Here is a 238146-nt window from a genome sequence, read left to right as displayed (position 1 = left end):
CTATGTTGGATCTCCAAAAGCCAGCTGAGAGCTCCGAACCAGAGCAGCAGAGGAATGAGACATTAAATGAACGAGGTAAATTATTGTACCAGTGTAACCGGCATTATTAATAAACACAGGGTTTTCGCAGCGCGTCATTAACCCGGAAGTCGCCATTTTGGAGGTAAGCAGCCGGTTTACAAACAGCACACAAACGAGCAAATCCTGAATTTTTAGATTGTGAACTATTGCCTTTTTTTTTTGGCTGTACTAATCGGTCAGACCGTGAAAAACGTGGAGTTTTATAGACTGCTAAAAGTTATAACAGATCAGGGAAGAACAATGTCTGCATTTTATAGTCAATATTTCTACATCAGGAGAGCAATGATGTGAGACTAGCTCACCGTTGTTGCACAAGTTGTTATTGGCGTATATGCAAACGCCACCACCCTCATCTCCCGTCTTGCATTATAATCCAGCTTCAGGTAGTCTACTTTGTGGGCCGCTGGAGTAGCGGAGCCTTGTCCCAGCGGTGCAGGAGCGGGGATGCCGAGCCAGGATAGCAACCAAGCTAAAAGCTAAGCTCAGAGAACTTTGCTTCCTTCCATCCTGTGTTCTAATCTCTGCTCCCTGGAGAACAAACTGGACTACTTGAAGCTGGATTTAAATGCAAGACAGGATATGAGGACGGCGGTGTTTGCATATACATCAATAACAAATGGTGCAACGATGGTGAGCTAGTCTCATGTCACTGCTCTCCTGATGTAGAACTACTGACTATATAATGCAGACTTTGTTCTTCCCTGATCTGTTTGGCAGTCTATAAAACTCCATGTTTTTCGCTATCTGACTAATTAGTACAGCCAAAAACATGGCAATAGTTAACAATCTCCACTCAAAATTCGGGATTTGCTCGTTTGTGTGCTGTAAACCGGCTGCTTATCTCCAAAATGACGACTTCCGGGTTGATGACGCGCGGTGAAAACCCTCTATGGGTCGCTTTCTAGAACGTATCAATAGACTGCCAGTCTATACATACGCACCATCCCTCATTGGCCAGCTTAGGTGACGCGATAGGTGCACCACGTGACTTAAAGTTCCGTCAGTTTTATTTTAGCTCATATTTATTTTTTTAGCCCAATCCCTAACCCAGGAAATACCCTAAAATGTTTGTTTTTTTCATATATATATGTTTATAAAAGTGGATTTTTGCTGTGTTAAATATGTTAAAATGAAAAAATGTATATGACAAAAGTGGGATTTGAACCCACGGCAGCAGAAGGAAGAATTCTTGAGTGCGGTGCCTTAGACCACAGGCACATTACGCTTACGTAGAAGATAACTTCAAAACAATTCACATGATTCATATTAATGAATTATCTAATTATGCTCTCCACTGCTATATTGCAGGCTATGCAGATGCTGGATGTCAGACTGAGCTATCGATGGATGACATCGAGAAGATGGAGGGTGTTCTGAGACAGATTGCAACAGAGCTGAGAGATATTCGGACCAGGACACTGGACACACGGTTCAACTGAAGGAAACCACGCCCACTCTGAATAAACTAACTCTGGATGTGACCTTTTTTTTTTTTTTTAACTTTTTATTTATTCAGAAAATTTTTCATTCAAAACAGAACAGTGGGATGTACTACACATACTGTAAGACAAGGACAGATACAGACTAATTAAATATAAAAAAACACAAAAAATCATACATACAACAAGCCAAAATAATAACAAAGCTAAACAACAAACATATCTCTATACCTCTATATTTATAGAGGAGTCTAGGGTCCATTCAGTTTTATCAAAATTTGTTCCCAAATTTTCCTAACTTCAATTGTAGTCATGTCGTAATCTTTTCCATGATGCAAAAGTTTAAGATTCTGTCTCCATTGTATTATACTGGGGGGTTGTGGGTTCATCCAAGAAGCTGTAATTGTCTTTTTTTGCTACTAAGATTATCACTCTTGGCAAGTAGTTGCAATCTTTATCAAACTAATTCTCTGGTAGAATGCCTAACATAAAAAGAGCTGGAACAAAAGGTTTGACACCTACTAGTTTCTCTAACTTTTTCTATGCCTCTTCAGAACTCTTACTATCTTTGTGCAATCCCAAAATATGAGTGAAATCCCCCACCACTCCACTGTTCCTTCAACATAGATTAGATGTGTTGTTATATTTTGCTCTGATAGCTGGAGTAAGAAAAAAGCACGTCTTTATCTTCCAATCAAACTCCCTCCATGATGGAGTATTTGTTAGTTTTATGTCCTGAATCAAAAGAGTCCTCCCAATCCGTTATTATAATGTTCGCTTCAAGGTCCCATTTTTCTTTGATGTCACTATTGTTCCCAGGTAATTCTTTTTCTACTGCTTTATACGTCTTTGAAATCAACCCCTTTTTGCATGTATCCTCTGTGTACGACATGAATAATTCCTCTACATTGGTTAATTCTTTACATATTTTTTCCCACTCCTTGTGTTTCTGGAGATAATGTCTCAATTGCAAATAATTGTAGAAGTCACTGTTTGGTAAATTGAATTCCTTTTTGAGTTGTTCAAATTATTGTAAGATTCGTCCCTTAAAGACTTGTGCAATGAAAATTAACCCCTTGTCCATTTTTTAAATCCTATGTCTATCCTACCTGGTTATGACTTTTTTAACAGGAATATAAAATAAATGAGACCTATTTCTCCTTTTCCCTGTGTAGAAAGTGCCACTCTGCAAATAGAATACAAAACAGACAAAAAATAATTCCCGTTTAAATTTAATAATGAATTTTATTTAAAAGTACTTTTCAAAAATGCTTTACAGGTGATGAAAAAAAAGAAATATCAAGCTAGAACAGTCAACACAGCCCATAGTTAAGATATAGAGATCATTTTTCAAAGATATTAGCATGTCTACATTTTCTGGCAGCAATTGAGATCTTCACTCCCACCTCAAGTTGCCCTACAAACTGCTTCTGGTGCTGCTTCTATGTCGGGTCCTTCCGGCCTGGTGTCCGGTCCCTTATGGCTCTGGGCCTGCCGGGGGCCTTGGGGTTGGGGATTGGGGTCGGTGGTATGGTGCACTGGGTCCTCGGCTCCTTGGGGCTTTCTTGAAAGTGTATATGAGGGGCGGTGGCTGCCTCTCAGCTTGGGATCTTGGGGATGTCTGGGGGGTTGCTCGTCCGTGGGGTGGTGGCCTGGGCCACCTTGACCCCCGTTCTTTCTACTGGCCTGGCTGCATCTTCGGTTTTGTGGCAGTGCTTGGGTCTGCAGTAGCGGTTTTTACACATACATTGGTCTACGATGCACTGGCACGCCTTGGGCTGTGGGATAAAACTCGTACTGGGCTTAATCTTAGACACGTTGATCCCAAATACCTGTTTTAAGTATTACCACTCACTCCTTTTTTCTGTCCACAGCCACCACCATTATAGCTAAGCTTCACACTTGTCACCAGACTGCCTTGATTTGACAACACAATAAGCACAATATGCAAAACTACAACTTCATTTCTCACTCTCACTTTAAAATAATCAAGTCTTCCCCACCCTTTCCACTTCCCACCTAAAGTCTCTTCTCCCTGTTCCCTTCCCCCTACCCCAACCCCCCCACGCCTCACCCAGGTGTAACACTGCCCTCTCTTTTTATATTCTCCTGTGATATCCTGTGATCTATTATCGCATTTTATCAACACACCAAATATCATCCCACCTTTAATATATGTATACGCATATACACATTTGTATGCCAAGCATAATCTACCATGACTCCAAAATTTTGTCATTTTTTGATAAAAAAAACAAAACAATTTACAGTCATGTGCAAGTTTTTTTGGCAATTGAGCAAAAAATTGGGGATGTCCCGATACAACTTTTTCACTATTGGCCGATATTGAACCGATCCGATATCAGCACAAATCATACATACTTTTATTACTTATTTTGTAGTGTGGAATGTTAGAAAAGACTTAATCAAGTGATGTTACTCAAACAGAGAACAATAGTCAGCAACAGTAGGTATGAGAAAAACTGACCCATTTATTATTAACCAATTGGTTACATAAATGTCAACCTTCAACATAATATCTACAGTATTCTACAATTGAATTGATAGATGATATATATTGGAGATTTTAGATGCAGTCTGATAAAATCTGATTTTTGTTTTCTGACACCGGATACCTCTACAAAAAGTTTTACAATTTTTGAAAAAACAGTGTAATGGTCTTCATAATTTGCAATAGCTTCAAAAGTACAAATATTTAATTAGTATTGGGGCTACATTTTGGCGAAAGTTGCAAATCTGTAGCATAAATGGTTGATTTGTTGTGAATTTTTATGATCTTAGTGCAAAATGTTGTGCATTGGAAGTATGAGAAGAAGAAACATAGCCAAACACATTCAGTTTGCCTAAATGCTCATTCTCACTGTCTGACTTTTACTTTATTTTTAGCATTTGATATAAAATTGTTTGGCTTTGCTTGCTAAGCAGCAATAGGAAACTAAGTAGGAGAGACCAAATCACACTGTTTTCACTATAAAAGCCCACACCCAGACAAAGGTCAGGAAGTGATTGACTTTATCAGGTGCTTGCTCACTTCTTATTCTTCTGAAATGTTTCTCCTGAGAAATAAGTCTCACGGTGAGCACGGTGCCAAAAAAATAAGAAATATTATGCTGTTCTCAAATACGTCTCAATTACAACTATCTCAGTTATGTCTCAGTGGGAAAAATACATGGTTCTGTCTCTCATTGCTCACTATTTCAGATTCTCAGTTGTGTGTTTTCGAGTTCCTCAGCAACAAGAAGAAAAAAAGTCCCAAATAAGTTTAAACTATTCCTCAATCATATCTCTTTCTATCTCATGTCAAGATTTGGGAAAATTCTATTCAGTTAATAATGTCCAACTTACCAAATCTGTGGATTTCTTAGACAAGTCACAATGAATTTGTTCCAAAACTTAACCCATTAACACAAACAGCCACGATGCACTCAAAAAACACAGGAATGATGGAGGTTATGTGGAGAAATGGAGGCTGATCACTCTCATATTTTGGATTTGCATAAAACTAAGGAGATATTGAGATCAAATAAAAGCAACCATTAAAAAAATACCGGGCTATGAAATTCCAAACAGTTGTCTTGTGTTATACCTGGGAAATATACACGGGGTGGTAAGGAAAGAGGATATATATTTATTAATAAAAAATATTCTTGCTGCAACTAGAAAGACAATTACAAAGCTTGGCTGCAGCCAGATCCACCCACCCAACTAGACTGGATCTGGATTGTGGAAAACATTTCAATTATGGAAAAAAGTACATATAATCTTAGGCTGAAAGGTCAAAAATACAATGAGCAATGGAAAAAGTGGAAAGTATTTAATGATACCATTGATGCTACTTAAAAATGGCAATATGGGATTGGGTTTGTTATTTGCATGTATGGATATTACAACAAGGATACCAGACTGTTTATCATTAATATCAGATTGCTTTATCTCTTTTGACCTTCGTTATTGTTTGTGTATTTGTAAATGTTCTTGAAAAATAAAAAGTATGAAAAAAACAAGTTTTTAAAAAAAAAAAAAAAAAATGTGTTCAAATGCATGCACTTTGTAGATGTCATCATTGTGCTAAATAGAACTGTTTTGTGATATGTAGATGATTATGCAGTTGTTTTTGAGAGAATTCACAGCTAAACTATTTTATAATGGTGTAAAAGACAGTCTTGTGAAGTGTTAATCATTATAGGAGTGAGTGAGCCACTTTCAGGTGTTGTTATCAGGTTAAAACATTGCAAGTGTGTTTGGTAAATGAGCAGCAAACACAATGCCAGGCAAATACAATTTTGTGGTCTTTTAAAGCAGTGTTTCCCAACCAGGGGTACGCGTACCCCTAGGGGTATGTGAGCACATTGCAGGGGGTGCATGGAGAAATTAAGAATTTATTTCCAAGATAATAAAAAATATTCTCAGTCATTTCACAAGTCTGTCAATAAAATTGTACGTGTGCGCTATGACTTGTTTTTAAAGTTTAAATGCCTGTTTAAAGGGAACATATTCAAAAAAGCTCCTTTTGTGGTAAAAGTTATATAATATAACACTGGCAGGTTAATTATTTGTTTTGTAATTATTTATTTGTATTATTCTTAAATAACAATATAATCATAATATATTAGTATTAATAATACAAACATTTAGTGTAATATTTCTTATATTTGTCATTTTTGTTGCCTTGAAGGCAACAGATAAAGCCTGAATATTAATTGTTCAATATAAGAACATGAAATAAATGTTATGTTCTACTTTTGGAGAATCATGAACACATATGAGTGAGGGGGGGGCTCATGGTATGACAAAAAGGCTCAAGGTGTTCACAAGACAAGAAAGAGACATAATTAAAATCTAAAGCAGTTTTCCTAAGTCAACCTTTGTTGTATTAATGAGGTATTGTTTCTTTTATATGTACCATTAGGAGCAGTAATTCAGAAACAAATGATACGAATATGGGATACTTAATTTGTGAGCAACACAGTTTTGCTATGGGTAGGTAGTGCTGGGGTAAATGTTTTTGTAATTTTTGTCTGTTTAACTCATAATGCAGGCAAAAAGAATAAACACAAAAATGGACAAATAATTTTGAGCTTTCACAAAATGAAAGGCGATTTATAATTCACCTCCTTTTGAATTTCCACATGCTGCCCCCCCCCCCCCCCCCCCCCCCCCCCCAGACCAGGGATCTGCAACCTACGGCTCTGGAGCCTCATGTGGCTCCCTGTAGCTTTTTAAAAAAATATTAAAATAATGAATTGTTATTTCTTTCAGAGGGTATTAATAATCAATGACATTATTCAAATAAAATTATGATAAAACAATTGGTTAACCTAAAAAGAAATCAGATAACTGTAATAACTGTAACCTTCCTACAACACCCTCTAAAACATCTACAGACCATCAACTTTTCTAGCACCTTAAGTTTTAAATCCCTTGTAAAATAACTAAACTAACAAAAAGACTATTTTGGAAGAAAATAGAGTTTGTATTTGTAGATTTATTTAATCGCCAACATGCCGCCCTAATATGCATGCTTGATATGTTGCAAGAAATTAGTATTCAGCATGTGTTGACCGACATGATCATGTGTTATCATATTCAAGTTATTTTTCATAACCCTTCAAATCCATTAACTTATACAGTTGTTCGATATTATTTTAACTCTATGGAATTTTATACACTGTATTGTCTTCATTGAGAAGGTATTTTTTCGGCTCCAGAAGGACTTTAATCCAGGCAAGATTTATAGGCAAAATGGTTCATTTGAGAGTAAAGGTTGCAGATCGCTGCCCCAGACAAACTGGTGGAAGTTGTTGGGAGAGGATTGTCTGGTTTTTACTGCTGAGGATTCTGATAAAAATCACAGACCTTTCTCTTCTTTTTAAGTGGGACAATTTGCACAAATCGGTGGCTGCCAAATGCTTTTTATGCCCCATTTTCATTGAATGGGTTTACTCAATTCATTATGATTTGTTAATGATTTAATCAAGTTGAAGTGTGCTGTTGTACCTGTCACAATCTTTGGCGCAAACGCATCACCTGTCAGAAACACAACTTTAAGATCCAGAAGAGGACAGGACTCAGACTGACAGCCAGGTGACAAAATACAATATTACTTTCACTGTCACAGGGTACAAACAGAAATCCTTAGCAACCTGGAGTTGGCATTCGAGAGCTGACCCAGTGACACTGACAGACTGACAAAGACACACACCTGCACAGTCAGAACAAAACATAAAGTTTATGCCATCAGGAATGACAGTTTACAGGCATCACCCAGAAAGAACCTCCGCTGATGGGTGAGGTCACACACCTCACCCAAAAAATACCAACAAGCTAATCTACAGCCATTTCCTTGAAATAATGTGCTAGCATTTTTATTCTGAGTTACTAGGGGTGTCCCGATCCAATATTGATATCGAATATCAGTCCAATATCAGCCAGAAAACGAATATTAGATTTTATCTGACTGCATCTAAAATCTCCGATATATATTATATTTATTCAATTGTAGAATACTGTACATATTATGTTGAAAGTTAAAATGTATGTAAACAATTGGTTAATAATAAATGAGTCAGTTTAAAGTAATACAAGGATGTATGATTGGTGCTGTTATCACATCGGATTGATATCGGTATCAGCCAATACCCAAGGCTGCAATATCGTTATCGTATCGAAAGTGAAAAAGTTGTATCGGGACATCACTCTGAGTTACTCATGTTACTGTAAACTAGTTTTAGTAAGATAACCCTGCTGTGATACTATCATTTCCTGTGAATATCTATTTGACAAGTTACAGTAGAGGGACTTTTATGTTTCCGCAGTGAGAAAATTTACTGTCATTACAGTTCAGATAAGTTGAGAGGGAAAAAAAAGACAACAGAAGGCAACGCACAGAATACCCAAAAGACACCTGAAAAATAGTGCAATAATGGAGATAAAATAAACAATACAACAAAAGAGGTTATATATAGATAGAAATATAAATAGAAAAAATAATATAGAATAGATATACCAATATTTACAGTCGAGGCAAGGATATTTACAGAATAGATATCTTCAGGTTGATTTATTACTATATGTTGCCATAAAAAATCATAAGTTGCAAATTGCTAAATCTTGCTTACTCGCATATCTTTTTTCCATGTCAGCATGTGTTGTTTGAGGTTCACATTACTGTATAAGAAGTGTAATATTTTTGTGACATCAAAGCATGTTTTGCTCTTCCAGAAAAATGAAGTGGTATCACATTTATTCTTTTGCTTGACTGTGATAAAGAGGTGTCCACATTTGTGGATTGATTTAATACCCAGGTTCCCAAAGTGGGGTACGGGTACCCCAGGGGTACGCAATTAGTCATAGGGGGTATATGAATTTTAAAAAATGAAAATTGGAACTAAAATATAAATGGACCAACAGTCAGGAACTGACATTGGTTACAGATTATCATTCTTATTCTTATTATTGTTATTATTATTATTATTATTATGTTGTTCCTCAACAGGAGAGGTAAAATTCAGAGACAAATTTCACTGTAGGGCTACATTGTACTGTATGTGACATTACATCAGTGGTTCCCAACTTTTTCGGGTAGTGATGCCATTTTAATATCACAAATTTTCTTTCTAGAATTAGTTACATTACATTATTATGTTTTTTTAATATATATATGTAATAATATATATTTTCCTTCTTTATAATAAATACATATATTTATAGCACATTTGTCAGCCAATTTTCCAACATGTGTTACATTGTCAGTAGTTTCATCATTTTGTAAACATGACAAACGTGTCATTACAGCAGTGTATCCACCTGTTTAATTTAATGTTTACTTTACACAGTCTCCTGAACTTTACACCATCGATAAGAATGACTTTAGACAGGTTTTCCACCGACGTTTATAGACTTTAAACGATCCGGGTCATCTCAGAAGTTGCTAAACACTTTCCTTCAAACTAACTGAGCTCACCGTGGGAAGTAACCATGTGACAGAAGCCACCAATCAGATTACATCGTGAGCAAGTTTCGGGCACAGAACACGAGGAAAGCTCAGTGATTGACAGACCAATGGTGAGCTACATTTGGCATTTTAAGCCAATCAAATCAATGAAGGGGAGGGACGATTTATATTTTCTTTATATCTTAACGTGACACGTTATGTGACCAATAGGCATGGAGTAAGGGTGGAGCTGCAGGGGCTCAGCATCCAATCACAGCCTAGAGGCGGGGTTTACGTTGACAGGGCCCGCCTATTGGCCGGTTCGTGGACTTCCCACTGATACAGTTGTATGTTTCATAAAAATGCACTCTGATGCGGCAAGTAAGTAGTTGCGTTACAGAGGCATTTATGTGGGAAAGGACGACCTTTTGCGGGTGTTTACAGATGCAAACGAATGCACTGTGTTTGTGGTTATGCCTTTGCTCTTTTGCTCCGTGAGGTTTGATCAGAACGCGTTGAATCTGTGCTATTTGCTGCTCTTTGTATTTGGCCGTGTTGTCTTAGGCGACAACAAAGGAAGGATAGCTAGTGTGATTTCAACAGTTTCCGACACACAGGGGGTTGTTTTAGACTCAGCAGCTATTTAAAAGCACATATTCGGACTTGTGTTAGCAGTGCCTGATTGAATGTAGCCAACGTTGAAAAAAAAAAAAAAAGGTTGTAAGGCTTTCAGAGCTATTTGGTGGACTGTGGTTTTAATGTTTTCACTCACTGTCGCTTTGCTTCACGTTTTAGCTTAGACTTGCAGTCAGCTGAACGGTATTGCACATTATCCATTTTCCATGTGAGCTACGGGCTGTTACAGTGAAAGAAAATTGTGACGCAGTTGTGTAAAATATCTTTCTATGCCAACCGCAGCGCTGCTGTCAGCAACATTAAACCTTCCTACATTCGCCGTGAGAAAGCATTTCCGTCGTGCTTTCAAACCAGTAGTAGACCAATACATGTTTGTGTTATTTTAAGAAACGTACAAACGTATTCAATCAGTTAAGCTAAACATAGGGGGGGTTAAGTGGTCTGATAGAAATAGTTGTTTTGTCAAATTATGGGAGTTGTAGTCCAGTAGCCCCAACTTAGCGCAGCGCTAAAAGGCTTCTTTGACGGAAATGGACTACAATTCCCACACGGCCAACTCTCCAGATACTTTGTAAACTCTGAGCAAGTTGCGCGTCTACGCCGCTATTTTAGGTATGTAGCTACTGCTATGTGCTACCAACTGAGCTAGCCTGTCTACTGAGGGCCCGAAGACCCGAAGGACCACCGTGAGCCATGGACTTTCACTAAAATACACACGAAGCGAGGAAATAACTTACTCTATCGGGTATTTCCCACTTCCCATGTCTTTCAGAGAACGTAGTGTCGCTGCCTGATTCCTGAGAGGAATCCTCGAAGATCACGTCAAAGTGCTGTTTGCTCCTAAATGACTATTTATAAAAAAAAAAAACCTACGAGGATTCTTTCCCAATGCTGTTTTTATTCTTATTGCCATTGATAGTGTCACTTGCTCGTGCCCTTGTGCTCGTTCCTAATGTGACTGGATGCACGAGGTTGTGTTTAGTGCTTTTTAAAAAATCTGAAATCTATTTTTGTTAATATATTTGTGTGTGTGTGTGAACAGATTTTCAGCTGAACTCCCATTTGACTACCCTGGCCAGCATTCATAAGATCCACCATACATTGCACAGACTGGTAATGAAAAACTGTCAGTGGATGGCTGTGTTTTATTGTGTTTTTGATCCAATCAAAATTCTTTGTTCCACTAGAACCTGACAGAAGACGTTGGACAACAGAGCCACCCTTCAGGTATTATTGCTCCTCCCACAATCATCACTGTCATTTAGCGATGCACGATATTGGGGGAAAAACTGACTGCGTTTGTCTTTTTAAACCCTGTGATATATATTGCGATAAGGGAAAAAAAACCCAGGAATTTTCAGAAACACTTAACAAACAGCACACAAACAAGCAAATCCGGAATGTTTAGAGGAAGTGGTGAACTATTGCCTTGTTTTTGCCTGTACTACTCGGTCAGACCGTGAAAAACATGGAGTTTTACAGACTGCCAAAAGTTACACCAGATCAAGGAAGAACAATGTCTGCATTTTATTGTCAGTTGTTCTACATCAGGAGAGCAGTGACATGAGACTTGCTCACATCATTGCACCAGTTGTTATTGGTGTATATGCAAACACCGCCGCACTCATCTCCCGTCTTGCATTTAAATCCAGCTTCAGGTAGTCGAGTTTGTTCTCCAGGGAGCGGACATTAGAACGCAGGATGGAAGGAAGCGGCTTTCCCTGAGCTTAGCTCTTAGCTTGGTTGCTAGCCCTGCTCCTGCTTCCGATCACACTGCTTACGTCTCCTCTGCTGGCGGACACCGCTGGTACGAGGCTCCACAGGTCGCTGGATGTAGCCGGTGTAGTAATCCGATGATCGAGGTCCAGAGTAGTCGCATCTAATGGACTATAACTGTTTGATTTGCCTGAATCTAGGATTGCCTGGTGGTCGTATACTATTTTAGAGTAACTATGCTGCAGGTTCACTGTGAAATTAATAGAACTGACTGAGTTATCTGCTGATATACAGTATATCCGTTGCTAAAGCGAGCCTCTGCAGCCGCAGCCGACCTCCGAATTTCTATAAGATTTAAGTTCTTCCGCTGTGTATGGGCTTGGTGAAATCCAGGTAGTTGATGATATCAGGATACATAATAGTCCAGATGTTTATCTCATAGATCATGGTTTAGCTTTGCTAGACACAAGCGCCTCCTTTCCTCTGATAACTTGTGAGATTGTTCTCCCTGAATTGCTATGATTTTTGGCAATCTATAAAATTCCAAATGTGTCTCACTGTTTGACCGATTGGTACAGCCAAAAACACAGCAATTGTTCACCATTTTGTCTCGTAATTTGGGATTTTCTTGTCTGCGTGCTGTTTGTAGACCTGCTGCTTTATCTCCAAAATGGCGACTTCCGATGACACGGTTGATGAGGTGCCATGAAAACCCCCTATACATAAGGCTGATATTACGCTGTCATTAGCATGAATAAGGTGTCATGAAGGCTGTCATTAAGTGTTGTTTGCTAAATTATGACACCTTTGGAGCTGTGTTAGCATTTTTTGGGTTAAGGTTTAGGGTTAGTGATTAGGGTAACTAAGGGTTTGGGTAAGGGTGACGAACAACACTTAACGACAGCCTTCATGACCCCTTATTCATGCTAATGACAGGTGTAATGTCATAATAATAAGAGTGTAATGCCAGCCTTTACTTATAAAACTTCAAGTGTTTACCGAATTTTCATTATATTACTTGAATTGCACTCTATGCTGCACTGCTGCTATCTTGTGAGACGAGTAACCTGCACTGAGCCTGATGCATTCACCCTTCCCACAACTTCCGAAGCTTGGTATTTTACTTTTGTATCACCGAAATGTCCAGTGGCTGTGCCAGGTTAGTTATCAGTGCCAGTACACAGTTTTGCCTCCCAATGTTTGTGTGTGCAAAAAAAATTGCAGGACATGCATTGTGACTATTGTGATCATGTACATTGTGATGGCAATGCTCAAACGATATGTTGTGCAGCCTTACTGCCATTTGTCATTTGCATGCTTTTGTCATCTTCAAGGGAATCCCATGTTTACCTCTGCCAAGGGCTATTATTTTCACCAGTGTTACTTAATTTGTGTTTTTTGGCTGTTAGCAGGATTACGTCAATAGTACTTAACAGATCGTAACACTTTAAGTAAAGTTTTATACATAAAGGCTAACATCACGCTACCTGAATAAGATGTGATGAAGGCTGTTAAGTGTCATTCGTTACCCTAACCCTAACCTCTTACCTTACCAGGTCTCTCCTCCACCTAACCCAAAAAATGACAACATAGCTCCAAAGGTGTCATAATTTAGGGAACAAAACTTAATGACAGCCTTCATGACACCTTATTATTGCTAATGACAGATAATGTCAGCCATATGTATAACAATTTTTTTTATTACATTTTAAGTAATGGAAGATTCCATACAATTTTGGAGAAGATCTGGATCGATATACAGATTCTGCATCAGTTTAAAAAATAAAAAATCTATTTCTCATAATTAGTGAGAAAATCCATATCTCGGTTTGTAATTGACCGATTTTCATGAAATTTGACCCAGTGATGTTGAGTTGGTTCCTCAATAACAACACAATTTCATCCGGTTTGGATTCAGATTGCGGATTTCATTGTGATTTAAAGCCTTTAAAGCAGGGATGTGAACTCAGTTTCATTCAGGGGCCAAATATGGACCAGATTTATCTGAAGTGGGCCATAGATTTTTGGTGGTGGTGGGGGGGGGGTTTAAAACATTTAACATAATCGTGCCCTAGTTTGCACTTCCACATGTAAATGATGTACAAAGTATGTAAAGCACCTACAATATCCCAGCAATAAATAACAGATATCAGTCTCTGCAGGATCTTCATGTCTAAATTTCTTGATTTCGTGTCCAGATTTTGTGTAATTTAGGTGAATTTTGTGGGATTGTTTGTGGAAAAAATTGTAGGACTCTTTCTACAATTTGCGGTTAAAAATGACTAGCATCGTGTGATGTAGGCATGGGAAAATGACGATCTCCTGCAAATATTGTGGATGTTCATTGAATTTGTGGATTTGGAAGGGCTGAGACATTATTTTATAATTTACACAACGATTCATGTTTTCTCTGTCATTTTTTTCTAAAGAGCCGAGTTTAGTTCTCTGGCCTTATGTTTGACATGTATGATTTAAAGTGTGAATGATCATGGTACAGGATCAATGATCCAGATAACTGTCAATATCTGGCAAAGAGGGGATTTAATACTTGGCAGAGGTTTTGTTTGCTATAAGTTTTGTGCTTGATTTTCACCCAATATCCAAAAACTACTTGTCATAATAATGTGAATCTCTAAATTTAACTTTCTGTATGTGTGCCTTTGATTGTCTGGAGCACTAGCAGTAACTGAAGATGAATGATGGATTGGACTTTTTCCTCTCCTCAGCTTGCTGCTCTAGAGCCATGCCCCCAAGGAAAAAGAGGAGACCCTCTGCTGGAGACGACATGTCTGCTAAGAAAAGTCGACAGGACAGGTGATTGTGTGCTTAGCTTTTTTTGTTATAGCCCTATTTTGTAGCTATTTTTGTAGCTCAAGTCATTTGCTAAAAATCGTTCCTTTTTCTGCAGTGTTTTCAGGAAACATGAATCATCGCAAATTCGTGAGGAAGAGATTTTTTCCAGTAAAAGATGCTTAGAATGGTTTTATGAATATGCAGGTGAGCCCTTCATGAACACCAATGGTTAAAAGAGTTCAATCACAGAGCTTTTAAACTCGTGGATTTTATTGTCCGTAGGTTGTGATGATGTGGTGGGTCCAGAGGGAATGGAGAAGTTCTGTGAAGACATTGGAGTGGAACCAGAAAATGTAAGTGCTTTTTTTATTTTCTCTATGATTTGTTAAAGTATTACCATTATTCCGTTAGGTAAACTGTATTTGCAAGCCTTTTAATGCCCACTTTGGCATATTGGGCTTATACTGCGAGGCTGAATTTATATATCCGGTATTTCGCTCCATTGGCAAGCTTCACCTAACTAAACATTTGCAATCCTAGAGCAGCTGTACTGTGAAGCTGGTTATCAAAACTTAAACTTAAAGCTGCTATCTGGAGTTTCAGAGAGAACGTCTCGATATCCCGCCCTCGACATCTCTACTTCCTCCTCTGCCTCTGCCAATCTACCAGTAGCCACGCCTCTACGTTTGTGCATGTGCATTGCAAATCATATCAAAGTCGCACAACTACAAAAACTACACATTTATTTTTAGAGTACCATAACTTTTGATTAAAACATGTTTATTACCTGTCCATGAGAAATGTTGCCAAATCCTGGTCCGTTCGGAATCCTTTTAAAAGCAACAAATCTTTGCAAAGCAACTACAAGATAAATTCTGTTGTGGTCACAAAGACGTTTATCTACAAACTTTGTACCTGGATTTTTTTTTTTTTTCTTTTTTAGTAGAAGCTTTATAGGCATGGTAAGGCAAATTTATTTGTATAGCGCATTTCATACGCAAGGCCACTCAATCTGCTTCACATGATCAAAAAGTGCAACAGAAAACATTCAACGGATTAAAATCAATAAGAACATTTAAAATCAGCAGTTAAATCAATTAAAATCTATATAATTTATACGTTGGCAATCGTGGAATGGGTAACTGGTGTTTCAGAGCGCTCCTCCATGACGCAGTGCTGCTCAGTGATACCTGTTTGCTGTTGTGACGGTGCTCGCACATTCAATTTGATTGACAGTGGCTCGAAGTCGAAGCCTGTTGGCTGGGCGAAGTCGGGGGTATTGGGGTCAATTTGACGAAGGCGGGACTTATAGACATTAATGCATATGTGACATTCACACAAAAAGGGTGGAGTTTGCAGTGTTTGACCAATCACAAACATGGAGAGACTTGCGTTGCATGTGTATATTATGCCCATTCTTGGGCAGGGCATTTCCCAAGAGAACTGATTGGTCAGGAGGTGGTGTTTTTATACTTGCTTATATCTTATCTCGAACAAACCCTACTCCTGTCCAGGTTAGCCGTTCAGAGTAAGTTAGCATGTTGATTTACCCTCGTAGGAAGCATCGTAGTACAACACACACAGAATTAATCCCAGAAGTTAGCGCGATAAGAGGAAATCCAGCTTCGTTGTACAGGCCCATGATACAGCTGTTTGTTTGTTTGACATTTGTACGTTAGAAGAAATGTCCATAGATGTAATGTTTCCCTTTTGTGCCCAGGTGGTGATGCTGGTTCTTGCATGGAAGCTGGACGCACAGAGTATGGGCTATTTCACTCTTCAGGAATGGCTGAGAGGCATGGGCTCACTGCAGTAGGTCCAACACACACTTCATTCTCTGTTTAGAGTTCTGTACACCCAGTCAGGTGTGCAGTCACAATGGGTCTCCATTTAAAAAAAATATCTTGTCAGGTGTGATTCAACGGAGCGGTTGAGGAATTCGCTCGACTACCTGAGATCAGTCCTGAATGACAGCACCAGCTTTAAACTCATTTATCGATATGCCTTTGATTTTGCTCGGGTGAGTCAAGCACAGACCTTTTTTTTACACACGCACCTTTATTGCACGTTTAACTACAAATGTATCCTCAAGACACATTGCACTGTTATTCATAGTCACTGAATGATTCACACAAATATCATGATAAATGATCTGATCAAATCAACCTGTTTGTTTAATAACGAAGGCATTTCAAATTAAAAGTTAATTTTATAATCCTCACTGATTTCAATGACATTTCCAAGCGTTGGGAAAACTTCATGTTCCGTGATTTCTAGACAGCCGCCTCCTTTTCTTCAGCCTGCCTTTATTCACACGCTACGCACTTTTGCTCTACTTACGTACGGTGGGTGTGTCAGGCCCTGGGCCGGAGAATACGCGTAGGAGAGAAGCACGTAACTGCAGTCGCGCAAAAAAGCGCTTAAGTCCAGACGAGAGAATAGCCCCTATAAGCACTGAATCTAAGGTGACGTGTTCTTTGTACAATACAAAACAATAATTTTCTCTTAGACTGATTAATGTTCAGTCATCAAGTTTTACAACTTAGACTTTAACTGTTAGAGCGTGAGATTATTGTGCTATATTCCAATAATAATAATTCCAATAATCTCCTTTGTCTTTCCTCTTGGGTTAGGTTGCTAAATATTTACACCTACTGCTCTGTCTTGTCGACAGATGTGTGACGTGTCGCATCCATCATTTTATTTGATCACCCTTCATATGATTTACTGTACATAACATGAACCCCACAACAGTTTCATATCATTGTTGATGTGTTTGCTTGTTTGTAGCAGTGGTTTGTAACTAAGGTGTTTGTGTATTGGTTACGACCTAGCTGTACACAAATACCATTTTTATTTATTTCAATTCCAGGTAGATGATGGAGTATATACAACAAAAGGTTTAGTTTTTGAAAACAGCAGTTCAAAAACAGATGACTATAAATGTTACAGATAATCAATGCCATAAAATAATAGTGTTTTGAAATAATGTGACCAAGTTTTGCTGTTTTTACTGGACAGGAAAAGGATCAGAGAAGTTTGGACTTAAACACAGCCAAGTGCATGTTGGGGCTTCTTCTAGGAAAGACGTGGCCACTGTTTCCCGTCTTTAACCAATTTCTAGAGGTGAGAATTTGGCAACATTTTGTCAACTTGTGATTTGGTCCATTTTATTCTTACTTGTTGTGCTTAAATGTTTGTGGTTTAATGGATAATGCCTAGTGTTTGTGGGTTCATCCTCAGCAATCAAAGTACAAAGTCATCAACAAAGACCAGTGGTGCAATGTTTTAGAGTTCAGTCGGACAATCAACCTGGACCTCAGTAACTACGATGAGGACGGTGCCTGTGAGTAGTGGGACTTTTTGCAAAAACATTTTTTTAAACCTTGCATTATCATTCTTCTAACACCCATGTCAAACTCAAGGCCCAGGGGCCAATACTGGCCCTTTAAAGCGCCTATATCAGACCACAGGAGAAAATAAACATAATGATGAAAACATAACATGTGTAAATCACCAAGTAATTCAGTTAAGAGATCTCAGTACCTCTAAATACACAAATTCAAGGAAACTGCACATTTTTTCCCAGAGCTCAGAGTTCTATTTCATAATATTTTGTGAGATGTCTCACTATGGGATGCAACCTCTGTCTGCATTCCTCAGGCGAATTTATTTCAATCTGCCAATCCTGATTGGCCGGTGAAGCGCATCCATCCGCTAGGGGGAGACCTACCTCTTATAAAAGGTGGACGTGGACAGGCGCACACAATTCAAACACCTCTTCTCCTCTCAGCTATCTTGCGTTTTTCTTTGCCAGCTTAACTGTCCACAGGCAGATTTTCTTTATTCCAGTCGCCGGACGCTGGCAGAACTAGCGCCTGCTTTGGACCACAACTGGTCGTGAAGTGGGTAAAATACAGCTCTTACCTTGCTTTGCTTGGTAGGTGCTGTCCTTCGCTGCCAAAAGGTAGTGAACCTCCGAGCCTCGGCCCTGGCCGACGTCTCCTTCCAACGCTGTTGCACCGGCACACGTTGGTCCCCAGCGGCTCTTTCACTCCGGTGTTCGTCCCGCTGCACGCTCCTTGCTCCTGTGCGCACGTCGCTCCTCTGGGCTCTCACGGAAGTGTCCTCGTAATTGAATGTGAAGAGCTTGATGATGACTCCTCTGACCCTCTTGGCTTGGGTGGAGACGAGGAAGACGAATCTTTCATCACCCCGACTCGGAGCGAGCTTCCTGCCACCTCTTTCGCCTCTCAGAAGGAGATGGATGCCTCCTTGTGTAAGCGGGCCGCGGCCCGGCTGGCCATTCCATGGCCCACCATGGTGACCGAAACCACCAGGTCCTGCTACGAGGGGAAGAAGCTTCCCTTTTCGCACACTGCTCCGAGACAAGTCCTCCCAGGAAAGGCCGCACGTTCGCGGGGAAAAACCCTGTCTGGTGCCTCGTCCCTCGACTGTGAGGCGATGGAGAGCCTCGGCCTTCTTCGCATGCCTCCAGTTGAGCCCCTCGTTGCGGCTCACCTGCTCCCTGGACAGCCAGTTGTCCCTCCCTCGGGGGCCCGTGTTATTGTCCAGAGCAGACCATCTCCAATCGGTCCTGTCCGGCAGGACATATGCTGCCGCTGCTCTCTGTCAGGGAGCTGAATGTCGTCTCTCTCCTCACTGCCTATCAGGCCGAACTCTGTGAGGATTTTTTCATGTCTCAGGACCCGGCGACAATGGAGGAGATATTCACGGTTGCCGATGTGTGCCTCCGCACACAGTGCTGCTCTGTGCAGGCCACGGGGAAGGTGATGGGTAACATGGTTATCCAGGAGCGGGCCCGCTGGCTCGACCTGGCCAAACTGTCTCACGGGGAGAAAAGTGTCATCCTGGATGCCCCCGTTGTTCCACAAGGGATTTTTGGCTCCGCTTTGTCCTCGATGCAGCGGCGCTGCCTCCCCAGGAACGTCTCCACCGGTGAGACGAATAGAATAGATATTTGTTTTATTTTACAGCTGATTTAGGACCCGTTATCATAAGATGCTAACAGAAAGCTAACACAAGATGAACTTTTATGTGGTTTTTTATTTCAAGCTTAGTAGGTGAGATTAATTTTAATTGAACTTTAGTAACTGAGAACGTAATTGGAATTGACTTCCCGAGGATAAAAAACTCTGATCTGCGGTAGGCTTGGACGGCATCCAAATTTGGATACCGTCAAACCTCTTCCCTATTTTACCGCAGTATACGGTATTACCGAGACTAATTTAAAATTATGGCTCAGACAGCGTCACCAAACTTTTGACTTTTGCCTTCATCGTTCTGTAACTGAATACCAGACACAGATCCGATTTTTTGTTTGTTCGTTCACATTACTATTTAAAATGTGACCTGTATCAGACTCTATTGTGAACGGTTTGTTGCTCCAATCTGACCCGCGTGTGCATTGTCGCGTTTGTCTCATAACCTTTTGGGCAGCGGAGCCGGAGAATGAATGATCAGAGGTGCAGAGGAGGACAGGGAAAAAGAAAAACAGAGACAAATATTTAGTTTTGGCGTTTTGTGGTGCCTATTTGCTTTTAAACACAGGTCATTTAGGATATGAACCTTATTCAAGCTTTGGCCAGAATCCAACGGAGCAAAGCTGAAACCAACACGTCGGACAGACATTAGGTATTTTTATCCGTGCCTGACCTGAAACAGACAATTAAAACCTTTTTTTCCTTTTACAAATGACATATTTACATTTGTTTTAGTGGTAAGCATACTTTTATAAATGACAGCTGTAAACATCGGTTCAGCGCAGGGGGAAACCAGCACGTCAAACACACACAGGTGCACATTGTGCCCGCGGAACCAGAGACATCAGTAGATCTGTTTACATAATCCACATATCAAATATAAGGATAATCCTTGTGCAGAAACAGGATTGATCCAATAGTGGATGCTTGTGCTTCAAGTCTGTCTTAATTCGTTCCTTCCCTGCTCTGATCTGCTCTGAGGACAGCGCACTGTGCTGACAGCTGAAGCGCAACACTTTTATATTTTTTTTTTTGCAGCCAGCACTAACTCACGCAGCTACTGCTGGACATGGAATCATGTTTAGGCATTAAATAAATTATATTTGATATTTAATCTTTATCTACTATATAAGTACATCGCTTTTTAAAAAAAAAAATGGTATGGAAACTGATACTGTTGCAATTTCATGACACCGCGGTAAACGGTATTACCGCCCAAGCATACTCTGCGGCCCACTTGAGATTAAACTGGTCCGTATTTGGCCGCTGAACTAGTTTGACACCCCTGTTCTAACAGATTGCTAATATATGTCTCTGTTCTCTTCTCTACTTAGGGCCAGTTTTGTTGGATGAGTTTGTGGAATGGTACAAGGAACGACAGATGTCATAGCTGCTGAAGACCGTTTAGCACGGGGGAATTAAACACAACTGTGATGACAACAACACCTTGAAAAAACTACCAACCAATAAGTAAACAGTACAGATAAGTCCATGGCAGTGGGTGCTTCTGTGTGAAGGAGGGGATTGGGCTGTGGGTGCATGAGGGAGGGTCTGCCATGGATACGGACGGGCCTGCAATGACCTCCCCATCCCCCCCATCCTGCGGTATTGTTCTCTCTCACTGTGATGTGTCATGTTGCTGTCTGTGTCAGGAAACACATGGTATCATACGTGGATGATGGAAGCAACACAGTGTTGTGCCATAGAGCTCCTCCCTCTTTCTCCCCTTTGTCTTCAGCACAGTGAAACCAACTGAGGAGGATCGTGTCTGAGTCTTAAATGGGTCGCTTTGATCAAGTGTTACGCATTGTGGAATGAACTTGAACTTTTTTTCCTAAGCATATGGCACTGACTCTGGTTTGCCATGCCTTAGTTTTGATAGGAGTCAGTTTAGAAGCACACTGTGGGTCAAATGGGTTGAGGGAAGGTTTCTGGTTCCTGTTTACTGTTGATTTCTGCCAGTTGTTTGTTTTTTCTCCGTGTTCTGGCTCGAGCAAAGGCTTCAGACCTCATAACGCCAAACAATTCAGCATTGCTGCTTACTCTTATTTCAGTACAGCGGTGAGCCATCAGTGCTCCGATCAGCATTTTTTGGTCCAAGCACCAATGAATGTATCCACGTTGTGTAGGTAAGAGTTTTACTGTGCTTCAAAACCTGGAAGTCACTTTGTGTCTCACACACACACACACACACACACACACACACGCACACACTTACCAACAAACCTAAATGTATATATATACACACACACACACACCAGTGAGAGTGCACACAGATGTACTGAGTGGTCAGGGATTATTTCAGGATGAATTCAGACTCTGAGCTGTGTTATAGTTTGACATAGAGCTAGTTTTTGTCAGTTTTATCTCAATATGTGGCATCTGTTTGTCTTCCTTTAGTCCACTGATAGTTTCAGGTCTTACCAGTAGCATATATCCCCAACACTGACAGTGTCAATGTCACTGCAGTGGAAGACCAGCCACCCTCTCAGGACGAGGTTATTTAGGTTAGAGTAGTATAATGGTAGGTGCTGCTGAAAGCATCGCCCCCCCCCCAAAGCAGTTTTGGAGCTATGTGATGATAAGATGGTATTTTGTTTTTGTTTTCCCCCCCTCGCTGGATATGTCCTTGTAACACCTGTATAAAATTTTGTCTTTGGCTGTCATGTGATGCTGAACTGTCAGAAGATTTAATAATTGCATGCATGCTCCAACAGAGCCTTTTGTGAATGAAAGAGACTTTTTGGAGAGAACCCTTTTCGGACACGTTTCGGATTTGTATAGGTGTTTTGTGCTTGAATTGATGGACACAGTCATGCAGTTTTTTAGCCCAATGTGAAAAAAACATGATTGTGTCTATTTAGACCTGGAACACAGCTGTAACCTCAAAGAGGAACGGGAGTTCCCTCCTGCATTTTTACCCAACCTTCATTTACTAGTCACATACACACTCATTGTAAACAATCTTTTTATTTATTGCTGGTGCATACAATAGGTTGTTTAGCAAATGTGCCATGTCATGTTACACATCAAATACACATTATTTGGTTGTTGCAAATAAACAGAGATGCCCATTCAAACCCTGAGAAATCATTCATGTCTGCATAAAAACCTTAACGTAGTTGTTGGATACTTTACCAAATACTGTGTGGAAATCCATGTTATCCGCTTGCCCCTTGACAATGCAGGAGGATGAACAGGCTGTCCCACCTGTGTATATATGTACGTAAACAATGTGATTGTCTATATGTCTGTTTTCACTATAATCTCTGTCTATACACTTAAATAAAAAGGTTTATTAACTTATTGGTTTTACTTTGATTCTTAATCTCTAGGAAGTGTGTTTTCAGCCAAGTAGCTACAAATACACTGGAATGCCTCTCCCTTTGGCAATCTGGATCTCTAACTTTACCTGTGATTTAACACCCTCAAAAAAACACTATTCTAAAGACTTTGTAGATTTATCTAATCTTTTTTGACACTTTTATTTCAGATAATTCACAAGACCCAATTTTAACATTGTGAAATACTTTGTAACATTGATTAAATGAAGAGCTATACAAGCAGTTACAGTAAATTTAACCACACAAAGCATTTGGTCAGAGAAAACAAGTAAGGGATTGGCAAATAAAAAACAAATGTAGAAATTAAACCATCCAACACAATTTTGTATTCAATTTATAATTTCACGCTGTCATTGCATTTAAATTGTTAATAAATAGCTATTTAAAAAGGTTTTGTCCTTTACTGAATTTGTTTTAAAAAAAAAAAAAGGATAGGTATATATTTACAGTTGTCATCCAAATTTTGTATAGGGATTGGGGATTTAACCCAAAATCACACATCTACAACTTGATCATTCAAGTCTTTAAATTTTAGGAAAATTGACAATCTACAGAAACAAAACATCCACATTTCTCTAAAGAAACGGCATTTGATTATTTAAACATTTGAGCTTCTCATACAACAAGGCAAGGCAAGGCAAATTTATTTGTATAGCACGATTCATACACAAGGCAACTCAATGTGCCTTACATGACATGTTGCTTATAACTGATTACACAAAGTAACTCATTAGTTTAAGATCAGATGGCATAAAACATGCTCGTTTTTAGGCAGTAAAAGCACACATTTAGTTAATCAGTTAAACCTGACTTATATTATAGGAATCATAGATTTGTGATGTCTGTAAAGATGGGTTATTCCTATCTCTCTGCTGTTGGTTGGCTCTGCTTTCTTCCCGTGTTTGTTTCTTGATGCTTTGTGGTGGTGATCTCCAATTCCGTTCAAGTGACTCGTCTGGTGGTGGCGTTGCTGGAACAGGAGGTGGAGCCTCCTGTGGTGGTCCAATATCGTAGCTTTCATACTTCCTGTAGTGAGAAGAACTATATTGGAACTCTCTTCTCTCAGCTCTTGGATAGGATTGTGTTAGCCGTTGTTGGGAAAAAGGTTCACCATCCACATTTGAAATGTGGTATTTAACAATGTCCCCACTGTGGGAACCAACAGATAAAAGGGACTCAGGCTCATTAACGTTTTCTGTCTCCCACATTTGTCTTTCGGAGAACTTGACTTTCAGGGCCCTGAGTCCTCTCACTTCCCTCCCATCCACAGACACACCCCTCAAAGGCTCACCTCTACCACCAAGTGACCTGTCAGACATGTATGCAGCACCACTGGGTGCAAGAGAGCCTCCATCTGCACTAAAAGAGGAATATTTACCCCTCTGATTTGGATTTAATTCTATATGCTTTTCCTCTGTTTCAGCATCACTTTCACTACTGGAACTGTTGGAGGAGTCAGGCGGAGGAAGCTCTGGCAGTTTGGGTGGAGCTCCATGCGGCAACAATAAGGTTGAGTGGGCACTCTTGCTGGGAGGGGAACTAGAAAGGTCGAGTTGATGATGACCAATGCCTGTCCACCTTATGTCTGGTGGCATCTCCTCACCTGCTCTGTTTTTGGAATGTTTGATCTTCTTGAATAAATCGTCAAAACTGAAACCTTTCTTTGGAGCATCAGGAACCCTTTCATTTTCCCCTTTTTGTGCGATGGCTGTCCTTCCAGTAGCTGTATATCCTTCTTTTAGATAGTCAGTGGTTTGGCTGGAACTCGTGGAGGAGAATGTGTCACCAGGCAGCGATGGAGTCTTCATAATCAAGCGCTTGTAGGTGATGAGAGAGTCATCTGTCTTTAATTCAGGTCTAATTCCAGTGTCACCTGTTGTCCATTTTTCACTTTCAGTGGTGGAAGTCAAACTTGGCTGTGGTGATGGTGCCTTTATGTTCAGCCGTCTTTTAATGTGTGGTACACCAAAACTCAGGTCAGACACACTTGGATCGATCTCTGCTTCACTGCTACTTGAAGAGGAGTGGGAAATGGATTGTAATGATGACGTGACAGGATGCTTCTCCCTAACCACAACATCCACATTCCTCTTAACATGAGATATATCAAAACTAGACCTCTCAGTGTTTGTTTCCGATTTATGTTCAGTCATTGAGAGGCTATAATCTTGTGACAAATTATCATTATTTGTCAATGAATTGCTTGACCATTCATCTTGAGAAACAGTCACTGGTGTGCCATCAAGCGTCATAGTTGAGTCAGCCTGTGTGAGTTTTTGTAATGCCAAAATCCTTTTCTGTCTTGCTCTGCTGGCTATAGTCCCTGTTTCACTTTCTGCATTGGAGAAAAGGAGGGAATCAGCTTTGTCTGGTGTGCTTGATGAGATTTCAATCCTCTTTCTGAAACGGGAAAAGCCAAGATTCATTGTGGCCCATCGCGACTGCAGCTCTGGGTTTATCTCTGCTGCTGCATGAATGTTGTCATGTTCCAGTTTGTTGCCAAAGTCATCCATTAGATTGGTATACTTTTCCAATTTGATATTATGGTCTGTCTTTGAACGGGGAGAAAGTGACAACATTGAACCTGTTGGGGACCTGATCAAATCTTTTTCTGAAGCCTTGGACATGACGTTGTAGTCGTGGTCTTCATTCTCATCATCACTTTCACTTGTGGCAGAGCTTGATTCTGACTGCTGTGAGTGCAACAGGCTGCTGCTAGCACTCACTTCTGGAGGCGAAACTTTGATATCAAGACGTCTACTATTAAAGGGTTTATATGTAACAATCATATCAAAGTCATCCAAATTTGTCACTGGATAACTTTCCACCTGAGACGAGTTGCTGTCTTTCATCATGCTGATATCACTTTCCTCAATTTTAATTTCATCCTGATGATTTATAGGTTTTGTTGTATCATCCTCACTGCTGCTGCTCGAAGATGACTCAGAAAACTTGGATCGTACTTTGACATCTAGACGCCTCTTGATGCGTGCTGTTCGCTCAACATCTATAACAGGCCATTGTGTTTCTTGCTTCAGCGTTTGAGATAATTTAACTGGACGACTTGATGTGTCAAGCACAACTTTTTCTTGTTTGTATTGAGGTTTTGCACTTTCATCCTCACTGTCACTACTAGAAAATGTGTTTGAGGCAGGCAAATATGGCTTGATATCTAGGCGCTTTCTGATGCGAGGGACATACTGAAGATCAATAATAGGCCACCTTGTCTGTAGATCAGAACTACTTGATGGAAACCTGGTAATCCCCAACTTCCCTAGTTCATGCTTGCCTGTGTGGTTGGTTGTTTCATCATCACTTTCACTGCTGGAAGATGTATCTTTTGATGGTGACTGTGTTTTGATGGCTAAACGCCTCTTGAGGCGTGTGGTTCGATCGAGGTCTAAAAGAGGCCATTTAGTTTCCTGTGTGTGGTCCACTGTTTCAGATAGTTTTGTTGGAGGCCTTTGTGTGTATAGCTCTGCTTTTTCATGTTTGGTGGCATATTCAGTTGTTTCATCCTCACTGCTGCTGCTTGAAGATGACTCAGAAGACTTGGATTGTACTTTGACATCTAGACGTCTCTTGATGCGTGATGTTCGTTCAACATCTACAACAGGCCATTGTGTTTCTTGCTTCAGACCTGTGGTTTGATATAATTTAACTGGACGACTTGATGTATCAAGCACTACTTTTTCTTGTTTGTATTGAGTTTTTGCACTTTCGTCCTCACTGTCACTACTAGAAAATGAGTTTGAGGCAGGCAATAACGGTTTGATATCTAGGCGCTTTCTGATGCGAGGGACATACTGAAGATCAATCATAGGCCACCTTGTCTGTAGATCAGAACTACTTGATGGAAACCTGGTAATCCCCAACTTCCCTAGTTCATGCTTGCCTGTGTGGTTGGTTGTTTCATCATCACTTTCACTGCTGGAAGATGTATCTTTTGATGGTGACTGTGTTTTGATGGCTAAACGCCTCTTGAGGCGTGTGGTTCGATCAAGGTTTAAAAGAGGCCATTTAGTTTCCTGTGTGTTTCCCACAGTTTCAGATAGTTTTATTGGAGGCCTTTGCGTGTATAGCTCTGCATTTTCATGTTTGATTACAGGTTCAGTTGTTTCATCCTCACTGCTGCTGCTTGAAGATGACTCGGAAGACTTGGATTGTACTTTGACATCTAGACGTCTCTTGATGCGTGATGTTCGTTCAACATCTACAACAGGCCATTGTGTGTCTTGCTTCAGACCTGTGGTTTGATATAATTTAACTGGACGACTTGATGTATCAAGCACTACTTTTTCTTGTTTGTATTGAGTTTTTGCACCTTCGTCCTCACTGTCACTACTAGAAAATGAGTTTGAGGCAGGCAATAACGGTTTGATATCTAGGCGCTTTCTGATGCGAGGGACATACTGAAGATCAATAATAGGCCACCTTGTCTGTAGATCAGAACTACTTGATGGAAACCTGGTAATCCCCAACTTCCCTAGTTCATGCTTGCCTGTGTGGTTGGTTGTTTCATCATCACTTTCACTGCTGGAAGATGTATCTTTTGATGGTGACTGTGTTTTGATGGCTAAACGCCTCTTGAGGCGTGTGGTTCGATCGAGGTCTAAAAGAGGCCATTTAGTTTCCTGTGTGTTTCCCACTCTTTCAGATGGTTTTATTGGAGGACTTTGTGTGTATAGCTCTGCTTTTTCATGTTTGGTGGCATATTCAGTTGTTTCATCCTCACTGCTGCTGCTTGAAGATGACTCAGAAGACTTGGATTGCACTTTGACATCTAGACGTCTCTTGATGCGTGATGTTCGTTCAACATCTACAACAGGCCATTGTGTGTCTTGCTTCAGACCTGTGGTTTGATATAATTTAACTGGACGACTTGATGTATCAAGCACAACTTTTTCTTGTTTGTATTGAGTTTTTGCACTTTCGTCCTCACTGTCACTACTAGAAAATGAGTTTGAGGCAGGCAATAACGGTTTGATATCTAGGCGCTTTCTGATGCGAGGGACATACTGAAGATCAATAATAGGCCACCTTGTCTGTAGATCAGAACTACTTGATGGAAACCTGGTAATCCCCAACTTCCCTAGTTCATGCTTGCCTGTGTGGTTGGTTGTTTCATCATCACTTTCACTGCTGGAAGATGTATCTTTTGATGGTGACTGTGTTTTGATGGCTAAACGCCTCTTGAGGCGTGTGGTTCGATCAAGGTTTAAAAGAGGCCATTTAGTTTCCTGTGTGTTTCCCACAGTTTCAGATAGTTTTATTGGAAGCCTTTGTGTGTATAGCTCTGCATTTTCATGTTTGATTACAGGTTCAGTTGTTTCATCCTCACTGCTGCTGCTTGAAGATGACTCGGAAGACTTGGATTGTACTTTGACATCGAGACGCGTCTTAATACGTGCTGTTCGTTCAACATCTACAACAGGCCATTGTGTTTCTTGCTTTCGACCTGTGGTTTGAGATAATTTAACCAGAGGACTTGATGTGTCAAGCACTACTTTTTCTTGTTTGTATTGAGTTTTTGCATTTTCGTCCTCACTGTCACTACTAGAAGATGAGTTTGAGGCAGGCAGAAATGGTTTGATATCTAGGCGCTTCCTGATGCGAGGGACATACTGAAGATCAATAATAGGCCAACTTGTCTGTAGATTAGAACTACCTGATGGAAACCTGGCAATACCCAACTTCCCGAGTTCATGCTTGCCTGTCTGGTTGGTTGTTTCATCATCACTTTCACTGCTGGAAGATGTATCTTTTGATGGTGACCGTGTTTTGATGGCTAAACGCCTCTTGAGGCGTGTGGTTTGATCAAGGTCTAAAAGAGGCCATTTAGTTTCTTGTGTGTGGCCCACTGTTTCAGATAGTTTTATTGGAGGCTTTTGTGTGTATAGCTCTGCTTTTTCATGTTTGGTGGCATATTCAGTTGTTTCATCCTCACTGCTGCTGCTTGAAGATGACTCAGAAGACTTGGATTGTACTTTGACATCTAGACGTCTCTTGATGCGTGATGTTCGCTCAACATCTACAACAGGCCATTGTGTTTCTTGCTTCCGACCTGTGGTTTGATATAATTTAACTGGATGACTTGATGTATCAAGCACTACTTTTTCTTGTTTGTATTGAGTTTTAGCACTTTCATCCTCACTGTCACTACTAGAAAATGAGTTTGAGGCAGGCAAAAATGGTTTGATATCTAGGCGGTTTCTGATGCAAGGGACATACTGAAGATCAATAATAGGCCACCTTGTCTGTAGATCATAACTATCTGATGGAAACCTGGCAATCCCCAACTTCCCTAGTTCATGCTTGTCTGTGTGGTCGGTTGTTGCATCATCACTTTCACTGCTGGAAGATGTATCTTTTGATGGTGATTGTGTGTTGATGGCTAAATGCCTCTTGAGGCTGGTAGACTTTGTACTTTGACTGGAATCGCTAAATTCAAATGAATATTCACTTTCCGGCAAGACACTGTTGTCTGCTGGGTGTATGTGAGGTGACCATTCTGTAAAGGCTTCAGAAGTAAATCCGACCATTTCAGTCTCACCGTCTTGCGAATTTCTGGGAGCCACAAACTTTGTCTTTCTAGAGAAGTCGGCTTTCTGTTGGACAGACTCAGTCACCAGCTGAAATTGCGCCTGTGTTTTGTTGTCTTCCCATGCCATATGTTCTTCTTTTGATCCCTTTTCATGTAGCGAAGACTCTGAGGATGAAGACAAGCTTCTCCTCTTATCCAGCCCAGTGGGTTCTGGGATTGGTTCAAACTCCATGCCACGGGTCTGGCTTGTATCATCACCATCCGATAATTTCTTGCCTTCGTTGTGTTTGTTTTGGTATAGGCTGGTTTCACTTCCTGAATCTCCATCAGAGTGCCCCTCAAACATAGTAGTTTCACAGTGAATTCCTGCATTGTTACTGACACCTTCCTGATCTCCAGTGGCTACAGTATCATAATATTTAACATTGTTGTCCCCTGTAAAGTCCACAGTACTGAAGGTGACTCTCCTCTCCCTGCAAGCTCCCACCATTTCTGGTTCTTCACTAAAGGAGTAGGCCTCATTATCGTGTTGCATTTGCTCAACAGATGAAATGGTGTTGGCTGCGTTTGAGTTTTTCTTTTTGGTTACACTTTTCCAAAAAACATCAATACATGGTCTTGCTAGGACTCCGAGGATAAAGGCTACAAGAAATGTTAAAAAAATAGACAGACAAACAGCCAGAGCCAAGTTAGACTGTGTGGCTCTTGATTTCAACTCTCTACTTAAAGTGTTAAGGCTGTTTTGTGTGAATATTTGTTGGCTGCTTGAAGGTAAATCTCTTCGGCCTCTTTTTGGACCTCCATCTTGGCTGATTTGGAGGTTATATACTGCAGCAATTTGTCCTTCAGACACACACATATACAACCCTGTGTCTCTCGCTGTGACATCTTTGAGGAGTAGATCAACTTGGGGTTGGATAACAGAGAGCTGACCATTGGGCGTCCACCAAACCGAGTCTAGAAAAGAAGACAAGAATAAGAGGTAGAACTACCATCCATTCATCCATTTTCTGACTCGTTTGCTCCTTTTGAGGGTGGCGGGGTCTGCTGGTGCCTATCCTAGCTCTCATTAGGTGCTAGGTGGGGGGTTAATAAACTTATATACTGATAATATTTTACTAGTAATGTAATTCACATCCCATGATTTACCTTGTGCAGAGCAGGATAGAAGTATGTCAGATCCTCTATAGACGGTCACATCTTGATGGAACTGTTGTCCGTTTTTACTGCTGAAACAATTCAGGTCATGCTCCTCCAACTGTAGAACATCTCTTCCTGATAGGACAGAGGGTGAGGCACACACCACATTCCAGGACTCTAAGCCTCTGCTGCTGTCAAATATCATCCACCGTCTCAAACTGCGCATGCTGCAATCACAGTGCCACCTATTTCCATCTAGCCGAACGTCCGCTCGGATGTTACGCAGAGGGAGGAATATGGAAAGATGAAGGCTGGTTAACATGTTGAAGCTCAGATCTAGAACCTTAATGAAATTTTGGAGAAATAACACATGCAGAACATTTATATTGTTAGGAAATCACTTCAAACAAGAAACATTTACAAGTGTGTTGTTTTTCAACCAAGGGATAATACTTGACATGTTCTGTATGTTTTCAGTCAGTCAAACCGGCGCAGAAGCCTCACCTTGAGCTGAACTAAATCCTGGAATGTCTGTGGATGGACACTTGTGATGAGGTTTTGTTGCAGGTGTAACTCTTTCAGATGGTAAAGGCGGTTCAGGGCTTCTTTTCGAAGACTTGAGATCTTGTTAAAGGAGAGCTGTAGAATCTGTAAGGACTCCATATGTTCCAAACCTTCAGAACAGAAAATATGCAGTGTAATTAGAGCTCTGCGGCCACCACAATTGGGTTAAAAAGTAAAGAAATAAAGCATGTGTGGAAGGGATTCCGTGGTTTGGATCGATCCTTTGTCATATCACTTCTCATCTCCAGAAGACTGTTTACATAATATATTCAAGTATGCATAAGTGCTTATGCATGTTGTCTTTTATAAAATCAAGATTATAACAGCTCGTTACAGGATTTTTTTTTTCACAAAAGAAAACTTACGCACAGGTTAGTTCAGGGCAAACATTTTTCCTCCGATCGCCAGGTTTCTTTTTCAGTAGCCTGAGACTGCAGGGTTGAACTAAGGCTCTGAGAGTCTCTGTGCTTCATTAGAGGCGCTGAAGACGCTGTGATCTGAATACCAAACAGGACCAAGTTTGTGCCTGACTGTCAGCAAGCTCCAGCTAAACAAATGAGCTCTCCACATATGCCTTTAAAGGAGCCACGGGAAGTAATTTCTATTAAACAGAAGGTGGTCTGTCAAACTGGGTGAGGCCGGGTGAAACCGAAAAGTTTGCTTCTTTTTCTGTGAGCCACTGGAATGTCAATAAAACTGATTAAAGGCTGGACACTGTCTTTATCTAAGGGAGGTTTAATCATTTGTGCAGAGAGCAAAGTACTATAGATATAGTCTCTCAGTGGGAGTCATAGTTTATATGAAGGAATAAGATACAAGGACTATAACTGTAGGCTTATTGATTTATTGTCTACTGATCCTCAGACCTTCACTTGGACCACTCTTGCTGTGACATGTGAAGCGGTTGGAATCTTAAAATTGACCCAGTGATCAATATTGGTGACATTCCACAGAAGAAAAACAGGTGGGAATAACAAATTACTCCATTCTAATACACAATCTAATTATCTTCATCCTCTTAAACTTTTGCCTTTAATTATAAAGGCCAACACAAGATGAAGGGATGGAAAACACTTGAGGTGGCCCACAATAGTGTCATAGAAAGAAAAACAAAATCTCTCTCACACATCTTTGAACTTACCAGCCAGTGGGAATGACAGTAAAAGGGTAAAATCAATAATGAAGGTGGTTTTCTCGTTACAAAGTACGTAGTTAGGCACTCCATCCCCCAATGGGATATATGGCTACAATTAGTCTCCCATCTGCTAATTCTTGGGATTCAACATTTGCTGCACCCCATGAAAGTCACTTCTACTCCAACTCTGACAACACTGTTCTCCACCAGTGGTTTTAGGTATTCCATTTTGAAATACTGTCACTGGTCATGTTTCAAACATGCTGCTTACATTCCATGCTTCTACATGGTCAATTTGGGTCCTAGAAGATTCTGTCTCAAGCTCTTGACATCCCAAGACGGGCTGTCATCTGAAGCTCTCATAATGCCAACAGTCTGGCTGGAGTCCTCGTCAGGGTCCCTGACAAAAGTTTGTTTATCCTCATTGGAGTAATTAGTTTACTTTTATAAAATGGAATGGTCGGTTGATACCAAGCTCAACACCCAACACCAACAGCTTTCAGGGTTCAAACAAGATACCACATCAAGGCAACAGCACATAGGGCACAATAAGAATTATAGCATTATTAAGCAGGCCAATCCAGTTCTAATAAAGATAAATACTAATACATTGATCCATTTATGCCTTTTATAACAGGAATGCATAAAAATATTTGTTGTTGGTCAACTGTCAAATATCAAAGAAATAACAGTGTCTGAACTTTCTCTTAAACTAAATGTGGCCGGAGGTAGTTTCCCTCCGTGCCGTTATCTGGCACTCAGCCCACATTTGGAGCAGTGATTGGGAGCGGTGCTGTGTGCTTATAACCAAGTGTTCAGCAGCTCCAACACTTACCTGCTGTTCCTCACCCTGCTTCTACTGTGGCGGTGGTGTATGAGTTGATCCCAGGATTTGGGAACTTTGGATCGGTTCTGTGTCAGCTGGAGTGTCTAAATCATCCAGGTAGGTTTTTATTAATATTTCAGTGACGTGTAGTTCCTAGACTGCCACTCTGTCATCTGGCTGGCAGTGTGGATGGGATTAGGCAATACTGTGTGTTAGAGCTGGGCGCTCTCTCTGCACTACATCTCAGGACTCAGTATCTCTCAAGTACTTTTTAAAGTCTACACTCTGTTACTGTTGTTCAGTGCTTGTTCGTATTTAGACCTCCCCACATACTGTAGGTTCCTTCTGACTCGGTGAGCCCTTCCCTGCCTTCTTTTCTTTTTTCCAGAGTGGACTGCGTGAATGTTTGTGAAACTTCTATTGTCTGTTTAAAATAAAAATGTAAAACTATGTAAAGAAACCTGTCTTCTGCTGGTGGTGTTCAGAACCTGTGTTAACATCTATAAGGGTTGTTTAACCAGAATCCTGGGAGTTAATACTCCAGGTGGCGTTGTCTTTCCATTAATGTTGCCCTACTATAATAGATCCTCATCTTGCCACACAAAGCTCAAGTATCAGACTATTTTTAACATGCTTTTCTAAAATGCACAGTAAACTGTGAAAACTTGTTTTGCCATTGATAAGATTAAAAGATTAAATCGGGGCTTTCGCCTTTAATTGGCCATGTAATGTTATTACATTAATGGAATTTGTCCTCTGCATTTAACCCATCCCTGAGGAGCAGTGGGCAGCCATTTTGCGGTGCCTGGGGAGCAGTTCAGGGTTAAGGGACTTGCTCAACATCCCATAGTGATGGCCCAAGTGAGGCTTGAACCGGCAACCCTACGATTACAAGCCCAGCGTCCTTAACCACTAGGCCACCAAACAACCGTTGCAGCATAAACATTTATATCCATGAACCAAATTTCTATAATTTAAAGGATACCTGCTCTCAACTGAACATATCATCAATAAAGTGAGACTCTGTATGCAATCTCATGGACACTTTAGGAGAACATGCAAACTCGACAGAGAATGCCTAGCCCACTGCGACTCTTAAACCAGGACCTTCTGTATTACTGATCTACGCTAGGTTTTCTGCAAATGTTGATTGTTGAGGAATGAAAATTCAGTCACAACAGAAACATTTTAATCCATCTTGTATACTTTTTTATTCTGTGGAGCATTGTTTAAATGGGTGTATGTCTACTGCTGGATTTCCTTTCACATGTATTTAATTTACTGTATATTTTAACAACTTTATTTCATTAAAATCTTAACACTTTTTATACTTTTCAAAAAAATGTATTATTCGTTATTGCCAATATTCCAGACAAACACAGCTTAAAGTGAGGTAAACCTTAACCTGTCACAGAGGTATGAGAATATAAACTCTGAGTTTAGTGATGTTAAAAATGTGATCTTAAAAGTACTTTTTGAAATCTTGAAGGATGACTTTAAACCTCATATCAAATTCAAGGCCTGTGGGCCAAATACATTTCATAACATCCAATCTGTCAAGCAGTGTTATTTTTTGGAATTATATTGAGTAGAATTGACAAGAAAGCAAAGAATATTAGATTAGAAACACTTTCAGGTTAGTTTGAGATGTTTGTAACTGCATGTGAACGGATGTTATTTAATAACAAAACATATTAACAAACATACAATATTGTTAAAACAATTTTCTTTTACAAAATTGCTTGGATTTTCCTGCTCCAATCTATTTAAATCTGAAATGAATTTGGCTCCTGAACTAGAATATGTTTAGCATTAGGGATGTGAATCTTTGGGTGTCTCACGATTCTAATCGATTCCGATTCTTAGGATCACGATTTGATTCAAAATCGATTCTTGATTCAAAAATTGATGCGATGCATAGTGTGTTAAGGCAAATTATGGCATAAAAACAATACAGTTTGTATAAGATAATTTTAAATGAAGTGATTCCAATGCTGTAATCACATAAAGGCAAACTTACGACAAAAGATAACATTTATTCATGCTAAACAACTAAAAATGTACTAACTGTACAAGAAATAACTTGTATAAATAAAGTTTCCTCAAAAGTTTAGGCCAGCTGCCCTTTTCTTCCAGGAGTAAGTCTCAACTGCTTTCGTCCAGTATTTTGTCTGTTTTTGTTGTTGTTGTTTGGGTTTTGTGTTTCTACTTGTATTGTTTGACTTGCAATAAAAAATAAATACAAATTTTTGAAGTTTGAATCAATTCAGAATTGTAGATGATTGGAATTGCAATTCTTATCGATTTTTTTTTTTTTTACCTACCTGTATTTAGCATATGTTGTAAAAACTTTGAATATTGTAAATGGCATTTTAAATGATGGAAAAGTTCAATTGTGCACTCAAATGTGGTGATTTTCTTTTCCTACATTCCTGACATGTAAATAGATGTGAAAGATAACACTGACCCTTGACCCTAAAAGGTGTCGCAATCACCTTCAAGAAGTGCAAACGTGAAGCCGATCACGTGTGTTGGGAATGTGCATGCCTGTACTGTGACAGTGCAGGTTTATATGTGTAGGACCATAATACATTGACTCACCTTCTGGGAGTTGCTGGAGCTGATTCCTGTCAGCAGATAGCAGCTGCAGGGTGGGGGCCCAGGACACACACTCCTGTCCCCTCTGTCTCAAGCCCTGTCTTCCTCTGAGATAGCGACGTGCACGTTTTCCCTTCACACACAGAGATAAGTGTGTGATATTGTTGTTTCCCAGCCATATGCTCCTGAGGTTATGGTGGGGATGGGGGAGCGTCACAGAGCCGAGGCTGTTGTGGGACAAGTCAAGCTCGATCACATGGTCCTTGATGTGTGGAGGCATAGAGGAAAGGGCCGAAGCAGAGCAGTTGATTAGGGAAGCCCTCTGACAGGTGCAGGGCTGTGGACAGGCAGGTGAGGATGAGGAGGAACATCTGAGCAGAGATGGGGACACAAGGAGCAGCACAGCAGCCGACAGCAGCCCCTGTGCTGTAGCCATCGCCCTGGAAACACACACACAGACCATACAGCAGTGTTTCTCAAATGGGGGTACATGGCACTACAGGGGGTACTTGAGTTAGAGATAGAAAGTGGAAAATTAACAAAGTGTCAGTCTTGGACCCACATCAGGCGTGAGATGACAGGAAATAATAAAAACTATAGCAATAAATCTATTCAGGAGCTACTAAATCAGTGTTTTTCTTTCTTGTTTGGTGGTGGTGGTGGTGGGGTGGGGGATTAATGTCTCATGCTGGACTGGTTTTTAATTTTCAAAGAAACCTCTTTTTTTTTTTTTGACAGCGTATAATAGCACCGTACAGCATAGCAAATACAATAATCTTTTGTTTGCTGTACATTTTCAAAACAAAAAAACCCCAACATAAGTAAACATAACTACACATTCAAAATTATGCATCTTTGCAATTTCAATACCATTAGGACAAACAAACAAATAAAAAAATAAATGAATCAAATAAATAATTAAATAATCATATTTAAGATGTGGCTGATTTTTCCTGGTATGCTATGGTGCACATTTTAAAAGTTTCCATGTATTTTAAGAATGGCTGCCAAGCTTTATTAAATGTAAAAAAAAAAAAAAAATTCGAAAAAAAAAAAAAAAGAAAATTTAATTAAAACACAATCTTTAAAAAAAGAGCTTTATTTTTTTATTTTCACTTTGTAAAATATAAAACTAGTTCAACTAAAATGCAGTAAAAAAATAAATAAATCTGAGCTCAAACACGATCAAAAGATCTAACTCTAGAAAGAAATGTCTTTGTGTTTGGGAACCAATGCACTAAATACTGTTTCTTTCCACTTATTTACAAAATGACATTCTTTAAAATGTGTGTTATCACTCGTTCATTCCATCATTATGATTTATAGTTGTTTTTAAATAGTTTTCTAAGCAAAATGATGTAGTCGGACAAAGGGGGTACTTGGAAAAATGTCAATAAATTAGATGTGCATATATAAAAAGATACCTTATTAACATGATATACTCACTTTTGTATCTGTTCTTTCCGAAGTGATCCGAGTCGTCTGCGTTCCAACTGTTACTGTCCGCTTCAACTTCTGAGCAAAGTCTGAGGTGTATTTTGCTGCACCCAGCTTAACAAACACCTGTCCAAAGACGCTGTTCGAGAATCCGTTCAATCATTTACACGTGTGGTTAATATCTCACTGTCATTGTTTTGCACTGATCCTGTATAGGTTTATAGTGAGGAGGAGAACTGCACCCTGGTGCTGCATTCTATTAGGTAATAAAGCAGCATAATGAGGTGCAGTACTTCTTTATGATTTTCAATGACAGGGTTAAGGCGTGAGACATTTAATGACTCCATGATAAGAAGTTTCACATAGCAACACATGTTTTCTTTATTGAAATAAACAAATCACTAAAGCATTGGAGGATTTTTTTTTTTTCAAAGACGACTAGTTGCCATTTGTTTCTGTTCACTCTTTTTGCAGAGAAATCTACTATGGCAGCATCACACACACATCATCACACACTGATATACAAACCAAACCAGAGCAAAAATAAAGGTCAAATATTTGGAAATATATTGCACAAACTTAAAATTACTCCAGAAACAAGAGCCTGTTAATACAACTCTGTCATCCATCCAATAATCTGGCATGTATCTGCAAAATAAATTAGCTTACACTCTTATTTAAGTGTTTTAGTACTGTACTCAGTTGCCTGTAAAAATATTTTCCACCAAATTAAAAGAATGCATATACATCATACGTATATAATCCAATGGCACGTGCATGAGAGACAGTCCAAGATGTGCAGAGATTAAAATACATCCTGTGTATCACGATACAACGCTGCACATGCCACAAGCTAGTTATGATCGATCACGTGGCGTCTCACGCACATCAATGAATATGGCACAAAGAACATATTAAATAAAGCTGCCCAGAACATGAATTGCAAGAGAAACCTCATAGAAGTGTTTCACAGGATCTGTGGGTTTATAATACTGGGACGGTAAGGCTAAAATAAATGGTTTACACCACAGTATCACTCATCAGCACAAATGTAATGTATTGCTAATGTTTACTGGGTAATGAATGAACCAGGGTTGAGGTCACTTATAATTGTCATTGCGTAATTGGTAATTAATTACAATTATGACATTATTATAATTGTAATAGAATTGAAAAAAAATCGGGTGCTGTTGTAATCGTAATTATGTTCCGATAATTTACTTTGTAGTTGTAATTGGTGTGGAAATTCTATAAAAACTGTCATTGACACTTTAATTAAACCCAAAACTAGGGAACCATGTTACAGATCTATGGCTTATAACATATTATTAAAATATGTTTCATAACAAGTTTCCCCACTAACTGAAGGTCATGTTACCACTCTTCAAAATATTTAAATCGAGGGATATACTGACAGAAAAAAGGTTCGGGCGCCCCCACACCAAAATATTTATACCAATATTTCATTGATTACGAAGCCAAACAAGGTAACCAAGAAATAAAAAACTAATTAGATGATACATAATGTATTTTACAGTTGATTTAAGACATGGTTCAAAACTGACCCTTTGTCATAAGAGATGCTAACATAAAGGTAACACAAGAGGAAGGTTATGTTTTATGGGCTTATTTATTAAAGGTTCAGTAATTGTGATTAATTGTAATTGAACTTTAGTAATTGAGAACATAAATTGACTTCCATTGGAAAAAGAATAATTGTAATTTTAATTGTAATTAGAAAAAAAGCTGGTCACCGTAATCATTATTTAGTTATGATCGAACATGGATAATTGAAGACGTAATTGTAATTGACTCCAACCCTGGAATGAACACAATCTGAATTTGGGAAGCATTAAAATAAACAGTGGATTTATGTGGCCATCATCAGAGTGTGAGGCACTCCAAAGGAAGCCATGTTTCAGATGTGTTTCTTTATCTTTGGCGATGATTCCCACATTAGTAAACTTTTTTACACGGGTTATCTGACGTCTGACATCCCATGTTGGTAAATTTCACCAGCACGCGAAACAGAGTCCCATCCTCGCACATGCAGAGCTTGTACCTCTCCAGGCCGTCGTTAAAATACACATCACCTGCTGAGTTAGGGATGCGTGAGGCGTTGAACATGACGGAGCCGTTGAGAACGATGCTGTTCTCCTGTGAAGGTAAAGACGAGCATAACACATCATCAAGGGTCTGTTTAGCGGAGCGTCACTCTTTACTTTGAGACACGTCCAACTTACAGCCCTGAGCTCAATGTCTCCGCCCATTTTGAACTCCACAGTGCGGCCCATGATGTTGACCCCCTCATTGCCACGGATGATGGCCTTGCTGTCTCCTTTGATATTCAGGTCTGATGCTGCACTACTGGTGATCTACACATAACAAAGTAGGACAGTGGTCATTATTATGCACGTCAAACATTATTGGATTGGTTTGGTTTGGTTTATTGGTCTTGGTCAGAGCATAAACAGAATACACTAAACACTAGCTTATGTTTTCCTGAAATAGATTAGTTTAGTTCATTAGTTTAACACACAAGAATGGATTATGTAAACTGTGTTAGGAGAGGTCAGGAAGCCATCAGGCTTATACAAAGGACCTCACCTTTTTATGAGAGAGAACAGATTTCAGTACAAACACATTAAATGCATACAAACATCCATACATTTTCATCCTTATGGAAGAAGAAAATAAGAATTGTTCCATTCTGTTTATCCTGCACTGGGTATCACAGGTGTTGCTATCACACGATACTCTTGAGCACATTTAAACCTACAACCAATCAACAGTCTCCGATGAACCTCAACACATGAGACGCCGATTGGAAAGTTGCGCATGCAAAAATGTACAGCAACTTTTACAATAAACCACATTTTTACTTTTGACTAGATTTACAGCAGTATTTGTGAAAATGTACTTTTCTTGTAAAAAATATGTCAATGTTAAATCTAAATCTAAATGTTCAATGTTAAAACTAAATTTTAAATCTAAATATTAAATGTTAAATCTTAATCTAAATATTAAATATTCAATCTAAATGTTAAATTTAAATGTTAAATCTAAAGATTAAATATTAAATCTAAATTTTAAATTTAAATCAAAATTTTAAATTTAAATCAAAATTTTAAATTTACATCAAAATTTTAAATTTAAATCTAAATATTAAATCTTAATCTAAATGTTAAATATTAAATATAAATGTTAAATATTAAATCTAAATGTTGACTCTAAATCTAAATGTTAAATATTAAATCTAAATGTTTAATCTAAATCTAAATGTTAAATATAAACGTTAATATTTAATCTAAATTTTAAATCTAAATCTAAATGTTAAATAATAAATCTAAATGGTGACTCAAAATCTACATGTTAAATATTAAATCTAAATGTTGAATCTAAATTTAAATGTCGAATCTAAATCTAAATGTTGAATCTAAATCTAAATGTTAAATCCAAATGTCACGGGTAAAACTAAATAAATCTAAGATTTAGATTTAACATTTAGAATTAATATTTAGCATTTAGATTCAACAATTATAATTTAATGTAACATTAAGATTTAACATTGATAATGTATTTTTACGTGGAAAAAAATCACAAATTTCACAAATATTGCTGTAAATCTGGTGAAAAGTAACAAAAATTCACATATGTTTTTTAAATGTGGTTTGTTGCTAAATGTTGCGAAAAGTTGCTGTTAATTTTAGCATGTGCAACATTACAATCGGCACCCCATACTAACAAACCTATTTTGGACTTTGGTAGTAAAATCCCACATGCTCGAGGAGAACATGCAAACTCCACGTAAAAGCATCTAAGCCCAGCAGGATTGGAGGCTGCTTCGTAATCACCATTATGCACTACTTTTACTTTGCTTGCAGATTTTGAAGCGCTAACTTCATTAATGAATGACTTGTTGTTTTCAGTGTTATTTTTGCAGTACATACGAACCCTTTCTGTAGAGGCTTTTTTAACACTGAGGACTTTGACTCCTTTGGGCAGATGGAACTCGTGGTTTTCAAAGTCTGTGCTGAAAAACGTGTTCTGCGTCCGAGGGTCCGTAAAGGAAATGCCAACGTCACTCACGACTGATGTCTTGTCCTTTTCTACACTCAGCTTGGTGTTGCCTTGTTGGAACACAACCTTGAACAAAAACACGTTTCAGAAAAAGAAGTCAACTGTAAAAAGGAGCTCAAAGTGAAAACTCGGCTGGTGCACTCCACCAGAGTTGGGGTCAATTACAATTACCTTTTCAATTATCCATGTTCAAATACAATTCAATTACAATTCTGATAACCTGCCATTTTTATCCAATTACAAATAATATTTTTTCCCTGAAAGTTAATAACAATTACGTTCTCAATTACTAAAGTTCAATTACAATTTTACCAACTTTTATTCCTATAGCATTGTGATGATTGTGTGTATGACGTGGTTTTAGCATCTTTACATTAAATTTTAGTGTATTTATTATAATATCTTATGTAAAAGCCAAACTAGGGACAAGAGTTGGAATTAAGCAATAACTACAAACAGTTGTACAAAACATCAGATACATTCACAGTATTGTTTCTCTATAAAATTGAATCGTCCCTATTAAAAAAAACAAAAAACTTATATTATATCCTAACTCTAACCACTAACTCTTCCACCCTTACCACCTGTATGAAAGTGAAAGTTCACTGACAGACATGTAGTAGGAAAAGTTAATATGAAACATATTTTAATATTTGTTAACTACTTAGGTGTAAGTCATTGGCCTGTTTTGTGTAATTAAAAGTTTTTTATTGAATTTCCAAATTGTAATTTGCTGCTTGTTTGGTTTTTTCGTTTTTCTGTTTCTGGTTTTAAATCAATAAAACAAAAAAAACAATCAGTTTTTACTATTTTTTTATTTAGTTTTGAAACAAAATAACCAAAGAACGAAGAGTACACAGATTAAAGGCGACAGAATTACAATTACAAATACAAATATAATTATGCCATATTATCAATTGCGCATTTACAATTATAATCGACCCCAACCATGAGTTCCACTGTGTGCTGCAATCTTACCGGGTTGTTGTTGCCAACAATGACCAGGTCCTGGTCCTTTCGGCCTCCGACTGTGCTCTTGTGCAAAGGGTGGACAACCCCCATGTCAGCTTTCTGCTTGAAACGCAGCAGGCCGCTTTCATGAAACTCCATACTGTCACAACCATTCATTCCGATTCGAATCACAGTCCATATGACCAGCGTGATCTGAACACCAACACAGGTAAAACACAAAAAAAAAACAAAGAAAACCAACAATGAAAACATAGACGTATTGTTCCACACATCTTAGATGAAGTCCAAAATGCTTACAATGAGGTTGATTAAGGCCAGGAGGAAGAGGAGGACGATAATGCACACAGCCATGTTCCCTTTGCGTCCTCTCAGGCCTGTTTTGTGAAGACGCTCTTCTTCTATGGGCACATAACCTGCTTTAAAGTTACTGTTGTGTTCTTTGTTGATTGTACGTCTTTCTATAGCCTTTTCTCGCATGGACTTCTTCACCGGCCCATTGGAGCTCTCCTAGGAGGGAAAACAACTTTAGTCCACACTCCAAGCAGCAAAAAGCCTCTGTGAATAAGCATTTAGAAACTTTTTACCTACAAATAAGTAACCCCACCACAATTAAAATGTCAAAGAAACTGAGCTAAAAACATACTTTTAACTTTTAATGTAAATTATTATGAAGGTTGATACGCTGCAAAATGCGAGAGCGAATGTGATGTGAGCTTGCGTATTAAAAATATTATTAGTTAAATAATTTAAGCCCAAAGAAAATATTCACACATGCGTGATCTGAATGTGAAGTCACACAAAAAATATTCGCAAATGTGTACGCTGATATCTATCTATCTATCTATGAAGCAAGAAAGTTGTGTGTGTGTGTGTGTGTGTGTGTGTGGAGCAAATTTCTGTCTGGTGTGTCTAAACCTCAAACTTTATGAAGAGCTTGAACATAGCCCGAGTGAGTGCATGCGTCATTTTGGACTTATTTGGTGATTTCAAAACGTTTATTTTCATGTTTGTTTGACCGTTTGCTGTTCAGACTGGTCGGACGGGACCCGGAAGTTATTGGCGGGCAAAAGCCGCGGCTGTGTTGGAAGCGAACAGTGAAAAATGCACATTTCTCCGGGAATACAGCATTATAAACGCTGATATTTTCACCACGTGCTATATAATCAAATGCACATTCTTAATGCACACAGAGCTGTTTAGAAACACATACTCATTTGGCCATAATTGACAACTCTACTTAAGCTCCCACATGAATGCTTACTTCCGACGGGCACTGTACTCGTTTACTCAATTTAAATTTTTAACTCTCCAGGTTCACATTTTTTTCCCCATCATTTGTGACATGACATTTATTTTACGTGTGTGGATTTTTTATACACAAGCTCACATCACATTCTACAAGCTCTCCCATTCTGTGACATATCTACCATCATAATTCTAAGCCAAAAAGCCCAATGTGAAAACAAGGTGAAATTTGGTTGTGCAGAACATAAAAAAAATAAAAACTTGAGCATATGTTAAATCAAAATGATTGGATGAAATATTTATTTTGAATTGCACAACAAATTGGTGACTTTTCTGCTTGAAAGGTAATTACTGCTGCTTGATTTACATTATGTTTAAGTTGTAATTGTTACACTAGAACTCTGTAGTGCAAGTGTTCATGTGTGTGCAGCTGCTGTAAGTGACACTGCGTTGTTGCTGCTGCTAGGTTGGTGTACTGTGTGCACATTGAGAGAGAGAAGCTCTGCAGTAATATGCTTTTAACAGAGCATGTTATATTACTGTGATGTTGCTGACGGATTAACGTTAGCTTGTTAGCTCCTCTGAGGGAGGGACTTTGGAAAGTTTGGAGGTAGGGCAAGAGAGCAGCGGGGAGAGAGGGATCTGAAAGTCACGGACTGCATCTTTAAGTTTAGGTTAAGGTTTAGGTTTAGTCTTAGTCACTCAACCTAAACTGGCCAATGACTGACCTATCACGTGACCTAAACTGGCTAAATAGGGGTGCTGCGTACAAATAGAATATCGGTATGTTGATACGGCAACTGTACGGATAGCCACTTCCTTGATATTAATAAGCTATAGGAAGTGTGTCCTAGTACGTAATACATATCTATATACCGGCACTCTTCCCATACAAAAGATGACATTGCCGAACCTTTTCTACATAAGCGTAATGTGTCTGTGCTTTCGCCGTGTCAGGATGACCGAGCGGTCTTAGGTGCCTGACTCAAGGTTTCTTCCGTCCACTGCCGTGGGTTCGAATCCCACATTTGACATATATAGTTTTTCATTTTAACATATTTAACACGGCAAATTCCACCTTTAAAATTACATTAACCCTAACCTTAACCCATTAAAAAATAAACATTTTAGGGTATTTCCTGGTTTAGGGCTAAAAACAAAGGGTCAGCGGGGTAGTTAAAAATAAATATTAGCTAAAATAAAACTGACGGAACTTTAAGTCACGTGGTGCACCTATCACGTGACCTAAACTGACCAATGAGGGGGCGCTCCGTACGGATAGAGGGGGAGCCAATTGATACTTTCCGTACAGATAGCCACGGCCTAAAATTAAAGGGATAGGGTTAGGGCTAAAATAAAAGGGTTAGCGGGGTAGCTAAAAATAAATATGAGCTAAAGTAAAACTGACGGAACTTTAAGTCACATGGTGCACCTATCACGTGACCAAAACTGGCCAATGAGGCGCGCTGCGTAGGGATAGACTGCAAGTCAATTGACACGTATTACGTACGGATAGCCACTGCCTAAGCTATATTGTGCCATTTATGTGGTTTGTGAACTAAAATGAGTTTGGTGTACATATACATAGTGTTCCTGTGTAACCACAATGGGGCTGATGGTAGATCTGTGTAGGAATGCTTCTCCTCTGTGTTAAATGGCCTGAGTGAGACAGCCTGTCTGAGCTCAGCACTAAAAATAAACTGCACTCATTATGACACCAGAACGCTCGTCTGCGACTAAATGCTTTCAACGGGCTTTTATTGTGTTTTAGCTAAAACGACGAGGTTGTCAAATGACACATTAAAAGAAAAAAAGTCACGTCTTGATAATGGAACAGCGATGACCAAATACAGCATAAGCCACTGACGCGATTTATTTAGGAGATAAATGACATTATAAATGCTTACTATGCTCTTACTCACTAATTAAGTAAATACACAACTGCTGGAAACAGATATCAACGCTCCTGCTGTAGATAACGAGACATAAACATGTAGAATGCAAGAATAACAACATAACGGACCTGCTCAGACGCCATGTTGACCCTCCCTCTCCTCTCCTGTCTGTGGAGTGACAGGAACAAACCACGGTCACAGACCACCTTAAACACTGCAATAATCTGTGTTACAAGCAGTTAGTTTATGTTTTTTAGTCTGTTAGCATACATTGAGTTTTTAAACAAACAAGACGTTCTGACTCTGGGTGTAATTTTAATTTCATTAGGTAGAATTGGAAACAATGCGGTGGAAACAGAAAATGGTACATTCCACATTCATCCAACCAATCACAGAGTGATACTAAAATAGAAAACCACGTCCATTCATACTTTCCACACCGCTTAAAGACTCAAGGATGACATTTTAGACTATTATCGCTCATTATTATTGTTAATAAAATAAAATAAAATAAAATAAAATAAAATAAAATAAAATAAAATAAAATACAGTAATAGTAGTAAAATAAAGTAGAAGATTTATATTTTGGCAATTCTTCGGGGAAAAAAACAAAAATAAAATCTAAGTAAGCTGAAAAGATGTAGGTTGAAGCAAAAGCGTATACACACCCACAAAATACAAATCACAAAAACAAAACACTAGATAATATCACAAAACAATAATTAGGAAACTATTATTACTATTTAATACAATACACATTTAATAATCTACATAAAGTTTTATATATACAATTTATACATGCAAATCAAACATATATGCATACGTACACATATACACCCCTTAATGGGTCACGTCACTCGTGACGTGCTGGAGACAAAAACAGGAAACACTTCAGGCTAAAGACTGGAGGAAACTATGAATACGGAAACGTATGAATAGACATATAGTCTATCCGTACGCAGCGCCCCTCATTGGCCAGTTTAGGTTCACCACGTGACTTAAAGTTCCCTCAGTTTTATTTCAGCTCAGATTTATTTTTAGCTACCTTTTATCCCTTTTATTTTAGCCCTACCCCTAACCCAGGAAAAACTCTAAAATGTTTATTTTTTTGTATATGTATTTTTAAAGGTGGAATTTTCTGTGTTAAATATGTTAAAATAAACATATGACAAAAGTGGGAATCGAATCCACGTTAGCGGAAGGAAGAATCCTTGTGTGAAAAATCATAGTCACAGGTGTCACGTACTGAGTTCACATCGTACTGAGATTGTACATGCGCACTACCTAAAAAAAATATATTTTTTTTGCTAAAAAAAGAAGTCATATTTGTTTATTTTTGTTTTCAAAGTGAACGGACACGTGTTTTATTTGTTTATTGGATTATGTTAGTGTTAGAGTTATAATCTCAGCACGGAGGTAAACTCAGTACGTGACACCGGGGGCTTTTGATACGTTTCCACATCTATCCGTTCACTTCGATTAAAGATTTATATTATGCGGTTTTGCCTCCAGGCTAAGCCCCGCCCAACAAAACACGTCACAATGTTTACAAACAATCAAAAAGTCTGGTAATGTGTCTAATAGTAATTGACTGCTTTTTAATGTCCAGATTCCTCAGCAGTAAAACATGTAGTGATATTGAAGTGTATCTCTGTTGGTGACGTCATAATGGCACGCACTCAGCACTGAGTGACAGAGAGGACGTGTGTGTGTGTGTGTGTGTGTGTGTGTGTGTGTGTGTGTGTGTGTGTGTGTGTGTGTGTCGCCAGTGACTGGGACTGTTAACGTTCGTCGGTTAGAACAGCTGGAAAACTACAAGGACCGGAGTTTTTACTGCTTCAGGACGAATTAAATCCTCAGACTTCTCCTCATTTGCATTTTGCATCTTTGTGGATTATCAGCGACACAGACATGGCCGACAATCTGAGCAGACTGACCAACACATCCTCCTTCAGTCTGTTACAGGACAAACTAGAGAGCTGGCACAGAGACTACCACGTAAGTCCATCAATTAACCATGATCGATTGGATCGATTGATTATTTGTAGGCTCGTTGGTTTTTTTGGTGTCAAATTAGAGCAAAATGTATTCCTATTTAGCGACCCTCAAGAAAGGCTTTTGGTCACCTGTAGTTTATTCAGATATGAGTTATTTTCTCATAGGTTTTGGTCACCCTGGTTGAACATTTATTTATGTTTTATTTATTTTATAGTCTGAAATGTATAAAACATCCCCAACTTGTGTCTTTAAAAGCTAAATAATTACAAGAGAGGAATGTCCCATTATCCGCTACTGAGTTTGGTTGCTATGGACGCCCATCACCATGGCAACGGTTGGCCCATTCCAGAGAGCTCTTCAGTGTGAAGATAGTTCACTTCCTTTCACTTCCGGTAACGATAAACAAAAATAAAACTGAGCTAAGTTAGCTAACAAGGTTCCCTACTGTCAGTTTGCTTCGGGAAAGCAAAAAATAACGTTATAAAAATAGTTTTATTTCATTTTATGTATGTTCCTGTACATAAATAAATACATTCTCGCTCGCTTTTCAAAAAATGCATGATAAATTTAAATGTTGGATTTAAATTTAAATTTATATTCTAAATTTGTTGGCGATTAAATGTGAGGAAAATGAGCAAAATATGAAGAAAGCAAAATGTGAAAATAAATTAAAAATCATCAACAAATTGCTATATTCAGAACTTTTCACTTGGTTTTTGTGTGTTTCTTAGTTTTTATTTTCCTGAATCTTTCTATAGATAAATTCCTGTGAGCAGAATCTGAACCAATGTTGTGAGTTGATTGAACTCACTGCTAAGATCCAAGGCCAGCTGTTCACCATCCTAAACCTCACGGCTGCTGAAGGTGAAAAACACATCAGCTGGGAACGTTACACAGAACACATGCATTAGTTATGTTATGTTTTGTCCTAGGTGGGCAGTATGCTGGGGTGGACACGCTGAAAAACCGGCTGCTGCCGTGGCTTGGCTCCTGTTTCTCTATGGCCAGGCCCTCAGTCACTGATGACACCAGTCTGCAGCTCATTCAGGTGAGACTACTATTCATTAACTGAGGCACAAAACAAGATGTTATAGTTCTATTATATATGTTTTATGTCATATGTATAAAACTCAATGCCCAGGGGCCAAATTCGGCCCTTTAGACCAGTGGTTCTCAAACTGTATGGTTAAGTACCCTCTTTCTCCTACTTTTGAATCCAAGTTCCCCCTTTGTCCGACTACAACATTTTGCTCAGAACACTATTTAAAAACAACTATAGAGCATAATGATGGAATCAATGAGTGATAATAACACACATTTTAAAGAATCTCAATTTGTAAATAAGTGAGTTAAACAGTATTTAGTGGCTCCTGAATAGATTTATTTCTATAGTTTTGATCATTTCCTGTCTCTCCCTACTGATGTGGGACCAAGACTGACCCTTGTATTTTCAGTTCATGTTCTAATCAATATCATTTCTATCATCATTTTGTGTGTTTTTGGTGTCATTTTGTGTATTTTGTTGTTGTTTGTCTGTCTTTTTTTATTATTCAATATATTTTTCCCTTATTCTGTGTGTTTTTGTTGTGGTTTTTGTGTGTTGTTGCTATTATTTAAATTATTCTCTCTCAGTGTGTGTTTTTGGTGTCGTTTTGTTGATTCTTATGTCGTTTTGCATGTTTCTTTTTGTGTATTTTGCAGTGATCTTGTGTATTAATCTCTCATTTAGTGTGTCTTTGTTGTCGTTTTGTGAGTTGCAAGTAATATTTAGTACTGTTATAATTTTTAATTAAAAATAAACATTTTAAAACTCCATATTTTTAATGCTTTCATTTGTTGATTTTCCTCTCTCTCACACACACACAAGTACACCCTGTAGTGCCATCACGTACCCCTAGGGGTACATGTACCCCCATTTGAGAAACACTGCTTTAGACATCCAATTTGGCCAGCAGGAGGTAGTTAAAATGAATAGAAAAAACATAAATTATTGTGTAAATTACCAAATAGTTTAGTTGTAGAGCTCAGCCCTTCTAAATACACAAATTCAGTGAAACTCCACAATATTTGGAGGTCCGCAATTCTCCCATCCTTTTATCACATGACAGCAGTCATTTTAGATCTCAAATTCTTCAAAGAACTCAATTTTCCTGAAATTATTTCACATAATTTTCCCAAATTAAATAAAAAATGTGTAATAAAATGACATTCAATAGACAAAGTCCTGCAGGGACTGGTATCTGTCACTTATTGCCTGGATATTATTGGCACCTTACATAATTTATGTATCATTTATATGTTGTGTAAAGTACAAAACTTGGGGACATTAATATGTAAAGGTTTCATTTATTCAGACAACTTTTTTTTTAGGAAATTTACTTTGATTTACTGTCAACTGCCAGTCTTCCTCAGAGGCATCTGCTGATTGCTTTTGATGTGTCCTTATGAGTTCTTTCTAGGCGTGGCCATGCCAAAGCAAATTTCCTGAAAAAAGTTGCCTGAATAAATGAAACATTCAAAAAGAAGACCAAAAATGAACTTACTGGAATTATTATGGGGACATTATTGTTTTCGTTGCTCGTTTCCTCGCCTAAAATCTGTGGCCCACTTAAGATCAAACTACTTTGTATTTGGCTTCTGAACTAAAATGAGTTTGATACCCCTGTTTTATGTTTATAACTGTAAGTGCTGTATGTTTACCATTGTTTGTTGATTTCAGGATTCTGTGGAGAAGGATCGACAGATTAGAGAACTCTCATTTACTCATGAGAGGGACATGAAGGATGTTGAGACTCAGCTGTGCTCTACTCGTATTCAGTTGGAATCTGTCAGAGCTGAGTGAGTTTGAGGAGTTTGAATCTAACTGAGAAAATACCAAAGCATAAGGACAACATCACATGTCTTTTTCCAGATTGGCAGATACTCGGAATGAACTTGACGAGTCGAGGAGCAAATCAGTCGCTACGCTGCTGACCCATGAAGATGAAATACTGCAACTGAAAGCAGAGTTGGTGAAACAGTCTGATGCAGCCACATTAGGGTTGGGGGTTCGAATCCCACTCTATAGAAGTCATTAATTGCGTTTCCATTACCCTCAGAAATGCGCAAAATGTAAATAGTGCAATAAAAACATGTAATGGAAACATCTGAATTTCGGAAAAACACTCAATCATCGCTTAAAAGTTTTTACGCAAAAGCGCTATGGAAACACTTTTTCGCAAATACATGTCACAGAGCGTGATGTACATGGTCACATGACGTGAGGTAACTGATCACATGACCACTTTTTTCCGAGAAAATATGACGCGGTACGTGTAAACAGAAGAGGAGACAGGGACATTTCTTAGCATTATACTTATTACTGCCACATTAGACGTGATGGCAAAGTCTCATGGGATGAGATTTCACGAGCGTTACGAGGCTCCTGCCCAAAACAACCTTCAATGGCAACACGTTCAAAGCGCAATTATACTTTGTCAACATTTAGAAATATTGCTTTTATTTTGCAAAAAATTGTAATGGAAACCCAGCTATTGTCGTTGTGTCCTTAGGCAAGGCACTTTAACCCACATTGCCTCGTATGAATTGGTATGAATTGTGCATGAATGTTCGTAGTGGTCAGAGGGGCCGCAAGCACAAAATGGCAGCCACGCTTCTGTCAGAATGCCCCAGAGAAGCTATAGCTACAATGTAGCTTACCACCCCTGGTAGGATTGGTGTGAATTAATAATGGTTTCTGTAACGCGCTTTGAGTCTCCTTGAAAAAAGTGCGGTAACACTTTACTTGAAGTTTTAAACGTAAAGGCTGACATGACGCTGTCATTATTATAACATGACATCTGTCATTAGCATGAATAAGGTGTCATAAAGGCTGTCATTAAAGAGTAACTAAACCTCTGCTTTCACCTGACCTGCCACTAGGAGGGAAATTTAAAAAAATGCCTTGATGGGCGGAGCTCTTGGAGCAGTTAAGACACGCCCAGTCTATACTACTGTGTAAAATGAAGAATCTATGCTATGCAAACAAGCTACTCTTTACTCAATATTCCTCTCTATTCACTCTTCTCTCAATCCAACCTACTCACCAAAGATTGTAGAGCTTTACAAAAGGGGCGGGGCTAACAGTGCTTGTTTGTGATGCTATAGCAAGATGGTCCCAAAACGTCACATGATCTTGTTCTCAGCCAATCGCAAAAATCTATTGTAATAGCCGGGTTTCAACCCATAGAGGGCAGTCACTCTGACATTTTACAATAAAATACGCCAAATTGAAATACTTTGACTAAAATGTTGAGAGTTGGACCAGGATCAATCACTCCATACCCAAATACATTTGTATTCAGCAGAAAAAATGTAGTTTTGGGGTTCAGTTACTCTGTCGTTTATTACACTAATCTATTCCTAACCCTTTGTTACCCTAACCCCTAACCCTAACCTAACCCCACTAGATCCCTCTACCCAACCCAAAAAATGGCAAAATAACTCCAATGGTGTCATAATTTAGCGAACAATACTTAACGACAGCATTCATGACACCTTATTAACGCTAATGACAGATAATGACAGCGTAATGTCAGCCTTACGCATAAAAGTGTTACCAAAAGCGCTAAATAATTCGACTCATTATTATTATTATTTATTTATTTTTGTCATCACGCCTGCTTTGTAGGGATATAAGTAGTGTCTCTGCTTCAGTTTAAGGTTTGCTAATGAAGAGTTGGGGGTTTACAAGATGAAGCTGAATGCTGCTGATGACTACGAGCGACGCATTGATCTGCTGAGAGAGTCGTACCTGACACGAGAGCAGAGGTGCTCACACACTGAGCTGCCATGTCTGTATACAACTCACCAACATCCAACACTGTCATACAAGTCTGGGGGTCTGCTACCCACCAGGTTGGGGAGAAGTCGCTCTCCGAGCCCAAAGAGGAACGAGTCTCCAACCAGAGCCCAGCTCACTAACTCTTCCCGCCATGCTCGCCTGGTGTCACGCTTCAGTGATCTGTACGCCGTGGAGAGATTGGACGCACAAACCCTCCTTCGACGCTACATCTCAGACTTGGAGACGGTTCAGAAAATCATTTTTATTGCAACAGTGGTACGTCTTCATTTATTCAGACTGTATGAATGTATTTAGTGTTATTTCGATACCTGTAGTACTGGGAAGACTGACTCAGAGACAAATGGATGACTCAGGGAAACCAGTCGAGGATAGCTCAACTAGTTTAGTGCCAATTGAGGCAGAATTATGACTTTGTGTCATGTGACACCTGTGCTTATTTTAAAGGCAATGGCTGTATCAATATACCGACATTCTGTACGCAGCGCCCCTATTTGGCAAGTTTACGTCACGTGATAGGTCAGTCATTGGCCAGTTTAGGTCGCAGATACAAAGACCAAAACTTGCCCTAAACCTAACCCTAAAAATTGTTGCGATATTGGGTTATAACCTAACCCTAACCTAAACCTAACCCTAAGACGCTACGTACGTGTACTTCGTTAACTGTACCAATAGCACTGGGGGTTGACTGTATGGCAACCGTACTAATAGACACTGTCTATTTTAAATGGCACAAATCAGGGGTGTCAAACTCATTTTAGTTCAGGGGCCAAATATGGAGCAGTTTGAACTCAAGTGGGCCACAGATTTTATGTGGGAAAACAAGTAATTTCAACGTTATTGTGCCCTAGTTTGCATTTGTACGTATACATAAAATATGTAAGAAATCGACAATATCCAAGCAATAAGTGACAGATATCAGTTCCAACAGGATCATCACTTTAAATTTTCTAGATTTTGTGACCAATTTCTATTTAATCAAGGGGAATATTTTGTAATCATTTGAGGAAAATTGAAGGATTTTGTAAGAATTTTGAGTTGTTCCAACAGTTTAACATATAACATATAAACATTAGGAAAACTGTGAGCCCCTGCAAATATTCCTGAGTTTAATTTAAACGATGAATTATATTTTCTCCGTCATTTTTACTTTCTCCTGCGGTCCGAATTGGATGCTTCAAAGGGCCGGATTTTGCACCCAAGTCATGAGTGTGACACATGTGGCATGAATCCAGAGTAAATACAAGCCAAGCCTTTATATTTATAAGAATGTATGTCTCTGTTTCTTTTTGGTGTCAGGAATCCTTTAAAACAGCAAAACTGGCCTATCGCCAGTTTAAGCAGCGAGTGAAAAATACATTATCTGTGTCCCACGATGGTCCGGAGGGTCTGGAGGCTGCAGCTGTGGACTACATCGTGAGAAATCTGGATCTCTATGACGTTCAGGCCAGCGTCAATGTAGGACAAAACCCTCCTTCCTGTTTATGAACCGGTGGCAATACTTGGTGATGACAAAGCGATCTGTAAAGTATCATCATCTCATCTGTCCAGAACGTGATCAATGCCATGAATGTGAATCCACGGATCTCCTTCCCACCAGAGGTAGACTTTGTCCTGATCAGCGCTCTGATCAGAGAGACCTGCTTGGTGGCCTTCGCCATGCAGACTCTGGACCCACCGCTGGACCTAGCCTTTGCAAGCGATGCGGAACTATTCAGTGACAGCAAGTTAGTATAAATACTGCAGAGAGAGAGAAAGTGATAGAGGAAAATGAACATAGTAAAGCATTCAAAATATGGGGTTTTATCATGTTTGTTTTTAGTTAAAAATGATAATCACACTGAATATTATCAGTAACTCACACAACAACAACAAAAACACACATAATAAGAAAGAAATATTCAGAATATGAAAATACTTACCATTAGCGAGTGAGCAACAAACAACAAAGACAAACTAAATGAGAGGAAAAACACACAAGATCACTACAAAATACACAAAAGTAACAGAGAAACATACAAAACGACATAAGACACAACCAAACGACACCAAAAACGCACACACACACTGAGATAGAATCATTTAAATAATACCAACAGCACACAACATGATAATAGAAATGATCTTGACTAGAACATGAACAAGGATCAGTCTTGGTCCCACATCATGCGGGAGCTCGTCATAAATGATGAAAACTATAGAAATAAATCTATTCAGGAGGCACTAAATACTGTTTCATTCACTTATTTACAAAAAGAGATTATTTAACGTGTGTTATCACTCATTCATTTCATCAATATGCTCTATAGTGGTTTTTTTCACAGTAAAATGTTGTAGTCAGACATAAAGGGGGTACTTGTATTCAGTAGTAGGAGAAATAAGTACATGAGCCAAAAACTGATGTAAAGCTTTGTAGTATATTTAGAATCTTTAATGCTGCATCATTACACAATCATTCATGACCTTCTGTGACCTGGAGGCTTCTCCTGTTGTTATTTGTTCATGACGCCTATCTAAAGAGTGGGACTGTTTCCCTCAGGTACAGACGCAGCTGTGACTCTGAGTTCACAGCTCCTCTGGTCATCCACTACGTGTGGCCCGCTCTGGTGCAGGGAACCACTGTGATTGTGAAGGGCGAGGCCGTGACTAGAAGGGTACTGACTGTCATTCTTCAAATAAATCATAAGAAATCAGACATGACTCTGCAGAGGTCATCTATGAAAGGCTGATCAGATGCTCCATGTGTTTGTGTGTTTTTACAGTGGAGTAAAAGCCAAACCAGGAGCAGGAGTGTCAGCCCGGTGCGCTCTCGCTCTCTGAGCCCAACTCGCAGTCTTGTAAGTCTCCATTACTTCTGATATAATAATAATAATAATAAAACTAATATAATAGAGCAGATGAGTCACTCACATCAGCCAGCATGTTTATTTTGACATCACTGGATATACAGTATTTCACTCCTTTTACTTAATATTTCACGCACACTTACTGCCCAAAGGGTAAGTATTTTATGATATATGTTTAATTTCAACTTAGTAAATAACTAAAGCTATAATAAACGGTATTCTCTCCTTGAGGCATTTAAGAACAAAAGAAGCCTGTCCCCTGAACGCCTCAGAGCCAGTCATCTGTGAAGCTCCATGCCAGGACATCACAACCTGCTCCAGCTCATGCCTCATGTGGAGAATGTTCAATGTTCTGATGTATAATAACTCCAACCATTCCACAGAAGTAAACACAAAACCTCAAAATATCCCAACATAATGCAGTGCAGATGTTTGATTGTGGGATGATGCTTTTAGGAGAAATACAGGACTTGAAATGAAGGTACCTGGCAGCTAACTTCATATATGCTGAGTTTATTTACATTATTTTCTCTACCCCAGTGTAATAGATGCAACAAGCAAGCGTTGTTTCCATGATTCTAATATTTAGTATCTACAGTATATAATATTATTAACCCTCCCTGGCTCTGCTTTGTGACAGAGTTTATTAAAGGCTACTGAAGAACTGTATGGTGCTATTTTACAATATATGAATTATTCAGATTTTGGTGCTCTTATTGTAACATTGTACATTTTTGTTTTCTGATTTTAGCTTCATGTAGAGTGCAATATAACATGTTCTGTATTTGTAACACTTTGCTCACTGATGGATGAGAAACACTAGGACATGTTTATTATGTTTCTCAGTAATTGTTGTTTTGCTGTGCGATGAGTATATGGTACACCTATGACTTATATGGCATATTGTTGTAGAATAAAAACATGTAGGATTTCAGTCTCACTATTTGTTTTACTCAACTCAGACATTTTTATTGCTCTTACAATGTATGACCAACAGAGGGCGCTCCTAAGTCATCACAAGCACTGTAGTCTTTAAAAATACAGATCATTTACCCATACCCATGTTGTACACATGTTTACTTCATAAGAAAATGTTATCACAAATGAAAGAAGCAATTGAAATAAGAACAAATGAACACAAGTAGTTAGTGTTTACCACCTGTGTGGAGACAAGAAGGGAGACACATACTGGGATTGGGTAGAAACCCAGAGAGGAGCTCAAACCCATTAACACTGACTGGTAAAATAGTAAAACCGACAAACCATTTCAATACTAAATGGAAAAACATTAACAGTGCAAAAAATAAATGAAATTAAAATAAATCAACCCAACTGAACAACTATCAACAGCAAATCGCTTTAATGAGCCTAGGCTTGGAAACTATAGGGCTGGGCGATATATCGAGATTCAAGCTATATCGAGTTTTCTTTTTAGCGATATAGATAATTACAATATCAATATATGTAAATATATGTATTTTATAGCTTATTTTGTTTTAAAATACTTGTTTTAGGAGTCACTGCTTTCACTAATTCCCAGAACAGCATTAAAACAACAGTTAGATGGATTGCTGAGTGCGTCCTAACCCAGACCGTCCCCTAAACATCCACACTAAAGAAGTCACTCACACGTGCTGTCCTTTATAGGAGAAAAAGCCAAAAGAGACACATTGTGCGCACTGTTTTAATAAATGTGCCTGTGTGGTGTTTTTAAATTAATCCGTAATTGTTTTTCTGGTCATAATTTGAATTAGAACTATCAAGATTTATATCGTATATTGCCATTTTGAGAAAAAATATTAAGATATGAGTTTTGGTTCATAACGCTCAGCCCTGGCAAACCAAAAATGCTAACTATAGTCATATGATAGCTGATAAATAACAATACTCTTTTGCATAAAACATATTTCTGAGTAAGAAAACACCTACAAATATATATATCAGTTGCCGATTTACTTCTACTCGTCTATGTAAAAAGTTTACTTATACAAGTGTAGAGCAATTAAAAGCAACACAATCCCACACATTTATGACTATTATAAAACCTCAAGGGTGGCTGTCCTGCATGTTTTTAGATGTAGATAAACCCAATAATTTCTGCTCATGTTCCTGTGAGCCTCATCCAACGTGCTCCATATTAGCAAGAGCGTATGTTTCTGTAGCTTTACTGTGATCAACGTCTGGTGTGAACTTTCCGTGAGTCCAAGAGGGAAAATAATAGTGCTGTCCTTCACAGTGTCTCACACCACAGTCCATTGTTCACTATCTGATATTCAAGCTCTTCAATGTGCTCAACAACAATACATGAATAAATAAAGGAACAAAATCAGGAAAGATGACACAGCTGTCACAGGCCTATACACACAAATAATTCAAATAGACACATGCATATGGGGTGCCAAATGTACAGTAAAAACTGGGTCACTGTTTCATAGCCGACATATTTTGAACATTTAGCTCAGTTTCCTCACATTTAGCTCATTTTTCTTTCATTTGAGACAGAAATTAATGTAAAACAGCATGTTCTACATGAAAAATAAATCTAAAAGTACATATTAAATGCAAATGTTCAATCTAAATCTAAGTGTTATATGTTAAATGTAAATCTAAATGTTAAAACTCTTTTCTAAATGGTAAATTGCTCGCGGGGCCGCATGATCAACAGGCGCTGACCTGCCCACTTTGTATAATTTCTAAACATTTAGCTTTACACTTGGCAATCAACTTGACATTTATATTTACATTTAACATTTTTAATTAACATTTATTAACACGAATCTAATTATCAATCTAAACACTCAATACTATAACTGAACTAATATTGTCAGGGAGAACATGCAAACTCTGAAGGAACAGACTCGTGGTAGTGATTTAACCCCTACCATTAACTTAACCTAAACCATCTAAATCCTCATTTAAGTGTAAATCTGTGGTGCACCAGTGTAATTCCCACTATATATTTGAGAATGTAACACAGACAGACTGCCAACAGCACATGAGGCTCTCACACAGACACACCCAGAAACAGCAGCAGGGCCTGCTCTTTACTGGTGTTTCCATCAGGGTGGAAAAAAAACATACTGGTGCCCATTATCCTGCCTGAGGTTAACAGGGCAGCTTCCATCTCTTCCATTTTAATTCTCTACCTTGTTCACCTCTTCCCTTCCCTCGTCCCGTCTCGTCTGTCTGTCTGTAACACTGTTATTGTCTGTGTGGGAGAGCCTATAGGGGACCTGTATTCAGCCATCAGTGGTGGCTGATGGTAACCTCATGTGCTCCGATGTGTGGGTATTTATAGGAGTGAGCTCAGCTCTACCACTCTCACTCACAGAGGAAGCACGTTAGGCTGAAATGATAGTGATTCACTGTTGTGGTATTTCATGCATTACGTCATTTGTGGGAAAATATGTTTGTCATCTTGTGACTCAGTCTGCATCACCACGATTATCTTTAATTACAACCCTAACATTAATCGACATTAATCATCTGTCAGCCTGCAGGCTGTATGACAGTAGTCCTGTTGCTTCTGTTTAATGACAATAAAGTGATTTAACTGAACTCCAATGTGAGTAGAAATAGTTTGAGTCTTGTTACCTAATGGCTGTGATTAAGGGGTGATGAATGTAAAAACTCATTTATATTTATTTTTCTTTCATTTGAGTCCAATTCATACAAAACATCATGTTCTATATCATTGTTAAAAATGTGTGCACTTGTAAAATAAATCTAAATATAAATGTTGTTTCTAAATGTAAAAGTCAAATCTAAATGTTAAATCTAAGTCTAAATGTTAAACCTGAATCTTAAAACTAAGTGTTAAATTGAAATGTAAATGTAAAATCAGTCGCCAAGTGTAAAGCTAAATGTTTAGTAATTATGCAAAGTGGGCAAGTCAATGAGGCGCAGTCAGTGGTGTGGGCGGGGCCGCAATATTGACAGACACATAATTTCTAAACATTTAGTTTTACACTTGGTGACCGATTTAACATTTAGATTTAGATTTAGCATTTAGATTTAATTTAACATTTAGAGTCAACATTTAGATTTACATATAGCATTTAGATTTAAATTTAACATTTAGATTCAACATTTACATTTAACATTGCCATTTAGATTAATTTTTTTCACGTGTACACATTTTTAACATTGATGTAAAACATGCTGTTTTACAAAAAAATCTGTCTCAAATGAAAGAAAAATTAGATAAATGTGAGGAAAGTGATCTAAATGTTCTCACACACACACACACACACGCACACACACACACACACACACACACACACACACACACACACACACACACACACACACACACACACACACACACACACACACACACACACACACACACACACACACACACACACACACACACACACACACACACACACACACAAATTCTGTCCTTGAACCTCAATCAATGTCAGACAAAGTTAGGAATATTGTCTGCAAGAAATGTAAACTATGACAAAAGACTTAAGCGTTAAAAACAGTAAATAATCATCAGTATATAAAGGTGTTGAAGTGTCGACCTGAAAAATATGGAGGATCATCTAAAGTTTTCAGATGAACTGATTTTTTTTGTCTCAGTTATAGTTGAGTCCATTCTCCATAAGATCATTTAGACTTAAAGAAGAGAATTAAAAGATAGATTTCTATATTGTCATCCATCACATCCTCACAGTGTTATGTGTGACAACTAAAAGGTTTCGTCATAGTTTTCCTCGACTACATTTATCAAAGTGACAATAACTAGACTATGACTTGCCTTGAGGACGGCAAATCTCTAAACCAGTGATTCTCAACTGGTGGGTCGGGACCCAAAAGTGGGTCACGGACCTGTACTTGGTGGGTCGCTGACAGCTGGTCAAAAATAAATAAATACTTAATGTCTCATGTTGGACTTGTCTTTTATTTTGAAAGAAACTTTTCTTTTGACAGGCATGCTGTAAAATGCATGTTGCGCAGGAAAATACATAGATTTATGTTTTAAAGCGATTATATGTGTGTTTTCAACAGCTATTTCTGAAAAACTAAATTAGTTTGGTTGAATTCTAAAAAAAAAAAAAAAAAAAAAAAAAAAAGTGGGACCCAATGACAAAATGTGGGTCCCAGGATGAGACCAGTTGAGAACCCCTGCTCTAAACTATATACTGCACTTGTCTCGCATGATGAAGAATCTAGTCATGATAGAAGGAGGGCATGGAGTTTAGATATTAAGGAAACAATTGAAAAAGCTGAGTGGGCAACAGCTTGTTTAAAACACAAACCATTAATACTGGAATGAAACTGCGACAACATAAGTGCTAAATGAGGACATACATAACCCCTGGCATTCCAGATACATGTGTGAAGTGTTTGACTGAGAAAGGTTCTTTGGTTCATTGTGTATGGGAATGTCCTAAGCTGGTAACTTTTTGGAAAATGGTTGTTCGCACTCAAAGTAAAATCACAGGTATTCAGGTACCCTGCGTAGCAAAACTTTGTATTTTGGGGATATAAACAGATCGCTTCTCTGTTAATGTAAGACTCTGATCAACTTTGGCCTCCTGCAGGTCAAGAAGATGGTTTCTCTATCTCGGAGAGAGACTGAAGTATCGTCTCTACATAAACCTGGATTAGAGAGATGGTATTGTGTGTTACTTTAGAAAAGCTAACCTATGTCATTAGGGGTAAAGTGGTGTGGGCACCCTTAATGGACTTTCTGAAGCAGCAATAGATGATCTTTATCTGTAAGGCTGTTGAGTGTGACAATTGTTGCTTTGGTTTTTGTTCTTTAATTATTTTGTATTTATTTACTATTGTTGTCTTTTCTTTTTACTTGACTTATTGCATGTGTGTGTATGCAGCGAGGTCTGCTCGCATCTCATTGTGCAACTCGTGTGGTATGTGTCGATGTGTTTTATTTGTCCTGAAAATCAATAAAAAGACATTGTTATAAACAAAAACTCGACTATGACTAATTAAATAAATGAAAACTACATTAAACTGTATTTATATTCACAAACATTGCTACTATCAGATACTGTATCAGGTTGATCAGTGGTGATTGAATCTCTCTTCTTTTTTTTTTATGCATAAATGCTTATCCTTTAAAATTTTAGCTAGATTTCACGGATATATTGTATTTGACTAAAATATAATGTCAAATATTTGACTAAAACTGAATAGTCCTGATGATTAAATTTAGACTGAAACTAAGTTGCATTTTAGTATGTACAGTATATTTAGTATATAACAACAAGGCTTGTGGTTATGTCCGTTTTTGATAAGCGCATTGAGATTACTTTGTTGTAATTTGCGCTATACAAATAAAGTTGAATTGAATTGAAAAATTGAATTATACTATTTAAAAAAAAAGTCCTTCAGTAAAACTGGTGACATATTTGTATTCTGAGCTTGTGTACACACTTACTCACAGAAATCCAAAACAAACAAACACAGTTTAAACTACAAACTTGATTCAAACCTCACCACAATACAAGCCTCCATTTACACATATTCAGTACAATTTATAAACTAGCGAGAGAAAAGCAGAACATATATTCATCCAGAAATAGACTTTATCGTATAGTTATCTTACCTTAGCCTTTTTCCCTTGAAGTTTGTCCTTCCATAGCTCCTCTGTTGTCAAATCTCTCTCTGAAGCTCCATCGAGGTTTTTATTATCTGGGAGGGTTTTCCTGCCGACTTCTTGCCCTTTAAAATCCATCGTTATTCCGTCTCTTTTTGTCCCAAACAAAGCAGCTCCTTCAATGGATTCTATCACGTGTGAGTAGAATAGTGGCATTGACACCATGTTGGTTATAATGAGTAACATCTTAGCTTTCAGAAACCATTAGAATTTTTCTCACAGTGCAAATATTTTGGTGATTGAAATGATTTTGCTGGCGTCATGTTTAAAGATTTCCAGACATATCCTCGGGAATTTAAAAGAAACCCAGATGCCCAGGACAGGAATTGAAAAGTGGAATCTTAATCAAAACACAACCTGGCTTCAAAGTATATATTAATATACTGTCTATATTACATACACCTCAAAAAACACTCAAATATAATATTTTGGACTGGGCTTCGTATTTAGATAAAACCTAAACACAGAATAAAACATGTAAACCGTACACATGGTGACCTGACTTTAGTACATCCTTCTTTTTGAACATTATTAAGTGACTCCATTCCAAGTTCAACGGCATGTCACTCATTTTCCATTTCTCTTTCTGTTCTATCGCTCAGTGGAAACTTCCGCAGCCTCTCATGCTTGGACACATTTAGTGGTTGCCATGCGATCGCCTTATTTAATGATGCATTTTTGTGCATGATTGTAGAACAGTTACAGGTACTAACAGGAGAGAGCATATTTCACCAGTATTCCCAGCTTCCCTTCATTGGCTTCCTGTAAAATCTAGAATAGAGTTTAAAATCCTCCTGTTAGCATACAAAGCTCTACATGATAAAGCTCCTGTGTATCTTAAAGACCTGTTAGTGCTCTATCATCCAGGCAGAACACTCCATTCCCAGTTTGCTGGTTTTCTGGACGTTCCTAAAGTGTCTAGAAGTAGAACAGGAGGCAGAGCGTTCAGCTACCGGGCTCCTCGCCTTTGGAACCAGCTCCCAGTCTTAGTACGGGAGGCTGCTACTCTCTCCACTTTTAAAAGTAAACTCAAAACCTGCTTATTCGCTAAAGCGTAAACTGTATAATAGCGTTAACCTAACCACTAGGAACGAAGCCCTAAACCTAAAAATAGGAACTAAAAACTAAGATTATAAAGTAAAACACTAACATTATATTCAAACACGATCCACCATCTACACATAGCTCTAATGGGCTCCAATGGGATGATGTCCAGTCAGACACAGTTGTGCCGGGTTGTAGACAACCCCCCACTTCTATCCCTCTTTGCATAACCCATCATGCTCACACTGCTTCACACTATTTACGCCGATGTCCACCCCATATATTATTACGTGCGAGTACAGTACAAAACCTTGTCTGTAGTGGTAGCATTTCAGAGCATGGAGGATGCAGCAAGACCTTTAATGTTAACCTAACCACTAGGAACAAGTGTATCATGTTTTTCCTGCAGTCTGTGCCTTCTCCTCGCCCTCCGCTCTCTTTTCTTTTCAGGTGTCTTGATGCTGGTGGTTCCTGATCAATGGTTCACGGCTCAACTAGTCTGGAACACTCGGATGGACGTAATATTTTCATTTAAATGTTCACCTGCACTACTCATCAATGCACTACTGCACTATTATCTCATTATTATTATTATTGTATTTTTATTTTATTTCGTTATTATTATTATCTTATTTTATTTAGTTTGCACATATTAGTCTAACTACTCTTATATTTATGTTTATTCTTCTTTTTTTATTTATTTTTCTTTATTCTAGTTGATTGTTATTTTTAATGTTACACTATCTGAGAGAGCACAGGTCACAAGACAAATTCCTCGTGTGTATTCATACACTCTTGGTCAATAAAGTTGATTCTGATTCTGATATCCTTCTATCCTAATCTGTTTGCCATTCTGTTCACTAACCCAACCAGTTGAACTGGATGGCTGCACCTCTGAACCTGATTCTGCTGGAGATTTTTCTTCCCACTGTCGCTAAATGCTTGTTCGTGTGGATCTTGTTGGGTTCTTTCTTTCTTACTATGGACTCTATTTTTTGTTTATGCGCTTTGGGATGACTTTGTTGTAATTTGCGCTTTATAAATAAAGTTGAATTGACTTGAACAGTTTTCACAGCACTGGTCTGAAAAGTACTTTTAAAGCTGACCTTTTGCCACCAGGTACAGTAGATAAGAGCACATATGGAAAAACAAAGCAATACATTTCTATAGTTTATGTTTTTATTTCAATAGAAAAAAGTATCTAAAATAATACAACAGGAAGTATCAATAGAAGATGTTTAAAAAAAAAAAGTGATTGATTTGGGTTCCACAGCAACCATGAATCCTCCATTTGAGCTCAGCCTGCTTCTGTGTTAATGAGTGCTGGTGTAATGAAGAAGGTGCAATTGTGTGTGTGTGTGTGTGTGTGTGTGTGGTTTTGCTGGAATGACTCTTAGATGATGTCAGGGGGGCTAAGCAGCTGTGATACTGTACATGGAGGAGAATCAATGGGCTGGAACACAGATGCTTGAAATCACACAGCTTCAGTCTGCCTGTTGTGCTGATTGGGATGACGACGACGACGACGACGACGACGACGATGATGATGATGATGATGATGATGATGATGGGAAAGCCAAGACTTAAACTAACCAAAGATAAAGAAACATAACTAAACGTGGAGCGGAATAAAAAATAATGAGGCAGAAAGATTTAGAGTTTCTAAATCTCAGCCCCTCTTCTCTCTCTTATCAAAATATCCATGTCCATCCTTTCTCACCCATTGTCTTTAGTTCATACAGCCTCATGCTTGATGCAGGTAGAGCAGCTCAACTAGTCCAATGTGGATTCTGGTGGCGTTACGTAACTCCTCGTCCTCTCGTTCAGAGCCTCCCAGTCGTCCATGCACCCACACTGATGCTCACCGTCAGTCAGTGACGCCCCGTATTTGGGATTTTTATTTTTCTATTTGCAGGAGCTGGATGTGATGGATCAAACAAAAGGACAAATCCAACATGAATAGGGTGGCTGATGCTGCCTTCATCCATCCTATGGAGATACACGTCTGAGCTTCTGCACTCTGTCTGTCCGTCAACATGTTCTCGTCCCTCTGTGGCCCCGGGGCCTGAAGGGGTGAGCTGCTAAAAAAAAACGGGTGATGTCGACTCGGAGGAAGGTTTTCTCTCTTCCTCTCACTCACTCTCTCACTTCTGTGTAAATTACTTTCTTTGTCATATATTCAAAACATACCAACACTGAGGGTCCAGATCACGTATAACACTGTTTAACCCTCTGTCTCACACTCATACACACACGCACACACACAGTAAGACCCTGCAGGGCAGACATTGGAGGGCCTCTGTGCTATGTCACGTCTTCCTCCTCCTCCTCTTCCTCTGAACAGTAGTCTCGCCCCTGCAGAGGAACAGATGACAGAGTGTGAGATGACTGCACTGTGGATCCTTCCTTTTCTTTGTACACTCACTTATCACTAACCGTTATTACCTTAACCCACAGGTATCGGTATTCTTAGTAAACATAACCACATGACTATAAGCACCAACTGCAACAGAAAGCCACAGCTGAGACCAGGAGTCACCAACCATTCTGAAAATGTGAGCTACTTCATAGCTACTGTATAGTACAAAGTGCTACCATTTAGAAAAGCATTTCTTAAATACTACATTTTCATGGTTTCCCTTTATTTAGAGGTTAAGAAAATAAGGAAGGCTAGCAAGCACATAAAAATGTAGGAAACGTTGAGGTTTCAACATGAAACACTTTATTTCTCCTAATTCATGCAATTATTTAATATTCATTACATTTTATGGAAAATCCACCTTGAATTTTTCAAAAACATTTATTTATTTATTTATTCAGTTCATTTCCGACATGGTTGCAATCACAGAAATTCACTTTGACATTCAGAGCAGAAATCACATCGTCCTTTTTTTTTTTTTTTTTTTTTTTGTCTTTTTGCATGCCGGAAAGGGCGACGTAAAAAAGCAGTTTGCTTATCTAAATCCATCCCCTGCTTTGAACACAGAAAATTTTACATCAAAGCTCAGCAATTTATTTTATTTTATATATATATAAATCTTATTGGGTTCTTTATTTCTTACTGCAGACTTCTTTTTCACCTTAATAAATCCTTCTCGTATTCCCTCTGAGGATAGTACAAGTGTTTATTGGGTGACCGGGTGGTCTTTCATCCCCCCTGCTGTCTCTGACCAGAAAACCACACTTGCAACTTTCCTTGCCTCCGGACTGACACCATTCTCGCGGCTCTGTTCTCGTTCTCGCTACAACACATACTGCTTTACGACAGTCCAATACACACTAAAGGTGTGTTCACACTGAACGCGACTGTAGCGACTGCAGTCACTTCAATCGCCTCGTGATGAGTCGCTTGAACATAGTGGTGCTTTTTGGTCACTTCATCGCCTCAGTGACGTCATTACCAGGAAACAAATGTGTGTGTGTGTGTCTGCGCAGCAGAGTGACATGGGTGACAACTGGCTGATCACTTCCCTTATCATAAACAGTCCTGTTTTTATGGTATAAATGGTCAACTTACAGAGTTAATAAAGGATGAGTTCACTCAAAATGTAGGCTTATTCAAGAAGGTACAACTACTTTGATTTTTGTCCCGGTACGTTTAGGAAGCCTCCTGCTGCCTGAAGAGCTGCTGCCTCGGGGGTACACTGTGTTTACGACAGTGACAAAACCAAAAGGGACCTTTAGGGGGAGCGCTAAGCGAGAGTTACTGAGTTCTGCTATATAAATACAGTATATATAACATACCACTGACCATACACCAAATCTGCAACACTTAAAAACATTTGTCACAATGTTTCAGTGAAAATAAACATTTAAAGATGGGTGATTTAATACTATAACTTCATCAACACTGTTTAACTCTACTAAGCACTTTCTAGATCTCTCATATGTATTTATCGTTGTGATTTTGAATCCTGGAAAGTAAATCTTGTTTAGATGGAGCTCACTGGTGACTAGAGCTCCTGAGGGCCCGTCACATGGTCCATGCAGACAACCTGGTGACCACGAGCACCGTGTTGGTGACCCCTGGCCGAGACCAAGGCCCAATCCCAATGTTCAAACTCACACACTCACTGCCCTGAGCCCTCATTGACTTCACTGACGTCACCTGGAAAGTGATGGAGTGTGTGATTTTGACACTTGAAATACTAGAAATAGAAATGAGACAGTCTTTTGTTTTTTGCTGACAGCAGTATATAAAAACGCTCCTTATGATTACAGCTTTGGGACTTTGGGCTTTATAACACTCACACATACTTCTTTATGACTGTGTTTACACTCTCTCTGTATATTGGATGGCCAATGAATTATAAACTCACACGTCAAATATGAAAGTTGAATACTCGCTCAAAACCTTGAACTGAGTTATTTCTGAGTCCAGTAAATAGATGTTCATGTTTTGTTGATGGGCAACTTCTAGAGAGTTCTGAGACATTTTGCCTATATTCTTGTCAATATATATATATTCTTGTGTTTTTCTTATATTTTTGTGTTATTGTTGTCATTTTGTGTATTTTTTCTGTTCTTTTGTGCAATTTCAATGGCATTTTGTGTGTCTTTGAAGTCATTTTGTATATGTTGTGGTTTTTGTAGTCATTTTGTATTTACGTGGTTGTTTAGTACATCTTTGTTATCATATTGTGTACTTTTGTTGACATTTTGTGCATTTATTTGTTGTTTGTATGTTGGGTTGAGCTTTATATAACTTCTAACCGCATGAATTACAATTTTGTTTTGGAGGCCGCACAAAATGAGCCCGAGGGCCTCATTTGGCCCCCGGGCAGCCAGTTGCCTATGTCTGATGTAAGACATAGTACAACAACTTAGACTATGCAAAATGTATCTATAATTACATATCTATCTATATGTCAAACAAATCTGTTTTATAATAAAGCTTCACATTCATTTTTAGTTTGGGTTTCAGCTTTGCAAGCTGTGAGATACGAGACTGAAACAATATTGGATTCCCACAAAGCAACATGTTGAGCTAAATGGCCTTTAGGTAATGATGTGATAGTGTTTTCTCACACAGGCTGCAGAAGCAGCAGGGATTCAGTCTCACACTGTGTTTGCTTCAGTCAGCCATCTGCATGTCGCGTCCTGTTTGGGCTTTGCTTCAAATGCATTAAATGTTGTGTACATAAGATGTTCCCTTCAACCCATTTCAACAGGCACTTTTACAAACCTGGGGTCACATTTAGAAAAATGATACAAACCATCATTAACATTGGAATCAACCTCAGGCTGTTTCAATCTAATCAAATCTATTAGGGATGAGCAAAGCCATAAACTTGTCCGTGCAGCACCACAGCACACGTTTCCCTCAGTGGCGGATGCTTTAAGACTACAAGGGAACCTCAGCTTCCCCTAAAATCAGTGGTCAAATATGTAGTGTTGTGTGTACATTTCATTGACTAAATATATGACAGAACACATGTATGTTTAGTTCAGAATCAGCTTCTTATAACAGGAAACTGACAGTGACAGCGTGACGTTCTTCATTCATTACCGCAGCGTCACAGTGTTAATAAACAGTGGTGAAGTTCAGCTTCAATTGACTTCAATGGGAGAGGATTTAGTGGTTGATCCACTGCAGTCAAACTAGACGCTCATTGGATAAATGATCGGTTATGACGCACTTAGTCCCGCCCATCGGACGCCGGGCTTCACAGGAGGTCTATGGAGCAGTGGGCTGGATCTGTCTGTTCCGGACGCTGGAATAATGGATGATGATTGGATGATCTGTCTCAGGCTAATTCAATTTTGATTGACAGCGAAATGAGCCAATCAGAGAGTATGACGTTGTAAGCACACAGGCGGGTTTTTCAAATATTTCAGTCCGTTGCTCTGTGTTGACACGGAGACTTTGCTGATCCTCTCATAGCGAATTTGTCTTTGTTTTCATCAACTTCTGACAAACCTAGTGTCTGTATTTGGTGTTTGTGGAGACTGTTACTGCTTGTGTTGTGAGACTTTTGACCAAACACTCACACTCCAGCGCGCAGCAGCTGCGCGCGTGCGTGCGTGCGCGTGTGTGTGTGATAATCTACAAATAGTTTTTTTACGTAAATGTGCACAAATTTATTTATTTATTATAAATAAAGGTCCCTATTTTTGTTTTTTTTTTTGTTCCACCATGGAAAATATGAATGTCAATGTTGTCGACCGGATTTTGGCCAAGCCATTTGATAATCTTCCTTATGAAGAGAAACTTTGTGTTAAACAGCAGGGCAGAGCAACTCCTCACATTGATTTGGTGCAAAAGGTGGGGAAAAGTAACAGGTCTTTTCAGTTGTCCTGGTATAATAAAGTGGACTGGCTGACTGGAAGTGCTGTCACAAATAAAATGTACTGTTGGCCATGCCTCTTGATGAAACCATCTCAGGGATGTGTTGTCTGGTCAAAGGTGGGTTTTGGGGATCTGACGAACTTTGGCAGGGCATACAAAAGGCATGAAAAAAGCAATGAACACTTGAGTGCATGTGCAAGGTTAAGTTGCCTGGGCAGAGTCAGGGTTGAACATGCAATCAATGAAGGCGCTCGCATTCAGGTGGCAAAACATAATGAAACTGTCAAACAAAACAGGGCTTTCCTAAACCGCCTTATTGATGTTACTTCCTTGCTTGGCCGTCAGGAGCTGTCATTTAGGGGCCATGATGAGAGTAGTGAATCATCCAACAAGGGGAATTACAGGGAGTTTACAGAAACATTAGCAAAATATGACTCTGTCCTTGCCACACAATTCCAGTCATCAGCGGTGTTTTCTGGTATGTCCAATTCAATCCAAAATGACTTGATCTCTGCTCTTTCAGCCACTGTTTCTAATGAGATCAAAGATGAAATTAAGGCTGCTCCATTTTTTGCATGGCAGGTGGATGAAACAACTGACATTGCTTGCCGTGCCCAACTGTCTGTTATTATTCGCTATGTGGATAGTGCAGGTAAAATCCAGGAGCGCTTCATTGGATTTTTTGATGTTTCTGGGGGAAGAGATGCTCAGTCTGTTTTTGGAGTCTTGAATGAGAACATGCAGGGCTACAACTTCAGGGAGAAACTTGTGGCACAAACCTGTGATGGGGCTGCAGTCATGGCTTCAGCTCTCAATGGTTTGCAGGCCAAAGTTAAAGCAATAGCCCCCAGTGCAATGTTTGTGCATTGCTATGCACACAGACTGAATCTGGTGCTCTCTCAGGGGGCCAAATGCTTTTCTGAATGCAGAATATTTTTTGCATCACTCTCTGGATTTGCAACATTTTTCTCCAAGTCCACAAAGAGGTCCTCTTTTCTGGAGTCTGCAGGCTGCTCAAGGTTGCCCAGAAATGCTCCTACGCGAAGGAATTTCACACCACGGATAGTGAGCACTGTGGCAAACAATTATGATGCCCTCCTGCAGACTTTTGAGAATATCATTGCAGATAAGACAATGGATGATGACACATTAGATTGTGCCAAAGGCTTTCTAATGAAACTGGAGGATTTTGAGTTTGTGTTCATGTTGTACACATTTGAACAAATCTTCTCTGAAACTGATGTGGTGTATGACATTGTCCAGCAGAGGGCTATGGATGTTCTGTACTGCAAGAAAAGAATTGAGTCTCTTCTTGCTTATGTCAAAGAGAAGAGGTCAGAGGGGGCTTTCCAAACTGTTTATGCCAAAGCAGCACATCTCACATCAGACCCGCAAACTGAGCGCCTGAGAAAGCGTCGGCTGTCACAACTGCAGGATCCCAAGGAGCGCTACCGAAATCTGTACATGGCCATCCTAGACAATCTCTCAGAGCAGATACCTCGGCGTTTTGCAAATTTGGAAAGCATGCGCTTCTTAGAATTAGTGAATCCAGGGAAATTTGATGAGATGAGACAAATATTTCCGGAAGAGGCATTTCAATGTGTCCTGAAAACTTATGGCCAATTCTTTGATTCAGGGAGACTGAGGTCTGAACTTCAAGTCCTTTATTCAAACCAGGACTTGCAGGGCAACAGAGGAAAACTGTGTGATTTCTTGCTGTTTATGAAAGACATGGAGTTGGACAGTGCAATGCCTCAGCTGTACAAACTCTTGTCATTAGTGGGAACGATTGGAGCTACATCTGCAGGTGTAGAGAGGAGCTTCTCCTGTCTAAAGCGGCTCAAGTCTTACACCCGCAACACAATGGGCCAAGGCCGTTTAAGCAGCCTGGCTCTGCTGGCCATTGAAAGAACACTGGTCAAGTCCCTGGAAAAGATTCCTGGTTGGTACGACAGGGTCACAGATCATTTTCTTTTAAAGGAACGTAGGGTAGAATTCACATTTAAATAAACAGATACATTTTCTGAAGTAGGCAGAAAATGAGCTTCCCCTGCATGAAAGACCAGCAGCCGCCACTGGTTTCCCTCAACAGCTGATGGTTTTTGATTCACTAGAACTCAGATTGTACGGTGTGAATATATGATTCTCAGCTGGTAAAAGCAGAAAGAAGAACAACAAGGTGAAGGTAAAGCACGTCAGTGGCTCCATGGTCTTCCCTAAACAAAAAATTGTCTTTCCAGTGAATTTCTTCAAACATCCACACGCGTCTTCTTCTATTCACTGCTTCCCGTCTGCAGCTCTGACTTTGTTTGCCTGATCCGCTCTAGACTTTGTTCGCGTGTTCACACCGGCCAGGAGTCTGAAGGAAAGGGGGCGGTGATGTCATTTTTTTGGGCTGCCTAGAAATCACGGAACATGGAGTCTTCCCAACGCTTGTAAATGTCATTGAAATCCGTGAAAATGATAAAGTTCACTTTTAATTTGAAACGCCTTCATTGATAAACAATATAACAGGTTGAATTGATCAGATTATTGCACTGTGACTGAGGATCAGCCGCATTCTGTCCGAGTCACAGTTAAAATCTCTCTCCTTGATCATCATCATCATCATCGCTGTAAAGCGTGACTGAGTTAAATGTACTGGAGATATGAGGCAATAACGTGGCCGCAGAGCGTCCTGCTTTAATACAGAGGGATGTTTTCAGTGAAACTATTGGCTTCCATAATTACAGTTTTAAATATAAATTGTTTACAGTGACCTGAGCTGAGCCTCATTAAAATATGTGTGGGAATAGTTTCTGGTCCTCATCTGCATATGACAGCTTGTTTCACTCTGTAGTGGATCAAACTGTGACTTTACGTTGGACATAGTATGAAAATAGTTGAATCACTGTGACCAACGTGGACAGAAGTCTGCGTCTGCAGGAGTTTTAATTAATCACGCAGCAGCAGCTGAGTGATCACAGCTGCTGCTGCGTGGCGCACGAGTCCATGTGGCTTCAAATGTAACTAAGTCCATATTTCTATACTGCAATATAATGTTTCACCTTATCGGGGCGCTGCACTTATTCCAGGGTTAGAAGCGCGTAAGAGGAAACGCACTTACGCACACCAGAGAATGGGCGTAAGCTTTTGGAGTGCTTGGTTTCCCCATTTCTTTGCACTGATAGAATGAAAACAGATCTGTGGCTGAGTAATCTCAAGTGTTCTATGTTTTCTGTTTTGCAAACGTTGCACTCGTGCTTTAGTGTTCATTAGTTTAGGAGGCTCTTTGGAAGTAATTATGGTGGAAATGTGATGTTAAAAATGAGGTGTTTTTTTTGCAGTTTACTCAAGGAAAGTGCTTTATCTCCTCTCACTATTCAATTCAAACTAAGAAATTTTCATTGCGTAAAGTTTTTTTTTAAGCGGGAGCAAAAAAAAATGAGCTGGAGGTGTAATTGAAGAGGCAGACGGGATCATCCTGTCCTACACGCACGCATGCATGCACACGCGTTGGGCTTGTAAGCAGGATGACAATGTGGGTTAATGGATGCAGCTGCTGAAACAGCACGTCTTTTAATTTTTTAGCATCCAGCTGTTTCCTAAATGCTCCCCGAGTGCCCATTGCAGCATATCTCTACAGACCCTGAACAATGGTGGCGGGGCCGGCATCAGGGTTGGGGTCAATTATATTTGTAATCATGTAACTGGTAATTAATTACAACTATGATGTAATTATAATTGCAATCGTAATTGAAAAAAATCTGTTATTGTAATCGTAAGTTAATTGTAACTGAGTTCAGATAATTGACTTTGTAATTGTAATTTGCAATCATTTACAATTGAATTAAATGCAAATAATGTTAACCATGTTACAATTCTATGTCTTACACATATGTAGTTAATCATTAAAATATGTTTCATTTCAAGTTTACCTGTCAGTTCTCTTGAGGATCATTTTACCATTTTAAAATAAAAATGTAAATCTAGGGGTATAATGCAGGAAAAAGGATCAGACGCCCACACCAAAAATATTAATAACAATATTTTCATTGATTAAGAAGCCTGACAAGGCAACCAAGAGATGAGAAACGAATTAGATTATATTTAAAGTAGAACTAAGTAACTTTTTCACCTTAATAAATCCTTCTCATAGTCCCTGTGAGGGTAATACAAGTGTTTATGGGGTGATTGGTGGGTCTTTTATCCCCCCTGCTGTCTCTGGCCAGAAAACCGCACTTGCAACTTTCCCTGCCTCCAACCCAGGGGCAAGACGTACTGCTTTACGGCAACCCAATACAAGGGCTGTCTACAAATTCACTTTTTTCAAACTTATATCATGGTGGAGCCAGCAAAAAAGGCAGAGAAGACCTTTATCCCAGGAATGGAGCAACTCCATGCAGTGACAGCTCAGTAGCAACGCACAGCAATCGCACACACTGTCGCAGCGGGAACAGGCACGCACGCACACACACACACAGTCACAACCCAGCGCTCCATCAGGCAGCACACACACAAATATCCGTCCATCTATCTATCCCTCCATCCATTGTCAGAGCTGCTTTGTTAGCACACAAACAAACTCATCACACACATTTCCACACTCCTTTCCGTATTACTCCCACATCATTTGTGGGGTGGGGCAGGCTGTGGGGGTGCGGAGTGTTTACGACAGTGACATAACCAAAAGAGACATTTAGGGGGAGCGCTAAGGGTACGTTACTTATTTCTTTAAGACATGGGTCAAACTGACCCTTTGTCATTAGAGATGCTAACACAAGTGGAAGATTTTATGTGCCTATTTATTAATTGTGATTAATTTTAATTCGAACTCTAGTAAATGAGAATGTAATTGTAATTGACTGTCAGGGGGAAAAAGTAATTTTAATTTTAATTGTAATTGGGAAAATGCCAGTCAACGTAATCGTAATTGAGTTGTAATTGAACATGGATAATTGAAGATGTAATTGTATTTTAAAAACGTAATTGACCCCAACCCTGCCCGGCAACCAAACAGCTACACTGTCTCACCTTCTCAATCTTCTCATCCAGCATTCTGAAAAACTCCTGCTGGCTCTCTGACGTGTGAATACTGAAAGAGAGAAGACAAACAGAATAAAAGGAGAGGAAAAAGGATGTTGGTTGGAGGAGGAGAAGAAAGGAGGAAACAAAAACAGAATGAGAATTTTCCATTACAACACCACCACCCCAACACAAAGTGTGAGAAAACAGTATGAAAGCTGCTCCAGAGGGCGTTAAATAATTACTTTATCAAGTCATTCATGCTAAAGTAATAATGCTTTGCAACAACCCCTGAAAATAAACACTTAGTAACCAGTAAACTGAGGCCACATGGTAATGGAACAAACTGAGTTTAAACTAAATGCAATATAGTCAGAAAATGATCCAATACATTTTGCACAGTTTTCAATACAAATGCATTTAATTATGCAGAATCACTGACATGTCAAATGCAAGAGTCTGTCAACCCTCATTGTTGTATATATTTATTGAGTTTATCCTTTGCCTTAAAGGGGCGGTGTTGTGAAAAAATCACTTTATAATGGTTTTGCAACAGTGATATATTTGGCCTCATTCAGAGGGTATAAGTAGAAAAAGTTCTGTTTCCTCCCTCCATTGTTATTCCACATTTGGTAAATCTCAGGCTAAAACTCTGGAAATCAGGCGACTTTGGGAAATTAAACCTCAAATACTATGTTGTTGGGATTCTTAGAACAAATGGAGATGGGTGAAAAATAGCATAATACTGCACCTTTAAGAAACCCCACCCAACTCTGTAGTGCTTTGACAAAACCTCCAAGTATTCAGTGATCTGGGTGTGAAGCCTACACTCTATATGTTTACTGTACCTCCATCTTAGCTTGTTGGTTAGAAATTAATGCAGCATGGGAGAAAAAACTGTTTTAGACAATCCAGACTATTAAAACAATCAAACTAAATTTCTAATTATTACTAAACACTACATTTCTAATTCAACTCTTCTCAATCAACTTTCTAAACAACATCACAACATTCCTGGTTCCAGCCAATTTTCTGTAAGCTACAAAAAACACATTGGTATAAAAATGTGTTAAAAGTCAAAAGCATGAGGAAAAAAAAAAAATCTTGTAATACGAGTAAATGTCATTAACTTATGAATGACAAATGATGACACTTCTGAAAATAGGAGCCAATAATCTGTTACCTAATTATTTGGTGTACTCTTTGGTTTTTAAAGGTATGAATTAGGCGAGACTAAATGGAAACAAATGCTCAAGAAATGAGGGAGTATTTCAGGAGAGTATGCCGACAAAAGAAACTAAGTTTCACAAATATGAAAGGAAGTATGCGTGGTTTGATTAGGAAGTTTGACAACACTTACTTAGACTTGGTGTTTGCTGCAGCCATCTCTTTCTGCTGTTTCCCTCTGTACTGCACATTATTCTTCTCCTGAAAACACATGCACAAACAAACCAAGAGTTTTCCCTTCAGCATCTGCAGAAGCAGTTTTAAAGCCAACAGTCACCAAACAACTATGGCAGTAAAATGGGACAGCAGACATACACAAAACCTGGATTATGTCATCATGTCCTCACCCAACGGTCTGGTTTCATTATCAACGCTGACGTGTCAAATTATTTTGGAGAATTGTTTTTCTTTGACAGTCAAGTGTGTGTGTGTGTGTGTGTGTGTGTGTGCCGTAACATTTCTCTGGGCCGAGTACGTCTCCCCACATCCCCACCAAGAGATGTTTAATACCACGTGCAGTAAGTGACGGTGGAAGGTGAATACACGCTACTGACATTTATGTTTCAAAACTGCTCTATATCTAAAGATCAGCTATAACAGGAGTTCTCAACCTTGGGGCCAGGACCCCATTTAAGAGCGCAAGACACTGCGAGGGGGTCGCCAGGTGCTTTTAAGAAACTAGGAATATTTTCGGAACAATTTGAGCTCATTTTTGCTTACTTACACCAAACTTGCCACATTTTAACCTATTTAAATGACCTTTTCTTGCCATATTTTTGCTCCTTTTAATGCTACATTTCTCCCATTTCTGTAGAACCTGTAGATAAAACTTAACTTAAAGTCAACAGCAGCGTGTAAAGAACCATCCAATAGTTGAAGAATGGTTGAGGAGGATTCTGACTAATGAAGAGACTGCAACATTCTCAGATTTCCAAACAGTTCAACAGATCTCCACAGTTGAAAAACCATTTGATGGGAACATACGCTCATTAAGCAGCGCCTTCTTTAATGACTCAATCTTAATGTGATTGCCTATTGTTATTTTGAATAAGGCTGATTTGGTGTTATTTAGTGGAGTGTGGAAGTTCCACTGATTTTTAATCTGGTTAAATACACAGGTCATTGTCTCAGGCTGACCTGGTTTACAGAGAGTAAACAGGTAGGGCTCTATAAAATCCACGTTAACGGAATAGCGGACGGAATCACAGAATCGACCATTGAACACGGTTAAACGCAAAAATGGGCATTATTGGCATGAAACACCGTCACCGTGAGGCAAAGAAAGTTTTTTTATGGGGAAATGTTTCTGGGGACCACTTATTAGGTGCACCACCCGCCCTCCTCCTGTCCTGTCCACATTAAACACCACCTAAACCACCCCAAACACCGTCTAAACTGCCAAAAAAAACTACCCAAATCATCAGTGACTCCCAAATACAGAGCCACCAGTGCTTTCTCGTGTAGCACAGCGGCGCTCTGTGAAAACATGATCAGCTTTAATCAGCTTCACCTGCTCAAAGTGGTTCAACAACATCTCATCAGAGTTACAGAAGATCTGTGGGAACAGTTGTGTGTTGTTGTGGATGAGACCATCAATGCCAGGGATTGTCTGAAACATCGTAGGTTAATGATAACTTCTGATACTGTCAAATATTCTGACCCCTAGTAGTGAAACAACTGACCGTTTGTTTAATCATAACGGTCTGGAATGATGTCATCAGGATCATTTAAATTAGGTTATTTAGTTGATCAAAACTTAATCAATAAACCTGCTCAGATTCAGTAAACCAACAAAAAATATGGTGACATTAAAGGTGCAGTCCGTAACTCTCAGATCCCTCTGTCCCCGCTGCTCTCTTGCCCTGCCTCCAAACTTTCCAAAGTCCCTCCCTCAGAGGAGATAACAAGCTAACGTTAGTATGACAGCAACATCACACTAATATAACATGCTCTGTTAAAAGCATATTACTGCAGCGCTTCTCTCTCTATGTGCACACACCAGATTCTAGCAGCAACAACACAGTGTCACTTACAGCAGCCAAACGGAGGCTGCTGTGCGCACATTAACAAACACATGCACTACAGAGTTCTAGTGTAACAATGACAAATCAAACATAATGTAAATCAAGCAGCAGTAATTACAAGCAGAAAAGTCACCAATTCCATCTTCTACTCCTCCAGACCATACACTGTATGGGGGGACTCAATGAGCCTGTTTTTTTCACACAAACAACTAGTTTGATGTAAAGCTGTCCTTACATAGTGACAGCTTTAGTAAATATGACAAAAAGTCACTTTTATTAGAGTTGCAGACTGCACCTTTAATGTTGTTCTCATACATCTTTATATGAGATATAAATATTTAAAAAGAAGCAGTCAGAATAATTAATGACACTACAACTTATATCTACCTTTTAATTGTACCTTACTTTATTTTTGACATACGTTTTTGTTTAATTATGTAGTTTTTTAAATTAGTATTTGTTTTGTTTCCTCACAGGAGTTAAAAACTAATATTTTCTGATTTTTTTTTTAAAATTTAAAATTTTTAAAAATTAAAGTGGAAAACAGAGTTTGGGAAAAATAAAATGAATCAAAAATATTTTATAGGACCCTACTGTCACAGGTTTTCACTGTGATCCATTCAATGTTCCCATAAGACCATGTTTGTCAGAACAAAAGTCTGCAGTTTTAACAGCTTATGTGCTTCCTATTGAATCATTCAGATTGTAGTGTGGGAGTGATGGAATGGACACCTGATTATTTTAGTCAGAATGAAGGAGTCGAGCTGTGTTGTGCACCGTTTCAAATCTGAGGGAGTGATTCGACCAAGTAATGAGTCCACACATTCCTCAAATGCCTGCATGTTTTCCCTACCTACATGCAAGTCATCAGTGAGAGAGTGTGTACGCGTGTGCACGTACTTCAGTATGCTTCACCAAGGTTCCTTTGAACTGAAGCCAGTACACCTGCGCTGATGAACTGGCATGGAAAGGTCTGCGTGTGTGTGTGTGTGTGTGTGTGTCTCTCTCACCAGGTTCTCCTGGTTGCGTGCGTTGACTCGATTTTCTTCCCCTCTCATGTATTTCACCTCTTCCACTCCCTTCATCTTGTATTCATCTGAGAAACAAGAGGTTTAGAGAAAGTGAGGCCTGATAAAAGCAAGAAACACAACAACTACCTGAAAGGCGGCCCCGGGGGCCACATGTGGCCCTCGCTGTAAAAGCAAAATCACAAATTGCCTGTAAAAAATTCCAAAAATATACACCAGACCAGTGCTTCTTGAACGGGGGTACACAATGACACTACTTGAGAGAGTGGAAAATTAACAAATAAAAGCATTAAAAATATGGGGTTTTATTTTTATTATTAGGTAAAAGTTAATAATCATAATATCGATGATTGAAATGATCTTGAGCAGATCATGAACTGAAAATACAAGGCTCAGTTTCAGTCACACCAGGCGGTAGATGACCCGAAATGACAAAGAACTGTAGAAATAAATCTATTCGAGAGACAATAACCACCGTTTCATCCCATTTATTTACAAAATGAGATTATTTTAATCTCTGCTGTCACTCATTCATTCCAGCATTATGCTCTGTAGTTGTTTATTTCACACGATTCTGAGTAAAATGTTGCAGTCGGACATAGGGCGTGCGACTGTACTGTGGATTCAGAAATTAAAGAAAGGGGTACGTGAGCCAAAAAAAGTTTGAGAACCACTGCACTAGACAACATAATTACACAAAATGCTTCCAAAAACACATAAAATGGCAACAAGATGAAATTAGAGGAAAATTACAAAACAACAACAAAAACATAGACAATGAATACACAAACAATATCTACAAAATCACAACAAAAATACACAAATGGGCTCATAACACATAAAAACAAAATAAAACAAAGCAAATGAGAGGAAAAATATGATCAATGACCTCAAAAACAAACGACAGTAATGAGACAACAACAGTATGAGAAAAATGAGAAATAAGTGACACAAAACAACTACAAAAAGCATGAAAAACAATAAATGACACCAAAAATGCATTAGTATTATTGAGTTTATTCTAAATGGTGAGACAAATTGTGACAATGTGGCCCTTGAATCAGAAAAATCACATTTTTGTGGCCCCGCTGTGATAAAAGTAATGTCACAGGCTATTAAAGGAGCCTTTATCATTTCATCCACATCATTATCATTTATTAATCATTTTTTTCTCCAAAATATGTTCCCAAGATAATCTTCCAATGAAAACTTGTCAGAGTGTTTTAAAAAGCAGCCATGACGTCTGAGGAATGAGCAGCAGGTCACCAATTCTTCCTTTTCTATTAGTACTAGGACACACAAAGCAGCGACGCAGTGAGAGGAAGTGCATGTGAAATATGAGAAGAGATCAGAAAAAAAGATGGAGTTGATGAGCGAGAGCCGCCTGGAGAGGATTAAGACCTGATCAGCTGAGCAGCTTCTCTCACACACACGGAGAGCTTAGACAGTTAAGATAGTTAAGGCACGCTTGATGCCAGCGAGTGCGTTTACAACGTCTGAAAGACCAGAAACATACACCCACTAACCCCACTCACTGCTACAGATACCGATTAGTGCAACATGCCAGGCTACTGAAACAATATCACGAGCTCTCATAACAAAACAAGCTGAAATCCACCCAAATCCAAAGAAGTTTCTCAATTAGTTTGTGCCAATAGAAGCAGACAAAAAGATCCACACATTAGGTCATCACATAAAATACTATTTATTTACAGCAGCTAATTCTGGTTTATATTGAAAGATGCACATTTCAGACTAAAAATCAACAATAAAAACACTGATGCGGTATTATTGTGTGCAAAACAAACATAGAATATACTTTATAGCAACGGTTCTCCCCAAAATAAAGGTTTCAGAAAGCGGGGACCCCCACTGTAGCTGAAGGTGGATGAACACAGACATGAACATTGAATAACAGTCATGTGGAGACAGGGTCATCTATAAGGGGGAATAAAGGGGAGATATTTTTGTTCTATGAATCTATGATAACCACATTTATTTATTTATCTGAATAATATCCACTGGAACTTTATTATTATTTGCTCTATAGTATATAGTCATTTTAAAGATGTAAATCCTTGTTTTAATCAGAAATAACATGGTTTAAAAGTGACTAAAAATTGTGGAAAAGATAGTGAAATGGGATTTTAAAAATGACAGAAATTGGTTAAAAGTTGCTAATTAGAGTGGCCAAAAACAGGGGTTCAAAGTGTCAAATGTTGGCTTAAAGGGCACATATCATGCTAAATCCACTTTTTTAGCCCTTAAATGCATTTTGTTGTATATTTAGAGTGCTTAGAAGTACAGAAAAAATCAAATTAGTCTCTTCAGGTGCGCCGTAGATATCTTTATATTCTGTTTTGCTCATATTTTTCAATCTGTTTCAATTTTTCTATTCTCTATTACGTTTTTTGAACTATTACATCTCAGTATTTGCAGCGGAACTGCCAAATTAGTACATCAACTCCAGGTCCAACACTTCGAGCAATCCGCCATTTTTATTTCTCGCTTTTATTTTGTAGTCCAAGCTCAAGGATGCTGAAGTTACGAGAGGATAAGTCAAAATGTTCGGTTGTTGGATGTAGTAACCCACACGCTTCATTACAACGTCTCCCAGCATCAGAACCTTTTCAAAGTGCCTGGTTGAGTTTTATTTTTCACAGAAATGTACCCACATCTGTGGGTAAGGTCATTTTTGTGTGCACGAAGCACTTCAATGATGACTGCTTCATCAACCTCCGCCAGTATAAAGAAGGATTTGCTGAAAGACTTTGTATGATTGAGGGTTCAATTCCTTCTATCTTTGGAGACGACAAACAGAGCACTTCGGTAAACTGTAAATAACGCTAAAAAGTGTGATAAGACGTCCCTGTCATTGTTTTGTTAGCATTAGCAGTTGCACCGTCTTCAGACTTCATATGTTAGCGCTGTGTGCTCGTTTTAGATCCTTGATGATGATACGTGATTTAATTTAAGTCTAAAGTTTTCATTAGTCATTTCATTTTGCCGTTTTTGTCTTTGAAAAGACTGTATTAAAATGCATTTCGTGACGTTAGCTTGGCGCTAGCATTAGCTCGGTGCTTGTGTTAGCTCACTTGTTAGGGTTCTGCAGGTTCATCATCATTTTCATCTCGCTTTGCTGGGTCCGACTCTGGCTCAAACATGTAAGGCTGGATGGACTAGTCTTCTTTTGTTGACATTTTGTAAATTACCTCTGAATAAAAAGTTTATGCGCCGCTACATAGCCGTATCTCTTCTATCAAACTACAAAAATGGTCGAGCAGGGTGGAATTGAACCGAGTGTCACCTGAAGAGGGGGCGGGGTATGGAGTGTCTCATTTGCATTTAAAGAGACCGCACCAAAATGGGTTGCTCTCAGAAGCTATAATAATGAGGAATTCAGACCCAAGCATTGCAGTTCCGCTTTATATAGACCACAACTGTATGATTTATATGTAAAAAGGAAGGATTTAAAACCATGATATGTCCCCTTTAAAAAAAGCAAAAATATGGTAAGAAAAAGTGATAAAATAGGTTAAAATATGGCAAGTTTGGTGTAGTTATAAAACACAGTATAAAAATATCTGAGGTGGTTCATCTTGACACTTTGTGCACAAATCACGTGAAACATAAGCCCTGTCATGATAAAAACTATATTATTGGGTTTAATATCTATTGGGGTTTTGAGTTCTGAGAACAGAACTGTAGATTTTTATTGTGTTTGTACTTAGGTTGTAATAAAGTCATTAATGATACCATATCTTTCAATTAATGAACATGTTTTTTTAATTTCATTTTGCAACATACAAGACAATGACAATGACAACAGTGTAAGAAACGACATTTACAAATATTTACAAATCCTTTGCTTTACAATAAAGTGTGAGAGAGAGAGAGAGAGAGAGAGAGAGAGAGAGAGAGAAAGAAAAAGTAGATAAAGATAAACAGATGAACAGTGAAAATACTATATATAGTCCTGGTACCCAGAGAGACAGTGAAATGTACATAGATGCAGCGGAAGAGATTGCCAGTTAAGCCATTGTGAGTTTGTTCCTTTTTATAACAGCTACAGGTGATGTAACCAAGTGATCAGCAGTTTTGCGCAATGATCATGTGATTTTGATTACAATTATTAATATAAAACTGTATTTGCACCCACTCCCTGGGGCGTCAGTATAATTTTTTCCTCCTTTGTTATATGTGATATGTGTTGTGAAAAGTGCAATGTTTGATTATTTCACACAAATGTATCTATTTCACAGAGCTGTCGTTAATTTCATCCTTCCCCTGTTGGGGGCGGAGTTTCCCGTTTCAGGGTCAGAGCTGCCGTGGAGGTGCACACATTCTCTCGCCAAGTTTGTTTTGTGTATAAGTCCCAAACGTTGCTTAGAAGTGACGTACACTTTCTTTTTTACGTATGCAGCGTTTATAAATGAGGCCCCAGAACTGAGCTGATGGCCAAAGAATCAGACGTGACTTCCTCAGGTCCCTCAGAATCACCAACAGGAACTCCATCGGTAGACGTCACAGATGCAGGTGAAGGTTGAAGAGACTGGAACACCTGTTCCGTCATGGATCATCACTGTCTTCGTGTGGGTGGAGCTCTGACTGCTCACTAATCGGAGGAGGATCCATGGAAGACTTTGGGGATTTGCTCTGGTTCCTCCTTTTGATCAGCAGTAAGATCTCCATCAGCAGTCAATTGGAGGTGTGGGTGAAGGAGAAGTAGACTGGTTCACGTCTTCACTGGGTCCAGAATTGGTGTCACTCTCAACACTGCTATCAAGACCTTGTTTAGGCCCAGGCTGAAGCAATTCAGTGATTTGTTTGGCTGCAACTTGAGTGATGTGGTGCAGCAACTGGGGTGAAAATGTGAAAACTAGAGCCTCTGAGGGCACCTCACATGGTCCATGTGGGCAACCTGGTACCAGCGGACACCGTGTTGGTGACCTCTGTACTGGACGTTTCAGGCGACCCCCAAGGTTGAAAAACACTGGTGTACACAGTACCAAATTTCAATCCTAATCTCTGTGCTGTGGTACAGGAAAGATAACAGTTAGAAAAACTATATGTTTGAACTAATATTCTGAGAGGTTTCACTTTGATCCTGTCTATCGCTGTAAACCTGTGAACCATCCTGAGAAAATATGTTTCAGGACAAGAGCATAAGTCATCTCTCCAGTTTTCGTCCGTCTGTGTGTGTGTGTGTGTGTAGAGTGGTGTAGGTATTTGAATGCAATACCCACCAACCATTGTCACATCAAAACATTGGTACTAATAGAGTTCGGCAGCTGAGCTGACAGCAGCAAAAGTGCAGAGCGGAGCTCACAGAGGAATTTATTTACTAAACATGAACTTTTTCTTCTGAGAAATGATACGATACTTCAACATCAAACTCTATCATTTACCATCTGACTCTGAGGTAATCATCTATTGCTTTTTTATTTGCTGGCTCAACTGGAAAGCTAAGTAGCAAGCTAGCTAGCTACAAGTAGCAAGCTAACTAGCAGAAGAATGGCTCTTTCCACAACAGAATACAGCAGTCTTCTCCAAAAGATTACTGAACTGGAGACTACAGTGCGAGGAATACAAGTAAACATTGAGGTTAATGGACACTGTGGATATGATAATGATACGACTGTGCCGCTGTTTCAAAACAGCGGAGTGGATAAAGCTAACTCACTACCAGCCCGTGCTAACAAAGCTGTCAGGCCAAGGGAGGATCCTGTTCCCGTTGATAAGCCAACAGGTGCGAGTCCTCCTTGGAAAACCCTGGGAGCTAAGCCTAAGAAAAAGTCATATCCACTTCAAAGGCTAACGGGCCGAGCAAAGCGCCCTGATATCAATAATGAGACGGACTGGCCTGCACTGGCTTCGCAGACTGCAGCCTCAACATCAACTCCCTTGTCTGCCCAGGCACAAAAGTGGACATCTGCTAAAGGCAGGAGTATCATCAAGTCACAAACCCAGTTTCATGTAGAACTGGGTAATCGATTCGCCCCACTGCTGAATGACCTAGGATCTGCTCTAATGAGGTCAACACACAACCTTCTGGAACTGCGAAGACTGAAAGTGCTTCAGGAAAACAAAAGCGACATGGTAGGCCAAAGCAACAACCTCACACACTGATAGTGGGAGACGTTTCTGTTAAAGATCCTCAGAAGATGTTTAGCAGCAATGTGAAAGTGATCTGCTTACCTAATGATGCAGTATCAGACCTGGCTGACAAAATCTATCATATCGTTGCAGATTACCCACATTTGAAAAATGTTGTGATTCATTTTGGGTTAAATGATTTAGCCAAGGAGGAGTCTGAGGTGTTAAAGCAGGATTTCACCCATCTGCTAAAAACTGTGAGCAAAGGAGATCTGAAATTCTCAAGGATTTACTCTTTGAATAAATTTTTGTCTTCGGCTTGTGCTGCCCTTTCACTAAATTTTATAGAAAATTTTCCTATTTTTTGGGAACGTCGTCATCTTTTTAGAGCAGATGGACTGTGTCTAAACAAGGCTGGAGTAAAACTCTTCACATCCAACTTGTTTTACTTCACCAGTCACACTGCTATCAGTCCTGATAAAGACAGAGGACAACATGTACCATCGGAGAACAAAACAACAAGGAAAGAACATGGAGTCGATGAGCTTCCAGCAAGAAATCAAAATCGCCAAAATGAAGAGGTCAACCCAACCCCCACATCTCAGGACCCACCTGCTTCACCCCAAAATTCACCTACTTCCACCTCATCCAGCTTCTCTCCTACCCCTGCCTTCTTGGATTTAACTGCCCAGATGAACGAGCTGGTTCTGGCTGGCACAAGACTGACACCCCACCCTTTACCCCACCATGGTCCCATCTTATCTCCTCTAAAGAACCAATCTGCACCACCCATCCCTCCTCGACGATACCAGGCCCAGGATCATTCTTCTCCTCAGGCCAGCTGTGTTCATCTTAGAGCGACACAGGTCTGATGTGTGCTGGGTCCGGACTGCAATAGCTCTATTTTTAGGAACAACCAGAAAAAGTCAGGGCCTTATGGAGTTAATGCAGCTTCTTTAATTCCTGTGGTGACAGGTAACACAGGTAAAATTGTGAAATTAAAGAAAAGCAAGAAGCTTTATAGAGACAAAAATTTGACTCCTACAACATGTCATCCAAAAAGTCCACCAGTGTCTCCAGTAAAGTCTTTAAAATTAGCTCTTCTTAATGTTAGATCTCTTGTTAACATGACAAGATGGAGGTGATTATCTTTGGTAACAAGGAAAAGAGGACTGCTGTCAGCAAGTATCTTGCGTCTCGATCTTTAAAAGCTAAAGAACAAGTCAAAAACCTTGGTGTTCTGATTGACTCAGATCTGACATTCAGTAGTCTGATCAAATCTATCACAAAAACATCTTCTACCACCTAAAGAACATCTCCAGAATGAAAGGTTTAATGACTCAGAAAGATCAGGAGAAACTGGTCCATGCTTTTATCTCCAGCAGACTGGACTATTGTAATGGTCTTCTGACAGGAATCCCCCAAAAGAGCATCAAACAGCTACAGCTGGTTCAGAACGCTGCAGCTCGGGTCTTAACCAGAACAAAGAGGTCAGAACACATTACTCCAGTTTTAAAGTCTTTACACTGGCTCCCAGTCAGCCTCAGAATAGACTTTAATGTTCTGCTGCTGGTGTATAAATCTGTGAATGGGTTTGGTCCAGAATACATCAGTGAGATGTTAGTCAGGTATGAACCCAGCAGGTCTCTCAGATCTATGGACACAGGTCAGATAGTGGAGCCCAGAGTTCACAGTAAACATGGTGATGCTGCTTTTAGTTGTTATGCTGCAAATAAGTGGAACAAACTGCCAGCAGAGCTGAAGTCAGCATCTAATGTGAACATTTTTAAATCAAAGTTAAAGGCACTTTTTTTCTCTACTGCGTATGATTGAGAGAGAGATTTTGGTCATGTTGTTGATGTAATGTGTTTGTTGATGATTTTAATTGATTTTACTGGTGATTTTAATTGTTCGTATTGATTTTAAACAATTGAATGTTTTATCATGTAAAGCACATTGAGTTGCCTTGTGTATGAAATGCGCTATACAAATAAATTTGCCTTGCCTTGCCTTGCCTTGCCTAATAGGAGGATTCCAGGTAATGACAAAAAAATTTCGGTCGGCCCATTTTTGGTGAAAAAACAGTGTTTTTGAGGACTGATTTTAAAGAAGGAAAGGAGGTGGATCATTGATGTCGCGCTGTATGGTGACATTCACTCAGGGCTTTAGATTAGTGTTAACATTGCTTCCATCTGATAATTTTTGGCGAAAAAAATGGCGTTTAAACTGATATGGATTGATATTTTATGTAGGTGTAAATCTGAATTCATAACCCAGCATCAATTCATGCATCAAAACATGGGGATTCTAAGTAATGAAGAACATTTACCAGTCAGAAAACTTTTGGTGAAAAAACAGCATTTTTGAGGATTTTGAAAAAAACTTCGTCATGGACTGATTTTAAAGAAGAAAAGTAGGTGGACCATTGATACGTTGCTGTAAGGTGACATTCACTCAGGGCTCCTGATTAGTGGTTTGTATTTGTCAGAGAAACTACTACGTAATAAAATTCTGTGCATAAACAGGTGAGTAATCATATTTACTAATGTTTTATTCCCCTACCAGTATTATACATGTAATGGACGAACCCATTTCCACTATAAATTCACTGAAGTGCTTAGCTTGGTCACAATACATCAATGTAAATCTTTTTTTGTGACAGTTAATATTTTGAGGATTTTTCAAATGTCAGGCTGAGGGTTTTCAAGTGCGGGCACGTTATGTTTCCATTATGTTTCTGCATAAAAATCTAATAAATGGACTTTCAGCTGCGCTAACAGAGTGAGATTACACTGACTGACATGATACCAGGAACACCCTACTTTATGCAACACTGAACATCAGTGTGACCTTTGAGAGAACAATGAAAGCACAGTAGGGTTTCTGCTGAGAGCCTGTTTGTCAAACAATAAACTGATAAAGCCTGATAAAAATACACACACAGGCTGAGCCAACACTTCATATAGTGTAATTACAAACTCTGCATTTTGCCCTGGCACTATCAACAGTTTCTCCTTGTGCCTGATAGTATGGAGGCTCAGTCCACTGCATGTGTACCTTGATCAGCAGCTTGTTTGTGTCCAATCGTCCGTGCTCCAGCCTTTTGCACCTATCCAGCCTGCAGTCGCCACAGAAATGAAGTTTATTGGAAATCATTTGCCAGAGAAAACACAGAGCCGGCAACGACTATAAGAGACGGACATTAGTGGAACAATTGTGGCCCGCTTTTTCTGTCGTTTTGTCTCAGGAATGGAAACAAGCTGGAGCGAGGACGCTTCTGTCCGAACATGTCGACACACACTGTATTCCAACACAAATCAGGCACACAACCAGCTCGGCTCTGAAATCACAGAGTTCAGCAGCAGCACTAGTATTCATCATTCCCTCTGCTCACAACCAGGAAAATTTGTTGGAGGAGTGAGAAAAGAAAGCTATAAATCAGAGATGGGCAGCTTATATGGCAGCGGGGGCCACAAAAATGTGATTGTCTGATCTGAGGGACATCTAAGCATTACCACAGGAAAGAACAAAGGGCTTCTGTCGGTTTTTGCTGTAGTTTTTTGTAATTTTCCATCATTTTGGACGTTTTTTTTAATCATTTTGTGCATTTTTGTTTTGTGTTTTGGGAGTAATTCTGTGAGTTTTGCAGTTTCCGTGTGTTGCGAGTCATTTTGTATATTTTCTCGACATGTTTTTTTATCTAGTCGTCTTGTGTTTGAATATTTTTGCATGTCTTAATTATGTATATATAATTTTGTACATTCTCCGGTTCATCTTTTGTTTGTTTTTTAGCTGTCATTGTGTGTGTTTTTGAATTCATTCTGTGTATTTTTACAGTTGTTTTGTGTGTTATAAGTCACTGTGTCTATTTTTAGTAATTTTGTGTTCAAAAAGTCACTGTGTATTTTTGGAGCCATTGTGTGTATTTTTCTGCAATTTTTGTATGTTTTTTGGTCTCGTATTGTGTAAATTGTGAGTCATTTTATGTCTTTACTTTAGGGTCCGCACAAAATTAGTCCGAGGACCACATGTGGCCCCCGGGCCGCCAGTCGCCCATATCTGCTATAAATGATCTGCTTTAGCCTATAATGGTGATTCATTCATTCTCTTAGAAAACGACCTGCACATTGTTAGAAGATCTGCGTTTAGGAAAGAAAGATTATTAATAGATAAATGAATCCTTTCATTTACCGATGACATCCCTTATGGAAAGATATAGATTTATATCTGACGGACTGATCTACAGTCAGCTGATGAAGCCTGTGTCTCCGTATGTGCGGACGGACGAAGTCATTCATTCATACGCTATAGTGAGGCTGACAGCATCAGCAGGAACATACTACAGTGAAACAATGTGCTCTCATCCCAGTGTGTGTGATAAATAGAGGTCTACCTGAATAGAAAAACGTGTGTGCTGCAATAAAGTTTAAGTGATCAGAGCGTCTGTTTATCATCCAATGGATTAATATAATAAATAATCTCATGCTTTTATGCGTGTCAGCAGCTTCCTGCCTGTGTTCTTTCATTCCTGCCTTTTCTGTAACAGCAGTGTTGTTTTTGGTCTGAATTATGGATTTTAATTATTCATAACGTTAAACTTAAGATGAACACCTAACCTGGTCGGGACCAGGTTATGAAGTGGATCAGATCTGAGTGAGTATAAAAGCCCCGCCTCCTAACCAATCCCTCCTGGTGTGCGCTGCACTAACACTGTTGCTTTTCACTGTCATCGTGGCTTCATTCATTATCGTTGTTTAAGATCATAAGCTGTTCCTCCATTGTAAAGACGGTCTCTCTGCCAGGTTTCTCCATTGTAGTGATTGGTCAGACGCTGCAATCTCCACCCTTTTTATGGGAGCGCGCAGATAGGCAGGCTGAAATCACTTGGCTCAAATTAGAGTGTTGTTATCACCCTTCGTAGGGCAGCTTCTCTCTGACAGGGAATGTTTGGTTAGGTGAAGCCCACTAACAGATAAATCCAGGCTATAATTATCTAGCTTCGTAGTATACCCCCTTATAATATACACCCATTTACACTATAAAAAGAGAAATAATTAATAGATATATAACAGTTAATACACCTATTCATATTTTTTCCCTTTAACACTTACGGTATGCTTCGAGAAGATACATTTTATGCATTTATGTTTACAATGTTTTAAATTCCATAATGGTGCAATACATTTATCTGAACTCATCCACATATTAATCCATTCACTCCAAACCAATCTTGTCAATCCCACATATCTGGTTCTTGTTTTTTATTATTCTTTCACTCCACACTTAGTGGTGGTAAGCTACTACTGTAGCCACATATGCCCTGGGGCAGACTGACGGAAGTGAGGCTGCCATAGTGCACCAACAGCCCCTCTGACTGCCACCAACACTCACTCACACACCACATGCATACTAGACAATGTGGGTAAAGTGCCTTGCCCAGGGACACAACAACAATGACTTGGCTAGAGTGAGATTCGAACCCCCAACCCTTGATGATTGTGGATACAGCTGTAAGAATTTTAGAAAACTTAATAAGTTAGAAAATTGTGTTTGAAAATGGACCAGTTGTCTACTTTGGAAAAAAAAAAAAAAAACAAAGTTCTAAAAAAATAATAATAACAATAAAAAAATTGCTTTAAATTCAGATTCATGTCCACACACAAACTGTTCCACAATCTGGAACCGTTTACTGACACACAAAAGCTTTATTTTTTGCTGTGCGTGCAGTATAGTGATATATAGTTCATTTTGTCTCGTAAGCTATAAGTCTCAGCCTTTTCAATACATTGTTTTTGTTTTGCTTTAAATGCTTTTTGACTTATTTGAAAAGCTACACTTTATGCTAATGCTAGTAAATATAGTGGCTCGGTGTGGTCCAAATATCCTGTATTACGAAAACAACGTATTGCTCGTTTTTGAAGTGCAACTAATGCAAGTGAAGAAAAATGAGTTACACTTTTGGCTGATGTGCAGCGTGACAGGTTAGAAGTGTCTAAACGCTTCTGTCAATGAGCTGAAGATCAAAGTGACCAAGCTCACGCCCATCAAAGCTCATCACATCACAGACGAGGCTTCAGCTAATATGAGAGCAAAAACTGGTCATGCTGTGTACCCCTGTGTGTGTGTGTGTGTGTGTGTGCGTGTGTGTGTGTGTGTGTGGCAGCACTTGTCACAAGGAACGACTGGGTTGTTCAGTCACGTCAATGCTGGGCTCGCTCTGGGTGAGTGGGAGGGAAAACCATCAGAGAAGAGCACAAGATGAAAAGGAAGACCTATTTTGAGAAACCGCAATTTGGTGATGTGGACGTGTTTCTCATCTCTGATTAGAGAGCAGAGATCTGCAAAGACCTGAAGGTACCGCCACTCACACAAAGCTCTTAGCGTGTGCGTGTGTTTCTATTTCAGCAGCATATCTAGCTCATTCGTAATTTCATGCTTAAAGCCTTGTTTGCATGAGAGTGAGTCATTTAAATAGCCTTATTTGGGGCCTTTATGCAGGAGTTCCACGTAATGGCGTGAGCGTGCTGCAGCTCTCACAGCTTCACTGTGTCTCTCTGCTCTTCCAGCTGTGAGTCCTTCTCCACAGCTTTGTCCAGATGCCAACCATCACCAAGCCATCATGATATTTACACCTGAACAAAGAGCCTCATCTCAAACATGGAAAACAAACCCACACAAGCACAGGAAGGATTGGAAAAAAGGAAGAAATCATCCTTTAAAACAGGGGTTGGTTCTCAATCTTGGGGTTAGGAGCCTATTTGAGGTCACGAGACACTGGAAGGGGGTCGCCAGATGCCTTCAAGAGACAAAAAATATTTTATGAACAATTTGAGCCCATTTTTGCTTATTTTTTACCCTGTTTCTGCACCTACACCAAACTTGCCATATTTTAACCTATTTTCATCACTTTTTCTTGCCATGTTTTGCTGTTGCATTTTTGCTAAATTACTCATATTTGTGCCACTTCTCCATCAAATTGCAAAATTTTCTGTCTTCTTTGTATTCCAAGTTGGTCCAATTAAATGGAATGCCACATCTCGGTACAAAGCAAAACATTCTACTAATGGTTTTAGAAGCACAACAAGAAGGAATTGTTGACTTGGCCTCCTAATAACTAAAGATTTTAATCTAATCTGTGTGCAGAACAATTAGTCACACCTAAAGAGGCTCCAGCTCACACCTGAATCGACTGCTTGCAACTTGGTGCAAGAACCCACTGCACCCCTCCAGAGGTCGAGGGTTTCTACAGGACGACCTAGTTTGTTAAAGAACAAACCACACATTAATTAAAATGTTGGTTGTTTTTTTGAATTCATCGTCTTTTGTGAAAATCTCATGTGAATCGTCTTAACCACTTAGAAGTTATAGTTCCACTTTTTCCGTGCACGGCCCCTGAAGGAGAATTGATTTCACTTTCCACTTGTTGCAGCGCCACTTTGACTTAGTTAAGAGCTTTGATTCTTATTTATTGTTTTGCACTCCTTGAGGGAGAAAAAGAAACTTGTTGAAATGTGATGGCACCAAATGTGGCGCAGATGCTTTCTATGCATTTTATCTGACAAGCCTTTTTGCTTCTGGATAAATGAAGCTCAATGCAGCTCCAGTACTTCTTTGAAGCACTGATGAAACGAGTTCTTTATGCATATTTCTAGGTGTCATGATGAAATACATGAATATGAAAAATAAATAAAACAGGTCCAGTATTATGCTATTTTTCACTCATCTCCAATTGTTCTAATAACCCCAACATAGTATTCAAGGTTTATTTTCTCAAACTCGCTGTTTTCTGAACTTTTACCCGTCTGAAAAGTCACTTTCAGACCGCTCCTAAAAACAGGCTGTTTTTGGGACTTCATGCATATGCATGAGCGGGCGTGTCTGTAAATGCCGACTCCCATCTCGCTCTTAGTGAGGGTGATTACCATAGCGATCTTCTTTTGCTATCCACACATGCCATCTTGTTAATGTTTTCAGCAAAAAAAACTGCACATTGCAGTAAAACACATGGTTACTTAAGCGGCTATTGTGATTGTCAGTCCGACAAATGCTGCTTCAGCGTGTGTATATCGCAGCAGCAGGAGAGTAAATCATTAACAGTCACTTCCTTCTCATCCTCACCTCTTCTGACCACAGAAATAGTCAATTCAAATAATCATTTGTTTTGTCCTACCGCTGTGTCACATTGGGTCACAAACACGTCAGATCATGTTAAAAGCGATACAAGGCAGTATACGGTTGCTAAAACTGAAACTGATTGTGAGCGCTCACGCTGCGCTTCAGATTATCTACATATTGGATAATCTATATACTGAATGTAAAGATGCCTTCGCCATGTTTGTTTTACCTGTCAGGTAGTTTGAGAGGGAGGAACTCACATTCTTATGTAGGGTAGGAGGAGCCAGGACTGTCAGCATTGCCCTCTTATGAGTCATAGGAGGGCAAAAATCCAACTTGTGTGTTTGAAGCTCACTTCACCTCTGAATGAGGCTAAAGAAATGTATATCACTGTAGCAAAACCATTATTAAGTGATTTTTTTTCATAATACTGCCCCTTTAAGTGATTAATCTGCCTTATCCTTCTCTCTGTCACAGTAAGGCCCAACATGAACCAACACACTGGAATGCTGTCACTTTGTAAAAGTGAGTTTTCACTCCAACACAATCCTTAGCTGCTCCTCAGTCAATAACACAAACACAAAGAATAATCTGAACAACAGGAACGTTTGTTGAATAAATGCCAAGGTGCCACACAAGCAGCAAGTACACCTTATCTCCATTCCGATCTGCACTGACTGTGACCATCACGCTCATCAGCCGTATAATGTTGTGGCGAGTGTTGCTATTTTTCCTTCTCGTCCTTCTGTGTTTGTGTAATGGAGCTAAGCCTTTTCCGGTTATTGTGTGAGAATGAAGGAGAGAGCGGGAGAGGGAGGGGTGGTGGGTATACTTTGGGAATAGTGGCGAGAATATCTGGAGCACACAAACACACAATCATGTGTACAATACAATACACACAAGGACAGACTGGCAGACAATCTGTTGCAGGCGGATCAGCGCGAGCACGTTGAGGGCTCGCTGACATATGACACAGCAACACACGGGTATGCTAACACGAACAGCCGGAGCCTGACCTCGACAGACCAATCTGTTCCGCTTTGATTATTAAAAACACATCCCGGATACAGTAGCACAGTTTGACCAGGGGAGGAAAGGTCAGCGTTACCAGAGATTATAAGCGTGTGAAATAAAACCTCTACAACAGAGGTCGGCAAGTTCTATCACAGCGTGGACCACAAAAATGTGTTTGTTTGATCAAAGGGCCACATTATCAACATTCATGTCAGCATTTAGAATAATGACCAATCTGAGCAACACAGGAAACAACAAAGACTTTTGATAGTAATAATTTTGTGTTTTTCTGTCATTCAGTGGATGTTTGTTGTTGTCTTGCTTGTTATGAGGCATTTTGTGCATTTCTGTTGCCGTTTTGTGTATTTTACCTGTAAAATGTATGTTTTTTTTGGTCATTTCGCCTTTTTTGGAGTAATTTTTGTGTATTTCTTTTGTTGTTTTGCTTGTTTGTTTCTACTGTGGGTTTGCAGAGTAAATGGTTTGTGTTTTTGTTGTAATTATCTGCAATTTTATATATTTTCTAGAGTAATTTTGTGTATTTTTTGCTGTTGTTTTGTGTTATTTGGAGTAATTTTGTGTATTACTGATGTCGTTTTGTTCATTTTTTATTTTTTTGTTTTGTGTGTTTTTGGTCTTGTCTTTTACTGTATTTTCCTGCAATGTTGTAATTCTTTGAATTTTTCTAATGTATTCTTGCTTTTGTATTTTTCTGTCATTTTGTACGTTTACTTTGGGGGCTGCATAAAATTAGACCGAGGGTCGCATGTGGCCCCCGGGCCGCCACTTGCCTATGTCTGCTCTACAAGAACAGGGCAAGAAAACATGAGGCAACATGATGGGATGATAGAGAGGTGGCATTAAGGAAAGCGATTGCCTCCTTATGTATTTAATCCTCACAAACCAGGTCACACTCATCCAGAGCCTCCAATAGTAGCCTGTCACAATTCTCCATTCTGGTAGATCTCATTATCCAACTGAGAGCGGGAGGAAAGAAATGAGAGGAAGAGGAACTAAAGTGGAGGTGATGTGAAAGGACACAAGGGCCTGACCCAAAGTTGTGCCAGAATGGAGAAGGAAAAAGGTGCAGAGGAGAAACACTGGGAGATGAAGGCAGGAAAGAGGAGGAGGAGGAGGAGGAGGAGGGGACGGGTGGTGGGGGGGTTGACGAAGGAGTGACAGAGAAAAAGAGAAATGAGGCCTTGAGCAGGGGAAGGAAACAGGCGATTGAAATGAGGCAGAGATGTTTATAAAAGAGGGGGGGAAAGAAAAAACGCTGCAGCGTCAACACACGTCATCCCCCCATCCGCCTTCAAGGAATTCTGCACTCCTCCAACCTCTTTCCCTCCCATCTCCTGCCTTCTTTTGGTGCTCCTTAAAAACAACGATGCAAACAGAGGACGATGGGAATATGGAGGAGGAGGGATGGAAAAAAGGCAAGGAGTTGATGAGAGGAAGAAAGAGAGAGAGAGAGAGAGCGTAAAGAAGAGAGAAAGGGGTCAGAGAGAGATAATGGAGAGAAACAACAGCTGAAGGACCTCCTGTGGCTCGTCATCTGCCACATCCCTCCACCAGAGTGTTGCTCTTAATCGCTGCTAATCCCTCATCCACCATCACAACGCTCTCTCTCTCTCCATCCTCTGTTGTCACATCAACCCTGTCACCTGCTGCACAATAGTCAGTCACATTCATTCATAACAACGTCTGACACTCCTTCATCTGATGGCATTGCTTCCAATTTTGGGGCAGATTTTCAACTCTGGGAAAGAACTTTGGTGGATTAGTGTCTCACTACATGAATTACTACTTTCAACATTTTGACACAATGTAAAATAATGAATACATTAGGGATGTCCCGATACAAATTTTTCATTTCCGATATTGCAGACTTGCGTATCGGCCGATACCGATATTGATTCGATATCAGCATGAATCATACATACTTTTTTTTCTTTAATAAAACAATAATAATTACTTATTTTGTAGTGTGGAATGTTAGAAAAGGTTTGATCAAGTGATGTTACTCAGAGAACAATAGTCAACAACAGTAAGTATGAGAAAAACTGACCTATTTATTATTAACCAATTGGTTACATACATTTTAACCTTCAACATAATATCTACAGTATTCTACAATTGAACAAAATAAATAAAAAATGAATTTGGAAAAAAAATATAAAATAAAAAAAAAAAACGGAAAGTTGGAAATTTGAATCAGATATCCAATATTCGTTTTCAGGCTGGTATTGGACCGATGTCGATATCAGATAGGGACACCCCTAACATAAATCACACAATTTGACTATAACAAATAAAGTAATAATCTTAATTCTATTAAATAGAGGTGTCCTATATTATTACAAATATGGGATTTTAATCGGACTGCATCTAAAATCTATGATATAAGTGCTCCAATATGTTTATGTTGTTTTTGTCCCCGCCCTCAGTTGTTCCCACCATGTACTGACAGTAAAAAATAACTGAAGTGAACTTGAATTGTTGACTATTGTTCTCTGTTTGAATAACGTCACTTGATCAAGACTTCTAACATTCCACACTACAAAATAAGTAACAAAAGGTGTGTATGATTCGTGCTGATGTCGTATCGGATCAACATCGATATCAGACAATACTCAAGGCTGTAATATCGGTATCGTATTGGAAGTGAAAAAGTTGTATTGGGACACCCCTACTATTAAACATAAAATCCTACATTTCTTGGCTTTTTCCCCCCAGTTAGTTAAATATTTAATGAATCATACAAGTTAAAACTTTTTATCCATGTGTGAAACCTCTGAAACGCCATAAACAAAAAGCCTCGAGGTTCGGAGTAGGGGTGTGTGGTCCTTCTGGGCCGGCGTTGGTGATGGGCTGGTGGGCTGGTAGTGGTGACGGCAATGTTGGTTGATAGTGATGCTAACAGCAATAATAATTAATTAATAATTTCCATGTATTTCTCCACCCCATCTGACTATTAATAACTACTGGGACAAAATTGACAGACTTCTCTGGAAGAAAATCTGTATGCACACACACATAAAGACCCACACACATACACAGATACACAGGCCATCCTCTATTTCTCTATGGTTTTGTGTTTTTGCTTGTATTGTTTGTCTTGCAATAAATAAAATAAAATAAAAAAAATAAAATAAATAAACAAAAGGCTCATTGATCGTGACCTGACAAGTAGATGAAGCCACTAGTGAGTGGATGAATTGCCTTGTAAGTGATTCCTTTAAAGCTTCAGGGTTAAGGATAAAATATACTTTGAATTCTTAACTAACGCACCTCATCGTCCTTTTCTCTCTTTGTTACCTCTGTCAAATAGGTCATATTTTATTTATTTATTATGTTTATCTGACTGTTAGAAGGATTACGTCAAAAGTACTAAACAGATCTCCACAAAATTTTAACCAAAGATAGACCTTATGTCGTGGAAGATTTGTTTTCATTTTGGAAGCAATCCGGATCAATACACTGATTCTGGATCAGTTTCAATAATAAAAAAATCCCAATCTCTCATCATTGGCGAAATTGATAAAATTAATTTCTTGGTTCGGAAAGACTGATCTTCATAGGATTTAACGCAGTTATGTTGGGTTGGTTCCTCAATTACTGCAGAGTTTCACCTGAATCCGATCCGGAACTTGACCTACTGTATCAGTAATAATGAAATAACAATAATTGTTCCAAGCCTTTAAAGTGTGAATAATCATGGTACCATGATCAGGATCACTGATCTAGATCAGGGGTTCTCAACCGGTAGCCATTAAATCGCGACCCACATTTTTCAAAAATTGCTGTTGAAAACAAACATTCTCTTTTTATAAAACATAAATCTATATATTTTCCTGTGCAACATGCACTTCACAGCATGTCTGTCCAAAGAAAAGTTTCTTTCAAAATAAAAGACCAACATGAGAGACTTTTAGTATTTATTTATTTTTGACCAGCTGTTCGCGACCCACTCAGCACAGGTCCGCGACCCACCAGTTGAGAATCACTGATCTAGATAACTGCCAATATCAAGGATATTATTTGGTGCTTGGTGGAGGTTTGTGCTCTTGTTCTCTACTACATGTGTTTCAGATTTGTGTGTGAGATGTTTAGGGACACCAACGTAACTTCCTCACAGTCAACATTGGCAGCTCCAATAAAGCCGGTGGAGTTGACAGTTATTGTGATTAATGGATGAATTAGTGCTCTGTGTGAGAATTCTGACCTACCGTGAAGAGCATACTGTATATAGTGAGCGCTCATGGGAAAATTGGTTTACAACACTGAGCGTGTGAAGGTTTTTATGGACATCAGTGTGTGTATGTGTGTGTGTGTGTGGGAACTGACCAGTGAAGAGGTCTCCATTGCTGTAGGCCTTACCACGTCCCTCCTCATCGTTGGGCACGGCCGACACCTGCTTGGCCGAGGTGCAGCCCATGGCCTCACACTCTGAGAGCTCTCCTCATCGCACTCTCACCTGCACAACAACAACAACGACAAGGAATTACATTAAATTCATGGTAACAAACGCTGCTGTGCACCTTTCAATGTCAGGGTTGGGGTCATTGATAATTGTAATCACGTAATTGATAATTAAGTACACATATGACATATTTGTAATTGAATAAACCTGTTGCTGCTGTAATCATAATTTAATTGTAATTGAGTTCAGACAATTGACTGGGGATTTGTAATTGGCAGGGAAATTCTATAAAAACTGTGGATTACAATTTCCTTCCATCTTTTTCTGCTTATCCTTTGTCAGGTCGCGGGGGCAGAAACCTTAGCAGGGAGGCCCAGACTTCCCCTTCCCAGCTAAGAGATATAGTCTCTCCAGCGTGTTCTGGGTCTTCCTCGAGGTCTCTTTCCAGAGGGACCTGCCCTGAACGCCTCATAAGGGAGGCATCCTAATGAGTTGCCCAAGCCAGCTCACCTGGCTCTCCTCAATGCGGAGGAGCAGCGGCTCTACTCCGAGCCCCTCCCGAATGACTGAGCTTCTCACCCTATCGCTAAGGAAGAGATTACAATTTAATGAAACGCAAACCTGTTAAAACATGTTATAGTTCTATGGCTTACACATACACATACATAGTTAACAATTATTAAATTATGATTCATATCAAGTTTACGTGTCAGTTCTCTTCAGGATTATTTTAGCATTTTTTTTTTTTTTAAATCTAGGGTTATACTTATGGTTGCACGATTATGACCAAAATGATAATCACAATTTTTTTGAACAATATTGTAATTACAATTGTAATCACAATTATTTGTCATGTTGGGGGAAAAAAAAAATCTGCTTTAATTACACTACTTTTAAAACAAACAATAAGTGTACTGTTTACAGTGCAACATGAAGCTTTAAATAAGAATTATACTTTTTTTTTAATTAACCCAAGAATTTAAAATATACCAAAGGCTAATGAAATAAATACATTATCACAGAGAGTAGAGCCCGTATTTTAAATGTAAATATAGCCGACGATCAGATTTATTTAATTGGTTCAACCAAAATCGTGATCATGATTAAAATTTGATTAATTGTGCAGCCCTAGGTATACTGACAGAAAAAGGCTCAGACCCTCAAAAATATTAATACCAATATTTTCATGATGAGGAAGCCTAACAAGGTTTTATGACTGATTTAAGACATGCGTCAAAACTGATCCGTTATCATAAGAGATGAAATAGAAAGCTAACACAAGAGGAAGGCTACGTTTTAGAAGGTTATTTATCAAAGGCTCAGTAATTGTTATTAAACTTTAGTAATTGAGAATGTCAATGTAATTGACTTTCAGAGGAAAAATAATCATTTTAATTTGAATTGGAAAGAATGTCAGTCATTGTAATCATAATTGAGTTGTAATTGAACATGGATAATTGAAGACGTAATTGTAATTGGCCCATGCTCCATGTGGGTAAAGCGTCACAAAGGTTTTGCCTTCACAGAAGAATCTAAAAGCCCACATATCAAGTTGCACTGACGCGTGTAAACAGACTGAGAGCCAAGCCTTAAATCAGAATGACCCAAGTTAAAGGTAACAGCCCAGCAGCAGACACAAGGCTGTCACACGCACACGCACATACACACACTGCCAGGGAAAGACAAACACACTGACAAGACACATTACACTATAGATAGTCTCAGAGTCACTCACATATGTCGTAAGCTGTCAATGACAGAGCTCTTCAGACTGCTGTCAACAACAAAAAAATGCACACACGCACGCACGCACGCACGCACAGCAGCAGCAGATGATTACCCATCATCAAAATCAAATCCGCAGCCCTGTTAAAGAGAGTTTGATGGAAAGCAGGGTCAGATGAAGAAGAAAAGAAGCTTTTTAAAGAGACAGAACACAGTGAGGAGAAAGAACAGGAGGAGGCGGATGTGAGCAAAGAAAAGGATGGAGGAGGTGACACATCAAGAGGCCCCTGAAAATCAGTGTATGGGCTTCAAAAGGTAGCGCATCCACGTCCTCCCTCTTTTCATGTTTGAAGTTGGCATAAGGCTGGCGTTTTACTCCTGCAGCTTTTATCTCCACAACAGCAGGTGCACAGGATGCAGGCAGCACCTGCTTTGGCTATGTGGGAATTTTAAGACTTAATGGTGAAAGCTTGTGATCATATTATTATGAGTGTAAACTTGGCCTTCTTTACAAAATATGATACTGCTGTAAAACCAGCCGTAACTTTGTACAGCACTAAGTGCAAACTAAGGACAACAGGCATGTCCAAACTTTAATTGAGTTGCAGCAGGGAGACGTTTAAAACCTGCAGAACTGTGGCCCTCTATGACTAGGGGTGTCCCGACATAACTTTTCACTTCCAATACAATACAATAATGATGCCTTGATTGTTGACCAATACCATTATCGGTTCAATACAATGCAATATCAGCACGGATCATGCATACTTCTATGACTTATTTTGTATTGTGGAATATTATAAAAGGCTTGCTTAAGTGATATAAGAATTATTTTATAAGAAAACAATATGATATAAGTAGGTATGAGAAAAACTGACCCATTCGCAGTAACCAATGGGTTTAACAATCAATGTTCCATATTAGATATTAGCTTTCCGATATTGTAAGGTAACAGTATATGGACCCCTCCCTCAAACCTAATTTTAAGTCACATAATATCTATCTCCATGGAAATAACAGGTGGTTAAGGCTGGTTTTATTGTGATGCCCCACTGGATGTATTCCACAAACAAGAAGACTTAGTCATCAACATCCCCCACCAGATTGGTTGTCATTATGACACAACCTTTTCCCAAATTTCCTAAATTTAAGAACTTAGATGTATACATATGAAAATATTATCACATTAGAATATAAAATTACTAACAATCTTAAACAGTTTCAAAGCTGTTCCCTTTGAAGATGCCTCAGAGTCCATAAAAAAGGAAGCAAAGGCAATAACTACAGAAAAAATAATTGCGCGCTACTCATTTTGAAACTCCATCAAGGTTGTGAAGCCACACAACAAATTTGGTTATCCTACCTTAAATGGTTTCTGAGAAAAGCTGTCGCCTTTGAAGATACCTCGAACAGAGTTAATAAAACGGAAAAAGGGCAATAACTCTGAAAGAAAAATAATTGTGTGCTTCTCATTTTCAAACTCCATTAAGGTATTGATACCCTGAAGCCACACACCAAATTTGGTTATTGTATCTTAAACGGTTTCTGAGAAAAGTATCCCCCTTCACACTTTGTGGCAGGGGATAATAAACATCATCAATGCAAAATGTCTCAAACAACAGCTCTTTTTGATTTTTCAAGATCTGTGGAAAAACTGATTCCAATTTAGACTGAAACTACAGTTGATTGCCAATATCGGCCAATAATATCACTCATTTCTAATCATTTTTAACCTCAAACAAAAGAATATTCTACGGTTGAATAGAATAAATAACAATCAATTAAGACCTTAAAAATAACCTTAATAAATCTAATAAAAACATATATATATATATATATGTGTAGACATAGATGTATGATGTATCACATCAATAGCAGATCAGGACACCCTTATCTATAACTGATATTGGATATCCCTGATGTAATCGAGTATCTCAAACAAATCAATCAAGAAACAATGACAGTAGGCCTATACAAGAAATCAATACCGGCCAAATTCAGCATGTATTGATCATTTGCTGGTCATAATCTGCATTTTTATCAAATGTCATTGTGTGTGTTGGTTAGCTGGGGGGAAAGTCGGTGGAGAAACTTGATTCAGGGAGGGACTATGTCTTGATTGATCACAGGTGCATTGTGATTAATCACAGCAGTTTTATTTATCAAAGAGGCTATGATGGAGAGCTTGGAGCAGTTCTGCAATAGGAGCAGCTGACCGAAGCTAAAACACAGCTACAGGAGCTAATCTGAGCAGAACTGGGGGGCATTTCATCAACGTGTGGTTAAAAGAAGCAGGTTTACAGCATGACTCCTGGTTTAGAGTCTGATCACACTGGCTTTTTCCATTTCCTAAAACTCTTTTCAGCTTGAAGAGCAGTGGTGTTTAAGTGAAGTACACTTCCACGGATTTCTTCTGCAGACCCACAAGGTCGATCACAGATTTACTGATCAGACGCTATACTGATTCTATGCTGTGTAAACAGCTAGTAGAAACCAATGCAAACAAGAAGAAGTAAAAGCGAGGGAAAAAAGGATGGACAAGTTTAAGAAGTTTCTTGTAGTTTCAACAAAGTTGGTGTTATCATAGAGGACAACTGAAGCATGTATGATCAGACACTGAGCTATGTGTGTTTGCAGTGAAGCAGTAAGCGGAAAGGAGAGAGTATGGCTGTGTTTGTGTGTGGAAAGGAGGAGAGTGTTCTGCTCTGCTCCTGCAGCAACGCGCACACACTTTTCCGACTCAAAATCACTGCATGTTTGACTGCATCATTGCGTCACACGCTACTATTCGGCCTTGCTTTTAACTCACTAAACCGAAAGCCGAATGTGGCTTTTTTTGCAATTTCGGGCGAATGTATTCGGTGCATCACTGCAAAAACCATGATGGTAATGAACTTACACATAGCTTATAAGACTTTTCACACTCTCAGAAATCATGTTTGTCCCATCAATTGGAGAAGGGGTGTGGAAGCAAGGTGCGGTCTCTCGCTTACTGCTTCTTCCATTGGTTTTCAAAAGTCCTTGGATCAAGCAGAAAGTGGTATCACCGGAAAGTCATTGTCCCTCCTGCGTACGAATGTGCGTCATTCCCGGGTAGAGTCCGAATTCCGCCCGCTGGAGGCGAAAAGCACAATTTTCGTCGAGGAACCCCCGCTTGCCACTTGGTCACCTAATCCAGGCATAAATAACAGCCAACCACTCAACACAAACGGCCAAACGCACTGCGAGCTCACTTGCGATGTTTCCTACACATTTGCAGCATACAATGATGCTTGGCCCCAAGGGGGAAAAAAATACAAAACCTGAAGGAAAATGTCTCCAGCTCAACAAACTAACGCACTTCCGTCCACATAAGTAGCAGTAGGCTAGGTCTTCTTCTGGCAATGCTCTGAGAAAATAACCTCCATTCAATGCTGTCTTGGTGTGGTGCATTACGTTTAATCTGGTTGGTCGGCTATTATGTGATGCATATGATTGTTGTTTGGTCGTTTCATTTTTTTGTACTGTCACAATATCCGTTGATCATTTTAAAACAAAAACTTATAAATTACTCAGTAAAGGTTGAGTGAAATAATGTAACAAATTACTTATTTTAAAACACACTTAAGTACAAGTAAAATGACTGATTTAGAAATGTACTCAAAAAAGTACAAATACCCATAAAAGGAACTACAGAAACTTGTAATCCATTACTGTCACTTCTGCCAGGCAGCCAGCAGGGGCCGTAATACTGAGATTAGTGTGGTGATAATGACTCACTGAGACAATAAAAGCTATTAGCTTCAGCTTGGCACTTAGCTTTGAAAGCATAGATAAACAAATGTTGAGTGCCTCGAGGAGATGTTAATACCCCAGGAGAGTAAACTGTTGGGTATGATAGAGGTCTGCAACATCACAGTGTAGCCGCCATTATATAAAACGTGTCGTTCAGAATGGGGTCGAAGGACATATGGATCTTTTTGCAACCCTTAAAGAGAGACCATTAATCAAGCAGATATTACACATCAATTTCTCAGAAGACCTACAGGTGAGGAGAAGCTGCACTGAGGGAGCGACAATCAAGGCACCCACACCTAAACACTGGCACAATGTGTGTGTGTGCATCTGTGGCTTAAAGTGTGTCTCAGACTGAGAACAATTTATCAGCCTATTCCAGACAACGTGGGACGCCTCATACGACTCCTGCCACTGATGCTACCACTCAATTATGCCTCTTTCACACACACACGGAGACGTTCACACTCAGAAACCCACCACTGGAGACACAGCTGGAGAATCCTAATGCAGTCTCAGGCAGGTTGTCATAAAAACACAGAAATAATCCCATCCAGACAAATCTGCCTCTTAACAGATTTTAAGTAAAGACTGCACCAAACGGAGCTGCATCCATCCACACACTGACACGTAAAAAAGTCACAGCAGCACAATAAAATAAATAAAGCTAAGGAGGAAAGCCAGGCAAGGGCATGGAGAGGTGAAAAAAAAGCCACAAATCACACAAGAGAAAAGATCTTAGACAGAGTTGGCTTACCAATGCCGTCCTAGTGAAACAAAAACTGGACTAGAAAAGGCCTGATGAATTTGAAGTTTAAAAAGCGTCTGTCGTGTGGGCAGCATATGTTTGAAAGGCTTTGATTTGCATGTATTGAAACATCAAATTGTGAGTGGGAGCGGACTAAGAATAGATGGAGCAGTCCCACAGCTATTGTGTGTGCTGAGATAATGCAGGCCTATGTGCATGCAGAAGCCAAGCAGCTATTACTAGGGTCATACATTTAAGCAACATCTAGCTGGCAGACTATCACAAAGCCAAGGGCAGTTATAAATAAACAACAGCAAAGGCTATAAAAAAAGAGGACAAAAATCAGTCATGGTCATTTACGTTTGGTATTGTATGAAGTCAAGAGGCAAAAAGTCACGTATGCACAATACAGAAAGATACTGAAGTATTTTAGATGCATCTTATCACAGTGGTTAACTTTAGGGGCGTTCCGATCCGATATCGGTCCGATATGAGCCTGAAAACAAATATTGAATATCGGATTCAAATTTCCGATTCATTTATTTTTTTGCAATTTTTTTTTACATTTAATACTGTAGATAATATGTTGAAAGTTAAAATTTATGAAACCAATTGGTTAATAACAAATGGGTCAGTTTTTGTCATACCTACTGTTGCTGATTATTGTTCTCTGTTTGAGTAACATCACTTTATCAAACCTTTTCTAACATTCCACACTACAAAATAAATAATTACCTTTTTAATAAAAAATAAATAAAAAAAGTAAGAAATTTAAGTTTGATTCATGCTGATATCGGATCGGATCAATATCGGTGTCGACCGATACGCAATATCGGTATCATATTGGAAATGAAAAAGTTGTATCGGGACATCCTTAGTTAACTTATACATCATCTTACACTACTTAAAATTTAGGCAGTCAAAACCAAGGTTGGGGTCAATTATAATTGTAATCGCATAATTGATAATTACTTACAAATATGGGGTAATTATAATAGTAATTTAAAAACCTGTTGTCGTCGTAATCATGATAAAATTGTAATTGAGTTTAGATAATTGACTGTAATTGGAATTGCCATGAAAATTCAATTAAAAAAGTCAATTATAATTTAACGCAAAACCTGGGAACCATGTTACATATGTAGTTAATTATTAAATGATGTCATCTCAAGCTTTCCCACATTTTACCATTTAATTTTTTTTTTAATCTAGGTGTATACCGACACAAAAAAGGCTCAGATGCCCAAACCAAATATATTAATACCTATATTTTCATTGATTAGGAAGTCTAACAAAGCAACCAATAGACAGGAAAGATAGGACATTTGATGACAGATAATTGTTTCAGTGTATTTTACAGTTGATTTAGGACCCGTTATCATAAGAGATGCTAACACAAAGCTAACACAAGAGGAAGGTTAACTTTAAATTAGGTTATTTATTTCAGGCTCAGTAATTGTGATCAATTGTAATTGAACTTTAGTAATTGAGAAAGTCATTGTAATTGACTTTGAGGATAAAAATATTTGTAATTTAATTGTAATTGAAAAAAATGCTGGTCACTGAAATTGAGTTGTAATTGAACATTGATAATTGCAAATGTAATTGTAACTGAAAAATGTAATTGACCCCAACCCTGGTCAAAGCAAATACTGGAAGTTAGACAAGACAGGAGATCTGTCAGTGGTGTGAGAAACATTCCACTCTCTGAAATTAGGAAAGACTTCCCATGACCTGATCAGAACAAATAAAGAAAGATAAGATACAGTTTGAATAATTGAGTCCATTCTCAGACAGCATCTCCCCTCAGTTAAAATTAGGAAGAGTTTATTAAACACGAGATGTTTAGGAGAGATAGATTTGGCCTCACTGAAGCAGGAACTGGGTTTGCATGCTGTCCCTGCGTGGGATGAATGTTTTTAGGGTCCTTCCCACATTTGGTGATAGTCGTAAATAGGCCTTTATATCTGTGACTAACAGTGTTTTCCCCCGGGAGGCAGATATTTAGTGATGTTTGGGTATGCACTGATCAGGGCAGATATCAACAATGTGATCACAGCAGAGTTTGTAACATTGGGCCAAAGAAATGAATCTATGTGTGTGTATCACTAGATTCTCCGACTGTGCTATTCGCTACTATTTTAACTCACTCCACCGAAGGCGGCTTTTTTTTGCAATATTCGGCCAAGTATATTCGATTACCAAATATTCGGTGCATCCCCAGTTTAAACTTTAAAGCAATATAGATACAACAATAGCAGGATTTTCTAAATTCGAAAAAGAAATATGACAACTGAAAAGATGAAAACCGAACACATTTGTTCCAAAAGTTGAAAAAGGTTCTGTTTCCACCCTTCCTTGCTCTTCCACATTTTGTAAAAATTCAGCTCCACCCTGACTTATAAGGGGTTTTATTCTCCCGATATGTGCTCGCCTTTTGGCTATAATTCGAATTGCGCCCGCTATAAGCCCTGGAAATCTGTGCTCGTAGCTCAGTCCCATCAATGGAACAATGGGCTTTGGCCAGGCACGGTGCCTCGTCCCTGGGTAGAGTCCTGGCTGGTTGGCCCTGGTAGTCTCACCAGTACAAATTGCACCCGTTGAAGAACTTTTCAGGAAGGTAAAACTCTGGAAAACGGGTGAGTTTTGGAAAATAAACCTAAAATACTATGTTGTTGGGGTTTTTAGAACAAATGGAGATGGGTGAAAAATAGCATAATACTAGATCTTAAAACAAAACTTTTAAATCTGCTGTTTGAAGTGCACTAACATTCACCCAGTAGGCTTAGGTGTTTTAATTATTGAAAAAGAAGACACATTGATGCTCAAAGGTCATGCAAAATCATACTTTGCATCATCTTACCCTATTTGAACATACTTCACTGAGCAATGCAATTACTGCAGCCACATTAGCTGGAGTCTGTATCAGGCTGCGTCCGAATAGTCCCATCTATCTCCTTTCCTATCTACTTTTCCTTAACCCTGTGGATGACATCACGGGGTTAAGGAAAGGTGTTAAGAGACTTCCTAAAGGAGTTAGGTATAGGCGATCACATTGTTTTGACAATCAGACGCACTTTCACTAGTGGACGTAATAATCCGATGGTGGCAAAGGTTAGTGATGTCCGCCTTGGGGGAAAAAAAAACTACAAGTTTCCAAAAATGGACTACTAAAAGCACATTTATAACACTTTCCTCTGGGCCTCTAACTGCTGATATAATCTCAAATATCACAAGGTTTGAATGTAAATCAAAGGAAAAGAAGCTACCAGACTACAAGGAATAAAAGTGAAACTAAAAGAACGTCATTGAGAATGGTTGCTCACACTCAACTTCCACTCAGAAATCAACATTAATCCAAAAATAGGTATGATTTTATGAAATTGTTACATTTATGCAAGATATAGGCATGCAAATGTACAACCACAAAAAGCATTCCTAGGTGAATGAAATATTTTGAATAAAACATGTGGCTAAAAAATGTCTCTTTTTCTTGGACGACAGAGTGCTCTGCTTTATGTCATCATGACTTTCCATGAACCCTCAGATGATCAGGTCCCTTTAAATGTTGTCTCAGCATTATCTGGTCTCCTTTGGTAAAGGATGCATCAGTGTTTCCTAGGCTAAATGAGGTTATAAAGGAAGCATTGAGCCTCCTTTCCTTAGCTTTTAGACAATTGGAACACTTCTTATCATGACAGCCACTTAAACTTAAACACAATGCGAAGTGGATAGGAAAGGAGATAGGAGGGACTATTCGGACACACCCTCATATGTAATATCACCCTCCACTGTGCCATCTGGTTGACCATAGCGGGACGTTGCTCAAGGTCTCTTCAAGCCACTGAACTGTTCTGCTCTGAGCGTGTCTTCTCCTGCAAACACTGAAGTGTGTCAATGGGCCAAGATGAATCTGAGGTGCCAGTAAAGATGACCTCCCCCTCTATCCCTCTCTCACACACGCACAACACTCACAATCCAACTCAACATTATCTAATAAACATCCAGCGCACAGAAGGGATAGAGAGTCTTTACACCTACTGGCACTAATCCATCTTGGTGTTGGCGCTTCTCACTCATCACATTCATGTTTGCCAAAGTAAGCAGTGACATAAGCTAAAGATATATTTACACACTCAAGTCAAAGGGTGCAGTTTGTGTCATTCTAACTCAACCGCTGTGAACAACAGAGCATTTGGCAAAACAAAACACTTCAATGCTCATTATTGTGGGCCAAGCTGTGCCTTTAACCTGCGCATGCATTACACCCATGTCCTGAACACAAAAATGACTTTGCAAACACATTAAAAGACCAGGGCCTGCATACTAAAGGTACAATGTGACCTTATTCCACGTACTATGAAAACCCCTTATTTACCAGTCAGTTTGTCAAAGGAGGGACCTAAAAAAAAGGGAGCTCCAAGTGTGCTTGTATAAACACGCACATATACACGCAGTGCAGACAGGCTGTGCTGTGTGCAGTGCAAAGGTTGCTCAAACACAGGGTTGTGTTAGACACAGCACCAGCAACCAGAGCCTGAAAAACTGGCTCGACACGTGACAGAAGGAAGAATCACAGACAGGCATTTTTGTGTGACATGTTGTCATGTTTTGGTAAAGATTTTATTGTTGTCTGTGATGCATCACTAGTAACATGCTTCCAGTTATATGAGAGCTAGGTTTTGTTTTTTTAATGTCATCCCTCATTGAGGCTGGAAAAAGTAGACCGATTGTTTTAATGTCCCTAGTTAATCCAATGATGAATCAACCTGCTTTGGAGCCGGCCCAGAACAAGCGGTTCCAAATGTGACTCAGCACATATTTGGTTTTATCCTGCTGCACTGCTGAGGGATGAATTACTCTCAGATGTTTAGATTGACTAATATTGAAATTAACTTGAGCAGGTTCTTTCTGTGGGGTTTCTTGCCTCATTCAGGAGTGCAAGATGGGTCTCTCAGTGAACACAACTGAGTAAAAGAAATGGTCCTTTGTTAAACTCCGTGGATGCCAGTGAAAACTTCAGGTACAGTGCCTGTCATAAGTATTCACCCCCGTGGATGATTTGTCCTTTTATTGCTTTAATAAATACATCAAGGTAGAAGAAAATGTGCTTTTTTCCACACAAAAAATGATTGGAAATGAGCATTTCTGAGCATGCAGGAATGTAAGAAGTTAATAAAATCAGTCTGTCTACACCAGGGGTGTCCAATTCCGGTCCTTGAGGGCCACTATCCAGCATGTTTTAGATGCTTCCCTCTTCCAACACACCTGATTCAAATGATCAACTCCTCATCCAGCTCTGCAGAAGCCTGATAACGATCCTAATCATTTGAATCAGGTGTGTTGGAAGAGGGAAACATCTAAAACATGCTGGATAGTGGCCCTCGAGGACCGGAATTGGACACCCCTGGTCTACACAAACAAACTTTATGCTTTCACGGTTTTAAATTACATTTACTAGCGTTAAGAAAACTCCATGTTCCGTGATTTTTAGACAGACCAAAAAAAGAGATAATGGCCCAGTCGGTTTACGCTCAGTGGGCGTGTCAGGAACCTGGATCGAAGAATATGCGAAGGAGATAGGCGCGTAAAAAAGGGCTTAGTCCAGACTGGAAAATAGGGCCCATAGCGTCTGTTGCCCAGGTTCTACACTGATCAAAGCTTTATGGGAGAGTAGCAATGAGGAAGCCACTGTTGAAGAAAACTCATATTAGATCTAGAGTTCACCCAGACATGTGGAAGACGCCATAAATAAATGGAAGAAGGTTCTTTGGTCTAATGAGACCGAAATCTAGCTTTTTGGCCATCAGACAAAACATTATGTTTGGCGAAAACCAAATACTGCACATAACCAAAAAGAAGAAGCATGGAGGTGGCAGCATCATGCTGTGGGGATGTTTCTCAGCCGCTGACCCTGGAATGCTCATAAAGGTAGAGGGGAAAATTAATGCTGCAAAATACACTGATATCCTGGGGAAAATCGTATTCAGTCTGTGAGAGAACTAGGTCTTGGGAGACCATTTATTTTTCAGCAAGGCAATGATCCAAAGCATACTGCAAAAGCTACATAGAATGGCTAAAAGACAACTAGGTTAATGTTCTGGAGTGGCCGATTCAAAGCCCAGACCTCAATCCTATAGAGAATTTGTGGCTGGACTTGAAAAGGGCTGTTCATGCCCAATACCTGCGCAACCTGACACAGCTTGAACAGTGTTGTACAGAACAATGGAGAAAAATTGCAGTGTGCAAATATGCAAGACTGATTGAGACTAATCCACACAGACTTAGTGCTGTGATCACAGCCAAAGGTGCATCTTCTGGTACTAAAGTTATTTTTCTTTCAATATTTTTGTTTATTTGACATTACTTTGTATAGGCCCGTTTCTGTTGCGACATTAAACAGTTTTTTAGGTACTCTATGCTGAATAAGATAGAGATCTATAACAATGAAATGGCACGCTCTACATTGAATGGTACATCATCCAACTGCACAAACTGAATGACTGTATGTAGAGTTTTGTCAGGAGCAATTTTCAGAATATAACTGTCATACATAGGTACTATAAACAGAGTGTGTGGTTTGGTTAGAGAAATACCTACTTTGGGACAGGCTGAAGGCTTTTCTGTGGTTTTCACTTTTCAGTGCTTCACATATTCCATGAAATACAGTTGATGAGTCACTAACATGGGAGCTCCTAATGCTAGGACATCTGCATCTTTGTGGCCAAGAGGACCCCTTTTAATGGGGGGAACTTAACTACAACAATGTTAACGTAACATGCACTGGTAAATACCTTAGCTATATTTTATCTATGAAACAACTCATTTAGAGCTGTGTGAACATGAAACCTCAATGTTTTAATCCAAAATATTACATTTATTAACAACAGATCTCAAAGTTTTCAAAAAAAGTAATGCTTAGGTAGTGAGTATATCTGAAATGTATCATTTGCATTTGTTAAATCATCAGAAGTTTTTAAAAGATATATTAATGTCGAAATTTCTATTATCCAAGGCTGAATTATTCTTCTCCTTTTAAATATAAAAATTGAATTACGATATATCAATATCTACTGCAAATTATATCTACCAAAGAAGATCAGATTCTTTTTGAACAAGGTTTATTTATGATTTTTACAATACAGTCATCAGAATAAGCCATTCTCATTATTGAAATAAAACAAGGAACCCCGCCCCCTCCACCCTCCCACAGAAACATTGAGGAAGCCACAATAGTCAAAAGATTACAAAATAATAATAACAATAATAATGAAAAACATACAGTAATTAAACAAGATAATGATAATACCTAACAATGATAACAATAACAAAGAAGAATATATGTATACATATGCATACACACATAAAATAAAGACGAGTAAACAAAATACAGTCCAGTGAGTTACAATAAATTATACATTACGTCATCTTGGTCACAAACTGACTTTGGAAAGCATAGCTGCGAGGAGCAGTGACATGTGGACCAAAGGGGCACCTAAAGACCAAAGAAAGTTTCTAATGTTTGGGTTTGTAATATCTGTTACAGAGAAAGAACTTAAGGTTCAGTCACTTATAAAATTATCAGAGCTTAGACTTTCAACATGACTTAGAAAGGGCTGCCATGACAGTAAAAATTTGTCAGCTGACCCTCTGACTGTATACCTTATCTTTTCTAGTTTAACAAAGTACAGCATGTCTTTAATCCACTGTGTAAATGTTGGAGGGTTACATTCTTTCCATCTAATCAAAATCTGTCTTCTGGCTATAAGAGTGGCAAAAGACAGACAGCTTTGTGTGTGGTGTTCCAAGCCCAGGTTTGTCGTCTCCACACCAAATACAGCCAGGAAGGCAGATTGTCTTAAGTCCTTGCCTATAATTTTGGAAAGTGTATCAAATATGAACTTCCAGTAATTAGATAACCCAGGGCATTCCCAAAGCATATGAATTAAAGTGGCTGGGAATTGCTTGCAACGATCACATATGGGATTTATATTTATTAAAAATCTTGAAAGTTTAACTTTGGTCCAGTGTAGCCGGTGAAATATTTTAAATTGCATGATGGTATGTTTCATACATATTGAAGATGTGTATATTCTGTCAATCATCTTTGACCATAGGATGTCTGAAACGCCCACACCGAGGTCCTTCTCCCAGATGTTTTTAAGAGACTTTAGACTGGTTGAGCTTTCTCCCATTAGTAACGAGTAGATGTCACCTATCTTTCCCCTCTTGGATGATCTGAGATCATAAATCAAGTCCAGGAGAGTGTCTGGGGGCTTCAAAGGGAACTGGGTGAGATTAGAGGAAATAAAACTTCGGATCTGTAAATATCGAAAGAAATGAGACCTTGGGATTCCAAATTTTAAGACAATCTGTTCAAATGATGAGAACAGGCCATCCACAAACATATCTCCAAATGAACAGATTCCCTGTCTTGACCAGGCACCAAACAAAGAATCTGTCAAGGGTGGGGTGAAAGCATGGTTTTTCGCAATAGGAGCAAGTAATGATAATTGACAGATCCCAAAATGTCGTCTAAACTGTTTCCATATCTTTAAAGAATGAATGACAACTGGGTTTGAAGTATAGTTAATTAGAGGCTCTGGATATGGTAGAGATGAACATAACAAAGCAGATAGTGAGGTGTTATTACAGGAGTCTTTCTCTAGAGTTAGCCAGGCAGGTACAGCCATCGTTTTGTCATTTGCCATCCAACAGGACATCATTTTAATATTCGCAGACCAATAATAAAACTGAAAATTTGGTAAACCGAGTCCTCCATGCTGTTTAGGTCTTTGTAATATAGCATTGCTTATACGTGGTTTCTTTTTATTCCAAATGAAAGAGGTGAGCTTTTTGTTAAGGGAGATAAAAAAGGTTTTGGTTAAATAAACTGGTACACACTGGAACAGATAAAGAAGCTTGGGTAATAGATTCATCTTTATGGTGTTAATTCTACCCCCCAAAGATAAGGGTAACAAATCCCAGCGCTCGAGATCCTGCTTCAAAGAGGATAAAAATGGTGGAAAATTTGCCTTGAAAAGATCTTTAAATTTGTGTGTGACCCAAACACCCAGATATTTCATTTTTTCCAAACATACTTTAAATGGCAATGAACACACAGATAGAGAGTCCCTTGTCATCTGATTTATGGGCATCAATTCGCTTTTGGAGGCATTTATTTTGTAACCCGAAATTTTACCAAATTCCTTTAGGATATTTAGGGCGACAGGAAGAGATGAAGAAATATTCGATATAAAAAGTAACATATCATCTGCATAAAGTGAAACCTTGTGTTCCAATCCTGTTCTTGTAATTCCTGTTATATATTCATTGCTGCGCAGGGCTATCGCCAGTGGTTCTACTGAAATGGCAAAGAGGAGAGGGGAGAGTGGACACCCCTGTCTCGTCCCTCGTGTTAGTGGGAAAGGGGATGAGATATTGTTATTAGTTCGTACAGCTGCCATCGGAGAGCTATATAAAATTTTAATCCACGATAGAAACTTGGGACCAAAACCGAATCTATCAAGGGTGCAAAATAGGTAGTCCCATTCCACCCTGTCGAAAGCCTTTTCGGCATCCAATGATATCACTACTTCAGATGTGTTAGGTGGAGATGGTCCATAAATTATGTTTAATAGACGCCTAACATTGGAGGAAGATTGTCGATTTTTTATGAACCCAGTTTGGTCTGGTGAAATTATGGTTGGGAGGACCGTTTCCATGCGGAGTGCAATCAATTTTGAGAGAATTTTGTTATCAACATTAAGCAGCGAAATAGGGCGATAGGATCCACAATCCTGTCTATTTTTCCCTTTTTTAAAGATAAGTGATATGGTGGCCTGTCGTAATGTATCAGGAAGTGAGCCAGCTGAAAGTGATTCGCTGAATACCTTGTTTAAAATAGGGGCCAATTTTTCAGAAAACATTTTATAAAATTCTGTAGGAAACCCATCAGGCCCAGGGGATTTCCCACTTTGCATGTATTTAATGGCCAGCTCAATTTCTCTAATAGAAAATGGAGATTCCAGTTTAGCTTTCTTTTCCAGGTCAATGCGCGGGATCTCAACTTTTTGAAGAAATGACTTAATTAAATGGTCATCTTTCAGTGATTCAGATGTATACAGGTCACTATAAAACCTCCTAAAACAGGAGTTGATCGCAGAGTGATCCACACAAATCCCCCCTGACTCATCCTTAATCTCTTGTATTGTCTGACTTGCCGATTTCTGGCGAAGCTGGTATGACAGTAGCCTTCCCGTTTTTTCACCGTGTTCATAGTATGTGTGTTTGGATCTCATTAAGAGGTTTTCAGCTTTTTGGGTAGTCAATAAATCAAATTCTTTCTGGAGAAGGAGGCGTTCTTTAATGCCGTCAGCTGACGAGGATGTTGCCAATTGCAGATCAAGGTTAGAAATATTTTTAGTTAATTCATTAATGCGCCTATTTCTAGTTTTAAGCAACTGTGCATTGTAAGAGATGATCTGGCCTCTTAAGTATGCCTTCAGTGCTTCCCACACTGTTGATGATGACATTCCTGGTGTTTGATTAATCTGTAAAAAAAAAATCAATCTGTGTTGAGATAAATTCTGAAAATGTTTTTTCAGAAAGTAACCAAGAGTTGAGCCGCCAGGGCCTATGAACCGGCTGTGTAACGGGTAAATTAAGCTTTAGGGTGTGTGGAGCATGGTCAGAAATAACAATTGCTTGGTAATCGCATTCCTGAACCAATGGAAGAAAACTCTTATCCATAAAAATGTAGTCAATTCTCGAGAATGATTTGTGAACAGGCGAAAAAAAAGAAAATTTACGAGCAGTTGTATTAAGAGTGCGCCAGACATCAACAATACCATAGGTATTAAGAAACTGTCGAATTGAAGAGGCTGCTTTGGAGCTTGGGATGGCTTTAATAGAACTACGGTCTAAACTAGGGGTCAAAACACAATTCATATCTCCACCCAATATCAGATGATGTTTATTTAAGTCAGGGAGTCGGGAGAAAAAGTTTGTGAAAAATCCGGTGTCGTCCCCATTAGGGGCATACACGCTCGCCAAGACAACAGGTGCGTCGCTGAGTCTGCCCGTAACAATGACGTATCGGCCCAAAGGGTCTGCATCGACCTGAGAAGAAATGAAGGGTACTTGTTTCCTAATAATGAGTGCTGCTCCTCTGGACTTAGACTGAAACTTTGAATGGTAAACTTCACCAACCCATCTAGCGTGGAGGCGGGAGTGATCACCCAGCTTTAGGTGGGTCTCCTGGAGGAAAGCTATGTCAACTTTTAACTTATGTAGATGCGTAAGGACTCTATTTCGTTTCACAGGGTGGTTCATGCCTTTAATATTCCAGCTTGCGAATGAAATTGGGCATGACACTGCTCCTCTAGCCATTACAGGTTGCGCCACAATGAGAGATCATAAATTTCTCTTTGCATTGATACGTTTTGGCGCAACCAGAGTTAAATAATAGTAATAAAATAAAACACTGAACAATAAAGAAAAACATAAAAAAAACAAAAAACAAAACAAAAAAAAAAAACAAAAAAAAACAAAAAACAAATGTGAGTACAAAAACACTGTATGCTTCCTCCCCCCCCCCCCCCCCCCCCACCCCTTCTCACCCATCTTAAAATGGGCAGAAATGTTCCCCCCAAAACAAAATCCACACAGTGTGCTTGTGGTAGGGAAGCTACTGAGCCAAAAACGTAAACTCAACAGGGCATAAAATTGTTTGGGCATAGTTGTAAAACCAAGAATAACCCTCTACAATAAGGTTCAGTTAACTCAAACTTAAAACAAACTATAACCTATATTACAACAGGCTGATCTTGACTGCTACTTTAAAATAATGTGGCACCATTCACCCTCCATAGAAAGATGAAGAGGTAGGATTTAAAAAATAAACATAGATTATAAAGTATTATTTTGAGATAAAACTCCAGCCTCTTTCATTTATATTAGAACTCAAAACTCCTGATTAGAAAACTAGAATTTACAACAAGATATTAAACTATAACAGACTGATTTTGACAGTAACTTGCAACTGGTGTGGCACATATCACCCTCCATATAAAATATGAAAGTCGATGGTGAGATGGTTAATTAAACATAAACAATCTATTTAAACATCAGAAAACAATAACGTAAGGGTGGATTCAACAAATCCTGCTTCAGTTTTATGGAATTTTCAATTATTGAGGATAAAATCCTCAGAGATGAGATTTAAAGAATACATTAACATTACAGCAATTTGAACCTATATAATACAATATAATATAATAATTGTAACGTAAAGGATGGGTCAAGATAAACATGCTTACATTAACCTTAACATACTGTCAGCAACACTTGCACCCCAACGAAACCCTTTAAGTTTCTGTGTAGTTAGAGTGAATGATAACCTTCCATGGCGTGTAGTCTCTAACGGGCAGCAGTTCCTGGTTTGCTGATGTTCTGTGAGATGTACCGCTGAGCATCCTCTGGAGAGGAGAATACTTTGTCCAGTCCGTTGTATGTTATCCGAAGCCGTGCCGGGTGAAGGATGCCGAAGCGGAGGCCCTCGACCTCGCGCAACTGCTGTCTGATACCGTTGTATGCTGCGCGTGCACGAGCGACTTTTACCGTATAGTCCGGATAAACCGAGATGGATAAATCTTTCACCTTAACTCGCCGTTTCTCTCTGGCCAAACGTAGGATGTTAGAGCAGTCCTGGAAGTAATGCAGCCGGGCCACTATTGCCCGCGGCGGGGCTCCTTGCTTTGGAGCAGGCTGTAGTGTGCGATGCGCTCTGTCCAGTAATGGAGCCTTTTCAAGCTGGAAGGCTTCTTTCAGCAACTCCGAGACGGCGGTGGTACCACAGCTCCCCTGGCCTTCGGGAACACCTATTATTCTGATGTTACTGCGCCTGGACCTTCCTTCCAAGTCCTCACATTTGTCCTCCAAAGCTGCCACCTGCGTCGAAAGTTGTTGTACGGTGTGCTGTAGTTCAGCGACATCATCGGAGCATCCCGTAAGTCCTGACTCCATTTCCTTTATCGTGTTCTCCACTGCCGCCACCTCGTTTCTTATCGCAGTTTTAAAGTTAAGAAGCTCTGTCTTAGCAGCTTGGATTTCTTGCTTTATTATAGACATTTCACTTTCAAGCACAGACCGGATTTCGTCCTTAAAAACAATTGCGAAATCAGCCCGTAGTGATGCCATCAGCTCCTCCTTAAATGCCGTAATTTCAGTTGAACTCGTCGTTGTCGGGGTCGCCGTAGTGCGGTCACCCGAACCACTCGAGCTCGTGGATGGGGAAGCTACGTTGATCTTTGTAGGCCCGGTGGAGACGGCATTGGTATTACGGCTTTTGCTGCTTCTGCTAGCCATGATGTACTTATCCATGCGGTTAATTATCAAACAGGGTTCAGGGTTAAGGTGGTTGTAGTCCGTATTATGCCAGAATTTATCTTAAATATCGAATGTCCTGAAGAGCTCTTCGTTGTGCGACCTACTCCATCATTCGCTCGCGCCTCCTCCAAAGAAGATCAGATTCAATATATATATATATATATGCTGTAAATAAAACATATACATTTCATTTTGTTTTGTACACACATCACAAAGGCTGCAGCCAAATTACTGTTTGAAGTCAGTCAACCGTTGGCATTAAAGTGTTGCAGTGTCACTCCTATATCAGTACCTTTATCTGATTTTGGACATAGCTACCCTTATGACTCTGAAAGGTTGTTAACAATGCATCTTAAAGCAGCCTTAGCATCTAAACTGAACCAACAACCGCCCCCAAGCCCCCCCTTGCTACGCCATCGTCACTTACATGACCAGTCCTAATATGATTGGCTTTATTGAGGATTCCCCAATTGATCCATTTATACAGTGTTTGGTGGATCACGCTCGGTTTAAGATTGATCAACGCATCCCGAATAATACGTACGGGGCCTTAAACCCATGGTTGGAAGACTGCCAGAGACCCAAGTTTCATAAAGTGGAGAAAAAGGTGGAAAAGTCTATGAACAACATACTTGACAGAAGGTGACCTTGTCCTGTAGTTTAATTTAATCTCCTGGGTCTGAACTAGAGCTGGGCTATATGGACCAAAACTCATATCTCGATAATTTTTCTCAAAATGGCTATATATGATATAAATCTTGATATTTTTAATTCAAATAAAGTAAGACCAGAAAAAAACAATTCTGGGTTAAATGTGTGAGTTCTGTAGTGTGTCTTGTTTAGGGGAAGTTCTAGGTTAGGATGCACTCAGCAATCCATCGAACTGTGAAAGCAGTGACTCCTAAAACGAGTATTTTAATACAAAATGAGCTCAAAAAAAATACATATATCGATATAGGTGATATTGTAACTTTCTAAATATATCACCAAAATAGAAAACTCAATGTATCTTGAATCTTGATGCCCTCTGAACACTATAATATTTTCTCTTTCCAGGCATGAGGTAACACTGCATCCCTCTCCTCTCGTTCCATGAAGGCCATGAAGCCTTCCCAGCACATACAAGCTTTTGTGATTGCCCCTTAGGTGTCTGAATCATAAATAATCCTAAAGAAGTCTTGTTGTCTTTCCCAGTCTGAGCAGACCAGTTGACTTCTTGTGTAGAGTAATGAGGTGGAGGAGCCTTGGAGGGAGCGGTGATGAGGAGGATGCAGATATAAAAGACCACTTGTGTTGAGGGAAACTGTAACCTGGCTCTCAACAAACGACTTACGCATGCAATGGAATAGCAGATTTAATAGACATTGCTACATTTATGTGTGTTTGTACAGAGGCTTGTTCACTCCAGAGTCCAGACCCATAAAAGCCAGGAAATACTGAGTGTGCATTGCTCTCAACCTATTATTCACTTTCAAAACCAAAACCTTTAAAAAATACAAAAACCCAAAGGTATTCAGAATACTTGGACAGGCAAAGACCAGAACAACATAAATGAAATCTGAGCACTATTTGGATAAGTTAGGACACGCAGAATCAAACAGTTGTTCTCCATAACAATTAGAGGCCTATTGACGGCTGACATTTCTAACAGTGTTCTGAAAAGGCAAGTAATCATGACTGCTTTCTGCTTTTGTTTGAAATCATTGGCTTTTTGGGCAGAAAAGCCACTTGAGAAATGCTTGAATGATGTTCAAGAGGGAAGATCATCAGGGTACAGGTAGAGACAGGTCAGTAAAACCCTGTTAAAGCGCACTCTCAGCCTAAAGGAAAAACAGTTTGTGAAATGTTCAAAGCACAGGCAAGAGTGTTGCTTTACAAGAGGTTAAGGGTTTGCTAGTAGTGTGGGGGAAGTTTTGTTCATTACTATACACTTACACTTTTATTTTGAAATATCCTTCATTCTGGGGAATGCCAACTTGCCAAGAGCCTAATGGATGTTTAAAAAAAAAAAAAAGAAGCAAAAACAACGTGGACCTCCCACAGCAAAGCTTGGTGCACTTGTAGACGTTTTACATTGAAAATACTGGCCTGTCATTGCAATATAAAAACTCATTCAAAGTGTTACCTAAGACGTCTCCTGTTGCCACGACCAATCAAAAGCCCTAGCTGAGATATTAATTATTATATTATATACAATGATAGATATAGTATTTGTATATGCACAATTTGTATATTATATATGCTGTAATCTGCCTCCATTCTCTATGTATTATTGTTACAATGATTATGTATCAATAATTGTTTTTGTTTTCTCATTAAAAAGATGCAATCAAAGGTCAGCCATCACTTAAAATGAACATCTGTTAAACAGCAGCACCAGCACTACGTGATGGCGCCCAAAATAAAATATGTATATATTCCAACCAAATACATTTACCTTTATTGAAATGGGAAATGTTATTTTTTATTAATGAATGTCATGTAAATACCATATAATAACCTTTATTTATCAGTGTAATTAAATTCTTCTCTGCAATTTACCCATTTTCCCCAAGGGGTAGCAGTGGGCTGCCTGGGGAGCAGTTGAATTGGGGTAAAGGGACTTGCTCAACATCCCACAGTGATAGCCTGGGTGAGATTTGAACCGGCAACCCTTCGATTACAAGCCCGCTTCCTCAACCACTAGGCCACCACTCTCAAATATATATTGAATATATATTTAACACAATATAATAATAATAATACATCAATATTATGCTTTTTGGACACTCAAAGACACTTTACAGATTAAAGTCATTATTCTTTCACGCCACACTTGGTGGTGGTAAGCTACTATTGTAGCCACACGTAAACTGACAAAGTGAGGCTGCCATAGTGCGCCATCGCCCTCCGACCCCCACCAACACTCACTCACACACTTGCCCAAGGACACAATGACAGATACCACTGGACTGTCCACCACTGTGGCACCTGGAATTCTCAGTGGTCTCCCATCCAATTACGTACCAGGCCCAGACCTGCTTAGCATCAGAGATCTAACGAGATCGGTTAATGACAGGCTGGTATGGTCACAAACAATCAAGCTGCCACAAAGCCATTTTTCCCACATTTGAGGACCGTTTACATTCTCCTCCCCTGATTTTGCATGTTTGACCTCAGTATGAAAGCTTGCTCATCACATGTGCTGAAAAACAGCTGCTGAGTACGACTGACCACGGAGTAGCAAAGATGTCACCCTGTTTATGTGTTCATGCACACTCACTCATCGGAATTGCAAAGCAACAATCTGCAAAATAAAAGACCACCAGCAGTAACATTTATTATTATAAATCACCGCAGCTGAAGAAAATATCAACTTGTGCCTAATTAGCGTGCATGCTCATTGCTATTGGATAATTGCCAAAGCGCTTCTTTCCACATGAGAGTCTGTGGGTGGATGAAACACATTAAAATGTTTGCAAGTGACTCACGTCTCAACATGGCCGGTGTCATTTCCATAACGCTGCTCTTTTAGATGCAAACGGCTGCAGAGACACAGACAACAGCCAGCAAATATGAAACCTCCATCTGCTTTAATCCAGCTACGTCACTGAGCCCAAATACAACACATTATTACAACTCACAGCCCTTATTATAATGGTAAAGGCACTACTTGACTCTCTCAAGACTGATAAAACCAGAGGCGAAAGCAATGCATTACAAGTACTCACGTTACTGTAATTGAGTTGCTTTTATGGGTACTTGTACTTAAGTACGTTTTAAAGGAAGTAAAGTAACTAATTACATTTCTACACCTAATCGATATTGAGTATTTTTTTTTTCATGTTAAAATGATCAACAGACATTGTGAAACGACAAAAAATTAAATGACCAGTCAACAAATGCGTCACATCATAGTCGACCAATCAGATTAAACGTAATTCACGGCACCACCACAGCATTGAATGGAGGTTATTTTCTCAGTTATAGAGTCCATGAATGTATCTATATTTAGAGCCTGAGCATTTATTTTAATTTATTTTGAATTTAATTAATTGGTGTTATTTTATTTTTAAAAGAATTGTACATTGTTACAAACCTTTTATTTCATACAGATGCTTTTGTGGAAAATAAATGAAGTTCCAATTGTGGTAGATTTGGTCTCTTCCTTTATAAGTTTCTACAGGAGATGTTTACTGTATGCAAGGGAACCGTGATAACCAAAAATAGACATGGGGGGGTGAAAGTAACTAGTAACTTTTACTTTGAGTACTATTTAATTCAGCTACTTTTTACTTGTACATGAGTATTTTATGTCTGACTTACTTGTACTTGAGTACTATTTAAATCAAGTAACAGTACTTCTACTAGAGTAGGATATATAAGTATGCATTACACCTCTTTATAAAAACACATATTCAATCATTGTGGAAGTGCTTATTCTATACAAACATACAAGAATCACATGTGATTGTTTCCCTACTACATGGTTTGGACTATATAAACCAAACGTTGAATTTGCAAATCCCCAAAATATCCCTCATCAATGCCCGAATATAACGGCACAGTGCACACAGTAGTGGAGACGGGCACACACACACACACACACACGGCTAGTTCAGTGACCCGAGCTACTAAACAGATATTTATAGACTGGATGTGGAAAGAATATCAAGATAAAGCCTGTTTGCTCAGTGGCCTGGTTGGGTTTCAACCCCAGACTTCTAACCAGGGTTGGAGTCAATTGCATTTTATAACTAGAAAAGAACTCGGAGAGCACAGACTAGGGCTGGGCGATTTTGCCTAAAAAAAAAAAAAAATTAGTTTTGATTCGATTTTTTTTTTTTATGCACTTAAAAATGACTGCAGACATCAGATATATTGTCAAAAGTGCAACTTTATTGCTGTGATTGTCCTCAAGAGTTAAAATGCATAGAACAATCCCAAAATAAAAAGTAAATGATTCTCTGTCATTCAACAATTTCAAGCTTTAACCCAGGTTTAAGCAAAAGTGCAACAGCAACTTCACAGTAGCTTCAATTTTCTTATTAAAAAAAATTTGCAAAACAAAAATTGTTTTTATCTACAAATTGGATTAATCGATTAAATTAATTTTTTGCCCAGCCCTAGCGTAGACCCCCACAAAGCAGCTCAAGCTCAGCCAACACAGTTTACCATGTTACGGTAACATGGTAAACTCAGGATTACCATGACTACCTGTCAAGCTGTGTTACCATGACTACCTGTCAAACATTGAGCTGCTGACTCTGAGACAACCTATAACATCATCACTAGGGGTGTCCAGATCTGATATAGATATCGGATATCGGTCCGATATCAGCCAGAAACCGAATATCGGATTTTATCGGACTGCATCTAAAATCTCCGATATAAGCGCTCCGATAAGCAAACCATTTTCCGCTCCATCACTTCTGTCCATAGATAAAATGGGTCAGTTTTTCTCATACCTACTGTTGCTGACTATTGTTCTCTGAGTAACATCACTCGATCAGGCCTTTTCTAACATTCCACACTACAAAATAGGTAATAAAAGTATGTACGATTCTTGCTATCGTATTGTATCGGTATTGGCCAAAACTCAAGTTAGCAATACTGGTATCGTATCGAAAGTGAAAAAGTTGTATCGGGACATCCCTGATCATTACAAGTTCCACAGTGTGGATGGGAAAATGAATGGGATACATTATATATCTATATATTTTCTTTTGGTAGCCATAACTTCACCACTGACTGACAGTGTCACACTGCAGGAGCTTAGCCTTAGCATAGCATAGAATTCTGACATCATCACTGTTGATGACATCATTAGTGAGAACATTCTAATTGGAACACTGATGACGTCTTAAAATGATTGTGCAACTGAAGAAAAAAGAAAGTTTAACAGAAGTTCCACAGAGTGGATGGGAAAATATATATATATATATTCTTTTGGTAGCCAGAACATCACAAAATTTTATCACCTGTTCCTTGTCCCATTTATCAATTTTCCTGAAAATGTCATCTAAACCCGTTCATAACTTTTCAAGTTATCTTGCTAACTGACAGATTAACGAAGGATAAAACATAACTTTACTGCTCCTCAGTATTAATTTCAATTAACCATGATTACTGAGCCTAAACTAAAAGAACCCTATAAAACGTAACCTTCCTTTTGTGTTAGCATATCTTATGATAACAGGTCACTTTGACCCATGTCTTAAATCAGCTGTAAAACACCCTCAACATATTATCTATCATCAAATTTGTTTTTCATGTCCTGGGTACATTGTTAGGCTTCCTAATCAATGAAAACATTGGTATTAATATTTATTTAAAAAAATGGTAAAATGATCCTTAAAAGAAGTGACACGTAGTAAGAAATTGTTGATATGAAACACATTTTAACAATTATTAACTACATACGTTTTAGCCATAGAACTGGAACATGGTTCCACGGGTTTAGGTTTAATGAAATTATAATTGACAGTTTTTACAGAATGTCCATGCCAATTACAATTACAAAGTCAATTACCTAAACTCAACTCAATTACAATTCAATTATGGTTACAACAGCAACATATATAGTATTGCCAATTAAAATTACAGTTCTAATTACGTCATAATTGCAATTAATTATATACATAATTACAATTACAATTGACACCAACCCTGCTTCTAACCACAATGCAGCACTGTGCTAACCATGCTGGTCCTTTGGTAGGAGGTTGGGAACACAATACATTCCCTCTAATGATGGTGAAATCACCTTGGAGTTGGTTGTTGTTATGAGCTCATTTCTGGCATTTTAATAACATCATTCACAAATGGACATTATTAAAAAAAAAAGACTTTCTATTGTAGCCCTAAAAAGTGGCATGACTCAGCTGAAAGTCAGAAGCTGATGAATGTGATTAATCAACCACCTCCAGAGAGAAATTCCCATGGTTCAACGTTGTTACCACTGTGCACAGCTCCAGCAGCCTGTTTGTTCAGGAGGTGAAATTGTAACTATGTCAACTTTTATGGCTAGAGTTGGAAAAAAAAAAAAAGAATCCAGATTAGATCTTAAATCATTCAGTAATACTCAAAGTTTTCTATTTTCTCATGACTAGAAATAGGTATTTTGGTCAATGTTAAAAGAAATGGGAACTTTTAAACATCATAGCGTTGTCACAACATGGCGAGTCATCACTTCAGAATATCTTTAACATGGTCAAAGTTGTGTATTTGGGTTTGTTTATTCCACATCACTCTTAAATGTGGTAAAATCTTTGTTTTTCCCACATGGATCAAGCAATGTTCTCATGAAAGTATTGAATCGCACCGTAATCCTTTTTATGTGCTTCTTGCAGATGGAAAACAGTGACTCAAGACTTAAAAAAGGAGAATAAACATTAAGTGGGGGGGGAAGAAAAAAAAACTTAGATAGCAAATAAATACTGGTTGTTGTCACCGAGTTTTATCCCAACTAGACTGACTATGAACACAAAGTAAACCCTGTAAACACAGGCAGGGACACGATGTGACTGTGACAGAAACAAGTAACCTGGCAAGATGTCAGACCGCAGAACACTGGACAAACTCACTGAGCTCAGTGGTTTTTGTGTACAATGATGGATAAGAGAAGAATCTAGTGGTGGTCTGGACTGGTAGTACTTCCAGTTTAGTAGGAAGACAACTGCTAACAAACCCTCCTCAGACCACCACTGGTCTGGTGCTTTCTGGCAAAACATCATTACCAGAGGTGGGTAGTAACTAGGGGTGTCCCGATACAACTTTTTCACTTTCGATACAATGCCGATATTGCAGCCTTGCGTATTGGTCAATACCGATATCGCTCCGATCCGATATCAACACAAATCATACACACTTTTATTACTTATTTTGTAGTGTGGAATGTTAGAAAAGGCTTGATCTAGTGATGGTACTCAGAGAGCAATAGTCAACAATTCAAGTTCACTTCAGTTATTTTCTACTGTTAGTATATGGTGGGAACAACTGAGGGCGGGGACAAAAACAACAAAAACTTATAAGCGCGCTTAGATCAGGAATTTTAGATGCAGTCCGATAAAATCCGATATTCGTTTTCTGGCTGATATCATACCAATACCCGATATCAATATCGGATCTGGACACCAATAGTGAGGAGTTACATTTACGTCGTTACATGTACTTGAGTAACTTTTTGAAAAAAGTGTACTCACGAGACCACCTCTGGAGCCTTTACACTCGTTCCCTCAAGTGAAGCAGTTGTCAGTCAAGCTCAACATGGGTCTGCCTGCGTCTGCAGCCTGACAGAGAGACTTTTTAGTCATGCTGGGATCCTTTTCAGGGCCCAAAGGAGCAAACTGCTTGGGAAAAACCTTGAGAATCAATTTCTGTTGAACATCAACCGACACTTCACAAAGTGACTCTTTTGCCTCAAAAAAAATGCAGGTCACCCTGGAAAGCCTGAGTTTATGTCACTCTTAACTTTTAGCAGTTATTTTTGGTTTTTCAGTTCATTTATCTCTTTACAATTAATACTAATAGAAAGCAAATAGGAAAATGAAGTTCGAGGGATGGGGTGGTATAGAGAAGGTGGAGGGTGATGGAAGGAAATTATGTAAAGGAAAGAAGGTGAAATTGTTTTTATTTGTCATGTTTTCCTTACAAAGCATTTGAATGTATAAGTTCTAAGAATAGATGTTGTGATTTTGATGTTTTTGAATAAATAAGATGTTACTCAGTACTTGAGTACTTTTTCACTCTTACTCAAGTAGGTACTTGGGATGACTACGTAACTTTTATTTGAGTAAATTTCATTTACATCATGTAACAGTACTTTTACTCGAGTACCGTTATTGGCTACTCCACCCACCGCTGGCCATTACTATATTACACGTGTCAAACTCGAGACCCGGAGGCCAAATCCGGCCCTTTAGAGGATCTAATTTGGCCTGCATAAGAAAGTCAAACGACATACAAAACATAATTATTGTGTAAATTACCTAATAATCCAGTTGGAGATGAAACTCTACAATATTTTTGGGAGGCTTGCATTTTTTATTTGTTTATATCGCATGAATGCAGTCATTTTTAATTGCAAATTGTGGAAAGAACTCTCAATGTTTCCACAAATATTGCAATTTCTCACAAACAATTTGACAAAATTACACAAAAAATTGGTAACAAAATCAATATTTTTTTAAGTGAATAGAAATTATATTGAAAGCTATTACACAATTATGTTAGAAATGTTCTTTTTTCCCCACCTAAAATCTGTGGCCCACTTGAGATCAAACTGGTCCGCATTTGACCCCTGAACTAAAATGAGTTTGACACCACTACCATAGTTTATGCTGTATTTACATGGGAAGAGATTAGTCAGCCTGACATGCATAGATCATCTGAAGGCATTTGTTCTAAAACTCAGGATATTTCTTATTAATTGTTATGCACCAACAACTGATGACATGATCACGTGAGTATTTGCATTGTTCAGTTGTTCAGATGTAGCAATAGTCAAGGCAGGCAAAGCTTGCCTCTTATAGCTAACCCTAACAGCAGTGTTCATTTTGTTGACGCAAAACTTCCGTCATAGTTTTCATTAACTATTTTCTTTTTCTTTTGTGAAAATGACCAGACTAGGAAAAAACACTTTACTATATCAAAAATATATTTATATTTTCGTGGACTAATAAAAACAAAGGGGATAAAATCCAATCAGAACTGATCATGTGGTCTTTAGTACTGATCACATCAAATCTGTGTTTATGTACAAACATTAATTTAATACCGTCCTATATATCAGCTTGATCAATGGTAATTGATTTTAAAAATGCATAAACTCTTATCCTATATATTTTAGTTCATTGGATCTCAACCCTTCCAGCCCGTGACCCCCAAAATAAAGGTTTCAGAGACCGGGGACCCCATTGTACCTGAAGGTGGTTGAACACAGACATGAACATTGAATAACAGTCATGTGGAGACAGGGCCATGTAAAGGGGGAATAAAGGGGAGACATTTTTGGGGTCTATCCATAAAGTCAGCAAAATGATGGTTCATTGTTCTATGAATCTGTAATAACCACATTTATTTATTCATCGGAATAATATTCACTGTTATCCAGGAAGTTTATTTGGGCCATAGTTTATGGTCATCTTAAAGATTAAATTATTGTTTTAATCAGAAATAAAATGGGTTAAAAGTGATGGAAAAGGTGGTGAAATTAGATATTTAAAACCACAGAAATTGGTTAAAAGTTGCAAATTAGAGTGAGCAAAAACAGACAGAAAAAGTGGTAAAAAGAGTTCAAAGTGTCAATATTGGAACACTTAGTTTAAACTAGCAAATAATGGGCATTATATATCGTGAATGTGGTAAAATTATCAAAAGATAAGCATTAACATGGTGAAAAGAGGACAAAAGTGACAATAATGGGTGAACATATGTGAGATTAGGTGGGAAAAGTGATGGAAATGGTTTAAAAGTACAGAAAATGTCTTGAAAGTGGGAAAAAAAAGGTGCAGAAAAGCATTGCAATTTGATGGAGAAGTGGCAGAAATTAGAGTCATTTAGCAACAATGCATTAAAAGGAGCAGAAATATGGCAAGAAAAAGTGATGAAAATGTGTTAAAATATAGCAAGTTTGTTGTAGCTACAGAAAAAGTGTAAAAATAAGCAAAAATAGACTGAAATTGTTAAAAAATATATTCTTACTTTCTTAAAGGCATCTGGCGACCCCCTCCCAGTGTCTCGCGACCCCAAGGTTGAGAACCCGTTTTAGTCGACTAAATCAATCACAGATGTAGAAACTAAAAGCCTAATGTCATTTCGTTGGCTAAAACTAGACTATAACTGAAACAGTTCTATTGACTACATTTAAACTAAGACTATGTTGTGTTTTAGTCAAAAGACTAAATGTTGTCTAATTGAACACAGCCTGACAGGCTAAATAATGACACTGGCTGATCATGTGCTGGCAGGGAAAGAACAGTGACTTCTTTTTTCCAGTTTTCAGTCTAAAGTTGATGTTCCACATTTCAAACTACTTCTGACTTCAGTTTAAACTTACTAGTAGTGAGTTCAGGATTTATTTGAGGAATATTCCTGCCAGTCTGATTGTTCCATACATGTGTTCTGGTGCAGGATGTGGACACGATGGGGGACCACAGTTGCAGTGTGTTGGAGTCGAAAAGGACATTTCAACATCATCACTGAGTCCAAGAAAACGATGAGTCATGATGAGGTTGCGTGCTGTGGCAGTGGCATTGGATCAGTTGACTCCAACAAGCGTGACCAAACTGATTTTGGAGAACGCCGACTACGTCGTGAGCAGTAAAGCAGGAAACCCAGTAAACTATGACGATGGAGGACTTCTTATGAACCCTGTCTACGTTTGGCAAAGCAAAGGTGACACGAGAGCAGATACAGGAGCTCCTTAGGCTGTTTTACAACTCATTTATGTCCAAAACGTGGGTGTGGATAACCTGCAGAGTCATGTCCTACACAAAGCTGCACAATCATCATTAAATCACTGAACAAACAAATGTATTAAAATGGTACTAAAAACATGCCAGACTAGGGCTGGGCAAGCGACTTTTCTATTGTGACAATATCACATATATATGGATATATACAGTATTTTATAGCTTTTTTCCTATTAAAATACTTGTCTTAGGAGTCACTATTTTTGCTACTTCTTCTTGGATTTCTAAGTGCGTCCTAACCCAGACCTTCCCCTAAACACACTACAGAACTCACTCACACGTGCTGTCCCTCATAGGAGGAAAAAGCCAAAAGCGGCACATATTAATGTTACTACTACTACTTCATACTGTGTAACATTTATATTTCATATTTATGTTAGAATTTTACTTCATACTGTGCATTAACTGTATTTCATATTCCTGCAATAGTTTTACATTTTATACTGTGCAATAGGAGTGTGACGATATCTCGATACAGCGATATATCGCGATATTTTCCCACACGATCGATTATTGATATGCTCCCGCTAAGTATCGTTTTTTTTTTTTTTTCAAAACCTTTTCTGCTTTTTCACTAAGATGTGCAGATACGTCTTCACAGAAATTTTGTCACTGTTTGTTGAAGGAACCAATATATTGTTTACTGGAATATTGCACTATAATGGTGTCACTGGTAAGAAAAACCCTATTTTTCGTTTACAGAAAGCACTATTTCTACATACTTATTCGTTTACATTGGTATGTTTGACACATATTTACAGAAATGTTGCACTAAAATAGTGTCACTGTTCATAGGACACTTTTTCAATTCATTGTCTTTCAGAGATAGAAAATAAAAATTGTATCTTTTTTTTTTCTTGTTATGTCATAGATTATCGTAGATTGATTTCTGACCAATATATCGATAATCGCAGCATCGTCATATCGTGAGATAATCGTTATCGTGAGGTAGCCAGAGGTTCCCACCCCTACTGTGCAATATTTATATTTTATATTCCTGCAATAGTTTTACATTTTATACTGTGCAAATATTTATTGTTATTTTCTGCGATGTCTATTCACAATTTACTACGCTGCTACCTATAAATAACTCCTCCCATACTTAGCCCATCATACCTTCATTAGCGTTACTTTATTATATTCTTCTTCTGTTGTTTTTCTTTTTAGCTGCGTGCACTTTAAGATGAAGCCAAATAATCTCGTCGTACAATCGTATAATGACAATAAAGGCATTCTTCTTCTAATAAATGTGCCTGTGTGGGATTTTACATCAGCAAATTTAAACCAGAATTGTCTTTCTGGTCAGACTATTTTAATTTAAATTATCAAGATTTAAATCGTATATCGCCATTTTGAAAAAAAAATATTGAGATCGGAACACCAGATGAACTAGCCTATTTTGGCTAACGTTTACAGCATGTCTGTTTATTAATGTGCATTGTCCCTTTTAAATAATCAATTAATTCTAATTGAAATATAAGTTTTGGTTCATATTGCCCAGCCCTAGCCTGGGCAATATATTAAGATTTCTATTTTGATGATAAAGAAAATTACAATATTTTTTTTATCTTATAGCTTATTTTGTATTAAAATTCTCGTTTCAGGAGTCGCTGCTTTTGCTGCTTCTCAGAACAGCGTGAAAAGCACAAACAGATGGATTGATAACCCAGACCTACCCCTAAAAGAGTCACACTACAGAACTCACTCACACGTGCTGTGCCTTATTTGAAAAGTGGGACATATTGTGCAGCCATTTGTTAATAAAAAATGGCATTTTGCATCAGCAAATTAAACCCTGAGTAGTCTTTCTGTTAAGACTTAAGTAAAAAAATATCAAGATTTATATCGTTTATCACCATTTTGAGTTTTTGGTCCATATCGCCCAGCCCTAGCGTGCAGGTATAACAGTTTCAACTCACATAACGCAAAACAGTTACTTCTTTTTTTTTGCTCACATTTGTGTCTACAATAACCAAACACCACAAAAGACAGGACGCATCCTGTTGGTAACCGTGGAAACCCTCCACCTCCTCACACACCATCATCAAGTGTTGACCCTAACGGACAGCCAAATGCTGGTGTGGAGTGCCAGCTGAAGGTGAAGAGGCCCTACAGGTGGACCATGGGAACAGAGAGGAAGATGATGGAGGACAAAAGAAGACTGTGTTGTCTATAATGCTGGAGTCACCAGAACCATAAGCCACACCAGCGATGAGCTCGTACGAGGGAACATAGGAGAAGAAGGTAGACATAAGCCCATAGATGAAGATGAAAAATAAATGAAGAATAAAAAAAGGGGAATTGCTACACCCCACCATATACGATCATAGCCTTGATGTGAGGTGTCCTTATGATCACATTCACATGCAGACATCTACAGTAGCTCAATGACCATATGGTACATTTAACAAGCAGTGGCCTGGAAGATGATCAGCTTAAATTTAGATTATTCAACACCAGAGAGGAAATGAGAGTGGGAGCATTAGGGCTGAGCTGGTTGGATCTATAGCCAACACTGGCTGATGGAGGGCGATCAGGAGGGGAATGTGATCCACATGCACTCAGCAGTGTGAGTATAGAACACAGACTAGACCCAGTGCAGATGCTGGCAGCAGCAGCAGCAGCAAGTCCATCCTCGTGCCAGGGCTCGAGCCTCGGCTCAACAGCTGTGTCCAGCTGCGCCTTAGGGACACACTGGGTGCTTTGTTTCCCCACGGAGGGTAAGGGAGGGGGTGCACTCGCTCTTCACTATATATGTGTGTGTGTGTACCTTCACAAAGGTATATTAATAGTAGAGGAAACAGCTCAGAAACCTCCGACTGTGTGTGTTGGACTCAAACGACACAACTCAGCGAGCCGGTATGTGAGCAACATATGACACGCGCACACACACAGTCACACACACAGTCACACACACAGTCTCACACACGCACACACACAGTCTCACACACACACACACACACACACACACACACACACACACACACACACACACACACACACACACACACACACACACACACACACACACACACACACAGTCCAAAAACCATGCTCCAATACCCGCCCTGTGTTTATCCGTCGGTTCAGTCCAAATGTGGACCCGGACTGGCAGTGAGGAGCCCGCAAAGCACAGCTCCAGTCCCGGTCCTAAGGGTTCACTAGTCCGGAAACCACAACAAAAGAGGAGCCTGGGCTCCCCGCGACCTCAAACCACACCTCAGGTACTAGTCCACAGCGGTACTTACTCAGAGGAACCGGTTGGGCTCGGTCCACCGGAGGGTAGCTCCGTTTAGAGTTCTGTCTGTGAGTCCTAGTCCTAGTCCACCGGGCGGGATCTGCGCTGTGGAGCCTGGAGAGCGCCGAGCGTAAACTGTGGCTTGCGTCATTTCAGCAGGATGCCACTGTAGCACAGCTATGCAGCCATCTTACCCAGGAGTGGGGGAGTGGGCCACCAATCAGCTCTGGGAGCGTCTGTGGGTCCTCCACGGACACAGTCCAGTAGCTACTGACAGCCTGAGGTCTGTCTGGGTCCCTGAACAACGTGTTATGTGAGAGGAAAACACAAAACCCAGTTCACCAGCATGGCAGGTGAACATTATGGACAATAAGTGGCGCCGATTGTAAAGTTGCACAGGCTAAAATAAACAGAAACTTCTGCAACATTTAGCAACAAACCACGTTTACAAAACGTATGTGATTTTTATTTATTTTTTGTTGTTGATCAGATTTAGCAAAATTTGTGATATTTTTTTTCCTCGTAAAAATATAATAATAAATAAATAAATAATAAATCGAAATCGAAATGTTGAATATTAAATCTAAATGTTACATTTAAATATAAATGTTAAATCTAGATGCTAAATGTTACATTTAAATATAAATGTTAAATCTAAATCTAGATGCTAAATGTTACATTTAAATATAAATATTAAATTAAACCTAGATGTTAAATGTTACATTTAAATATCAATGTTAAATCTAAATCTAGATGCTATATGTTAAATACTATATCTAAATGGCGAATTAGCATATTAGCTAAATATTTAGTTTCACCCGTGACATTTAGATTTAACAAGAAATAAAATCAGAAATTTCACAAATATTGCTGTAAATCTGGTACAAAGTAACTTAAATATATATATTTACTTTTCTCGTAAAAATGTGGTATCAATGTTAAATCTAAATGTTGAATATTAAATATAAAATCTAAATGTTAAAGTTCTCATTCTGACTGTGAGCTTTTATTTTGGTACTTACAGTGAATTTGCATATTAGCTAAATATTTAGATTCACCTGTGACTTTTTAACATTTAAGATTTACATTTTAACATTTAGATTTAATATTTAACATTTAGATCTGATATTTAAAATTTAGATTTTACATTGACATTTATGAGAAAAGTAAATATCACAAATTTTACAAACTTTGCTGTAAATCTGATCAAAAGTAATTCACATAATTTTTTTTTAAATGTGGTTTGTTGCTAAATGTTGCTGTTTATTTTAGCACATGTCACAGACTTTGATCTGTGTTCAGTGTGCATATTTTAAACATATCAGCGATTTATAATTGATGCTTTCGCCGTTGGAAAAAAGGTTCTTAATCCTAGAGGGATTTTCCTGGGAAAATAACATTTTTTTTCTAAAAGGTGGGTAAAAGATATAACACTAAAATCAAATGACAGGAAATCATTGGCATTTGATTGAGTCTTACCTGACTTTTTTGTTGTTGCTAATATAAATGAGTTTGTGTCTTGTTTTGTTAATTTTACTCTATGAACATTCTACACAATGCACACTTTCAAAATAAGTCGGCAGGAAAACCCTAACCCAAGAAACTTTCTCACAGCCTAATTAAACATCCCATGACAGCTTCCATTTCATGTGACATACCAGTCAATAAGAAATGTACACATTTAGTTTGTAATTTGAATGTAATTGTGTTTGTTAGTTGTTAGCACTTCATAAACAAGGCCAACTCCACCTAAATAAAATGACTTAATGACGTACAAATGTTTAATGAAGTTAATTGTGTGTATGTGACTCGGCATTCAACAATAAAGAAGCAAAGCTCTGCCATGGATCCCACAGCTTTGAAAACAACTGGTATTGTGCAGAGGCAGCGCCTTTAAGGGGCTAGCATTTAACATTTAGTGTTTTTTTCTTGTAACAAACAATTTAATTCCACACACCAACAACACAAGGAGATCTAGTTTCTTGTTCACTTTTTATTGAGCAGTGTCTTGTTTATTCCTGCTCCTTTTGGTTAGTCAGCAGCACCAGCGTGACACAGGCCATGTACCGCCCTCCTGTGGCTTCCTGTCACGCTGCTAAGGCCTTGTGCCCCACAGTGTGGTACAGAGCCTGAAACCTGAGCACTGCATTAATTCAGTTCATCAATCATGACAAATATATATTTACATCAACACATGACTTCATATTTCCTCGAAACAGGTGAAGTTTGTAGTAAGAAAAAAAATTCCCAACCTCTTATTTAGCTGTTTTTCTGTATGAGGCTCCAGATAAAGAGAATCATTCAGAATTAATCATCACATTTAAATAAAACTAATTGGTCAATGGATTATTCAGAGAAAAAAAAAGGAGAGTGTGATTGGACCAGTTTTCAATTGAACAAACAGTCATAAATCCATAAAAGGAACCTGAACAGTATTCTGGACTGGTAGCACACAGTCTGGTCCTAGCATAATTTAAAACTCTTCCTCCATCAACTATGTAAAAATGGTGAACTTGTGGTTTGGCAGTACAGTTTGTGTGCAGCCTTGGCAAACGGTACCATTGACAACAGCAGAGAGAGGGAACCATCATGAACAACATCTTCCAGGCAGATGTGCGATGGTGCGTTCTCTCAGCTCACTCCCTGTGGTGAGATCAGACTGGTCAAAAAAGGGAATCATGTGCCTCACAACTGTCAGAGTTCATCTTTCTCCATTTGTCGGAAAGCCTCCAAGTCTTCCTGCCAATCAGCCAGCAGCTCATCCACCGTTTGACTGCTGGGGTCGGATTCGCCCACAGGTTCCTTCCTCTGCTCTGAGTCTCTCTCATGTAGAACCTGAGCCTCCAAATCACCCAGCTCCTCCGTCACTTCTTCGTGCGTTGGCTGCACTTCTTCAGAAGTGGATTCATCCAGCTCCAACGTGCTCATCTGTGATTGGTTGATGGGCTCAGCTGAGGTGGAGGTCGTTGCCTCGGTTAAGCAGCCCTCCTCAGCTTCCTGCGCATCCGCACCTAAAACAGCAGCAGAGCCCAAACAACAAAACAACACCATGAAAACTAGCACCTCAGGCTCTTCTGCTTCATCACTAATCTCTTCGTGCCTCCTCGTAGCCATGCTTGGTCAAAAATAGAAGATTTGCGAGGCTTTCTAACAGCGTGATGCCGAATGTGAGTCATGTTTTCCAGAGGACAAAGTCTTTTTCACATCGCTGCAAAACTCAAGCTGAAAGTCAATCGAGAAAACCAAAATAAAAACACGGATTCTGAACAGAACTGGTTCAAATGGACAAGCTGCATATCTGTTAGCATTTAATAAAATGCTGTCTCCCCTAAATCAGGGGTGTCAAACTAATGTTAGTTCAGGGGTCAAATACGGAGCTCACAAGTGGGCCACAGATTTTATGCGGAAAAATTAGTAACATTATTGTGCTCTAGTTTACACTTCTACGTATACATAAAATACTAAGTATGTAATAAATCGACAATATATACCGTAAGCAATAAGCAATAAGTGATAAGTATCAGTCCCAACAGGATCTTCACTTTACATTTCCTCGATTTTGTGACCAATTTCTATTAAATGAAGTCAAATATCATGTAATGATTTGAGGAAAATTGAAGGATTTGTTCTGCAATCATGTGATATAAGCACCAGGAAAACTGTATGCCACTACAAATATTGTTGAGTTTGATTTACACAGTGATTCGTGTTTTCTCTGTAATTTTTACCTTCTCCTGCCGGCCAAATTGGATGCTCCAAAGGGCCGGATTTGGTCTCCAGGCCATGAGTTTGACACGTGCCCTAAATGTAATTTGCTGCCATGTTAGAGTAAAGGGAATGATTCTGTTGACATTGTGCAGCCAGGAGAGAACAAGCAGACTGCTGCAATGACTGTGGGAGGCCTGGAGGACTCAGTCCGTTTACTATGAGATTGATGTGACTTCGTTGGTGGTGGTCAGGTCATTAATCATTGTGGTAAGCAGTTTGAGGACTAGTACTAATTGGTGTAAAGGTGTGTCCAAACTCAGTCCTGGAGGGCTGCAGTCATGCAGGTTTGAAAATGAAAATTTGACTAACGTGTCAAAGCAGCTCTGCAGAAAGAACTTGTTACAATGGGGTCTGTTAGAGCAGGAAAACATCTGAAATCTGCAGGAAGGCCCCCCTGCACCCATTATTTAAACTCCATGTAGTTAAACTCCTAAATGCACAATCAAAATTAAAATACAAGCATTAAATGATATTCATTATTGTTGTACTCATTCTAGATTACAAGATGAAAAACTTTTGGTGTTCAATATTTAAATGTCATTCCTCTATATTTAAAATTAATCTGCCTTGTTGGTCATTTCTAGTGCATTGGAAAAGAAGTACAAAACATTCTGTACAATGTTTTGTTATGGTATGGATATTGCAAAGAGATGTGTTTTTAAAATGTGAAAATCTGATGCCCTATCTGTATTTGAAGCTTGGCTGAGATCATTTATTAGAGTGCTTACACACTGACAAAGTATTTACAACTTTAGATGACCCCCATTACACTAAAACTGTGTGTGGCTAAATTTTGGATATTCAACGGTGATGTTAATAGCCTCATTGTTAGTATTATGTATTTTGTTGTTGTGTAGTAATTTTGTGTTTGTTTATCCAGGTCTACTTGTGTTTTGGATAAACTCTGGACTAAGTACTGTATTTTTATGTATACTTTGTGCCTGGCTGTATGTCTTTTTCTATCTTAAGTGTGTCACATGTAAAATGTTAAAACTCATAAATAAAGTTAAAAAAAAATAAAAATACAAGGTTAAATAATTCCTGCCTCTCTATCATAGAGGCACCAACAAGTTAGAGTGGCTTCATTTCTTTGTAAGAAATGTAAAAGAGGATGCTAACATTACGAGAGCGACGTGTAATAGGGACAAAAGAAAAGAAAGGGTTAAATAAAGAGGATAGGGCTTAAGAAGAGAATACTTACTGCCCTCAATGAGAATCCCAGGTAGAGGTTTGCCTTTAAATATTGCTGCTGTTCATCCGAAGGGGAGACAGTTATAGGTAAAGATTAGAGCAGCCAAGGAAAAGACATTAGAGAAATATATACGGTGATGAGAAAAAAGGGATTTGCCAAGTGGGAAAAAGGAGGATGCAACAATAATGGAAACCTCCAACACATCTGATTATAACCGTAGTTGGTGGGTGTCTCTTGGATGAGTCATAAGCTCTGAGACTTAAAATAATGTCTGAATCCACACGTCTCATCTCAACATAATGGGACTGAGTCAGAGGAGGGACATGGACGAATGATGGAAACAGACACACATAACAGAAACAAAAGGACAAGTTTAAATTCCCATGACCAACCTCTATCTCTGGCTTTGTCGCTCAGCAGCACCTCCACCTCTCTGTACTCCTTCAGTGCCTCCAACAGGATGTTGCCCTCTTTGTGAAACAGGAAGAGCAGCGGCAGGGTGACGTCGTCGGTGTTACGGCCGTCGCCGGCCATCTGAAACAGTGGAGCCGTGTCGCTGCTGCTGCCCTCGTTGTCGTCTGGGAGGAATAAAAGATGGATGAAAACACATCCAAGACTTTAGCAAAAGATGTAGGTTCTTTCAATGCAAGAAAACAAGAGTGATTTGGGTATTCTGTACTCTCGCTATTACCTAAATAAAATATTTTTCAAAAGTAAGATGTTTTTAGATCAGATAAAATTAAATATTAAGTTAATTATGCGCTCAAAACTCAATAGGTGTGCAACAATTACTCAACTTATGAACAAACTTTACAATTTCTATAATCTATAAAACCTCGAAACGCTGTATTGTAGAGTCCAAAAATACATTTCAAATACAAATATCCCCTTAAGGAACTATGAAATCAGAAAATGCATTGTTTGTATTATAAAAGAAAATATAGAATTGCTTATTTTATAATAGCATTGGTATCTTTAAGCTAAAACTTGAATGAGAGGACTAATGCACATATAGAAACTTAGCTGTGATTTTTCACTAACATGCATTGAAAAAGGCTTTCTCACAGATAATGTGGTAATTGAACATTAATCTCATGACCGAGTACCGATCTTCCATCTCGTGTTTGCTCAAACCCACCAATGACGATGCCTCCGATGGCGCCAGCCTTCTGGATGTGTCGAGCCTTCTCTGCAAACATGCACTGACCCCTCTGAAGCAGGGCAATGTTGCCCTGAATATACTCAGCGTTGGCGATTTCAGAACAGCCGCTGTAAGGCTCAGCCACCGTGACAAAGCCTCGAACCTGCATGAGAGAGGAAGGAGGCGGAGCTGTTAACACTGCATGTCTTATTAATATGCAGCAATGGTGTCATGCCCTAACCCCCACTCACCCCTGTGGAACTTTTGGACAGGTCTGTGCCAAACTGTGCCGGGCCTGCCGTCAGCACCACCCTGCCATAGAACGGGTGTGAGACAATCTGAATAGCTCGAGGTGGCAGCTGCTCTTTCTGCTGCTGGCTGGACAGCTCCATCATCTCCTGCATAAAGCGCACACCGTCCTCAGCTGCAATGGCGCTCACCGCCTACAGACATATAAGATAGAAGTGGGAGAAGAGATGTTGTTCATGAAGCATATTTATAAAGGGTGTTAAAAGACTAGTGGACAGTTTGGAAAAATATTTATCCCTAGCTTTTTAATCACTTCCCAAACCAATGAAATTAAAAAAACCATTCCTGCTTTAAAAGCATTATTCACATTTAAAGTAAAACCAAACCCCAAAATAACTTTCTTTTAACTATAAGAATATAGTTCTGCGTCAATCTACACCTAAAGGCATAACATCTATGTTTCTTTGTCTATTATAAGCTGCCAGATTATAATAGAGGCTGACATATTGTCCACTAGGCCCTCAGTTCTTGTGATATCATGAAATATTAAAGCTGCAGTTTGTAGAATCCTCTCTCCTCTCAGTTTTAAAACCAAAACTTAGCCTCCTTTACCGGTATACAGTATTTTATGAACGCTCTTAGCAACTTTTTTTTCAATAGAGACTAATGACAGATGTATGGACTTTATCTTCTGTTATTGGAAATTTTTCTGGGGTTTTAGAGACTCTGACATGAATGTACGTATTACTTTGTAGTAACTGTCCCAAGCAGCGGCTGCTACCGTCAGCTTGTCCCCGCCAGAGAGCTCACACAGTCGGCTGTGATCCCAGCTGCCTGAGTGGCAGCCGCTCGGGCAGAGTAACAACTATCACTCTGCATCCAGACTGTAAAATGAATTCACCTTGAATAAGCTTCTCATACGTTTACACACGATTTATCCTATCTGTTCTCACTCTCCCTCTGACACCAGTACGTGTGTGCGGCGGACCCTCTGCAGTAAAGTGGTCAGTACCTCATGAGTACATTTGTGCCTTTAAAGTGTTGCTTCTCCACCTCGGTCTGCCTTTTTACGCTTGTTTTTCCGTGTAACTGTTGTGCCTAACTCCACGATGGAGAATTCTGCTGCTGGAACGTCCGCCATTACATTTGGTACCTGAACGTGCCTGACTTCAGTCGAGCAACCAATAGTATCGCCAAAAACAGCCCATGGAGCAAACATGTTTGTAGAATGATCTTTGATTGGCTGAAGTCCAGTTTCACTCTCCTGGATTTATAAACTTAATTTACAGGACCAGGAGAGGGAGAAGAGATTCACTGTCCATTCAGAACAATTTGGATTACAATATGCTCAAAGATGATTATGGATTTTTTACCAAATAACACCCCCCAAAAAAAAAAAAACTTACATACTGTAGCTTTAAGTGCACAAGTCAGAGGCAAATAAAGTTTAGTTGTAAGCAAAGACCATTTACCGGCGGACTCACTTCGTGATGACATGCATATTAAAATGTGCCCTTCAATTAATAAAAAACTGATAAACAAAGGGATTAGTTTCTGGACCTGAACCAATCATATTCATTTGTATGGGTATCTAGAATTATGCATCCATCTTTCTCTTATTTCTTATAGATCGCAAAATAATGTTTTATGAACTTGCTGTGAACAGTATGCATGGACTCGGTTTACAAAGTGTGTACGTCACCGAGTGTTGCCTGGCAACGCCTGTGATTTTGTGTCTCCCATTCATTTAAAAAGCCATGAATGTCATTTATGAATGCTGCAATGTGTTCAATATTGGCATAATATGGCAAGTATAACATGAAGATGTCACAGAGGTTTTGTTTGACTTTAAAAGGAAGGAGCTGGGAGGTCGAGCACTGGTGATGAACTGGTTTTCTGGCTGCCAAACATTTACCTGTGTGGCATGCTGGACCAGCTGCACTCTGCCATCTTTCAGATGGATGAGATTGACTCCCATCCTCCTCAACAGCTCCAGATGTTCAGGGTTGTTTGCCATGAAGTCCTGAGCTCTCAATGGAGGACGACCCATACCCGGTTCCCTAAAGGAGGCATTTGAAGGAGTGTTATCAGAAGCTAACAGGACAGCGTGGCATTAGCACCAAGGAAAATTAATGCAAACCTGTGGTATTTTTCTTATATTATCGGGTTGAATCTACCTAAATACTGACCTGTGAGGGGCAGGACGTGGACAGCTCTTGTCAACCGCACTACGTATCGGTTCTCTCAGGTGGCGAGGAAAGGCAGGATCAGGAAACAGGAGTCGAGTATTTGGACACGTCCAGTCAAAGTTGGAGTCATCCAGTTCCACTTCAGACTAAATCCAGGACCACAGCAGAGGAATATATGAGAAATGGGCACGCGTGCTTGTTTTAACATGAATACTTAATTTTATTTTTTATTTATTACCGTTGTGTTTAAGGGAGACGATGAGGAATGTGGGGCTATGGAGAGAGACAGGGGCAGCAGGTGGGCCTCGGTTGTGAAGACGTAGTCCTCGACGTCAAAGGGTAAATCCTCTTCTTCAGCAAACAGCAGGAACAGATATTTAAACATCTCGGCAAGGAAGAAGGAGTCCATCCTGGAAGAAAGATCGTACATGTCTTAAAAGCTAATTCATGCAGGACAATGGTTTTCCAGGAAAAGAGTCATAGATGATGATTTAAAGCAGGGATGGACAACTCTATGACACAAAAATGTGATTGTATCTGATCTAAGAGCCACATTATCAACATTTATGTCTGTGGTTTTGTTGTTTTGTCACTTTTCAGTCATTTTGTGTGTTCTTGTAATTTTGTGTATTTTTTGTCATTTTCTGCATTTATGTTGTTGATTTTTAAGTTTTTTGGGTCACTTTCTATTATTTGGTTGTTGTTTTCCTGTCATTTTGTTGACAGCTATTCTGTAATGTGGTTTTTTTTGTGTTTTTGTAATTACTTTAAATTAAAAACTTTGTTGTCATTTTGTGTATTTTTGGAATTTTTTGTGTACTTTGTGCATTTTCCTGTCGATTTGTGTGTTTTGGGAGTTATTTTGTGTTTTATGTGGGGCTTCATATTTCTTCCAACTTCTCAAAATACAATTTTTGAAACTGAGAGCCACATGTGGCCCCCGGGCTACCAGTTGCCTATGTCTGATTTAAACACTTCAATTACCCTAAAATACATGTTAATGGATTTTTTTACTAGAGAAAACTTATGCATGATCAGGGAGCACATGCAAACTCCCCACCATGAGAGCTTGAACCCATTAAGTTATTCCAGTAAGGTGTAAATTATTTTAAATTACAATAGTATCCAGACATAAAGAGCAAACATTCTGACACTTCCTCGTGTGGTTTGTTTCTGTTTTCACATTCAAAGCACATTGACGCTCTGTCCACCGTCACAGACGCCGAGTCGTCCTTGACCCCACAAATGAAAAACCCAAGTGTCTTAAGACTGACCGGTCTTCGTGGCTTCCTGTACGCACATCCTTCATGGCAGCAAACCCACAGGGGACACGGGCAAACCGGTTCAGGTTGTCCAGGATGGTGCGACCTGCCTCCAGGTAGTAAGGGTCTCCTGTCGCCTGCGACCAAAACACAAGAACAGTGTGAGCACACCAGACAAAACATCATGTATCAAAAATATCCTATGGAACTCTTGTTCAACATCATTCTTTAAGCTGGAGGTTTGCCTGAGACAACGGGGTGGTGATTTCATCAAGACTCTACAATAATTGCTATTTTCCATTGTGGAAAGAACTCTTAATTTTTCCACAAATCTTGCAATTTCTTACACACAATTTTACTAAATTACACATAAATTGGTTACAAAATCAAGATTTTTTAAGTAAATACCTGACCGGAACTGATATTAAAAACTAGGGCACAATTGATGTTAAAATTATTATTTTCCCCCCTCCTAAAATCTGCAGCACACTTGAGCTCAAACTGATCCATATTTGGCCCCTGAACCTTATATAGATGAAGAACATCTGCGTTATGCTGTTCTGCCTGAAAATTTACCTTATAAAGGAAATAGGTGCTCTCTGCAAACTCAGGTCTCAAGGGATGCTGGGCCCAGTGTACCCTGAAATCAGTGGTGAAGGCCTGGAGGCAGGAAGAACGACACAGGGGTTAGCATATCCAGTAATTTAATAATAAAAAAGGGAGTGACATCTGTAGTATTTGGAAGATTGTCTCAAGTAATATGCACTGCATGTTTTTTTTCTCCCTTTGGTACTAGCATAACTTTCACTTTTCAAAGATGGCAGGTATTCAAATTACCTCAGGGAGGAAATTGTGTTTTTTGGTCACTTGGTACAACATCTCATGAGTCTCAATGGCTGGTCGGATATCTCCCTTTAGAACCTGCATCATGAACAATGGTCAAAGTTATTTAAAGGCTTGGTGAAGTGGACCAATGCTGTGGTTCACATGCTGTAATGAGACCTGCAGTCCAGGGAAGAAGGCTAGGAGAGAGTCCATCCAAGTGCGGGCAGGAAGCAGAGGTTTGTGGATGTGTACATCCAAAAGCAGAGGAGGTTGACTGATGTACTTCATAATTGAAGCATAATGCTGCATTGAGCACACACAACAAAGGCATAGAGAACTATTTCAGTGTGTCCTAAGATGTTAAGAAAAAAAACTCTAAATACTACCCTATTAATTTATTATGCACAGAAAATAACATAAGAGATAGAATACATTATTAATAATTGATTTAAAAATGTATTACCTATCTTAGTCTATTTTCTCAGTTAAAAAAATCAAGTCAAGTAAATATTACATATCAAAAGATTGTTATTTTAAGTTTAGCCTATTAAATAAATAGTAACATTGATATAAATGATGCCAGTTTATGAGGCTGCTTTGTGATTGTTCAGAAACGGTGACAAATTCAGTTAATAAAGAGGGAAGCAATCAGATAAATAGTGAGCGTTTGTGTGTTCTCACAATATTGAACCGTTGCAAAAACTGGTCGTCTCCCAGGAGGATGTAAGCCTTTAGTAGGTATTCATAGTACGAGTCGATGCCTGCTCCTACTCCGCTGTCTGCAGACACAACACACCTCATTTAATACTGAATCTGAGTGTTCTGCTCATACTTGTAATATGCATTTGGAAAAACCATTAAAAGAGAGATTATCCTGTGAATCTAAAACCACCATTAATATCTGTCTGTTACAGCAACTTGTTGGTCCACTCAGTCCCCGCTCTCACCTCTTCGAACCCACTCTCCTGAGTGGATATTGATGGTGGTTCCCACCAGATTACTGTTCCTCTGTCTCTTCTCCCACAAGAAGTCCAGAGCTCTTCGGGCATGGGCCTGTTTGAAAGGGAGGAAGGGGGAATTATTGATCTTACTGACAGCAAATCAACCTATAGTAGCTCTGTAGGCTCCACTGAGGATTCCACTTGTTTTGCACTCTGCTGTTGCTGCTGCCAGGAAGAAAAAAAAAAGTCCTGGCTTCAACAAGGGCTGGGGAAGGTGTTTGTGTCCAATATTCAAACTTTTTGCATTTACCAGCAAAAAAACCACAACATATTGGACATGAGTCATCAAATAAACTGAGCTATCTTTACAAGATATTCTGTCTCATTGTCTTTATTCTTGCCATTGTCAGCTGTGCTTTTTGTGACAATGTGTAAATATCTACAAGAAAATCACATATTGTGACTAAGTTTAAAACTAAATCAACTAAAACAGTTAATAAAAGGTTTGCAAAGTTGCAACAACAAGCGATAAATGCACCTCAACTCTTTTGTTCCTGCTTACAAACAAGTCCACTATAGAGTATGATTAATTTATATATAGATAGATATTTCTTCTTTTAAAAGGGACATGAGGGAAAGCTATCGATGCTACTTGCATTCTGTAGGAGTAGATACATCTTTCATCACTACCAACAATGTTGCAATATGTTTATAAATTAAAATAAAGTTAGAAATGCACATTTTATACCTACAGTTTAAAATTAACTATATTCAGTAGATAGTTTGGTTTACAATAACATTTGTCCGCTAACATCAGTCAGCTATCAATGTAATAAATAAAGCACAACTCCTCAACTAATGATTTATATTTGCTATTCATATAAAACCTCACAAACATATAATCAGTCAGATTCAATCTCTGATCTCCAGTGCAAAGTTACAAGTACATATTTTTTCATATAAGTTAATAGGGGTGGGACGATACACTGTTTACAATATGATACATGATAATTGGCTCGTGATGACGATACAATATTTTTTTGGGGGGGAGGAAAAAGACATTAAAATTGCAGAATATACAAAAATAAGGAAGGCAGTAAATAAATAAAAGATACAATCAGGTATAACATGTAAGATATCTCAGCCAGTTTGTAATAGTAGGAAACAATAAACAATATAAAGCTGCTAAATCACTACATTAGGTTTACAAATATATATATATATATATATATATATAGCAGAGCTGTTAGTATTAAATCAGCGGGATTTTATTTATGTATTTATCATTAATTTTATTGACTTTATTAATCTTATTCTAAAGGTTTTTGTCTTTTCTTTTCATTGGTGTGGTAAATAAGCATATGCGATTCAAAAAATATCAAAAGTGTGCTATCACCAGAGAATATTACCTCAAACACGGGGTCCCCAGTGAAGCGACTTAAGGCGGCAAACTCCAGAATGATGGTCCCAGCACAGGCTGTGCAAGTGTCCGTCTCAGTGCCCGTCCTCGTCTCAGGACCTCGAACACCATATTTCAGGTTAACCTGTGTCACAACAGGCACAGTTTGTAAGTCGAAGAAAAAGCTAAAAAATATTTAGCGATTAGCATTGAAACTGTGGTAACCACCTGAAAATGTTAAAAAATGTGGGTGGAGCATATGATAGAAAGAGTGTGCTCATGAAATGATCATTTTTGGGGCGTAAACAGGGTCAGCAAATGAGTTCAGAGACATTTCTGTAATTTTGTTTCCTACAACAGTATGACTTCACTTGAAATCAACACAGATGCTTTATCTTCACTGACTACATGTTAGAATTGGTTAAGTAGTCTGACTTCGAATTTCCACTCCGTAACGTCTCTGCAGCGTAACTCGCTGTCAGTCAATCCCCACCGCCTCCATCTGTGATGCGAAACAGTTGCAGCAAGGATAATGAGATCTCGCTAATTCACACGTAATCGGGTGATGTAGCGAGTTGTAGTGAATACAAAGAGAACCACAAAGCCATATAAACAGTTCACTGTGTCCTTGGAGAGGAGCTGAAGATAATCCATTTGGTCCTGCCCTGTAGATCTTCTGCTTTTATGGAGCTTATTGTGATTCAACCATGAATAAGTGCCATATTTAGATGTGAAATATGATCCACTGCCACCCTGTCCAGGGTGTAGCCCTGCCTAGTGCATGAAGAAAGCTGGAAATAGGCACCAGCAGTTGGAAAATGGATGGAAACACGATCCGCCTTAAACACAAAGTATTTTATTTTGAATATAAACCTGTTGTTTTATTCTGTGTTTATGCACTACTTCCTGTCCTGCACAAGCTAATTTTTGGTAAATTTATGCGTCGTTGCTCAGGCGTCCAGCAAAAAAAGAAGGTCTGCGTATCTGTTGCGGAGGGCCCCAGACTGACGGACTAGTTACGCAGCTGTGAAGGACCACATAAGCATGCGGTGGAAATTGAAACATTGACTTTAATGGAAACGTATCAGCTCCATTGCTGTTATGCAGCGGATATTTTTTTTGTGCATATGTGACCTTTATCTGATCTAGTTTGAACAGCACAAGTTACATTTCCATATGTGATCCTAAATCTAATACGCATCTGATATTTATCCAACTTTTGTGTCATCAAAATGTAATAAACGTCACAATTCTGCCTCCCAGGAGAAGCCGATGAACAGTGGAAGGTCTTAGAATTAATAAATATTTAGTGCCTGCGTTGTCACGTGGAACCTCTGGACCCATTGTGTGTATGCGTGTCACTTTAGGGTCAATTCAGTTTACAGCTTCCAATATGGCCAGCAGGAGCCATGAATCATTGTTTGAATGAAACTCAACAATATTTGCAGAGGCTCACAGTTTTCCCGGTGCTTATATCGCATGATTGCAGTTATTTTTTATGTTTAACTGTTGAAAAAACTCAATTCTTACAAAATCCTTCAAGTTTCCTCAAAATATTACATAATATTTCCCTTAATTAAATAGAAATTGGTCACAAAATCAATGAAATTTAAATTAAAGATCCTGTTGGGACTGATATTTATCACTTAATGCTTGGATATGGTCAGTTTCTTACATATTTTGTATTTCCTGTATACGTAGTAGGGATGGGCGATATGGACTATATTAAAAAAATTATCCCGATAATTTCTGGTATTTATCACAATAACGATAAACATCACGATAAATAAAAAACTATAAATAAATAAAACAATTCCCAACTTAAAGTGTAAACAGGTTCCTTACAAACACAAATACATTTGAATACATCAACACTAGACACAGGGCTACAATAGCTGCTGACTTAAAGAACTCACGAGCTGAGATTTTATATCTGGTAAATTTTATAACTTGCACAAAGTGTTGCTCTTAATCCATACATTATGTGGTCTTTATCGATTTTATTCATCTATTTCATCTTTCTTCTCTTACCCGAGGATAAGGCAGCCCACTGCTTGTGTTGAACGCTGGCAGCAGCCGGAGCCCCAGGTCTTTGGCCATGTGCAGCAGCTCATCCTGGTACCACTGCATGTGTTGACCTCCCTCCTTTAACATCACAGCCATGGAGTGCCCTCCCAGTAAACCCCTAAACACACACACACACACACACACAACTTCATATGACAACAGCCTATTGACTCCATCCACGTGTTTGCTTTAAAGCAGTGTTTTCACAGCTGCTCAAAGATTAATATGTATTTCAAGTTGTGTGAAAGCAGTTGGCTAAATTATAGCCCTGACCAATCTCACCCAAGGACTCGAATGTTGGTTTCAAAGACTGACACCACAATGTCATTGTCCAGCCTTACATCTGACAGGACCCTCCTCACTGCAGCCTCAAACTCTGTTGTCTTGTTTAAAAGCTGCAGGGGGAAACATGACAATCAAGATTGTGGGGCAGTGGTGGCGCTTTAGGAAGCGGACTTGTAACTGGAGGGTCGCTGGTTGGAATCCACTGTAGGACCTTGAGCAAGTGCATTAAAACTAACTGCTTCCAGGAGTCTCTTGGAAAAAGTGACTCTTAATCTCAATCTAAATATCCTGGTTAAATAAAGTTGTTTTTTTTTTTTTTTAAAGATCTACACACACATTTATAATGACATTATAAAAATCAAACAAGTATTACAATACAACTGATCTGTATTTATTTACTCGTCGGTTTTAAGGACTCTTATCATTACATGCCAAAATATTGAGGGGGAAAAAGTTAATAAATCTATGTTTTTTTTAAATTATTGTTATACGACTACATGCAAGGAGAAAAAGTACTCACCACCAGTGTATCCAAAGTGTCAATGAGGGTCAAAGAAAACCTGGCACGGGGAGCACAAACAGGGTTAATCAGTGTTTGGCTGTTTTAGGGTTAGGATTAAAATTAGGATTTATTTCTGAATAGAAGAACACACTTTTTCCAATATAGCTAATCTGACTATGACAGACAAACAAACAAAATCGGCATACTAATTATCAATTGGAGAAAGAGGTCTATTCATATGTAGAGATATGTACTGTACAACCTAGAATGGTTTATTACAAAGTAGGTTTATCATTTCTTTGTCCGTGTAGAACAAATGAAGGCTGTTCTTTACCGGCCAAGCGCATCGTCGACGTCTCCTCTGCTTGGTTCGAGGCCACGTACTCGTCCTCTGCATGTTAGTGGCATCAGCTCATCTGCTGGGTACGCGTGGTCCTGAAAACACACAATATTTACATCAGCTTCATTAGAGACCAACTCGGTCTGAAATCTTACATTAGGAACAGAGAATGTTTACAGTCTTGGGAATATTAAAACAACATGATTTGCCTTGAAAAATACTATATTATGTACAATATTTGGCTCAACTGTAACACTTTGATCTTACCATGTAGTTCTGATAGGCATGGTCAAACATCTCTATTACTTGGTTTCTTTGAAGACAAATACACAAGCAACATAAAAATATTAGAACATTAACACTTGACAGTGTATCATAAATGTATTCACAAACTCACCTTAATCTGAGCTTCTCATCCTGGGACATTGCCTGTCCAAGGTCATAAAAGGCTCCCAGAAGCAATGGCAGGAACAACAAAGGTGGCATTGTGGTAGTTGGGTGAAATCTTACCAATAAACCTACAACTACAGCTAGACACAGTCTCAATCTGAGATCATATGTTGAGGCATTGCCACTGTCCAAACCAAACAACTATTACAAAGATCAACTGCACAACTTAAGTAAGAACCCGTCGGTTCTGTGCACATTTTAAAACATTTCACTTACTAACATCCTGATGACCTTTGATGCTCACTTCTGACCACTCTCGCTCCATCTGTTCCACCTAAACAGGTGTTCTATGTAAATTCCACATCACGAATTAAAAAAACAAACAAACAAAAAAAACCCAGAAACGTTCAGGATGTAATGTCTGCCGCTGGTGTGACAGGCTTTTTAAAGTTGTGCAAATTTGCTCCCCGGCCTGGGAACAGGTTGTTGTGTCACACCTGTTTGCTCTGCTACCAGGATCCACTGAACACAGCACATGTGACACGTTGTCATCACAAACTTCCTGAGCTCAGCTGAGGGATCGTGTTATCCTGGATGGTTTCACTGCGTGAGCTCCAGATCCTACAAACAAGCGACACCAAGCCACACCCAGTTACAAAACCCTTTCATAATCTACGAGATTAGCCTTTCTATTCAAATTCACTCCAAACACGGTTTACAGCCCTGTGGTTCTAAAATAACCCGTCCTGTCAGCTCAGCGCACTTTGACAGGAGCCTTAGCCTGTTAGCATGCTGTGCTAACTTAACCGGGTTGGTGACATCGGCCAAGCCGGGAACACCTAAGACTACTGAAAAAGCAAGTCTTCATGGTCGGACAGTGGCCCTTCCCGGGCTGTTTTTTACTGTCCGTTGAGTTAAAATCGGAAAAATCCGACCCGTAGAAGAGAAACACTGAAGCTAACCGGACATCAATTGGGATGACAACAACAGCCGCTTCCTGCTGCGTCTGTTCCGTCCAACGTTCACTGATGACGTGCTGCGTTGCCATATAGTGGTGAAGGTTTTCCGGTGTCATGTGCTGAGTTCACGACGCACTGAGATTGCATATGTTAATTTTTGCTGTTTTATTTGTTTATTGGATTATGTTAGAGTTATAATATCAGTACAGAAGTAAACTCAGTATGTGACACCGGGGCAGATATACCTTCTGTAGGGCAGTGGTTCCCCCAAAATAAAAGGTTCCAGAGACCAGGGACACCCCTTGGAGACAGGGCCATCTATAAGGGGGAATAAAGGGGTCCATCCATAGTCAGCAAAATTATGGTCCATTGTTCTATGAATCTGTGATAACCACATTTATTTATTCATCTGAGGAATATCCACTGTTATCCAGGAAGTTTAGTATTTTTTTTTTTGCCACAGATAATAAAATCATCTTAAAGATGTAAATCGTTGTTTTAATCAGGAATAAAATTGATTAAATGTGACCTAAATGGTGGGAAAGGAGGTGAAATGGGATTTTAAAAACCAGAGAAATTGGTTGAAAGTTTCAAATTAGAAGTGGCCAAAACCAGACAGAAAAAGTGGTAAAAAGGGTTCAAAGTGTCAATGCTGGAACACTTAGTAGGAACACTTAGTTTAAACTGGCAAATTATGGGCATGTCAAATTGTGAATGTGGTTAAATTGGCAAAAATAAGGATGAAATATGGTGAAAAGAGGTTAAGGGTGCCAATAATGGGTCAACATATATGTGCCAATAGGTGGGACAAGTGGTGGAAAGGGTTTATAAGTGCCAAAAATATCTTGCAAGTTGAACAATTGTGCAGAAAAGGCATTGAAATTTGATGGAGAAGTGGCGGAAATTGGATTAATGTAGCAAAAATACATTAAAAGGGGCAAAAACATGGCATTAAAGTGATTAAAATAAGTTAAAATACAGCAAGTTTGGTGTAGATGCAGAAAAACAAAATTCTTAGTTCTCTTTCATAATGCTTGTTTCAATGTCTCACTATGGGATACACGTCTCTGCGTCATCCCTCAGAAGCCTAATCTCATTACGCCAATGTCCTGATTGGCTGGTGAAACGTATCCTTCCGCCGTAGGTAGTCCCACCTACTATAAGTAGCGTGGGCGGAGGATACTACGCCATTCAAACGCCTCTTCTCACTCAGAGCTATCTCGGGTCTACTAGTGGCTCAACTGTCTGCAGATGGACCCTTTTTTGGAATTTGTCGCCGGACGCTGCTGGTGGATGTTCTCTTTGCTCTCGACCATACCAGGTTGACCAGTGCTTCCTCGCCTCCATGCTTGGTTCAGCACTGCTTTCGACGCCTCACCACGGCCGTCGAGCACCGACCCATAACACCTGTTATTGGCTCGGTCCAACCCTGCACTCGACGCCCCACCACGACTGTTGAGTTCTGGATGTTAACAAACTAGTGGACGGCTCGGTCCAACACTGCACTCACTGCCTCACCATTGACGCCAGGCGCTGATTGTTGGTGTTCTCCAGTTAGCACTCTTGCTAGCTGCCATGTGTTAGCGTTAGCTAACCACCTCTCTCTCTCAGTCAGCACACCAGAGAGCGAGAGATTGACTGTTCAGGACATTTGTGCTGCGGCAAGCTGGACCTCGCCCCTCACGTTTGTCCGGTTGTACAGGCTGGATGTCTCCGCTCCGTGCGTGGCGCAGGCGGTTCCACTGTCCAGATCGAAACAGTGCTTGCCCTGCGGGCTGGTGTATGCGTGATAAGCTTGTCTGCAATACGGGAGCTACCACATCCAATAGTGAGACATCAAAACGAGTATTATGAAAGAGAACTTTAGGTTATTTACATAACACCGGTTCTCTGAATAATATGAGTGCGATGTCTCACCAGACAGCCCTTCTTGCTTGGCGAGTGAGTGCTTATTTTTGAATGGCGTTTGAGGGATGACGCAGGGGCATGTATCCCATAGGGCAGGGGTCTGCAACCTTTACTCTCAAAGGAGCCATTTTGCCTAATCTCGCCTGGAATAAAGTCCTTTCAGAGCCGTGAAAAAATACCTTCTGAATGAAGACAATACAGTGTATAAAATTCTATACAGTTGAAATAATATTGAATCATTTTACGTGTTAATGTTTTTGAAAGGCTTCAAAAACTAACTTGAATTTGACAACACGTGATCATGTCAGCCAACACATGCTGCTAATTTCTTGCAACATATCAAGCATTCATATGAAGCCACATGTTGGCAGTTAAATAAATCTTTCTCCACACAAATAAAATCTCTATTTTCTTCCAGAATAGTCTTTTTGTTAGTTTAGTTATCTTACCAGGGATTTAAAACTTAAGGTTAGCCACAGGTGTAATGAAAATTGATGGTTTGTAGAGGTTGCAGGAAGTGAAGTAGAAAGTTGGCAGAGTTATTGCATAATGTGATTTATTTTTAGGTTAAAGAAGTTGTTTTATCATAATTTTATTTGAAGTTAGTGTCATTAATCATCAATACCCTGTAAGAAATAACAATTCATTATTTTATTTTTTTTAAAGCTACAGGGAGCCTTTGCAAAAGAGTCAAAGAGCCACATGAGGCTCCTGAGCCGCAGGTTGCAGACCCCTGCCACAGGGAGACATCTCACTCATTACTCAGAGAACCAGGGATATGTAAATAACCTAATAATTCTTGATAGCATCTGGCGACCCCCTCCCAGTGTTTTGTGACCCCAATGGGGTCTTGTCCCCAAGGTTGAGAACTCCTGCTGTAATTCATTGAATTACCAAAACCTTACTCATGCACAATCATACATAATTTTTTTTCACAAGTGTTGATCGTTTTATACCCTCAAATAGCACTTATTTACCCAAAATATAATATATTCTCAGTCAACTTTTTTAAGGCCTATTTTCTGGAACAAAGAGTTTCATCAACATCTGATTTTAACTGAATCTAACAACAACACAATCTGCATGTAAGTAATGAGATAAATCAGATATAATCAACCTCAGGGACAGTAACATCATCACTGAAAGACAGTTTGAGAGCAAAATGCAAAAATCTAAAATTGTTAAACAAAAAGTCTGAATTCTCTTTTAAATACTTAACTTAATACACATTCAACAACTCATATACCAAATAAGCAGACCAGACACATCAGACCCCTACATGATAAACCTATCTATCTATTTATAATGCAAGAAAGGTCTGCGTGCGTGCGTGCGTAGATGTGTGTGTAAAATATGCTAAATGAGTAAAAAAAACTAAAAAAACTAAACAATATTTATACAAAAAGTAGACAAAACGACAACAGAAATGCACAAAAATATACAAAGAGGCTCCAAAAACACACAAAATTACTCTAAAAAACATTTATTACAGAAAAATACACCAAACGACAATAAAAAATGAAAATGACTCAAAATGCACAAAACTACACCAAAAAAGATGCAAAAATACACCAAATGACTCCAGAATCACACTACAATGGCAACAAAAATATTTATACAAAAAGGCATAAAAAAAAACAACAGAAAGACACAAAAAAATGCACGTAATGATTCCAGAAAACATACATTACAGAAAAATACACCAAACAAAGAAAAAAAATGAGTAAAAACCAACAACAAATACATTTATCATGCGCATGTCCCATAGAATTAAACCAGGAAAATTGTACAAGCTATTTTACTTTGCACCCGCAAATATACCCCTTTATAACACTACGGAGTACAAAGTATGTACACCTCTTTGTTCTCTTAGGCTCCCACTATATGAATATATACTTCCGACGGGCACTGTAATAATAAATCAATCTATAGTCTTGTATCTAATTTGTATTGCTTTAAATCAGCAGTAAATATAATCTTTAACTACAATAACGGATTGTTTGATTTCTAAATGTAAAACATCTTCTAATTAAAAGACGACTGTTAAATGTAAAATTTCTTCCTGCTCTCATAATGTGTATATGTTGTTTTCTCTTCATGAGCTCATGTATTTGACCCTGACATTCACAAATGAATCATGACAAACAATTTCAAATGAACTCAAAGTTGTATATGGGCCAGTTTTTGTCATTCAGAAGTCAATCCTTTGTTGAAGTGAATCATGTGTCAACAAGACAGAAATGCTGTCAGTTGGTTTATTTATAGCTTCTTCAGAACGGCAGACAGCAACTTTGAATTGGAGGACGTAAAGTGAAGAAGGGTGGAGTGTTAGGTGGAGCAGGCAGTAATTATGGCCTATTTATAAGGATGAATGTCTTTCTCTTACATTTGGTAATACAGTTAGTAATTAACAGTAGTATCCTGAAAAATCTGAAGGACACTTTGGTTGTGGGGGGAGGGAGATAATCTATGGCATGGACCGGAGAAGTTAGAGTGCCTAGTTTAAAGATAAAAGACTGAACATCCAGGATGGGAAGAAGTTGATTTATTGTCCTTCGTCTTGGCTTTTCAAGATAAATCAATTCAGATGGAGTGTGAATCAGTGAAACATAGTCTGATGATCTGTGCCGTGATTCTGTTAAGCAGAGAAGGTTATCATCAGGTTTAAACTTATTTACAATTACGTGATTGGGTGTTAAATGGGGCCACATAAATATAATCCTAATTTATTGTGATGAAGGACTGGGGGAGGGAGAGGAGATTATCTGGATTTAAGTGTTATATGTTGCGATGATATTGTGCAAGGTTGGTTGTGACCCAATTGTTGAAATATCTGCTGGTTGGGGTTAAATAACGTTAGATCCAAGACTTTATTTGGGGGAGGCGGTGTAGAATGTTCCTTCCTGCTGCCAAAAAAATATGTTTTTTTTTCACGCATTCCTTGGCTGAACACACTTTTATTTGTTCTGTGACTGTGTTTGTATAACCATGAAGTCTGAAATTCATTTAAAAAAGGTTTTAGGTCATTGCCATTTACAGTCCGCATTAACAGCACTGAATCATAACATAACCGCTAGAGTGGACATGGGCTCATCTACAAATGGTCACATTTACAGACCGTGGAGTCGCTGTTAGCTTACCAATAAATGGGAATAGATTCGTCACCTTTATAATAAGTGTTGACTCGGCCACTGAGAGTGAGGTCCAAGGCCAAGACAGGCTGACTTGATAATAATGTATCATGTTTTTCTGCAGTCAGTGCCTTCTCCTCGTCCTGCTCTCTCTGCTCTGTTTCAGGTGTCGTGAAGCTGATGATGGCAGTTCCTGATCTGTGGTTCATGGCTCAACTAGTCTGAGACACTCTGATGTTCTATCTCTCTATCCTGTTCTGTTGGTCCTTCTGTCCACTAACCCCAACCAGTCACAGCAGATGGCTGCCACCTCTGAACCTGGTTCTGTTGGAGATTTCTTAATGTTAAGGGAGTTGTTTCTTCCCGCTGTTGCTAAATGCTTGTTCATGTGGATCTTGTTGGGTTTTCTCTTTCTTATTATGAATTTCATATTGATAAGCGCATTGAGATGACTTTGTTGTAAATTGCGCTATACAAATAAAGTTGGATTTAATTGCCTGACAAATAACTGTTACTACAGTACTAATGATTAATTATGGACAACTGATTGGCAGACATACCAGCAGTACAGTTAGTTACCAGTAACTATATATACATGATAAATTGGTAGAATTGGTACATTATCTTTTGTCTGACCTGGAAAACATCTTGGAATCCCCCCCAGAAGAGCTGGTGGGGGTGATTGGGGAGAGGACCATCTGGGCTACGCTGCTGAGGATCTTGCCCTTTCAACACAAACCTGTGTCAGACAACATAATGGAATAGTAAATAAGTAGGATGTAGTTTTGAGCCCTGCATATTACATTGTTGATTAATTATTAGCTAAAACACTAGAGAAAAAACTGGTTATTGAGCAAATAATGTGAAATTATTATAGATAGTTTCATGTGTTTGGCAAGACAGAAGTTATCACCATGGTCCCTCACAAAGATTTCAAAGCACATGTGGATTTAGGACAGGTGATGTTGATCAACACACACAATCTTTTTGAGTCAATATCTAATAAAAAACAAGAAAACATTGTAAATATATCTGGTAAAGACCGCTGCTGTGGTAATGTGTGTGTAAATCATAGATTTGTGGTTGATAGTGTGTATCTTCGGGTTTACTCAAGAAGCTAGAACAAAAAGAGCCATAGAGGTCCATTTACTATTTCATTATACAAATTAATTGTAAATCAGATGCAACAAAATTGGGCTTGATTAAATAATCCCAAGTAAATTGAGGTACTTGTGGTTTATTTGAATAAAGGATAAATTATGTAATGAGTAATTTTGTAACTCATTATCAGCACTTTATGCCTAATTGTTATGGGGCGGGTAAAAGCTCAGGTGCAGATGACAAACACACAAAGGCAGAACTGAATTTCACTGTTTATTTAAATAACTGAGGGAGCTGGCAAGACCTGGTGGAAGAGAGGGATTAACTGAAATGGTTTAGCATTAAAGAGACTGTAGCAATGGACTAAGCAAAGGACTGAAACTAACCTGTGGTCCGCTAGAAAGTGCGAGGCCTAACTGAGTCTTCAGGGAGGCGGGGCCGAGGATAAGGAGAGCAGGCAACGTAGCAAAGGCATAGTCTGGTGCTGACATGGACAGGATTGCTAGGGATTCCGGGGAAACAGAGAATCCAGGCTGGAATCGGGGGGAGTCTCCACGACCCAAAAGAGACGGAGGCAGACGAGCAGGTACAGGCAGAGGCGAGACAGTACAAGGCGGAAGCAGGAGCCGATCGAGAGAAAGATCGCTGAGTTGAGCTCTGAGTTGCTTACAATCTAGGCACTGACTGATGTTCAGGATGCCACCTATATGGGGCTGCTGATTGCATCCTGCAGCTGGAACTCATCAGAAATCAGGCCACTCACTCACAGCACATATTCGAAATTTACAGACATCAAAAAGGCATTGAAAGTTTGTATTTAAAAATCTATTAAAAATGACGATGCTGCTTGAACCAACCAATAGAGGTGAAAGTAACGAATTACAAGTACTCATGTTACTGTAGTTGAGTTGCTTTTATGGGTACTTGTACTTTTTTGAGGATATTTCTAAATCAGTAATTTTACTGGTACTTAACTCACTCAATGCCATTAACGAGATAACTCGTCATTTCAAATCCAAACGCTCAGTGCCATTGACGAGATAACTGTTTACTAGAAAATACCCTGGCGGAGGTCCCTCATCAATATCTAAGCTGCGGGGTGTTGTAGTGACCAACTGTACCCTGAAGATGGCAGCAGTGCACCTTTAGATGAGCGATTAGCCACTGATGCTACCCAGCAAAGGAGGAAAAGAAGCAGGAACTAATGAGATTATGGCGCAACAGAGTGATATTGTGACATATCCTGCAGCTCACAGCTCCATATACTAACACAAAACCTGCATGGACCTGAGTACATTATTGATAATGTTGCAATGGTGAGAACCGGTCATTGATGCGTGTCGGGAGGAGGGGAGGTGGAGGAGGGGGGTACAAAATACCCCAGCCTGTGAGCCAGATAGCAAAATAATAGGTAACATGTAGGAGGTAGCAGCGCACCTTTGGATGAGAGATGATCCGTGCTCAGCAGAGCTAAGAGGGAGAGAGGAAAGGCGTTTACGAGACAGAAAATGGCCCTACATGCAGGGTTTACCACCGGCCACTAGGGGCCACTGTAGGCCTCTGCTTCGTTGGTGTCTGAGTTAGTCAGGAGGCATCCATGTTTTCTGCTGCTTCCCTCTTGCTAAGACGTGTTTGTGAGCTGTTCCACTTATTTCATGTGAGTTTGCTCATTTATATTTGTTCTCTATGTTCTTGTACATGCTTTAGCTTTATATAAGAGTTATAAGCTCCTGCTTAGCTGCACTTTTGTATTTGCAGGTCTCATTCATCTCTGTCATTAAAGAAAACCATTTGACATAGAGGAGTGTGTTTCTTCATGAATGAGACATGGTTTACGTCGAGTGCTCTGTCCCTGGCTGCGCTTTTGAGACGGGAGATGTGTCTGAGGCCCTCGCCATCGCCCTGCTGATGAATCATGGTCTCGTGCATCAGATCCCACCTGTCATGGCCGTGCCAGCCCGGGCCCCACTACCTCAGGGACCAACACTTGATCGTCCTAAGGTTGACATCGGCATATCGGTGGAGGAATGGAACGTATTCACTCGTCGCTGGGATGTTTTTCGTGCTGGTTCAGGCATAGGCGACGCTTAGGCCCCTTTCCAGCTATTCCAGTGCGCTGGGCCTGATCTCGGGGACAGCCTGTTGAAAGCTGACCCCAATGCTGCTTCCAGACCTCTGCCTGAACTCATTGCCACCATGCGGTCACTAGCGGTCATCCCTGTGGCTACATGTGTCCTGCGTACTGAGTTGCTCCAGTTACACCAGGAAGGTGATGAGACATTCCGTGCTTTCACTGCCAGAGTACGGGGTAAAGCAGAGACATGTGCCTATAACGCAGTATGTGTGTGTGGTAGGGACGTGGACTACACTGACCACATTATCCGTGACGTTCTTATCAACGGGATTTATGACTCCGATATATGGCGTGAAACACTGGGCATACCTGATGTGATAAACAAACCCGTGAATGATGTGATTGCGCTTGTTGAGAACAAAGAAATGGCTCGCAATGCTCTCCCGGTGTCGAACCTATCGGCCATGTCGTCATTCCAGCGCTCTCTAAGAGCCCCGCAGTTGAGCGCTACCCCAGCCCCAGCAGACAAGGCGAGGCAGGCCTCATGCCCAGACTATAAGAGCGCCTTTAAGGTCTTCACAAAGGGGCCTCGTGGATGGAATACTAAACCTCACGGGGTGTGCATTGACTGCTATAGGGCACGCCGTCGTAAAAGGCGGGAGCAGCCGTCATCTGCTGGTCTACACGCCGCTGTGGAATCAGAGCCCATATCCCAGATTTCTTCAATCCAGTCTGGTGCCCGCCCTGTCCGGCGTTACATGAACCGCCACCAACGTCGTCTCCCGATGACTCACGGTGGTGTCAATGATCCTACGACCATCAGGCTCGAGCACCATATTTTCTCTAAAGGCGAGTGGAAATGTACAAGACTAAGAGACCAGCCCCGAGTACCCATCACTATCTCGATTGACTGTATGGTGGGCGTAAGAGGCAGCACCAGTGGCCGGGGCTCGGACATTCAGGCGACATTATCCGCCATCGCTGACACCGGTGCGCAGTCAGACCTTTGGTCACTGGAGGAGTTCCTGGCCTGTGGTTTCTCACGTGACGATCTGCGCCCCATTAGCCTGAGCCTGTCGGCCGCGAACCGTTCCCCTATAGCCATTGAAGGGGCATTTTTTGCCATGTACCTCTCCTAAGAGTCACTGCTCAACCTTGGCCTCCTGCCCGTGAACTTTCCGTCCACAGACGGACAGAGCCCTGTCGCTCTTGGGATGCCTCCTGAGCCCTTGTCCGTCAATGCCACGCGGTCCAGCCGCAAGGAACCGGAGAGTTCTCATCCTGCTCAGTGCTCGTGCCCCCAGTGTACAGCCCCACCAGCACGGCCCACGGGACTGCCGTTCCCTTGCACGCCGGAATATAATGGCAGGATGAAGGGTTGGCTGCTCGAGAGATACGCCTCATCTACATTTAACACCTGCCCCCATCGAGCGTTGCCATGTATGGAGGGGCCACCTGTCGAGATACATGTGGACCCAACAGCCCCACCCAAAGCATGCCACACCGCAGCCACCGTGCCCCTACACTGGCAGCAGAGGGTCTATGATGATCTCCTCCGGGACGAGGCCCTAGGTGTCATTGAACGTGTGCCTTATGGTGAACCTGTGACGTGGTGCCATCGTATGGTAGTCACCCGGAAGCATGATGGTTCCCCCGCAGGACAGTGGACCTCTCCCCTCTCAACAAGTTCTGCCAGCGTGAGACTTTCGCCACTGAGTCCCCTTTCCAACTCGCTCGCCGTATCCCCAGAGACACTTGGAAGACTGTCACTGATGCCTGGAACGGTTACCATAGTGTACCCCTGCGTGAGTCCGATCGTCACCTGACCACCTTTATCACGCCCTTCGGACGCTGGCGCTATACTAGGGCACCTCAAGGTTTCCTTTCATCGGGGGATGGCTACAACCGCCGTTTTGATGCCATCCTTTCTGACTATGAGCATAAAGAACGCTGTGTTGATGACTGTAACGACGAGGTGACGTTACTTATGGACTGTTACATTTATGAACTGTTGTAATTTAAAAAAAAGAGTCAATTGTAATACTGTGACAAACTGCAGTTCTTAATGAAATTAAGAGACACATTTTTGTTGAATTGGTTTAATTAATTTATTGGTCAAATGGTGAAGCACATGGTTCAGGCCACAGGATTCATCTAGTGATAAACACAGAAAATACATTTCAGTTAATTGATAAATAACTTAGCAGTGACATGAAAGATAAAACAATTAAATATGTTCTGGTATTTTGCATGTGATTGAAATGTGATCTTCAACAAAGCTTACCTGTGCCTGCTCTCTTCCTCTTTCCTGAGGTGTTCGGGTAAAAGAATTCCCCGGGGCTTTTGGACACCTTTTTATAGTTCCAGGTGGGAGAGACCAAGCAGAGACTAGGAACAGGGGAGCTGGATGTGTGTAGCTCAATGTAAATATGTAGTTTAATAATTTAGGAGATGTAAATAAGATTAATGATATTAATACAGGGTTAGTGTTGTGATAATGTCTGTTAGGAAGTGTTTGTGTAAATATTTATGTTGTACTTTTAATATGCACATTATATGTCACCCCATGCTTGGTACAGGCTAATTAGTGGTACACCTGTATATAAGGACATTCATTCTGTTCAGTAGGGAGTGGAATGGAGATTGAAGTACACGGTGCTTGTGGTGCAAACTAAAAAATAAACAGATAAAACGGATGCATCAAAACCTGGAGCCTGATTTCCTTATTGACTGCCTCCACTGCTACGGTTGATCCTTGACAATGACACTATTCACTATGACGCTGACCTGGAACAGCACTGGTGGAGAACTATTGACTTTCTCACGTGTGTCGGCAGATCGGGCATTGTGTTGAACCCGGACAAACTCCAGTTTGCGGAGAGGACTGTCGATTTCGCTGGTTTCAGAGTCTCGGATGCCACTATCGAGCCGCTTCCCAAGTACTTGGACGCTATACGTGATTTTCCCACCCCTGACTCCACGACGGACATTAGGAGCTGGTTTGGGCTTGTGAACCAGGTGGCCAACTATGCCCAGTTGCGCGACACAATGGCACCCTTTAAGCCGTTTCTCAGCCCTCGTTGTAAGTTCTCGTGGTCCCCCGAGCTGGAGGAGGCTTTCCAGGTTTCCAAAAGGGCCATTGTTGAGGCCATCCGAGAGGGCGTTGAGATTTTCGACATGCAGAAACGCACCTGCCTTCGCCCTGACTGGTCCAGGCGTGGCATTGGTTACTTCCTGCTTCAACAACACTGCAGTTCCCCATCCGGCATCCCGGACTGTTGCCTTGGGGGATGGAGGATTACCCTTGCCGGCTCACGTTTCCTGTCTTCGGCGGAGCAACGCTACGCAGCCATTGAAGGGGAGGCCCTAGCCGTCACCTGGGGCCTTGAGCAGACTCGATACTTCACGCAGAGATGTGACAGCCTCGTCGTTGTCACTGATCACAGGCCTCTGGTGAAGATCTTTGGCGACCGGACGCTTGATGAGATAACGAACTCTCGTCTGTTCAGACTTAAGCAGCGTACTCTCCCATGGCGCTTTGATATTGTGCATCTGCCCGGCAAGAGTAATCACGCAGCTGATGCAGCCTCGAGATATCCTTCCCCCTCGACCTCTCCTGACGATTCTTCCCTGGGGTTGATGAGTGTTCCCGATGATGTGGAGTCGGTGTTTATGGCATCCATCAGGGAGGATGCACAAGAACTCGGAACCATCTCGTGGACTCTCCTCGCGTGTGAGACTGCGGCAGACGCATGACTCGCCCACCTTCTGTATCTCATCGAGCATGAGGGTAGGGTTGATGTGGACGACCCTGTGCTAGCGGACTTGTCTCCAGTGTGTGAGTCTATCTACGCGCAGGATGGCGTCCTACTATACCAAGACCGTGTTGTTGTCCCCCGACCCTTCGCGATAGAGTCCTCCGGCACCTCCATTCTGCTCACCAAGGTACTTTGGCGATGGAGCAGCGTGCCCGGGCCATAGTCTATTGGCCTGGCATGTCAAGGGACATTCGTGATATCAGAAACAGATGTGCAGACTGCAACCGCAATGCCCCGTCGCAAGCGGCCACGCCCCCCCATGCATCTTCCCCACCATCCACACCGTTTGAGGCGGTGTTTGCTGACTTTTTTGACTATGGGGGCCGCCACTACTTGGTTGTCGGGGACCGTCTTTCAGGCTGGGTGGAGGTCCTTTGTTCCACGGCGGGCACTGACCTTGGTGGCTCGGCTGGCCTGGTCCGCCACCTCCGGTCGTTTTTTGCCACCTTCGGCGTGCCAGAGGAACTCTCGAGTGACGGGGGCCCGGAGTTCACGGCGGGCCGCACTGAAGACTTCCTGCGCTTGTGGCACGTTAGACATCGCGTGTCCTCGGTTTCCTTTCCACAGTCAAATGGTAGGGCGGAGGTGGCCGTGAAGACTGCTAAGCGCCTCCTGGCGTCCAACACTGGCCCAACCGGTGGTCTTGATCATGATCGTTTTCTGCGTGCTATGTTACAGTTGCGTAACACGCCGGACCCTGACTGCAACCTCTCGCCAGCGCAGATCATCTTTGGCCGCCCCCTTCGGGATTCACTCGCTTTTGTTAATAGACTGGAGAAGTTTTCAAACCCGCATATCCGGCCGCTCTGGCACCGTGCATGGGTGGCTAGGGAGGATGCCCTTCGGACCCGTATGGCCCGTACTACAGAGTCCCTGCGTGCCCACTCAAGGCCACTTTGCCCATTGGCGCTCGGGGAGATGGTTTTCCTTCAGAATCAACAGGGCCCAAGCCCCCACAAATGGGACAGGTCGGGGGTGGTTGTGGAGTCATTGGATCATGATCAGTATCGTGTCAGGGTCGACGGGTCGGGGCACCTGATCTTGCGCAATCGGAGGTTCCTCCGTGCCTTCACACCGGCTTCGCCCTGCGCCAGTCTGCGTCCCGCTGCGATGTTACTGCCACCAGTGTCTTTGGAACCGGGGGCCCAACCTGCCCACCCAGGTACTATGGTCCCACGTGGGGTCGCCCCACAGGTGGATGTGCCTTGTGAATCTGTGGCGGATGCCCCCTCTCCACCGCATGGTGGTGACAATGTACCTGCGGCCATCACCCCGCCGTTCTCGCCCTCCGCTTCTCCATCCCCGCCTTTGCTTTCAGGCCGCGTGAGGAGGCGACCTAAGCGCTATGAGCCAGAGTCGGGCCGTTGGGTACAGGACTGAGTCCATTCACCTATTGCAGTTTGTAGCTTCACGGACTGGGGGGGATGCAGGGTTTACCACCGGCCACTAGGGGCCACTGTAGGCCTCTGCTTCATTGCTGTCTGAGTTAGTCAGGAGGCATCCATGTTTTCTGCTGCTTCCCTCCTGCTAAGACGTGTTTGTGAGCTGTTGCACTTATTTCATGTGAGTTTGCTCATTTATATTTGTTCTCTATGTTCTTGTACATGCTTTAGCTTTATATAAGGGTTATAAGCTCCTGCTTAGCTGCACTTTTGTATTTGCAGGTCTCATTCATCTCTGTGATTAAAGAAAACCATTTGACATAGAGGAGTGTGTTTCTTCACTACATACAAGAGTTGACGTTCCCAGCAACGCTCAGTAGCGCACACTCCACCAGAGCATGTGTGGAACTCATGGATAGTGTGGCGATGGTGAGATAAAAGCATTAAAAAAACGGGAAACGCAGTGACACTGTATGTCCGGGAGGAAGAGGAAGTTGCGTGTGTGCAGACTGACGGGAGAGAAACTTGGAAAAATGCCAAAATACGGTAAGAAATCTATTCAACTCTGACCCAGATAGATAAATAATAATAATTTTGCCATCAAAAGCCCTGTCTCAGTGTTGTTGTTTTTTTTTTATATATATAAGGAAACAATGTTCAGATGTTAGAGTTGTCACTAAAGGAAAAAATAAAAAAAATAGCTTTAAAGTCACTGACAGGGTTTTTTTTTTTAAGAAAAAGGCTTTTTTCTCAGCTTTTTGCTCTGAAACTGAAGATTTGTGTAAAACTTGCTCTATTCAATGGCTGATTACAAAAGAAGGAAACGAGCCTGAAACAAATTAGAGGCATCAATCTTTCAGAATCTGGTGTCAGATTTCAGATAGTCATGGTAGAAAATATTCTGTGGGTCTTTAAAATCAGTCAAAATGCTCAAAAACGGCTGGCACTGAGGGGGGATAGAAAATCTGAAAATGGCTGGCACTGAATGAGTTAAGTACGTTACTGAGTAATTAAAAAAAAGATCAATGGACATTGTGGAACTACAAAAAATGAAATCACCAGACAACAATCAAATGCATCACATCATAGACGACCAATTAGATTAAACGTAGTTTAACTTAGTTTCAGTGTTCATAAATTTAGCTATACTTATTTATTTTGAATTGAATTCATTGGTTATTTCATTTATTTTTTTTATTTTTTTATTTTTTTTTAATATTTTTTTTATACAGATGCCTTTGTAGAAAATAAATTAAGTTCAACTGTGTAGGATTTTTTCTCTTTCTTTTTAAGATTTAGCATTAGATGTTTACTGTATGCAAGGGAACCGTGGCTAGATAAATTACAAAACAACAACAACAACAACAACAACAACAACAACAACAACAACAACATGGAGTTGAAAGTAACTAGTAATTTTTACTCTGAGTAATATTTATATGAGCTACTTTTTACTTGGACTTGAGTATTTTATTTATGACTTACTTGTACTTGCACTTAAGTACAATTCCAATCAAGTAACAGTGCTTCTACTTGAGTAGGATATATCAGTCCTCTTTATACATCTGCCAACCAAACATATATATGAAGAAAAATTGCTTGTAGCAACCCTATCTACCCCTAGATAAAGGTGTAACCTTATTTGTAACAGAGCGAGAATAAAGATATCTCTTTTTACGGATGTGGTTTGTGTTTAACTACATTGATAGTCCTGGTGGATACTTTAAGTATTTCTGTATATACTACTGAATTTATTATTATTATTATTATTATTATTATTATTATTATTATTATTATTATTGCTGGGTTGTACTTTGTTTTTTTTTTTAAAAAATTGTTGTTTGTTTTGTGCACCAACTACCAAGACAAATTCCTTGTACTGTCCTTAAAACTGTACATGGCCATTAAAAACATTTCTGATTCTGATTCTGAATATAATTCAAATCACCAGTGCTGAAAACAGACTGTATTAATGTTAGAATAAAACGCAGATAAATTGTGGACTACATATCCCAAGATGCCCTGAGGTGTCATTTGACAGTTGGACGTTTTTATCAAGAATGGACGACGCACGCTCACGAGGGAGTGAAGCCTTTATTAGAGCTCCCCCTGCTGACTGGCTGCAGTATAGGTCATAAACCCCGCCTCCTCAATGATAACGGATGGGATGTTGATCAAACTATAAAGTTAAAATACTCGTCACATCATTTTTTTTTTAAACCTAAACTCTGCTGTGATCATGAGTTATTATCACCCTACATTGTGTTCAAGTGCTAATTTTTCTGTGAAGTTTGTTTTAAATAAGTTATTTGAGGTTGAAAAACGAGATTTGACGTCATATATGACGATGATTGACCGCCTCGGATCTTGCGTATCTCTCTATGTGAATAACATAAGCAGTTACGTCGTGAAGGAAAGCCGAGACGCCATTAAACTTTTCCGTTCATTTTTTTTTTCTCTTTCTCTTTTTTTTTTTGGTCTTTTTTGTGCTACTAGAACGAGTACTAACCTCTATGATCTGATCATCTGAACAAGACGTTGGTAGAATTTTCATTGGGAAAGATACTTACGTTTGTGGCGTACCTGGGCTGCGTAACTCATCTGGGCAGGACGCTAAATGGGCGGGGCGTGTTACCAAGGCTCCTCCCGCCGGATCCTTTTTTTTTTTTTAATTTTAATTTAAAGTTGACAGTAACACGTCACAACACACACACACACACACACACACACACACACACACACACACACACACACACACGCACGCACGCACATCTTCACAGAAACATTTACAGATGTACAAACTGTATTTACAAATTATATACAGACAGACAGACAAACACTTTACAAGGAACGTATTTCTGAGAGACCCTACTTTTTTTTTTTAATTGTTATATATATTTACAGTGTACAAACCATATACCCATTGCCTGAACACTATAGACACATGCTTAAACCAACATAACTCCATTCCGCAATACACTTGCCCCTGCACACCACACTACACACTATTTCATACATAAGACAGTTCAAAAAGAAAATCTCAGGGTACCATTGGGAAAACACATCTATTCAAAACACAACACACATTGGGTAATTGAAAATACTTAGACACACACCTGAAAATACTGACAAAATTGAACACCTATCACCCAGCTACAAAAAGGCCTCAGTTAAGCCATTTTGAGAACTTTGCAAGCATTGAGGCAGAGAAAGACAGGTAGAGGAAGAGGAAGACAAAGAGACAGAGAGGAGGACGTAGTTGAAGAAGCCATTCAAGGACAAATATTTCAGATGACATAAGAACAACTTAGGTGAACCATGTCATAAACCATTGTCTCAGCTCGTCAGAGAGTCCATTCAAATCTAAACCGGTTCACAGTTTCATCTATGATGACATTCTGACTGGAAAACAGGTATGTTTTCAGCTTTCTACTCTACTCAGACTGTATCTAGAGTATTTACAGTACTGTACCATATCACGTTACTGCACTTCATGATGCAGTCGTACAGGATAGACCAGAGCAGCCCAGGTTTGTTGTTGTCTGGGATAATGTTGGTTTCCATCGGGCTGCTCTGGTCCAAAAAAAAAAAAGATCAATGAACATTGTGGAACTACAAAAAATGAAATCACCAGACAACAATCAAATGCATCACATCATAGACGACCAATCAGATTAAACGTAGTTTAACTTAGTTTCAGTGTTCATAAATTTAGCTATACTTAGAGCTTTTTATTTATTTATTTTGAATTGAATTCATTGGTTATTTCATTTATTTTTTTTGTTTATTTATTTATTTTTAATATTTTTTTTATACAGATGCCTTTGTGGAAAATAAATTAAGTTCAACTGTGTAGGATTTTTTCTCTTTATTTTTAAGATTTAGCATTAGATGTTTACTGTATGCAAGGGAACCGTGGCTAGATTAATTACAAAACAACAACAACAACAACAACAAAACCAACATGGAGTTGAAAGTAACTAGTAATTTTTACTCTGAGTAATATTTATATGAGCTACTTTTTACTTGGACTTGAGTATTTCATCACCAGACAACAATCAAATGCATCACATCATGGCCGACCAATCAGTGTATTGTTGTTTTTTGTTTTGTTTTAAATCTGCTTTAACTGAATTTACTACACTGTACTGTAATAATTTTTAATTCAGTATTTCTTTTGTTGGTTGACGTGAAAACGTGCCTTCCGTGGAACTGCATAAAAACAGTGAAAACTAAAGACTGCAGTGTTTTAAATAAAGTAGACTAGTGTGTTGCTGCTGATTTGAAATTATATTCATATGATAGAAGTGGGCATCATTTTGTCGTCACATTGACATTTTAACAAAGGGTTGTTATGGGTATGATTGCAGAGTTTCATTTTGACATAGATGTGAATGCTTTATTTCCCAGTGTCGTGTCTTTTTTGCTTGTGTTTAGCGTTTTCCGATCAGAAAGAAAATGTTGGTTAGTATTTCTATTTTTTCTATTTTGCTGAGTGACCTAAGTGATGATGTTTTCTATTTTTAGCTCTATTATATTATGAGTGTTTTTTTTTTGTCTGAGATAATATTCTTTTGAATTCCAGAGGGTAAGAGTTATTGGACAGGTGAGTAATATTTTCAGGATGTAAATAACAGAATGTGCAGTTTATGTCAATTAACCAAAATCTTGATAATTAGTTGTTGGTAGGATAGTAAAGGTGAAGAATTTTAAAGTGGGTTTTGCATATTTTATTGTTGATTAAGAATTGAAAAGATGTCATCCAGGTTCTTTTCCAGTTAATATATGAGAATTGAGAAGTCCAGTGATGCTTACAACGAGGTTGGGTTTGTTTTGTGATCTGAATACAGTTTGTTTGTTGTTGCATTTTTTACTAAAGAAATCTATCCCCCTTTTTTTTTTTTTATTTATTTATTTTTTTGTAGCCGGACCCTACTGCGCAGACTCTCGGCTCCTAATGACGTCAAATTTGCGAGAAGGCAACGCCCCTTGGCGCCGTATTTTGGCTTCTTCTTTTTTTTCTCCACTTTTTTATTTCATACAAACAACACATATACATTTTATACCAGGGTGCAAGGCACAATAATACACTCTGGAAGTCGATGGAGAAGTAAACAAAAAATAATTAATAAAGACAAAAAGAAAAGGGCACATACAAGGCGATGGCAACTAAAAAGAACAAGGACATTTTGATTACAGTGCACGCCGACTGTTTTTTTTTTTTTTAGACAAGAGAAGAAGAAGAGGAAGAGGAGGAAGAAGAAGAAGAAGAAGAAGAAGAAGAAGAAGAAGAAGAAGAAGAAGAAAGAAGAAGTCCTGTGTGCTGATAAGAAGCCTGTTATTCGAATTTAGAGGATCTGCAGACGCTGCAGACGCTAAACTAATGAACGCACAGCATTCAGGAGGAAAGCTGCTCTCTCAGGTAGTTTGCACTATTTAACACACATTTGGACATTTATGTATGATTAATTTCCATACTACTCGACTCTTACTGTCTTTCCTGAAGACGTGTTTTCCGAAAAAGCACTGAGAATTTCTTCTTCTCACAGGGTATTAAAACCTCTTCCTGATTCAGTTTCTGATCTTTTCTCTTCTGTCTCTGTCCAACATGTCGGACCTGGAGTAGGAAAACGGTGTTTCAGCCATGACTTCTGCTCATAATAAGAAGAAGCTGACGGGACTGGTAGCAGCTACATTTACACCTTTCACAGCAGATAGGTAAGCCTGTGTTTCATGAGCTAATGTTACCGTGTTAGTTTGATCTGAATGTACAGTACAGGCATTGGGAACAACATGTGCAAACATGTTGATTGCATTATAGCCTGTGTGTTGTTATCTTTGTATCAAAAGTGAGCTCAACCTTCCGGTGATTGGACCCTACATTGACTATTTGAGAGAAAAACAAGGTGTAAACAGCATTTTTGGTGAGTTTTCTCATTTTTATATATAGATTTATTTATTTTTTTTTTTATTTATTTTGCCTCGTTTATTCGAGATATGCTTAGTTTTCAACCACCTATTTATTGTGTAACGTAATACGTGCAATTGACCTTACTTCGATCCGTAAGCAGCGCCCCTCATTGGCCAGTTTAGGTCATGTGATAGGTGCAGCACGTGACTTAAAGTGCTGTCAGTTTTATTTAAGCTCTTTTTTTTTTTTTTTTTTTTTTTTTGCTACCCAGCTAACCCTTTCATTTAAGCCCTTACCCTATCCCAGGAAATACCCTAAAATGTTTATTTTTTTTGTATATGTATTTTTAAAGGTGGAATTTACTGTGGTAAATATGTTAAAATGAAAAAAAATATATGTCAAATGTGGTATTCGAACCCACAGCAGCGGAAGGAAGAATCCTTGAGTCAGGCGCCTTAGACCACTTGCTCACATTGTGCTTATGTAGAAAAGGTTTGTCATCTTCCGTACGGATAGACTGCCGTTATATAGATACGTATTATGTACTAGGAGCAGAGGTGGGTAGAGTAAACAATAATGGTACTCAAGTAAAAGTTCTGTTACTTCATAATATAATTACTCAAGTAGAAGTAAAAATACTCTATAAAACTAAGTACTTGAGTAAGAGTAGAAAAGTACCATGTAGTGAGTAACTTCAAATGCAATTTATGACTTCCAAAACAAACCATCACTCCCTGAATGAGATGCTTGGATACATTCATAAAAAAACGTAGCCTGCATATAAAAACAGAATTAACATAATAAAGTGTTAATATCAGTGGTTCCAATCAGGTCATGATCCCATTTTTATATCACAAATTTCTGGCGACCCCAGAGACTTTTTTTTCCTCTAAAATGAGTTTTTTTTTAATCATATTTGTTTTACTATGTTACAAATACAGAGTAGTAAGGATTAGTGTACAAAGTAACAATATGCAAGCTCAGTTGTTTTTTATATGTATTTGGCCCCTGAACTAAAATTAGTTTGACACCCCTGATATAGATAGTGAATACATTGTGCGTCTTTCCTATTCTCATTATAAATAGTGTTTTTTTATGTATATGTATCATAAATCAAGGCTATACCCCTTGATTTATTATTATTATTTTTAAATGGTAAAATTATCTTAATAACCGAGCTCATAACAGCCAATCCTTGATTTAAAAAAAAAAAACCCTACCCTTTATGAGGTATAGATTAGTTGTTTCATGATTCATGCTAAACAAATGTACCTTTATGGGTGTGAAGATTTGCAAGGTATTATGCACCATGGCATCTGTGGACACCTATAGAATGCAACAACCAACCCTGATTAATATGTTGGGATTAACGTACTTTGAGGAGGTAGAGCAGACAAAGATTCCAAGAAATACAATGGGTCAGTGACTTTAAGGGTGCATTCACAGTGGCAGCCCAGGCCGGGCCAGGTCGTGCATGTGGGGGCCCATTGGGGGCCCATTGAGAGGATTCTGTAAGTGTTAACTTCCAACCAGTCCTTCTTGGCTTGGTTGGAAGAGACCTTGTTGGCCGCTCATGTAGACAGAGGCAAGGCTGGCCTAGAGCAGTGAGTGCTGTCTGATATGTGTAAGCCATAGAGTTTTTTTTCATTTTCATTTTCATGGCAATTACAATTACAGTGAATAGCAACATTTTTTTTCAAAGTAAAATTCCAATTATAATTTTGGCATAATTGTAATGAATGATCAATTACGCGATTACAATTATAATTGACCCCAACCCTAATATGTACCAAAATATGTTTACTAGAGCGATGTAGGTATCCAATAAACCAAACAGTACATGCGTTTTTTGTTTAAACCTATCATTTGACCTGAAAATTTGTGTGTAAAAATGTCATGATTATATATAATAGGAGTCATTTCATTTTTTTATCCTCAAATTATTTTCTGGTTTAGACCATTTCTGTAACGGTTTAACCTTTTCAAGCCTTCAAAACAATCTTTCAATTATTAATAATAATAATAATAATAATGCATTGGATTTTATATAGTGGTTTTTTATAGACACTCAACGCGCTTTACATTCATCCAAGGCAATGTGGTTAAAGTGCCTTGCCCAAGGACACAATGACAATGACTTGGATAGAGCAGGATTCGAACCCCCAACCCTTTGGTTGTTGAAAGATCCACGCTACCACTGAGGCTGGTGCAAACAAAAACCTGACTCTTTAAAAACATTGTTGGGATCATATATTCACTCTCCAAACTGTGTCAATACTGTACTCACACTGGAGATCTGAAGCACAATATAATATAAACCAGTTTCTTGAAATGCCCATCACCCCGTCCTAAATATATCACTTTTCTGAAACACTACAAACCTTAACACACTCCCCTTGGAGAATTTTCCATGACGTCCACTTTGAAAGTCAATCAACTGCCTCTCTGCTATAAAATCTAGGATGAACACGAGTTTTTTTAAAAAGAGCTATATAAAACTTATGTATTATTATTATTATTATTATTATTATTATTCATATTAACTGCCAGCCAGAGCCTCTCATCCAGTATCAGTGCCTCAACCATTCAAATCTGCTTCTTGGAGAGTTTCCAAAAACTCTTTTCGACACAAAACTAAACCCTGTGAAAATCCAAGGTTTAAACTTTTTTTTTGCTACAAAGGGTGAGTCGATATCTCTGGATGTTTACATACTGGGGTCTGTTTGTGTCATCATTTTCCAATCTTTTGCTTTCTTCAGCATGTTCTAACCAAGGGTGCTGAGTCATCATCTTTTTTAGGAAATGTCAGAGCTTTCACCAACATTCTTTTTACATCACAGTAAATGGAACTACAGGAGAAAGCCTGTCCCTCACCGTTAAAGAGAGGAAGGAGTTAGCAGAGGAGTGGTGTGAAAAAGCCAAGGGCAAGTAAGTCCCTAAACATCATTTTAATTTGTCAGAACAAAAAAAAACAGCGTCTTGGAATGTTTTTGATGCACGTGTTTCCTTAGAATGGACCATGTGATTGTGCATGTTGGCAGCATGAGTATTAAGGATTCCCAAGACTTGGTGAGTCATCAGGTGTCACCAGGCTACGCCTGCTACGCTCGACTTTTCGTTCGTGTACATACTTCCTCCACTCGCATGAAAGCCAAATGAAAACATGTACAGGCATGCCTTTCACAAGCATTCTATAATGGACATGCACATGTTTAATGATGTTGATTGCATTCAATAAATCACAACTGTCATTTTTTTTTTTTTTTTACACAATAAAACTATTTACAAATTTCATTTTTTAAGTAATTTTGAATAAATACTTCTATGCATTACATTAATAAACCCACAAGCCTTTAAAACAGCACTGTATCATCAAATCCATTTTAAAGGACTAGATTAGATAAATGTTGAGCTTGGTTTGTTTTCTACTCTGAACCGTGCAGGCTGTCCATGCTGCAAACATTGGAGCTGATGGGATCGCAGTCATCACCCCGTCATTCTTCAAACCCAAGACTGCAGGTGTGTGTTAAAGAAGGAATGCCTTTGTTTACTTACAATAGCAGGTACAAGATGTGCACAAAGCTGCTGAACAACAATTAGGTATTGTATTGCCTTTTTTGTGCAAAATGAAACCTATATATTTCCTGTTGTTTGCTTCCTCTTTTAGAGCCTTTGAGGTTATTCCTGCAGCAGGTGGCCTCTGTTGCTCCCAACGTGCCCTTCTACTATTACCATCTCCCAGCCATCACTGGTGTCAATAGTAAGTGCACTCAGTGTTTGTCGTGCACTATGCATGTGCACTTTGTTTTGAATTACGTCAGGGGTGCACACAACAGTTTAATCTGAAGTGGGCCACAGATTTTATGCAGGAAAGTGAGTAATTTCAACATTATTGTGCCATAGTTACACTTTTATGTATACATAAAATACAAAATATGTAAGAAACTAACAATACCCAAGAAATAAGTGATAGATATCATTCCTTACTGAATTTTCTCTTCAAATTTCCTAGATTTTGTGACCAATTTCTATTAAATTAAGGTAAATATTATGTAACAATTTGAGGAAAATTAAAGGATTTTGCTAGAATTTCGAGTTTTTTCAACAGTTTAACATTAAAAATGACTGCAATCATGCTCTGATATAAGCACTGGGAAAACTGAGCTCCTGCAAATGTTGTTGAGTTTCGTTTACACAGTGATTCCTGTTTTTTGTGTTCTGTTATTCCTGAATCCAAGTACCGCCTTTGTCCAACTAAACCATTTTGCTACAATAGAAACAACAATAGAGCACAATGATGAAGTGAACAAGAGATATCGCACATTTTAAAGAATCTCATTTTATAAATAAGTGGAAAGAAACAGTATTTAGTGCAGTAGTTCACAACATTTGTTTGGATCATGACCCCATTTTGATATCAAGAATTTCTGGCGACCCCAAAGACTTTTTTTTTTTAATAGAATTAGTTTTGAATCATGTTTGAGCTCAGATATTTATTTTTACTGCATTTTAGTTGAACAAAATGAAAGTATAGATACTGTTTTTTTTAAGATTGTGGTGTTTAAATTAAAAAAAAAATTATAATTTTAACGTTTCAGAAATTTCAGGCGACCCCACATAGGGTGCTGGCCCCAAGGTTGAAAAACACTGATTTAGTCTCTCCTGAATACATTTTTATCATTTCCGGTCATCTCATGCCTGGGCTGGGACCCTTTATTTGTTCATTTTCCTCTCTCTCTTTTTCTCTCTCTCAAGTACCCCTGTTGTGCCATCGCGTACCCCTAATTTTAGAAATGCTGGTTTAAAGGGCCAAATTTGAGCCCCGGGCCTCGAGTTTTACACATGTGAATTAGATGGACAGATTATCCAGTTGTGTGTTGAACTGTCTTCAGTAATGTGCTGGGTTGTAACTTGTTTTCTCCAGTTGCAGTGAGAGATGTGATCGATGGTATTGAGGAGCTCATTCCATCCTTTGGAGGTATAAAGTTTTCAGGGATTGACCTGATGGACTTTAGCCTGTGTGTAAGCAACAAGCATTCCACCTGGACTTTACTGTATGGCATTGATGAGGTTAGTCTCTTAGTGTTGCCGTCCCGCAGCGGCTGATATGAGAGGATAACACTTAGTTTCTAAAAGAAAACATTTCTCTCCTTTTGCTGCAGCAACTGCTACCAGCCCTGGTAATGGGAGCACAGGGAGCAGTTGGCAGGTCTGTGTGTTGGCAGAATGTTTGTGATTGTCCTCCAGGGCTCACTTTACTCATGTGATACTTTTTTTTTGCACTCAGCACATATAACTATGCCGGATGTCACATCAATGAGCTTCTTTCTGCATTTGAGAAGGGGGACCTTGTTCAAGCAAGAAAAATCCAGGTACGGCCAAATTCTAGGCTGCGTCCGAATAGTCCCACTTATCTCTTTTCCTATCCACTTTTCCTCATGGATGATGTCACAGGGTTAAGGAGTTAGAGTTTAGGAAGTTAGGAGACTTCCTAAAGGAGTTAGTGAAAGTGCGTCTGATTGTCAAAAACAACGTGATGCCTTTCCCTAAGTGACATGGTTGTGAATGTTATTGACGTCTGCTGTGGTGAAAAAAACTAAACATTTCCAAATATGGATGACTAAAAGCTCATTTATAGCACTTTCCCCCGAATATAATCTCAATTATATCACAAGGTTTGAATGTAAATCAAAGGAAAAGAGGCTACTAGGCTACTTGGAACACAAGTGAAACTAAAAAAACGTCACATTGAGAATTGTTGCTCACACTCACCTTCCACTCAGAAATCAACATTAAACCAAAATAAGTATGATTTTATGAAATTGTTGTTTATGCAAGACATAGGCCTACATAATGTTGTAGGTATGCACATGTACAACCACACAAAGCATTCCTAAATGAATGAATTTTTTTCTTTTTTCTTGAATGACAGAGTGCTCTGTTTTATGTTAGTTATAATCTGATAATATGGTTTGCATATCATAAAATATGGATTTTAGATTAATTAAAGTTGTTTAAGGCATATTATTGCATTGGTAATTTACATGATCTGCGTCCCTTTTCAGTCATTGTCAGTTTCCGTGAACGCTCGCGTGTTGCGCGTGTCCCTCTAAATGTTGTCGCCTCAAGGAATTGTGGGTCAGCAATATCTCGTCTCTTTTGGTAAACAATGCATCAGTGTTTCCTAGGCTAAAGGAGGTTATAAAGGAAGCATTGAGCCTCCTTTTTTAGCTTTCAGAGAATTGGAACACTCCTTATCATGGCCGCCACTTAAGTACTTCCGAAGGTTAAGGAACAGTGGATAGGAAAGGAGATAGGAAGGACTAGTCGGACGCAGCCCTAAACTTGTCTCGTGTTAATTCTGTTCACATCACATGTTTTTTATTTATGAACAGGTGAAGCTACAAGAGCTTATAAGTTATGCTATGAAAATAGGTGAGTACTGGTTGTGTCATGATGTTTCCAAGCAAACTTAATCTTCCTCTACATTAATGAGTGCTTCACTGTCCTGGACAGGCTTTGATGTAGGAGTGAACAAGCAGCTGATGTCAGATGTGTCTGGTCTGTCCCTGGGTCCTGCTCGACTCCCATTGGAGCCGTGTTCCTTCTCTCACGCTCAGTCCATCAAAAAGAAGTACCACAGCATTTTCTCTTAAAGCAGTGAGGCCTGGATGTTTCGGCCAGCTCCTGGTTTATAAAAGGCACAACTTTATTTTACCTCTGAATCATTAATGAAGTTGTTGGCATATTTTTAACAATAATGAACGACTTATTTAAAGGGGGGTATCATGTATTTTTCAGGCACATAGTACCATTCTATAGCATACTCAAATAACTATGCTACCCAATTTATTTTAGAAAATGTAGCAAGTATTAAAAAAAAAACAAGAAATTTCCCTTTGTAGCACACAGTTCATGATGCTTCAATTTTGCCACTGTCTCTTTAAGAAACTCCAAGCTTGACTGACCTGACATGACATGAACACTCCCCTTTCAGTACTCATACAAACACGCAAGGATTTAGTTCACTTCTGTTTTTCTGTGTGCTGTGTTTGGCTACTTTCTACATTTTAACATTGCTACAATACATTAGAATGATTATCAAAGTGAGGAATGCTAACGTACGGACAGAGATCTCATCCCGTCACACACACACACCCGCTTACCCGTGCTGCTGCTGGCTCTGGAGAAGTAGTCCAGAGTAGGGATTGCATTGTTTTTAGTGTCAGTGTACTTATTAATACACTTTCAAATAAGCTCTTGTTTTAAAGCAATCATCTGAAAAGTGCCTGGAACAAACATAGCAGATCTTTTTGGGACGAGGGTCGCTTCCAAAGATAAACTCCAACCATTGTTGACAAATTGTTTCATCCAAAAAAGGGCTGGATGATCAGTGAGAAAATACATTTTCTCAGAAAATACGTTTTCTCACTGAAGGCATTTTTAAAAACTAAAGGCAGGCAGCTACTACAATGAGCAGAGTAAACCCATCGACACAAAGTTATTTCTCAGCTCTTTTTGAGGGAAGTGCGTCCTGGGAGCGGGGGGAGGGGTGCAAGTTTTTTTAAATTTACTTTAATTATGGTTTTTAATTTTAACGCATACATAAATGAGTACAGACCACATAAGCCCTGGGTTCCTTACAAAAGTATTTAAAATAAGTAAATTTAAAGCTAAATCTGCGGAGGTGGGTGCTGTGGGCTGAACTAAGGAAGAGAACATAGAAGGGGGGAGGGGCCTCATCCCCAAGGCGGAGCCTCGTCCCCTGAGCAAAACAGCAGGAAAATGGCTGCTGGCTGGAGATTTAAAGATTACTCAATAATACATGAATCAATCTATGAAACACTGGAGGTATGTTTTTTTTCAGGAGGGAATGACGCACTAACATGATATAAAGCTTGAAAAAGTGATTTTTACATGATACCCTCCTTTAAGATTTCTCTTTTTTTTTGAGAAAGAAAAAAAATTCTCTTTTGTCAAAAACGATAACATTTTTTTCTCCTAGTTTTTCCTAATTTCAAAAAATTAAAGTGCTTCCAGTTACACTGATGAAAGCAAATCTTATTGAAAGTGTCTATTTGTATGGTTGCTGTACGGACAACCCCGGTGCTATTGGTATGGTTACCGAAGTACAAGTACGTAGCGTTAGGTTTAGGGTAGGGGTCTGCAACCTTTACTCTCAAAGGAGCCATTTTGCCTAATCTTGCCTGGAATAAAGTCCTTTCAGAGCCGTGAAAAAATACCTTCTGAATGAAGACAATACAGTGTATAAAATTCTATACAGTTGAAATAATATTGAATCATTTTACGAGTTAATGTTTTTGAAAGGCTTCAAAAACTAACTTGAATTTGACAACACGTGATCATGTCAGCCAACACATGCTGCTAATTTCTTGCAACATATCAAGCATTCATATGAAGCCACATGTTGGCAGTTAAATAAATCTTTCTCCACACAAATAAAATCTATATTTTCTTCCAGAATAGTCTTTTTGTTAGTTTAGTTATCTTACCAGGGATTTAAAACTTAAGGTTTGCCACAGGTGTAATGAAAATTGATGGTTTGTAGAGGTTGCAGGAAGTGAAGTAGGAAGTTGGCAGAGTTATTGCATAATGTGATTTATTTTTAGGTTAAAGAAGTTGTTTTATCATAATTTTATTTGAAGTTAGTGTCATTAATCATCAATACCCTGTAAGAAATAACAATTCATTATTTTATTTTTTTTAAAGCTACAGGAAGCCATTGCAAAAGAGTCAAAGAGCCACATGAGGCTCCTGAGCCGCAGGTTGCAGACCCCTGGTTTAGGGGTTAGGTTTAAAGTTAGGCTATAACACTATGTCGCAACAATTTTTAGGGTTAGGTTTAGTCTTAGTTACGTGACCTAAACTGGCCAATGACTGACCTCCTATCACATGACCTAAACAGGTCAATGAGGGGCGCTGCGTACGGATAGAATGTCGGTATATTGATGTAGCAACCGTACGGATAGCCACTGCCAATCTTATTGAACACTCCTAATGATAGCATGTTCTTTGATTGAGAAAAATCTGGTTTATTCAAATTCTTATGGGCAAATATTTACCTTTGTCTTCCTTTGTCTCCATTTTTTATATTATATCTTGTGTTGTGTAATTAATCACCTTACATGCATCAAGTATTAAGTTCAATAGCTTGAAATTAGTTGAAAATACCTCGTACTTTTTTTGTGTGTTTGGGGATAGTATTTGTTAAGTTTTGTGGTGCATGATTGTTTTATAAAGATTCCCTCGTGACAGCATTTAAAAAAAGAAAAGGATTTTAAAGTCAACAAAAAAAATATGTGAAAGATGTTGAATGAAAACACTCCACTCCACAGAGTTAAAGTCAAGCACCAAGAGTTGTTTTTAATCAATAACTGTTGAAAGGGAAACCTAAAGATGTCATGGAAAATGCCTGTACCAAAAGGTTATTAAAACATATGCAATATCAATAAAAATGGCTTACGTTTTCTTGTGGGGTCATAGGTCAAGAGGGATAGAAACGTAAACAAGCTTGTTTACTATGTTGATATTTCCAACCTAACAGCGTTTGTAATGTTATTTCAGAGATCGTTAGTGTTTTTAATATTACACATATTGGGACTCGAGGAAGTGTTCAAAGTTTTTTGCTGATGCAGTTTTCGACTGCGGTCAAGCCAGCCTCCACTCCGAAATCCTCGGTCATTTTAGCCGCCAGCCAATTTGCGGTGACTGTTTATTGACGGTTTTACGGTAATGCAGTCGGAGGACGGACTTCAAAATAAAAGCAGAGACTTCTGAAGGCAGTCTGCAATTTCACACGGATTCAATCAAGCAGTCAGTCTGTTAATTGATGAATTTATTAAGTGATGTTAAGTAATTAATCGAGCATATAAGGAATTAATTCATTGATTATTTACAGAAATATTATTACCATTTTAATTCTGATCACATTGAAGCCTTAGAAGATTGAGGCAATGACATTTCATCTGTGTGTATAACTGGTCCAGCATAAAAATAAACACAGTAGCTGGAGTTTCTGATGTGGAATTTCGAAATAAAAGCCCACTTCATAGTCAAATATTATCATAGTTCCCACAAGTTCAGATCCACATTAAGATGAAAGTCCCTGTTTTGACAAACTAACTTCAGTTCAGACTGATAATACTCCACCTCAGAGTTACAGTCAGAAAATTCAAGGCAAGTCAGATGTGGAATTTAAAATTATTGCCCTCTAAAATGTGACATTTTGCTATTATTTCACTTTATTAAAAAAAAAAACTGTGATTCTACAGACTAAGTTCACTTCAGACTGATATTAAAAAATCTTAGCAAGTAACAGATTCGTCTAACAAGTTTCAAAATATAATGTCACACAAGATTTAAATTGGGACCAAGTAAATGTGATTTTGGATTACATTACATTTAAGGAAAACACCCTGTTATTTCAGTCTAATTCCACTTCAGGGTTGTAGTACACGACCCCATAGTGTGAACCAATAAGTTTCAAAACATTCTGATGTGTAGTTTCAAAAAATATTAAAAAAATTTAATATGCGATATAAGCGTGGGAAAACTCTGAGCCAATTTTGTGGATATTCATTGAATTTATGTATTTGGAAGGGCTGAGACATCTACAACTGAATTACTTGGTTCTACACAATGATTCGTGCTTTCTGTATTTGGGCCTTGAGTTTGGTACGTGTTCCCCAGCATCAAACCCAGAACTGCTCAGTCCTGCAACAGTTTTATACCCCAGGCCATCAGAATCCTGACCTCACAATAAAGGCTTCAAACTGTCTTTACTGACTGCAAAAATGTCCTATATTAAGGCAACTTTAAGTTAGTCCAGGTATAAAAAATTACATAATAATATTGCTAATGATCCTGACAAATGTTCTATAGTCAGAAGGTGAAAGAACTATTACCAAGCACAGTGGAATCTATGAAAATGTATATAGTTTGTTGAAAATGTACCAGATATGATAAGACATTTGATAAATGATTTCCAATATATAATGATCTTGTGACGCAAGAACACGTGAACATTCATGAAATCATGTTTGCAAAAAAAAAAAATATCCCCACAGTGCCACCTGCTGGTCGTTTTTCTGTAACTCCGTTCGTGCGTGCTGGTCGCGAGCATCAGCATAATTTCATGTCGAAATAAGAAATGGTCTGGGTATCATTGGATAATCCCAAATTCATCTGTAGACCAAAATTAAATAACCGTTTTTCTTCCTCTCCTTTTCAAACAAAAATCAAAAAAACCATAAAACAAATCCAAATTGGCCCGATTTTCGATTTTCCCGTGTCCTTTTCTCCTTTTCCCTTTTACAACTGAACATTGAAAAACAGCAGTTTCCCTTTTCCATTCTCCTTTCCCCGTTTAGAACTGAAAATAGAAAATCAGCTGTTTCCTTTTTCTGTTCTGAACGCTGAAACGAAAAACGAAGTCACGTGACCGAGGTCACGTGGTCTGGCTTTTTTTTTTTTTTTTTTTTCAGCCGACATGCGGAAGTGATGGTGTCAGAATAAAAGCATACAGGGAGAGAGAATATAAAGCAGGCACATGATCTATCACAGAGAGTGATACATCATTAAAAGCTTTACAAAAGCTACATAAAGATCAAGTTTTGGTGTTTTTTTTTATTTCGACGTGAAATTGCTTAGCAGGCCTGTCGTGTTTGAAAAACATAATCCTAAATGACCAGCAGAGGTCCCCACGTCCTAACAAACAATATGAGACACCAAATCACTCCTGAAATATGATTGCATCCATTGCCTCGAGTCCCATTTACCACATCATCTGCTGTCACAACTTGTGTACAGCTGGTACATTGGACACACAACTGGTACATTGGACACACAACTGGTACATTGGACACACAACTGGTACATTGGACACACAACTGGTACATTGGACACACAACTGGTACAGAGACTATTTCAAAAAATGAATGGCTTGAGGCGTTTAAAAATAAGTTGCTTTGAGTCTAGTTTTATATTGTATATGTAGTTGTTCATGTTTTTCTTTTTAGCATATTATTAAATCCACATTTTTGTTTTTTTTATTTTGCAAACTGTTAAAAAAAAACCTGAGTTGTTATTTAATTATTCATAAATTGATGCAGTGGATAGTTTTCTGTTTGTAGTACAGCAAATTATAACTTTTGCATTGTTTTTTACTTTGTCTCAATTCTTCAAAAATAATTCCCAGTAGCCAGTGTGGCTTTGAAGTAATTATTATTATTATTTTTACTGTTTCGCTGCCAAATAATGTTATGTCAATACTATAGTTTGTGTTTATTTAGAGACAGTAGTTACTTTTCAAATCATACACAGAGGTAGATGCAAACCAAGCTTTTCTCCAATTATAGCCCATAAAAATGTAAAAGTTCAGTCAACCCATTACACTGTATGTTTTATTCAATAAACATTTTTAGCAGCTTAGTTAAGCAGGTACATGTCTACGACTGCCTCTGATTGTCATTCAGCTTGCTGACCACAGTCAACTGTTATGTACAGTATGTATGCTTAATGACATCATGATCGTTTATTTATTTTGTGTACAGTGACCTAGTCTTACACAGCAACCTGATGAAACCAAGACCAAGTAAACAAAAAATAATACTGTAATAATGATACACATCCAAACCCCTAATTCATATATAAACAAAAATACTTTTGTATCAGGAAATACGTCTTGTTGTATAGAAACATTCAACACAAAAAACAATCGCAGGCAAGGGCTGCAGGCTTCCACATGTCACAGCAAATCACACACACACACACACACGCACGCACACACACAGAAAGAGATTCCTTGCTTTTATAGATATGCTAATTCAAATATTGTTAGGACTGATTATATGAACATAGCAATTTTTGGATCAACATCAGCATTATAATTGTGATAAACGTAAAGCCACTGAGGGACTGTATAGATGTCTAACGTTACACAGAGCAATAGAAATATGTAGAGCAACAGAGCAAGAAAAGACTGAACGTGGGGTGCAAGAAGATCCAGTGGATGGTGAACTGAAAATGATCCTCCCTGACCAGAGTCTCCACCATAACACCAGTAGACAATCAGCTTCCCAATCTGTTCCAAATACAGATCAAACAGAAAAACTTGTGCTGGCTGCCTTCACACCCATCATTCATCTGCACCAATTACAGCTCCAGCAGCCGTCAGTCACTGACTGTGTTTCCAGTGACAGGAAAAATGTCTCCACATAAAGGAGGAACCAGAGATTCTCAGCGAAGGTCAGGAGGCAAACAGTGCTGCTTGTCCTGTTAAATGTGAAGATGAAGAGAAGAAGCCTCAGGCCTCCCAGCTACACTGGAGACAACTAACAGAAATCAACAGGAAGGAGGAACATTCAACCTGCACTTTAGATGAATTAATGAAAATACAAAGTGTGGGAATTAACAGCAAAGGACCAGAAGCAGCCCAGAACCCAGATCCAAGCAGTTCAGAAGTACAAGGTTCTGATGGAACGGAAACAGACTCGTCTCAGACTGAAGGTAGTAGCAAAGATGATGAAGACTGTTGGCAGAAACCTCTGTCAGAGTCCGACTGTGACTCCACCAGGAAAAAGAGAAAGATGTCTGACTCAAGTAAAAATGCTGCAATGGGACGTAAAGCTTCCAAAATACGGATTAGTTCATTTGAACAGATGAGTTTAAAGAAGAAGGTTCAGGTAAAAATAACATCTGAATGTGTGGGTGGTAAGAAAGCATCACTTAGTGCAGCTTCAAAACTCAGAATCCACACAGGAGAGAAACCATTTAAATGTGATGTTTGTGGAAAAGGTTTTAGCCGTAATGTCAACCTTAAGAGACACATGGGGATCCACACAGGAGAGAAACCATTTAAATGTGATGTTTGTAGTAAATGTTTTGCCTATAAGGCTTACCTTAAGGAACACATGAGAATCCACACAGGAGAGAAACCATTTAAATGTGATGTTTGTAGTAAAAGTTTTATCCGTAATGCTTGCCTGCAGTCACATGTGAGAATGCACAAAGTAGAGAAAGCATTCAAAGGTGATGTTTGACAAAGGAAATAAAGGAATTGTTTTAAACAAAAGTCTGAACTAAAGGTCCACAACAGTCCACACATAAGAAAATACTTTGTGTTGTAAATATTTTTTTTGTTTTTTGTTTTTCTTTTTTAGCTATGTAGGTTTAGGTATAGTTGAAGTTTGGAGTGTAGTTAGAGTTTTGTCAGTTACTTCTTTCAATAAGTTATAACAGATGTTGGCATACGCTTAAGGTTGGCCATTTTGTATTTACAGTTGATTTTTTTGTGTAATTGTGTACTGTAAATAATTTTACCTTTGAATATTAAAGCCTCATCTGTGTTACATTAACAAGGTTTGCTCTTTATTAAATAATTTACACTTCTGTTTAGTTTTTGTTTTTCACAGATTGCACAAAAACAGATAATTGCTGAATCTGCATTAATTTTTTCAGAGTAAATATTAGTGAACTAATTATTAACTAGTTTATTCAATAAGAGCCTTGAAAGACATATAATTAAAACAGTGGATGGATGGAAGCATAAACATGCGGACATTCACACAGACTTATTACACACACGGACATTGGCAAACAGAACAGGCTTCATCGGACGGGTGATACTACGACCCGGAGACGGAGTAAATGCAGGGCCGCTGGAAGTAATTTTGAACGGGGTGCTGTGAAAAAAATGTTTTTCTTTAGACAAAAAAATCATTTTAAAAATAAATAAATGGATTGAGATTCACTATATTGTCATATACACTTCAGTGCACACGGCCAGGGTCTGTAACGCACATCAGACATCATCAGTGGTGGGAACAGAGCGTCTGTCTGCAGAAACTTCCTGGTGATAGATAGATGAGACAGCCTTGGATAGCTGGCTTTGAGAACCAAAAGAAGATAAGCAATGTGTTTTTGATTTAGACTAGGTCAAATTCAGTAGCTTTGTATCCCGGTTCTCTCTGCATTAATCCAGTAAATTGGCCTTAACTTGCAGTCCGGGCACTCGACTTCTCCAAGTTGGTTTCAATTCCGCGTAAACGATCCAAAAGCAGTTCCTGCTTTTTTTTTTTTAGATCAATCATCACATGATTCTGAGTGTTGAAAGCCCTGCCCCATCCTTCAGAAATGACTGGCAGCCTTCCTAAAAAAAGTTCCCAACGTAATCCGGACATTGCGATAGGTCAGAAAGCTGCCGGCTCCAATCAGCAGCAAACATGCTACCATAATTCCAATCACGTAGATGTCTTCCACAGAAAGTATCGACAGACACACAACTTGCCACTTGTTACAAGGGTCCAGTGCATTACCAGCCGCAAACGTTCCACTTGGACATGCTGGCTCACCACTGAATGTTCTTGTTGTGGAAAAAATGTGATCGATTGCATTGAGAGACCATCTGATCAATTCCATAATTCCAGTTTTGGATGAGATGCAAAGAGAGGCTCCTATTAGATTCACAATACCAGACAAAACAAAAGCAGCAGCAAGGGCAGATAAGGGTGGGAAGAGAGGGAGCAAAGAAAAATGCCACCACCTTCGTCGAGTAGGAGAAGAGAATTTTGTTAAAGTTCAATATACACATAATAACCTACGTGTGTCAAAATAGCTTCCCAAAATATTAATAAGGAATTTATAAATTGTGCAAAATATTTTTAAATGGCTACATTTAAAAAAAAAAAAAAAATATTTTCATTTAATTATCTTTTTTTTCTTCTTTTTCCCTCTCTTCCCTCTATATTGTTCCTTTCCCTCACATATTTGACTATTATTAATTTGTTATTGTCTCCTCCACTCGCCCTCTAATAGCACAATACCACGATTATAACACACACACACACACACACAATTATAATGTATAAGATTTGTAAATATTGTCTACGGTCTATGGCATTTTTTCTGTAATTGTCTCTAGAAAGGACAAAAAGAAAGAAAAAAAACATAATATTGATTAATCAGCAGTTCACGAAGTATAATTAATGTGCAGTAGTTCATGTTGTATACATGACAGATCCCTTTCGCCGCTAAGAGGTGCTGCAGCACCCCTAGCACCCCCAATTCCCACGGCCCTGAGTAAATACGTCCCCGTACTGCATGTACAGGCAGTAATATCACTAAGTTTATCATTTTACCAGTTGATAGAGCTACTATCTTTACCAGGGAGCAACTATTTATTCCTGGTGATTGTTTTATTGTGCTTTATTTTCAGGTGATTAGTTCCTATCTCTCTTCTGCTCTGCGGACCAAAGCGTGTTATTGTTGAGCCGTTGCTTCAAAACTACAATCAAAATTAAGGTGAAAACAGTTCTCATGTATGGTCTTCTGTGTTATAGCCGACAATAAAAGGTTTGATACAAACTGGTGACCGTCTGATTGCAAGCCCACTTCCTTAACCTCTAGGCCATTCTATCCAATTTGTTTTAATGAGTTACACAGTTTTGGGTCAATTTGGGGGGCGACCCGTCATTATAGAGTGATATTATGTGTTAAAGTCAGACCAGATGAGAACGATCACCAAATTGGGGTCAATGACAATTGATTGTAATTGATGTCTTAATTATAACTAGTTGTAATTAGCATGGAAATTCTATGAAAAATGTAATTTACAATTTAATTAAACAAAATTTCAGAACCAAGTTACAGTTCTATGGTTTACACATATCATATATAAGTGAACCTATATATTAATCTCAACTTTTCCCACTACGTGTCAGTTCTCTTGAGGATCATTTTACAATAAAAAAAAAAAAAAAAAAATTAAATCTAGGGGTATACTGACACAAAAAAGGCTCAGACACCCACACCAAAAACGATAATACCAGTATTTTCATTGATTAGGAAGCCTAACAAAGTAACCAAGAAATGAGGAACAAATTGTATGATAGATAATATTTTTGTGTATTTTACATCTGATTTAAATCATGGGTCAAAGCTGAACTGTTATCATAAGATGCTAACAGAAAGCTAACACAAGAGGAAGGAAACGTTTTATGGTGTGATTTATTAAAGGCTCAGTAATTGTGATTAATTGTAATTGAACTTTAGTAACTGAGAACAAAATGGTAATTTACTTTCAGGGGGAAAATAATAATTGCAATTGTAATTGTAAAAAATAAGGGTCACTGAACATGAACAATTGAAGACGCAATTGTAATTGACCTTAACCCTGACAAACTCTAATGATATTCAGATCAACTATAACACCAAATACAATAAGTAATCTTATATTTAATTCCTCTTTAAGTTAAATCCTCTTTAATTTAACAACACTCAACGGGTAAAATAATCTAAATCTCTGTCACTATTGGAAAATGATTTTTTGCTAAAAAAAAAATAGATAAATACATTTTTTTAAATAAAATAATTATACACGGTTGTTTTCGGTAGTGCGCATGTGCACTACCGATTAACCGCTAACACCGGCCAACCTGTAGTAGCTATTTTCCACCGGTTGGGTAAATATAAGCCTTTTTACAGCAGAGCAGTGCTTGAACTAGGCCATCTCTGGTAACAAACATCCATCAAACAGATAAACGGTGCGCTACCCGTGAGGTTTACAACTAACAACCAACTGCTTAAACATATTCACTCGTGAACTGACGATATACATCGGCCAGCATGGGCCACCGAAAACATTTGCGGGTTGTAGCAGAGAATATTGTCACCTGTACATTCAGTGGTCAGGACCGGAAATGGCGGAAGTGTCGGTTTTACTCAGTTATACGTCACTTGGTGGCGGCAGAAATAGCTTGCAAATCTCACATATTGCACATTTAAAGCTCAGAACAGAATAGCTTCAATTTAATTTAACAGCTTTAATTCATCAGGTAATTAATTCCACAAATTTCCTCCAAAACAGAAACATCTGAATTCACGTTTTTATGCTTTACTTTGTTCATAAATATGAAAACCTCCTAAATTATCTCCAAACAACTCCTCCTCCAAACAAAAATATTCAATCTTTGTCAAACTTGATATTTTAGTAGCTTTTTAATGTCATATTTTAAAATGGATTTTACAGGATATTGCACCAGTTTCTAATGGAAATATTTGTACTACATAATTTAAGACTAACGAAATGCATCTTAAAGTCATGAATATTATGAATGTACATTTTTATATTGATTTAAGTAACTATTCTTTCTTGTTTGACTGTTTCCTTCAATCTTGAAACTTTAAATGTCAAAAAAAATAAATAAAAATATATTTTTAAGATATCGAAACTGAATTTTATGGAAGCTTATTCATCTGGAAGCCCATTCCTGCCAGTAAAAAACAACAACAACAACAACAAAATCTCTCTGAGATATGCCACTGCTAAGTTTGAGAGGTACTGGGAACCATGGAACTCTTACACGAATCTGAAGCAGTGGAAGTGTTTGTTCTGTCCTGTACAAATGTATCACTCTATAATTTCTCTATAATTTGTAGAATCAATATCTTTTTTTCTGCGTTTGCCGAGGATATTGATGAATATGATGTACAAATTAATGTGTTTCTGGGACTCAGCCTCTGATTTACACTTTCAAAAAGATCAAATTCAGGAATGCACGTTGAACCTGTCCTGACCCTGACTTCTATCCTTATTGTTATATCCTTGTTTGTTGTTTGTTTCGTGTAAAAATGTCTAATAAAAACTTAGTATTAAAAAAAAAAAAAAAAAAAAAAAAAAAAAAGTAAATTAATACAAAAAATAATAATAAATCGGAGTCAGCTCAGTACTTTCTGGAATACCCCTCTGTTGTATTGAAGTAAAATAAATAAATAGATAATCAAATAAAATAAACTGTGATGTGCAAGGGTCACCAACATGGTATAGCCCGTATGGACCACAAGAGGGGCACTCAGGCCTGTTGTAACATGAGGACCAGTAACCAATGAACTTTGTCCAAAGTTGATTTATTTGCCAGGCTTCAAGCTCACAAAGATAACTACAGGTGATAAATGTATAGTCAAAAAATTACAAAAATTGTTAAATTGTACAAATATTACGTTTTACGATTAGTTAAAAAGTTGTTAGTGGCAATGGCAAGTAAAATAGGAACCATGATTTCCTATGAAATGTAATGAAAATGAAAGAATTGCATGAATTAAGAAAAAAAGTATTGCATGTTGAAACGTTTGCTACCTTCTGAAGTTACTGGTAGTTTTCCTAATTATCTTACCTCAGTGGTTCCCAACCTTTTGATATCACAAACTTCTGGTGACCCCAGATCATTTCCCCATTAGAATTAGTTTTCTAGAAAAGTTTGTTATAGTGTTTTAAGAATACAGATGCGCCACCTCAGACATCTTTGTTCTGCAATTTATTTTTATTTTTCAATGATTAAAAATATTATATATATATACAGTAATTTATTTATTTATTTATTTTTTTGATGAATTACTCGACATTAAAGGGGACCCAATTCTAATTCCAGGCGTTACAAGCTCAAGGTTAAAAAACACTGTCTTACCCTTCAATTAAAGGAAAACCGTGAATATTTATCATTTTAAAAATGCATATCAAACCGGAAGCCCTTTGGATTATTCACTAGCTTTGAATTAGCTCTCAGTTTCAAAAAGGTTGGTGACCCCTGGTGATGTGGAACTTTAACCCCCCTGTCAAAGGTTCCACCTGACAGAAAACCCGGAAGGTATTTTCGGTGGGACTGCAGCCGAGCTGTTTCCGTCCAGCTCACCGTCGGTGTGTGTGTGTGTGTTTGTGTGTGTCAGACCTGAGGCCGTCAGTTTCGGTCCTGGTCTCTGCTGCTGTGGTTGTGTGGAGCCATGGTGCTGCTGACCATGATCGCCCGGCTGGCGGACGGCCTGCCGCTGGCCGCCTCCATGCAGGAGGACGAACAGGTAAGCGTTTAATAAAACGCTCTTTCATTTTACTGCGTTATCTGCCTGGTCCAGTTTAGACAGCATTAGACACTTGAGATAGGCGGTGGTACTGGTGTAGGAGTCTAACTGGGACGGGGACAGTGTTGTTGTGAGCATTGGCCGCTGTGTGATGTGGATGCTAGTGATGGCTTCCTGCTGCGGGCCTGTGTACGGAGCTATGAGTCAGCTTTAGTTAGTGTTTACCTGTGCGAACACACTCAGGGATTACATAGCTCATTTATAGTGTTTATGGTACACCTCTATGCTATGGCAATGACTGCCTCCACAGCTGGAACAAGACAGAGAATCATTTAAACACAATAACATCTAGAATAAGTACATCACAACAATTTAAAGTTTAAATACACAACAGGTGCAGGGAGGAGCGATTCAGAAGGTCCTTATTAACCTGTTTAATACAGCCATTAGACACATAGCATCAACACACACTAGGGCTGGGCGATATGAACCAAAACTCTCAATATTTTTTTCTCAAAATGGTGATATACGACATAAATCTCGACCATTTTAATTCAAATGAAGTCTGACAAGAAAGAATGAGAATTCCTTTATTAATTATTATTATCAATTCCAGGGGGTTTGCACAAAATATTCCACTTTTGGCTTTTTCTCCTATTTAAGGGACAGCACGTGTGAGTGAGTTCTGTAGCAATCCATCAAACTCTGCTTTTCATGCTGTTCTGAGAAGAAATTGAGTATTTTAAAACAAAATAAGCCATGAAAAAATACATAAATTAAGGCAATATTGTAATTTTCTATATTGTTAAAATAGAAAATTCCAAATATTTTGAATCAGAATGATAGAGGCAGGCTGTTTCTTTATGTTTATATGTCTTTGTATAGGAGTATATTAGGGTATCGCTCTCCCCTCATATGTATGTATATTTATTGCTGCTGTAAGGACCAAATTTCCCTTTTCTGGGACTTATAAAGCGTTATCTTACGCACATGTGGGAGACTGCTGTTGGCATCTTTTTGTGGATTTCTCCACACACTGCCTTTGTTTGTATGAGTTCATTTCCAGCTACCCAGGTGACTTGAGTTTTCAAATGGTCCTCACCTGGCTGCCATATTTAACAAAGCCAGTGGCTATCAGTACGTAATACATGTCAATTGACCGGCAGTCTATCCATACGCAGCACCCCTCATTGGCCAGTTTAGGTCACATGGTAGATGCACCACGTGACTTAGAGTTCCGTCCCGCTAACCCTTTTTAAATACAATAAAATGTTTTTTGTTTTTTTTTCTCCATATATATATTTTTAAAGGTGGAATTTGCTTTGTTAAATATGTTAAAATGAGAAAATATATATGTCAAATGTGAGATTCAAACCCACGGCAGCGGAAGGAAGAATCCTTGAGTCAGGCGCCTTAGATCACTTGGCTATCCTGACATGGTGATAACACAGGCACATTACGCTTATGCAGAAAAGGACACACACTTCATATTAGGGGTGTATTATATTACGTCACGCGATTCTATTATGTCAGAATTTAGCCTTTCTGTTTTAGAGCATGACTCTAACTTCTTTCCTTCATTCTTTCTGCTTTCCAAAAGGGGAGTGAAAAGGTTTGTCGTGTCTCTGCTCCATGTTTTTGTTTTTTAATAGACCATGCATCACCTAACAATACACAAAGTAATCACGCAGCATACACACAACAGCTGGTGTTTAGATGTGACATCACATGTTTGTGTACATTACTGGTTTTGTTTCATTTATTTCCATTTCATTGTAAATGGAGTAAATTGTCCTTCAATTTAGATATTTTTTTTCCCTCCTGAACAATGTTTCAAGGTGTTCTGTGTGAGATATTGCCAAGTCATTGTGTTTTTTTGGTTTGATCTTTTCAGTTGGGTCGAGATCTTCAGCAATATCAGAGCCAAGCGAAGCAGCTCTTCAGGAAACTCAACGAGCAAAGTCCCACACGCTGCACCTTAGAGGCCGGCTCCATGTCCTTTCAGTGAGTGGGAAGAACTGTTCCCGACTCTACGGAGACAAATATTGATTGATTGATATTTGTTCTTGGCTGTCTTCAAACATGCGATACAAAGAATAAACATTAATCTAAACATCCAAAAATGGAATGGGCTGAAGCAGTAAGTGCTAATCGAAGCCCATCCTCCAACAACTCAATATCAGTGGTGTTTATCAGCTTTTCAACTTTCAATAGGTGCAAAACATTTTTTTTTAAAGATTTTTTGAACAAAGACTGTAAACGTATTAACTTAAAGTGATCCTGAAGATCATTCCAACCTTAAAATGGGACATATTATGATATTTTATATCCATCTCCATTTGTTCTAAGAACCCTAAAAACATAGTATTTGAGGTTTATTTTCCCAAACTCACCTGTTTTCCAGAGTTTTAGCCTCTGAAAAGTCACTTTCTGAGCAGTGCCACGGTGCACTCCGGTTGAACGACTGTGACGTCACGAGACAGAGGAGTTCTCACGATATTTATATAATCACGCGAGAACGCAATTAAATGTATGTGTTATAAACGCAACAATAAACAGACAAACAGGTCAGTGTTCCTAACAAAGAAGCACAAGAAGGTTGGACTCTGGATTTGTCATAGCCACATTTTTTAGCAACAGCCAACAGAGAAGAGATAAAACTGCACCAGTAAAACATGAACTAAATCAAAGTTGATGCAGTTTACAGTGAATGTCATTTTGTTTTTACACATTGACGTTTTGGTGATGTAGTTACTTGAAATATAATCTGAACCCGATATTTTATTGCGGAGTACGTGCTTAATTTCCTGTTAAGCTTAATTTGCTTTGTGCTGATTGATGATTCGTGCTCCGGTGTCCGCCAGAAATAGAAGCCCTGCATATATCTGGCAGAGGGCACCGGGCTACCACAGCTGGGAAGGAGCAGACACGCACCGCAGTGGAACCGGTGGAAATTAACACATAGACTAAAGCGGAAACCTATCAGCTCGGGTGACGCGGCAGTGACGTAACGCAGCGGAGCCGCATCCAGTGGAAATTGAGTGTTACTTAAGCTGCTAAGTCTCCTCCTCATTTCTATTAACCACATAAATAGTGCATTGAAGGTGATATACATTTGTTTTGTCCAACTGCTGCCTCACATTGTGTCACGAACACGTCAGATCAGCGATACGAGGTGATATAACAGGTACTAAAAATGTGTCTGCTCCCTGGTGCCACATCGAAACACAAGATGCGCTGGAAACCACAAGAGCGGAGTACCGTTCCGCATGAACAAATAGTACTTATTCTGCAGTGTATGTACACTGTGGAGGCAGCAGGAAAGTTCTGTATTTAGTTTTACTGGTAGCCGTCACTCCTTCGCTAGTGAGAAAAACAATGGTGGACTTTTGCAGAAGTTTTCATCAGGTTGTGGGTGGAGTCACCAGCGGAGGGCAGGGCATTTTCTCTCCCAATTTCACTTGTGACGTCAGAAATGTAGAAAATTTGAAACGGAGCTATTTTCTCTGTGTTGTAAGACTTACACAGACCACAAACAAAGGACTGGATGGATTTATTTCATATGTTGTGCACCGTGTGGACACTCAAGTTACCTCATATGTCATCGAAAAAACTGCAAAAGTGGATTTTTAATATGTTCAATTTAACACTGTAAACAGAAATGCATCTTCTTTTAACATTCAATCTAAATTTACTTTGTTCAAAAATATAAACTTTCTTACTCTGAATAAAATCTCTAGCACTTTTAACCTTAAAAAGGTTAAATATTATTGTTCTAGATTTGTTTTAAACAGTTTGTTAGTAGGTGCCCAGAATTCCACTTAATGTATTATTCTTAATGATCTCTTTTATAATTTAAATAATGGATTTACATGTTTTACATGTATTAGCCCAGCTTTCTGAGCAATAGGCCACATAATAAGGTCATAAAAGAGATGAATAAAGCAACTTCAGACACTTTCTATTTAATGTACTTTTTGTTCTATGAAGAATGCCATTAGTTTTAGATGTTTTTTCCTGCTATGTTCTATATCTGAATGCGTTGGGTTTAACCCTTTGGTCTCTGCTGTGCTTTCCTCTCAGCTACGTCATAGAGAAAGGAGTGTGCTACCTTGTGCTGTGCGAAGCCAGCTTCCCCAAAAAGTTGGCCTTTGCCTACCTAGAAGACCTGCAGGCTGAGTTTCATGAGCAGCACGGGAAGCGGGTGCCCACCGTGTCCCGCCCCTACTCTTTCATCGAGTTTGGTACGGACTTTGTTGTTTGGATTGAGTCTTTTTTTTTTTTAGGCTTGTGCTGAATAAGCAAGATGTGTGGTGACGTTGATGTGCCTTTGAACCTTTGAACACAGGACTCAAGATCTGTTGGTGTGATAAACACAGAACAGTTGTGTGATATTAGAATAGAATAGATAATACTCTATTGATTCCCAGGAGGAGAATTCACTTTTGCATTAACATAAAAACACAAGAGCCAGGGTTGGGATCAATTATAATTGTAATCATGCAATTGATAATTAGGTACATTTATGGCGTAATTGTAATTTTTAAAAAATGGTTAATGTTTTAATGGTCATTAAATTGTAATTGAATGGAAAATTGCCATGAAAATTATATAACAATTGTCAATTATAATTTAACGCAAAACTGGGGAACCATGTTACAGTTCTACACATGTAGTTAACAATTATTAAAATATGTTTCATATCAAGCTTTCCCACATTTTACCATTAAAGACATTGAAATCTAGCGGTATACTGACACACAAAAGGCTCAGACGCCCACACCAAAATTATTAAAACCTATATTTTCATTGATTATGAAGCCTAACAAGGTAACCAATAGATAGGAAATAAATGATATGATAGATATTTGTTTTTAGTGTGTTTTACAGCTGATTTAGGACCCGTTATCATTAGAGATGCTAACGGAAAGCTAACACAAGAGGAAAGTTAACTTTTATTAGGTTATTTATTTCAGGCTCAGGCTCCGTAATTATTGTTCATTGTAATTCAACTCTAGTAATTGAAAATGTAATTGTAATTGACTTTCTGAGGAGAAAAAGTAATCATAATTTAATTGTAATTGGGAAACATGCGGGTCACTGTAATCATAATCACATGGGTAAATTGTAACTAAAAACATGTAATTGACCCCAATCCTGACAAGAGCAGACGATAGAAACAAAACAAAAAAAAACATTTTTAAAAAGATAATAGTGCAAAGAATATAGAGTTGTTGGTCAGACATAAATTAGAAGAAAAAAAAAAACAACAAAAACAAAACGATCAACAAAAAATTTATAAATTATTGTTTTTTAAAAAAAAAACACAAAACCCAATTTGAAAACAACAATTTTGTTGATATTAATATTTGATCACATTGTATTACAATATTTTCTATTTGTTGGTATTCATTTATCATGCAATATTTAGGAATAATGATAAGTTGATGCTAGATGAGGAAAATCTATCCAAACTAAGGTTGAATTTTATATTTTAATGAGGGGATAAAAATTTATATTTTAATATCAATTTACAGCCGTTATTGCTAAGCTATGTAATTGTGCTACTATTTGTAATATTAAAATATGTTCTGAAACGCTCTCCTTGTGCATATTTTCTGCACATCTGGATTCGTTTGATCATATAAATGTTTTTTTTTATTTTCAAAAGTGGCTTAACAAAAAGCAAGAAACGCATAAATACAGACAATGATTAACTTATGTATGGTTATGTGTAGCATTAACACTTCAGCAAACAATTATAAAGTGATTCTCATATGAGATAAAGAAAGTAAATCTGTTTTAAATTTAACATCAACCAAGTAAATATTAGTGTCATGTCTAATACTTTTTTTTAACTGTAAACAATTGTCTGATAAAGGACCGCCTGTTAGGTTGGGAAATCAAGAAAGCAGTTTAATTCAATTCAGCCTCATTTACAGTATATAGCACCAATTACAACAATAGTCATCTCTTAGCGCTTATCAAAATAATAAATTCTTAAGAAAAAAACCCAACGATTCCACATGAACAAGTATCAAAAATAGGAATTAAGGTCAATTTTCCCACACCTGATTCAGAAATTCACATCCCGCTACCTTTACCCTTTTCTCTCCTCAGACACCTACATTCAAAAAACCAAGAAGTCGTACATCGACAGCCGAGCCAGGAGGAACCTGGGCAGCATCAACACGGAGCTGCAGGACGTTCAGAGGATCATGGTGGCCAACATCGAGGAGGTGCTGCAGAGAGGAGAGGCTCTCTCTGGTGAGGCTCTGCCACTGCTCACGTGCATAAACAAAGAAAGGGAAGTGCTGCAGGCTGGGGTCAAACCTTATTGTTGTATAACATATAGTATAGAATAGAATGCTTTCATTGTCGTTATACACAAAATACAACGAAACATGGACATTCTATGAGCGGATGTCAAGAGCCTCTCGGTGACCTTTTTGAAATGGGGGGAACGGGGGCCTATCCCCTTTTCTGGTAATTTCTAAATTTATCGGAACATAGTTGTGATATATCGTTTCAAAGGCAATTCAACGTAGATTATGAGTTTATGTCGCACAATTTTATTTGTTTTACTCGGTGGAACCGAGCCGTTTCACTGAATTCTTGTGAAGGTGGTATGTGCTATTTGGCGCGGAGACGTTCCGCGGGCCCGGCTGTAGTTCATCAGAACTTTGTTTTGTTTTTTTTTGAGCAATCTAATATTGTTGTAATTAAATGTTATTTTCAATATCTAGTTTTGTTCTCATCCCAATGACCCACCTCCTGTCTCTGCTCTCTTTACATTCACTAAGCTCTGGACTCTAAGGCCAGCAACTTGTCCAGCCTGTCAAAGAAATACAGAAGCGACGCCAAGTACCTGAATACTCGCTCCACCTACGCCAAACTGGCAGCCGGCGGTGTTTTTGTCATCATGCTCATCGTCTACATACGTTTCTGGTGGCTGTGAAAGGTTGTGAGGAAGAAGGAGGAGGAGGAGGAGGAGGGAGCCGTGAGGTGAAGAACATGCTGCAGACAAGACGTCATCGACTTATTCACAGGATTAATTAATTAAATGAAGACTTCACAGATGTGTCTTTGTCTGTCGTCGCCGGAATACAAGTCATGTCATAATATTTAGTTTACCTATTCATGACTTCACTATAATACTGGTAGAAAAGGAGTGAATGTGTGTGGAAGCTGATTGTTTTTAAAGCTAATTTGGAGAAATTTCATTACATGAATTCAGACTAAAGATGAACAAAAGGAAACCAACAACCCAACATGGCATTTTCACCACACACAGACACTGCAAACCTATATAACGTGCTAAAATAACAACATGGCAATAATTGTAATCACAAGAATGAAAGAAAACATTAGAAACATAAGATAAAAGGTAGAAAAGCTTTACTTTAGCGATACAGCAGCAATAGACACTATACTAAAAAAAGTAAAGGAATGTTATCTCCAACAATAGCTTAAAATAACTACAGTGTAGCTTTTGTTTTGATGGTAAGAGGAAGACGTGGAAAAGCAGTTTTCAAACCAGTTACTAAGACAACAGAAGGTTTTCCAGTACCACCTGTACTTCCTGATCACCCCCTGCACCCCAGGCCATTACATGTTATGGAACGTAAAACGTTCCTCTAGTCACTAGCTAACTATTAGTGAGCTTCTTTTGCTAATGCTAAAGAGAGCAGCCATGCTACATGTGGTTGTTTTGAATGTTTTCCTTATTGTACAAACAACTGTTCTAAACTGTAACATTAGCATCACACATTAACTCTTCTCCTCCATTGTCTGTATTATAAAACCAGCTTGTACCATAGTTCCATTTTAAGCCTGTTTAAAGTACGGTATCGCTACAGGACAGAAGTTATCATTTCCAGTTTTAGGTCTGCCAGTTTGTCGGCTTTTGGTGACTTTTTTTGTTTAAGACTCTTACACTCTCATTAGAAATGCATTAGGAGGACAAATAGTGTCACTTAAGGAGTTCGTTCCCGCTCTTCCTGCCCTTCCTGCCCTTAATATTCCTCAGTAAGTGTTTACAGGAAGGTTTATTATGATTATTTTGTTTCCCTTATCTCCACTGTAAATGACATCACCTCTTATTTTCTATTCTGCTATCTGAATAAAGTCATTTGCACAATGAGAAATGACTGCTTCCTTTTTATCTGAATGCTGATGGAATACTGACAGAACTAAAGCTTATTAAGCACTCAAGCATTTAGAAAAGTGTTGAATTTCTCATCTGTAGGGACGTCATAATTGGCATCACTAATAGGGCTGGACGATAAGGACCAAAATTCATATCTGAATATTTTTTTCTCAAAATGACAATACTGTATGATGTATGATATACGTTTTGATAGTTTCAAATAAAATCTGACCAGAAAGACAATTCTGGGTTAAATTTGCTAATGCAAAATGCCACACAGGCTAAAATACCATCATGTTGCTTTAAGATTAGTAAAAATATATATGAAAGTACTTGTGCATGTATCACAAACATAGGCAACAATTGACCCCAAAAGAAAATGCACAAAAGAACAACAGAAATACACAAGAAGATATGATTCAAAAGGAGGAAAAAATGCACAATGGGACAACAGAAATACATAAAAGAACAAAAATAAACAAAAGGAAGAAATAAAAAACATACGATGGGACGGCAAAAATCCAAGAACATAATACCAAAAAAACGACTCAGAAAGACATGCAAAATTACTGAAGAATACACAAAAGAACAAAAATACATAGGACAACATAATACGAGAGGAGTCCAGTTGCAGAACCTTCATGCCCAGCTCCTACACACACAGAAGAAAAAACGATACAAAATGGGACTTGGGCATTTATTAACAAACAGCTGCACAATATGTGCCACTTTTGGCTTCTTTTTCTGTAAGGGACAGCATGTGTGAGTGAGTTCTGTAATGTGGCTTGTTTAGGGGGAAGGTCTGGGCATTTAGAAATTCATCTTTTCATCTGAGAAGAAGTGAAAGCAGCGACTCCTAAAACGAGTATCTTAATCCAAAATAAGCTATAAAAATATATCAATATAGGCGATATTGTAATATTTTATATAGCCAAAATAGAAACCTCGATATATCCTGAATCTCGATATATTGCCCAGCTCTAATCACTAATGTTTTTCACATCACTCAGTTTTCTTTCGATTGCTAACAAGCAGTGGTTGAAACTGAAGTCACATGTTCAAAACTTGAATCAGTTTTCATTGCTTTCACACTAAATACGTTCAGTGACCACAGTCACCAACATTCATGAACTATTTTCTTAGTCACTAGTTCACCACCTGCAAAACACTGAACTTTTATAGCACATTTTTCAAATGCTAACACACTTTGTTCAAAACACAATCAAAACTCAAAACAGAATTGATGGGAGATTAAAAAAAAACATGGGGAATGTCTGCTGCCTGCAGCCATATTGAAATCTATTGAAAATTAAAAATAATTTAAAAAAAGAAAATAAAAAAGAGGGGGGGTCATTTTAATGAGTTTAGATACGCTGGTAATAATGATAATAATAATAATAATAATAATAATAACCAATATGACATTTAAACATCTTAAAGTTCAAAAGTGCATGGTCATTACAACAGAAAGAAGTATTTCTCAATCTCTATGTAGAATTATTTGTTGAATTTTGAATCGATTTCCAAACTGTTAATTTTTAAATAAAACGTCACACATGGAGCTATGATACAAAGTGTTTTGATATATTTAAAATTCTGGTTTTACCACTCAATAATAATACAATAATATGATAATGTAATGATATTTATAAGAATACCAACAACAATAATACACTAGTAGTACAATTATACAATAATAATATTAATAATTGTCAAGTGCTATGTATAGCCTTAAACAATGTTGTCAATAAAAACCTGAGCACATCTGAACGTTTTCTGGGTTCCTTTTGTTCTATTTCTTTCTTTCTATCACGAACCCCGTGAAAATTGCTTGAGAATTGAGTGATTTATGAGAACTTTAATAGTGTAAACACATCACTCCTCTATAGATGTAAATAACGCACTGAGTGCCACCGGTCCAAGATGGCCGCCCTGTAGACGCACCGCTCGAGTGGGCGGAAGTATAATGTCTATGACGCAGCCTGTTTGGAACACGTGACTTCAGTTTCGACTGTATCTTCCTTAATAATACCGCTTTAGAACAGCAGGGGGCGCGCTGTGCACACACTAGGGGCTCAGGGCTGTTTTTGGCTCAGGTCCAGGTCACACAGGAGGGAAAAATGAAGGGGGAAGTGAGAGAGAGGCAGAGTTGGGGTTAGAAAATGTATTTTGCAGATGCTGAGTCGGTGCTTATGAAATTACACCTCACACTGTGGCCATGCAGAGCTGCAGTGGGAGCTTTTACAGGAAATGTCAAAGTTAGAAATGAGAAGCAGGAGAAGTGTTGCAAAGAAGTCAAAGCAGAAGGCACGGGGCAGAGTAACCTTTTCACCTCCTCAGGAAGTGGTTGATTACTTAATTGTTGGCCTCAGAGCTTCTCTCTCACTCTTTTTTTTCTCCTTCTCTTTTTTTAATGTTCTTCTTTTACCTAAACCACCTTCAGATGCTTCTCTCCTCCTTTTCATTAACTGGGCTTTATTGTGAGCCTCACTCACACCATTTCTACATGCTTGTGTTGTTCATCTTTGTCACCATGGTGATCTCATCTGCTTTCATTCATGCCCCACAATTCCCCCTTTTTGGTCACAATTTGCAAAGCTTTACACAGCTTTGACATTTCTTTCCAATAGGTATGGACTAAAATACAATTATTAGCCTAAACAAGAAATATGAGGAGACATAGTTTTTGTTTTTTTATTTTAAAGGGGACAAAAAGAAAAGAAAAAGAGTAACTTCCCCTTTATGTGTTATTGTAAATGTATATGATGAATGGAGGATTCATCGATGCCCTGCAATGGACTGGCACCCTGTCCAGGGTGTGCCCCTACCTAATGCCCAATGAGAGCTGGAGATAGGCACCAGCAGACCCCCCGCAACTCTGACAAAAAGAAAATGGATGGATGGATTGATTTAGTTTAAATGCAATCGTATTTTGGTATTCATTTTATTGCATATTGATTTTAAGGATATATTTGTAATAGAATTATAATCAGGAAAACCATTTTGAATTACGTTCTTTATTTCTTTTTTTGTCTAAAATGATTATGCACGGAGGGTTCCACCCCAAATCCAGCACCCTGAGACTGTACGCTAGCCGTAAGGAAGGAGGCCAAGGTCTAGTGAGCGTGAGAGCCACTATCCAGGATGAAACATCCAAGATCCATAAGTACATCAAGGACAAGGCTCCAACAGATGACGTGCTCAGTGAACGTCTCAGACAATGGGGAACAGAAGATGACGTGCCGGAGGTTCCGTCATGGGAGGACAAGCCCCTACATGGGATGTACCACCGAAACATAACTGAAGTGGCGAATATCAGGAGATCGTACCAATGGTTAGACAGAGCTGGACTAAAGGGCAGCACAGAGGCACTCATCATGGCTGCACAGGAGCAGCAATAGAGGCCCAGATCTATCACACCAGACAAGACCCCAGGTGTAGACTGTGCAAAGAGGCCCCTGAGACAATCCAGCACATAGCTGCAGAGTGTAAGATGCTGGCAGGGAAAGCTTACATGGAGCGCCATAACCAAGTGGCTGGTATAGTGTACAGAACATCTGTGCAGAGTATGGGCTGGAAACCCCAACGTCAAAGTGGGAAACACCTCCAAAGGTGGTAGAAAATGACCGAGGTAGGAACAGCAAAGATACTGTGCAGAACCCTCAAGCTCCCAGGCCTCAAGCTTGGGCGATATATATATATATAACTTTTTTAACATTTTCCTGCTGTATGGGGCGCCGATTGTAAAGTTGTGCATGCTAATAAAATAAACAGCAAATTTTCACAACATTTAGCAACAAACCACATTTAAAAAATATGTGATTTTTTTTTTTTTATGTTTTTACCAGATTTACACCAATATTTGAGATTTTGTTTTCTTAAAAATATAATGTCAATGTTAAATCTAACTGTTTAATCTAAATGTTAAATATTAAATCTAAATTTAAATGTTAAATGTAAATGTAAATTTAAATGTTAAATGTTAAACCTAAAAGTTTAATCTAAATCTAAATGTTAAATGTTAAACCTAAAAGTTTAATCTAAATCTAAATGTTTAATGTTTAATCTAAGCTTAATATTGAGCTAATATGCAAATTCACCATTTAGATTTAATTTAACATTTAGAATTAGATTTAGGTTGAGCATTTATATTTAAATGTAACATTTAGATTTAGAATCAACATTTAAATTTAACACTGACATATTTTTACGAGAAATAAATCACAAATTTCACAAGTATTGCTGTACCTCTGGTCAAAAGTAACATTTGCATATTAGCTAAATATTTAGCTTCACCCGTGACAATTAGATTTACATTTAACATTAAAGAGTCAGATTTAATTTTTAGATTTAACATTTAAAATTTAGTTTTTACATTTAAATTTAGAATTGACATGTTATTTTTCAAGAGGGGAAAAAAAAGACAATTATTGTTGTAAATCTGGTCAAAATGTACAATTGGCGCCCCATACTGCTGTGATATCATTTTTATTATCCCAGGCTCATTTTTTAAACGCAATAATTTGACAACTTCCTTTGTTTTGATTCTTCAACTTTAAAAGCCAAACCAGCTGAGAACCATGGACCCAGATGTAGGTCATTTAAAAAAAAAAAAAATGTAATGCTTCCTCTTTGGGGAGCCGTCAATGGCCTTTTGGAGTCATTTGTTTGACCAGTCACTACTGGGAAAGTTCCACGTTTTTCCATTTCTACATAATGGTTCTCTGTGTGGTGCCCTGATGTCCTTAAACCTTAGAAGTGGCTTTGGTGCCACTACTGACTTTGTTCACCAGCTGCTCTTTAATTCCCCTCAGATGAGGCACAATGAGCTGCTTTCACAGATCTTTCTATGTTGTCAGACAGGCTGTGCTAAAGTGTTCTCTGGATTCCAATAGTCTGGCAGTAATCACCACAGGGCGTGGTCAGTAATTGAACACAGCTGTGCAAAAAAAAAAGAGGTTAATCACAGTCAACTATGATAAAATCAGAAGGAGGGATTTATTGTTTCAGGTAGGACGAGAATGATGGGGTAGACATGTTCCCCTCAATACATGAAATCATTTAACATGTTGTTGCTGTTTACTCAGGTTATTCTTATCGATATTATCAAAAGTTTGGTCATTTGAAACATGTGCAGGGCTCTTTTAAATTTCCTTCATTCCTGACACAAAATGCTATCAGATACGGATGAGTGTTAGGGCCACAGAAGAAAAACAAAAATGGAGGCAAATAAAAAAAAAAAAAAAAAACTTTTCATACACTTCTGAAACAAAGTCGAAAATCAAAGTTAAGGATTTTTTTTTTTTTTGGAGGTTCAAAAAAAAAAAAAAAAAAAACAGTTGAAAATCAATGTTAAGATTTTTGAGATTGAAGAAAAAAAATCATTGGAAGTAAAAAAATTATTGATTTTCGACTTTTTTTGAAGTGCATGATGATTTTTTTTTCTCCCCCCTCTGATATTTTTTTTTTCTTCTGTGACCCTAAAAAATCTCTACATTGATTTTTGACTTTTTTTCTGAAGCACGAGTTTTTTTTTTTTTTTTCAGCCTCAGAATATTTTTCTTCTTCTGTGGCCCTAATACTCATCCGTAACCAGATTACCTGTTGGGTATTCAATGCTTATTTATTTCTCTTTTTTTAATTGAATTTGAATTAGAATTCTAATTCTGCAGTCTTCAGAAAAAAAGAACAAACCCCCAATTGTCTAAAAGTAATCAGTCGAAAGGGTTCAGTTTGAAGCAAAAGCTTATACACACCCACCCCAAAACAAGGCTCTGTAGATCAGTGGTCCTCATTCTTTTTTGTCAAATCATGTGTACCCCCTCTTCATATCATCAGTACACTGACTCTCCATACTTTCATAAATGCTTTTTTTATTCATGGAACAGTGGGTTCTCCTAAACCTGTCAATGTGTCTTAAACATTGGTTCCCTAAAGGCTTAATCTACAAATTCCAAACAATGAGTAGAATTTAACGTGGAATTTTTTATTTTTTATTTTTTAATTACCAATGCAACTTTGTAATTACTTCAATGGTAAGAAAATGTTTTCTCCGATGTAAAATGTAGTTAATTATTTTCTCCTATTGTCAAAAGTTTGATAAAATGGCTTCGACAGCGTAAAATAAACTACAAGAAAATAATGTTTTTTTTTTAATTTTTTTTTAGCAATAGTATTGTTAATTTGTGATGAATTTTGTCTAAAAAATAGCCTAAAAAGGAACGAGGAACATTTCCTGATTATTTTTAAATCAATTGTTAAATCTTTCTGAGTACGCCCTGCAATGTGCTCCTGTACCCCTAGGGGTACGCGTACCCATGTTTGGGAACCACTGCTCTAGATAACATCTTACCCACCCAATATCACAAAAAAATAATTAGGAAACTAATATGACTATTTCTACAATACGCATTTAATATGTATTCTACACAACGTTTTATCTATATAGTTTATACATACACATCAAACATATATACATATGTTCACATTTATACACACATATATACACACATACATAGATGTATACACATATACATACATACACGTATATAAACGCTTGTAAACCCGAACGTTCAAAGTAATTAGATATATTAAGTAGTTTATATTCAGTTATAGAAAAGTTCTACTAACTTAATTATGTGAAGTTGGTGTAACATGTCCTTCCTTTTTCAGTTACTTTAATTCAATTCAATTCAACTTTATTTGTATAGCGCAATTTACAACAAAGTTATCTCAATGCGCTTATCAAAATATAAAATTCATAAGAAAGAGAAAACCCAACAAGATCCACATGAACAAGCATTTAGCGACAGTGGGAATAAACAACTCCCTTTTAACAGGAATAAATCTCCGTTAGAACCAGGTTCAGAGGTGGCAGCCATCTGCTGTGACTGGTTGGGGTTAGTGGACAGAAGGACCAACAGAACAGGATAGAGAGATAGAACATCAGAGTGTCTCAGACTAGTTGAGCCGTAAACCACAGATCAGGAACTTCTATAATCAGCTTCACGACACCTGAAACAGAGAAGACAGAGAAGGACGAGGAGAAGGCACTGACTGCAGAAAAACATGATACATTATTATCAAGTCACTCTGTCTTGGCCTTGGACCTCACTCTAAGGGGCCTATTCAATACTCTAGTTGTTAGGTTATGTTATGATTCTGTCCTGTTTATGCGGACTGTAAATCATAACCAGCTACATCAGAATTTGAATCTCCTCCCGTTTATTGAACCAGTAAATGCGAACGTTTACAGACGAGCCCATGTTCGCTCTAGCGATCAGATTATGTTATAATATTCTGAGTAAATGGAACTATATTTGTTTATAAGTCAGCATAACTTAAACACAACTTAAGTACAAGTTAATAGAATTAAGTAATTATATGCTATCCTGTTATTTCTGTTGTTTCAATTAGGGAATATTTAAAAATAAATCTAATTCATATCACACTTTAATTTAACTGTTATCAAAAAGTACAATTTGCCGGTCATCCAACCTTTTAAATTCTGGAAAATTTAGATTTTTAAGTTAATCAACTTAAAAAAAGAAATTGAGGCAATTAATTGCCTACATTTTTGTTGAGTTCTGGTAAGTTATCTGGGTTTACAGTGACATACATGTACATGACATGCACATAATACTGTATTTATGATATACTATTTAATATTTACTTCACAAATTTCATCAATTACATTTTAAATACAAAATATAGAGTGGAAATAAAAACAATATCTTGCATCTTCAAATTCTTACGCATCTCAGTTCACCTGAACTCAATGTTATATAAAGAAGATTTTTTTTAGTTAATGTATTTAAAGGAACATAAAAAGTAAGTAGAATTTGATAACTCATGATCACATTGGCGGTTAAATTAATCTGTTCCCACACAATTAAAATCTGGTTTTTCTTCCAGAATAGTGTTTTTGTTGGTTTAGTTATCTTACCAGGGATTTAAGACTTAAGGTTGCAGGTGGTGAAGTAGGAAGGTGCTGAGTCATTGCACAACGTGATTTATTTTTAGGTTAACAAATTGTTTTATCATGATTTTAATTGTCAGTAATCATTAATAGCCTCTGTGAGAAAATAACAACTCTTTAGTTCAATATTTTTTTTTTTTTGAAAGCTATAGGGAGCCATTACAAAAGAGTCAATGAGCCACATGAGGCTCCAGAGCCGCAGCTTGCAGACCCCTGCTTTACACAGTTCCATAATTTAACCCCTGCTATTGTTATACTCATCATTTTCAGTGTTGTTCTGGCATATTGCTTTTTGAAATGTAGTTTTCCTGTTAAATTACATTCACCTTCTCTCTCTAAAAATATTTTCTGCATTCCTTTTGGGTGAAGTGCACCTTTACTTGCTTTATAAATTGTATATATATATATATATATATATATATATATATATATGTGTTATTTTGCGGTGATTTCACAATGACTAAAGGGTGTGACAACATGCCCCTAGCTTTCTTACTTCAGCACTTTCTCCCTTTGCTCTGCGGCTTACCATAGCCAGTGTGTGACAGTCATGTGAAAACGAAGCTGATTGGATTAAAATACTTTGTGTGATCAGAGGTCAGAAACATGGCGCATGTACTAAACACACAAAGCCTGATTCAAACACACACACACACACACACACACAGACGCTTGAGGTAAAAGGCATAAGGGGCAGGCCCTTTGTGCACATATATACCAACCTTGTGGTATGTCAGCTATCCTTCTCGCTTCACCCTATCTTCAATTATTTTCCTGTCAAAGACACAGAAGAACAAACCACAACGCCTTGCACCCACACTTGACTTGCCCAGAGTCTTTTGCAATCGATGAGAAACATTTATCTTTAAACACTTGGTGGAATGACATGAGATTGTGTGCATTGTTATCATCGAAGATGAACAGGGTGACCATGCTTTCATTTTAATATCTAGGAACACTGAGTCTGTCCTCAAGATACCTAAATAATACAAAAAGAAAAAGGATTTCTAATATGAAAACACTCAAAGTATGTCTTCTCTTTACAGATTGCAAATACAAAATAAAATCTACTGATAGAATATTCAGAAATAATTCTCAGCTTTACTACTACATGCATTATAATGCACAGAATAAAGTCTTATTAATAAAGACTAACTAATATACTGTCAATAATGAGTTGGAGTAATTGATTTCTTAAAGATCAGAAAATAAACTTGTAACAAAAGAGTAGCATCTGTCACAACCATGGGCAACTGGTGGCTCAGGGACCACATGCGGCCCTCAGTCAAATTTGGTGCGGCCCCAAAAGAAAGCACAAGAAGTGATTCCAAAAGTACAGAAAAATACACAAAGACAACCAAAATATGCAAAACACAACAGGGCAATGACAAAAATAACAGAAAAATATATAAAACAACATAAAAAATGCAAAGAAATAACACAAAGTGGCAAAAAATACACAAAACCCTTTGTTGCAATAATGTTCAGATTGCTCATTATTCTAAATGCTGACATCAATGTTGATCATGTGGCTCACAGATCAGACCATTGCGTTTTTGTGGACCCCAAAGTTGCAACTCTCTGATCTTGCTCCCCAGTACTCCCGTACCTGTCCCCCATGGGATATGTTATTGTCTTTCATGTTTCTTGGTCAGAATGAAACTGAAACTGAATTTCCCCTCAGGGATCAATAAAGTATAATCAATCAATCAATCTATCCGGTCGTAGCGCTCATATAAACAAAAATGTTTCCTGAGCCTAACAATGTTCCGAGGGTTAGGGTATATAAAGTAGTTCTTTATTTTTTAAATTTGAAACAACTTTGTGACATAAAACTTTAACTGTGCACCCTCAGACTTGACCATAATAGCCTGGTGTACTTTAACAATAAAACAACGATAAAAAAGAAAATATTCTATCTTTTCCATTAATTTTGTTACAAACAAACATAAACCATATAAAACAAAATATTCTGGTTTATTTTTCCATTACTTTTTGTTACAAACGACCATAAATTATAAAAAAAAACCTAAATATTCTGGTTTATTTTTCCATTACTTTTTGTTACAAACCAACATAAACGATAAAAAAGTAAATATTCTGGCTTATTTTTTTCCGTTGCTTTTGTGACAAATGAACATAAATGATAAAAAATATGTATGTATATGCACTGGTATATGTTTGTATAGTATTCTTACATAATGAAAAACCAAATGTGAAGTTTAAAATGTTATTTTGTGGGGTAGGCACCAATAAGTCCCTCGAACTTCTGCCTTCTCCTTTTGAGCACTTTCTCCTTTGAATACATGTTATGTATTGTACATAAAATGTGTTTTTTATGTTGCAACAACAATTTTATAAGAAACAATGCAAAATAAAACAACAAACAAGCCAAACCAAAGTATATATTTCACTCCTAAAATGTCTTCTTCTGCACACGATCTGCAAATCAAACATCAATTTTACACTTTGTGCAAGATAAGATTTTAATCAATAGTCAGTTATTATGTTATTTTTATGGACAATTTTATGCTGTCATTACATCTTAAGTTGATAAAACTATCCTGCGGCCCTGGTCTATGGGGCGCCGATTGTAAAGTTGCACATGCTAAAATAAACAGCAACTTTTCACAACATTTAGCAACAAACTACATTTAAAAAACCTATGTAAATTTGTCAGTATGTGAGTTAATTGACCAGATTTACAGCAATATTTGTGATATTTACTTTTTTCATAAAAAATATGATGTCAATTTTAAATTTAAACGTGAAATCTAAATCTAAATGTTAAATATTAAATCTAAATCTAAATGGTAAATCTAAATGCTAAAGCGCTCATTCCGACTATGAGCTTTTATTTTGGGACTTCAGGTGGATTTGTATATTAGCAAAATATTTAGTTTTCACCCGTAACATTTAGATTTAACATTGATGGTTTACATTTAACATTTAGATTTTACATTGACATATTTTTAGGAGAAAAGTAAATAACAAATTTCACAAATATTGCTGTAAATCTGGTCAAAGGAAACACAAAACAATTCACATACATTTTTTAAACATGGTTTTATTTTAGCATGAGCAACTTTACAATCGGCACTTATACTGGGAAGAACATAAACACTTAAATCTAAGTGTTAAAGCGCTCATTCCGACTATGAGCTTTTATTTTGGTATTTCCGGTGAATTTGCATATTTGCTAAATATTTAGTTTCACCCGTGACATTTATATTTAATGTTTAACATTTAGATTTAATGTTTAACATTTAGATTTAATGTTTAACATTTAGATTTAAATCTAACATTTAATATTTAGATTCAGATTTAACATGTAGATTTAAATCTAACATTTAAGATTTAGATTCAAATTTAACATGTAGATTTAAATCTAACATTTAACATTTAGATTCAGATTTAACATTTAGATTTAGATCTAATATTTAACATTTAAATTAGATTTAACATTTAGATTTTACATTGACATATTTTTACAAGAAAAGTACAGTATATATTTTCACAACTTTTGCTGTGAATGTGTTTAAAAAGTAACATAAAAAAGACTCACATACGTTTTTTTTAAAAAAAAACATGGTTTATTGCTAAATGATGCTATTTATTTTAGCATGCGCAACTTTACAATCGGCGCACTATACTGGACAGAACATAAATTAAATGTCCAAGAGAAAGATGACATCAGTTCACCCTACCTTGAAACAAATGTATCATTATTTGCTCACAATTACATGTGCTTTCAGTTAACACGCCTCGTCAATAATTAGGTTCAAACTTGTCATTCGAAACTGGTTTACCTGTGCTGGGGTCATAGGGCGGAGGAGTGTGATCCTGTCAGTTTTGGCAGGAGGCTACACCCTGAACAGACAGCCAGTCACAGAGTAAACACACAGGAATAATAATTAAACACAAACACAGGTCTGAAAAACCAGTGTTTCCTCCGTCTTAGTTTTAAATGCTTCTTTAGACAAATACTCTTAGTTCAACCAAATTGATTGTCATCAATTGTGCAGATTTAATGACTCTGAATCAATATAGCAGCTGTGGCATGCAAGTCAATACATACAGCAGACTGAGTATGAGGTTTTAATTGTATTATGTTACCAGAAAAAAAAAAAACCTCCAAGAATCCAGTGGTTTATTTTGTAACAAAAGGGACACCAATTAGTGGAGGTGTAAAGAGTATACTGATATATGCTACTCAAATAGAAGTACTGTTACTTGATTGAAATTGTACTCAAGTACAAGTACAAGTACAGATGCTGGTTATATAATTAGAATATCATGAAAAAGTTGATTTATTTCAGTAATTCCATTCAAAAAGTGAAATATGTATAATGTATACATTCATTTCACATAGACTGACATATTTCAAGTGTTTATTTTTTGTTTATGTTTATGAATATAACTGACAACTAATGAAAACCCCAAATTGAGTATCTCAGAAAATTACAATATTGTGGAGAGGTTCAATACTGAAGACACCTGGTGCACCTGCAAAGGCCTTTAAATGGTTTCCAGTTTAATACACAATCATGGGGAAGACTGCTGATCTGACAGTTGTCCAAAAGATGACCTTTGATACCTTGTACAACGAGGGCAAAACACAAAAGGTCATCACTAAAGAGGCTGGCTGTTCACAGAGCGCTGTGTCCAAGCACATTAATAGAGAGGCAAAGGGAAGGAAAAGATGTGGTAGAAAAAAGTGTACAAGCAATAGGGATAACCACGACCTGGAGAGGATTGTGAAACAAAACCCATTAAAAAATGTGAGGGAGATTCACAAAGAGTGGACTACAGCTGGAGTCAGTGCTTCAAGAACCACCACGCACAGACGTATGCAAGACATGGGTTTCATCTGTCACATTCCTTGTGTCAAGTCACTCTTGAACAAGAGACAGCGTCAGAAGCGTCTCACCTGGGCTAAAGACAAAAAGGACTGGACTGCTGCTGAGTGGTCCAAAGTTATGATCTCTGATGAAAGTACATTTTGCATGTCGTTTGGAAATCAAGGTCCCAGAGTCTGGAGGAAGAGAGGAGAGGCACAGAATCCACGTTGCTTAAGGTCAAGTGTAAAGTTTCCACAGTCAGTGATGGTTTGGAGTGCCATGTCATGTGCTGGTGTTGGTCCACTGTGTTTCCTTAGGTCCAAGGTCAACGCAGCCGTCTACCAGGAAGTTATAGAGCACTTCATGCTTCTTGCTGCTGACCAACTTTATGGAGATGCAGATTTAAATTTCCAACAAGACTTGGCACCTACACACAGTGCCAAAGCAACCAGTACCTGGTTTAAGGACCATAGTATCCCTGTTCTTGATTGGCCAGCAAACTCACCTGACCTTAACCCCATAGAAAATCTATGGTGTATTGTGAAGAGGAAGATACGAGACGTTAGATCCAACAATGCAGAAAAGCTGAAGGCCACTATCAGAGCAACCTGGGCTCTCATAACACCTGAGCAGTGTCACAGACTGATTGACTCCATGCCACGCCGCATTGCTGCAGTAATTCAGGCAAAAGGAGCCTCAACTAAGTATTGAGTGCTGTACATGCTCATACTTTTCATGTTCATGCTTTTTAGTTGGCCAACATTTCTAGAAATTTTTGAACGTTATTACTGAAATAAATCAACTTTTTCATGATATTCTAATTATATGACCAGCACCTGTAAGTCAGTAGCTCATTTAAAAAGTACTCAAAGGAAAAGTTTCTAGTTACTTTCACCCCCCACGTTTATTTTGGTAATAAATCTTGCCAGGGTTCCCTTGCATACAGTAAACATCTCATGTATAAACTTAAGAAGGAAGAGACCAAATCTACCACAATTGGAACTTAATTTATTTTCCACAAATGCATCTGTATAAAATACAAATAAAATATATAAAATAAAACACCAATGAATTCGATTCAAAAAAAAAAAAAAACAATATTCTCAGGCGCTAAGTATAGCTACATGTATGAACTCTAAAACAGTGCCATGTGGGTAACAACACAATAGGTAGAAACTACAATCTGAACCCAAGAAAGTGGCTTTGATCAGAAATGGCAAGACTAACAACATATAGATTATGTTTAATGAAATAGAAATACAAAAATAATCACAGAAAATAATAATTTACTCAGTAATGGTTGGGTTCAGAAATGTAATGAATTACTTTACTTCTTTTAAAGGGGACATATCATGGTTTTAAATCCTTCCGTTTTACATATAAATCATACAGTTATGGTCTATATAAAGCGGAACTGCAATGCTTTGGTCTGAATTCCTCATTATTATAGCTCCACAGGCCCCTTTTCTACCCCTTTTCTGATGTGCTTCTAAGAACAACTCGTTTTGGTGCGGTCTCTTTAAATGCAAATGAGACACTTCATACCCCGCCCCCTCTCCAGGTTCAACTCCACCCTGCTCGGCCATTTTTGTAGTTTGATAGAAGAGATATGGCTATGTAGCGGCACATAAACTTTTTATTCACACGTTATTTACAAAATGTCAACAAAAGAAGACTTGTCCATCCAGCCTTACATGTTCAAGCCAGAGTTGGACCCTGCAGAGCGAGATGAAAATGAAGATGATGAACCTGCAGAACCCTAACAAGTGAGCTAACACAAGCACCGAGCTAACGCTAGCGCCAAGCTAACGTCACGAAATGCATTTTAATACAGTCTTTTCAAAGACAAAAACGGCAAAATGAAATGACTAATGAAAACTTTAGACTTAAATTGAACCACGTAGGCCATATCATCAAGGATCTAAAACGAGCACACAGCGCTAACATATGAAGACGGTGCAACTGCTAATGCTAACAAAACAATGACAGGGACGTCTTATCATCACACTTTTTAGCGTTATTTACAGCTTACCGAAGTGCTCTGTTCGTCGTCTCCAAAGATAGAAGGAATTGAACCCTCAATCAGACAAAGTCTTTCAGCAAATCCTTCTTTATACTGGCGGAGGTTGATGAAGCAGTCATCCTTGAAGTGCTTCACGCACACAAAAATGACCTTAACCACAGATGTGGGTACATTTCTGTGAAAAATAAAACTCAACCAGGCACTTTGAAAAGGTTCTGATGCTGGGAGACGGTGTCATGAAGCGTGTGGGTTACTACATCCAACAACCAAACATTTTGACTTATCCTCTCGTAACTTCTGCATCCTTGAGCTTGGACTACAAAATAAAAGCGAGAAATAAAAATGGCGGATTGCTCGAAGTGTTGGGCCTGGAGTTGATGTCCTAATTTGGCAGTTCCGCTGACGTTATTGTTCAAAAAACGTAATAGAGAATCGAAAAATCGAAACAGATTGAAAAATATGACCAAAACAGAATATAAAGATATCTACGGAGCACCTGAAGAGATTAATTGGAACTTTTCTGTGCTTCTAAACAATCTAAATATACATCAAAAAGCATTTAAGGGCTAAAAAAGTGGATTTAGCATGATATGTCCCCTTTAAAACATACTTAAAGCTGATATCTGGAGTTTCTGAGAAATCTATGTTAATGTATGATTCTTTTGAAATGTGAAAAAATACCTAACTAGTCTTTTACTATGGTCTACTGCCGGTGGTCATTCATATACATTAATGTATATAAGTCCCTCCTTCGTCCTATAGACCCCTATATAAACGATTGCCGAGGGGGCCCAGCCAATAGGCTTTGACTTCCTGTTTTTGAGGCTGTCAATCAAAGTGAATGTGGAATTGTGCACAGAAACAAGGCCATGCGTCACAACAGCAAACAGGTAAATATGATTTTGGCACTTACCTGACCCATAGACCTATATCAATGCGACCCAATGCGACCTTGTTATGTTCAGCGATGTGCGTACAGAAAAATAGAGGCGTGGCTTCTGGTAGATTGGCAGAGGCAGTGGGAGGAAGTGGAGCTGTTGAGGGCGAGACATTGAGACGTCCTCTCAGAAACTCCGGATATCAGCTTTAAGTACAAGTAAAATGATCGAGTACCCATATAAGCAATTCTTGTAATCCATTACTTTAACGTCTGGCGCCCCCTCCTTTATTGATCCCATGCGGAGCAAACTGTGTTAACTAGCTTTCTGTCAGCGGGTTAGTTTGAGTTCATCTATTGGATCAGACCACTGACCACACAAACCAGCAGCTGTGGGCGTTGACTGATCACACCCCTTTGTTCCCTTCATCGCTTTCTTCTTCCTCACTGGAAAAGGAAATGACCTATAAAAGTTCTACCATTAAACAATGTCTGATTCAATTGTCTATGTCTATAAATGTAGACTATTAACCAGCTCAGTCAAATCAGGGTTACAATTCCATCTTCAACTATCCATATTCAGTTACAACTCAATTGCGATTATGTTGACCTGCATTTTTTCCCAAATACAATAAAAATTAAAATGATCATTTATTCCCTGAGATCAATTACAATTACACTTGCTGAACCTTTAATAAATAACCCCATAAAACCTATCTTTCCTCTTGTGTTAGCTTTCTGTTAGCATCTTACGGCATCAGCTGTAAAATACACAATAACTGTCTTATCTATCATCTAATTTGTTTTTCACCTCTTGATTACCTTTTGTTATGGCTGCCTAATCAATGAAAATATTGGTATTAATCATTTTTGGTGTTTGCGTCCTAGCCTTTTGTCTGTATTCCCCTCAATTTCAATTTTTGTTTAATGGTAAAATGGTCCTTAAGAGAACTGACAGGTAAACTTGATATGAAACATATTTTAATAATTGTTAACTATACAGTAGGTCTATGTAAGCCATAGAACTGTAACACGGTTCCCAGTTTTGCGCTTAATTGAATAGTAAAAGAGTTTTTTATAAAATGCTCATGAAGTCAATTATCTGAACTCAATTACAATTTAAAAAGCAACATATTTTGTCAATTCCAATTTCAATTATGATTACATTATAATTCTGTTCTTTTCTTGTTTTTGCACCTTTCAGCCACCAATTGTTCAAGTACTCCCACTTAAAAAGATGAGAGAGGCCTGTAATTTGCATCATAGGTGTACCTCAACGATGAGTAATAAAATGAGAAAAAAAATCCAGAAATTCACATTGTAGGGTTTTTAATGAATTAATTGGTAAATCCCTCGGTAAAACAAGTATTTGGCCACCTACAAACAAGCAAGATTTCTGGCTCTCACAGAACTGTAACTTCTTCTCCTCTGTCCTCCATCGTTACCTGTATTATGGCACCTGTTTGAACTTGTTATCTGGCCCGTCTGAAGTTTGCTACAGGGCTTTTGGATGATCCAGAAGCAGATTTGGTCAGATGAAACTAAAATAGAACTTTTTGGTAAAAATTCAACTCGTCGTGTTTGAAAGAGAAAGAACACCATACCTACTGTAAAGCATGGGGGTGGTAACTTCATGCTTTGGGGCTGCTTTTCTGCCAAGGGACCAGGATGACTGATACTTGTAAAGGAAAGAATGAATGGGGCCATGTATCGTGAGAGTTTGAGTGAAAACCTCCTTCCATCAGCAAGAGCATTGAAGATGAAACGTGCCTGGGTCTTTCAGCATGACAATGATCGCAAACATATCACCCAGAAAACAAAGGAGTGGCTTCCTAAGAAGCATTTCAAGATCCTGGAGTGGCCTAGCCAGTCTCCAGATGTCAGTCCCATAGAAAATTTTTGGAGGGAGTTGAAAGTCCGTGTTGCCCAGCGACAGCCCCAGAACATCACTGCTCTAGAGGAGATCTGCATGGAGGAATGGGCCAAAATACCAGCAACAGTGTGTGAAGACTTACAGAAAACGCTTGACCTCTGTCATTGTTAACAAAGGGTACATTAGAAAGTACTGAGATGAACTTTTGTTCTTGACCAAACACTTATTTTCCACCATAACTTGCAAATAAATTTATTAAAAATCCTACAATGTGATTTTCTGGATTTTTTTTTTCTCATTTCGTTTCTCATAATTGAGGTATACCTATGATGAAAATTACAGGCTTCTGTCATCTTTTTAAGTGGGAGAACTTGCACAATTGGTGGCTGACTAAATAATATTTTGCCCCATTGTATACTGTCTAATTTTTTTCATTCTGACTCTGGGACATGCACAATAATTCAATTGTACATGTTTTATTTTTACTTGTAATTATGGCAATAAACTCTGTGTCTGACTCATGAACGTAATAACCTGTTCCACGTCTGTGAATACACTCAGTTCTATGTCAAATTGTTGTTGTCTTTATCATAGTTTAAATTTTTATCTTCTAACGCATGCCCTTATAGTCTTGTAGTTTTAATTTTTTCTAGTTTTTGATCTAAGTTATGTTACATGTTTTATGTTTCATGTTGCACGACTGAACCAAAAAAAAATTCCTAGTTTTTAACCTGTTCATAACAATGGCCAATAAAACAATTCTGATTCTGATTTGAAGTACGACATTTTTCTGCTTCTTCAGTTTTGAGGTCAAATTGTAAATTGATTAAATTGATTGGATGATATACAGTAAATCTGAAAAAAAAAGAGTAATTACACTTACAAAATAGAGTTCAGAATGTTTTCGTGTATAAGTGAAAACATTGCATTTGGACTTTTCACTGCAGCATCAGCACATTATGATAGTTGTATATGAGGTGGGTAGAGTAAACAACAATGGTACACAAGTAAAAGTACTGTTACTTCATAATATAATTACTCAAGTAGAAGTAAAAGTACTGTTACTTCATAATATAAATACTCAAGTAGAAGTAAAAGTACTTGAGTAAGCGTGAAAAAGTACCTTGTAAAAAACTACTAAAGTAGTGATAAACTTCAGACGCAATTTATGACTTCCAGAACAAACCATCACTCCCTGAATGAGAAACTTTGATGGATTCATATAAAAAAAAAAAAGCCTGCATAAAAAACAGAATCAACATAATAAAGTATGTACATCAGTGGTTCCCTACCTTTTTCAGGTCGTGATCCCTTTTTTATAACACAGATTTCTGGCGACCCCAGAGACATTTTTTTCCTCTATAGAAGTAGTTTTTTTGATCATATTTGTTTTACTGTGTTACAAATACAGAGTTGACAGGATTAGAGCACAAAGTGACAGCATGCGCCAGCTCAGTTGTTTTTTTTTTAATGTTTTTTATAGTGAAACAGAATACTTTGAGATTGTGTGTGGCGTTTTAATTTGAAAAACAATAATACATATATAAGCTCTTTGAGCTTTCTGCCTCTTCCTGCACTGTATGTCTATTCCTGTGATATTGTGCATTGTTTTTTAATTGTGCAAAATAGATAAATAAATATATGTATTTTTTAAAAAGTCAAAAGTAAGAAATACATATATTTAATCAGTAATTTATTTTATTTTATGATTACTAGATGCTTCAGGCGATGACACATGGTTGAAAAACCCTGGTGTATATATATATATATATATATATATATATATATATGTGTGTGTGTGTGTGTGTGTGTGTAGAATGTTGTGGCATGCAGGCAGGGAACCTAAAAGTCACAGGTATATCATTAGCAAATGAAAACAGCACGAGCACAATGTTCAAATGGCTCCATGACTACGGAAAGCGTATAATTAAAGCTTTGATGCCTTGTTAGGTAAATGTAGAGCAATTAACAAATGTTATCACAAGACTTGAACATCCATTTAGCGTTCAGCCACAGTCGGTCAAAAGTGCTCCTTTTCAGATCACACCCCAATTTGGCAATATTTCTTATTCACTTGTTTCATTAAAAATGCAGTGTGGTGGGAACATGAATGCTAACCAAACCTGTATAGCCGTGTCCATCAATTAATGACCATCGTAAAAACTCAACTTATCCAACCTGCTTTTCATCCCATCATCCCAGCCTTCATCTTCTTCCCTCAAACTTCCCTCTCATCCAATCAGAGCTTTGGGAAGCTGCAGACGGCAGCTGTACGGCAGAGGACGGGGCTATAAAACGCTGAAGGCCATAAGAGGAAGTGGAGAGACCTGGTGAATTATTGCCCCACAAACATACACACTGGGTCCTGGGAACTGTGGTGCTTCTCACAGGGGGGGTCACTATGTGTGTGTGTGTGTGTGTGTGTGTATGTGTGTTTTTTTTTTTTACTCTAGCTTGGACCTGTTCTGCCGCTCTGTGTACACTTGTCATTGTCATCACATGGCCCCTCTTCGCTCCGTCTATAACCAATGTTTATGAAAGCTACAGACATTAATCTCAATGAGAAAGGATTCAGTCCCATCACGACACATTTACTCACATTGAGTCAATAACGTGTGCTTCTTTCTCACAGGGAACTCTGTAGGGCAGGGGTTCACTTTCAGAAAGGGAAAGTGAACATATTTAACACATTTGACCACAGTGAGGCTTATATGTTTTGTGCTGTAGACTTTTACAATATTTAAATCAGGGTTGGGTTCAATTATAATTGTAATCATGTACTTAATAATTGATTACAATTATGACATGATTATAATTATAATTATAATTTTGAAAATGTGTTGCTGTCGTAATCGTAATTAAATTGTAATTGAGTTTAGATAATTGACTTTTTCATTGCCATGAAAATTCTACAAAAATTGTCAATTATAATTTAGTTCTATGTGTACAGTTAAATTAAAAATCAGATGATAGACATTTGCTTTTAGTGTATTTTACAGATGAAATAGGACCTGTTCTCATAAGAGATGCTAACAGAAAGCTAACACGTGAGGAAGGTTCACTTTTTTAGAGGGTTTTTACCTACGTCACGTTCTGGTTAGTAACCCAGATGCGCAGCCATGTTGGAGGCACCAGAAGGTAAACACTGCGATGGATAAACCACAGATACGCTACTCAAAATGCATTATAGATGCAAAGGCATACAGGGAAGGACTTGGTCCGCAGGAAAAGGGCACCATATTGGTGGTGCAGAGCCATTCGAGTCGGCTCCCTCATCTTGAATCAATGACGACCCAGAGAGTCTTCCGTCTATTGCGTATCCTGATATCGTCAACTACCTGCTTTTCTCGCCAAGCCCATAAACAGCAGAAGACCTTAAATCTTATGAAAGTTTGGAGGCCTATAACCAGATGGTGTGTGGATGGGTGATGGAGATACAGTATCAAGTCATCAACAACAGATGTGCTGTGAAGGCCAAAGTAAGTAATGTCTTTAATCAACCTAACCTTAATAACCTAACCTAACTTTAATAACCTAACCTAACCAAACTTTAATAACATAACCTAACCTAACTTTAATAACATAACCTAACCTAACTTTAATAACCTAACCTAACCAAACTTTAATAACATAACCTAACCTAACTTTAATAACCTAACCTAACCAAACGTTAATAACATAACCTAACCTAACCTAACTTTATTAACATAACCTATCCTAACCTAACTTTAATAACCTAACATAACATAACCTAAACTAACTTTAATAACATAACCTAGCCTAACCTAACTTTAATAACATAACCTAACTTAACCATAATAACCAAACCTAACCTTAATAACCTAACTTTAATAACCTAACTTATCCATAATAACCTAACCAAACCTAACCTTAATAACCTAACCTAACTTAACTTTAATAACCTAACCTAACTTTAATAACCTAACCTAAACTTAATAACCTAACCTTAATATCCAAACCTAACCAAACCTTAATAACCTAACAAAAAACTAAACTTAATAACCTAACCTTAAAAACCTAACCTAACCTAAATAACCTAACTTTGATAACCTAACCTAAACTTTATAACCTAACCTAACCTAGCCTTAATAACCTAACCTAACCTAAATTTAATAACCTAACCCTTAATAATCAAACCCAACCTAACCTAACCTTAATAACCTAAACTTAATAACCAACCTAACCTATTCTAATGTAACCTTAATAACCAAACCTAACCTAACCTTAATAACCTAACCAAACCTAAACTTAATAACCTAACTTTAATAACCTAACTTAAACTTAATAACCTAACCTTAATTATCAAACCCAACCTAACCTAACCTTAATAACCTAAACTTAATAACCAAACCTAACCTAACCTAATGTAACCTTAATAACCAAACCTAACCTAACCTTAATAACCTAACCAAACCTAAACTTAATAACCTAACTTTAATAACCTAACTTAAACTTAATAACCTAACCTTAATAACCAAACCCAACCTTTATAACCAAACCAAACCTTAATAACCAAACCTAACCTTAATAACCAAACCTAACCTAAACTTAATAACCTAAACTTAATAACCTAACCCTGCCTCCTGCTGCAAGCTGCACTAATTTACTGTTGCTTTTCACTGTCATTATGAATTTATATTCATTATATTTGTTTAAGATCATTAGCTGTTCCTTCTTTCATTGTAAAGACGTTCAGTCAGCCAGTTCTCTCCATTGATTGGTCAAACGCTGCAATCTCCACCCCTTTGACGTGCACACGCACGTAGCGAGGCTGTAATCAATTAGCGTGTTGTGACCATAGGTGATCAACTAGTCGTAGGACAGCTCCTGTCTGACAGGGAATGTTTGGTTAGTTGAAGCCAGCTAACAGAGATGAATCCAAACTAGATTTGTAACATAGGCCCTAAGTCATTGTTGGTTCTGTTTAGTTTCCATTATAGTTGTAGTTTCATGTTTTAACTCATGTCTTTGTGTTCCCAGGTATTCCTGCTTGTGTCTCCACCTCCCAGTGATAGTGTGTTTGGGTTGTGACTGATTATCTGCCTCATGTTTTGCACCCAGGTGTGGCCCATTCCCAATCAAGCCTCCCTCATGATTTAGTTGAGTGTTTGGACTGATCGCTGGTTCATTGTGAATGTCGATCTCCACGTTTTTGTACCCTAATCCCTGGTTTCCTTGTGCCTTTTTGGATTTGAGTTTTAGTTCTACAATAAACATGGACTGGTTCTATGAACATTCTGCCTGCCTACTGCCTGATTCCCTCTCTGCGCTTGGGTCCTCATCCACGACTCCGAAACGTGACACACACAAATGTTGCTCTCCAGTGATGTCACACATTTTCTTCAAACAAGTTTGACAAGTGAAGTTTTACTTTATTGGAATTGTAGCTTATGATGAAAAGGTGATGATGGATCTCAGAGCCACACCTGCTGACAGTTTTTTATTATTAGTTATTAGTGTTATATCTGACTCTGTCGTATATACACAATGCTGAGCTATGTGGTAAGAAAGTGAGGATGGAAACGGGAATTCCTGCCATGCATGTCTTTTATCAGCTTGCTAATTTATAATAGGGTTAACCCCTGACCCCTGATGTAATGTCACGCACAGTCCCTACATACACACTTTATACTTTTGAGTAAGCAAGATGGCAGGGGATGCATAAAAAAAAAAACATGTTTCAGCAGGTAGAAATGTTTCATATAATGATCCACATGTGAGGTCTCACTAGAGCATAACAGAGGATGGAAACAGAGGTAATGAGGTGTAGCTCTAAATGATTACATTTGACTTGTAAACACAGTTTTCAGCTCAGTAGTTCTGCAGTTCTGTAATATAACATAACTGTTTTCAGACTATAGTTGTCAGTTCTGCAGCTACACCCCCCCCCCCCCCAAAAAAAAAAAAAATAAGCTTTGTGATTACATTTGTTTATCCTGGCAAAGCTAAAATAAAAGGTGAAACTGGTCACAGATTGAACATTTCACACCTTGCCGTCATCTGTCAACAACTCTTTGGACTGTGAGGGAAAACAGTGCCACTGACACACACTGGCACCGAGATTAACTTCACATAAAACATTTTACGAAAGCAGGTCAGAAAAAAGGTCAGTTTCAAACCAGAAACCATCTTCCCTTAAGGCAGGATCACTAATCTATGGTTCAACAACTTTATAAAGCAGAGGATCCACTTAGAGACATCAATATGCAGAAGTAACAATGTCCACTTTTGAATTAATGAATGAATGCTTTTATTTTGAATTAAAAAAAATCAAAAAGCATGTTTTTTCAACAGAATCAATCAAAAACAACCAAAAAAGGAATAGGCTGAAGGCCTATCTTGTACCGTCATAGGATTAACTAAATTATTCACAGTAAAACGTCAGCACTAGTACATCGTTACAAACACATAATAGGTTGAACTGAAGAATCGAAAACAATCAAATTTTATTTTAACCTTTGATAATTTTGAATTTCAAGGTCTTCTTAAAAATTAACATAGAATTACACATCTTTATTTTTTTGTTTAGTCCATTCCATAATTTTACACCCAAAAATGACACATCTGTACCGGAGATTTGTTCTGACTTTGTAAGTTTCAAACATCACCAATCCCCTTAAGTTATAAATCCCCTGCCGTAGCTTAAACATCATTTGAATACAAACAGGAGTTTTCTTATTTACCACTCGAAACATGATTTCGAATGTTTTTGAATATACAATATCCTGAAATTTTAATGTGTGTGATCTTATAAAAAGCTGATTTGTAGAATCAAGGTATCCAACTTAATTTATTATCCTAATAGCTCTTTTCTGCTGTTTAAATATTGGATATAGGTTCTTTTTGTTGTATTAATGATAACTATTAGAATGATTGTCAGAATTTATTGACATCAGAGATGACAAATTATTAAACATTTGAATATTGTGGGTAAAAAAAAAAAAATCAATGGGTTTTCGTATTATTTTGAGTAACAGTGAGGGGACAATATGTGATACTTAAAGTGATTTACACAGATATAGATCTTGATAACTTGTCTTTTATAGGTCTTTAGCTCTCAGTTCATGGGATGTCATGAACATAACATATTTTGTGGTTGCAGTTGTGTCAGCAAAATGTAGTAGAAACAAAAATAAATCACATTACTGGCAGAACGCAACACAACCTTTGGCCTAAAAATATCAAAACTTGATAGAGCAATGATGTGTGTGTGTGTGTGTGTGTGTGTTACTTTAAAACTTCTGGCACATTAACAGATATCATGTGCATCCAATATTGAATTTTTTTTTTCTAAACAAGAATCAACATAAATTCTAAACTTCCTGAAAGTCATAAAAGTACAGTTTCATATTTCACATTTGTTGAATTGACAAATATTTTGATTAGTCATGGGTCATGTGGTGATATTCTGACTCAGTGCCAATGCATTATAATTTGTCACGGTGGATTACATTTCTCTTATGAATGCTTACGATCAAACTCCATAAATCAGACTTATGAAATAATACAACCCCCTGATATACCATATATTAGTTTTACATGTGCATAAATTGATTTTTTTTTAGCTGCTGTACTATCATCAGGTGGACGTTTTGAAGTTCTAGACTTATATTTATTCAGTTCAAAGATTGCGATTGCATTGCAATTTCCAATGAATATGTTGCTGTACATTTGAGTTGAGCCATTGGCAGAGTGATTAATTATTACTCTGTTCCATTAGGGTTCAGTAGGTATCACAATATGGTAAAATAAGGTATTTTGCATTGTTTTATGTTTCTAAATGTATGTTTTACTGGTTCTGTTTCAATCTATTCTTTTATCTTCCTCATTTAGAATAATGAGGAACGTAATGAGTGAAAATGAGATATGAATATAATAATTTTTCTACTGTATGATTCATAGCTCGTAGTTCAGTGAAATATCAAACATACAGTCCCATTCTACAAGTGCAAGTTCATGCTACTGTATATATTTATCCTTAAGTTGTATATGACCAACGAGTTAGAAGTGTGGTGGTGTTATGTTTGCGTGCGTGCGTGTGGGTGGGAATATAAAACTTGCAGGATCCAGATGACACTGGCGGGCCGTTATTTTCCCACAGCGTAATATAAATAGCCTAGGCTAGTGTGGGGTGATAGTGGGCATGCTGGGGCGCTCGAGGGAGGATCCCATCCACACACAACAGCACATTCCTGTCCACCTGGCCCTGCCAGAGCCTTAGGTCAACTTACTGCTCACACACATGCACACACACACACACACGTGCATGTACGAACACACACATACATCTTATGCTCAAACATTTCCAGCATCACCTGTTTCTGCAAGCACCACTTTCTCACTTCAACATGGATCTCCTGACTGAGGCTTCCACCCACATCCCACTTGGTCACATCTTGGCTTTGCACTCAATAACTCTCCACCTTTGGCCACAAAGGAACTCCATGCCGCTTTCTCTCACACACCATATTGGTTCCCAACATATACTGTATGTATTTACACAAATTTAGCTGGCAGTAGGACAGTTTATATTTCTTATGTACTATATTAGTTTAACTCACACTAATTGGTTATTTTTCAACCTATGTATTCAGGACAATGTTAAAGCATTTTAGAAAATCAGCGAACCCAGGGTAGACATGGTCATTTTAACCCAATGACTAAACCAACATCAGAATGAGGTTAAAAGGTGATTTGAGTGCATTTGGACTGATTATCAATTGTTCTGATGAACTACGGCCAGGCCCGGAGAACGTCTCCGCGCCAAATAGCATGTACCACGTTCCAGAGAATTCAGTGCAATGACTCGCCTCTACCAAGTAAAACAAATTAGATTGTGCGACATAAAATTGTAATCTACGTTGAATTGCCTTTGAAATGATATATCACACAACGATGTTCCGATAAATTTAGAAATTACTGGAAAAGCCCCCCCCCTTCAAAAAGGTCTCCGAGAGGCTCTTGACATCCTCTAATAGAATATCCATGTCAAATTACAGCCAAATTCAACGAGCACTAACGGCGCTCCCTGGGGCTCCCTAGGGCTCCCGTGGCACATACGGAGTAATGGGCCCCGTTCATATATTGGTATGTTTCAATGATTTGGTACCACAAACTGTTGCAATATTTGACTCACAAATAAATGAAAAAATGTATTTAATGGAAATTGTGGATAAAAGGGTGGTGGGCCGCCGGGCCCCTAATTGAATTGTGCGAGACATAATTGTAATCTACATTGAATTACCTTTGAAACAATGTATCACACGACTATGTTCTCATAAATTTGCAAATTACCGGAAATGGGGAGTGGACCCCCGGGCCCCATTTAAAAAAAAAAGGGCTCCAAGCGTCTTATCATATTCATTCATAAAGGAGTAGTCAGTTAAAAAATGGAGCCCTCGATGTCCCCCTGGTGCCCCCGTGACACATACGGGGTAATGGGCCCCATTTATATATTGGTATGTGCCAATAATGCGATACCACCAACCGTCGTAATATTTGACTCGCAAATAAATGAGAAATTAACTTTTGTTTTTTTTTTTCTTTTGGGGCCCCAAATAGAAAATCGGGCTCCGAGCGTCAATGCGTACACACCCATAGATTATACCTACCAAATTTCAGCCCGAATAATTCACAAATAACAGAGAAGTAGTGATTTAACTAGTGTTAAGAAGAAGAAGAAGAACAACAACAACAAAGTGAGTGACGTTTTGAGTTCGGTAGCACAACCTAAAAATGACTACATTACGTCTGACTGCACAACGCATCATGTCTTAAAGGGACCCTTCACTGTTTCTATAAGTTTGACTGAAAATGTTAAATTTGTTCCTATTTGAAGATCTGCACTGAAAAGATGTCTTACATGGACCAATAATCCTTTTATGAGGACAGCAAACTGCTTCTATGAACCCCATAGTTTGCTGTTGGAGTGGAGCATTCAAACTACTTTTTGGAACATGTATACCATCTTGTGCAGCTGCAGTAAACAAAAAGGAAAAGGTAAAAAACACGATTTTGTTTCCATAAAGACGATAAAAGATGCCAAACTTGGATTCATGGTGTTAGAAGAAAAGTCACTGCGGCTCAAAGAACATGTTCTGTTCGGTCCATTTTGATGCTTCTTGCTTCGAGGACACCGCAAAGCTTCAAACTGAGCTGCTGGGATTAAACCAGATGTTATTCTGACTGTCTTTGCTCACAAAACAATCAAACCAGTTCATCCTTCCCCCGTTGAATGCACGGTTATATAATAATTATTGTTTTGTACAGAAGCGCACAACTACCACAGTGGAAAAATACATCTTTTACACGCATTACAGTCATAAAACACATGGATCCTCCACTGTTGTGATTCCTACTGGTGAATACGTTAACACTAATACTAATCACAACATATTCAGCTTGAAAACATTTACTGAAGTGAAACTTGTGAGCACAAAGCAATAATATATTAAGTTTATAAGCTATAAGGCAATATCACAACATATCATATTAATACAATGTAATTATCCTGTTTGTAGAACTGCGGTCAGGATTCATGAACATCAATTGAAAAGGCATCACTATTTTTTTTGTTTAATCTTGAGCACCTGCTTTAACACTGATATAATCACCTTCGTCCTCTTTTGTTTCACTTTGGGTTCTGTCCTCACCCAAAAAATACTCCAGTTCTAACTGGTACAGGAGAGTCTGTGACATTAGTGCTCCAATGATGTTAAAGGTCCCATATCATGCTATTTTTCACCCATCTCCATTTGTTCTAAGAACCCCAAAAACATAGTATTTGAGGTTTATTTTTCCAACTCGCCTGTTTTCCTGAGTTTTAGCCTCTGAAAAGTCACTTTCTGAGCAACTCTACACAAACAGGCTGATTCGGGTCTCACTTCTGCATATTCATAAGTAGGCGTGGCTATAGACGGGACACTGAGTTCCTCCTCCCCGCACGGTGATGTATGGACAGAGGACGTCCCGCCCTCCTCCCACCCACTCCGTAGCCGAGCTCATGCTGCTTTATAAACACGAGACAGAGCGTGGGGGCGAGGCATTCGCCGGTACATACATAGACTGTAGAAAATACAGACATAGCACTGCGCTAAGGACGTTGAAATACTCACCTTCATGGGCGTGTCTGTTTACATGTCAATCACGGCAGAGAGCTTCCTGGAGGCGCGGCTTCTCCAGCTCAGTGCCGCGTCAAATTCGTCATCAAAGTGGGAGCGCGTCATCAAATTGGAGCGAGGTGTTTGGGCTCACCCTGTAGTAAGAAAGGAGCAAATCACCCTCTAACTAACGATTGAGGGAATCAATGAAAAAAACCCTTTGAGAATATGTATGAAGCCCAAATAGCACTTTATGGTGTTTAAAGCACAGACTCGGTACATGATGGGCTTGGTAGTGAAAGTAGAGGCAGTTTACACAGATGTCATCAAACCATGATGCTTTGCGTACCATGGCCAGTGGTAAGTAAGTTAAAGGGAAAAAGGATTGTGAGTCTATGTAAGGTATTTTTTCAGAATGGATCTTCTAATAAGAACAATTGGACAATTTGGGGCCACATTTGTAAAAACAATGGAGGATCCTAATGACATAGAATAACCACTACAGTACTTTCAGCAAAGCTCAAGAAACAGCGTCTGCAGTTTAAACAGGCTTCAGACAATTGATAATGTCAAACTCAAGGCCCGTGGGCCAAACCCAGCCCTTAAAAGCATCCATGTTTGGCCCAACATGAATTACTGTGCAAATTCCCAAATAATCCAGTTGAAAATATCTTAAATTCACCAATTTAATAAAATTCTATAATATTTTTAGGGGCTTGCAGTTTTCCTTTGTGTATATCACATGAATGCAGTCATTTTTTAATTGCAAATTATGGAAATAATTCTTAATTTTTTTCCCTCAAATCTTTTAATTTCTCACAAACAATTCCACATAATTCCTCTAAATTACACAAAAACTGGTTACAAAATTTAGAATTTTTGAAGGGAAGCTCTGGCAGGGACTGATGCAAAAAACTATCGCACAATTGATGTTTAAATTGTTCTTTTTCCTACCTAAAAACTGTGGCCCACTTGAGATCAGGCTGGTCCATATTTGGCCCCTGAACTAAAATGAGTTTGACACCCCTGTTCTACATGAATTTAAGGGCTATAATAGAGAGAGAGAGATTTAACTTCAGCTCTTTAACTCTAAATACACTCATAGCAAATCAGTTCTGTGTACTTGTGACATTGTTTATCTATGGCAAGGCAGCCTGTCCTCTATCTTCATGTTTTACCATAAAATATAGACCAATAAAACATACAGGTATGTTGACTTTTTGCAGGTTATTATCCCATGCCAAACCTGGCGAATGATTACACAGATCTAGTCCAGATTTGATGTGATTTGTTAGCCTTATCACCCTGTTTGTTAACTTTTGGCTCTCAGGCGGATTTCACACAGGAAAGAGATTTATCTGATTAAATATTTGGAAACCCTTGTATCAGATCCATAAAAGACCATGTGACTTTTAATCCTGTTAATCTGAAGAGGAGCCAAACTGACACTGAAGCAAACATGAAAACCTTGCTTTCTACTTGATCTCCTCTGATGTTTGATCCTGTGGGTCAAATAAGGAACATTGAACTGAAAGGTGTAAAAGAGAGCACTAAAACAGATTTGTGATTCTGAAAGCTAAATATACTCCTTTAGCTTCCTGAACCTGTCACCAGATCTGACTACATAGTAAAGATTAATGTAGCACATTTGATGCTTCAAGTGCAACATGTGCAAGAGGCTTGAAGTGCATCAGAGACGACAAAAAAATTCACACCTAATGATATCCACAGAAAGTGCTCACTATTGGACTGAAGCAGATTTGAATTTCAATTTGAATTTTTATTTCGTCAGCTTTAAAAAATAAAAAATAAAACAGGACAAACAATACTCAAGTGTCGAAGTCGCATTTGTCAAATACAAGGCCCGAGCTCCTAATCCGGCCCTTTAGAGCATCCAATTCTCCCCTTTAGAACATCCAATTCTCCCCTTTAGAACATCCAATTCTGCCTTTTAGAGCATCCAATTCTGCGCTTTAGAACATCCAATTCTGCGCTTTAGAACATCCAATTCTGCCCTTTTCTGAAACTGCTCTGATCAATGTGATCAATGACATATGGTTGAACACTGATTCAGGAAAAGTATCTGTTCTCATTCTATTGGATCTAAGTGCTGCATTTGACACTGTAGATCATACAATTTTGTTGCACAGATTGCAAACATGGGTTGGACTAAATGGAAAAGTAATGCAATGGTTTAAGTCACACTTAGAGGAGTGAAGCTATTTTGTAAGCATTGGAAACTTTGAATCTGACAGATTACCAATGTCCTGTGGGGTTCCTCAGGGCTCTGTTCTTGGACCCCTTCTGTTTAGCCTTAACAGTATATGCTTCCTTTAGGATACATTTTACAGAACTGTAAGGTTGATTATCAGAGCTACGCAGATGACACACAACTATAACTATCACTGAACCCAGATGACTATGGTCCCATTGAGGTGTTGTGTGACTGCTTAGAAAAAGTAAACTGCTGGATGAGTGAAAACTTCCTTCAACTAAACCATGACAAGATGGAGGTGATTGTTTTTGGTAACAAGGAAACCAGGACTGCTGTCAGCAAGTGTCTTGAGCCTCGATCTTTAAAAGCTAAAAACCAAGTCAAAAACCTTGGTGTTCTGATTGACTCAGATCTGACGTTCAGTAGTCTGATCAAATCTATCACAAAAACAGCCTTCTACCACCTAAAGAACATCTCCAGAGTGAAAGGTTTAATGGCTCAGAAAGATCAGGAGAAACTGGTCCATGCTTTTCTCTCCAGCAGGAATCTGACAGGAATCCCCCAAAAGAGCATCAAACAGCTACAGCTGGTTCAGAACGCTGCAGCTCGGGTCTTAACCAGAACAAAGAGGTCAGAGCACATTACTCCAGTTTTAAAGTCTTTACACTGGCTCCCAGTCAGCCTCAGAATAGACTTTAAAGTTCTGCTGCTGGTGTATAAATCTGTGAATGGGTTTGGTCCAGAATACATCAGTGAGATGTTAGTCAGGTATGAACCCAGCAGGTCTCTCAGATCTATGGACACAGGTCAGATAGTGGAGCCCAGAGCTCACAGTAAATATGGTGATGCTGCTTTTAGTTGTTATGCTGCAAAGAAGTGGAACAAACTGCCAGCAGAGTTGAAGTCAGCATCACATGTAAACATTTTTAAATCAAAGTTAAAGGCACTTTTTTTCTCTACTGCATATGATTGAGAGAGAGATTTTTGGTCATGTTGTTGATGTAATGATGATTTTACTGATGGTTTTAATTGATTTTACTGATGATTTTAATTGATTTTACTGATGATTTTAATTGATTTTACTGATGATTTTAAATGTTCTTATTGATTTTAAAAAATTGAATGTTTTATCATGTAAAGCACATTGAGTTGCCTTGAGTATGAAATGCGCTATATAAATAAATTTGCCTTGCCTTGCCCTGCCTTTAGAACATCCAATTCTGCCCTATAATAATAATAATAATAATAATAATAATAATAATAATAATAAGATAATAGTGCAGTGATGAGTAGTGCAGGTGAACATAAATTAAATAGTATGTACATGAACATTCTCAGTGACAGTTTGTTCCAGGGTTGTTATGTTTAGTTCCAGGAGTTCGCATTAATGCAGTCATTTTTAATTGTATATTTTGGAAAGAACTCTCAATTTTCCCACAAATCTTGCAATTTCTTACAAAACAAATCAACAAAATTCCTCTAAATTACAAAAAAATTGGTTACAAAATCAAGATTTTTTTTAAGTGAAACTCTGGCAAGGATGATAGTAAAAAAGGTCACAATAATGTAATTTTTAAAATTCTTCCAATCTAAAATTTTGCGGCCCATTTGAGATCAAACATATTGGCCCCTGAACTAAAATGAGTTTGACACCTGTTGAAATGGATTATTCATTCATGGTTTTTTTTTTTTTTAACATACTATAATTAAATGTCCAATAGTTCTTATTTACCCATAATAAAATATATTCAGGTCAACTTTATCAAAGCCTGTTTTAGAACATCGATGAGAAAAATCAGATATAAATAGCTAGGACACTCAGATTATCACTAAAAAAGACAGGTTGGCCAAAATGCACAAAATCTGAATCATTAACAAATAAGAAATAATTCTATTTTAAATATTCAACTCAATGCATATTAAACAACTCATATACTGTACATATACAGTACTTAAATCAAATGAACCCACGCTCGTTTAACAGACACTTTCGAAAATGGTCAATAGGGTCCGTACATCTCCACGGAGACATTGTTCCAAAACGAAAATGGTTTTTGGAAGTATGTTGGTCAGTCTGTTTGTGTACACGATCGTACACTGATGACATCCCTGTTGATGACATCGTCATGGTTTTAAAACAAGGATTTAACATTTCCTGAAAATTTCATCAAAATCTGTTCAAAATTTTTGAAGTCATCGTACACACATACACGCACACACACACACACACACACACACACACACACACACAGACACACACTGACCAACATACTTCCAAAAACCGTTTTCGTTTTCGAAAGTAATAAACACAATAGACCCCTAAATGATAAATAATAATAATAAATAAATCAATAATCTTGAAAATCATTTGTATTGCTTTACAGCAACAGTAAATGACATCTTTAACTCACTATAATAACTGATTGTTCGATTTGTAAATGTAAAACATTTTCAAATTAAAATAATACTGTTAGATATAAACTTCTGAAAACTGTGCTCACATGAACTGTGCTATATAATTTGTGCATGTCTTTATCTCTGATGAGCTCATGTTTGACCCTGACAATCACTAATGTTTTACGTATTATAACAAAAGAAGACACATGTCCCAACCATGTATTAGCCATGGGAGGAGAAACACTAGATAACATAGAATAAAAATGCTGAGAAGTCTACGTTGGAGGCCCAGGAAGTGAGACGACCCTGAGGCCCACAGCTGTGTTTTAGATAAGTGCCTGTTATTTCCTATTGACTTGATATTGTTGTTGATTCATTTCTGTTCATCTGTAATACATTGATTGATTGATTGATTCAGCAAAGCAAAACCTCTGACTATGTCTAACACGCCCCTGGTCGAAGTAATCAGCCAAATCAGTGTAAGTTGAAGCAAAATCTTACCGTATTTTTCGGACTATAAGGCGCACCGGATTATAAGGCGCACTATGCACCACACACCAATACCCAACCCTTGGGGGGCTGGATGGTGGGGCTGGGGGTGGAGGGGGCCGCCACCTGTGTTACTATGTAGTGGCGTGGGGGCGGCCCTCCCACCTCTAGTTGCCCTACTAATCCCTCCAATTTTAATCGCATCTCAACATGTCACCCCCCGGAGGGTGTATCATCATTTACACCCTCCGGCCTATTACACCACATACACATAAATCCACAGAGGCTGGAGGGGGAGCACCGCTCCCCTCCATCCCCCTTCTTTTAATTACACCCCATACATTCACCAAACACACACATTCACACAGGGGATCGGGAAGTGCCTCTCCATTGGGGAATGGAGAGGCACCATAACAGGGTGGTGGGTTGGTACACATATTTGGGCCTCTCCGGTGGGGGCCTGGCCCCTCTGTTGATGGCTGGGCCACTGCATAGAGTAAAAGCACATCAAGATGGTGCGGTCGGGCGTGGCGGTGGGTCTCGGGGGGGCTTTGCCGGGGTCTCTCCTTGCGGGGTCTTTCCGGGCTGTGTCGGCCGGGTGGGGCGCGGGGGTGCCTCTCCCCCTTGGGTGTGGCTTGGTGCTTGCTTTGTCTCCTGGTGGCCTTGGGGGCGGGCCCTGCGGTGTGCGGGCCCGGGGCGGCCTGCCTCGCCGGTTTGGGGGGTGGGTGTGCTGGGGGGGTGCTGGTGTCCTCGCCGGGGTTGGGGCGGGGTTGCTTGGCGCCTCGGGGTGATGCTGTTTACTGGGGGGCGGCGCTAGCTGTTCCGGTGGTGGAGGTTGCTGTCGGCTGCCTGGTGGGTCTATCCTGCCGTTTGCGGACTGGTGGGTGGGTCCGGGGCATCTTTGGCTGGGGGCTGCTGTCCCGCACTTGATGTGTGCCGTTGGGGTGCCTCCGTCCCCGCGGTGGGGATCGCCGGTTGCTCGCGGGCCGGCGGGGGGCGCTGCTCCGTGGCTGGCGCTGTCCGGGGGGCGGCGGGCCCTGGGCTGCTGGCCGTGGGCTGTCCGGGGCTGTGCGGTCCTGCTGGGCCGTGGCCGGGTCCCGGGCGGGGGTGGGGGATGCGTCCCGGGGGGCTTGGCCCGGGGGCTTGCCCTTGGGGGGTCCTGGTCCCGGGGGGTGCTCCTGGGGCCCGGGGTGCTTGGCCTGCTGGCCGGGCCGGTCCTGGCGGGGGTCTTTCGGGGCGGGTGGCGCGTGCCGCGCCCTTGCGTACCTACTGGTACGGCCCCTGCTTGGGCAGTGCCCCGTGAGGTAGGGTGTCGGGGGCCGGAATAGGGGGCCACATCCCGGCGGGGCGGTCTGGCTTGGCCCTTGGAGGGGGCCCTGGCTTTAAAAAAAAAAAAAAAGAACTGAAGCTCGTGGCGCGGGCGGCATCAGTGAAGGGTGATCTGGGGCGCCGTGGGGGGCTAGGTTGGGGTGCCTGGGGGCCGGCGGGGAGACTCCCAGCGGCCCCCTGGTGCCTTATGCGGCTTGGGGTGTGGTCGTCCTCCCTGGGCGGGCTGCTCCTGGTGCTGCATCCGTTCCGGGTCCTTCTGGCCTGGGGTCGGGCCCCTGCTGGCTCTGGGCTCGCCGGCGGGTGCCCACTGGCTGCCTGTTCGGCGCGGTTCTGGTCGTCTGCTGGGTGTGGGCTTCGGCTCCTCCGCTGGGGCCTCGGGCAGGGAGTTCTCTGGGCCCTCCCCTCGGGGGGTTAGGCGCGGGGGTGGGGTGGGGGGGTGGGGGGGTCGATGGGGTGGGGGGTCTGGGGGTTGGGGGTGGGATCGGTGGCGTGGTGCGCTGGGTCCTTGGCTCCTTGGGGCTTTCTCGGGTGTGTATGGGGGGGCGATGGCTGCCTCTCGGCTTGGGATCTTGGGGGCGTTCGGGGGACTGCTTGGCCGTGGGGTGGTCGCCGGGGGCCCTTAGGCTGCCTGCTCTTGCTGCTGGCCTGACTGCTTCTTCGGGCCCGGGGGCGGCTCTTGGGTTTTGCAGTGGCGGTACTTGGAAATACATTTGTCATGGATGCACTGGCCTTGGGCTGTGGGATAACACTCATACTGGGCTCAACCTTAGACACGTTGTTCCCAAATACCTGTTTTATGGAATTTCCACTCACCTCTTCCTCTGTTCACAGCCACCACCATTATTCCTAAACCACACACTGGTCACCAAACTGGCTTGACAACACAACAATAAACACAATATACACAACCACAATTTCACATCGCATCACTTAAAACTATTCCTCACCCATTCCATATCCTATCTTGTATCCCTCTTCCCTGTTAACTTCCCCACCCCCCTCCAACCCCTCACCTTGGTGTAACACTGCCCTCTCTTTTTTACATCCTCCCTTTAATAAAGTATTTCTTACCCTTCCCTAGGGAGGGCTGGTGACGGTCACAATTATGCAATGAAATAAATAAATTTATTTAATTGCAATAATAAAATATGCATTGCTGTCAAAAGATTGCACTTCTTGTAGTGTTAACCTTCGAAAGCATGTGCAGACAAGGTAAAAAAAAAAAAAAAAAAAAAAAAAAAAAAAAAAAAAAAAAAAAAAAATAAGGCGCACTATCAATGAATGGGTCTGATTGGTCTATTTTCATACATAAGGCGCACCGGACTATAAGGTGCACCGGTTTGTTATTATTATTATTATTATTATTATTATTATTAAGGCTCATTAAGCGAAACAAAATATTCTTATAAGTCAAACTTTATTCAACTCATTAACAATAACTCTCAACATTGTTCAAGTTTAACACATAAAATATAGAACATTACACACACTTTTTCAGTTCAGTATGTTATATATCACTCCACGAGACGCCTGACTACGGTAGCCCTAAAGCGCCAAAAATACATCAAGAGGTGCAGCTTCATAGTTTACCAAAGTTGTACTAAAACATTTTGACATATTAATTTCATACATAAGGCGCACCTGATTATAAGGCGCACTGTCGATTTTTCAGAAAATTAAAGGATTTTAAGTGCGCCTTATAGTCCGAAAAAATACGGTATACGGTAAAAATACGGTATACACACCTACACAAATTTCATCAGTTAAATTTTAAATACAAAATATAGGGTGGCAGTATTTCAATTGATACTATTCTCTATCACAACATATACCTTTTATTATGTTTATTAAGTATTAATATATTTTATACCATTATATACATATTATTCATTATGAAATTGTTGTTCTTCTTTCATACTTACAAACAATATATGATTTAAAAAGCTTTTTAAATTGGTTCACGTTGGTACTTTTTTGAATTTCAGATGTTTGCGAGGCTCGCGTACGAGTACCAAAGGTCAACACTGCTGTTTTTCCAAGAATGAGTTCCTACGTAAAGATTCACTGGTAAGTTTTTTACTGCCTCAGAAGATTCACTCAGCAGTGAAGGAGTCACAGCCCCAAGGCAGCCGTGGCCATGGCTTCTCTTCTGTCAGTGGTGTGACTAAATAATGGAGTCTGTCTGTCACCTCTTTTATGTTCTGAGCATGTAAATCAAAAGTGAAACCATGAAGGCAGTGTGTCTTTTGATCCCACAAAACCATTAATATCCAGCATTTGTGAATCTCTGCAGATTCCTATTCCATGCCAGCCGACCATCATTGTTATGTCCCAGTTTTTTTTCCTTTTAAAAGCCGCACATTTCTATCAACTCGTCTTGCTGCCATCTTGAGATGTGAAGGACAAGAGATTCTCCTTTGAAGAAAGAAAGCAACAGATATGGTTTCCAGTGACTCTCCCGGGAGAAGAAGATGACGTATTTATGGCGGGTGAGAGGAATGCACGTTCGTTTACACTTCAACACTGGGATCTCCCAACATCGATGTGTTCTGCAATATAAATCTTCTGACACTGATGAGCTCCAAATCAGTGTGAAGAAGCTTATAGCGGATGAAAGGCGCTCTCTCTCAGCACAGCAGCAGCAGCAGCAGCAGCACCAGCCCACGGCTCTGATTTAGGCCTTGTTTCATCACTGCTCAGTGGTGAACCTGGAACAAAAGACAAAAATATGGAGTTGGTCCAGAATACGCAGCATCAAAGCTCAAGACCCACCCATTGGCGCTCTTTGGTTTCCAACAGGCTTGTTGATTCATGATTTGAAAAAAAACAATCCTAATAATCCTATTTCATATTTGAAACATGAAAAGCCTGAATTGTTTTTACTTTTGAATAAAAGATCAAGGCTTGGATTTGAATATATGACACATAAGGTCATCCATTGGGATTAATAGTGAGACAGAACTCTCTGCTCTGTTGATCTGAACCCGTCTTCCACTTTCAGAGTTATTTTGTTTATGCAATGGCAAAGAGGAACCAATGATTGTTTTCTGCTTACTATGCGGACACACCCATCTTTCCCCCAAACTACAAGGCCCAACATCTGGAGTGACATCATTAAGAAAACAGCAATGAAGACCAACTAAGCCTCTGATGTGATATAAATCACATTACTTTTGGCTCGCTGAAGAGCAATCTGACATTGGATATTTCAGCAGTAGGAAGAGAGAATAAAATCATTCCAATATTGTGTCAAGCTGTAAAATAAATGGTGTGATAAACAAGACAAAGACAGGATTTATTCTTTTTTTTCTTTAAAATAAATAAATTAAAAAAAAAAAAGCATCTGATCAAATTCCTGAGCAGCATCCGTTTTCGTGCCAGCACCTGACATCCACTCGTGCACAGAAAGCTCGACATTGGCCACAGCAACAAAAGCATTGTGAGTACGGACCCCTGAGGAGATCAATTTGCTCTCCTCTGGTTCCAGGCCTTTCAGCGGGGTTGAATAGAGGACAAAAGGCTGGTCACAGCAGCAGGAGGCTTGGCAATGTTTCTCTAATGTGGTGTAAAGACAAACAAATCACTTAGATGAGACGGGCTCTTATTGTTGTAATGAGCCTGTGATTTACACTTGGATCATTCACAATGATAGGGGGTAATTACATTTAATAAAGGCGTGTTTGAGTAAAGAAACGTGTTGTGATCTTCTTGTTTTATTCCTACTGCAATCCAGGACCAAATATCCAAGAAAATGAAGAAGCAATTTTTTTTTCTTCATTCTGTATCCACGTTTTATTCTGAGGAGAACAGAAATTATGATGAAAAAAATGGAGTAAACAATATAATAGGATTTGTTTAGAAACTGTAAATCTTAATGATAAACCATAGAAATATCACAACAGGGGCCACAAAAAATTAGAATAATGAGTGATCTGAACATTAATATAGGGGAGAAAAGTGTTTTGTCATTTTTTTGTCATTTTGTGTATTTTTCTGTCATTTTCTGCATTTATGTCATTGATTTGTGCATTTTCGCTGTCACTTTTTCAATTTTCATTGTTTTCTGCATGCATTTTCCGGTCAATTTGTGTGTCTTTGGAGCTATTCTGTAATGTGTTGTTGTTTTTTGTGTTTTCATCGTCATTTTGTTTGTTTAAGTGGTAGTTGTGTCTGTCTTTGTTGTCATTTTGGGTTTTTTTTTAATTATTATTTTTGTGTGTTTTTGTGTACTTTCTGCATTTTGCTGCCGATTTTTGTGTTTTGGGAATAATTTTGTGTATTATGTGGAGTTTTATATTCCTTTCAACTTCTTGAAATACAATTATTGGGGATTTGTTTTGGGAGCCGCACAAAATTAGACCGAGGGCCAAATGTGGCCCCCGGGCCGGCACTTGACTATGTCTGCTATAGAGTCCTGGAGAAGTGACATGATGAGTTCATTCCAAACCATTTTTTCCATTTGAGTAAGAAAGATGCTGGAGCCTAGCTGAGGATGGAGTGGCATGCAGGACAAAATCCCAACGGAAAAAAAAAACAAACCCAATTTGACGAGTAAATATAAAATAATGACACACAGTTTATAACAAACATGTTATTACAGTTAGGGTTATGGTTAGGCATTTGAGAAATAGAAGAAAAAAAAAGAAACAGAAAAACAAACTGGGATTTTATTCACTTTTCCAATAAGGGTTGAGGACACAGTGGTCTACTGTCATGTTTTGGAACCAGGTCTGATTTAGTACCAGAATCCCACTAGACTTTAGCCAGTAGTTTTGCTTTTACACCAGTAGAAACAGAAGTGTGAACAAATGTTTAGTTTCCAAGAGAAACCACTGCAAACTCTTCCTGTCTGTGTTTGTCTCCATCGATTGACCACCAACCCCCCACCCACTCAGATCACTATAGTTACCAAGAAAGAACAATCTATTATTTGGTTTTAAACCAACTTTTCATTTACTGAATAGATAAATCATACAAGAGAAGAGACAATTACTGAAATATATCATATCAGGATGCTGTATTTGCAACAAACTCATGCAAAACCCATCAAAATTTCATCGAAAACATGCCACATACATGCACTTAGAATCTTCACAGACATGAAGATTGAATAACAGTCATGTAGAGACAGGGCCATCTATAAGGGAGAATAAGGGGGAGATATTTTTGGGGTCCATCCATAAAGTCATCAAAATAATGGTCCATTATTGATGAATCTGTGATAACCACTTGTATTTATTGATCTGAATAATATCCACTGTTATCCAGGATGTTTATTATTATTTGTGCCATAGTAAATGGTCATCTTAAAGATGTAAATTATTATTATTATTATTATTATTATTATTATTTTATTCTAAAATAAAATGGGTTGAAATTGACCAAAAATGGTGGAAAAGGTGATGAAATGGAATTTTAAAAACTACAGAAATTGGTTAAAAGTTGCAAATTTGAGTGGCCAAACCTGGACAGAAAAAGTGGTAAAAAAAAAAAAGGGTTCAAAATGTACAAAGGTACAATTAGTTTAAACTGGCAAATAATGGGCATGACAAATTGTGAATGCGGTTAAATTGGCCAAAATAAGCATGAAATATGGTGAAAATAATTGGTCAACATATGTGACAATAGGTGGAAAAGTGGTGGAAGGGGTTTATAAGTGCTGAAAATATCTTGAAAGTGGAAAACGTGCAGAAAAGGCATTGAAAGTTGATGGAGAAGTGGCAGAGAGGGGAGCAATGTAGCAAAAATGCATTAAAAGGAACACAAAATATGGCAAGAAAAAGTGATGAAAATTGGTTTCAAATATGACAAGTTCGGTGTAGCTGCAGAAGAAGAAAGAAA

At 38.8% G+C, this 238146-nt stretch overlaps 8 protein-coding genes across 14 annotated transcripts; 4 read left to right on the top strand and 4 right to left on the bottom strand.

The window, feature by feature from the left end:
• Positions 1–9740: 9740 nt before the first annotated feature.
• dcun1d4 (DCN1, defective in cullin neddylation 1, domain containing 4 (S. cerevisiae)) lies at positions 9741–22928 on the top strand. 3 transcript variants are annotated; one of them, XM_028445426.1, is made up of 12 exons: positions 9862–10796; positions 10883–10937; positions 11153–11223; positions 11298–11337; positions 14553–14640; positions 14735–14823; positions 14902–14972; positions 16340–16431; positions 16531–16639; positions 17641–17745; positions 17863–17965; positions 20957–22928. In XM_028445426.1, the coding sequence occupies exons 5-12, from the start codon at positions 14570–14572 to the stop codon at positions 21010–21012; spliced, it is 696 nt and encodes a 231-aa protein (XP_028301227.1). In that variant the 5' UTR covers positions 9862–10796; positions 10883–10937; positions 11153–11223; positions 11298–11337; positions 14553–14569; the 3' UTR covers positions 21013–22928. The 3 variants fall into 3 exon arrangements, with proteins under 3 accessions (XP_028301225.1, XP_028301227.1, XP_028301226.1); XM_028445424.1 differs by lacking the exons at positions 9862–10796; positions 10883–10937 and adding an exon at positions 9741–9855; XM_028445425.1 differs by lacking the exon at positions 10883–10937 and having other exon boundaries at positions 9862–10855.
• On the bottom strand, positions 22573–37357 carry lrrc66 (leucine rich repeat containing 66). The gene is made up of 5 exons (XM_028445423.1): positions 37220–37357; positions 35777–36213; positions 31155–31324; positions 30660–30993; positions 22573–30467 (listed from the first exon to the last, which is right to left on the bottom strand). The coding sequence occupies exons 2-5, from the start codon at positions 36207–36209 to the stop codon at positions 23767–23769; spliced, it is 7638 nt and encodes a 2545-aa protein (XP_028301224.1). The 5' UTR covers positions 36210–36213; positions 37220–37357; the 3' UTR covers positions 22573–23766.
• A 1558-nt stretch (positions 37358–38915) lies between these two features.
• On the bottom strand, positions 38916–45629 carry sgcb (sarcoglycan, beta (dystrophin-associated glycoprotein)). The gene is made up of 6 exons (XM_028444610.1): positions 45531–45629; positions 42560–42769; positions 42269–42454; positions 41165–41356; positions 39454–39585; positions 38916–39367 (listed from the first exon to the last, which is right to left on the bottom strand). Exons 1-6 carry the CDS (start codon positions 45543–45545, stop codon positions 39167–39169), a joined length of 936 nt encoding a protein of 311 aa, XP_028300411.1. The 5' UTR covers positions 45546–45629; the 3' UTR covers positions 38916–39166.
• A 1295-nt stretch (positions 45630–46924) lies between these two features.
• Positions 46925–55984, top strand: spata18 (spermatogenesis associated 18). Of its 2 annotated transcripts, XM_028444524.1 has the most exons (12): positions 46934–47400; positions 48159–48264; positions 48333–48448; positions 50120–50238; positions 50312–50407; positions 52096–52209; positions 52297–52498; positions 53540–53698; positions 53792–53967; positions 54780–54894; positions 55003–55077; positions 55318–55982. In XM_028444524.1, the coding sequence occupies exons 1-12, from the start codon at positions 47314–47316 to the stop codon at positions 55372–55374; spliced, it is 1422 nt and encodes a 473-aa protein (XP_028300325.1). In that variant the 5' UTR covers positions 46934–47313; the 3' UTR covers positions 55375–55982. The 2 variants fall into 2 exon arrangements, with proteins under 2 accessions (XP_028300324.1, XP_028300325.1); XM_028444523.1 differs by having other exon boundaries at positions 46925–47400; positions 52096–52498; positions 55318–55984.
• A 7945-nt stretch (positions 55985–63929) lies between these two features.
• On the bottom strand, positions 63930–132581 carry LOC114461509 (uncharacterized protein C1orf21 homolog). Its single transcript, XM_028443644.1, has 6 exons — positions 132322–132581; positions 97909–98038; positions 78319–78404; positions 75418–75485; positions 74067–74127; positions 63930–65119 (listed from the first exon to the last, which is right to left on the bottom strand). The coding sequence occupies exons 2-6, from the start codon at positions 97997–97999 to the stop codon at positions 65069–65071; spliced, it is 357 nt and encodes a 118-aa protein (XP_028299445.1). The 5' UTR covers positions 98000–98038; positions 132322–132581; the 3' UTR covers positions 63930–65068.
• A 1705-nt stretch (positions 132582–134286) lies between these two features.
• On the bottom strand, positions 134287–149898 carry edem3 (ER degradation enhancer, mannosidase alpha-like 3). Of its 2 annotated transcripts, XM_028443643.1 has the most exons (21): positions 148869–149898; positions 148739–148784; positions 148466–148566; positions 148150–148189; positions 147627–147739; positions 147309–147462; positions 145288–145422; positions 143885–143990; positions 143619–143716; positions 143115–143240; positions 142950–143033; positions 142689–142772; positions 142125–142249; positions 141089–141260; positions 140851–140996; positions 140577–140721; positions 138664–138855; positions 138410–138575; positions 137664–137849; positions 137281–137328; positions 134287–135322 (listed from the first exon to the last, which is right to left on the bottom strand). In XM_028443643.1, exons 1-21 carry the CDS (start codon positions 148955–148957, stop codon positions 135006–135008), a joined length of 2673 nt encoding a protein of 890 aa, XP_028299444.1. In that variant the 5' UTR covers positions 148958–149898; the 3' UTR covers positions 134287–135005. The 2 variants fall into 2 exon arrangements, with proteins under 2 accessions (XP_028299444.1, XP_028299443.1); XM_028443642.1 differs by lacking the exon at positions 137281–137328 and having other exon boundaries at positions 148869–149896.
• A 16680-nt stretch (positions 149899–166578) lies between these two features.
• Positions 166579–178621, top strand: npl (N-acetylneuraminate pyruvate lyase (dihydrodipicolinate synthase)). Of its 2 annotated transcripts, XM_028445058.1 has the most exons (13): positions 166579–166647; positions 168160–168656; positions 168858–168952; positions 169085–169158; positions 171986–172073; positions 172157–172214; positions 172589–172664; positions 172813–172905; positions 174070–174215; positions 174308–174354; positions 174433–174517; positions 175541–175580; positions 175662–178621. In XM_028445058.1, the coding sequence occupies exons 3-13, from the start codon at positions 168879–168881 to the stop codon at positions 175799–175801; spliced, it is 921 nt and encodes a 306-aa protein (XP_028300859.1). In that variant the 5' UTR covers positions 166579–166647; positions 168160–168656; positions 168858–168878; the 3' UTR covers positions 175802–178621. The 2 variants fall into 2 exon arrangements, with proteins under 2 accessions (XP_028300859.1, XP_028300858.1); XM_028445057.1 differs by lacking the exon at positions 166579–166647 and having other exon boundaries at positions 168183–168656; positions 168861–168952.
• A 10175-nt stretch (positions 178622–188796) lies between these two features.
• Positions 188797–197161, top strand: sec22bb (SEC22 homolog B, vesicle trafficking protein b). 2 transcript variants are annotated; one of them, XM_028445457.1, is made up of 6 exons: positions 188797–189014; positions 190615–190626; positions 190909–191018; positions 193098–193258; positions 195135–195281; positions 195818–197161. In XM_028445457.1, the coding sequence occupies exons 1-6, from the start codon at positions 188940–188942 to the stop codon at positions 195970–195972; spliced, it is 660 nt and encodes a 219-aa protein (XP_028301258.1). In that variant the 5' UTR covers positions 188797–188939; the 3' UTR covers positions 195973–197161. The 2 variants fall into 2 exon arrangements, with proteins under 2 accessions (XP_028301258.1, XP_028301259.1); XM_028445458.1 differs by lacking the exon at positions 190615–190626 and having other exon boundaries at positions 188798–189014; positions 195818–197157.
• Positions 197162–238146: the final 40985 nt, after the last annotated feature.

The sequence above is a fragment of the Gouania willdenowi genome, chromosome 4 (assembly GCF_900634775.1).
Source record: "Gouania willdenowi chromosome 4, fGouWil2.1, whole genome shotgun sequence".
Lineage (NCBI taxonomy): Eukaryota > Metazoa > Chordata > Actinopteri > Blenniiformes > Gobiesocidae > Gouania > Gouania willdenowi.
Note: the sequence above shows the minus strand (reverse complement) of the source record. Positions and strands in the feature narration are given on the sequence as shown.

What these genes read in the sequence shown, in the direction of transcription:
- dcun1d4 (XM_028445424.1), top strand. An exon ending in ATGCCTTTGATTTTGCTCGG is followed by an intron (nt 16,640 to 17,640) that starts GTGAGTCAAGCA and finishes TTTACTGGACAG; the next exon opens with GAAAAGGATCAGAGAAGTTT. An exon ending in TCTTTAACCAATTTCTAGAG is followed by an intron (nt 17,746 to 17,862) that starts GTGAGAATTTGG and finishes GTTCATCCTCAG; the next exon opens with CAATCAAAGTACAAAGTCAT.
- lrrc66 (XM_028445423.1), bottom strand. Translation starts at nt 36,209, where the DNA reads ATGGCTACAGCACAGGGGCTGCTGTCGGCTGCTGTGCTGCTCCTTGTG. An exon ending in AGGATTTAGTTCAGCTCAAG is followed by an intron (nt 30,994 to 31,154) that starts GTGAGGCTTCTG and finishes AATTTCATTAAG; the next exon opens with GTTCTAGATCTGAGCTTCAA. An exon ending in TCTATCCTGCTCTGCACAAG is followed by an intron (nt 30,468 to 30,659) that starts GTAAATCATGGG and finishes CTTCTTTTCTAG; the next exon opens with ACTCGGTTTGGTGGACGCCC.
- sgcb (XM_028444610.1), bottom strand. An exon ending in TTGTTGGCAACAACAACCCG is followed by an intron (nt 41,357 to 42,268) that starts GTAAGATTGCAG and finishes TTTTTGTTCAAG; the next exon opens with GTTGTGTTCCAACAAGGCAA. An exon ending in AAAAAGCCTCTACAGAAAGG is followed by an intron (nt 39,586 to 41,164) that starts GTTCGTATGTAC and finishes TGTTATGTGTAG; the next exon opens with ATCACCAGTAGTGCAGCATC.
- spata18 (XM_028444523.1), top strand. Translation starts at nt 47,314, where the DNA reads ATGGCCGACAATCTGAGCAGACTGACCAACACATCCTCCTTCAGTCTG. An exon ending in AAACCTCACGGCTGCTGAAG is followed by an intron (nt 48,265 to 48,332) that starts GTGAAAAACACA and finishes GTTTTGTCCTAG; the next exon opens with GTGGGCAGTATGCTGGGGTG. An exon ending in TTGGAATCTGTCAGAGCTGA is followed by an intron (nt 50,239 to 50,311) that starts GTGAGTTTGAGG and finishes GTCTTTTTCCAG; the next exon opens with ATTGGCAGATACTCGGAATG.
- LOC114461509 (XM_028443644.1), bottom strand. Translation starts at nt 97,999, where the DNA reads ATGGGCTGCACCTCGGCCAAGCAGGTGTCGGCCGTGCCCAACGATGAG. An exon ending in CAATGGAGACCTCTTCACTG is followed by an intron (nt 78,405 to 97,908) that starts GTCAGTTCCCAC and finishes CTTGTTTCTCAG; the next exon opens with ATGAATACAAGATGAAGGGA. An exon ending in GCAGCAAACACCAAGTCTAA is followed by an intron (nt 74,128 to 75,417) that starts GTAAGTGTTGTC and finishes TCTCTCTTTCAG; the next exon opens with TATTCACACGTCAGAGAGCC.
- edem3 (XM_028443643.1), bottom strand. Translation starts at nt 148,957, where the DNA reads ATGCCACCTTTGTTGTTCCTGCCATTGCTTCTGGGAGCCTTTTATGAC. An exon ending in GATGAGAAGCTCAGATTAAG is followed by an intron (nt 148,785 to 148,868) that starts GTGAGTTTGTGA and finishes TTGTCTTCAAAG; the next exon opens with AAACCAAGTAATAGAGATGT. An exon ending in GTCGACGATGCGCTTGGCCG is followed by an intron (nt 148,190 to 148,465) that starts GTAAAGAACAGC and finishes TCCCCGTGCCAG; the next exon opens with GTTTTCTTTGACCCTCATTG.
- npl (XM_028445057.1), top strand. Translation starts at nt 168,618, where the DNA reads ATGAACGCACAGCATTCAGGAGGAAAGCTGCTCTCTCAG. An exon ending in TTAAGGATTCCCAAGACTTG is followed by an intron (nt 172,215 to 172,588) that starts GTGAGTCATCAG and finishes TGAACCGTGCAG; the next exon opens with GCTGTCCATGCTGCAAACAT. An exon ending in AGCCATCACTGGTGTCAATA is followed by an intron (nt 172,906 to 174,069) that starts GTAAGTGCACTC and finishes TGTTTTCTCCAG; the next exon opens with TTGCAGTGAGAGATGTGATC.
- sec22bb (XM_028445457.1), top strand. Translation starts at nt 188,940, where the DNA reads ATGGTGCTGCTGACCATGATCGCCCGGCTGGCGGACGGCCTGCCGCTG. An exon ending in GCCGGCTCCATGTCCTTTCA is followed by an intron (nt 191,019 to 193,097) that starts GTGAGTGGGAAG and finishes CTTTCCTCTCAG; the next exon opens with CTACGTCATAGAGAAAGGAG. An exon ending in CTACTCTTTCATCGAGTTTG is followed by an intron (nt 193,259 to 195,134) that starts GTACGGACTTTG and finishes TTCTCTCCTCAG; the next exon opens with ACACCTACATTCAAAAAACC.